Below are 226,826 nucleotides of genomic sequence, written 5' to 3'. Positions count from 1 at the left end.
AATTACGTAATTTTTTCCGATATGTCAGAGGTCAAAGTGTCCCAAAACTGCTCTCAAAAACCGGAAGTTAGAATGGCGATTGGGCTTATTAAGACTGCGCTTGAATTTTTGAGCTTTTGTAAGGATGTTCAAGAGGCTCAAAACAGATCTAAGATTTTGGACGTCCATCATATAACGCAATCTTGGATGTCCATATAATTTTAGATGTGTTTTGATACCCAATTAATAAGATGTAAAATCATCAAATCTGGTTAAATACGTGACCCCGCTTCGATACAGGAGAGTGATTTTGGATAGATAGACTGGCGTACGATAGCTTACGATCACGGCGTTTGGAAATCGCAACCTCTCTAATTCGCCGTCGAAGTGATGATGTAACAGGATTAATTACCATAGCAATAGATAAATACAATTTTTGAATAGATCGCCATGGACTACAACGTTCACGTGGTACCTATGCATTGAACCATTGATGTCAAAGAAATGCTGATCACTAGCACCTGTAAGATTAGTATCTCTGAAAAGAGCGGTATGATATTCAATCTATGATTGCAGACATACACAGGTGATGAGTGTAGCCTGCTTGTAGTGCAGGGCGATCTATCTAAAATTGTATTCATCTATTGCTATGGTTATTCCGATTATCACTTAATACCAAACATTAAGTTAAATCAATTTTTGAATATATCACCCTGCGCTACGAGCAGGTTGATCTCATCACCTGTGTATGTCTGCAATTATAGATTGAATACAATACCGCTCTTTTCAAAGATACTAATTGCAGGTGCGAGTGATCAGCACGGTGTGAATAATCAAATCAAATCAAATCTAATTTACTTCCATGTCATATTATAAACATAAACATATACATGTTAGTCACTATAGTGGTTACATTACAGTGTATTAATGTAGAATGAGAAAAGTTGTTTTGTTATTATGACATGGAGGAGCCGTTCTATAGAATTACGATCCAGGTCTATGTCCCTGTTCTTTGACATCTATGGTTCAATTCAGAGGTACAGCGTGAAAGTACTAGTGCAGGCGATATAATCAAAAATTGTATATATTCATCTATAATTGCTATGGTAGTAGTTCTACGGCGAATAGAAAAGAGATCACCCCATGCTCTATATTCAAGACTGTTATCTAGGCTTGTTTTCTCAAAATAACATTATTTTTTAATCCATTTGAATGTAATTTTCCCCTCAGAAATGGTCTCCTGTAGTGTAAAATGTGTAGAAACCCTCTGGCTTCGGGGGGCTTTGCCCCCTCGACCCCCACCTCAAGCTTAATGCCAATGATATTATTGCTTTATGGAATATTTTGGCACATTTTGAAAAGATATTTGTGTGCTATCCTTTAGTGAATATTTTCGTAGATTTTCCTTGCGTAATTTCATTTATTATGTTACATTGTACTTTCATTATTGAAACAATAAAATCAGCATTAAAAGTATATTTTTTTTAATGTCAATGATATGTGTTTAAATTTCTTTGACGCAACTTTGCAATCACGTTGGCCGAGCGGACAAGACAACCATAGTGTGCAATTAAATCAACTGCTTTCTACATCGCTGCATGCTTGCTGCAAATAAAATATATTGTTTGTCTATTGCATTCTTTTGAAGGTTTGAATGCTTGCCTTTAGGTACGAATGAGAAGAATTTTCATTGGTAAACATGTCATTTATTGTCCGTTTCTCAGCTATTGGCAAAGTGCAAGATCTAAATAGCAAAATTCTATGCCGTAAAATATGCTTTCAAGAGAGAATAAATTCTCCTTTGTCCAATATAAAATTATAATTTAGAAGTATCATTTTTACTTTATACAAAAGCTAGTTAACTAAAGCGCTTCAAATAAAAACTGAGGGCGCAATACCATTTGCATGCTTGCAGATGTGCAGAAGGAATATCAGGTATACCGGATAGACTAGCTTTTGGAAAAAACAAATTGGTAAAAATCCAGAATACATTAGGGCCTATACAGTACGCATATCTCGTTTAAGTTTAACCCTAGAACTACGAAGGGGGCCGGGGGTGTTGTACCCCCTACGATTTTTAATCCATCACAAAAAAAAACAAAACCAAAAACCACTCGTTTACGCCCAAACCACCTAAGGTAATCGTAGATCCATTCAATCAATTTTGCCTATACTTTTGTACATAGCCAGAATTATCCAAATTTGCATAAGCGCCATCATATTATGACGTCATAGCGGCATTATGTGGGGCATATTTGTACGTATTTTGGTATTACTGGATAGAGGTGACCCATAGCTATACATTGGTACCAAATATAACAACCATCCTCTCCGTAGTCGGGTGTTATAAAATATGGCTTAGTAGTTCTAGGGTTAAAATATTTTACTTTTATAAGAAGATTGGGAAATGCTCTACCTTGTTATACTTTTCCGGATGCTTTGAAAAAATATGCAGTATTTGTGGCAAAATCTGACATTGGAATGACAATAACAACTAGAGCTGATGTGGCTTACGAGCCAGAAATGTGGCTTCAGATGTACCTCTGCATGCCATTTGACATTAATCAGTATAAGCATTTATTACTTTCATTTATTACGGGCAAATTCAACATTTGACCCATAACTGACCTTCGACCTTAGATGACCTCAGTCCCATTTTTCATGTTACCCTCATATCGAGGATTATTTTTGCCAGGTTCAAGTCCAATTGGGCAAGCTTCAACACTTGACCTCGCTATGATCTTTGATCTCGGATGACATCAGATTGATTTCTCATGTTCCTTTCATATCGCTGTTTGACCGCATATGACCTTTGACCTGGATTGATTTGTCATCTATTTACATGAATGCAGCTAATCTGACAAAGTAATTTTGGCAGTCTTACAATGTAGTGTTGTTTGGATACATTCCTGTTACTGACCCTTGTGACTCTTGAGTAGCATTTTAAAGTTGTTCAAAAAATGACCTCTAATATTCCCTATATGACCGTTGACCCCTAAATGGTTACAACTTATATTTAGAGAATAAAGGTACTGTTTTTAGCCCCTGGAGTGCATCTATCGTCTCATATAACACGGGCGACATCATTATTTAAAGTAAAACAAGGAGGCGAAGCCGAGTTGTTTTACGCCAAAAATAATGATGTCGCCCGTGTTATATGAGACGATAGATGCACGACAGCGGCTAAAAAAAATTCAATTCAAATAAAAAAATATCATAAGTATTACAAATTTTAATCATTATCATGATTATTAAATCCTACATTTTGCAAGGAATTACCTAGGCCTTAAAATCGATCAGTCCCGTTGTTGCCATGCGCCTCCGATTGGTTCAATTAGCGAGTACGCGTATCGCGTCGATGCGCACTCACGCGCTGGCCCCGGGGGGGGGGGCACTCAACTTTGGAGGTGACGCGTATGTAGGGCTGTTAAGACCCCCTTTTTCAGCATCGCTGTCACCCAAAGACCCCATATTTTTTTACAAACACATGCTCGCTCCGCGCTCTGTCACCCGAAGACCCCCTATTTTTCCATTTGATCTGTCACCCAAAGACCCTTTATAAGTTCAATTTGAACAGCAACTTTCATTTATCACTGATTTTGTTACTTATTTTGAAAAAATAAAGAAATTTGAAGCCATTTAGAACTAGAAATTCGATTTTCGAGGTTTTTGTGGCGCTGTTTTGGTTCTCACCCAAAGATTCCATTTAAAAAAGGTCATGTTCTCACCCAATGACCCCATATTTTTTACATTTTGCTCTCACCGAATGCCAAAAATCATGCTCTCACCCAATGACCCCATATTTTTTACATGTTGCTCTCACCGAATGCCCCTTAGTGCGAAAGCGCCAGCCCTACACCTATATCCATTTCAAATTGAAGTGCCCCCCCCCCGGGGCTGGCCCGTGTGATATCGTGTCATATCACACGGGTAAGAACCAATGACATTGCAGGAACGTTCTCAAGTGTTTAAGAATGAGCCATATTTATGATCACGCTATGAGTTTTACAATATTGGACGAGACCACAGACATGACAGTCCCTTTTCCAATATTCTAAAACTAATATCGAGACCAATAAATATTAGGCGTAAAGAATCCAATTTTATCATTATTATGTTTTATCATTATTATACTAGGATTTATCAAAACATAATGGTGGCCAACATCGGTGTAAGCGTCTGGCGCTAGTAGCATTTTAAAAAGAGGATTTGACGAAAGAATCAAAAGAAGAAGCAGAAGAAGTAGAAGATTCGACCCGTTCCCAATATATTAGGTGGCTGCACCATCGCATATAACAATACAAATAGTAAAGGATTACCAGTAATCCGCACATTTACCCCAATGATACCCAATATTATAGGTAATAATACATGACGAGGAACATATAATATTGGCTATTCTATCCCCTGGAGTACAGAATTCTTTGTTTAATTATTAAAAGATGCTCTGATGTTAGATAACATTAACGATTATAATGCACGAGGGTCGTTCAAAAGGTTCTACCTCCACCCTCAGTCATATTTCAGCTTCTTAGTATAGACTTTCCATATTTTTCATAATTATTACCTAGTGTCTTATCTAGCATGTGAATCAATTTTGTTTCAATATCTTTTTTCATGTGTTGTAGGCGAATTTAAAAAGGAAAACAGGATTCAGTGCCGCAGAAATGGAGAAAATTTGTACATATATCTACAAATATCATTCGGTACATACAAAAAGAACGTAAAATGACAAAATATCTGCTTCACTCCAACAAAATCCGTGACTTAAAAAAAGTAGAAGATAAGAGCAGATAAGAACTTCTATCACATTTAATGTTTTACTTTAAAATGCCCAAAACACATTTATACAGAAATTGTCTGTATTCGAGTAAAATGGCTAAATGGAAGTATTTTAAACCTGCTATAGAAATGGCACTTGGTAATAATTGAACACCAAGGAAACTAATTTAAAAATAGCAAGTAGCACTAAAGTGGCTGGGTGTCTTTATTTTCAGCTCTTACAAGTAATCTCATACAGATAATTCCCAAGCAGATTCTCATGCCCCGAAAGACTATCAGATAGCAGTTTGAATTAAAGTCAAATTCTGACTTTAAATCGCCCATATTACACAACAGTAAAATCGGTTAAGATAATTTAGTGTTCTTTCATTTCAAATCATTAGTTTGGCTTAAAATGATCAGAAAACTCTCCAAACTGTTGTTGACAGAAATCGTATATAAAGGTTTTAGTCTCAATATTATGTGGGGGGGGGGATAGAAATGTCGTTTCCAGGTGAGAGTTATGGTCATAAATTTATTTAAGGCTATTATAATGAATGACAGAGATAAAAAAAGACTAGTTTGCGTCTGACGTCAGGACAAAGGCGCGCCGTGATTGGTTGCCGACCTGCGCAGTACGACATTTTCTGTGCCATTTTTAATATGAGAACCATTGTTGATGCTACTTCAGGTACAAGAATGTGGCCATATGTTGTTGAAATATCTTTTGTTGATTCCGGATAATAATATTATGGATTCGTGTATTTTCTGGTCAACTTGCACGCAACTTGCACAAAATATTACGACGCAAAAATATCCCGTCGTATGCAATGTCATCATCGTATAATGTCTATATCATTTGTTGAAGATGGAAGCAACATATATTCCGAATTGAGCAGCAGAATTTTGAGCAGCAGGATGGCTATAATGAAAGACGGAGATAAAAAAAGACGTGCGTCTGAAATTCTGACAGGTTCTGTTTGACCGGAAAATACTAGAATCCATAATATTATCATCCGGATTCAACAAAAGATATTTCAACAACATATGACCACACTATTGCACCTGAAATAGCATCAACAATGGTTGACTCGTTCATATTAAAAATGGTACTTAGTTTAAATATGCATATCAATTTGTAAGTGCTCTTTAGCAAAGCCATAGTTCATTGAATATACAACCGTATGATAAAACAGGCGAAAATAGTAACTTTTTTTCACAATATTTGCAATTTAAAGAGAACTGGTCATTGCTCATTCTAATGAGGCTAATATATGGACAGTGTGACATAAAATTTGAAAAATATTGTAAGGAACACTTGAAGTTTTGACGTTTTTGACCAAATGTTTATTAAATTAATATTCTCCAGGGTCTATGATAAAACGGATGTGCCTACTAAGCATGCCGGGAAAAAAACTGACCTATGTCAATTCAGATCGTAGAGATGAGGTACTACTTGTGTGTGAATTGTGACATTTTTCAGTCGCAATTCCCGGAAATCGAAGTTCCCTGTTACTACTCGCAGTGCTTCCGGACGAATTCGTTGCCCCTGCAGGTTGATGCATATATATTTGCTTGTAATTTCCAACATCTTTTTTTTTTTATAATAGTCAGCAGAAAAAATCATGGACTTTTTTTCTCGCGATGAAATACGCACACAACACTAAACGTATGAAAGATGAATTCCTCAAACTGTAAGTTAAAGATTGACCCAATATCCTGTTGATTTGACATGGCATACTGGATGGAAATGTTACATTACATGAAATAAATAAGATTAAGCTATTAAGTGAGATGGAAGGTGTCACTTGTGGTGATATCAAGCACCTATTCCAGTGCTTGCAATGGCGGAAAGACGGAAATCCGTTTGCATGCAGTCTGAATACAGAGACGAAAAAACTTTAGTTCACCAAATGGTTTAATTAAATTTTGCAAGGTATCAGGAAAATGGCGGTGGGAAAATGATTCACGGATGTGACGGGTGGAAGAAGATATCAGCCTCAGCAGACAAAGGTCTGCAAGGTCTGGGGGACTCAGAAGAACAACAGGTCACGTTGCTACCCTATATTAAGGCACCGGATATCCTTGAATCGCACCAAAAACTTGCCTTGTGTGTTCATTACGTGTTTAAATGGCATTATGTCCTTCATGGAGTTACCACATCTTTGCAAGACGATACATTGCAGGAACCAATTAAAATATTTGGCCGCCATTCTAAAGTATCTGGACATTTTTGTGGACTAAAGTGTCTTCGTTTCATTTTTTCGCCATTGTAAGTACTGTAATAGGCGGGTGATGTCACCACAAGTTACACCTTCCATCCAATCAATAGCCTAATCGTACTTATTTCATGCAAAGAACATTCCAGTACGTCATGTGAAATCGTCAGGATATTGGAGCAATGTTCAACTAACAGTGTGCGGAATTGTTCTTTTTTCGACAATGGTGCTTGGGCAACAAGTAAAACGCTTTGGTACAAAATAACGCACTTGTATTAAAATGCTGACGCGTCCAATGCACTCTTCTGCAGGGCTCGTAAAATGCTGATGCGTCTAATGCACTCCTCTCTGCAGGGCTCATACGCGTGATTTTATTTTGTTTTATTAAGTTGACAATATTCGTTTTTCGGACGTGGGTGAAATACGTTAACACTTTACGTCACTATAGTGTGCTCCGACGCAAAACTCCGACGCAAAACCCGAAACGTTACGGGCTATTATCGTAAGAATTGATGATCAGACGATGCTGCAAAATCGCACATGTATAAAATTGACATTATAATGACGTAATGTGTTCGTGTACGCGTCCACGTTCAAAAATATAATCCTATCAACTATCTGAGTGTCAGCGCATACCTGTATAGCTATGCAGTCTTGCGTTACAGATATTTGGTATTACTTCGGGGGCTCGCCTTATATATATCTCTCTATATTAAGTTTAATCTACGGCACGGCACCTTCCAAATACAAAGGGAGTCAATCACAGAATGATACCTACTATATTGAAATTTGTCGCGAGTAAAGCGCCCTAGTTTAGGTTCGCAGCGCTTTCTATTTGTATAAGCGTGTTGCTTCACTTTCGAGCTACCTAAATGATTCATAGGTTTCACACATCCTTGATTATTTGTCAGTATAAAAAAGATGTATCCTACAAGTCGTCCGACCTATATCTATTGTACTGTTATCGGCATAGTATGTGCGCGGTTTGTTCTAATGCTTCATCGGGTTTATGTTATAAGAGTTAAATGACTTAGCTCTTAAAACATCACTTCGAAACACTATCAACCAATTATTTAAAAGTTTGAAAACCACCAGTTTCAGAAGTAAAAGAGAATTATATGAAACATCACGTTTGCAAATTGAATTTTCGCCATGACAGAGCACAACGATTATTTCGATAGTGATGTGAAGGGACGTGTTGCGCCCACCATCATGACTGATTTGCTAGGATTATATAGCGCGTGGCGTGTAACCTTTAAATATTTTTGTTTAATAACGCATCGATATCAGATTTCAAACAATAATATTTCCATGTTTAGTAAAGCTCTCATAGGAAAATCATTCTATGTTAAATATACTTCTAATATAGTATGAATTGTCAATTGCTGTGATGTTAAGGAAAAATATAAGACGTTGATGAACATGCATATAGACACATTCAGAAACAAACCGATTATAGGGAGTAAAATTCCATGAAATGGGCAAAATGTACAGAAACTGTCAGGTTTAGTCAGTCATGTATCGTGACTGTATTGTTTTGGCTAATTAGGGATTCAATCATGTTTCACTGCACAATCGTCGCGTAGTCTGCGTGGTTCAATTACATAGGTATAGGAAGAGTTGTTGAATAATCGTTTTTTCTTAATAGCCAAACCTATTTTTCTTCAGTACCGTGTCACACCAGTTTCGAAAATCGCACATTAATTTTTTTATTTATAACATTCGGCCGAAGCCAGGCTAAGCCCGATAGTGCTCAGAGGCTACTAAATTTAAGGGATGCCATCTGGATATGACGGGGCATGGATATGGGAAGAGGTCCGATTTTAGATGCAGGAGGAAAACCGGAGCACCCGGAGAAAAACCTGCGAGGACGAGCATGGATCAGCAACCAAACTCACATGTGGCACCGCGGGGAATTGAACCCCGGCCACAGCGGTGAGAAGCGAGTGAGAAGACCACTACATTAACCCGTCCTCCCGCACACCTTAGTCTATATCACAGTAAGAGCTGAATGCCATTGCTCACCTGCTCACCTTTCCGAACAAAGTGAACTGTTAAACAAACAAACAAACAAACAAACAAACAAACAAACAAGCAAACATTCTTAGTTACACGTATATCAGCAAACATTATTTTTATACCGTGTTTTTGCTTTTATTTTTTTAAATCACAGCACACTAATCTTCCCCTTTATATTATTAAGTAATATTGTAGAAGGCATTACTCCAATGTGGGGAATATTGTATGAAGACTATAGTATCCGGTGTGCCTGACAGGTTGTTGTAATGTTGGACAACCTTACGTTGCATTTTTAAAGAAAATGTTTTGATCTATGCATGGATTTTGTAGACTCTTTTTATGATATATTTTTATAGAAAGTTATAAACTTGTAAAATTTTCATGCAATATACTTATATTTAAAATATATAAATTTATGTGGCAACTACAGATATGGAGAATTTGACAACACAGACGTGGTAGGGTGGTGTGTTTATTTGACAAGTGCCTTTATTGCAACACACATAAAAAATAGATATAATCTTTATTAGAAATCCAACAAAAGACAAAAATGCGTATATGTCGAAATCGCCGCTTGTCATCCAAAAATAGCTCAAAATGATGGCTACAATATCACGTATTTCACTTTTAGCTATTGTGCAACTTTCATACCGATATATGTAATTCCCGGGATGTTATTTTATGAGTTTGTTAAAACGCCGTATTTGTTTTGCTCAATATCTAGTTGCAATTGATCCAAACTTATTTTTGATTTTCCACGTTCGCACATGCTTTATCACAATAATATGAATGACATTGTTCATCCGCTATCGCCATTCAAACGAATGATCGCGGCTGTGCACTTTATAGACGTTGTTTCTTTCAAGAAATTGAGTTTTTTTATATGTATGCAAAGAAATTCCAGATTTGTAAACCCCAATTGCAGTGCCGTATACTTCTTAATTTTTTATGACTAAATAAAAATGTGTATTTTACTTAACGTTCAAACTATAGTATAAGCAAAGCACCAAATATTACTTTACTAGTTATTTGTTTCTTTACACGGCTCATGCATTAAGAATCACACCACACTATGCTGAAGCATTATTGTAGAAAGCATTTTATCAAATGTGGGCGACATTGCATGAAGACTACGCTAAAGTGAAGGGTGCCTGTCAGGCTGATTGTTGAACAAAAGATTGTTGTAGTTTTAAGAATGCTATATTTCATAATCTACATTTAAAGATAACTATAAACTTGTGAGCTTTGCATGAAAGATATGCACGACAATCTTGAAACACGACATACTGCAGTTACTGTCCGTTTTCCTATACACAATACACAGTGCTCTTTCCCATTGACGAGTGACCTCTACAAATAGCCCTACGTTAACAGTATGGGGATATGACTAGTTAACGTCGCTGTGTGAAAAATAACCGGCCAATATTAAAAGTACTCTTCTAAAGTTCTAGAAAATATAGTTTTTAACATGTCCTAAATTTTTAGCTAATTTAGATGTTTGGAAATATTCGTACTTTGGTGTTTTAGTTAATGTTATAGGTAATAGTACATTGCCTAGTTAACGTCGCTGTGTGAAAAATAACCGGCCAATATTAAAAGTACTCTTCTAAAATTCTAGACAATATAGTTTTGTAACATGTCCTAAATTTTTAGCTAATTTAGGTGTTTGGAGAGGGTCGTACTTTTGTGTTTTAGGAAGGACATGTAAACGACAGATAACACCAAAAATATGAAGAAATTATTTCCAAACCGTGTTAAGTCAAAAATCATTATGTTGCTCATTTTCAAGAATGCTGGTTTACAAAAAGCACGTCATTGTCTGATTTCGTGAACAAAGCCACACATAACATTGTTTCCTTTCGTTTCCTTTATAATCGGTTACCCAACTGAAGCTATGAATACCAGCTTTAATGCGATATCGCACATGAAAACAGTCACTTGTGCACAACCAGAGAAGATCCGATTTAATCAGTTGAGCTGTTTCAATGAGTGTTATCTTGGTTTAATAGCTTTTAATGGGGTTAAGTCCTGCAAAGGTCGAGATGAATTCTACTGTAGACATGACTGCATCATGATTGGTCTTGATCTTACCATAACAGTAATAGAGTAGTGTGATAGGGATTGGGATATTGTTTATATTGACCGTTCCTTGTCAGGCATTATTTCAATCATCCCAGCCAACACAAAAATGTTCTTGAAAACGTTTATTCAAAACATTTTAATAACATTTAAATGTCGGGTTATATATTGTTATCAGAACAATAACATTTACATGCATGTTCTGACCCATGGTATTTAAGTGGCTTAGAAAGAGTTTCAACAAGGGGGGATGGTTAACCAAAATAGATTTTGTTGATGATCCGTTGTGGGGGTGCTCGAGGGGGTTCCCTCTTCGGAGTCAGAAAAATATGTGAACTACTGGACATGATTTGTAATAAGGCACTGTGACAGGTGTGGTGGCATTACAAAATAAAAACAAGATTGACAAGTGCATTATTTTATTTCAATCTTAATATTGCAAAACATATTAAAAATAGCCAAGATGTATATCAGAATTCAAAGACAAAAGTAACATTAAGGGGTTGTTTGGAATGACAGGTGAGTCAGGGGTCAAAAACAAAATTTTTACCTTTTTGACCTCAGCACATGTGTATGTATGATCTGCCATACAAAAATTAAAAAAACAATACCTCAAAGTATCATTTTTTAATGTTTTTTTCATAATCACGCTTTTCTACAAATTTCATCTGTTGTACTGGGGGCGTGTCTGTTGCCAGGTAGGCCTACATGACAGCATAGACACACGTTACAACCTTGAATAATAATACAGAATGACGTTATATTCTTCTTAACCTATCTTAGAACTGCCTATTATTTCAATTGTTATACTGTTCTGGTTGGTTTATTGCATATACTGTATAGAAATTATGCAATATGACGTCGAGCATGACAGAGTCATCTTCATTCAAATAAAATTCAGGTACCCGTAAGGTACCACGGAGCAATTCGCACGATAATACAATAAAACAGATGAAAGGTATGAATGGTTGTGGAATCGAATTGCAGACCTGTCCCTCTGTCACCTTAGAACTGCATCTCGTAGGCAATGGTAGGTAATAAACCAACCGGAACGATATAACAATTGAAATAACAGCATGTCTTGGTCTCAATTCAAGATGTGCAATTTGGACACACCTACTCGTTGGCTGATTTATACTTCAACAGTTCCTCAAAGTGATATCAGAAAAGCCACTATCTCATTGTTCATTGGCCCGCAGTATGCGCTCGCCCCGGGGCACTCAACTTTAGAATTGATGGGTATATGTGCCTACATTTTGTACAAGCGTCGCGAAGTAGGCGCATATCAGTACAAAACGTTGGGGTTTTTTTTATTAAAAAAAGGGTCAATTATGTACAATCAAAATGAAAAAGGGGTCATTGGGTATAATATTTTGAAAACTGAAGGTGCCTGGTCATCGGGTATAGTCGGCTTCAAAAGAGGGGCATAGGCCTATATTGACAGGCACATACCGTCACCTCTAAAGTTGATGCCCCCCGGGTGCTCGCATTATATTTTGTTCATGGCTCGGCTTTTAAAACTCCCACACATCACAATAAGGCTATTGAAAAGTGTATAGAATAGCTAATGATAGACTGGTCCCTGCGATTAGTCGCGGACCCGAGCGACAATATAGTAAACACATCGAGTTTATAACACAAGTGACAGTAGTCGTGAATTATGGAGGGTTTCATTGAACTTCTACCAGCAAAATATGGAATAATACTAACACAAGACACCAATCGAGATGATGATACCAGCCATAATGGAAGGCTTGTATTTGACCTTCTTATGAATCCAATTTCGTGGCGAGAAGTTAAAAAGGTAATGTATATTTCAAGAAATTTGGGTTCAAAAATTCCGTATCAGCTCGTATCATCAATTCCGTAAATATGGCGTATAGAGGCACAACTTGACAATAAACTGAACTATTTAAACGTAAAGGACGCACTGGATACACATAAATTTGTGTTTCCTTGCTGGCGGAATAGTTGTAAAACTCTTTTTGTCAAAAAGTTGGACAATTTATGAATTATGATTGGCAAAATAGCGAAAGGAAATAGACTTTTCCAACCATGTAAAACTACACTGGGTTGTTGACATGGTCGACATACATTAAGACATACGCATGTTCCTAAAGTAGGAGGTAAGTACTATAATTAATTGTTTAAAGTGCTCAACATACCAGCAAAAAGTCATAGGGTCATCAGAGTACAGGGACTTTGTGAAATACTGGGTACAAAAATAAAGTGCGTGAGCCGATATGCAACATCAAATATAAAAGCCGATTTACATAATTTCCCATGACCTTACAGAAGTGATCGTGCTCAAATATAAAACTATAGAGTTTGGTCCTTGATATGCACCATCAATTGTGTACTTGTGATCAATATTGCTAGGCAAACAATCACAGCAAACATGCCAAAATCCTCCCATTTCTCCTCCATTTACACACATATAAACCCATCCCTTAAAACAAAATCATATCCATTTTGAAAGGCCAGACATGACGATTGCCATCCAAGTTGTCTGTGTGAGACACATAACTCGTTACGTACTTTACTACCTTACAAAATGGTGCTTTTCTGTGTGTGAATGTCGATATCACCTAATGTCACCGAAAGTGATGGCTGAAATCTCACGTATTTCATTTTTTTAAAACACCATATCGTTTTGCTCAGTAATCCGTTAAAATATCCAAGCCTGATCTAACATATTTTTCATTTAGTCCCGTTGGTTCGTTTCAAAAGGTCATTTACTTTTGGCATCGTTTAATTATCACAATGAAAAGTTACTTTACTTTATTTAGATGGATTATTATGCAAAGTGCATATTATTTTATCGTTCATGTTATGTGAGGGTCGCGTATTTTAAACACCGTATAGTTTTGGTCAATTAGGGATTCAATCATGTTTCACTGGGGTATAGTAAGAGTTTTTTATGATCTATTTTTATAGAAAATTATAAAGTTTATATAGAATTTGCATCCAATATACATATATTTAATACATATGTTGCCTTTTATTTTTATAGAAAATTATAAACTTGTAGAATTTGCATACAATATACTTATTTAAAATATATAAATTTATGTGGAAACTCAGATATAGAGAATTTGACAACACGCATGTGATTGGTTGAAAGTGCTGTGGTAGAGTATCAGTACTCTTTATTTGACAAGTGCCTTTATTGCAACACGTACAAAAAATAGATATAATCTTTATTAGAAATCCAAAGACAAAAATGGACATGTCGCTATCGCCGCTTGTCACCCCTAAATAGCTCAAATGATGGCTAAAATATTCATTTTTTATTATCCTTTTTCATTAGACCGTTCCTCACCAGTTAAAAAAACTACCCCCAAGAAAACCAATTTACGCAAGTCGCACATCCTATATCACAATGAAATCTGGCTGATATTGTACATCTTTTGGTTCATCCACTATCACTGTTAAAACCATAACGTTCAAACCAGAAGCTAAGCATCAAACATTACTTTTTACAGTATTTTGTTTCTTTACACGTCACACGCATGCATGAAGAATTACACCACACTATTCTCCATGCTGAAGCATTTAATTTTAGAAGGCATTTATTAAACGTGGGCGACATTGCATGAAGACTACGCTAAAGTTAAGGGTGCCTGTCATGCTGATTGTTGAACAATAGATTGTCGTAGTTTTAAGAATGCTATTTATATTTTACAAACTACATTTAAAGATAACTATAAACTTGATCTTACCATAATAGAGCAGTGTGGTAAGGGTTACTGGTTTTGATCTTACCATAATAGAGCAGTGTGGTAAGGGTTCCAGCAAAAAAAAAGGCTATTTATAATATACGTATCGACAATTAAATAATTATTAACTTCCGGATTTTGCATAAATAAATAAATGTCGGTGTTTTATATAGTGCCTTTTCCGGATCTTAGAGGGATCAAAGCGCTGTAATTTCGCTGCCATGGTGGATCATCACAATCAGATCGCATCAACTAGGCTGGTTGCAGCCGAACTTGGCGCAAACCTATCCGCACTTATATTGTAACATCCACCAATTATCTATGCAGCTCCCCAAATTCCATTGGGTGAAGGAAGTTTTTGATAGCCAAACAACTAATCACCGATTTTTTGAAGCAGGAGGAAACCGGAGATCCCGGAGAAAACCTGCGAGAGCGAGCATGGAATCGGGATAAACCAAGTGCACATGAGTCCTTGGGCCGTGCCGGGGCTTGAACCCGGGACCTCAGTGGTGCAAAGCGAGGGAACTACCGCTGCGCTAACTCGCCCTCCCATAAGGTATAACAAGTTTGAAACAAATGATGGATATGACAAATTATACCAATTTTTGAAAGGCTTGTCTATACCAAATCATTTTTATTTAAAAGTATTCAGCCTTTATAAGCTACTGATTATGAGCATTTAGGCATGTTCATTATAATCTCGGTCACTTTTTGATTCGAGTGCAATATTATTTTAACTTCTTCTAATCGCTTTCTACAATATTACGTTGCAATGACTACGTTTCAATCTGCTACATGTACTTTGCACACACACAAAAATAACCCCAACAACCATAGCAATAACAACAACCCCATATTAGGCTGCCTGTAATGGATTGAATCTACCAATACATAATGTAACGAGATGTTATTTATAGGTTTAATGAACGCGTATTACTTGTTGGGAGAGAAATTAGACAAAATAATGCACGCGCGCTGATGTTGATGCGTCTAATGTACGAGCCCCGAAGGGGGGAGGAGGAGGGGGCCGGACCGCTCCCCCCCTGAATCCGCGCCTGCCACCAGCTGTGTAACGAATCATATTCCAGCCCTAAAATTATACTGGGAAAAATCCTTCCACCTGATACTATGTAAAATGGGGGTAAAGTCAAGTACCTTTAAATGTACCCATGATTTTAACTGACAGTTCACACAGACTCTGAATGATTATACCACCGCAAACATATCTGTACAAAAGTCAATCGTCACAGTTGGGACATTTTTGGCTGCCGTTATTTGCCGGGACCAAACAATTTGTTAACAATTCTTTTATTCTGTCTGGTTTTGAATTTGAAGTAAAATTAACTTGAAAAGCAGCTCTTTTGGTAGAACGTGTTATATTTGCACCTGTAAAGCTTAATTAAGGGTATACGAGGTATTGTTGGTCGGAGCAGCCAAAAATTCATTATCTGAATCAATATATTATTGAAAAATAACACTTTGGTGTTTGGCAAAAGTTCATTCTACAAATCATATACTTTGAAAACTTGCTTAATTTATTGTTGTTAATGAGTTGTGTATATATACGTTTTACAAAAGTGTTGTTGTTTCAGCCCTCTTTACAACATAACTCAAGAACCACAGGACCTACAAAAGTATATCTGTGATATTTGAATTCTTCTACACGCCCGCTATGAATTGAGCAATGCAAATTTTGCTATAAAGCTCATTACCATTCGCAAGATGCTGTGAACTACTTTTTTTACTGCTTCGACCAACAATACACATATACCCTTAAAGAAGTTATATTAAATGTCAATTGGTTTTAAAGGGGCATTTCGTGATCCACAGCCTCATCCCCTACTTTTCCCAAAAAAGTTGAGATTTTTACACCACTGGATACCTCTGGCTACATAATGTTTATGTACCAAATATTTCTTGCAGATTAATTCGTTTAGCAAAGATATCGTGAAATTTGAATTTCGTTCTGGTGCACCAGAACGAAATTACAACATATTGTCTATGGAGCAGTGTAATACACATAATCATGCATAACTCGCGAACGCAGAATCGGAATCAACTAAAATTTTGGAAATAAGCTTTTTCGTGGATATCTACTGAAAAATGTCATAAAAAGAGGATGCTAGGATCACGAAATACTCCTTTAAGTTGTATGTCTTTAGTATACCGTATGTGAATAAAACAAAGCAAGAAATGATTGACACTCGGGTTGACACTTAAAGCAAGCAAAAGTTGCGCAAAATTCAGTCGTGACTCATTCTCTGAAAATCCAATTCCCAATATTCCAATATCAATTTGAAATCAGCAAGAGGAAGTAGATGAGTTTATTAGTCCGAATTTATTTCCAAATGGATAATATGGTTCAAGAACTTTAAATAACGAAGAATCGTTGACGTTTCTAGTTCACTGAATATGAACAAAATACCATTTTTGTATATTTAATTGAATCAACAAAATTTGGTCAAAGAGCATAGCAAATACAGAAAATGATTTCGAAACACTGTCACACAATACACACTTCAACTAGAACCCAATACTGGTGGAAGTGCATGTGATTGTGCGGATGATATCAACGGTTCTACATTACTACAGCATTTCCCAGCAACATTATACATATGCGAACAGTAAGTTTATGTTTTGTTTTCATGACTTGCGTTCTTTTTAATTATGTTTTTGAATTTTTGCTTTTTGTTTCTTATACTTATTAACCTGAGAACTGATAAACGGAAACCGGATGTTTTGCAGCATAAAGATCAAATTAAAGAATTTTCTAATGGATGATAAAGTCAAGTAAAATCTTCACGCGAAATCATAATGGGCTTACAATTATATACTGCGCACAAGAAGTATCCGAACACTTAAAACCAGGGGCGGCGCCAGGGTATTTTGATAGGGGGGGGGGGCAAAACAATTTTAGAAATTTGTTATGCGGCGCGATAGCGCTGCCCGTCGCGCTTGCGAAGACATTTGATGCACCAGGTGACCGCATCATTGGACGTACTAGTACGTGATTGGTTGCTCAAAGTCCACGTGATCTCATTTCCGAGCAATTTCCAATGATTTCCGAATTGGATTTGAAAAGGTCTATTGTTTGTTTGTTTGTTTGTTTATTTTCTTTAATTTTATGTGTCTGATAACTAACCCAGAAACACAAAAACCTTTTTTAAAACGTTTTAAATAAGTTATATTTTGGGTTTTGGTTTTTTAGGTAAAAACGTTTTAATAACATTAAAATGTCGGAGATCCAGGCCCCCTCTCTGGCTTGTTGTTGTTTGCAGTGCATCTGTTGTTTGCCAACATTAAAATGTCGGGTTATATATATAAAGGTCATGAAATCGTTTTAAAAACGTTTTGTATGAAAACACACTACAACAATATTTTTAAAATGTTTTCGAAATGTCATTGTAAACTATTTTTGCAAACATTTTTGGCCAAATATTTTGTCAACACTTAAATAACATTATGTTAAAATATTTGCACCCAGCAAACACAGCAATGTTCTTAAAATGTATTTTACAAAACGTTTAAATAACATTTAAATGTCGGGTTATATAAAGGTCTTGAAAACATTTTGAAAACGTTATTGTAAATATTTTGGGCAAACATTTTTGCAAAATAACATTCTGTTTAGAATGATTTGTACCAAGTTTTCAAAAATGTTTTTGGAATGTTATTAAAACGTTTTTATACCCTTTATACTGATATAACCCGACATTTAAATGTTGTGTTTGCTGTGCAGTAAATTACCAACAAATCTTATTTAATGTTATGAAAACGTTTTATACCATTAATATACCCATGCAATCATTTTTCAGTATAAAACAATGATTCATTGACATTAATTTTGACATGAATGCTCTTTAAAAGTTGAATCAATTAATGGTAAAATCACTATAGGAGGAGAAATAATGTTTGTAGTGTGATGCTATAGTTATTTCGTTGGCAAAAAGAGATGACGTTTACTTGCAAATGGTAGACTGCAGGGGTGTAGCCAGCTTTCTTGGTCGGGGGGGGGCAAAATAAAATTTTTGGGGCACAGACGAAAAAATTGCAGTTGCATCATACAATACATAGAGACGGTAAGTCTTCGAGCTTCCCGAAAAGGGCCTTATTGGGATGATGTGCGCGCGTAGCGAGAAGCAAATGGTATTTTACACTATTTTCGCCCGTTATCCGGCTAAAAAGGGCTTTATTGTTATAATGTGTGTGCGTAGCGCGGATAATTTTTGTATTTTACACTATTTTGGCCCTGAATTTTGTTAGAAAAGGGGCTTCTTGCCCTTTTTCTTTTCCTTTGCCCTCCTGATTTTCTCTTTCATTTTTTGTCAGAGGGCACTTTTTCTTTCATTTTTTGTCAGGGGGGCACTCTGGTAGACTGAAACAGTTGCAAAGATCTAAAGCGACGGCTTACTTACATAAAGGCGTATACAAGTAAAAGAAGAAATAACCATCGTGTATTGATTGAATTAAGAGGATGGATGTCAGCAAAAAAGCCATCACTTTAGATTAAGATGCAAGACGTTTGGTTAAACTGCAACTATTGAATTTTTGTTTTGGTGGAATATGTTGACAGAGGTCAATAATTCAACGGTACAATATGACAGTGGTGATTAAAAATCGGAATTGAAAACTATGAAACATCAAAAAAATTTCCGGGAATCCCTATTCTCTGTTACACACATTATACCCGATGCAGTTTTAATAGTTTTTATTTCCTTGTCGATTTGTGTGATGTTTTGTTCAATAGAGAGATTGTTGCAATACTTTAATTCGCGCCAGATCTTTTCAATAAAGATCGCCAAATTTGCAATGTATCGCATGGTTGACGTTCAGTGCATAATATTCAGAGTTCAAACCAAATCATGAAATGCACAGAGCATATAATATCAAACTCGTGAAATAACTATACACGTTACATGCACTCAGAACGCTATAGTCAGTCGATGACTATAATATATAAGTCCCAATCAGTCTTTTAAAGCCATATTATACCATTTCTGTAAAAATAGATTTATTTTAGTATTTATTTTCCATAAAATGTTAGCTTTTACTTTCAGATATGTCCCCTTTTAATTTTGAGCCGAACAAGTGAGGTAAAGCATTGAAATTTACTACTAGCGCCCATGCATGTTACTCCCGCGGTTCTAATACGGTACGATCCTCGGGGTTTGTGTGTATGTGTATTCCGCTACAGCACCTAAAAGTCTTGATTTTTGCAGAGTATCTTTATTGACTAAAGTATATTACAATCGTGTAAAAACAAGAATTTAAATTTTTTTTGAGGGCGTTCTCCTCAGCAAATGTTATAATATGGCTTTAAATGGCATATCTATTGCAAAAACAAGTTTAACTCAATTCGAAGAGAATAATTATTACATTACAAGTTGACACTCGTTGCAATTTCTTTATTCGTATTGCTCCTGAAAAAAGAGAAATTGTGAAATATATTTAGTTTGAAACGCTAAAGAGTTAATTCTAAAAAAGAGCTCCCGGTTAACTTAATTATTATTGTTAACTTAATCAAAAAGTGTGTTTTGTTGTGTATTCTGAAGTGGATTTGGGTAAAAGGTGTTTTGGGCCTTGAGTTATTAACGACTCTGGTGAAAGCATGTCACCAATAAAGTTTCTGGTCGCCTCTACCGGCATTCTCACATTCTCAATCAAACTTTGCGCAAAAATTTTAGTTCTGCTTTGATTCAGTGCCACATGTATTACTGTTGTACATCTTGGTATAGTGGCTTCACGCAGAACCACAAAAACAAAAATAAAGTGCAAATTACTCAAAATATGGTTGCTCGTTACATCTTGAAACTTGCTCCCAGAGATCACATTGTGCAACATGAGCTAAACCTTGTAAATCTGTTGAAATTTTGTGACAGAGTTAAACAGCTGAGACGTAATCATGTCTTTAACATTTACCATTGTCAATGTGCACTTTATCTTAGTCAGTATTTCACTAGAACATCAAATGCTCACTCTTATGGAACCAGATCAAGTAAATCTAATTTCAGCGTTCCTAGGGTAAGAGGTATTGCTTCAAGCACAATCTACTACAGTTCCATTTTGGACTGGAATGCACTCCCATCAAACATCAAGGGATTGCCTGCAAGTAAGCATTTAAACAAAATGTCAAACAACATCTGGCTAGCAAGTCTCGCAGTCAAGAGATGTTAGATTTCACTGGGTTTTTTTTGCTTCTCTTTTGTTCTCCCTCCCAAAACAAATTCCTCCGATTTCCCACAATGACCTCAAAACAGATAGTGCGCAGTTATTATTATCTAAATAACCATATTAATTATAGAATTATAGTCTACTTTCATGATATGAACATTATGTGTTTTCCAATTATTAATAGAAGCGACACAGTTGATTTCCCAAGCACCAATGGCCAAGTCAACTTTGAGAGGATGCAACCTTCAATGTGCAGTGATTTGGAGATTTACATTTACAATTGGTTTGTTGCTTATTGAATGGAAAGGGAATCAGTTAGCGGCCTATGCTCAAAGCATTGAAAGTAAGACAAAGAAAAACCCAACCGATCCTATTTTGTGACAGAAAACACATGTGTTATTATTATTATTTATATTATTGGATTGCTACACTTTGAAAAACTTATAGAAAAGAACACCTAAATGGACACACATATGTGTGTGTTTTTTAAAGAATTTAAAAAGATGTAAAAAACCGGGTACGCCCAAATATAAAGTTAGTATGATTTAAATATGAAACCACGAAAAACAAGGCAAGACACAATAACCAATTCACCGTACATTAGAAGAAGTGATGTAACAGGATTAATTGCCATAGCAATGGATTTACGCTGTTTTTGCCACGCACTATTCATCGTAGAAGTGATGAAACAATCGGATTAACTACCATAGCATGTTTGCAGACATACACAGGTGATGTGTGCAACCTGTGCAACATGTTTGTAGTGCTTGGCGATATATTCAAAAAATTGTATTTATCTATTGCTATGGTAATTAACCCTGTTACATCATTACTTCTACGGCGAATAAGAAGGATGCACTCATCACCAGTGTATGTGTGTAATGATGGTTGAATACTGTTTTCAAAGACACTAATCTTACAGGTGGAAGTGATGATCAACATGATGTGACAATTCTAAGTCAACTTAATTACCAAAATGGGCGCACCCAGACAAATATGGAACACCAATGTTTTCGCTTGCTATTGTCTCTAATCACCTTCCTGAACAACATATCCAAACGGGACAAAAAAGCACACAGGGGGAATGTTATCTTGTATATATCCAAAGTGGCCGCAAATGAGCCGTAAATGTCCTAAATTGTATTCTGAGTTACAGTGTAAAATGTGCATGAAGGTCGTATTCATCTGTACCTCAAGTTGGCGCGACATCTATCTCATTTGATAGTCAAACATCAATCAATAATCCTATTGTTGAAGAGGATAATAAGCTTCTACCTTAGATTGCTATAGAATTTTTAATAGCTCTGGTCTTTGTTTTCTTTGGCTAATCCTGTTCAAGTGGTGGGTTACCAGGCATTGTATTTTGTATAGGTATGTATCTATAACAATGTATAACCAACAATTAAAGCCATATTAAAATATTTCTTTAAAAATAGATTAGTATTTATTTTCCATAAAATGTTAGCTTTTATTGTCAGATATGCCCCCTTTTAATTTTGAGCCGAACAAGTGAGGTTAAGCATAGAAAATTGGAATTTACTACTAGCGCCAATGCATGTTACTCCCGCGGTTGTAATACGGTACGATCCTCTGGGGTGTGTGTGTATGTGTATCCCGCACGCCATGTACGTACTGTGCATATGAGTTCGACTAATATTTCCATCGTAATAATAAAACGACGGTTCCTGCGTTTTATTCAAAATCTCGGATTTTGACAAAACTACAGTACTTACAGTCTTGATTTTTGCAGAAAATCTTTATTGACTAAAGCACATTACAACCAGTATTTAAAAAAATTGTTGAGAGCGTTCTCCTCAGCAAATGTTATAATATGGCTTTAAAAATGAGAGAACTTTCTTAAACCTCGTTGACTTGGGGATGATTTGAAATGACCGCCAATTATGACTGTTTGATATTTATTGCCAGCAATGTGGAAAAAGAGACACATGTAGGAAACGAAAAAGCTACCATTTTGTTGAAGGAGCAAAGTTCAACAAACCATAACCCGCATCTGGATATCGTTTGAAGTCAAATGATAATTTAAAGCTTATGATGTATATGTATATTCGCCCAATTTTTTAATTTGAGCTCTGCGTTAGCGGCCATTTTGAATAAATGTAAATTACCATTTTCCCCTTTTTTGTCCTTTTTGGATATGTTATTCAGAAGGGGTTTAGAACCACCAGCAAGCAAAAACATGGGTGTTCCATTTCTGTCTAGCTCAAAGGTGAATTGACTCGTCTACTATGGCATTAATCCTGTAACGGCGTATTGTGGCGAATGATAGTTCAGAGACTGATTATCATTGCGTTAAAAAAACAAATGAAAACCGCTTAATGCAAACGACAAGAATTGAAGACCTGAGCGCAAGACGACCGTAAGTCCATTTGGCCCCTGAACATATACACTAAAGTTACGTATAGTTTCTTATAGTTTGATAATGTTTAATACATGTTCAGGGGTCAAAACAGATCTTTCACAACCTTATATGTGACGTGTCATGTCAAAAGGAGACACTTTTGGGCAGGTTATCATTTTTAAGATTCTTACATATCTTAAATATAGAGATATTTTGCTCCACAACGCCGTTTTCCCCAATGAAATCGGACATTCCTAAGCAAAGATATTGATTTCGTAAGTTATGGTATTATAAAATTGGAAATTGAGATATCGGCCTTTGAAAATATTATTGACAATGTTGAGAGTAGGAATTACCTTGAAAAATGTTTCAAAAATACAAGATGCCAGTTATATTCCGGTCTGAAACTATCAGATAATATTTTTAACATTAATAACATCACAAATTCACAACAAACCCAAATTGTGAAAAAATTACCACCGGGTAGATTTTTGGCTATTTCTCCATTTACGATCCTGCCCAAAAGTGTCTCCTTTTGACATGACACGTCACATATAAGGTTTTGGCCCCTGAACATGTATTACACATTATCAAGCCCTAAGAAACTATACGTAACTTTAGTGTATACATGTTGTTGTAATGACCCTTTCCCTACCATTGAAGAAAATGAATACCAAGTTTAACACTTTTATTGAATGCAGACAAAGATCGTATGTTTGTTGTTGACTTTGGCGACGGCAATACCACTGATCCTGGCAGGATATGGTATGGTATACCAGGAACAACTCCTTTTAATCTTCAACAATTTCCAACAACTGGAGCTGCTGATGGTATCAGCTATCACCCCTACATTGAGATAAATACGTATTGGACTGAAGTAAATTTAACTCCGTACGGTGATGGTCATAGTAAAATTAAACGAGCGACTTTTCTCAATTTTGATGAAGCGGACACGATAATATCAGAAGACCTTTTTTGTAAGTAACGATCATAAACCTCATCATCAAAATAAATCTCATAAATTGTATGTATTATTACTCAATGACACCTTGGACCACATTCGTGTAAACTCCCACAAATTATTATTTTTTATTATTCCCTGTGCTTGGAACTTGTGGAGGGAGAACAAACATACACAATGAGCCACCAGTTCCCAACGATCATGAATCTATACATTATAAAATAATCATTATGTTTTAGAACAGGAACAAAAAAAGGTCAATCACAAAAGAGACAAATACGATGGACAAAGACAACGTTCACTCTCACCCACAAACAAAACAAATTACAAGCACCAGTCTTGTGTCTATAAACAAGGGCACACATTACATGGTTACACCCATCTTGATCCAGCTTATAGTTTTCTACACATGTTTTCTGATATACAGACGTTAATTAGAAGTTGATTTCCGAGGGTGTACGATAGCCCTTCTTCAAACTAAATTATATATGTGTAAATGTTCACACAAGAGCGATCAGAAAAGCTTCTCAATCCGCTATTATCAATAGATAGGCAATCACAGATCATGTTCTTAAAAAAGACCACATCATATACTGGGAGGAGGCTAAGATTATGATAGGCAGAAAGGCAGACAGATACAAAACGTTGGATCAAAGAAGCAGTACAAATCAGGCAGCACCACCATGAACAGAGACGAGGGGTAATGACGATTTTCTGAAGAAGAAACCAACTGGCAACCGCGATGCTGAGCAACGAGTGGTAAACAGATGGTCGTCACAACAACATCAGTGTTGATAAAAAAATCTGACGGATTTCAAAACGTCCATAGTAAATGCTGTTTTATTGGACTAGAACTATGAATTTCGTCTTTATTCAAAACAAGAAGGATCACATTAAAAGTGTTATCTTTATTTTCAACATTAGGGCCTACTGAGATTATCGTCGATACGCAAGCTGCAGCTCTGTACTGGGTGAACAATGACATTAACGGAGTAGGTGGTGGATACGCAGATAGGCCTTTTCATGTTTGTGTCATTGAGAAGTCAGATTTAGATGGCAAAAACAGGATGCAAATTGTTCCACCTTCTCATGAAATGAAGCTCACATTTGCATTAGCTTTCAATCAATACAGCAGGTAGGTTATTGAACTTCATGAAATCTTTTAACTCCCTTGAGCATCTCAATGTACTGCATATTGATTTTCGTATTCACTCTTTCTAACTATATAATCAAAAACAAAATATCTTCTAATCACAAGGATTCAGGAAATGTATAGCTTGACCTATCAGTCTATAATATCGAATTGATTAATTCGAATTAAACAATTCATTGATGTTAGCACTGGGTAGTAGCCATTACAGCCAGTAGACAGGAAGTCTAGAAAGCTGACCTCAACGCTGTAGGTGGTCTTCCTGTACTTTTGAATGGGACAGCAGTAACCTTGGGCATGTTTTAGGCCAAAATGTTGGATTTTTCAGATTTTTTTCTAAGTTTGTGAGAGCATAACAAGACTATCCGTCGATGGATTTTTATTTCCGTCGGTAGATATTTTTAAAATTAAGTTTTTCATAACATATTAAAAAGCCAGAGACCCCTGATGTATAATAAATTAGCTAGGTAAGTTTTTAGTAACCTTGATGAAAATTATCAAAAAAGTGCCTATTCAATTGTGTGGGTACGGTCCATCAGCTGTCACTTGGTAGTCTTGTAACATGTCTAATGGCGCTGCCCATGGCCACTCGATGAATTGTTTAATTCGAATTAATCAATTCGTTATTATAGACTGCCTATTTATGATAGATTCATGGGCAAAGAAATAACAGTGTGACGTCATATGTCTAATTTTGGCTCCACATGGGAGGAAATGGTTGAAAGAAAGATTTGGTGGAAAATACTTGTCTTGCCATGCAAAATCAGAAAAAGAATAGTTTTACCTATGTAGGACGTTTCGTTACCTTAGTAAAACAACACATTGAGCCACTGGGACCTTGGCAATTGTATAAGAAAGCATTCGAGAGAGTTATAACTATATAGTTTGTTTCTGATTCCTTGCAACAAAGCTCAACAAGATGAATAATTGGAGCCCATTTTCATCAAAGTCATAGCAATTATGACGTTTCAATGTCACACTTTTGCCCATAACTCCATAACCATACTTCCGAAATAGATCAACTCGGCATACCAAAAGGGAAGAGGAAGAAGATGGTGGACCAGTCAGCAAATCACGTGGTATGCATGGTCTTGCAGTCGTTTCGTGCTTTTGCTTTATTGTTTTGTATGGTCTATTAGCGTTAGCTTTTTTACCAATGAAAATGAAAATGAATATTGAAAAGATAGTTAAATATCTATATAAAATTTCCATAGTATCCCACTAAAGATCAGTGGCGTAACTAGGAGGGCGCAGGGGGCAACGTACACCGGGCGCCACCCTTAGGGGGCGCCAAATTGACCATTTCAGCATCGATTCTGCGCCCCTCCAAGCGATGAACGTCAAAATTTTCGCGCGCATTTAGCACAAAATCAATTGAAAGAACATTTTAAGACCGATATTCAACTTCTAGTAACCAAAATTAATTAGTGGTAGGGCTTATTGCTCCGCGCGCAATTGTTTCAAGAATTACCCGTCTCTAAGATATTCTCGGGGGGGGGGCGCCAATTTTGTTTCTTGCCCCGGGTGCTACCAACCCTAGTTACGCCACTGCTAAAGATTACTGTTTCGTTTTATGGTAATCTGTTTTTCTCAGTAATTCCTGTAATTATTGTAAACGGTAAAAACCCAGCGCCTCTTCACAAGAGCTACACAGTATATTAGCTTCCGCCCGGACAGTCAAACAAACAAACAACAATGGCAGGCAACCATCTGGATGATATTATCATTGATAAAATAAAGCCTCACATATGTGTGGGGTCCAAAAATAGAGACACGCCGTCGTTTTATCTTTTCAGTTTCTGTTTCCGTATCCGTATCCGTTGTTGTAAGTCATTGTTATTCTGAAGTGGTAGCCCACAGGTGTGACCAATCTTTTATTCTAGCCTTTTGTTAGTTACTAATAATTTGAAGGTCTTGAATTTCAGTTTTCGTTTTGGTAAGTTATGTTAATTTTTGACATAAAACCTTGAGATGAGAGGTTGGATGCTAATCTAGACAAAAGAAGAGTCTAAATTTTACGGTCCTAAATTCGCGGTAAATTGTACGGCTTCAATTGACTTGTGTTTGATGTATATGCACTTACGCCTAGGCGTAAGTAGCTCGTAAAAATAGTCTTGCATTGAAATAAATACTAACCATGTTGCCAAGTTATAAGCAAAAGTCTTTCATATTGGCCATGAAACGAGCGTCTGAAATAGCCAAATATCTCCCAATGAGGCGCGTACAAGTAACGATTTGGTAATCATGTTTTATATTGAAATGCAATACAAAAGAATTGCATTGGAGCAAAGATTCATTCGTCACAATGGCAAGCTAATCTTATAATTGGTTGGTAATGCAAGACTCGGGTTTATTTTAAATGTTTATTTTTGCAGAGCTTATTTTCAGTCATGGATCATACTGATAAATTTCGCAAGGGAGGGGAGGGAGGGAGGGATATACTTGAGACTGAACAAGTGAGAGTGGGAGGGGGTGAGGAAGAAAGAGAGGAGAGGGAGAGCCGGAAAGACTAGAAAGAGAAGAACCCGGGAGAAGAACTCGAGAGAAGAGAGTAGGGACCGGGGAGTGAGTGGGGAGACTGATCATGCGGGGGGCAGGAGGAAGCAAAATAGGGAGATAGACATTGATACGAGGGAAGGGCGACACTGTGGCCCTGCACAAGTGAATTGGGGTGCGACAGGCTCATACGCGGACCTTTTGTGATTTAAGGGCTTATTTTCAACGTTTTTACAGAAAAAAGTGGACTTTGTCATTCGGATTGGCATGCATTTTGTCAAATTAATTAATGTAGATCAGTTTAACAATGTCAAAGACAAGAGGGCGCTAGACCATTAAAAACACCGGTGTTCCATAATAATGTCTCTCCCTCTTTTATTGACATAGGCATCCGCCTCTATTGAAATAAGCTGATTGGTACTTCAAAGTTAACAATGAAGTCAGATTGCAGTAAACTTACTTAATCCCTTGCGTTTTCGTATCGGAACAATAGACTTACGGAAACTGAAAAGATAAAACGACCCCCGGTACTTGTATGATATCATGAGGGGATATTGTTCCTTATTGATTGGTAGATAAAGTCTCAGTCCATCGAGAAAGGCCCCAAAGTGCGTTAGACCATGTATTGTGCCTTGGTACAAACGTTGATATGCAAAAAAGGGAACGTAAACTGGGAATATAAAGTAAGGGAACCTCCGAAGCTTGAAGCTTTAGCACTTATGAAGTCAGAGTTCTCAAAATCTGAGGCACTTGTTTACCCCAAAGACAAAACCGAAAACGAAGACATCACCGGACTAGTATATAACATCCCCTGAAGCCAGGTGGTGTCTTGAGATCATAAATTTAAATAACTAATTGTGCTATATTGTGCTAATTGTTCTTTTGTTCCAGAATTCTTTTCTGGTGCGACACATACAATAGAAAAATCGAGAAGATGAATGTTACTGAGGGTTATTCAAGTGTGTCCCTTGTTCTGGATGATCCTGATGAAATTAGGTGGCTTACTGGCATTGAAATTGATTATATAGGTAAGTCGTTATAATCAATCAATCAATCAATCAATCAATCAATCAATCAATCAATCAATCAATCAATCAATCAATCAATCAATCAATTTTTGGCTTGTTTTGTACATAGCCAAAACCTGTCCATAGCTATTCTTCTTGAGAAATTTGCACCAAAAATGGTCAAAAAATGCTTAATTTTCAAAAACAATCATAAAATAGCCTGATTTTCACCAAATTTCAAATATTTTGGATGAAGTTTGTCAAAACAAAACAAATAAAATAATGGCTCCAAGATATTTTAATCTAGTTTTGGCCCAAGAATTTTTTGTTACGTTTAACGAAAAAGAAGTGGGCCGAAAAAACCGTATTGGGGGATTTTGGGCCAAAAATGAGCATTTTGGCCCAAATTTGACCGCAGAAATGAATTTATAAAGTCTTTGCCATTCTAAATATGTATACTTTTATATACTTTAGACCAACACTTTAGCAGTTACCCGGCCCAAAAGTTTCCATAATTCCAGGGTTACGACCAACCTTAAGGTTAGCAACTATTTTAAACGGTTGCCATTTGGTAGTTCACAGCATCTTGCGAATGGTAGTGAGCTTTGGCACAAATTGTCAGGTCCTGTGGTTCTTGAGTTATGTTGTATAGAGGGCTGAAACAATAACACTTTTGTAAAATGTACATAACTCATTAAGAACAATAAATCAAGCAAGTTTTCAAAGTGTATGGTTTGTAGAATGACCTTTTGCAAAACATCAAAGTGTTATTAAAGAAACAAAGGGTAATGCATTATCCTTTACACGCAAATAATGTGTCCGAGGCAGTAAAAACGAGCGCCTCCATTATTTAAACGTTTTTACTGCCGAGGACACATTATTTGCGTGTAAAGGATAATGCTGCACCCTTTATTTCTATTCTATTACCACAAAATAGTACAATTTAAAGAGAAAATATCACATTTTTGCCCAAATATTTCAAGTTGTTTACTTCAAGGTGGAGCGCCTACGCGTAGCCAAAGCGTAAGTGATAGCGAGTATTGCAGAACGCGTAACCAAGCGTAATGCTTTGCGTAGAATGCGTAACGACGCTAATATACTGCATCGCGCTTTGCTGTGCGTTGTGATTCGAGAAGAACATAAAGTTCATTGCCCTTTGCTAATTAATGGTCTTTCATGTGACGCGTTTCAACAAATCACAGTGCGCGATTGTGAATAAAGGGTCATGGGGGTAATAGAATTTTCAATAATATATTGCTTTAGACAATGAAAATCATTTTTTTGTTTGCTTCGACCAACAAAAGTTCGCGTCGCCTTAAGGCGAGTTGATGAATTCACAATATTGTCAAAAATTATTTTAATGATATTCACAAAATTGATTTTACAAAAAAAGAAAAAAGAAAAGAAAAAAGACAATGATGAAAAAACGGGGTTTTAAAGCCGTTGATAATAATAACGTTGAAAACAATGGGAAAGAGTAATTATTCTAGTTTATACTGTACTACTTTTATTTTCATTATTCAGCTATTTGCTACAGCTAAAGCTGGTGTATTTAAAAGTAATAATTTTCATTTTCCTTGTTCTATTTGCAGAACAAAGGTTGTATTTCAGTGATCAAGGGTTGCAGACATTAAAAAGTATTAATTTCGATGGTAGTGACTTGATCACATTTTACAAAGCACCTACTGGTCAACTTGCAACCATATTTGGCATAGGAATTTTTGGCAACGATGTGTATTGGGCAGACTGGGAATATACCACATTATTCCGGAAGAATAAATATGATGGTCTTCAACCGCAGGCTGTTGAAGTTCAATCTGGCGAAATTATACTTAAGAGAGGTCTAAAGATTGAATTTTATCAAGGTATTGCAATGCAAATACTATCTCACCTGTACCCTTGCCGTTCTACTGAAAATAATATAAATATTATTGAAAGAGCCATTGTTTATGTTGCAGAAATGTGATCATGTTTTATCATGTTTATCAAACTGTAAATAATGAAGAAGATGGCTTATGTTCTTCACCATATTGTCTAATTGACCGCTTAGACACAGTGAGAGAGTTAATCAATATCAAAAATGTCCCCACATAAACAGAGTGCACTTTAATGAAATATTTAAATCCAAAGTTTATTCCCCATATTATTAGTAACAGCTGTCAGAAAGGCGTGTTGGTCATTTTAGGCCAAACAAATAAAGTAAAATGAGAGATAACCCACTTACTATCTTGGGTGCTTATTAACTGTGGAGCTCATATGGGGATATAATATCTTTAAAGACATTAATTCAAAATATTTCTTTTGTCCTACAAAGACAACGAATTTGACTGATTCCAATTAGGTACATGTATGCCAAAAAGTCAGATGTGAAAAAATAAATAAGTGTTTACATCAAATAGAAACGAATCGGCCTAGAATAATCGCCAAATGGTGTCTCACACATTCAAACCAAACATTGCAAGTTAATCAGAAGCGTTATGCAAAACTTATAAAGGGCCAATAAGGTATCCTTTATTTTTGAAAACTTGTAACCACATTTAAATTTACTTATTCATTTATATTTGCAGATGATCCAGAGGACACACGTTGCAAACCATGCTGCAATGAAGGTATCAGTACATCCCACACACATAAAACAAATTAAGCACCCAACCAAGCAAACAATGAAGGAAACAAATTTAGAGCCAAAACGGAAGAACAGAAAAGAAAAATAGATTATACTTTCCCCTACCAATATTTGGCATTATATTACTTTGCTTAAAATAATTAAAATATATAAGCCCATGGGCCACCTCGAGGTAATTCTGTCAATAGAATAAGAGAGGTTAAAGATGAATTGCTAAGGTGGTACTACACCCTTTGATAAATTTGTGACAAGCGGTACTTATTTATGATAAGAAAAGAGGTACCGCTAGAATGTACCTCATTTCTTAACACATATAATGAACCACTTGTCTTGAATCACTGAAATTTCAGTGAAGTAATTGGATTCCTTGCCCCTATAATATACATAAATTTTGTTACCAGTGTGTAGTTATTTTTTGTGAAAAATGCAAAATTAGTCACAAAATTGATCAGGGGGGTGTAGTACCACCTTAAAGCCTTTGAAGTCCCCCCCCCCCCCAAAAAAAGAGATTAAACGCTATCATATTAAAATTTTAATTTTCTACAAAATATTTTTTTTTTCAAGGACTAGAAACAGGATCAGTTTTGAGAACTACCCCAAGCACCGGATCTATGTTAGGTGGTGAAATCCTGAGATTTTCTGGTGCATGTACGATGTTGGAAACAAATCTGAAATGCCGATTTGACCATAATGATGACCTACAAGTTGATGGACAGTTGGACGGTACCGATGTGTTGTGTGTTTCCCCAACTCTGTTCAAAACTGGACGTATTTTGGTGGAGATTTCTTTTGACGGAGTCGTTTATGGATACCAAGCGTACTACACTGCAGGTAGGGATTGATTTTAGACTTATTTCAGCAGGCCGGTGTGGCCCTTCGACCTCCCAATTTAAACCTCCTTCATGTTGTACTTGGTCTCTCTATCTGGTAGGTGGGCGACCTGGTGGCCTAGGGACAATGAAGTCATTCTGTAATTGAGAGGAACAACATGGCCAAACCATTTCATCCGTCGTTAAGCTATTATTGTCTTTGTTACGTTCCTTTTTACCTTTACGGTTTTAAAAAACAAGGTCCGTGAGGCTTGTATCGTCAGCATAACGGATGCTGATGTTCATTTACCATATTTACATATCTCCCCATCTGGATTCCGCTGCCTAGGTACTGGACAACTTTCAAAATAAATTCGAGGTTTATGTAGGCCTATAGGCTTCGAAAGAGGAGACATCCTTGTCTCACACCAACTACTACTTCAAAACATTCGGCGATCATGCCATTAACCATAATCGAGCATTTGGTTTGCTTGCATATGGTTTCAGTGAGTAAAGTAGGCAATGGGGCTACGCATCCTGCACAAGTTAATAAGCACAGGGAACGATTGCTCGCTACAAGATTAAACTGAATATAATTAATAAGAAAGAAAGAACAGCTTACTAACCCAAGCATTACAATTAAGCAAGACAACTAATAAACACAAATCCCGACCGACACAACCCAACCTGAAAAAGCAAGGGAATGTACAGGCATGGGATTCGAACCCACGACCTTCCGATTTCTAGACGGACGCTCTATCCATTGTGCTACCAGCTCCCACTGATACACGGTGGTTAAAACTGGGTCTAATGAAAGCAGTCGAGGTATACAATACACACAATTTGTTCTTGTGCAGGATGCGCAGCCCATTACCTACTTATACTTGTATTATGCTGGGGAAACGATTAAGCATAAGTAATGTCACCCTATGTTCTAGCGTAATATTTGCTTGGGTCGGAGGTAGTTTGACCATCAAATTATGATCTGATTCGCTGACCAATATGATCTGCAGTTCTGGATGGCTTACAGGTTGTCAAAGGTGATATGACAAGTTGTCAAAGGTGATATGACATCTTGATTGCATAACAGCTTGTAATCGGCAGGAATTGTCAGGTTTTTATCACCACGCCGAAAAGTAGACCGACGTTAAAAGTGGTATAATAGCATACAGATCAACTTTTAACGTCGGTCTACTTTTCGGCGTGGTGATAAAAACCTGACAATTCCCGCCGATTACAAGCTGTCAAAGTATATGTTGTTGTTAAATGGTTTATGGAATGATGTGGGGCCGTAGTGATCAGCGACAACCTGTAAAGTGTACTGAGGTTGTGGATCAACGTCTAGGAGTTGTGCCTGCGCGTAGCGCACTATAAATCACTGCGCGCGAGCTTTTGATTGGTCTTGGTGCCTGATTTCAATTTTATAATTTGGATTATATATATACCTCATATATAGATTCTTATCATCTGATTGGTTAAAAGTGGGGGTATTGTTTTACCTATGCCCTGTATTTGAGAGAATTTCATCAAAATGTCCCGATCAAACTCTACGCGCGCACGATGGCGTAGTTCGCATTACCAAAATATGGCAAAATTGCACAACTTTGCGCGCTTGGTCTATAATTTTAACCATGCCCCTCATAGCAGTCAATATTTTATGTATGTTCAGCGCCGTTCCAGTTTTTTGTTCTTACTGTGTTTCGGTTTTTTTATTCCTCAAACAGTAAGTCCTGAACGGTTTCAAAGCGATCCCAAGGTACAACGTGTGGACGCAGAATGGAGTTCAATGAGTTTTTTCTATTCTATAACATGGAACACATCGATATTTGATGGGATAGTGGAAACAGTTAATATAGATGTATTTGCATACACAGAACCCCCAACAGGACCTGAGCTCACATCTATATTAACTCTTAATCAGCAACCCGTTGATTACTCAGACGAGTCCGGCGTCGGTTCATTCTTATTTATTTCCCCACCCTCACCTAACCAAGACTACAAAGTTGGCATTATTAAAGTATATGACAGCACGACAGGTTCTCAAAAGTAGGTAGTTGTTACTAAATATCCTAACGTTACCATGGTTTATATAATTATACATGTACTATTCTCGGTGTTGGCTTGCTTTTAACCCAGTAATTGAATATATATTGAACAAATTGAATATAAATTGAACAACTTAGATAACACCAAAGGAACAACATGGTGAAACATGACTCATGTAGGAAGCGTAGTTAAAATTCCCGTCCGGTTTGTATCCAGAACTAACATATTGTAAGTCATCTTTGATTCAACCACATGTCTTTTATTATAAACCCTATCGAATACTACGTCACTCGTTCTCATTTAAATAACATTTTGCGCTCCGTAAGGTTCCACGGGACAATTCACATGAGAATACAGTAGAACAGGTGATAGGCTTAGGTATGATTGTGGAATCGAAATAGAGACCTGTCCGTCTGTCACTTAGAACCAACATGTCTGCACAGCGTTCCGGTAGAATTTATTCGATATGGTCTATAGTGAGACTGGTATGTTAACATTTGACAACTGCATGCTTCAGTCGTATGACTGCTCGCGAATGTTTTCATTGACCCATCGCGGAGATGCATTGCCTGAAATCAAGTTGAGACCTAAAATGCACAAATTTTGATTGAAGCAAAGATAACTGTAAGATACCAAGAATAGGATTTAGTATACAATAATCATGTTCTCATAGATTATAAAGAAGGAATTTGCATAGACCAACCCATTTTTACGATTTTTGTTTATATTTATATTGCATAGCGGTCCTGCGCTATGGAGCGATGTTCATTCTTTGGAGTGGTTGAAACCTCGTACTGACTGTGGAATTTGGGCAAGTAATGAAATGGGTAATAGAGGTTTCCACACGTCAAGACCAGCATGCCCGTGTAAACTTGAACAAGTTTTGGTTGATTTTGGCAGATATACTCCTCTTCCGGCGTGTAATATGGCCAATTCGGAAGACCCGAATAACTGTATTCGAGAATACACAATGGCAATACATTGTGTAATTGCCAGGCATCCAAGGTATGTAATATTGATATTGCATAACATCGTAACAATAATTCTTCAACTTGCCTTTGCAAGTTGACTGCATTAAAAACAGGAGCAATTTGATTCGAGTTGACGGGTAATCATTGAACTATTATCATGGGCCGGATTTACCATTGGGTCAGATAGGACCAGGCCCAGAGCCCAACATTATTAGGACTCCCAAAATGCAAGTATCTCTTTTTCATTGTTAATATTGGAATGCTTCGTTACAAACAAATATTATTTGCCAAAAATATATTGTATTTAATTGTAATTCCTACCACCACATCTCACAGTATGTGACAAATTTTGGCAACATTTCTGCATCTCAGCTTCAGTAAATGCCAACAGCTTCCAGGTGCTCGCACCATGGACCTCCCAACAGGGCCCCTTAAGCGGGCCCCTGGTCCATACATCGAAAACTCGCGCTTAACACTTTGCAGTTTGGGGTCTCAAACTTCTTACAGTGTTTATAGTTATGTTAATCCACACATATTTTGCTTCTTGATCAATTTGTGGAGCAATTAGGCCAATTAAGTTTTCGCAATATTTCTGAACGAAAATTTAAACTATATATCTAAAAATCTAAACTAAATATCTCCCCGTAATATAGTAATGATGGTGCCGGACAGGAATGCTGTTATAGTGGTACAGATGAAAACATAATTGCCGTCAATCCTATTGATGACAATAACGACTTTGATGAAGGCGGTGGTTTTGCACATAGAAGTCATTCGGACGGTGTTGCACCCTACAATGCGATCGGAAAAGTACCATTTCTATCACACTTCCTAAATGATTTGGAACCACGACTACAGTGCTGTGTTTTTGAAACGAGGCTTTGTTACAGATACAAGCAAGAAAGACCGTCGCAAACAGTTTGCAATAAATATTCTGAGCCGAAGGCAGGTTGGTCATTAACATACAATGGCTCGGTTTGGTTTGAGTTTGTCGCATTAGATAACAATTTTGGAAACACATTTTTGTCATTCCTATTCGCCGTAGAAGTGATGATCTAACTTGAATAACTACCATAGCAATAGGTTAAAATAATTATTTAATATATCACACTGCACTAGTACGTTCACGCGGTACCTCTGCATTGAAACATAGATGTCACAGAACGGTGATAAAGACCTGGATCGTAGTTCTATACAATATCCATATCATGCTGATCAATCGCAAAAGGAGCGATATTGTATTCAATCTATGATTGCAGATATACACAGGTGATGAGTGCAACCTGTTTATAGTGCAGGGCGATATATTCAAAAAATATTTTAACCTATTGATATGGTAGTTAATCCTGTAACATCATCACTTCTACGGCGTAATGTCAGACAGGGCCCATTGAAGTGCTCGGTGCGTGAAACCCCTCAATTGAAAACCGGAATACAAATACACATATTTATGCATAATTCATTATGTACCCAGCTAACACAAAAAGTTTGTAACACGTTTTTTAACAGGTTATATTTTGGATTTTTGGTTTTGGTAAAAACTTTTTTAATAACATCAAATGTCGGGTTATATAAAGGTCATGAATACGTTTTAAAACGTTTTGTATGAAAACACACAACAGAAATATTTTCAAAATGTTTTCAAAATGTTATTGTAAAATATTTTTTGCAAACATTTTTTCAACACTTAAATAACATTATGTTATGAAAGCGTTTTATAACCTTTATATAACACGACATTAAAACATTTTCTGGTAACCTTTTCTAACCTTTTGTAAATGATGTCGAAAATGTTTTGTGTTTGCTGGGTAATGGTCCAATTCAGCATTTGACTGACAGTTTCTTATTGTGGATTAGGATTTGTTTGAAAACCGTATTGTGGAAAACAGCACATACAGTATTATGAAAAGCTGTGTTTAAATGAGGCAAATTAACAGACTTGAACCAAGCCGATACATGTATGATCAGTATATTGATTTTTTGCTATAATAAAAATAATTAAGTTTAAGTTTCATTATTGTATAAGCTTTGAATTCGTTTTCCATTTGTTATTAATGTGATAAAAAACGTTTCCAGGGTTCGCAGGTGTTTACCGCAGGTGGAAAATGGCAAAAACTAAAAAAAAAAGTGATTTATAGTTCAGTTGTTTCATCTGAAAACAAATTATTAAGTTACAAAAATAATTTCCTGAGTGTAACAAGGCCAGATTTAGTAATTATAAGTAACATATTAAGAAATTAACGGCATGCGTTTTCATTGGTCAAGTGCATATATATAACCGAAATGTGGCATATATCAAATTCAAAACGTTTTCTTTTTAAAGACTTGATGAAACACAAAATATGTTGAATGATTCATTAAAAGTTTTGCGTTACTGTTTATGAGCTTTCTGTATTACTTTTTAATATTTAGGTGAGTATATGTGATCGTCTAGATATTGGGGAATTATTGCACAATTAAAATCCAATTTGTTTTGCGGTTCAAGAGCTCTGAGATATTTCGCAAAACAAAAACATTACCTATTTTGACAGATTAAATACTCAAAGAGCATACCATGCAGCACTTTACAGACAACAATCTGCAATATTGAAAATAAGAGCCATTTTATGAGCGCCGCTTTACGCTTAGCTATTGAACTGTGTCGTAGAATAAAGTTCCGGATCTGGAACATTATTACAATATCGGGGGACAAACATTGCTTAGCCCAACATGTTAAAAAATGGACTTTTACCGCCTCTTTAATTCAATTGTCATTTGCTCATATGGTCATTTGTTCCAGGTGTTGGTGCAGGTGATCCACATTTTCTTACTATGGATGGTTATTTTTACACATTTAATCCCATAGCAGAATTAATCGTGATTGAAACCGATTTCGTTGAGTCAGAGAGGTTTATTCTTCAGGCCAGGGCTGATATATTACCAAATGGCAAGTAACATCACTTAATTTAATTTAATTTAATGTTTAAGTTTAAGGATTAAGTTTAACAATAGTATACAGTTTGAAAATGCCACTAGATTAAAAGGTATGAAGTATTTAGTCAGAGTGCTGTAGTTTGTAGCTGAATCAATATCTTTTTCTCTACATTTTGGTGATTAGAAATGAATAAACTGAAATTTTAATCAACATGTAAATAGCTGCATTTATTTTGCCTCAATTCTGAAATAAACAAGTAGTATTTCCACAGAATATTAGCGCAAAGTTCCCGGGAATATTCCCATTGGTCTATCTGAAACAATCCTTTCATCTCATTTTCTCACTTCATATAATCTACTATAAATGTTTCAAAACGCAAAAAGGGTCCAAAGTTTAAACAACTTTCCTGTGTGGCTTTTCATCCTTTTTAAAACTTGGTCCTATCTTTATTTGGTGGTTTTCGTAGTTGGCAGTGTCTTCTGAAAAGCATTTCGTAAAGTGAATGAATTAATGTTTTCCGTATAGACGTTGTAATGTGCTTTGGTGTGTTTTAATGTGTTAGTGGTTCTTTGTAGCCCTGTGGGGGCAAACTTGTTGGCGCATGATCCAAATTTTGCGGTTATTAGTTCTGTGTAGCCCTGCGGCGCAGATTTGTTGGCTACCCAAATCGCGAGGTTATAGTGGTTCTTTGTAGCCCTGCGGGGCTAAGTCTAAGTCTATATAATACGCTACTACTCTTTATGAATACGCAGTATAATAAAAACATAAACCTGCACATGCTTTTTGATAATACATTGCCTACTGCATATTGCAACGCTTTTGAACATTCATAAAACTATAGCGTGTTTTGATGGTTGATATCATAATGTTCAATTTCGAAGTTTTTACTTTTCATAATTGCAATGTGTTACATGAATGATATAAAAAGCGACTATAAGTCTATAATTGTACGATGTAAATAATTGCAAAACGCCGGCGCTAGAGAAAATTAATAAATGTGTATTTGCGCGATTGACGCGATTCCTGCATTACGATTGATAAATAGTAATGAATAGAATAACAATGTTGGATTTCAATATATTTGAAGGGGATAATAAACGGCCGCCGTGCTAAATTTCACTTAGGCCTACTTCTTCTTCATCTTATGTCTTTTATAAACTTTGGAAAACTCGACCGAGTTTTGTAATATAGTAACACACTGGAGCAGCTAAAAACCAATTTTGGCATCAGCTGTTGAATTCGAACTAATATTTTGAACCACTAATCGTTTTAAAATATGTCGTCTTTTTGAATTAAGAAATAAAGTGTAATGCTTTATCCTTTACACCCAAATAATGTGTCCGAGGCAGTAAAAACGTAAATAATGGGTAATAATGTAATAATGGTTACTGTCGATGACACATTATTTGCGCGTAAAGGATAATGCTGCACCCTTTATTTCTATTCTATTACCAGAAAATAGTGCGATTTAAAGAGAAAATATCATTTTTTGGCACAAATATTTCAAGTTGTTTACTTCAAGGTGGAGCGCGTACGCGTAAGTGACAGCGCGTATCGCGGAAATATTGCACGCGTAACCAAGCGTAATGCTGTGCGTAGAATGTATTACGGCGCTCGACCCATTATTGCAGAATAATGGGCTCTCACGTGACGCGTTTCAACAAATCACAATGCGCGATTTTGAATAATGGGTCGTGGAGGTAATAGAATGATTGATAATGGGATTATCTTTTATTGGTGAACATCATTTTTCAGCTGATTTCGCAGTGACCGTTTTTACCGCCTTTGTCGCCCAATATGGATTCTCGGATGTTATTCATGTAGAGGTCAGTCTAACTCGTCACCTTAATGTGTGGGTCAGAGGTCATCAAGAAGAAATTTGGAACAAAGTTAATCTTGGTGAATCAGAATGGTGGAATTTACAAGGTATTTAAATCTTTCTTGTTTACATATCTCCTGTAACCATACACATGTCAGTACCGGGATGGGTACTAATCCGAAATAAAAGATTTAGTAATGTGAATATGTATACCAGTTACAACACTTTGGCGCTTTGTATGATAGTGTTTACATGTAGTTTAATAGCAATTATATTTGTGTTTTGCTTTTAGGTGTTTCATTATATGCCCGGAATATTGTTGAAAATGGAGTACTGGTTCTTTTTGATGGCGGTGTGTCGCTGCAATTCAAGGCTACTGGAGGAGAAAATCGAGCGATGTCTGTGATATTTCTAGGTCCTGAATCATTCAAAGGACATACGAGAGGCCTTCTTGGAACCTGGAATGATGCTCCCGATGATGATTTACTCACCCGAACAGGCACTTTTGTCCCAATAGATGCTTCTACCCAAGATATACACGAGCAATTTGGACAGACATGTATGTCGTTAGAAATATAATAATAATAATAATAATAATAATAATAATAATAATAATAATAATAATAATAATAATAATAATAATATAATAATAATTATAATAACTACGATTGTCCCTGTTTGAAATTGACCATGAAAAAAGACATTTAATTAAGGCAACACATCGAAAACTATCGGTGCCCAGTTAGGTACCGATGACTCTTAACATCACTCCCTGGAAATATAATAAATTGTAAACAAGCATAATAATTGACAGTTGAAGAGTGCCATTGTTTTTCATTTAAATAAAAAACGAATACACTACACAAATATTCAGGGTACGATAAAAAGTGCCATCGGTACTGTTTGTTTTTCAGGGCAAATAACTGACGAAGAGTCACTGTTTTATTACCTCCCAACACGTGGTCCTGCAAGTTATAGGGACGAAAGCTTTGTCCCCGTATACGCTCCACCTTTAAATGAAGACATATTGCCAGAAGACGTGGAAGCTGCATGTAATGGCAACGAATGGTGTATATTTGATTACCTAGCCATTGGTGATGTAGAGGTGGCTACGGCTTCAAGGGCGGCGTTTGAAGAACAAGAGGCATTAACGGAAGCATCAATGAACGGTATATTGTTGTTAATTACAATCTTTATTAAGGGCTGGGGTATAACCGTTTGGACAGCATTTTTTGTGGGACATGAAAGCACATCAGACATATCGAATTGAATTCGAAATACGCGGAATGTCCTTCTGAAATCTAATTTAGATTTTTTGAAATTCGCGGTATGTATAATATAAATTTTATTACAAATTATTAAAATTTGAAAACAACCACAGAATACTTCTCTATTTCATCTTTTGATGGTTTATGGTACATTAGAATAATATCTCGCTATCTGGTTTGAACAAATTACAAGAGTGGAATGTGTTATTATTCTCTTTGTCAAGACTGTGACGTCAACGCATTGAGGCAGCTTTAAACGCTTCCGATTTGAAGCTGCGCCAATGGAATTTGACACTGCCTCTAAAGTGACTAAGCTTTACATTGACAAATTGATTCGAATTATCGAATTAAATGCAAAAGTGTATTCTTAAGTTAAGCGCAAAGCATATTTCATAATAACGGTTTGAACATCTTTATTTGAAATGTTAGTTTCAACTGATAAAATTGTTCTTTTTGCACAATTCCAACAACTTAGTAATCCTATGCAGCAGTCTGACCTCTCCAACGAATGGCAATGTATTCATTACAAGAACAAGTGTTGGTGGATTGGCCACATATTTTTGCGATGAAGGCTATATGCTGATGGGGATGGAAAGACGTGTATGCCAGCAAACTGGTCAATGGTTTGGGCGTATGCCTTCGTGTACTGAGATACCAGTCATTGGTAAATATAGCACTGACTCTCATCCTAATCCAATTTTGTTTAGTTATAGACGACATATTTGCTGTTCATAATTATGCATGTGTAACCCATTTTTTTTCATTTTTTATTACATTAGCTGGATTTAAGAACCAGTATACCCAATATAATGGAATCTAAATAATCTAGACAGCATTTCTGTAATTTGCGTTAAATTACAAGAACTACAAAAACGTAACATTTAGCCTTTTTCAGTCGAATCGATGGTAACTTACCTCATTCAGTCAAACAGTGCATATCAATCCTGATGAATCTATTTGCGAAAGTGCATATTGCCTACCCCACACAGTGAGACTGTCAACATTTGTATCAGGCGAACTTTATGACTACATGACTACATTATGGTTTTCTCATGCAGCTGATTTACCCATCTGGTCATTTTACTTACACTGGTTATGGTAACCAGTGTATTGTTGTCTCAAGGGGATTCAAATGCGAAGTGAATATGAATTTCTTTTTAAGGCATAGGTAACGTATATTCTACACCTGTCAACGAAATAATGATATCGTGTACTTATTGTTACTTCAGGTCCATCAAGTTTTTCTTTGAGCCAGTCTGTGCACCTTGTATTGGAAAATGAGGGATCGATCAAGGTAACAATAAGGCGATCAGGAGACACCAGAATTATAGGAAGTGTTAGTAAGTACTTTTCAGAATTAAAATTTAATAATAATACAGCAAAACGAAAGTGTAGGGGTTTCTCTCCCCAAAAAATATCATGCACATGGGCGGAAAAGCATACTCCTTATTTCAAGGCTTGTAATATCCTTTATATAACCCACACCATGAGGGGGACGGTAGGTAACATAGTAGTCAATGGCTGGTCATAGTGCAGTTATACATACTGCACAGCGAACATGATTCGACCTTTGCAGTACCTGGTTAAACCTGGTTAACAGGAAACTATTCCAGCAAAATCAATCGATAAAGTCTAGTCCTTCACATTGAATTGTGCACTGCACTTATGCCCAAATATGGCACTTGCCAATCAATACTCACCCACTTGAAATCCCCTGGCTCGCTGCACTGACCCAAAGTTATGGACAGATATGGGAGCTGTTTTTGCTGTTATCTGTCATATACAGAGAGGTACGAACATTTGCAGATTCCACACCTACTCAGTTTTTAGCCTATTTGTAATGTATACATTATTCTTGATTGACATCAAGTACAAAAAATATCCGTCAAATGGTTTAGCTTTAATGCCCTTCGGAAGAGAGCGGTCTACAAGTAAGTGATAGTCACTAAAAGTTGCATTCGATTTACACAGGGAATTTTGCAGGCCATGCCGTGCCCTACTTGCTAAAACACCAAAGTGCAAATATTTCCAAATATCTAAATTAGCTAAAAATTTTGTTACAAAACTATATTTCCTAGAATTTCAGAGAGTACAATAAATATTGGCCGGTTATTTTTCACACAGTGACGTTAACTAGGAAATGCCCTATACCTCTAACATACACTGTTTGTAGAGGTCACACCTCAATGGTGAGAGCACTGTGTATTGTGTTTAGGAAAATGAACAGTTTGCCATTATGATCCCATGCAGTGATTGAAGGCACATACATTAAAAAAATATCAAATATTAGTAAATCAGGGTGCCGTATGTGTGTAAAACAAAATGTATATCTTTCAGGACAGGTACATGTAACTTGTAGATGAATATTTATACCAATTGGTATTAGTCTGCGTACGACTTTTTAATCACTTGTTTTGTTCCTATTCATCTCTTCATCTAACAGTGCTGTCTACATCCGCTGATACTGCTTTATCAACCACCGATTTCCAGTCCCACACTGAACTACTTACATTTGACGAAGGTATCGGGGAAATACAACGATTCATCTATATAAAAAATGATGATATTAGAGAGGACTTAGAAAGCTTTGAAATCCACCTATCTGATGCAGTGAATAGTGACATCGGAATGCCTGATATGGCAACAGTCTTTATAGAGGATGACGAGGGTGAGAACTAATTATTTTTATTTCACGGAGCAACGGATAAGCATCAAAACTCAGCATTTTTAAAGGGCAGTAAATAATGTAAAAACAGTGGAAATTGAATACATCCGACGTCTTTAATTGATCATGTGTTGATATTATTCTAATAGATTATGTTTGATATAGGTTTGACATTGCGAAAAACGAGTTTTCAAAAGACTGTTGGATATTCCTAAATGTTAATTAAAAATTCTTACACAGTCTTTTGAAAGCTTGTTTTTTGAAATATGATTTATATGTCATGAAAAGTATATTAATTTATTAAGGCCGATGATTGGATCACAAAAGTCAATCAAAACATTTTCCTGTAACCTAAGGTTTTTGATATATTTTGTCAAAAATTTACTGTTATTTATAATTTTTAGCAATTTCTTGAAGTTCAAAAATTTATATTACACTTTATATTATTGATATACAAGGCGTCTTTAATTTTAAGTGATAGGCCTATGGGAGAACTCAAAGAGGAGTCATATTCCATGGCAAATTATGAAAAATGGTATATTTTTGACCAAAATGCTCAAAATCACACAAACATTTTTATATACCATCCGGATATAAAATATCATGGTTATTTAATACTAACCGTTTCCTTTTTTAATAAAACTGGTGTCCATTTGTACAAAAGGCTTGGACCGAGAGTATGATATAATATGTAAATTTTACTTTACGTATTCCAATTGGAATATCCTTTTGCATGTTTTAGTTGAGCATTTCTTCAGGGAATTTGTGTATACCGCATCTGAAATTACAGCTTCTGTTCAGCTGACAGTCCAGAAGGTTGGATATATGGGACGAACGGAAGTCAGTAAGTTTGTTGAAATACCGTTTCGTAATACATAATTGCATTAACCTATTAAATTGAATTCCAGTTTACTCTTGATAAGTTATAATATTGGTGATAAACAGTTTCTATATGTCTGGTGCACTTCTTTGTAACGATATAAATGTGTGTTTTACCTACCCGTCAGATTTCTTGACAATGGACGGTTCTGCTAAATCGCCTGAGGATTACATCAGCAGAAGAGGAACAGTAGTCTTTGAGCAGGATTTCAACACGGCATACATAGAAATATCAATCCGTAATGATGACACCTACGAAGAGTCGGAGCAATTCTCTGTTGTGTTGCAAAGTAGTACACCGGAGAATATTGGATCTCGAGACGAAGCAGTTGTGAACATTGAAAACGACGATGGTAAGGGAACGGCCATACTCAAATAGGATTGGTGTTTAATCGCTTACAATGTATTACACCCAAATAATGTGTCTGAGGAAAATATCACTTTCTTGCCCAAATATTTCATGTTGTTTACTTCAAGGTGGAGCGCGTACGCGTAGCCAAAACGTAAGTGACAGCAAATATTGCGGAATATTGAACACGTAACCAGGCTTAGGCGATATTTAGATTAATTGATATTGTTTAGTCGGGTACTCAATTATTTAAAAACACCGTAATCGAAATATCGAGATTTAGATTTTTATCGAAAATAATCGACTGTTTTTGTAAGCAAATAGATTATTAAAGCAATTTTTTCAACTGATAGGTGGTTTTTGAAGTAGTTGCATCTTTATAGGTGATAATTAGTTGAAACTAAAACCAAAATAACAAGTGAAACAACTGTTAAACACATTTAAAAATGCGTACTGCACAGCAATGTTTAAAAGTGGGATTCTATACAATAAATGGTGATCAACTTATTACAGTCACGCGATGTTCAATACATCGAAAATAATCGATTAAAACAAATAATTAATCGAAATCGATTGTTTTTAACAATCGCCTGAGCCTACAAGTAACCAAGAGTTATAATGCTTTGTGTAGATGTGTAACGGCTTTGCTGTGCGCTGTTATGAGAGAAGAACATATTAGTTCGTTGCCCTAACAACTTTATTGTTAATTAAAAGTCTCTCACTTGATGTGTTTCAACAAATCAACAATAATGGGTCGTGGTGGTAATAGAATTACCCTCACGACCCATTATTCAAAATAATGGGTCGCAATAATGGGTCAAGCGCGGAAATACATTCTGCGCATAGCATTACGCTTGGTTACGCATACTCTATTTCTATGGTACGCGCTGTCACTTACCCATACGCGCTCCATCTTGAAGTAAACAATCTAAGGGACCGTTCATTATTTCTACCGGAGGGGGGCCGGGAGCAGACAGAAAGTCACTGCCGAAAACTATATGACCCCCCTTCTCCGATAATAAAAACCATATGACCCCCTCCTCTGAGCTACATGAAAATCATATGACCCCCCCCACCAACCAAAATAGAAAGTATTGCTGCGGAGGAGTGGGTTCTTTTTAATTTTGGTTACAGGGATGTGCCACACAGACCTTTGAATGCTGACTTAATTTCTTGCATCTGTACCATTTTTCATCACCATGTAGCATGATGTAAGTGTGCATTTAATTTATATAGGCACAGCTTCAAGTAGCTAGTGGACACTTAAAGCGCTCAACGTATGCACACTCGCAATGACGCGCAATAGATGCGCGCATGGATCAGCTGCCTCAACGCATCACATCACTGCCAATTTTTCACAAAAAGCACCTAAATTTACCCTAATTGCAGTATTAAATTGGGCACTTTTCTCCAAATATTGGTCTTTACTGAATAGCCACCCATCAATATACCAAAATCGCTGAAAAGGACCCCAAAATCGTGGCACATCCTCATATACCTTCAACTTGGTAGAACCCCACAGGGTATTTTAACTTGTTTTATTTATTTATTTCACATGCATGTACACAGTTTTTGGTTCAAACTGCCACCCTGTGCTCCAGCTAGTACATGTACATGTACTTCAATACCACAGGTCCCTGAACAAACCACAGTGATATTACCCATACGACTACAGTTTTTGCACCAAGAACAATCTTTCAAGTGGCAGGTTTGGAAACGTGGGGTCAAAATTATTATAATTCATTAGTTTTATGTAATTAGGCTAAAATGGCTGTAAAACAAATTTATTTCATTTTTTAAGTGGTAATTTAATTCAATCATACAGAATATAAAAAATCAAATGAGTTTAATAAACTATCAAGCTGATTTATTAATTTTCAATCTCTTAAATTGTAAGTATGCATCAACTTCTCATAAATGTTGATACTGGGTGCAGTACATTGCCCCCTTTGGTGTAAAATGAATGAGTTGCAAAATCTTCTTCATCAGTATATTAAAAGGAATAAAAAGTAGTTTATCCAGCACCTTTTGGCGACAAAATAAGTTTATGGTAAAAATACGCGCGAAGCGCATGTAAATTTTTGATATTTTGAAGCTAAACTGATGAAATATGGTGCTAAAGTGGAATAAATGTGCGCGAAGCGCGCAGAAATTTGCACTTTTGGAGCTAAATTGGGCAAATATGTGGTCAGAAACCTATATTCAGGCGTCAACATTGGGGGGGATGATTGTATGGAGCATCCCCCCTGGCAAAATATTGGGGGGATCTACTCCTATGGTGATGTATTGATCGGACTCAAGTCCACTTTTTGCCGGACTCAGACACAAACAGACTCGGTTCGGCTCAAACTAGGACAAAGAAGGTCCAATTAGATCGATGTAAAATGTGAACTGATTATCTAAAAATGTCAAAATAGATCTCAAAGTTGATTCAAAATTTGTTGTCATATAAATATCCAATATATCCACAAAATTATTTAGATTTATCTGTCACTTCCCAGAATCATTACTGTTATCGTTAATGAAATAATTGATAATTGTACATATATTTGTTAAACTCTTGAACGAGAGAAAACATGCACACAGACATGTACACCCCATCCATACCCAGCAAACACAAAAACGTTTTAAAAACGTTTTAAATAAGTTATATTTTGGCTTTTGGTTTAGGTAAAAACGTTTTAATAACATTAAAATGTCGGGTTACATAAATGTCATGATAACGTTTTAAAACGTTTTGTATGAAAACACACTACAATAATATTTTTAAATGTTTTCAAAAAATGTTATTGTAAACTATTTTTGCAAACATTTTTGCGAAATATTGTGTCAACACTTAAATAACATTATGTTAAAATATTTGAACCCAGCAAACACAGAAATGTTCTTAAAATGTTTTTTTCAAAACATTTTAATAACATTTAAATGTCGGGTTATATAAAGGTCGTGGACACGTTTTTAAAACGTTATTGCAAATATTTTGGGCAAACGTTTTCGCAAAATATTTTTTCAACCCCAAAATAACATTCTGTTTAGAATGTTTTGTATCAAGTTTTCAAGAATGTTTTTGGTATGTTATTAAAACGATTTTATACCATTTATATAACCCGACATTTAAATGTTTTCTGTAAAACATTTTTGTTTGCTGAGCAGTAGATTATCAAAAAATGTTTTTTAAGGTTATGAAAACGTTTTATCCTCTTAATTTACCCTTTATATAACCCGACATTTAAACATTTTTGACAACCTTTTATAACCTTTTGCGAATGATGTCGAAAATGTTTTGTGTTTGCTGGGTAGGGCTAGGGTGGCTGTGGTTTGTGTATGTTCACTACTCAGTGGCAGTGGCAGTCACTGCACATTTGTCCGGAACATTTGTCCATCACACAACCATAATATAATTTCTGAAAGGGTGAATTTCTATTAGTATTAGTATTATTATTATTATGTTGATGATGATGATGATGATGATGATGATGATGTTGATGACGATGACGATGACGATGACGATGACGATGACGACGACGACGACGACGACGACGATGATGATATTTTTCTATAATGTATTTGAATCTATTGCCCAAGTTTACTGTCATGGTGGTTTGGGCGAGTCTTTGTAAGTGTAGTTGAACTAGGGCCCGGGAACTAGGGTATGGAAATAATACCTGTGTGGGGTGGGGTTTGATAGTGGTTGTGTATTTGGGGAGCGGTATGGGGTGGTGTAGTTGTCTCTTTTCATTGTAAAAGAACAAAGAAGAGTCTGACCACAGCATTACTGTGCAGCAGCTTCATTATTCTTAATTCTCTATTACGAAAATGGCAGTGTACATATATATTTATGAAATATGGTTCAAAATTCTCTTATTTCAGCAAATTTGTATTGTGCATTTGGCAAATTTAGAAGCAAAATCTAGAATTTTTCTCCATTTTTTGGAACGTTTTACCCAATGACCCATTTTTTTCAAAATGTTATTATCAATTACTTACTTTTGGTACAAATTTATGTCAATTCACACCGTGGCAGGTGAAAAATAAGTGAGGCCCGACTTAAGTCCGGACTAGGAGCAAAGTGTCGGCCGACATGCAAAGCGCAAATCTAATGGTCAGGGGTCCAGGGGCAATGTTCCAGATGGGGGTCCAGGGGCGAAGCCCCGGAAGCTCAGGATTTTTGAGATGCAAAATCATCTGACCCCCCTTTCAATAACTAAAAACCATCTGAGCCCCCCTTTTTACCTGACAAAAACCATCTGACCCCCATGTATTCTCCTGCCCCCCTCCGATGGAAATAATAAACGGTCCCTAACTTGATTATTTGGGCAATAAAGTTATATTTTCTCTTTAAATCGCACTATTTTGTGGTGATAGAATAGAAAAAAGGTTTAGAATTTACATTTACACCCAAAGAATGTGTCCTCGGCAGCACCTCACCCATTATTTATTTTTTGCTGCTTTTACACATTATTTGGGTGCAAAGGATACCGCATGACCTTTTATTTCTTAAATATATTTTTTTGAAATAAAACAATTAGAGGACATCCTGTTGAACATTTATTGTTTTAAGCATATATACAGGGTGTATCAAAATGATTGGTACCGGGCTATGTGACATTTTCAAAAATATATCAAAAATATAAAATTGCTAATTAATATAGTTTTTGTACTATAAATAGAAAGTGGCATATGTTAACTTATTGGTCTAATAATCTGAAGATGATTGGTTGATGCATCTGGGAGCTATTGTCATTTAACCGAAGATCGACGTAATCATGGTTTTACTTACACAACACAAGATGAATAGGTTCACTGCTTGAAGTATTTATTGCATACATGCTCTTCAATTTTTCACCCCAGTCTACATAACATAAAATTGCTTTACACATGCTTTTAGAAAGATAGTTCCTGAAGTCCCTGCCTTACGACTCTGGCAGTGTGAGGTGAAGCCCTATCTTGAATGAACATAGCACCTGGGATGGACCCATTCTAAAACTGCCCATATCAAATAGCTTCAAATTTTGAAACATTGCTAGTTATAGCATGTTTGCATGGGATACTCCTTGCTCTTGGAAACTGTCTTCTAAATCTTCTCTGCACTTCTCCATAGCTTGGTGTCAACCAGTAATTCTTTACTATGTATCCACGCTGAAGTGTAAAGTACTTTGGATCCATTCCAATAACTTTTACCAGGTCTAACCTAACTTACATTGTCTACAGTCTATAGCAATTCTGTCACACCATCTACTTAGTAATCTCAATGCATCTTATAATATAATTTAAATTACCGCCCTGGAAGGTGTTGATACACAAACTTCTTTCACCCAACCTAAATTATTTAAGTTAATAATATTACTCCCAACCAATAAATATTGATTAGAACATTTATATAATATTATGAATGTAGAAATAGGCATTTCCATGGTTTTCAACATATCATTCTCAATAGGTATTTGTAGTAAAATAGAGCTTTGAAAATGGTGCGCTACTGATCCAGCGTTACGATGAAAAGTGTAAAAACACCTACTTTCCTTTAGAATCATGTAACTTCTGAACAGAATAAGCTATCTTTATGATCTAAAATTCTTAGAGAAGATAAAACTACTATAATTACAAATATTTAAACAATTAAGACCAAACTGGTACAAAAAATAGTAAAAAAAATCGGCAAAAAGAGAAGTCGTCGGTACCAATCATTTTGATACACCCTGTACACACATATTATCGTGTCTACTCCCCATTCCAGAAAAATACAGAACTAATTTTTTGGATTAAAAAAACATTATCCTGTTTTGCCAAATGAAACATAGCTAAATCCTAATCCTTTAGTTAGTCCTAACTGGCAATAAAAGTAAAATTTTAATATTTGGTAAAGTTTTGGAAATAAGGGCCAAAAACATGCAATTTTATGACGTTTTTTGACCTTTTTCATTTTCTGTTACAATCAAACCCAAAGACTTGAACAAAGACTAATATCCAGTTTTGCACCAATTAGCAAAAATAACATATAATTTTAAAATTTTGAGCTAACTCTTACCCTATACTAGATTTTGAATGCTTAGACTTGTGCCAAATGTTACAATTTTGTGACTACAATTGTAAGAAAACATGCAAAATGGCATGTTTTTGATGGACCATTTTCCCTCAAATTGCAAAATATCACATTTTTTCTTTTATTGGCAGTTAGGATTCAGTTATGTTTCATTTGGCAAAACAGGATAATATTTTAATATTAATCCAAACAAAATAAGTTCTGCATTATTCTGGAATAGGGAGTAGTATTAAGTTCCATTAGTGTATCTATGTATTTATTATATAACGAAGATTTCCCAATGTGTAGGGAAAAATTACTCGATTTCCTTGTTGTTTTTAATCAGAATTATGTTCTGTTCCATGCGAGAACGGTGGTGAATGTACCGATGTGGATACATGTACGTGTAGCTCTCCTGCATTCTATGGACGATATTGTGAAAAAGGTGAATATATTGAAAAAAATTTAAAACATTTATATCAAATGTCATGTATATTGCAAAGTAATTTGATAATATTGCAAACGTATATCAACAGCATTGTCGTCGTTGTTATATTATTGTCGGGGTCGTTACGTTTATTAGTCGGGTTTATTTTCTCTTTATCTTCTTCTTTTTTCACTTTATTTCTTACAGATAGCTGTACTCCACCATGTGAAAATGGCGGGAAATGTACTGCATTCAGTACATGCGACTGTGCCGAAGGCTATCAAGGCAGCAGATGTCAATCACGTAAGTGAAGATTCAGACAGAGAGGTTACGATTTTCAAACGCCGTGATCGTACGCCCGTCTATCTATTCCAAATCACTCTCCTGTGATGGAGCGAGGCCGCTTATTTAGCCAGTACTGAATATTTTGCCCGTACGAAATGAACGCATACGAAGGGCATACGAACATACGAACGAAAGTCTAACAATTAAATATGGTCCATTTTGAGAAATCATTTTAATAATAGAGCAAAGGTGAGGTGTGATTATTTAACTTCATTCATATGTGCGGTTCATATGTTAGATGCGTGTGAGAACAGTTGTATTAAAAGGGATTGTGATTTGCATAATTGATACAAACTTCTACGTGTAACGCATGGAGGACATTGGAATTGACAGTTTTTTACACACCGTCACGCGGTTCATACAACTCGACTAATTTTCCCAACAAAAAAGTATTATTCTGAAAATATGGTCATTTTGTTTTTGACAGCCATTGCATTCGGGAAGCACTAAAATACAATTAATTTTTAAGATGCATGTTAACCCCGGGTTATACACTAAGCCATAAAAAGAAACTTATAATTGTAAAATCCTGTCCATCAAAATGAGCCAAAATTACACACAGGATTACTTTAATACTCGTACTCTAAACATAGCCTCGGCTCGAGGCTTCTGGGCTCTGGGGTGGTGTTTTTTCTATTTAATTAGATTATTCTATTATTTTTGCTTCTCGATTTATTGTTTTATTCATGTGCCTTGATATGCTGTCCACCCATCTCTGATCTGTACATGATAATATCAGATTACTACCTCTTTTCGTTGTCATGGTTCTGAGAAAATAACCAGAGAAAATGGCTGATTCCAACCAGTTTTTATGTCTTACTCACAACACTGTAAAGTTCTCAGTGTATTGTAGGCTCCTTCTAATTATCTAATAATAGAAAAAAAAAACCCAGAGCCCAGAAGCCTCGAGCCGAGGCTACTCTAAACACATGTCAGTAACCAAACAGTTGCCCAACTGACACAACAGCAAAATGCACTGACATGGAACAGGTTCCTGGACCATATTCAAAGTCCAATAATTGGCACCCAGGTCCTTGCACAGATGATAATTCCCAAAGGGTAAGCTGAATAGTGTGGAACAAGACCTGTTTCTTAACGAAAGTGCGTAAAAAGCAGAAAGTAGCACCGTTTTGTAAATCATCATGTGTTCAACGATTCTCACAGATTTCTTGTGCTGGTGCATATTATTGGGCCTCGAATGTCAGGAAGCTGTTCCATGTCAGTGCATTTTGCTATTGTGTCAGTTGATCAACTGCCTGGTTACTGACATGTGTTTATAATACTATATTTTAATTTTAATTGTTCCCCTTAATATAGCTGTCTGTGTACCTACATGCGCAAATGGAGGAACATGTGTTGGACCTAATACATGCTCGTGCACACCTAACTACACTGGAAGCACATGTACTCGAAGTAAGAATTTTTTCTTCTCTCCTACTTATTTACACTCTTCCGCTTTAAAAAATGAATTTAATGCTAGGAAAAAACCTTTTTTCTAAATTACACACAAGCCTAATAATATTGTAATATATTTATTGTATCTCGGTCATATTTAAATAAACTTAAACATCAGCGTGGAACTTTTGCTGGAGTTTAAGGCCAATCAATAACATTAAAACATGGTTAAAAGCACATTATGATGAAACAGGTAGTAAGCAATCATGAAATTGGACCATCCGTCTCTAAATCATCATGTCAAATAATTCAAATAGAACTGCTTGAAGAAATCAGTGATATGAACCTTTAATTGAAAGCTAACTTGACGCATCTTTTCTGTCATAAGCTGTCTGTTCACCGCCGTGTTTAAACAGAGGAACATGTAATGCGATGCACACATGTACCTGCCCATTCATGTTTACGGGCGACCAGTGTGAACTTCTAGGTAAGTTTAGTCTTTGTATTTTCTTTATGCTTTACAATCTCGAAACATCTCAAGAAGAAACATAGGAACTCAAAGCATAAGTTTGAGCATTCAAAATAGCAGAATTGGGTGATAAATTCCCCCATCGCAAGATAATCCAAAAATTACTAATGATGGCGATTTTACCTTAAAGGATGTCTCCTGCAATCACAACATTATGCCTTACAAGTAAGAAAAATAATTATCAAGCACGTTGTTTTATTTGAAACAAACTATAGTGAAAATAAAAACGAATAAAAACATCCGTCTCTCAATACGCGATATTCAAAATTCTCGGGCGCCGAAATTGTCGAGTGCAATGACGTCCCAGTAATACAATGACGGCTGACGACAATCAAGCACAAATAACCATTACGTCATTGCACTCAGATAATTTTGGCGCGAGAAGTTTGAATATCGCGTGTTGAGAGCCGACTGCTTTTATTCGTTTTCATGGTCAATATGAGTTTGTTTCAAATAAAACCATGTGATTCGTGCTTGATAATTATTTTTCTAACATATACATGATATAAGGCATAATGTTATGATTGCCGGAGACTTCTTTTAATTTCATTATGTCAAAAAGAAAGGAAAATAGCGAATTGTAAAATGGCATATTTATTTTGTATATATAGATGCGCAATGATTGTTACAATGGCAAACCGATGTACAAATATCGCATTCGATTAATATGGTGTGTACTCAAAGAAGTACTCCATGTTTATTTAAAGAAAGAGCACTCAAAGAGCTTGATTTAAAATTTGGCAACATTGTGAGGTGTTCCTCTGACAAATTCCTTTTTATTTCAGCCACCAATGATTGTCTAACACCAAACCTGTGTGGAAGCGAAGAGTTCCGTTGTATAGAAACTATGGCTAATTATATGTGTAGATGTGCTTTTGGATATTTTGCTGTGGGTGGCCAATGTTTGTTAGGTAAAAACGCAACGTAAAAATATATATAGATATATTCTTTTAGCTGATTTTTTTTTCATTCAGCGTGTGGCGTGATGTTTTTGTGATACAATAACTCCAACCTACAAAGATAACACAAACATGATATAGCTTCTAGTTGTCAAGAAAAGAGTATTCAGGTGTATTTCAATTACTGGTGATGCTGCTGCTGATGATGATGCTGATGCTGCTGCTGATGATGGATGATGGATAATAATGATGATAATGATGATGATGATGATGATGATAATGATGATGTTGATGATGATAATGATGATGAAATATTATTATTTTTATGATGTTGTTGAAATATTATTGTTCGTTCAGCTTCCCGAGTGATTGTAGCGGAAATATCCATTTTAGAAATCGATCAGATGTCGATGTTATATGATGATACTTTGATGTATCCAGGATCGAGAGAATTTGCTGCACTGGAAGACACACTCTTACGTGTTGTAAGTATACATTTCCTTTTTAGCCCTCAAGTTCCAGCTGAATTTGTGGGGTTCAATGTAAAGGTGTTTATTGGTGAATAAATGTCGCAGTCAAAATAAATAAACAAATAAAACAACATTTGGTAACAATATTACAAAAGGCAGAAAGTGATGCATCTATCATAAAAAATTCAAATGACGAAATTCGAAAGTGCCCAACGTGTTGAACGAAGTATAATTTCTACTTTCAGCTGTCTAATATTCTTCGCTTTGGTGTTACTGGATTCCTCGAAGTCAAGATTAGAGCAATAAGAATGGGCAGCATACGAGTAGAGTTTGAAGTTCTCTTAAATCGACAAACAACATCAGGTTCAAAGGATGTGCTACATGCCATACAAAGGAGTACCACGCCAAGAGGAATTCTGGCGGGAACCAACATCAAAGTTGATCCGTTCTTTACAACAATAATTTCTGGTTTGTAATTTTGTACTTCTCATTTGGCGAGAAAATATCCAATCTGCCTAACCAATCAATCAACCATCCAGACAGCAGCATGTATCTTGCTGCCTGACTTAATTTAGAGAAACTACAGCCCGATCCTTAGCATCAACTTTAGCCTTATCCACTGCAGACTATCGAAATCCCTTTGAATGTGGTCCTTCCAAGTTGTCCTATATAGGGTGTTCAGGTCTCCGATATCCATAGGTGGGTTTCCAGAAGTATATTTGGGTGGTGACTCTCATCAATTCTCAATAGATGGCTTAACCACTGTAGTTTTCTGTAGCGCTTTCTGATGAGAGTTTCATGCTTCGTCATGGATCTTATGTAGTCGTTCGTGATATGATGTGACGGTATGTGACCATTCGATGCGGAGAATTCCTTTGGTCATACCATGTCAAAAGCATCTAATCTAGTCCAGTATAATTTAAGGTGGTACTACACCCCCTGATAAATGTTGTGACTAATTTTTCCATTTTTCTCAAAAAATAACTACACACTGGTAACAAGGAGCAAGTAATCCAATTACTTCACTGAAATTTCAGTGATTCAAGATAAGTGGTTCATTATATGTTAAGAAATGAGGTACATTCTAGCGGTACCTCTTTTCTTATCACAAATAACGTACCGCTTGTCTTGAGTCCCTGAAATTCCAGTGTAGTAAATGGATTCCTTTCCCCTATTGTATACATAACTTTTGTTACCATGTGTTATTATTTTTTGAGAAAAATAGTCAAAATTAATCAAATGGTGTAGTGCCACCTTAAATCCAATAATGAATTCTCACCTACTGTTATTTCCAATTACTCCTCACTTTTATGTATTGTTTGGTTATCAGAGCTATGTCCAGCAAAATATTGTGAAGATAACATGGTGTGTCGTCCTGATCCTATTAATTCGTCAAGTGTATGTGTGTAAGTATCAGCAATATAGTAAGCTTTTTAGTGTAAATTGGGCAAACCCAACTTTTCGTCCCCATTTGTAATGACACTTTACTCTTTGCCGCTCCCATTTTCATCACTGAAAATTTCTGTGGGGTTGGCAACTATCCCCCTTCCCGGCTCCTCTAGCTACCCAACTGATAGGTATTGTGGGTATTGGTGTACACGTATTATGTAAAATATAAATCCGGAATATATAAAGTAGTTTAAAGTAGTGTAGTAATAATATAATACCAGCTTATTTATACATATTTAAATTTAAGTTACCCTCAGGATTCCAGCTTATCCTAGTGTTGGGGTCTTTTTCCTCTACCTGCAGCCCTGGTTAGCACACGCCGTAATTTGTTTTTATTATGAAAATCTCTTGTGGCCTTCTGTTGCAGAAGATTGATTGTGATCTCAGACATATCAGAAGCAACTTCAGCAACGTAACTTTTCTACAGGGACTGCCCACTAGTCCTGAGGTTAGAAAGGTTCGCTTTTCCGAAAAAGTAAAAGGGTTGCTAGTGCAAATGTTAGGGTTAGGTTTAGGGTTAGGGTACTAGCAAACGTTCGGACTATTGACCTCTAGGAATAAACACACTTGAATTTATTTGTTTGTTCATTATGAAAAAAAGGTGTGATGATGATGTATCCGAGGAGGAGTGTTCTCAGCTGATCAATGGGGATGATGATGGCAAGGATGATGATGGTAAGATATACGAATAATAATAATAAGTTAGAGAGAGAGAGAGAGAGAGAGAGAGAGAGAGAGAGAGAGAGAGAGAGAGAGAGAGAGAGAGAGAGAGAGAGAGAGAGAGAGAGAGAGAGAGAGAGAGAGAGAGAGAGAGAGAGAGAGAGAGAGAGAGCGAGAGAGAGAGAGAGAGAGACACACACACACAAGAATGTGACAAAAAACGGCATTCAAGTGTGGTCTTAACCTCGAGTTGTAATACTGAATAAAAGTTCCTGAAGAATTGTCTATTATTCTCGGTTTGAAAAAAAAAATTGTACAGCTTTTCTGATTTACTTTCAGATTTATCAGTAGCAGTGATAATTGTTCTTGGCATCATTCTCATCGTACTCCTAATCGCAATACCAGTTGGATTGCTTTTCTGTCGCCGTGTAAGAAGAAACCGTCAATTGAATGATCAAAGGGTGAATATGTCTTCAGCATATGCATATCAACATAACCAGCTACCGAATGTCTACTGGAATGCAGGAGCCTCACATATCTATGTAAGCAAGAAAATAATAATAATAATAATAATAATAATAATAATAATAATAATAATAATAATAATAATAATAATAGTAATGGTCGCACAATAAAGTTTAAACTTGCTTGAATGTCCCTTGTAAACAACAGTATTGGAAGCAATGAAGTTGATATGAACGTGTACAACATTGAACATTAAACTTTAACATGGGCGTATAATTAGTGTATATAATATTGTACGTTGTAGCTAGATGACTGACTTGTGAAACATTTATACGATTTGAAATGATTTCGTAAGTCCGAAATTAAAATGGATCCCTTGTCCAAAACTACAATATGGTTCGATAGTGCTAAGCTCACCCTAACCATTTCGGACTAGCGAAGCTTGTTGTAGTTTGGGACTAGCAAAGCTTATTTTATTTTCGGACCATTTATTTTTCGAACTAGCGTACCTTTTTTGTATAGGACTAGGGCACCTTATTTTATTTTCAGACTATAGCCCGTCAACTCAGAACTACAAAGTAAATCTGTGGCATCGGGGGTCGATGCTTTGCGTCACACGCACTGCGTGTTAAAAAACGCGACGCATAAAGAGCGTGGTGCACTCAGTAAGTACAAATCGCGCAGCACTTGACGCGCCAAAGAAGCATTACACACGCATTGCACTGAAATAATTATTCTCATACCTACAGTTTCCGAGGTATATTTACTTTGTACTTCTGAGTTGACGGACTATAGCGAACCATTTTTATTGTTTGGGCTAGCGAACCTTATTTACGGATTAGCGCCTGCCGCCTGAACACCAAATTATCATCAGTTGATTGCATTCCGACAGATAGAGTTTATACGAACACCATCGATATGCACTGGGAGAATGGGCAAGGCTGAGTTCATAAACCGATTAACCCGCCAAAATCTGGTCCTAAGTCCAGAAACCTCAGTGCACACTATACTGTGAAAATAGGCTTCGATGGTGACAATGTTGATTGTTTTCATAGCTATACTGCCTGCTGACTTACATCACCCCAACGTTGCAACGGTGTGCCACTTGCTAGTGTAGCTTAAGCCCTGTTATTCAACCTGATTTTGTTTGTTAGTTAGACTGCAACAAGGAGATTTTTCCAATTGTGTTATCTTCCAAGAGAGAACTACACTAGGAGTGCTCATTTTGGTGAAATTAGTAGTAGTAAGAGTATGAGCGGCGTGAGCCGCGAATATTCTTACAAACTAGTAGCACCCACCAAAATGCTCTTTTAGTATGAGGTGTCCTCTTATGGCCATCTGTCTTGGTCTCAAACTTGTCATCAACTCCAACTTGTTTCTCTATAAACCTGTCACCAACAATTCCTTTGCCTAAGAGGTTATCTACATGTAGGGTCATGGCAGGTAACTGGGTATAATCATATGGTATAATTTATTGAGCAAAGTAGATGGTCATTGTATGTGTCCAGATTTATCATGTTTATAGTTTGACAGTTTGTTGTTGTGTGACAACCTTAATTTATTTTCTCCCTATACATTTTTGCCTTGCTTTCTTTTATAATTCTTCCTCACTTTCTTCCTTATTTTCTTTCCTATTTTTTTTTTCTTACTTTCATTCTTTATTTCCTTCTTCCTATGCATTTCTTTCTTTCTTTTCCTTCATCCTTCCTTTCTGTTTTATTTCTTTCGTTCTTTCTTTTTCTTCTTCCTTCCTTCCTTTCATTCTTTCTTTTCTTTGTTTTTTCTTTCATTTTTCATTCTTATTTTCCTTCTTTCCTTTCTTTCATTACTTCTTTGTTTTTCTTTCTTTTTACATTCTTTCCCAGCAAACACAAAAACGCTTTAAAAACGTTTTAAATAAGTTATATTCTGGCGTTTGGTTTAGGTAAAAACGTTTTCATAACATTAAAATGTCGGGTTATATAGTCATGATAACGTTTTAAAACGTTTTGTATGCAAACACACTACAACAATATTTTTAAATGTTTTCAAAAAATGTTATTGTAAACTATTTTTGCAAATATTTTTGCCATATATTGTGTCAATACTTAAATAACATTATATTAAAATATTTGAACCCAGCAAACACAGAAATGTTCTCAAAATGTTTTTTTCAAAACCTTTTAATAACATTTAAAAGTCGGGTTACATAAAGGTCATGAAAACGTTTTTAAAATGTTATTGAAAATATTTTGGGCAAACAATTTTCGCAAAATATTTTTTCAACCCCAAAATAACATTTTGTTTAGAATGTTTTGTATCAAGTTTTCACGAATGTTTTTGGAATGTTATTAACATGTTTTTATACCCTTTATATAACCCGACATTTAAACGTTTTCTGTAAAACATTTTTGTTTGCTGAGCAGTAGATTATCACAAAATGTTTTTTAAGGTTATGAAAACGTTTTATACTCTTAATATACCCTTTATATAACCCGACATTTAAACGTTTTCTGACAACCTTTTATAACCTTTTACGAATGATGTCGAAAACGTTTTGTGTTTCCTGGGTTCTTTCTTTCCTTCCTACTTTCTTTCCTTTTTTTCTTCAAAATCCAAACTATATTAAAAGAGTATCTTAGCTTTAACCAACTAGGTCTCTCACATTAAGATGTTTCAAACATCTGTCAAATATGGTACATATCTCTTGTCACTACTATAATTAAAAGGTGGTCTACTATGATCTGGTTTACTTTTTGTATGTGAGGTGAAGGTCAGAGTATAGTTGCCTTTGCAAATCCAAAATATTGGGTATTGGTTTTACACCCACCTATGTTTACAACATCAATCTGTCTCAACAATCTGTTATCGGTCAAGTATGTCACATATCTGTTGTCACTTACTACTATAATTGAAAGTGTTCTCTTATTGAAAGTTCTCTTAAAAAGACACAATGCAGTTCATATTGCATTGTACAATTTAAATAGGGGAAATTATAGCACTGCTGGAACAGGGTACGGTGTGCTACTAGACTCCGTAGATGACCGCGCTGATGATCTATCAATGAACTACCCCTATAAAGCGTGGTGCTTTGTTCTTGTTCCCTGATTAAATGCAAACTTTTAACTGCTGCTGAACCATATACCATGTTTAAAAGATGGTAACCGTTATTCTTTATTACAGACCCTTCCACCACAAACAGGTGGTACGACTCATTGGGGTATCAATTCGTGGGTAAGTTACTTGAAAACAACTTATAAGTTTCCCCCTAAATACTTTTTGAAATAAATCGAAAAATATTTGACAAAATGTAAAGGTGTAAAAAGGTATGGGTAGCCGTATTTGTTTTACACATGGACACTCAATATTTCATGCCAGTGTTCCACAATGCAACAACTCCACGACTAACACTTGTGTCCAATTGGCGAACCATCACCTTAGGAACTTCTGATTAAAGTTTCACAGACTCTGATACTGTTCAAACTGTTTTTGCACCCACATGCATGACTCACAACAAGTGAACACACAATGTCCGGGGTTCATACAATTGGAATTGGACTCCGGTTGAAAACAAATATTAAATTGACATTTTCTTTCCTTTATTGCTTTATTCTTTAATTCTGTTACAGGGAAACTACGCATAACAAATGGAAGTATTATGGCATCCACACGGATGTATTATGAATGTTGCAATACGGCAAAGACTTGCCGAAGCACGTATTACCAGGATGGTCTACAATGAAAAGTCATGTATTGGTAAAACGGCTGACAACTAACTACTTGTAAGCACATTATGAATGTGTTTTATAGGGAATCGTCGTCATGGTCACAATGATATCATATGAAACTTGTCCATTGAACATGTTGAACATGTTCAAGACATGGCTGATAGGTTTTATAGCTGACAAATCAGCCGACGAAGATAGTAAAGAACCGTTCAATACGCCGGGAGGAGTGTGAGTTTTAACACAAATAAATCATCAAATAATTTCACGTTTCCCCTGGCGTAAATATTAAACGTCCACTAAGATCAAAGAGCAGTCAGTGTAAAATCGATTTAGTTTTCAACTTTCCCCTTTGCCATATTTAGATAAAGTAACATCTTCACAAGCTAAGTAGAAAAGTACTGCTAATGAAAAATAATGATGAATTTGTCATTACTAGTAACTGACTATATTTTTATGAATGGGCATGAGTAATAAATTCTCCTGATCATTTTGGCCGGATTTGAATCATAAAACTTCGGTTTTATGCCATATTACCGGTCCAGTGTTTGATGAGTCGGCTGAGCATGGAGGTACTACCTCCATGGGCTGAGGAAAGGAAATTAATAAATGGATTTAATTGCACTTTGTATCCAATATAAGTTGTAATAATATTTGTATAATAAATAATTTATGATTCACTTGTGAATTCTCAAAATGGTCTGCCAAAAAGTCGCTCCCCTTTTGGTCGTGCCAAAATCTTTTCCCCCTTTTGACGTGCCAAAACAATTTTGCCCCCCCCTTTACACATGCAAGATTTTGGGAAACCCAAATTTAAAACCTTAGATTGTCTTACCATATATTGAGAGCGTAGCGAGTAGGATATTGTGCGTATTTTTAACATGTTCCTAACGTTTTACTTTTAGGGTGTAATATAGAAACGGTGCTCAAAACTTCTGTCCCAAAAATTGATTGTCCCTCCCCTAGTCCCGCTTTTCGACCTGCCAAAAAATGTTTGCCTCCCTTATGGCCTGATCATTTAATCGATCGATATTCGGGTGGAAATGGTAATGCTGCACCCTTTATTTTATACCACAAAATAGTGCGGTTTGAAGGCCAAATATCATTTATAATACAACCTTTTTAGGGGTGAATGGGGTCTACAGAGAGAGCCACTGTCTGTTTAGGACTACATTAATAAAATATGTCTAAAGTCCTCAAACAGTCATAAGATGGTAACTGAGGGGTCTAATGTCAACGTTGGTAAATGTTGGTTTGAGGACTTTAAATGGAGCATCATGGCATGCGCGTATTTTTTTTGGGGGGGCTTTGGGGGCGCCAGCCCCCCGGGGTCAAAGTAGGGTGCGGCAAAAACGAAGGGGCGGCGGAAGAAGAAGGGGCGGCAAAAACAGGGGCGGCCAAAATGAAGGGGCGGCAAAACGAATTAACAAAGAAAAAAGGGCGCAAAAAATTGAAAAAGCATAAAATTTTTTTTAAACAGGGAGTGTGAATTTCAAATGAAGTTACCTGAATAGGCGATTCCATTTGATATCTACACCCCTGTGTGCGCGATTGAGGTCATGACCTCCATCTAGGGGTGTATGCATGTCAAATGGAATAGCCCATTGGCTGCAAGAGTGTGGCAGTCAAATTTCACTGTATCAGCTACACATTGAGTATGTACAGTACACAGCCTGTGGAGCAAAATATCGATTTCAATTTTTGCGGCTTTTTTTTTTTTTTTGGTTGCTTTTAGGGCGCTAGCGCCTAAAATCCTTTTTTTTTTTTTTGCTCTTCACTTTTTCAAACGACCGTGAAAAAAATTGGGTCAACCTTTTCTGGCTGTTAAGGAGGGGACGGCAAAATTGTTTCTTCTTCAGCCCCCCGGGGTTGGGGCGGCCACGGTACGCCACTGCATGTGCCCCTAATAAATGGTGCTGTGGTGTTTAAAAGGTTGTAAACTGAAAGTGAACTCAATATATAAGTTGATTGCACTTTCAATTAATGTACAGTAGTTGTACTTTTTGTCAAAGAGTACCTTTGGTAAGTTTTAAATACATGTATTTGCCCTAGGTTAAATAACATAAAAGTAATTAAATAATATTTAAATAATTCACATCGCGAGACTAAATTGATGTAAAATACCATACATTGTATAAGAAAGTAGTATCCACGTATTTATTCAAGACTATACATTCAGATCTTGTTAAATTGGTCCTAAAATATTTCGGTATTATGTACCGGAAGATTGAACGCTGAATTTTAGGTTCGACCTAAATGGAGTTTAAAAGATTGAATAAATCTATCGGTTTGATATTGTTTTTATTTTAAATTTATATTGGTTTCATATTGTGCCTTCTTGTATTTTATAGTAAGATTTTATTTCAGCTAGAAGTACATGTATTTATATATAGTAAGGAATAATCACAATATAGACCTCTGACATGGATCATGGTTCTGCATAAAGTCCGATTCATACTCCAAATCTGAGCCAGATTTTTACGAACTCGGCGGTGGAAATTCTCATCGCGCGGTGGAAATTTCGTCGGCGTGAAATCTGTTCAACTTATTCGCATCGCGGCCGTGCACGCTTGTGACTGGCTGCTGGAAAATCATGGTCAGCAAATGCAAACTCCACGTCGCGGCCGCGATGTCGCGATATATCATTGCAATATTTTTAATTATATCGTGCGATGCTGCAATGTTTCAAAAGCATCGCAGCATGGCATCGCGCTGTGATGTGGAGTCTGAATCGAACTTAACGATGCTTTTCATTCCATGATGTTCTCGAATATGATTAATGGTGTCAATAATTGATATGCTGGGAGAGGTGGAAAAACCTTTTTGTGGCGTTGAAAAACAATTAGGAGAAACATCCTTTCCTTTGATTCGTTAGCTGTGATGCTATCTTAAAGTTAATAGGGCAATAGAATTACAAATTATATGCTTATATTTATACTGTACATACATTGTTGGATGAATAAATTTGATTGATTGATTGATTGATTGATTGATTAAATGATCACCTAACTGTGAATTGAATAATGTCAATTGAACAACTTAGAGATTCAAGCTGTACAGGGGTAGAAACGTACAAGTTAATAAAAAAAACCAAAAAACCTACCAAAAATGCAGTGATTGAATGCACTGATTGAATGCATGATTGAAGTTAATCTCTGAAATTCCGTATTTGACAATTTAGACCCCGTATTGTATCAACTTCATTTGAGGAAGTTAATATATTTATTTTACTGTCTGATAGCAACTTCGTTTTACCTTTTCAATTGCCGGTAACGGGTCAAGAACTTTAAATAAAGCTTTTCAAGCTGATTGAATATGCACAAACAATAAACCGGATTCTGCGTCTTCATTATTTTGTAAATTTAATAAGTCTAACTACCACACGAGACATGTATCATTTGGAAACTTTCAGTGGAAATAAACTTATATAGAAGTCATGATCTGCATGCAGTCAGCTACATGATTTGCGGAATTGTAAGTACGTGTTATGTTATGAATGATGACTTATATGATTTTAAATATGCATTTCGTTTTTCGCCAGTGCACTTTTTAATTCTCAACCTTACAAACCTGGACTGAATGGAATTATGTTGACGGTGGAGTGCAAGAATTTTTGAAGAGCCAAAAAAAAAAAAAAAAAAAAAAAAAAAGGGGGGAGGGCAATTTTTGACAGGTAGAAAGGAGTAAGGCAATGGAATTATAAGGCACCTTTTAAACAACACGCTCTTAATGCTTTAAAACACGGTACATATATATATTATACTCAAAGCAAGTAGTTATTGATCAAATGTTGGTTTTCCCTCATTTTCGAATGTTACTTTACAGCTGTTGTCTGTGCTGAAATAAAATTTCCAGTGCAGTAGTTGTAGTCCTTACCCCTATAATATACATATCTTACTTATCACCGATGTGCTATAATTTTTGGTAGAAATGCAAAAATAGGCACAAAATTGGCCAGGGGTGTAGTACCCCCTTGGTTAACCAACATGAATAATTGTATGTGTTTTCCTGTATTGTATTGTATTGAACAAAATATTCGTGATTTTTTTTATATTGCTCTTAACTTGACACCTTGCTAGGAACACCACTTAATGTGAGATAAACTAATCAGTTCTCATGGAAATTAAATAAGGTAAGTTCATATTTATACGCATTCAAACTTTCAAAGGCAATAATGTATCATAATTAGAGACATTGCGATTTCCAAACGTAGACATCGGACGTACGTTGATCTATTCAAATGCGAAATCGACGTAGATACATCGTTGAAAATGCACAAAATGTGTCCATTTCACAATATGTTAAAGACAGTCAAAGATAATGAACTTATGAAGGAAAGTCTAATTATTATTATGACCCTTTTTGTTTGTAACAAATCATTATAATAAAGGTACAGCGATGTGTTACAAAATGGACTAAATTTAAACGCAATATTCACACGCAGAGATTGGCCATTGAAATGTGTGTGATACTTTGCGTAAAAAAAATGACATTGCAATTTCCCATTTTGGATTCTAACGTAGAATAAAAACGCAGATGCTACGTTGAAATATGCTGATTTTACCTCATGTCTAAGTCCATGAACGCGCCCAATTTTCAGGACGAAAAAGTATCATTTTGAAAGTAAAGTCATGCTGTATGTATGTATTGATCTTTAATCTACCAAAATATATGTTTTTGGGCAACTATAATATTTAGGGAGCACAAAAACAATTAGGTTTAATCAGCATGTAGGTCAAAATTTTAATCAAAATCAAAAGCGGTCTGTTTGAATTTAGGCAGAGACTCAGCTCACTGTTATTTTTTCAATCACTATGCCCTCTATCGACCTAGGTTAGAAGCTGTTAGATTAGATCAAATATTATAGTCTTTATTCTAGCTGTCTTGTTCTCCTTCGTGACGAATGAGCACAATCCAGTCTGGAACCGAGACTAGCAATATTTAACACCATATTAACGTACGTAAAAACGTACGCGAAAACGTAGGTTCCACGCGCTGCGTTTGAAAAATCGCAATGTCTCTATTAGCTCCCTTCTTGGTCATATTAACTTAAGGTGTGTTTGTTCTTTTTACATTGATATTCTACCATTAATAGAACCCGTTTCATTGCTCGAATGTTCCAGTGGTTTTGACATGAGAAGCAAAAACGCTTATTCGAGCATTTTAGTGCAACGGGACAAATCTAAAATATTTATTTAGAATTTAGAGAGTATTTGGCCTAATAGGACTGCAGCAAATATGACAATAGCAAAGCAAACAGATCACGAGAGCGAGAAAATTCTTGGACAAGGCCATGAGTTTTCTTTGTCCCGAATACTCACGTTTTCTAAACCAAACTCTCTCCTTATGTTCGTATTTCAGATCTCAGAGCATAAGACATGTACAATGGATCTGTGGTTATCACTTCCGGCGTTACTACTTTTTACATCTTATGGCAATTTTGTTATGGCAAGTGAGTGTTTGAAGAAGTTAAAAATTGACCAAATTGATGTTCTTTAATATTTTCTAATCACACATTTCAAGTTGACGTGTATAATTTCATACATAATAGGCCCTACATCATGATTAGCATCAAGTCAACTGTTAAAACTGTAATTGTACTTTGCCAATAATGTTCCCGTATGATGTCCGTAGTGACTATTTGAACTTTGAACTCCATGGTCATCCTCCGTTAATATTGGTATACCGTACTCTTACTTTTATTACACATTTGGTAGCTGATACTATTTTTGTTACGGATGAGGACGTAACCAACGGGGGAATTTGGAATGGCGCGGTCAATATACCAACTTTGAATTTAGGTTTAGCTCCAATTACTCGATCCGCAACGACATCTATTGTGGGTGTTGACTACGATGCTGCGAATAATAAGATCTATTGGACAGAAGTTGATGACGGCAATACCTACGCAGGCTCTCTGAAAACCTATGACACAGCAACTAGTATGCAGAGTATTCTAGTTTCAGCACTTAATCGTAAGTATTCCCAACAGAGAACCGAAAATCACTGATTTCGACAAGTGCGTAAGACAATAATAACAATAAAAATCAGATATATCATATATATTAAATTGTTAGTCAGTGGCTGTGTTTTAGCATGTAAGCGCTGAATTCATTGGTTCCTATATGTCGCCTATCACACGGTCACGGTTGTTTGATGTCTATAGAATTGGCTTCATTATTAACTAAATGCAAACTGTAGATGGCGCTATTTATCCTAAATCATATTTGTTTATTTGCAAGAGGTAGGTGATTAATACTGCCATTAAAACATGTGGAATAGGTGAAACAAGCAACAAGGAAATTTTATAAACATATTTGATCAAACAATAAAAGGAATTATTTGTATTAAAAGCTTGAATTAATAGATAGATTTTATATCCGAAAAACCTTTAAAAATGCTATAAAAGTGAATAATTTTGTAAAAGAAAGGAAATTAAAGTTGAGAATGACTCAAAAGCATCTGTATACATTAGCATGATATCACTTTTAGCTGTTTAAGCCTAAAATTTGGTTATACATGATGTTTTGTTTGAAAAATTAATAAATGCTCCCATCAAACAACCGTGCGGTAGAGGATATGGTCTGCGTCGTTACACAACACGCTTGTCGAGGTGCGCACTAGCTGAATTCCTTAAGTCTTCTCCACGCCACACGAAGCTGATATCGACGTCCAAATATATTGGAAAATATCAGCATGAGTAACCTCGAACTAGGTTTCACATTATGTTAAAGACAGTCAAAGATAATGAACATACGAATGAAAGTCTAATTATTTTTATGATCCTTTTGTTTGTAACAAATCATTATAATAAAGGTACAGAGATGTGTTAAAAATGGACTAAATTTAAACGCAATATCCATACGCAGAGATTGCCCATTGAAATATGTGTGATACTTTGCGTACAAAAAATATGCTGATTTTACCTCATGTCCATGCAACGCGCCCAATTTTCAGGACGAAAAAGTCTCATTTTGAAAGTAAAGTCAAGATGTATGGATGTAGTGATCTTTAATCTACCAAAATATATGTTTTTGGGCAACTATAATATTTGGGGAGCACAAAAAAACAACAATTAAGTTAAATCAGCATGTAGGTCAAAATGTTAGTCAAAATCAAAAGTGGCCTGTTTGAATTAGGCATAGACTCAGCTTACTATTATTTTTTCAATCACTATGCCCTCTATCGACCTAGATTAGATTAGATCAAATATTATAGTCTTTATTCCAGCTGACTTGTTCTCCTTCTTGACGAATAAGCACAATCCAGTTTGGAACCGAGACTAGCAATATTTAACACAGTATTAACGTACGTGAAAACGTACGTTCCACGTGCTGCGTTTGGAATATCGCAATCTCTTTGTTGTCTTAAACGGTATTAATATTCACGAGACAATGAACGAATGCGAGCGGACTTTGGAAAAGTGCGTTTCATGCATTGATTAGATGTTAAGGACTGAATATGATTTTATTGTAGTGCAAATGACAAAAATCAATACACGCACCTTTTTAAACTTAGGATCATTTACACTACAGCAAAATCATATTCAGTCATTTCAGCTATAAATTATACGTTGAATAATATACAGTCATGGACAAAAGTTTGGAATATTTTAGTATCAAATGCAGTTTTCAATCATATTAGAAACAGATTTATTGTTCTGTAGTAGTGCTCAGTTGAATTAAATTGAAAGATATGAATGTCCTTTGAAGTTTACATCACACAGTTTGTCAATTAAACACAGAATTATCTGAGGAAGCGCATTACAATGGAAGGATTACACAATCGCAACACTTTTTGGCGGTCTCTCTGTATCACAAAATGAGATTAAAGACACTAGAAAACTTTATTGTTTGAACAAAAACTTACATTCTCACTGTGATTTGTTAAGTCGCTTGCTTGAGAAAACACATCTCAATTTATGGTGTGTTTACCCCTTGTCAACTCAAGGCCATTTAGGCGACGTGACATTCCCTCGTCCAGGTTTGCCAAGGTCCCTTGTGGAATATCTCGCCAGTAAGCAATGAGGGCGTGTCTAAGTTCCTGCAGGGTTATTGGTTGGTTGTCAATGCTACCTATCCTGCGGGATACTTCTGCCCATAAGTTCTCTATAAGGTTCATATCCGGGCTCAAAGCCGATCAGTCTAGGTGTTCGTCATTCTCCTTTTCAAGGAATTCCCTCACGCGTAGGGTTCTGTGCGCCGTTGTCGATGTTGTCAACTTGGATCACGAAATTGTTCCCGAAGTCTCTTCTTGCAAACGGATGCATAACTGTATCAAGAAGATACAGGTATTGGTCCTGTTTCATATGTCCTTCTAGCATGTAGAGTAGTGATTTCGACCTACTGTGAAATGCTCCCCCATACTGTAGTTCCACCACCATCTCCTGAACTCTAGGAAGGATACAATCCTCAAGCAGGGCTTGACCAACCTGTCTTCGGCCCTTGAATCGGTCATCTTGCCTGTAGAGGAGGAACCGGGCCTCTTCACTGAATATAACATTACGTCAGTGGCCTACTGTCAAATCCCTATGTCTCTGTGACCAAAGCAAGCGCGTATGCCGATGTCTTTGCAGAAGTATCGGCTTTCTTATTGGTCGTCTTGCGCGAAAACCTGCACTAACAAGTCTATTGTTCACAAGTTTCTTGGTAACATGCGCTTTTATGGATTTCTGACCAAATTAACCTCATAATTATTTGGTCATTTTAGCCCCCAAAGTGCCCATTTTTCGCGCTTTGCGCGACTTGATTTAGCTTTTGCACTATGTGTAACCAGTTTAGCATCATTATGGCCAAACATTTTAACGCGCTTCGCGCGCATTTGTACCATTAACTTATTCTGTCGCCAAAAGGTGCTGGATTCACTATACTTCAAGAATTTTTTTCCAACCCCATCCTCCCAATGTCAAAAAGAAATCTACGCCACTGTTTAGTACACATTTTAAAATACAGCTTTCAACATGGAAACTCTAGAGTAAATAACGATATTTTCTCAATATTTACCAATGATTTTTCTCACTCTGTAAACATTCCACAACCAATAACAAACTACCAGCATTCCAGGCACTTTTGAAACATTAAAACCCTAGAACTACTGAGCCATATTTTGTAACACGAACTACGAAGAGAGGGGTTGTTGCGACCCCCTCAATTTTCAATTATAAAAGTCATATACCATTATATTTAGTACTAATGTATAGCTATGGGTCTCCTCTATCCAGTGATACCATAATAAGTACAAACATTCCCCACATAATGTCACTATTTTGTCAAAAAATTTTACAAAATGCAATTTTCACCCAATTTTCTGCTAAATATAAAAGGAAGTAACTATGTTCACCTAAATAACAAGTAAAAAGTCAGTAGGTCTTGAAAGTATTTCACAACAGTGAAATGAAAATCATTGGGGCCTAATCACCCCCCCCCTCTGTGGTCATCATCTTTGATGGCCGGTCCTTCACCCATGTAAGGGGCTGGTTCACCCAGGGAAGGGGCTGGGGTAAAAATTTTATCACCAAAATGAGCGCAAATGATGTGTTACTTAATATGTTATTTTCTTCAATAATACTTGTTTTCAGTGCCTGGTGATGTAGCTCTTGATCTCACAACTGGCCAAGAAGCGATGTATTGGGTCCATAATGATATTCATGGGACTCACACCAGAGGAATGATTGACAGTAGAATTGAGACATCGGATTTGACGGGAGCAAGTCCTGTGCCGATAATTACTGGACTCGCACTTACATTAGATATAGCTGTTGATCCTTTGACAAGGTATGTAAGGTCCAATTTGTGTAGTGGTATAGAGATTATTATCATTGTTATCAATACGGTACATGCCCTACTCTACATTTTCTTTCAATACTATGCCCAATTTTATGCCTAATTTTTGGTGTGAAAGTTCAGTTAAGCCTTATCTTATTGAAGTATATGTTTTTGCTTACAGGCTTTACTAAGAGTGGGGGAGGGTGGTAAATGATTACCAACATCCCCTATATGACGTCACTATGAAAATAATTCATCACCCATCCTCGATTTGTCGCAGGCCTTTTGTCGAGTCTCACATGAGCGCCTTCTCCAGAAGCTTCAAAACTATGGAGTCATCTCCTCTCTTGAAGATGTAATTTTCAGCCATACCCAACAATTCGCCATCATGTGTGGGGGTGTGTATGTAGGTGGGGGGGGTGGAGCAGTTTGGCATAAGGGGTACCCCGGGCACTATCCTTTGCCTTTGATCCTAGTGTTTATAAACGATCTACTAGAGCATGCTTCATTAAATATTCATGTCTTTGCCAACCATTTTAATCCTATGGATTAGTAATGCGTTCTGTACAGAACCATTGATCACAAGATGATATATCCAACCTCTCAAATGAAATCAACATCCTGCAAGAGTTGGAGAAGAAATGACTCATATCTTTCAACACCGACAAATGCGAAGTCTTGAAAATATCCAAGAAATTAATATCCCACATTTCCAAATCGCAACCTCTGTATACCCAGTTCACACTCCATTGGTCATCTGTATTTGGAACACGCTTCCAGCATCAGTAGTCACAGCCCAGTCCCTGGAGATCTTCAGGAGCCGCTTGAAGCCACTGACTGTCCGTAAACCCATTCTAATCCCACCAGGCTGTTTACTCGTACTCTCGAGCAACAATTTTCACCTTTGCACCTTCTTCAGTATTGTCATTGATCAGAAAAATCACCAAAATTTCAAACAATACTACATGACCAATGTCATCTCAAACATACATAATCTTGTCTGGGTCATTTGTTCCCCTTTGACAGTAAGCCCACTTGTAGGTTATCACTTTAATACCACTTGAATGACAACTATCCTCTTATAACCACAGCTATATATTTTGGGCTGATCTGGAGAATGCTGTTATAGAGAGAGCTATGACAGACGGCACTAACAGAATGTCTCTTGTTAGCTCCAACATAAACTGGCCTTCTGGGATCACACTGGATTTTTCAGGTATTATCATTCAGTTAAGCATGGAAGAAGAAAGAGATATCTTCCATGGTTAAGTATAACCAGAGCATATTGGAAAGAACCTCGATTTTGCCTTATTTTATATTGATTTATCTTTCGCTATAGGTATTTCAGTTTTGCATATTTCAGAGCATAACGTAATGCAACCCATGGCTTTTAGCAGTGTACTTCGATTATATTTATAAACGCGCTTTTATAAATACGCACGTGACTCATGGGCACGACACACCAAAACCAGCAAGCGCGACCAAGGCTCATGCATTGACCACCATGATACAGAAAAGGATAGGAACTCTGTAGATAAATATCATTACATTTAAGTATTAATTGAAAAGCAAAATTATTATACATGGGGGGGGGGTCCGAATTTGTAATGTTATCAAGAACAACATTTTGAAAAATATTCAACGACGGAAACGTTTACAATATAATCAAAAAATGGAACAAAATAGGCAATTTTGTTGCACAGTAGTCTCACGTTGTTGTGTTTGCATTCAACGTATAGGAAGCACCCGCTATGAAGAAGGTCACTTCGAGACTTACTATCTTCAAACTGTTTTTGGCAGCGTGTTTGCGGTCACGTGCGTATTTATAAAAGCGCATTTATAAATATAACCGAAGTACACTGTTTAGAATGTTTAATGTATATAAATATAATATTATAATACAACATAATATAATATAATATAATATAATATAATATAATATAATATAATATAATATAATATAATATAATATGATATAATAATACGTAATATGATATTACACGATACACGTGAACATAATACTATGTAATAATACGTGTATAACATTATCAAATTGATATATATGATTCTATGTTAAAGATCCAGTTGAAAGATTGTATTGGTGTGATCAAGGTCTTCGAAAACTTGAAAGCGTAAAGTTGGACGGGACTGATAGACAAGACTTGTACCAATATGGAATGAGCGTACCAGCATTGCCGTTTGGAATCGGAATTTACGGACCTCTGGTTTATTGGGGTGATCAGGCATGGACCACACTTTTCCGCATTAACAAATACACTAGAGTGGAGCCGGAGTCTGTCGAAATAGCACCAGGCACGACCTTGACTAGTTCCCTCGTTATCCATATACATAGAGGTAATCTACTTTCCTTCTTTCTTTTTATTATTAAGCATTAATCATAGGACCTATATCTTTTCCCATGAGATAAATAAGTTACCATTGGAGGTATGAAGTATTCCCATTATGTCTGATAAGGCAAAATCATTCGATCAATATTGTTTGTATATCTTCTTTTTAGACCTTTATAGACCATAATTATAGGCTATATTATAACAAAAATAACCCTCGATAATTTTCTATATGAAACGTCATATTTGCTATACTTCGAACCAACGTCTCTTCTGTCCAGTGATACCAAAATAAGTATATAAAACACAACAAGTGTAATGTCGATATGCGGGGGCGTCAAGTCTGAAATGGGGGGGTACTCATATTAATTTTGTTGTGTAAGTATATAAGATGTGGTCCCCTGAGAATTGAGCTTTTTCTTCAAAATGAAGCCACAGTTGAATTCATTTGGTGAACCATTTTACTCCATTATTGGTTATACTAGAAGAGAACTCAAAATGGGGGTCTATTATACTTGCGCAACGCAGTGGGGTAAATGTGGGGAATGTATATTTATCAATGAAAAATTTGCCATAAAATATAAATGACTAATCTTGCCTTCGTTTAGACAATCCTGAAGATACAAGATGTACGTTGACCTGTTGCGGAATACCTGCTCCGAGTGAGTACTAACTGAAAACTGAAAAACTAAAAATATTTTATGCCTGTTTCATAACATATTCCAATTATCGGGTAATTAAATCGCCCTGCGACACCGTGTGGTAGTAGGGTGCGGTAGTTTTTTTCTACTTCCCCGCGTACCTGCGTGATTACTCGCACGCGGGAATACCGCACACGGACGCTGTAGCAAATGACCAATACGGTATCGGGATCACCTAATAAATATTTATGAGGTACAATTCTAACTATAGTTTCTATATTGCGTATGACAATTTGATTAATACCGTTCGTGAATTTCAGATTCGCCGCCTGAATCTCTTCGGATTGATCCATCTTTTGGTTCGATGCTTGGAGGAGATATTTTGACGATTACTGGCATGTGTGGTCCCCTAACGTCACCAGCTATAAGATGTAAATTTGATACAATCATAGTCATTGGGAACTATGTCAGCATGGCAAATAGCATAAGATGCGTAACTCCACTGATGTACCAAATAGGCCGAATTCCTCTTGACATATCGATAGATGGGGGAAGCACCTATCCGTACAAAGCCTTTTTTACAATGGGTATGTTTATTTTAAGTGTTTAGCATTGTGAACTACTATTACTAGTAATAAAGTAGCAACAACAAGAATAATAACAACGTCAATAACAAAGGTCACAAAATAAAGAGCCAGTATGACGGCTATCGTTTTGATATTGTGTCAATACGAGTCGTATTGGCACGGTAAATGCCGTGCTGGGGATGGATATTCTGTATTCCAGCATACGTATGGGCACGGTGTACCCCATTGACAAAATACCATGTACTTTAGTACAGTGATAACGCTCTCTGTGGGTCAAAACTTTAGTACGTATTTTCAACGTAGTTAATAGATATTTGAGATATGCGACATCATAGAATAAAAAAAAGCAGAATATTGGTATGTCAAAAATCGAAAATGAGGTATGAGGCTGACTGGGTGTGGCTACGGGGCGTTTAGGCAATATTTTTTTAAGGTTGCGCCGCAGGCTTACAAAGAAAAAATATGTTGCTCCAAAACAATAGCAAACAAGCTTAAACTATAAATTAGCCCCCGATAGAGGGCAGGGCCTGAAGAATGAGGGAAATTATGGGGTAAAAAGTACAAAGAAAAAAAATGAAAAAGTATGTATTGGGTGACGGGCTGTATCTAAGTATAAGTATGGGTGACGGGATCATCGTCTACGCTTTCCGGCTATGTTGCCATTGCGCACGCTACTACTGCTCTCCAGTCTATTCTGTCTTTGGTCTGTGTAAGAGTTTATTGATTTACTTCTTTATGGATTTGCGCCACCCATGTTGGTATGGGTCGCCCGTCAGTTTTACGTTGGAATTCAGGTAGGGCTTGACGTGTTGGAGTTTCATCTGGGAGTCTGTAAAGATGACCTACCCAGTTTAGTCGTCTACTTTTGATGCTTTGATGTTTTTTGTTGATACAGGGCCCCAGTATAAAAACAATGAATAACCGTCTTTAAAAAGATTAACCTTAATGTTAAAACCCTGAGTAACCTTAATGTAACGACCTTGAAATGTAACGTATAAAAATACTAGTTTTGTATTCTATGGTGTTAAAAACTTTGACAACGGGGAACACCGTGCCCATACATATACAGTAATACAGAATATCCATCCCAGCACGGCAAGTAACGTGCCAATACGACCCGTATGGACACAATGTGTGTGTATTGTGTCAAAAATGGTTCAAGCATGCATTTAAACATATTTATTCACCAATCTGTGCACAAGAGCAAATGATAGTGAGACCAATTAAAAGGAATTATCAGAAATGAATAAAGTATTACCTAGCTGTACTTGTTCTCAAAATTTCAAAAAACGACAAGTCGGTTCTCGAGCCACGAGTCTCACCTGCTTTCGCGACCGCCTGCTTTCGCGATTGCTTTTGATAAAAGAAGTAAAGCATGATATGGATGGATGTGTACATGGCAGGATAATTTGTCACGTCAAGTTGACTTAACAAAATTGTGAGTCAACATGGCAAGATAAATTATCATGCCAAGTCGACTTACCAAAAATGTAAGTCAACATGGCAAGATAAATTATCACGCCAAGTCGACTTAGTAAAAATGGATGTCGACATGGCAAGATAAATTCTCACGCCAGGTCGATTTAGTGAAGATGGATGTCGACATAGCGAGATGAATTGTCATACCAAGTCAACTTAGTAAACAAGACGGTTCTCGAGCCTCGAGTCTCACCTGCTTTCGCAACCGCCTGCTTTCGCTACCGCCTGCAAATCTAATGTAACCAGAAGTCATTTCATTTGGTATCATGGTACCAAAAATGTTTCTTTCTTCTTCTTTTCACGTTTAACTTATTATGTAGTAAGCGTCGAAAGGATTACACCAGGGGTGACAAGAGTGAATACAGAGTGGACAACTTCAACCGGCAATATGATCACGTGGAACGACTATGGAAAGTTTTTAGGGACCGTTACTAATGTCAATGTAGCCCTGTATGGATATTCGGAAACCTCTTCAGTAGTCCAGATGAATGTCAGATGGACCTATGGACTTCCTACAGCTGTGATGTTTTCTAACGGACCACTGCAAATCGATATTTTGTTTCCACCCACTATATCTGACCGAGTTGGTATCATTAAGGTTTACGATAGTAACCCCGAAGATCCTTTAAAGTAAGTCTCAATATTATGATTAGTTCTTTGCATAGAATGAATTGTGCATGGTCTTCTTAAAATTGGTAATTAATTCATATTTCTCGTACGTCTTTTTAACCAACCCCCAAAAAACAACAACAACAAACAAACAAACAAGTAAAACAACAACAACAACAACAACAACAACAAAACACTCGACCGTATCCATTTACACAGTAAAGCGACATTCAAATGTCATCGAATCCCACCAAATTTGTTTAAATAATTAATGTATCGATCATTCCGAATTCTTTTAGACAAGTGCGGAATCATTGTATCCACACGTGATTGTATTAACTGTGTTGGTTTTAGTTATTATTTGTTTCAACTTCGATGACACCTAGCTCTGTCACTTTCAAAGATGTATTGGTGTGATTTGATTAAATGGGCTGCATAGGCCTATAGGATAAAGACCACCAATAGGCCTGGGCGATACATTGAAATACGACGAGGAACTATTTGTTTTCATGGCATTCGAAAAGACTGCATTAAAATCGCTGAAATTGATCAAGTTATATAGCCAAAAAAGTACTTTGTAGGGTTTGATGCTTCAAAATGGTATATTTTCTCTCATTATTTGACATTTTGTTGTAACAGTACCAAAATTCATACGCACGGCTTCGGTTTTAGTAAATATTCGCCATATCATATTGTAACTTCCAGCTTCGAGGGCGCACTGTCATTTTAAGGTGTTTACGGTTCAGTGCGTTAAAACAAGAAAAGTCTCAGGTCAACCTATGTTGAAATTTTGATCATTTGGCATCTAAATCATATAGTTTCACCTGATATTAGTGGCATTGAACTGTGAGAGTTCTGAATATGAGAAAATTCCACCCGAAATTAGGCATTTTCCCATTGAAACCCGTGTAATACATAATTAGTGGTATTTAACCTATAACGAAATTGGAATCTCATTACATACCCGTTACAGATCATTTCATACTTGAGGCAGCCAGTCACCCATTTAATACTTTTATCTTTTTTATATTTTCCCCTCAATTTCTATCATTCTTCAGGCCCTTACTTACATAACCTGATCACTATTGTTTCCTTTATGGCTACTGTTTCTTTGCAGCACCGAGGGGCAACCTTCATGGCTATTATTTCATCTAACCCTGTTTTTCCAACCTCCCCCCGTCACTCCGCGGGTGTTTGAACTTAACAATTTATTCATTAATATATTTAATTTGGTCAAAATCGTTTAATACGCCAAAATCGTAATAAAGAAACTTAATAAGCTAGCGGGCGCTATCTTTGCACTAAAATGAAATCATATGATCATTTTAAGACCAGTTGTAGAATGATTAATATGATCATTTTAGTAGGGAGACACGGGTTGCAACATTATCTAAACACGGTCTGTTTTTATTGTGGGTTCCTCTTTTGAGCATCAGTTTAGAAGAAGTATTGCTTAAAAAAGTAGGTAACATTATTTTGTTTATCTCTCTTTTGTAAGTCCTGCTGCTTTATGGAGTGATGTTCATTCCCTTGATTGGATTTCACCACGATCGTCAGTATGGTGTACTTCACATTTGAGTGGCAACTGGATATCGATTGAAACAAATTTAGGTGGGTCAACCTTTCTGACGAACACTCCAGCATGCCCATGTGATCTTAATCAAGCCTTGGTAGACTTTGGCAGATTTCATCCACATCCTAAATGCAACATGGCTGACAATAACTGTGCAGGATTGTATGCAGATGCTGTTCATTGTGTGCGGGCAACAATGCCAAGGTAAATCAGAACAATTAAGGCTAGTCGGATAGGAGCATGACATAGCTGTGTTTCACACCCAAATAATATAGCGAATTAAGCTGGCACACAAGAGGAACGGTATTGGTTACATAAAGGAGATACATGGCTTTGATATGAGGGTATGGGAGGTACCCAGCAAACACAAAAATGTTCTTAATACGTTTATTCAAATCGTGTTAATAACATTGAAATGTCGGGTTATATAAATATCGATAAATACGTTTTCAAAACAGTATTGTAAATTATTTTGGGCACACATTTTTCAAAATATTATGTCATTGGTTAAATAACATTTTGTTAGAATGTCCTGCATCACATTTTCAAATATTTTATTCTAACAATATTTTTAAGAAACTTGTTAGCATGGCATACGGCCATGACTGCAGTGTACAATGAGAGAACGTTCCTAAACAAAACCACGTGACCTGGAGATGTTTAGGAGTGAACGCCGCTTGAGAAGATATATTCCTAGCTATAATAAGAGACACAGGTAGCAGCCGACAAGTATATGATTTTGATTTTGGTTGTAAACAACATTAGTCATGTAAAATGCATATGTAAAAATCGATAAGGTTAGTGGCGGAGGAAGCATTAAAATTTAGAGTGTCAGTGACGAGCATAGTATCCTGGGACGTTTTTCCGCGTGCGCGAACAATTTCAGACTACTTTAGCCCCGAAATAAAGGTCCGCTTTGCTAGTTCGTACCAAACTGTGTGCGAGATTTAAAAGAGTTAATTCGTTTTTAATTGATGATTTATAGCGCATCTGGAGGTGGACAAGAGTGCTGTTATGATACGGACGAGGATATTATCAATTTAAACGACCCTGCGTTGATGAGCGGAGGTTTTGCTCACCGAAACCATCATGCGGGAGTACCCCCTTACAATAATCCACAAAAGGTTCCATACCTTTCACACTATCTAAACGATTTGGAACCAAGACTTCATTGTTGTGGTGCAACTATTTGCAATTCAGAATACGAAACCAGAAGACCTTCGTCAGCTGACTGCCAAGCATATACCCCTCCAACCACAGGTAATAACGTTGGAAATCAGGTTTCTAGATGTATGACAGACACATAAGATGGTGCTACACGAAGTGTGTATACATTAGTTTTTTTACCCCACCGCGGAGCTTCTACGAATTAAAATACTGCCATTATTTTATGTAGGTCATACATCGAATTGACCATAATCAAAACGTCATCTGTCAATTAAACTCGTGTACGGTTTGTTTACGAGTGTCGTGATGATCAAGCTTCTGAACGTGGCGGTAAAACACCATGTTTTATGGTTAATTTTGCATTTTCAAATATTATACAAATCGTCTCAAAAGTTAGGTGTTAGTAATAGGAGACTTTCTTTCCTGAAGGCACAAAAATGCCTCGAAAAAATGCTTTTTGCTTTGGAATTTTTTTGCCATTTTCTGCAATTCATTTTCTCCGATCAGCACCAGATGCATCCACCTTCCTTTTACGCGCTACTAACCAATCAAGGGGAGTTTGTTGACAATGACTACTCTTTATATTTCTGCCCCAGATTATAATAGTGTCTGTATAACATTGTATAACATGCTTACCTTAATCACTTATATCGAACTCTCTAAGCGAGATGTAAAGGACATACGCCCAATTATGGATAATTTGCCAAGTTACCGTAAGGACTATCTACAAGGTGTCCCAATAAAAACAGAACCCCTTTTGCGCCCGCTTTTTCTCATATTTCTAAAAAGTTAATCAAATATATTTTGAATTGTGAAGAAACATTTATTCGTTAGCTTTCATAAATCGAACGAAATATTTCAATCGGCTTACAACTTTTGAAGATGTGTTCTTTTCAAGAAATGTACCCGTTTTCACTCTGTCCACGGAGGAGGTTTGGCTACTTCAAAGATTATAAAGGAGTACACGTACCATGCATGAATATCAAGCATTCCTCAATGATAACTTTATAAAATAACAAACTTTATATAGGAATTGGGCTATACCGGTGGGCCTATGGGCTATGGATTGTGTTAAGTGTCATTAACTTGTCGGCAAAATGGATGTGGGATGGGACTTCTCTTGCTAAACTTGCAATTAAACTTATTTTTTCTTGCTTATTTATGCCTTTTTGTTTCATTATGTTTCTTACTTTGTTGTTTCTTGCTTTCTTTTTATCTACAACATGTTATTTCTCTTTTGGGGATGTAGCCAAACCTCATCCGTAGACAGAGTGAAACACGGGTACATTTTTTAATGCGAGCATATCTTCAAAAATTGTGAGCCGATTGAAATAATTGTTTTGGCTTATTAAAGCTAATAATTTAAGGTTTCTTTACATAGCAATAAATATTTGATCAACTTTTCAGAAACAGGAGAAAAAGAGGGCGAAATGAGGGTTCTGTTTTTATTTGGACACCCTGCATCTGAGACTTGATACATAATGTAGTACAAGCACAATTGAAGTATATTGTGTTTTAGCATATTGCTAATATTAATCTACATAATCAATCTACAAAAATATGTAAGTATTATATCTGATATTTTGCAGGTGCTGGAGGTGGTGATCCACATCTTGCGACTTTAGATGGCAATTCGTATACCTTTAATGGGAAAGGAGAATATGTTATGCTGAAAGCTGATCCTGTTTCTGGAATGGACAGCTTTATACTGCAAGCTAGAACCAAAACACTTCCAAATTGTAAATAGAAACGTTTTCTTCTTTTTTTTTTACCACTGAATGAACAACCCGCCATTTTATGCGCATGTGATTGTACTTGTTTTAGTGTTTGTTCGATGTTCTTTTGTGAGTCGCATACGTACTTTTAATAATGGTAGTTTGTATTTTCACTACATGTATATATAACAGTGTATAATTAACAGGTAATATTTATGGTTTTACTTTGTAAAGCGCCATGTTAGCTTTTGTTGTTAAACGATATAAAAAAAATATTATTGGGCATGACACTTTACCTTGATTACTTGCCTCTCTCCACCTAGGCATGAAATGGGATATTTTATGCTGACATACTGTCACGACAGCGGGATAAATGTAAAGCAATTATTATTATTATTACTATTATTATTATTATAATTGCTAGAAACCGATTTGTTTTGTTGTACAAGATGTTATTACAATTACCTACCTATGGTATAGCGCTTTAAAAATATATTTTGTACTTACTTTTTTTCAGCCGATTTTCCTATCACAGTTTTTGTAGCTGTTGTCGCACAGTACGGCTCGTCAGATATTGTTCATGTAGAGCTAAACTCAAGACGCTTCTTGGATGTCTGGGTGAGAGAACAAGGACAAGAAGACTGGAGTAAATTAAGTTTTGAGCAGAATAAGTGGTGGAGCTTGAAAGGTTTGTACGATTACAAAATCCAGAGTAGAATAACATAGAATAATATTCCGTGATGTGAGTATAGGAAATATACTGACGAGCGTACTTCAGAATATATCGTATGAGTGTAAACAATTGAAATTAGTATGCTTAAGGCATAGGCTTATCCACTTACAACTTAGCTACTCCCGATTCCCGAAAAATACAACACCAATTTTTAGGAATTTAAAATTGTTTATCTTGTTTTGCCAAATGAAACAAATTATCAGAATTTGATTTTTATTGCCAGTTATAATTAACTAAAGATAACTAAAGCTGCAATGCAAAATGTTATCTGATGTAACTGATTATCCATCTCAGTCATTATAGTGTCCTTGCCCGATGTATATGCAAACTAGTAAAATTGGTATTTCAGGGACAGGGAAAGAATTCCTTTGCAACTAAAGCTCAGTGTCAAGAGGAATCATGTGACAAACTTACATACTTAATCCTTTTTATCCCACAGGGGTTTCTGTAAGTGGTCTCAACATTGCCGAAACAGGTGTCTTAGTTCTTTTTGACGGTGGTGTATCACTGCAGCTTAGGACCACTATTGGAACCAGCCGTGTTATGTCAGTGTTATTTCTTGGTCCTGAGTCTTTCAAAGGTCACACGGAAGGTCTGCTTGGAACCTGGAATGACAATCCAGATGATGATTTATTAACTCCATCGGGAACTATAGTTCCATCAGACTCTTCTACGGAAGATATTCATTACCAGTTTGGACAAACGTGTAAGTTACGACGTTTTAGCATATGGTCAAGAAATCAATTCTATTTTGTCTATAATAAATACAAGAAGTACCATGAATACATTATATGATGTATAATGCGGGGAAATGTCATACTTATTGCCACTATAGATAAATTTTAATTCATTTAAACTTAAACTCCAATTATGTACAGGGCAAATTGAAGCTGCCGATTCTCTCTTTTACTATGCGCCACTTTATGGCCCAAGCAGCTACAAGGATGAAGCCTTTGTACCCGTGTTCTCACCACCCAACAATCCCAACGTTGTACCAGATGACGTAATCGCAGCTTGTGACGGAAATGAGTGGTGTATATTTGATTTCCAGGCTACTGGTGACATGGAAGTTGCTTTGGCGTCAAAGGCATCTCTTGAAGAACAAGAAGCAATTATCGAGGCGTCTATGAATAGTAAGTAACCATACGTGGTCATATATTTTTTAATATATATAATGCAATAATCAAATTTGTTTTATTTTAATGCAGATTTGACAACCCTGAATAGCCCAAGAATGCCTCTTCATCTATGGTCCATTAGAACGACGGTGCGGGGCGGGACAGTTATATATGAACTCGTATTACTTGTTGGGAGAGAAATTAGACAAAATGATGTTGATGCGTCTAATGCACGAGCCCCGAAGGAGGGGGGGGGGGAGCGGTGCATTAGACGCATCAACATCAGCGCAAGTGCATCATTTTGTCTAATTTCTCGAGCAACAAGTAATACGCGTTTATTAAACCTATTTCATACATGAGGAAAAAAACAATAACGAATTATCACTCAAAATTTCGGCAAATAGAAACAAATATAAATGCATCAACCCGCCCGATAAATGAATCAATCCTACGCGACGCAAACGCGCGCGAAACACTGCGCGTAATACGCGGAGTGCACAATATACACAATCAATGCATGTTTCGCATTTTTGCTCTGATTGGTTCTCACGATCTAGAGTGTATGAATCAGGGTTAACACCCTACTCTCGAAATGAACTGCAAAATACAATGCAGGCATGGCTTTTCTGTAGACGGAACGGACAGCTTAATATCCCTGCCGAAGGACGAATTTTCTTATTGTTCATTTACCCAACTCTAAAAGGACCATAGGGTAAAGCGAAAGTCTTAAAATTAAATATTCAGATATTGCCAAATAATTTCAGACTTTTCCTCCAAATCATACCGTATCAAGTTTTCCACAACTGGAATTCGAACCCGGGTCCTCATGCGCACGAATTGAGAATTCCTATATTCAGCGTCATTCATGTGGTGTTCAGATACTGCAACGCCTTGAATGTGATTCCCTAGATACCGGACGATACCTCAACCAGAGTACAATGTTCTTTAAGATACGTCATGGATGGCTGACATCTCATTCCTTTCGACGGCAGTACAATCTGATCATCGGGATAGAACATCCAACATTTGTAGTTACCAGGCCATACAACCGAGGGTCAACACCATTATTTCTTTTTTGTTCGTACTATACCATAGATGGCCATCTCCAGTAATATCTTCACTGACAGTCTATTCCAGGCTCGGGCGTTAACACTTTTCCTGGATATAACCACTACACTCGCACACCAATCCTTGTCGGCTTTTTTTGGCTCTTTTTACTCTTTTTCACACTTTCTTAATGTTTTTGAGCACCGAATTTGGCACGTACGCACAGCACAGCTCTATTAGCAAAAGCCTAACTTAACAGGAGCTTACCACTAAAGACTGAAGACTCAAATCAGCCAATGAATCTTTTTCCGCCGCTACTGAAACACCTTGAGGCAGCATCTCGAAAACGTTACTTTTCAAAGTTTTATATGTAATGTTATTTTTTCAGTCATTATCTGTAACTCATTGGTCGCCCCAGCTAATGGTGGTCTATACTTCACAAGAACAAGCGTGGGAGGCGTGGTTACCTATACTTGTGATGAAGGATTTATGCTGATGGGTATGGAACAAAGGGTATGTCAGGAAAATGGACAATGGTTTGGACGTATACCTACGTGTACCGAGATACCAGTTATTGGTAAATAGATACAAGAAATTTCTTTTCAATGTTTGAGTGTGTCGACATGTTCATGTGCTTTGATTTGTCTACATAACTCCCGGATTAAACTTAGGAAATCAATTGACCATCTTTCTTTTTTTTTTATTTCAGGTCCATCAATGTTTTTACTTGATCAATCTGTCTATCTTGTTTTGGAAAACGGAAATTACATCATCATTACCATAAGAAGATCAGGAGACAGGCGGGTTGCCGGCAGTGTCAGTAAGTAAAATATTGTAAAGACGATGGTAATTTATTCATAGATAAATCACCAAAAATCATTTGCTATTAAAAAGGCAATTCATTCGCGTGCAAATGTCGGGAATTGATCAAGAAATTGAATGACGCTGACACCACTAGTTACGCTAGTTTTGTGAGTTTTGAACGCGGTGCATGACGGACGTGGAGATATAAACATCGCCCGGTGGAAATACTCCTAGAAATAATGCATTGTGGGATATTAGGGAAATGTTCTCGTGCAGGTGTAGATACGCGAGTTAGGCAAATGTTACTTTTGTACTAGACATGATTTTACAACGGGTATATTCATGCTACATATTAAGAGTTTCAACGGGTTTACCGTCGTATCAGACAATCTAATAACTGTCAAGCTTTCGTTAGGATTAGTTCCGACATAGGAATATTGCATGTAGATTGTTTTTGTCTTCAGAGTATCAAAGTGAACTATCCCTTGCTGAATGATATTGCTCTTAAGATAAGGTGGCTCAAAAAAGAGTCGTTTATAGTAGGGCCTTTCCTACTAAAGTTCCGGAAGCTCTGAAAGGAATCAATCACTGACAGGTTGTTAACTCTGAAAAATGGGTATCCGAACGCGATATCTGTTTCGAGTCCTTGAAATGTATTATTTATTATTATTATTATTATTTTTTATTATTAGCACTTACAACACAATCAACTTCAGAAGGCGGTGCTTTATCAACCACAGACTTTCAAACGCATACCGAGGTAATTCAGTTTAATGAAGGTGTCGGCGAAATAGATCGATTTATTTACATTAAGGATGATGATGTCAGAGAAGAATTAGAAAGCTTTGACATACGACTATCTGACCCAGTGAACAGCGACATCGGAATGCCTGATATGGCAACAGTCTTTATAGAAGATGATGAAGGTAGGTGAACAAATTGTCCAAACACGCTATACATATAATCGAGCAATAGGTCGTGATTGAAACGTAATGCATATAATGGTTTATAGGAGACCCCGGCCATCCGGGTACTTATTTAACATGACGCTACACTTGCGCTTTTCAACCCACAATAGATCGTGCAGCAGAGCGACTAGTTGAAGACTTGTAGCAGAGGCTCCCAGAGCTGATTCAATTTGTTTACATTTTGTTTTGACCGAATCGAGCTAATTTCTGGCCTGATTTCGGTAAAATAAAGGTTAAATACTTGGCGAAAATTGCATTTTATGTGAAGCTGAACACATAGAGGAGAGTCTTTATTTTTGTTGTTGGCTGGAGGCCCCATGTCGAGAAGTTATAGAAATGGTAGTATTTTGGCCGATTTGAAAAGGGGCAAACCACAGAAAACTACAAATTTGACTTCTGAATCGGATTTGTTGTCAACGGAAGTCAACGGCTTGTGACGTCACCTCCGGGGTCACCTATAACATTCTTTATCTTTAAAACTGGTAATCATGTGATCGCGTTTGCTGGCGTTTAACTCCTGTACGTCAAACTAATAATAGTGTCTGTTTTCTTGATAATTTATGGTGCTTTATCTTTGATAGTTGAACATTTTTTCAGAGAAATCGCATATACAGTATCAGAAAATACCAAATCTGTTCGACTAACAGTTCAGAAAGTGGGCTATCTGGGACGCACGACAGTCAGTAAGTAGTCCTGTTGTCGATACATTAAGGTTTAATAGCAACTATTTTCAATTGTTCGATTTTGTAGTTTACAGTATCTTGCGAATGGTAGTGAGCTTTGGCAAAAATTGCATTGATCATTGCATAGCGAGTGTGTAGAAGAATTCAAATATCACAGATATACTTTTGTAGGTCCTGTGGTTCTTGAGTTATGTTGTAAAGAGGGCTGAAACAACAACACTTTTGTAGAACGTACATAACTTATTAACAATAATAAAATTATATGATTTGTAAGTATAATATATTTGCAAAACATTAAAGTTTTATTTTTCAATAATATATTGATTTAGATAATGAAAATCGATTCTTTGGCTGCTTCGACCAACAATGTATCGTGTACCCTTAACATAGACTCAACATTTTGTAAGGAATGCTTTCACGTCATAATGGTATCCATGGTTAGCATAAAGAAAACTAGTGAAGAAAAAACAATTAGTAAATAATAATTTGGTAATAATTAAATTATAATAATTGATTGCTAATTCATGATTATGATTAGAACGTGATAATCTTGTAGGAACGGTCTTTAATGTAATGTTTTCTATAATAGCAAAAGATTTGTCTCTCGATCATATACAGATTACATAACAATGGACGATACTGCTAAGGCACCAGAGGATTACATAAGTAACAGAGGAACTTTAACCTTTGAACCGGATATGATCAATGCCTACATAGAAGTATCGATCAGGAATGACGACTTGTATGAGGAACCGGAACAGTTCTCTGTCATACTGCAAAGCAGTAGTCCAGAAGATGTCGGTACTCGGAATTCAGCCGTAGTAAACATTGAAAACGAGGATGGTAAGCCTCAATATCTCTTGACTTGTATTTTTGTCTCGGTTTACCTGCACAAAGTTCAGGATGTTTTAACCACTATATAGACAACTTTTTTTTTATGGACAACGTCAATATTAGTGACTAATTTCAATATCTGATAAAATTTCTTAATCAATAGTCTATTTCGTTACATACAGAGTTGTGTTCTGTTCCCTGTGAGAACGATGGTGAATGTACCGATGTGGATACATGTACGTGTAGCTCTCCTGCATTCTATGGACGATATTGTGAAAAAGGTGAGTATATTGCATACATGGTGAAAAGAAAAGTAAGTAAGATATAGGTGTGTTCCTACTACACCTTATGTTACTAATAGAACGACAAAGTACTAAATTTTCGTATCCAATATACGCATTTACAGATAGTTGTTTACCGGCTTGTGAAAATGGCGGCAAATGTACGGCATTTAGCGTATGTGACTGTGCAGAAGGCTACCAAGGCAACAGATGTCAATTTCGTAAGTACATGTTAACTCAAATAAAAAGGAGTATCATTTCGCCAAGTATAGGGTATAGTGTTAGCAAGTTTATAGAATACAAACTTACGAATGTGTTTCATTCCATTTTATTTCGTTCATTTATTTCCAATAGCCATATGCATACCTTCATGCGAGAACGGCGGCACATGTGTTACACCTAACGTTTGTACCTGTCTACCCAACTACACCGGAAGCACGTGTACTCAAAGTAAGGGTTTTACATTTTCTTACTTAAATTAAAGGTGAAAAAGCTCGACTTGTATAGCACAAAACACGAAAACTATTAGACATTGTTAGAGGAGCGGTTTAAAATAGTATCCTAATTAGCTATATTACTTTGAACTAATAGTTGCCACTGACTCGTAAAGGGTGACGCTTTACGTGGTTTTGCAACAAGTGACTGGAAAACGTCGAGAAGAAGAATATACCCCAGAACAAAGCTGATAAGTTGTCCATGTTGTGCGGAATTCACAGCCCAGAACCGAATATCGCAGCGGAGAACGAAATATACATCGGCAACATAAAAGAAAGGCACGAAGAAACGGTCTGTTATACTAGGCAGTCCGGGCACGAAGGAAGGGCTGGAAATTGAAAACAGCTCCAATACATGTTTGGACGAATATAGTATGTAACACTTCTTACCACATTTATATTTTACATTTTACCATATCGGCATTTTTGTTTTTACAGCTGTGTGTTCACCACCGTGCTTGAATAGAGGAGTTTGTAACGAGTTTCACACGTGTACTTGTCCATTCATGTTCACTGGTGATCATTGTGAACTCCTTGGTCAGTATTAACTAAGAGGAATGTAAATTTATTTTTCTTTCTTATAATTATGAGCTTGATTTAAGATTCAACAACTCCTCCTATACCTTTGTACAGGAGCCAACCGTTGTTAATCCGTGATGAATCCACACTTTTACTGTAGCGTATACGCGAACGCGAGCGAGACTACGCGTTACGCGAGAGCGCGTAAAATTCGTCATGCCTGGAACCTTTGTGCGTATGCAAGCTTACAAGTTGAATTTAGTATTTTCAGATAGCGGCTCAATTTTGCCGTTTTATTCTGTAGCTTTATTGATGATATTAACAGAGAAATCATCGAAGTTTTTGTAAGGCTTAGTGACAATGATTAACTGACATTTCCCCGTGAAATAATCGTGAATTATATATACGATCTTTAGCTTCTTTTCGTTGTTGAAAGGATTCAATCATGTTTCACCGTTGTTCATCACCGTTTAACAACTCGCGTCCGGCGCGTCTGCGTGGTTTACTTCGCTCGGGCAGCTAAAGCTGCCCTCGCGAAGTAAACCACGCAGACATTGCGGCCACATCGTTGTTAAACGGTGATGAACAACGGTGAAACATGATTGAATCCCTAATTGACGTCGCTAATTATACATCGCTGTATATATGACAAAATGTATATATTGGTAATATGCGCCACTTGAAATCGTGATTTGTAAAGACAATTTTAAGAACTTGGTTAGGAGCAATTTATATTAAAGCCCATAATTTGTGTTAAATGAACCAATCTGCTTCTATTCACTTCTAGCGACCAATGATTGTCTCACACCGAACCTTTGCGGAAGCGAAGAATTCCAGTGCATAGAAACAATGGACAGTTACCGATGCAGGTGTGCCAATGGTTATTATACCGTAAATGACCAATGCTTATTGGGTATGTCAGTTTAATTTAGAAGTTCCACTTACTAGACTCTCATGAACTATATAGTACTTTTAACATGAACTTGATCTTGCAAGCAATCCATTTTAATTGCATTACATGAACTTGATCTTGTAAGCAATCCATTTTAATTGCATAATCATGATAACGGGTCTTTTTCTTCAAAGACTTTCACGTTAACTCATGCCTGTTATACTCATTGTTGCTTGGGGCTTTGAGGACATAGGTAGCAGAAAAATCACTATAGTAAAATACCAGTCCTATGTCACCGATTATATATTGTTCATTTCATTATGCAATTTGATAATGATGATAGTACACAATCAGATTTTTTAGCCAACAATATAATCTAATTCCTATCCAAGTACTATCAAATGTCTCTTGATGCATGCACCAACATGATATTAATCTTCACACTTTCATCATCGTTTTCATTATAGCTCAGAGTATAGACTAAATGTTGCTTTTCTGTTAGATTATCTTGTTTTACTTTATTTATTCTATAGAATGAAAAGTCTGATAAACGAGTGTTCCTTCATAGGGTTTGAGTTTTATTTCAACCGTTTAGAACTTACTATTTTCGGAACAATCTTTACTCTTTTCCTAATTTGCCGTAAGTCATTCAGATAGCCTTTCAATGTGTGTGTGTGTTTGAACATGGGGAACACTTATAGCAATAAATGTAACATGTTTGGTTTTATTTCGGCTCTTTTCATTTCTTTTGCACTGATTTCATCTTCAGCTTCTCGCATCATTGTAATAGAAATAACAGTTTTATCAATAAATCAAATGGCTTTGATGTATCATAGCCCTTTAATGTACCCTGGATCAAGAGAATACAAAATGTTGGAGGAAATCTTCGTAAAAACCGTGAGCACAACTTTCGTTTCACTTCCAAACATTCTGTCATTCTATCATAAATAGAGGAGAATTTTACGCATCACATGTGGGGTTTAGTTAAAAATATATATATTTTTGATACATTTTTTAAAAAGCTTAGACACTTACCTGCATACGTGTCGGGGTAAGTTCTTGTTAAACATAACATTTTAATCAACATTCATATATGCTTCTTTTGACCTAAAACGAATTCATGGTGAGATCAGGTTGCGTCTGTTCGAACCATTCCTTGATATAACAAGTGGCATGTGTTTACGAAAATAAAAATAATGTGACACATTGTGAGAAAAAAACTTCCATTCAATCCCATAAAAGACTACTCTTGTTACTATTAATACTAATATTATTACTTCAAGTTCTTGAATTATATATTTCGTCTGATGTGAGTATCGTTCAATTTGATGACAGTTATTGTACGGACTCTTTTTTTTCGGTTGACCTGCTTCTATCTCTCAGTTGTCTGATCTTCTTCGTTTTGCTGTTACTGGATTCCTTGAAGTCAAGATTAGAGCAATAACAATGGGGAGCATAAGGGTCGAGTTTGAAATACTCTTGAATCAACAAACTACAACGGGTTCGCAAGACGTGCTAGATGCCTTACAAAGGAGCACCACACCAAGAGGAATTTTGACGGGAACTAACATCAAAGTTGATCCATTTTTCACGACAATTATTGCAGGTTAGTCAGGTTCTAAAATACAGATTTGCTATAAGACTATCGATTCCACGAGCACCGATTATGATCTGTAATTCTTAGATAAAAACTCATTCATTCAATTTAATTTTTCAAATACAATTTATTGAATTTATACGTCTCTTCAACAGCCTATAAATCTTTGATGTACAAATACATATTAATTATAAAACTCAGTTGGATCATGGATGCTCAACTCGTACCGTATTGTCTTATGTTCTAAGCACTTAATGACCCTTTACAGAAATGTAAGATTGACCACGGAAAGTTACATAGCATTTGTCACCAATATCAGTGTAAATGAACAAATTATACTACAGTAAACAAACGCCTTGTATGAATTTTTGTCACCTCTCTCCCTCGCGCGCATGGTGTGCATTTGCTTGCTTCAAATTATTTTTGTTTATATTATATTGGATTTAAAAAAAATCTGTTTAAGCCTTTCGTGTTGCGTTGTTCTTAACAGAGCTTTGTCCAGCAGAATATTGCAATGACAATAAGGAATGCCGTCCTGATCCAGTTAATTCTGCCAGTATATGTTTGTAAGTGAACATTTCATTAACATGTTTAAAGTTGAAGCTCAATTTACACCAAATTGCAGATCTATTAAAATTTAAAAGTTTTAGGTTTGAGATGAAGAAGTTTCAGAGAAAGAATATTATTATTAAGCCCTGAAGCAAAGACAGAGTGCGTTGACGCGTCCAATTAAGACAAAATGTGAGAGATTCGATTCCTTGAAAGTACTTTTAAATTACATTTATAGCAAAAAAAAACACGTTATGACGTCCTCAAAAGGGCAAAGTAATCGTTATGTTTAATTTCTAACGAAAGGTGTGACGACGTTTTGTCAGATAAAGATTGTTCTCAGTCTATAAGTGAAGAAGACAAAGACAACAGTGGTGATGGTGAGTTCAATATGTATTTATTAATGCTTTGTATAATTATCTAGGGGTCTAAGTTATAATCAGACTCCTCTTTGATGTTATAAGAACAAATCGTCTTTCTTCAATACAGACAAAGGACAGATAAAAGAACACCTCAAAATACGTCTGACACAAGTTTTATAATAGAGCGATACCTAGTGATTTACCTTTGTTAAGATTTTTCGGCAAATTGTACACACCATTGCAGATATTTCAGTAGCAGGGATAGTTGGTCTTGGCATAGTTCTCATCGTTCTCCTAGTAGCGATTCCAGTCGGTATACTTTACTGTCATCGTGTGAGAAGGTCACGTCAATTGAATGCTCAAGCATTTAGTATGGCTTCAACATTTGTGTATCAACCGAACCAACAACCAAATATCTACTGGAATGCTGGGTCTTCACATGACTACGTAAGTTATGATAAACAGGAATACTGCCAAGCTAAGTCGAGATGCTACAAATATTAGATACCACATTTTCCAACGAAAACATGATTTAATTTCTTAATATTCATTTTTCAACTTAACATATTCGTTTATACTTTAGTACATTATTATTGGTTTATTCTCCAACGATTGTGTGTTATCAATAAGATTATGATATGCTTAATTACAGACCCCACAAAGAACGTCATATTGGTGGCGTACCTACCAATGGGTAAGTATTTACATTGTACATAAGGTGTTACTGAAATATAGGTACCCATACCGGAATATCCATGGAAATAAGTTTCAAGAATTCTGTGGAATTGCTCTATTTTCTACACAATATAAGTGAATTCGATGAAAAAGCAATTGGTAAAACCCATACTTTGTGTTTCATAGGTCTGTCACACTACACCGAATAGGTCTTCCGTACAAGAAACGGATGGCATTTTAGTAAATCCGTTGTTGTTCGTCAATGATCGTTTTATGTTCTTTTTATGTCCTGCTATCATCCGCCAAATGCGTTTCGTGTTAGGTGACGTTCGTTAAGTCCGTCGGCAAGTTTGTGCATGCACAAAACTTGAGCCGGGATTGTACCGAATACACATGTGCGGTATTTATCCGATGTGTGTTCGTATGGTGCTGCATATTGCCGGAGTTTGTTCGCTCTCCTTTCGTTCATGTTCGTTCTTTGTTCGTTGCACTCGGCCCGTGTTCGTTGCAAATACGTTCCTGTGAGGCCTTCACCACCGGATAGCATATTTTTGCATTCGGTGATGTACGTTGACCCAGACCGTCTTAGTGTCACACTACACCGGATCGGTCTTCCGTATAAGAAACGGATGGTATTTTAGCAAATCCGTTAGTGTTCGTCAATGTTCGTTTTATGTTCTTCATATGTCCTGTTATTATCCGCCAAATGCGTTTCGTGTTAGGTGATGTTTGTTTAGTCCGTCGACAATACGTTTCAAGTTTTGTGCATGCACAAACCTTAAAACGGAGTGTGCCGCATACACATGTTCGGAAGTTGTCCGATGTGTGTTCGTACTGTTCTGTATATATACCCTGGGTTTGTTCGTTATTCTTTCGTTTATATGCCGCAGGTGTTTGCAAGGTTTCGCAGGCACTTGTGCCGGATATAGGCCTATGGCGAACATGTGCATCGATCATGGGGGGGGGGGGGACTTTCTGAAGGGTGTGTGACGCAATATCATATTTCCCCAGTACTTTAGTGACTGACAAGTAGAAAAAAGGGGGAAAGGAGAGAAAAAAGAAAAAAGAAAGTGAGAAAAATTGAGAAGAGAAAAAGTTAAATTGCACGTAATTTAGTAGTAGGCCTATGCATGTCAGTAATATTGAGGGAGGGGCACTTTCTGAGGGGCACTTTAAAAGGGTAGAGGACGCAATATCAAATTCCTACCAGTTTTAGTGATTGAAAAGAAAGAAAAGAGAAGAGAAAACATGGAAAAGGTTAAATTGTATACGTTATTGAGTAGGCCCAGGATAGTAGTACTAGTAAGCCTAAGTATAGGCCTGTGATTATTATAGACAGTGCTTAAATGTGGTTCCTTGGCCCAAAAGCCTATGAAAATTACTGCCGGCCAGTCCATATGCAGGGCCCGTGATATTTTGTCACCAAAGTCAGTATTTAAGACTTTATTTTTCTATTCCTGACTTTAACATATCAATCCATGCATGCTTTACCTGAAATTACGAGTCTGAAGTCTTATATCTAAGTGTCAGTGGATCAGTGTAACATTTTAAATTTTGCAAATTCAAATCTGGCCTTCTTTGTTATTTGTTTAAGGCAATAATAGTGTAAAAATGATGCACCAAAAACAATTTTCCAAATTTTCCATTTTTAAAACTAAATTTATACACAATAGGCCTAGGCCTAATAATGTAAATAGGCCCTACAGTCCCCATGCAAATGGCTTCAATTGGACCTTCATTTTCAAAAATGGACAAGTCTTCCTTTTTGCTTCTGCTATGGACATCCACGTGTTATTTTTAAAACAATTGTTTATATTAGGCCTATACAATAATGGTGAAAACTTTTCAACTTTCTTCAATTAGGCTTTCGTTTCACCAAATTGCGGCTGTTTCAAACTAAAATAGTACCCAATAATAGTGCTAAAATTGATCCAAAAAATGACAAATGGCTTCAATTGGGCTTTCATTGTCCAAAGGTTTCTCACCTCTATTGCCCCCGGACGCTGGTTGCCCTGATATATCAGATTTGTAGCCCTTTTGTACTTATTAGCCAATATTTGACCATTTTCGTCAAAATTTCCCCCTTAAAAGTTGTCTTTCCCCACTTTGTTCACCCTCTGAAAAAGTGCTTGCTACGTCACTGCCTCTAAGGGGTCAAAAACCCTCTCCTCCCCCACTTTTCTGATAGGGTGGACGTCCCTGTTGGTGCCACATGCGACGGATTCGCCGGTCATTTGTCGGACGTATAAAACGTCTGCAGGATTATAAGCGGCCACAACGCATAGAGAGACGAACGGGAATTGGACCCCCAAATCCGGACATTTGTCGGACGTTGATCCCCAAATCCGGTCATTTGTCGGACGTTGAACGATCGAATATAAGACGCCTGCAGGATTATTAGCGGCCACAACGCATAGAGAGACGAACGGGAATCGGACCCAAAATCCCACCGAATCTTCTGCCGGACTGGTGATTTTTCCATATAAGACGCGTGCAGAATTATTAGCGGCCACAACGCATAGAGAAACGAACGGGAATCGGACCCCCAAATCCGGTCATTTGTCGGACGTTGAACGATCGGATATAAGACGCCTGCAGGATTATTAGCGGCCACAACGCATAGAGAGACGAACGGGAATCGGACCCAAAATCCCACCGAATCTTCTGCCGGACTGGTGATTTTTCCATATAAGACGCGTGCAGGATTATTAGCGGCCACAACGCATAGAGAAACGAACGGGAGTCGGACCCAAAATCCCACCGAATCTTCTGCCGGACTGGTGATTTTTCCACCGAATAAAATATTTTTGTATTCGGTGATGTACGTTGACCCAGTCCGTCGTAGTGTGACAGACCTATCAGTTTCAATTTGGATATTTATCCTTACAAGTAGGCAAACGACGCAATCTAGCTCCAGTACCTATGTTTCAGACACACCATGTATGTATACATTTTGTGTACGATACACGAAACTACCAAGAACGACAATTCATTGTTATTCATTGTTAAGCCTAAACTTTAAAAAGACTGCGGTTAAGACACTGTTTTCGAACTTTTCGACATTCAATACAAATATTATTGAATTTATATTTAACAAATGTTATTCTTCACTTCTTCAGCACAGCATAAAACAAGCCGTCTTTGTTAATTAATATCTTCATTTTAAATGATATCCAATACATTGGTCCAATATACTAGAAAAAAAAGCAACAACAAGATTATATTTGGCTCATGGTTATTTTAGTCTGCCCGAATTTTTTTTATCTGCTAAGCACGTAACCTAACCAAACTGATGAAGGTTAAATCGATAGTGTAAAATAAAAGACAATAATCTAATTATTACTACTTTGTTATTATGCTTTATATCTGCACTGATATTTTTGTTGTTTTACAGGGCAACGACTTATGAGATTGTGTCACTCTACACTTATTCAAACGGTCTTCCTTGGGTCTTCGACCTCAAACAGAAATTCATAACTATATCATTTTTCACACTGATGTGGCAGTGGCCACAGCATCAAATAGCTAGCGTTCGCTCAAAGCGCTGGTGTACGCGCAAACGCGCTCAAAGACGCCACATAGAAGCGAGAGCGAAACAGCTATTTCAACGCGTTGACGTCACTGCCAGATCAGGGTGAAACATGCTTAAATGTAGGGCTTAAGATATTACAAAATGCAATGTAAATAGAAATTTAATAATTATCAAATAATCATCATAATAATTATCAAACGACAACCGCTCTCTTAGTATCACTACTTAGTTTAATAACGGTTTTATTTTCATCACGGTTTTAGGAAGCTTAAATTCCCTTATGTAGAATACACACAACTATTTTGTTTTACGTGAGTTTTCGACACGACGACTCTCTGTCTTTTTCAAACTGATGGAAACTGGTTATTGATCTTGGTTGTCACATGACGAGCTGGCGCTGTCATGTGTCATGTGACAGAACAGGTTCGTAAACCAGTGGTGGCCTTTGTCCTTGTTGAGAGTGCTGGGGTGACGTCTGATGTCAATGGCCTCCCTTACACCTCGGTTAAACCAGTTGGAGTCCTCATCCAGCCCCTTCACATCCTTCGCTTGTTAAAGACATAATGTGTGATTTGCTTCACAGCGACGCCCTCAAGTTTACAAGGATTTCTACTTTTTGCATAATTATAATGCCCAGTAGTGTACTAAAATACCACGTAAAATACTAAGCCTGAAGTGCTTTAATAACAGTACAATTGAACTCGACCCGGTTTTATTCAGAGTTCATCGATCGACTGCTTGCTAACATCTCCCGTGGATGTCAGCTTATGTGTTTATTATGTTAAAATATTTAAAATCGTTATATTCGGTAGAGGTTATTTTATGTATATAACGTAATATAGAAACGTAAATGTGATAAATATGTATGTGTACAAGCTCACTTACTCTCTCCCCCTCTCTCTCCCCCTCTCTCTCTAACTCTCCCTTCAACTCGCTCATTTCTCCACTCTCCCTTTCTCTTAATTTAACTTGTATATTTTTTGTATAGAAAGGGTAGAGAGCGGAAAGTGTTAAATAATCCGTTTTAGATTTAGACAACATATAGCTGTTAATGAGGCTAGCAATGCTTATGTACTTCCGGGGCACAGGAATTTGACAGAATTGCAGATGTTAATTAAGGTACGTTGTTTTTTATTAGGTTAAACAGATATATTTGTAATTTAACATGTGTTTACAAGGCTAACCCAACGTCATGTGTCATTACCTGAACAAATGAACTTGAAAGTAATTGTATAATCTATTTGATATTTTTGTCTTGATATTAAATGAAAGAAAATCATTAGCTATATTATTATGTCCAGTAATTGTATTTACAAGGCATTGTACTTACATATGAGAAGGTAGATCTAGTATAATAGTGTATCTTGTATATTAGCTAACAAGGTTCAGGGTTCATTAAATTTTACAGTCATGGACAAGAGTTTGGAATATATTTATTGTTTTGCATAGCCCTGTTTTTAAGTGCATTTTTTTTACCACCAATGACCTTTCAGCCATGCAAAATGGATTACGGGTGTCTGGCAAGGTCTAAGGTACCATTCCATATCACACAATAGGCCTACATAATGTAGGACAATGGCTTATTATGCCTGACTAATGAACCACGGGGCATCCTTTTCGCAGTAATTTTAGCGATATGATTCATAAAGAAGTTACATTGACTTTTGCATTACCGTGTGAAGAAACCAGCTTTACTTTGTTGCATTTGTCTGTTGTATACGATATTTCTGATCATGGGGTGCGAGTTGGGCGCAGATTTATACGCCCCCACGTCATTGACTTACGTAATGCGGCAACAAACAGAAGGATATTAGTTCCGCTTTTTTTTTGTGTGGGGGCTACCCTTGTTAAAACATGATTTTTTCGTCTTGGATTTGGTTATGTATGGATAACACAAGATGTGGGCTGTGTGGAAATTTGTATGTGTACAATTTCAAGACGATTGTGTGATATTGCGTCCCAAGAATGGTTTGCTGATGTGTGTAATACTCTCAAGTTAAGAACATATAGAAATTTTAAAACATTGTTTACACCAGAAAAATATTTGCTTGAAATTTGTGATTATCGTTATCGTAAGTCTCTTTCTAGACTTAGATGTTCAAATCACATGTTGAAGGTCGAAATGGGTAGAAGGGAAAATATTGTTTATTACGATCGTATTTGCTCACTTTGTAACACCGCAAGCATTGAAAATGAGTATCATTTTATTATGTCATGTCCGTTTTTTGTAGATATAAGATCTGAAATGTTACCATCATGGTCTATAAATGCACCAAATGAAGCCAAATTTATTTCACTAATGAGGACCGAAAATGCTCATGATTTACAATGTTTATCTAAATATGTTTTTTATGCAATGAAAATTAGAGATTCGATCTAATTAAATTATGTTATTGATGTTTTGTTTGTATTATGTACTAAATATTAGTGGGCCTGTGGCCTTGAATTACATGATAATAAATGAACTGAACTGAACTGAAACAGTTACGCTTTAGGAATTACATCAGGTGTAGTTTCTAAAATTTTGAAGGGACGTAGAGAGGCCAGTACTACATACACCTAGACCAAGATCAGGTCGGCCCCGAAAGACAACCGTCAGGGAAGACCGATCTATCCTGAGACTTTGTCGCAATGGCCGCACGAAGCCTGCATCTCGCATACGAATGGCCGAGGTCCATAAACGCGCCTATTACTAGGAAACCAGGAACAATAGACTGGTTAGTTCAGTTTTTTACGACCAATAAGAAAGCCGATACTTCTGCAAAGACATCGGCATGCGAGCTTGCTTTGGTCACAGAGACTTCAGTGAACCTTCAGTGAGACTTCACCACCTGAATCACCCTGCCGAAACTTAGACACGCCCTCATTGCTTGCTGGCGAGATATTCCAGAAGGAACCTTGGCAAACCTGGTCGAGGGAATGTCACGTCGCGTACATGACCTTGAGCTGGCAAGGGGTGGACACACCAAATATTGAGTTGTGTTTTCTCAAGCAAGAGACTTATCTGAATATATCACAGTGATAGTTTAGTTTTTGTTTACACAATGTTTACACAATAAAGTTTGCTAGTGTCTTTAATCTCATTTTGTGATACAAAGAGACCGCCAAAAAGTGTTGCGATTGTGTGATCCTTATATTAATAACTTTGTGTGTTTGATTATTAAAGTATCGCTATATTTCCAACGCCACTGCACTATCGCTGTTACACACACATTATACCCCACGATGTTAGTTGAGCCTGTGAGCGGCATCAAACGAGCCCAATCTTAAGTTTACACACCTTCAACCGAGGACACACTTCCAACCATGGACGTCCATGGTTCCTAAAGTGGTGCAGTATGATCAAAATAACGTAAAAAGGCTATACATAGTAAAGTTATAATGCATATCAAACATGATTCGACCTTTGCAGTACTTAAACCTGGTTAACAGGAATCTACTCCAGCAAAACCAATCGATAAAGTCTAGTCTATCCTCCATATTGAATGGTGGACTGCATGCACTTATGCCCAAATATGGCACTTGCCAATCAATAATCACCCACTTGAAGTCCCTTGACTCGCTGCACTGACCAAAGTTATGAACAGATATGGGAGCTTTTTTTGCTGTTATCTGTCATTTACATATCAGGGAAGTACGAACATTTGCAGGTGCCCCACATACTCAGTTTTTAGCCTACATGTAATGTATACATCAAGTTATTCTTGATTGACAGCAAGTACAAAAAATATTCGTCAAGTGGTTTAGCTTTAATGCCCTTCGGAAGAGAGCGGTCTACAAGTGAGTGATAGTCACTAAAAGTTGCATTCGATTTACACAGGGAATTTTGCAGGTCATGCCGTGCCCTATTTACTAAAACACCAAAGTGCAAATATTTCCAAATATCTAAATTAGCTAAAAATTTAGGAAATGTTACAAAACTATATGTCATAGAATTTCAGAGAGTACAAAAAATATTAGTCGGTTATTTTTCACACAGTGACGTTAACTAGGAAATGCCCTATACCTCTATGTCCTATACCTCTAATATACACGGAAAATGACATCGTAATAAAAGCCGGTAAATTTCGAGGAACTGTAAATCTTTTACGCCCTAACCATGCAAAGCACACTCCGCTATCAGTGGTTATCATTTTACAAACTCAGTTAACTCGTTTCAAACCATTTGCACTTCTAGCTACAACTGGTTAATGGGACCATTGATATTGTTAAATTGATTCTATATGAAAACGAATAAGAATAAACGGCAGAATAATTAAGTTGACAATGACGCGCATGTGGTTATCATGACTAATTAAAATTAACCTTACGCTGCATTGGGCTATTCCAATTGAAATCCACACTACTCCTGTGGAAGATTTTGGAAATATTTTCCACAGGGGGAGTATGTTTTTCAAATGTAATTTGTTATAGATAATCATTTTGAAACCCCTAATCCCCCTGTATTATGGCTTTACCTATATCTTCCACAAATGGAAGTTACCCAATTGTCTATTCTGTTAAAAATTTATACTCCCTTCCTTTGTGGCAGACTTTAGCAAAATCTTCCACAGGGGTAGTGTGGACTTTAAATGGAATAGCCCATTCAACGGAAGGTGTAGCTATTATATACTCGAGGCCAAAATCGCTTTACCAAAAGCACAGGCCTAAAAAAGTAATTATATGAACCTTTACATATTGTTACCTTTATCATAACCCGCCAACTAATCCTACACAATAGTGTCAGGGTGAAATTGTAGATTTAATATGAAATTACTATGATGTTTTTAATACTTGGAATATAATATTGCTACGGCTGCGGTTGAAGACTGGATATTACCACATCTGTAATCCATTGACCTTGAGTAAAGCTAGCAAAAGCTGTATTTTCACTTCGATAAACAATTTGTTCACATTTGCGCATTTGCATTACCATATTTTGGAAGTGTTCATTCATCATGTTCATCGGAGTACCAACATGCCAAGTATTCACCGCAGTTGGTCTTTAGATAGCTCTTGGGAAATATTGGCGACATCTGTATGGTATTTGTGTAATCAAGGTAAATGAGACGTATTTCCGCATGTAAAGTGCATTATGATATGCTGTATATGGTAATAAACGATGTATATGAGAAGGCTACAATAATTATTTCTATCGTCTATTTTGGTTTTATATTGAATTGTGTGCATTACTCTTACTACCAGTACACTGAAAATTGATGATAACAATTCTGGTATCAATAGCACACTGAATGATAAATGGTAACCTGTCAAGCAGTGTTATTTTTATGCTGTACACATTATGAAACTATATCTACAGTATGGTAATATTATAGTACCCATGATACTAAACATAATGAATTGGATATTATGACAACAAAATGCACCGATGATGAGGAAAACATGGAACTGATAACAAATGATGCTGATAATGTGAATGTAATTCCTGGCACTACTGTTATCGAACTGGCTGCTGGTGGTATATGTAAATGGTGGTGAGCAATTCTACCAATCATATATTGGACGCTTATTGTTGTATTAATACGACGCCTTTGGTATCGCAGTGTTTTGGTAGAAAAGAAGTAATAAAAAGTAATAAAACGACAAAAGTTGATTCTTCCTACCACCTGCTTCATATTGTACCTACTACCATTTTCAGTGGACATTCACTACATTAATAATTTAATTAATTTAATGGAATAAGAAACCTGTATACGGCATCATGATGATGGTAAGCAGTATTCACGCCAGGAAGCTCGATATACACCGGAATTTATCTACAAATTCAATGAGAAGAGAGAAACTACAAATTTTTATCGTCGAATTAACTGTAGTAATTGCACTCATAATCTACACTTTCATCGGAGCTGCCGTGTTTATGGCTTTAGAAGGTCCGAATGAAAGAGAAGAATACAGCAATCTTTTAATTTACAGAGAACAATTTGTCGAAGAAATGGAAAATCTGACTCAAATTGTGATTAATGATGAGAGTGTGAATATTACAGAATATATTAAGAATGCAACGGATCGATTTGAAGAACTATTTTCACATGTTGCATGTAAGCATCATATAGATAGAACAGGAAAACCTCAATGGACTTTCTTCAGTTCTTTGTTCTTCTCTGGCACAGTCATAAGTATGATAGGTGAGTATTTATAATAAAAAGAGATTCTTAGCAATATTGGTTTTATTTATAATGACAAATTTAATAAGATATGTATCATTTTTTGAACCGGTGGGTTTAAAGAAAAAAACTTTTTCGTACTTTTATGTACCTCTAATTCTCTATCGACATCTACATCCATCTATAATTAGCCCAGCAAACACAAAACATTTTCGACATCATTCGTACAAGATTAGAAAAGGGTGCAAGAAAACGTTTGAATGTCGGGTTATACAAAGGGTATAAAACGGAATAAATCATTCAATATTTGTTTCCTATAACTCATAATTTATAAATTCTTTTTCTTCCACTTAAATTTATAAATCACCAGAAAAAACAAAATAAATGAAAGGAAATGACTATTTAAACCTAACAAGTAAAATGTCAGTAGTTCTGGAATAATGTTTAAAAGAGTGAAATGAAAATCATGGATTTGACTGTAGAAACCAATGATGGGCCTAACCCTGACCCCCTCATTTTTGATGGCCGGTCTCGCCCCCGGGTAAGGTGCTGGAGTAAAAAATTATCACTATGAGCGCATAGAATGGATCGACGATTTGCTTAAGTCGTTTGGGCATAAACACGCGCGTTTTTTATGACGGATACAAAAATCTTCGTAGTTCTAGGGTTAGTAATAAAATGAATGATGGTAATGGTGATAACAATGATGATGATTGCTGCTGCTGTAGATGATGATGATAATAATTAAATGATTATGATAAAACTTATTGAATATTCATTCCCATGTTTACCGATTCATTCATAATGGAATCTTATAACACAACAACATTGGAGTCATCAGGTGTATTTTACATCATATTATTGACGCTTATTTAGAAATGACAACATATGGAGTGCATTTATTGTATATATTGGATTTCTGTCTGCATGAAATGACAATTATATGGCGAAGATATTTTTGCGTAGTTTGCGAACGTAAATCCCGTCTGTAGGTTGTGGTTTTCAATCAATTTATAATTAAATCAAAAACTAAATGCGTAGAAGCTAATTGGACTTCACGGAACTATTATGAAAAAAAAAATCCATAAATACTAAATAGTATGGGTTTACAGTATTTCAATAATATCCTTATTCAAAATAATACTGGTAGTAAATATATTTCTTGACCAAATATGAAAACGAATTCTTTCATAGGTAACCCCGGCAATATTCTTTCATAAAAAATATTGTTCAAACTCCCATACTAAAATTGCTGTATTGTTGTTGTGGAGCGATGGCAACAGAATTGTACGACAGCGAGGACTCGACAGAATAGGCTAAAGTTGATAAACATTATACGAAACAACCAGAATGGCATCTAGATTTGATGAACAACAAAGATAAAAGGGTTATGGTTAGTAACCTCTTACCCTAATAATCAGCATAATGGTGATGGTTTGTCTCAAATGAGATATTGACCAAAAAACCGCAATAAATCGTAGGTTTCATAACGGCATTAGAACTTCATATTATGTTCCGGTTTATATAAATGTCCAGTCGCCATTTTATCTAAATGTTGGATTTTAATTATGCTTAAAATGAAGTTTATATATTTTTATTCGTAAATTTCATTAAAAAACATTCAAAAATAACTTTACCATGTGATGATTATTTCAGGTCAGGGACATTTTCCCTTTATGATTCACTAGCCTTGCGGGTCACACCCTTAAAATATTTTAATTTGATTTTTATGGGATCAAAACAGCTGAATATTGCTTTAGTATAAAAATTTGTTTTAATTAAGTGTAAGCGATGGCAGAAATCGGATATTTAAATTGACACACCATTATTATTACACGAAAAGGTTAAAGGCAGATATGCTTCAAGAGACGCACCATTAAATATCAAGTGGGGAAAAGGTTGGGAAGTTGGGGCCGTGACAAATTTGATTTTTTTTAGAAAATCGGTGAAGTATTTTACATCTCGGTGAGACAATATTTTTACTCCTCGGTGAGACAATTGTTTTAATCGTAAAGTTCTTTATTTTCAACATTTGGTATTTGGATTTGTGAAACTAATTTTGTTTAATGTAAGTCCACATTTTTATCCTTTTCACGTTTTGCAGCACCAAAATTTCGCGTGCCGCGAAAACAGCATTATTATAGGTTAATGATGAATTTTTCGCGCCTCCTAATAGCCTTAAGTAAGAGAAGCCTTGTATATCAATAATATAAATTATAATACAAACTTTTGCAATGCAAGAAATTACTCAAAATTAAGAATAGGGGTTAATTTTGGTCACCAAAAATACACATTTTATACCTACTTTGTTTTGATTCAAACAGCCTTTACAATAAATAGTTCTATGAATCGATATACTTTCCATGGCGCATAAATAATTTTTCAAAAGGAAATTCCCATGTAAATATTACATTTTATGGTAAAACATTTTATGGCACATTATATGACCAGACATTTTCACCCATAATCAAATGTACAGAAATAACTGATAATTGTGTTCATAGCAATGAAATATTCATGTGGCATGTATTCTGCACACTAAATGATGAAGTTTCTACTCCATTTAGTTCTAAGGAAATAGCTTGTGGAAATAAAATGTGATATCACTTAAATTGCGTGACCGTTGCCATGGACACGGAATACAACCCGCGGATTACAAATTTGACAAAATAGCTTCAGATTCTTCTGAAAATTTTGATATATCGTCGCTGTAATGACAAGACCTCGTATCTCACTTTTTTGTGAAATTGAGATTTTGTACTCATTTTGTAGCTAGTAAGCCATGCTTGACTAATACAGGGTGTCTCATAAAAAAGTACCGGGTGAATGAAATTGGACATAAATCATAGACATTGGTATCAAAAATATTAAAATGCAGCGCGTATCGTGCATCATAATACGTACATTTTATTTGATTCAGTTGACTGCTGCGAAGAAATTAACGATTACACAATGCGCACATCAATGCAGTTCATTCCAAGTTTGATCAACAGGCGCTTTATTCATACTCTCTCACCCCTTCCTAAAGTTTGTTTATCTCATTAAATTTAGTCCTCATTATATATTATAATCTGGCGGTGTTATGTTATTTATGCTTTTACTGAAGATGAACAACAGTTTGTCCGAGAAAACCTTGATTTCTGCAATGGGAAGCTTCCCAGCTTTGATTCTTTATGTTATATGTTATATTTTAACTTTCCAAAGAACATTTGAACCAAGAATGACAATGATCAAGTGCTTACAGCTTTACGTGTGATTATATTGCCATTTCTTGGAAATATTCCAAATATATACATTAATGTGCATGACAAAACTTTTTAGCCAGCTGGAATACTTTATGCAATAATTCTTTATCAATATTAACGAAAAAAGATATTTACAAGTACCGATCATCTTCTTGCATGCAAGCTTTCATGTTCAATATTGTGCAGGTTTTCAAATTTGAACTAACCCTAATTAAATGTTTTGAAAGAAAGAACGAAAAGGATTCACCGAACAAAATAAAGCCCATTGACAGTTAACCATTAGTGCTCATTGTGTTGTACTTGAGTTATTTTTCTTTCAAACTTGGAATGAAGTGACTTGACGCATACATTATATAATCGCTCATTGTTTCGCAATCAGTCAACAGATTCAATTAAAATTAGCATATAAGGTGCATATTAAGATGGGCTACACGCTGTGTTTAAATTTTTGGATTCTATTGCCCATTTCTTGACTTATGATCAAATTTACCCACTCGATAATTTTTTATGGGACACCCTGCCAATCACTGCACTCTACTTTCACAGTTATTATACATTCTCCATGTATCGATTTTTGATCTGTTACCACAAATTGTGTTAAAATTTGAAATTTTAAATATTAACGTGTGTGGCGCCTAGATATAATTATATTCGTGATCGTGTAAATAAAAGATTAAAAAATTCAGAAATCGGTATTTGGATGTTCCTATCAAGCATTATAATAATATTTGTTGTCATTTTTGAAGTCATTTATAAAATATCTGCTGTTGTTTTTATTATTAGTAGCTTTAATATTATTTTGGTATGTTGTAGTGCACGATCTATTTTTGCATTGTTTTTGCCCCTTGTGTGTCTTCATGATCAAATTGTTCGCTGTTTAAAATTTTCATGTTTAATCTAATTAGACTTATAACATGTTTAATGTAAGACTTGCACATTCACTCGGATAAGTGTGCAGAGTCTGCATTGATTTGGTAAGAAATACGGTTTTTGACGAGATTGTTCTCACGAAGTGGTCAATAAAGCCATTGTATGCCAAATAACTCTATACCATTTTCGTCGAGCGTTTTATACGCCCACCATCCCAGTACCCACCGTTACCAAAATACACTCATTAATATTTGCCAGTGTTATTCTACATTAATATTCAAGATATGAATCATTCTATGCAGGTAAATTAATTTGCAACGAGTGTTTTATAGAAGATCTTTCGACTAGATATATCACTACTTTGAAATGAAGATATATGTAATATATTGTACACCTTTTGTCCCGGCCTTTTGTTCATTAAAATATCAATTTCTGTTGACCAGGTGGTAGAAATATTGGTCAGTAAATCAAGGTGCAATGTTTTATTAACAACTACACTAAATCAAGGTGTATATTACATCGGATGATTGATTAATTGGAACTGATCTCGCAATATCTCGCCGATATTCTGTCTGCTATTAATATTAACACTACTTTCAGGCTAAAGAGCGAAATCTGAATTCGCGATTTACAAAATAGTGTCTTGTCAATTTAGTTCGTATACTTTTATAGTCGCGGGACTTTAGTTGATCCTGGTGATATAACAGCGTATTTTAATAGACTACGGAACTGGAACATCAGTGTTTCATCTGACGTGCTATTCATATGCTTTCAAGTCGCCATTGTGAATTAATGTGTTCATAATTATGACCTTTAAAAATATGCTATGGCAAGTATATACATGTAATGCATTCCAATAACTTTCGTATTGCTGAGAAATAATGGATATTCCAAAAAGCAAAATTATTAGGAAATCTGTTTGAGCCTGTCCACAGTCTGCCGCCTGGACAACCAATTCTTTAGAAATGCTTAGTCGCGCTAAAAGTCGATCGATACATGTAAAAATCAGCACAATTCAGAGATACACCTTTTTGCTATGAAATTAATTTTCTCGGTCAAATATAAAGCAATATTTTTTTTTTCTTCAGTAATGTCAGTTAAAAACTTGGTGCTTGAATATACATTTTTGTAAAAATCCTGGTGTTAAAATTAAGCATCAAATTGTGTCTTTTTAGTGTGATATTTTTGATTTTTATAGGCCTTGAATTCGCCTGCGAGCTTTTTACGGAATTCATGTTTTAGCGTCTCAAACTAACATAGTTTGCTAAAGAAAGATATTTCCCACCTCTGTAAAGCACATCGTGTGGGTCTATATGTTATAGTTTTGTCAGAATTTCCGTTTTTGTTTTACCCTTTTTCCATTCATGGTCCGAAAATGTCAAACTAAGTAAAAGTAGGCAATGGTGAGTACTTTTATCTCGAGAGCAACCAGCTGAAATAGTCGATATTTCCTTTGTTGTTATCCAGGTCAATTTTTCATTGAAAGCAAATTGCCCGACCAGCGATTAAATCCCCAATTGGGTGTTCTGGTTAAACATGATCAGTAGGAGCGCTATAGGTCTGGGAATTTCTTTGCTATATTGAAGTTCTGGCAACACTATAGCCATGCCGGTATTCCTATTAAGGGCGTAAACCACCAAATAACTTCTCCATTGAAAAGCACGTAAAAATCACCTTTTTTAAACGGCGTTTTCTACCAGGCGTGACAATATTTTTCACTTTTTAACGTCATCCCTGTATTAATTAAGGACTGAAATTTTATTTAAGCTTCAATTTTGGGGAACTTTATAGAATCAGTTTTTATTAAAAATGTTGAAAAGCGACGCCGCTATTTCAACGCCAAAACTAGCATTAAAACTTGTTCCGTTAGCAGTAATTCGGACAGGGCCTACTTTTCTTGTGAAATCGATTTGTATAATTTCATATCTATTTTAGTCATTAATAGGTTAGCATCTTTCATTTAAATCAGAACATGCCAACCTCACGAAGAACATGGTCCCTAAGGACACCACATTGTCTCATGTAGGCATATACGTTTAACCGGAACTCATCACCATTGCACCTTTCGCGCAGTGATTTAGTGTAATACGCCCTTGAACCGCACAAGAGGTTTGAATTTTTTAACTTTTCTCTATTTTTGGAAACAATAAACCATTCTAAGAAAAAGTGTCATTTCTTTAATTCATACATTACACCAATCTGCTATAAGGGTTCTCTAAACAATTTTTGATACATTAAAAAAAACCCGCCATTTTGGGTACTTTTGACCAATTATGGATAAACAGAGTTTATAGCAGGTTTGATCGATCTTTAAATACAATTATGACGTCATAATAGTTAAAACTTTAACAACAGTGAGTCAAATAACTTAAGTTGCACATTACATAAGCAAAATGCACAAAGGTTTCCGAACCCCCCCATGACAAGCACCATCTCATTGCACGAGTATATGCCTAGGTCGAAAACGTTAGGGGTAGGGTATAAAGACACAACACCCCCTTGCGCGCATATTTTCCCCAATGTCTGATAATATTACAATACCTTCAATCAAAGAAACTCGTCACAAACTTGGTTAATCAATTTCCCTCTAGAGAATTGAAAACGGCCGCATTGTAAATAATAACGCCATATACCGACCAAATTTCGTTAAAATTGAGAGGAAAATAGACACGTCACCTTAAAACGCTATTGATAAGGTACTTGGAGGTACTTGGATACCTTTGATGGGATAAATGTTTCCGAGAGTATCTTATAAACGCATTTCATGTTATACGTTTGTCAATTATTGTACCATTTTCTTAAACAAAAATTTTAAAAGTTGAATGGTTATTCGATTTTAAACTCAAAATGGTATATCTGAGCAAACATGGCCGCCATTGCCAGCTTTGGTACCAAACCCTGTTTCCAACGAGTTTTCCAGAAATTTATACTCTAAAATCTTGTTTGAAAGCTTCAGGATTATAAAATAGAATATTCTCATTTCAAAATAAATCAGTTTGAGGGGAAAACTTTCTTTAATAACTTTAAATTCCGAATTTTATAGCTCATTCCACCATTTTTAACATGCTTTCAACCGCACAAGAGGTTTGAATTTTTTTAACTTTTCTCTATTTTTGGAAACAATAAACCATTCTAAGAAAAAGTGTCATTTCTTTAATTCATACATTACACCAATCTGCTATAAGGGTTCTCTAAACAATTTTTGATACATTAAAAAAAAACCCGCCATTTTGGGTACTTTTGACCAATTATGGATAAACAGAGTTTATAGCAGGTTTGATCGATCTTTAAATACAATTATGACGTCATAATAGTTAAAACTTTAACAACAGTGAGTCAAATAACTTAAGTTGCACATTACATAAGCAAAATGCACAAAGGTTTCCGAACCCCCCCCCCATGACAAGCACCATCTCATTGCACGAGTATATGCCTAGGTCGAAAACGTTAGGGGTAGGGTATAAAGACACAACACCCCCCCCTTGCGCGCATATTTTCCCCCAATGTCTGATAATATTACAATACCTTCAATCAAAGAAACTCGTCACAAACTTGGTTAATCAATTTCCCTCTAGAGAATTGAAAACGGCCGCATTGTAAATAATAACGCCATATACCGACCAAATTTCGTTAAAATTGAGAGGAAAATAGACACGTCACCTTAAAACGCTATTGATAAGGTACTTGGAGGTACTTGGATACCTTTGATGGGATAAATGTTTCCGAGAGTATCTTATAAACGCATTTCATGTTATACGTTTGTCAATTATTGTACCATTTTCTTAAACAAAATTTTAAAAGTTGAATGGTTATTCGATTTTAAACTCAAAATGGTATATCTGAGCAAACATGGCCGCCATTGCCAGCTTTGGTACCAAACCCTGTTTCCAACGAGTTTTCCAGAAATTTATACTCTAAAATCTTGTTTGAAAGCTTCAGGATTATAAAATAGAATATTCTCATTTCAAAATAAATCAGTTTGAGGGGAAAACTTTCTTTAATAACTTTAAATTCCGAATTTTATAGCTCATTCCACCATTTTTTAACATGCTTTCTAGGGCGTAAACCACCAAATAACTTCTCCATTGAAAAGCACGTAAAAATCACCTTTGTTAAACGGCGTTTTCTACCAGGCGTGACAATATTTTTCACTTTTTAACGTCATCCCTGTATTAATTAAGGACTGAAATTTTATTTAAGCTTCAATTTTGGGGAACTTTATAGAATCAGTTTTTATTAAAAATGTTGAAAAGCGACGCCGCTATTTCAACGCCAAAACTAGCATTAAAACTTGTTCCGTTAGCAGTAATTCGGACAGGGCCTACTTTTCTTGTGAAATCGATTTGTATAATTTCATATCTATTTTAGTCATTAATAGGTTAGCATCTTTCATTTAAATCAGAACATGCCAACCTCACGAAGAACATGGTCCCTAAGGACACCACATTGTCTCATGTAGGCATATACGTTTAACCGGAACTCATCACCATTGCACCTTTCGCGCAGTGATTTAGTGTAATACGCCCTTAAACCCAGGGATATCGATCCACAATGCTAGTACTAGCCTTTAGATTTCACGTGTTGATTTAGAAATTTTTTCAGCCGACAGTGAAAGATGATGAAATCAAAACGGAAATTCTGACAAAACTATGATATATAGCTCACGGTGATGTGCTTTAGAAAGTTGGGGAAAATCCTTCATTAGCGAACTATATTACTTTGAAAAGCTAAAAGGTTGATCCAAGAAAAAGCTCGCGGGCCGAGCTGAAGCCTATAAAAATCGAATATCTTACACTAAATGACTGAATTTCAGGCCTAAGTTTAACACCAGGATTTTAAAAAAATCAGTATCAAGCATTATAGTTTTTCCAGCCATTTACTGAAAAAATGAAAATTATTGCTTTTCATTTGGCTGAGAAAAAATTTTTACACTGAAAAGGTGTAACTCAAAATTTTGCTCATTTCAACACCAATTTCGATCGTTTGTATTGCCTCATTAAATGACTGAGTGAGCCTTGCAGAACAAAAGAATCGGTTGTGCAGGTAGCTGACTGTCCAGTGTCAATCGCGGCATCATGATCGATATCTAGATTCATCATCGATTATTTTCATTATAGATTATTTTCTTGATGGTTTAGGAGATTGCCATGAAGACCTGAGCGCAAGAAGATCGTAAGTCTACTTGGCCCCTGAACATGTATACACTAAAGTTGAGTATAGTTTCGTATTGTTTGGTAATATTTTATACATGTTCAGGGGCCAAAACAAATCTTTCACAACCTTTCATGATGTTTTCACCCTGGAACATGTATTAAACATTATAAAACCCTAAGAAACTATACGTAACTTTAGTGTATACATATTGAGGGGCCAAGTGGACTTACGGTCTTCTTGCTCTCAGGTCTTCATATGGAACTGCATAATACTACCCTCCTATGATAATGGCTGCACTACAGTAGAACCTCCCAATATTTTCCCATGTGGTCAGTATGATATCCTTATGAATTCGGCAGATGCACACAGAATTTTTTTACACTGGTTATGTAAAAAATATACATAACATTAGGTAGCATATGAACTCCAAAACAAATAGGTATTTTTTTACATAACCATGAATAAAAATAACATAGCAGATAAGTAAAAAATACTACGCATATTAGGTAAAATATTTACATAACTTTAATGTAGATTTTTACCTCAGCTATTAGGTATTTTATTACATAATTGTTATGTAATTTTTACACGACCTATGTAAAAATACATAACATTTATGTAGCATATGAACCCCATAACAAATAGGTATTTTTCAAACAACTTTGAATTTGTAAAAAACATACCAGTTAAGCAAAAAAAATACTTTATTATTTAGGTAGGATTGGGGCTTTCTTTCTTTTTTCTATCTTTCTTTCTTTCTTTCTTTCTTTCTTTCTTTCTTTCTTTCTTTCTTTCTTTCTTTTCTTTCTTTTTTCTTTCTTTTTCTTTTTTCTTTTTTTTCTTTTTTTTTTCTTTCTTTTTTCGTTCTTTCTTTCTTTCTTTCTTTCTTTCTTTCTTTCTTTCTTTCTTTCTTTCTTTCTTTCTTTCTTTCTTTCTTTCTTTCTTTCTTTCGGTTTTATTTTATGCTGAAACATAATTCATGATAGATTTGAAGTCATCAGATCTTGGTCAACTGTCAGATTCGTTCAACAATACAATTTCATGCATGAAGTATTTTATTTTGTTTTTGTTTTCGTTTTTATCAGTTCAACCCGCTATCTAGTTAATGTTCAATGTAGCATTTCTCTCTCGCATTACATGTACGATACAATGCTGTCACTTCCATGATGCAGTCATGTCTACAGTAGAATTCACCACGACCTTTGCAGGACTTAAAAGCTATTAAACCAAGATAACACTCATTGAAAACAGCTCAACTGATTAAATCATATCTTCTCTGGTTAAATCCACACAACATATGTTTCTGCTTTACATGTACAATGGAGCAATGAGCTGGTATTATAGTTTCAGTTGGGTGAACGATTATAAAGCGAACGCTAGAGAACAATTCTGTGTGGGCTTTTGTTTACGAAATGAGACAATACTCTGCTCAGCGTTCTTGAAAATGAGAAGCATGGTGGTTTGCAGACTTAACACGGTTTGGAAATAATTTCTTCACATTTTTTGGTGTTATCTGTCGTTTACGTATCCTTCCTAAAACACCAAAGTACGAATATTTCCAAACACCTAAATTAGCTAAAAATTTAGGACATGTTACAAAACTATATTTTCTAGAATTTCAGAAGATTACTTATAATATTGGCCGGTTATTTTTCACACAGCGACGTTAACTAGGCAATGTACTATTACATATAACATACACTAAAACACCAAAGTACGAATATTTTCAAACATCTAAATTAGCTAAAAATTTAGGACATGTTACAAAACTATATTTTCTAGAATTTTAGAAGAGTACTTTTAATATTGGCCGGTTATTTTTCACACAGCGACGTTAACTACCCTGCAAACACAAAAACGTTTTTAAAACGTTTTAAATAAGTTATATTTTGGGTTTTGGTTTAGGTAAAAACGTTTTACTAACATTAAAATGTCGGGTTATATAAAGGTCATGAAATCGTTTTAAATCGTTTTTTAATCGTTTCGAAATGTCATTGTAAACTATTTTTGCAAACATTTTTGGCCAAATATTTTGTCAACACTTAAATAACATTATGATAAAATATTTGCACCCAACAAACAAAGAAATGTTCTTAAAATGTTTTTTACAAAACGTTTTAATAACATTTAAATGTCGGGTTATATAAAGGTCGTGAAAACATTTTAAAAACGTTATTGTAAATATATTGGGCAAACATTTTTTGCAAACTATTTTTCAACCCCAAAATAACATTCTGTTTAGAATGATTTGTACCAAGTTTTCAAAAATGTTTTTGGAATGTTATTAAAACGTTTTTATACCCTTTATATAACCCATCATTTAAATGTTTTCTGTAAAACATTTGTATGCAGTAAATTATCAACAAATGTTATTTAATGTTATGAAAACGTTATATACCATTAATGTATCCTTTATATAACCCGACATTTAAACGTTTTCTGATAACCTTTTGCGAATGATGTCGAAAACGTTTTGTGTTTGCTGGGTAGGCAATTACCCATACTTCTAACATATGCTATTTGTAGAGGTTACGCGTCAATGGTAAGAGCACTGTGTATTGTGTATAGGACAACGGACAGTAACTGCAGTATGCAAGGCTTCAAGCCTAATTCCCACACTTGGTACTTTAGATTTCACACCACCAAATAGTATATATGGTTGTGCGCCCTTGAATTTCACTTCTCAGAAAAACCCATTGATTCTGAATTTAAGCATTAAAATGAGCAGAAATTTGCATAATTTTAGCCAAATTTGGATTGGTCATGATTAGTAATATTAATTCCTGCAAGTGTACCACAGATGGGAGAGATCGAATAACTTTTAATGATTTTAAGCAGCCTTTTCTTTACAGAAACACCGGCATGGTTTTTCCTGAAAAATAGGAAATTCCCAGACATCGTAGACTTTGAGGACCAGTCGTAAAAAATAATGACGGTCAACCTATATTTTTTCCCAGCCAGAGGGATCAGGCAAGGGCTGATTTCAACCATCATAGCTGTCGCTTAAAACTGAGTCGCTCCTGTGAAGAAAAAATGACGTTTTCTTAAGGCAAATTTAGCACATATCTCTATGGGACTCTGATTTGGTGGTGTGAGATCTTTAGGCCTATTCGCTACTTGCACGGTTCCGCCATTATGCACTATGTGCGGGAGAGCCTCGAACTGGCAGCATACATGAATGGGAATTGAACTAGTCATAACGTTCTGTGTAAGGTTACATAATTCTTCCTTTCATGTATGCTGCCAGTTCGAGGCTCTCCCCGCACATAGTGCATAATGGCGGAACCGTGCAAGTGGCGAATACCTACATTATCAAAGTCATTACAATGCATATCACGTCTACACCGTATTATAGTACGTTTAAGGGACCCTTGGACTATGTTTGCCGGAAGAGAGGTAGAAGGTTAGATTTGAGGTGCATGTGCTTGGTTAGAATGTTAAATGAAAGTTTATACTTGGCCTAGCACCTACGGACATGCGCAGACGTGTGACGATGTTAACCTTGAGTACATGCTTCATACCTAATTCGTTTAATTACACACGCCACACGAGAAGCATATTCGAAAGGCTAGCTTCGGGCGACGTCGCAGTAGATGCAAGTATGAATACAACATCATCCAAGTGTATAATCTCTTATAATCTTTAGGTCCGAGAAGTACTTAAGTTTGATAATGATGTTCTATACACCAGTGGAGAATTATGCTATGCCACCTCATCCGCAGTAGGCATATATGGTACAATGTCATTATACACTCGGACAAGTATCCAGAATCAAAGGTCTTTTGAAAGCAACAGTTGAGTACACATTCTCTAAACGCTGGACAAATAGACAGATTTGCACTGCAGACCTTTAGTTCAGGCCACGCACGCAGAATATTTTGTTTATTCCCAAACAAGCATTACAAATGCAAGCGTGTATTAAACATGTTTAACGCCATTGGAAAAATCACAAAAGAATTAACCAATACTTTGTACTTCAGAATCATTATACTGCATTTAAAAATCTAACTTGTTCCCACAAAGTATTCTTGAAAGATATATTTCCCATGCCATTATAGTTGATATCAGAGCCTTCATCAACCATCACACAGGTATTTCATATCTTTAAACATGGCAGCAAAAATATGTGACATTTACATCATTTCCAGCTTGAAAACTTTCTTTGAAAAAGAAAAGGTGGAGGGAAATCCCATTTTGTTTTAGACTACATTTTCACTAATAGAAGTTATAGGCCTATGATGTAAAGCTATTGAAAGAAAAGAAATAGATATAATATTGATCAAATCAAGAAGAATATCAAAGAAATCATCCTACTCGCACATTACACTTGAGGCAGGCCTGTATTATGATTATAAGGCCTACGGGAAAAATTAGATAAAAAATAAGATAATATGCTAGTTACGCTAAACAAGAAACTTCTCGTGCTTGGCTGATCCTCACTTGATGAAGGTCATATTGATTTATCGTCTACAGAGATGCCTCCTCTCCAGGCCAATGGTACGTTCAAATCGATCGGTTGGACGTCCAAAGGTCCCGTAAACGTATTATAGTTACTTCGCTATCTATCTCAACACACACATTGCAGCTCATTGCTATACACGCAGTGTCCGGGTGCAGTATACAGTACAGTATCGTACTCCCGGGATCGTACTGTAATGATTGTCGTAGCACATACTCATGATCGCGACAATACCGCGCTGCAATGTCAATTTCAATGTTGATAAATCTAGTAAATGAACTCATAAATAGCAATTTTTAATGTCTCAAAGTAATCCATGCATCATCGAACGAATCTCCAGTTTGGTTCGAGCTAATGTAGTCGGGCTCTCATTCACGCGCGGATGGGAAATAGTGTTCACTTTATGTTTGATACGGTTACTAGACTGAAATTTTGCGTAGAACACGCTCCCGTAGTCCACTTTAATTAAAAATGTGCCCAAAGTGCTTTTTTCCGGGGGGTGCCCCTACAATGGGGGTCAAAATTACTAAAAATGTATTCTAAGGCCAATGGTGGTGATTTTGGTGTCTAAATATATGTTTATGGACACGAGAAAGTCATTTAGACAGTTTACGAAATCCAAAATGGCTTCCTTATGTTCCAAAATTCAAAATGGCGGCCAAAATGGTGAATTTTAGCCGAACTTATTTGAACGGCTTTTTCAGGCCGATGGTGGTGATTTGAGTGTCTATGAGTATGTCTGTGGACATGAAAAATTTATTTACATAGTTTATCAAAATCCAAAATGGCTGCCTTATACAAAAAAAATCAAAATGGCCGCCAAAATGCCGAACATTATTCTAACTTATTTGAACGGCGCTCTCGGGCCGATGGTCGTGATTTGGGTGTAGGTATATGTTTGCGGACATGAAACAGTCATTTACATTGCTTATAAAAAATCCAAAATGGCTGCCCTATGCCCAAAAATTCAAAATGGCGGTTAAAACGGGCCGATGGTGGTGATGTTGGTGTCCAGTTATATGTTAAGGGACATGACAAAGACATTCAGCTAGTTTACAAAATCCAAAAAAGTTGCCCTATGGTCCAAAATTCAAAAAGGCGGCTAAAATAGTGAATTTTAGTAAAAATCACTTGAAAGATATTCCTAGGCCGATGGTATCGATATTGGTGTCTAGGTATATGTTTGTGACATATAGGCCCCTATAGTGTACATGACCAAGTCATTTAGATGATGAAATCTTAAATGGCTGCCCTATGCTAAAAAATTCTCGAACCAAAATCTACTGATATATACTTAAAGTGTATGTAGCTGCCATAAAATTTGTATTATATCGCGAATTAAAAATTTGATATCAGAAGGACATTCTCCGTATTCAGAATGCAATATATCTGATGTGCTCTCAGGCCCCACAAAATACTACTATGGGTGACCGACCCCTTAATTTGTCATTGAAATTTTCTCACAAAGGTGTGTATGAACTCCTATATTCAGGTATTCAATTGCATTGTTCAACAAAATGTATTCACGTGATTGCATGTTTTAAAAAGAGCAAATTTTCTGAAAGACGTAGAATTTTGTAGAAAATGGCCTTAGTTGTGACAGCTTGATTTAGACCGGGGATGGGCGTAGTGCGATCCGTAACCCTCTCCCATTTTGAGGAAAGATCATTTAAAACAAACAAACAAACAAACAAACAAACAAACAAACAATCAAATAAATAAATAAACAAACAAACAAACAAACAAACAAACAAACAAACTTATACAATTGCTATTAAATATAAATTCATGAGATAGAACATATATTTAAACATCATGTGACATATCTTGAAACCGGTATCGCGTGCTTGTATTCTTTCCTGTTAATAGCGCCCTCATTATCTAACTACATGTAGCATTATTTTGTGGAGTAGTTTTTGTTTTCCCAGTACAGTACAGACGGTAGAGTACATTTACCTTAAGCTTTCATAGTTGAGATCAAGGCTTAAATATTTACACCAGAAAGGGTAGCTGAGATATAGTCAATTTTACTATAATAATCCCCAGCCAGACCTTCTTTATTATACCGTAATAACAAAAGTGAAAAACTACACACATCATTAAAATTGGCATTGAAATTCAAGGACATTTGTCAATTGGAGATCAGAAACACTATATTAAGGAGTGCGAAATTGAACACTACTCAATTTATTGTTTGTTTTTTCCCATCATGTTCACACTTAAACTTGGTTATTTTACAAAATAGTTTTAAGATCATGTAACTTTGATAACAGAATTAAAGTCAACAAAGGGTCCGAACAGTTATTCCGATACTTTTGCTTATAATTCCTGTAAATGAATATGGATTCAACATATTTTTCTGGCAGATATTTAAAGTAAATATGGTTAAATTTGATGGACATTGGCATGGCATGGAAAGCATGACAACATTTAACACAACCTTAATTGAAAGTCACTTAATGTGTGTGTCAAAAATGTCAACTATTGAGTATGTTGCTATAGACTTTTAAATAAAAGTACTTACATGTGGTTTGGATTCGGTGACGGGTGCCTAAGGCTCTTTCATACAGACACTAAACATAAGTATGGCAACATCTTCAAAATAATGGTTTTCTGTTAAAAATTAGTTAACACTCAGTCTGCGTCTATCAATTCTACATTACTTAAGAATCTTCCCATGAAACAGTAAATACTAGCCTATTTAGAGAGCGAAGTGGTGTTCAATTTAACTGCAAAAGACTTAAGTTATGAAAGCTTAAACTTGCTGAAGTCCAAGATGTCGTCTAACGCAGAGAGGGTGAGGCTTTTGCTTCATCCGGAGGCTTCAGTATAGAAGCCTAATAGTTTATTTGACTTGAGTAAGTCAGATGGTGACATTAGAAACTTGCCCAGAAAAGGTGGTCAGGAGAACCCGACATGGAAAGAAGACAAAAGTACTCTAAAGTTTGCGAGACTAAAAATCTTTATTTGCAATAATCAAATCACGTGATTATCGCAAAACAATTATAACGACTTTAGTCACGTCAAGGACGCTATGAATACGAGGGTCGGTAAGAAGGCATATGTAATGATAGTTGACTGGTAACCCTATGGATTGTTTTCATGGCATTTCTCTGTGATCACATAAACACTGTACCTTTGTCTTTCAAACAACACATGTAAAAATTTCCCTGTCACCATTTTATTGGACACCTTACCCAGGCCAAATAATTCCTTTGGCTCCAATACTGAAGCCTTTCGGATATTCTCTGTACCAAAATGTTCACCCTCTCTGCGTTAGACGATTTCTTGCATTTTCGTCATTTTAAGCTCTTGTAACTTTAAACACCACTTCGACCTGTGACTAGGCTAGTATTAACTGTTTCCTGGTAAAATATTTCAAATAATATTGTGTATTATGTAGAATTGATAGAAGCCGGTAGAGTGTTAACTCATTTTTAACAAAACCTCTATTTCGGAGATATTGTAGTACTTTCAATATGTGTACGTTAGGTCATCTCATAATCATAATTGGTTGCAATTTTACGCAAAGATGGTGGAACTATCTCGAAAAACTATGACCCTCGGCGCATGGTTTTGCGATCGCTGCGGGCCTATAATTTTATACCATGACCCGAATAAAGCAGTCAATGTTTGTTTTATATACCGAATAACTTATATTTTAAGATTCGGCCATTATCGTAACGTTTCTTCTTGTATTTACTCCTGTTTACTTTCCGTGTTTTTGTACCAGTACCAATGCAATGTTGTCGTCTGCGGATTAAACAAATTAGGACCCAACCAACTTTGGCCCGGAACTAATAATATCCATCTCTTACACGGACTGATTGTCAACACTTACGCTCTTTAAATGGATGTACATGGATGTTGCGATTGTGTATAGTTTGATCGGGACGCACACTGGTCAATAGTTCGGTTCCATGACCGGACATATTTCATTTTGATGAAATTCTCTCAAATACAGGGCATAGTTTAAACAATGCCCCACTTTTAACCAATCTGATGACAGGAATCTATATAATGACTCATGAGGTATATAAAACTCGCGCGGAGTGCAATAGTCCTTTTGTATAGCTAAATGCTAAAAACAGCCAAAAGAATAGTAATTGGCCAATCAAATGACTAGAATCTTCGTACGGGTGATATAAATCATTTGATTTGATTAATTTCAACAGTACGTATATTTATACAGTGTAGACATATGTATGCGACTCGAAGAGGCCAACTGGATACAAACGTGGATAACGTTTGTGGCTGTTTACACTGTTCTGCTGCCATCACATTACCATGTATATAAACAAACCACACGCTATACCCCTTAGTTGACTCACAATATAGTTAGTTTTACGCCCAAGGTAACCATCCGTGCAGCAATGAATACATTAATAATCTAGTTTGATTGCCGGATGTATGAAGAGCGCAACAATTATAGAAAGACAGTGAGCTTAGGCTTGGTGATTGTTAATGACGTATCTTGACATTTATGTTTTATGAACTATATAGGTGGATATATTGCAAATGTATGACTGCATAAAAGGGATCGGAGTTTGATTGAGTGTTAAAAAAATGGATGTCGAAATCGCTGGCGAAAAAAATAGTTCATATACTAATACAAACAAATACACTGATGCTTACAGTTTAAATGTCTGGCCGTCAATACAGAGCATTTCCGGTGTATACGTTAACACATACATGGTAAAAATATAGTTCATAGACCTTAATTAAGTTATATATTTTAAACTGGTTGGCTGTTAAAAACAGACACTTTTGTCTCTGTATATTAATACTTTATTTACGAACACAATTGAATACCTAAGTGGAAGAAGGGCCCAACTCTTCCATGTACACTTAATCATGGTTTTCATGGAAGAAAGGCCCAACTTAATGGGCTTAAATATTGGGTTAAAGAAGAATTGTGTTCAATCATGAAATCTGCTTTTCACTACAATAAACTTTCTTGCTAACATATTACATGCTTCTACTTGTGCAATTGATATATTTCTGTAGCTATTTATAACACATCTGCTTACGGAACTGGAACTTGTAGTATATTAGTGGAAGAAGGGCCCAACTCCAGACATGTACCGTTGCCATGGAAACATCATATATAATATCGAATGTATGTAATATTGTATGTTTATGTATTGAAGATCCCCTGAAGATGAAAAACATTCTGTCTATAAAACTTTTCAAAATATTAAGTTTTTTCTTAATATCTCAAAAACAATTTTGATGGAGTTGGGCCCTTCTTCCAGTCAGGTATTCAATTGCTCACTTTGTTGCCGGATATTACTTTAAATACAACACGTATTTATTTACAGTGTATAAACTGTGAATAAAAGCGTGTTGTTATTATTGTTTTATAAACCATGTGACACGAAGAGGTCAATTGAATACAAAGATGGATAAGATCGAATATTATCGTATGCAATGTCAACAAAGCGTACCTGTAGCCATCGCATGGCAGTACGACGGCAACTTCGTGGCCTCTTTTGTTCGATAGAAAATTATTACGGGTTGATGAGCACGGTGTTACGTAACAAAATGTTGAAAATTTGGCCGGCAAACGTGATTTAGCGAAATAGCTCCAGAAATGGAAGACACGTGTCGTTTTTTGCTTAAATTACGTACCATGACCACGGTTAAGATACCAAACATTAGTGTAAAGCAACAAAAAACGAGTAAAGCTGAATTATATTGAAAATAAAGAAGCTTGAACATGTCCAAAGTAGCCGGAATAATGAGAAAACTTGCATGTCACGATCACTAAAATGGTTATATCTACAACGGTGAGTAAACGCCGGTCGTATGCTTCTCTGTAATCATAGATATTAACTAACGTGATCTTGTATTAAATTTTCAGCGAAAATGATTGGTGGAACAATCGAGTCGTAGGTTGAAAAGTTACTCTCAAAACGACCCCGTGTCGCAATCGTGCATGACCATTGGTGACCAGTGTCACTAGCAAAATAGCAGCCGGCCTAAGTTGTCCATTATATCGAATAATAATCGTCAGAATCGTCCAGTTGATTCCAGTGATATTTATTTATTCAAGCAAAATACTGCTTTGACTTACAAAATATTGAAGTCAATATAAAAAGTAATATCACCTCATTTGACTGAAGCATTTTTAAAAATATTATTGTTGATCGAGACACTGAATGAGAAATAAGATTGCAAAAGATACGAGTAAAATACAGAAGGTTGTGATGGTCTAGTGGTTAACGCCGTGGTTTGAAGTGCGCGAGTTTGAAGGTTCGAACCCTACCGTAGCATTTTGATTTTTTTCTCTCTTGTTCTGTTAGGCCTATGAGGGTGTAGGGGGCCAATGTGTGTAGGCCGGTCAGTATTATGATCATTTGGAAATATTTATATGCAACACGTTTGTTTTGCAACGGTCTTCCCTGCAATGTTTTTCTTTATGCGTAGATTTCAAATATTATGAGATAGCGTCAGCCATAATGTACGAATTCCAAACCTGATTTTTTGGCATATTTGTAAATTTTACAGCATCCTTACACCCTAGACATACACCTAATTGGAATCAGCGGTTCGTTGTCTAGAGCAACTTTGATGATCTCCAATAGAACACCACAGTTAAGTGATCAAGATTTAAAAAAAAAAACGCTTTCTTTCATTTTACCTCATTATTTCAACTTCAAATGACCAGAAACCCTTCCTGAAGGTTGTTTACTAATATCATAAATACATTCATAATTTTCAACAAAAAAAATCAAAACGCTATGGTAGGGTTCGAACTTTCAACCTCCCGCACTACAGGCACGGCCCTAGCCACTAGACCATCACAACCCGGTGCCTTATTCTCGCACCTTTTGCAATGTTATTTCTAATTCAGTGTCTAGTTCAACAATAATCTTTTTAAAACTGTTTGTAAGTTCAGTCAAATGGGGTGAAATTACTTTTTATATTGACTTCGATATTTTGTAAGACAGGGCAGTATTTTGTATGAATAAATAAATACCATTGGAGTCAACTGGACGATTCTGACAATTATTAATCGATATATGGACAGAGCCAACTGCTAATTTTCCTACTGACACTGATCACCACGATTGCGACACGAAGCCGTTTTGAAATCAACGTTCCAACCTACGACTCGATTGTTCCACCAACTATTTTCGCTGGAAATTTAATACAAGCTCACGTTAGTTAATATCTATCATTACAGAAAAGCATACGACCGGCGTTTGCTCATTGTTGTAGATATAACCATTTTGGTGATCGTGATATGCATTTTTTTCAGTTTTTAGGCTACTTCGCGCACAATAAACATTAATTTTGTCCACAATAATTGGACTTTTACACGTTACTGTTTGTTTTAAACTCATTTTTCATATCTTATCTATGGGCCCAATGCGGGAATTAAGCGAGAAATGGCTTGTGTATTCCATTTTTTGAGTATTTCCAAAAAAACGTCTTTGCCGTCATATTTTCGTTTAATTGGTATTATTATTTTGTATGAAATAAATTACTCAATCAATCAATCAATCAATCAATCAATCAATCAATCAATCAATCAATCAATCAATCAAAAAAAGTTGATAAAGCGGCAATTTCATTTCAAAAGAAAAGGCACTGTGATGAATAAAAAACAATATTACTTCCAGAACGCATTAGAATGCAAATAGTGAACATTGTTATAAGTTATAACTACCCCATATCAATCAAATGAAGTTGTTGCTTATTAAATATAGATTATTTTTGCCTGTGAATTATCACCATCTAACTGCAGCTTTAACTATGTTCACTTCGAGAAAAACCCTTATATCTATAGCTATTAGAAAAAAATTCAAGCTGTTGTCAGAAGACTGCTCAAACAAATATGCATACACCCCTACATAAATAATCAAATAAAATATCAATAGAAAAATATAAATAAATAAACCAATACATCAATAAATGTATGACAATTCATTTAATCATTACTTAATCAATTAATTCAATTTACAAATGATTGCACATAATCAATCAGTTTATTTACTCAAATAATTAAATTGTTCAAATTGGTTAAGACATCAGTTTGACTAACCTTAGCCAAAGCTAGTAAAACTGATGTTATACAATCAATTTGTAGAGTACTGACAACTAATTTGAACACTGAAGAGTGATATTTATCAATCTAATTATTATCATCCAGTATTTTTCTTACGTAGCAACATTTCGTGGTTTATCTAATATCTGCTTATCTAATAGCTTTATTAAACTCTTTGATGTAGAATTAATAACATTTGAAACCTAGTATTAATCGTTCTCTTTAATATGTAACAAAATCTGACAGTTCGCTGCCTCTATTGATAACATCATGCAATTTTGTGCAGAGTTTAATTTATTAGATTTGGACTGTTCTAAATTAAAGAAGGTAGACTTGTATGTTACTTGTGTTATGAGATAAAATAACTTAATGTCACCTCCGTGTTAATGCTAGTAGTAGTATGTCCAAAAGTTACAATTATTTAAGTTGTGTTCATTCACAGGGCATTGCATATATTCAAAATAATCAAAATGTCCCACGTTTGCATACTTTTAAATTCTCGTTTAAATTCTCACTTAAAGAGTTACGACCCTCCCTATAGAGTCGACAGTCTGATCTGGCAAAATATATATGTTCATTGCTTGTGTACGCGCATTTCAAGTGTGCTACTGCACAAGCTTGCACAAGTCGATAGAAAGATTTTCTATATAAAATATGAGGTTTGGCTATATATGCGTAGATTGCGTTACTAGTCTTTGATTCCTACTGCATAGGTAGTTGCAGCATACTGGCTCATGCTGATGAGTTACCGCCACGCTTGATTTTATCTTTTGTCATTTTAGCGAGACTCAGCTGAAGGAAGAGGAAGAATAATCATTAAAGTGGTGAACCTGCCTGATAAGCGGTATTAATATACTTTGCGTAACTATAGTAACGTTACCGATGATAAACAATAATAATGAATGAGAGACTAATATGTGATTGGCGGTCTTGGATGTAATGGTCTGTACTACGAGCTGTGTACGAATTTCTGAAATACTTTACAAGCGACTGCTTCTCTACAGTCTAATCACCATGGTCACGGAATGCAATTATTGATGCTTAATTAAGGAAAAATATTGATAAATAAATATGAAGGGAAATAAAAACCAGGAACCAGTTGTGGGTAGAAGTTACAACAAAGCTGGCACTAGCAAAGCGGGAACGAGTCGGAATTCCGAAGAACCTGTCGAAGTTGCTAAAGAAGCAACGACAATACCGGATAGCGATATGAATAAGAGTAAGAATTCTTCAAGTAGTAGCAGTTTGCCTCGTGAAGATATTGATGTAATTGAGACTTCTTCGAAATATAGGGGCTTATATATTTTTCTCCTTAATCTAAGTTTGGTAGGAGTTTTATTCGGTTATGCCTTCATGGGCGGTGCCGTTTTTCAAATTCTGGAGCATGACCACAGCATGGCTCAATATCAAGAATTTAAGATTGCTCGTAATACTTTACAATTGGCAATAGCTAATTTTTCTGTTTGTGATCGAAGACGTATCAATATGAAGAAATTAGAGGCAGCTCTAGAAGTATTTGAGCTGGCGATGAAGAAGACAGTTTGTGACGAAAAGGTGGATATTAACGGCACTACACGATGGACATTTTGGAGCTCCGTTTTCTTTTCTGCAACTGTGATAAGTACTATCGGTAAGTGTTATATTGATGCAACGTCGGCGGACTTCCTTATCCTTTTCCCTGCTACTTCATATTTCAATTTCACGTAAATTCGTATTTGTTTGTCATACTAGATGCAATTACATGCAGGTTATTTGCATTTTGAAGTGCTTGAAGATAACATGCACTTTTCTGACCTTGAATAAAAAATTACTGACTATTTTCTCTGATAGAAAAGGGACAGAGGAAACTATACGGGAATTAAGACAAAGCTTCGGGGTGTAAACAAATTGTTATGTATGTATTACAAGTATTACAGTAAGAGCAACAGTATTACAAAGACCGACCACCTGCTTCAAAAATGCTACATGGCACATGTGAATTTGCCTTTAAGGCACAGAACACCGTAATAGACCATGAAAAGGCAATACTTACTTAAGTGTGAAGTACAAAATATTGCCCAAAGTGGATGTTGATAATAAATAAGTGAAGATGAAAGATTCCACAACTGCATATCAATCAAGTGGCGTTATCAAGTCATTGTATCGCTCCTCTTTTGTTGATTCTGTTGACTCTATAAATATAATTATACATACACAAATAATTTACGCTCTAGCTGAGTCTGTGATTTTCACCACGACACGTTGACATGCTATGGCGGATGCTACACAAAGTTCTGCAAATTGTAAATTCAATCAAATAAAAGCTTTGATTAAATTTACGAAGATAGAATGAATACGCTTTATTTTGACATTAGCAAGTATGTGTTCTTTCAAAATAGTGTCGAAAGTATTTAGTCTGTTTACACAGCCTACCGTTTGATGTAATGTGAACACCACTGTTAAGCTGATAGGATAGAATTAATTGTTTAGGCTAAACAATACACCTCTTATTTTTAGGTTTAAAAAAAAAGATGTTGAATTAAAATGAAGTATGTCTGAGAGAACCTGTCAGACCGAGGAAAACAAGGGTAGCCAGATTTCTGTCATGTTTTGAAGGTTGAGCAAGTGTCCCAAGTTATGCACACTGGTGACATTAAAAAAACCCTGACGATCCCTCTGGTACGAGATAGAAGAGAAAAAGTTAAAGATGCGTTTTTACCCACTTTTGACGTAAAACCTTCATACCTTTTTAAAAAAAAATCTATTTTCACAGGTAAACTAGTTTTATGCAAGGCTAAGTAAAAAAGAAATAAAAGTTATGGAGAGTACTTTAGTTTATGAGATACAGGCCCCGGAAGTGGACTACTAGAATGTAGATGTTGTGAACATATTGAGTTTCATTTGTTTTTGAAGTCTTGAATGTGTATTTTTAATAAGAAAATAATTTGTTTCTCCTTTATAATGTATAAGATGACAATCAAACGTATTTTGACGCCTGAATTATTCCATTTTAATACAGAGGTGTCACTCTAGAACATCTTGAAGGTTGCTTACAATGGACCAATAACATCAACAAAGCCAGAAAATTGGTATTTTCACGATTATCAAAGATATAGAAACCTTTCACAATCAAAAATATACTCTGCAGGTGTTATGTTGATATATCGCTCTTAACGGGTATGAAAGAAAACGTAACAATCTTATTAGATTGTTTAATTTTTTAGGAGGGATGTTTTCCTATTTTTCAGTTTTTGAGAAAAAGTGAATAATGCATTTTTACCCACCTTTTGACGCAAAATCAGTAAAAAAAACCATTCGTACCTTTGTACCTTTTAAACTAGTTTAATTCAAGGTCAATTAAATAATAATAATAAAAAATCATGAAGACTATTTCAGTTTACGAGATACAAGCCCCGATAGTAGATTACTTTTTTCCAAATGCTAGAATGCAGGTGTTGTGAAGATATTGAATTTAATTGGTTTTTGAAGTCTTGATTTTGTATTAATTTTTTAATGAAAAAATTATTTATTTCTCTTTTATAATGTCTAATATGACAATCAAAGGTATTTTGACGTCTGGTTATACCATTATAATACAGAAGTGTCATTCTTGAACATTAGTTTGCTTATAATGGACCGATAATAACATCAACAAAGCCTGATAATTGGTCTTTTTACGATGATCAAAGATATATAAAAACATTCACAATCAAAAATATACTCTTCATACTGTATGTTAATGTATTGATATATCACTACGAATATGAGAGAAAAAGGAAAAAATCTGATTGGTTTGTTCCATTTTTTGGAGGTCGTTTTCCTAATTTTCACATTTTGAGAAAAAGTGAATAATGCGTTATTTTACCCATATTTTGATGCAAAAAAAAAACCCCGTCATATCTTTTTAATTTACTAAGTATACTAGTTTCATTCCAGACTAAATAAGAAATAAAAGTCATGGGATTAATTTATTTTATGAGATACACATGCCAAAAGTGGACTACTTTTGTCTACTGGTTGTCTGTAATTAAAAATAATTTGTTTCCAGTGGCGGCGCCACGGGGAATATATCTCAAAATCATAACGCCCCCCTTACCTACCCCCTTAAAATGCGATTTAGTGAGTGTGTCGGACGTGCTCTCAGGTCCCAAAAAAATACTGTGCAAATGTGGGTGACAGCTCTTAGAGTAGCTAAAATTGTTAAAGTATAAATTCGTAACACACATACACGCATCCATAAAAGAAAAGCGCACCTTACGTAGATTATAAAAATCCCTTTTTCTTTTTCTTTTTGCCATAAAAAAACTCTTTTAGTACAGTATCCATTACGATTACAATTTAACCTGATCTGATTTCCGGTAGGCAATAGTTGGACAGATACGTGACCTCCACATATGCGTGCGACAGATGTTTAGGCTGCTGATACTTCATTTGAAATTTGTTTCATCATATTCAACTTCATTAAATAGCTAAATATTGCAGAATCATTTGGTTTGATTACTTTCTATTACCACATTACTTTTTTTCGCCTAGAATCACTAACAAAATGTTGGCAATTGAAAAACAAAAAATGGTGGAATCATTAATAAGTACATTACATAAGAAGTTATGGGTTATTGATAATGTGCGATTGTTATCTTTCCGCTGAGTATAAAATACGGTAACAAATATGATTGATGTTACTAGAACAGATATTGCTTTCCTACCTTCATGGTGGATTATTATTATTTATTATTATTTCATGAGCTTTTCTACTGTTTTCATGACGGGTGTGATGTATAAAAAACATATTGAAAATGTCCAAGTCGATTTATTTTCCGATTCATCTTGCTTTTATATATTAGGCCATTAAGAATGGAATATTGAGTCCAATATTTTTGCCTGCGTAACTATGGTAACAACGATGATACACTATAAGGATACAATTATGTATAGTGGAACGTTAGAAAGCATTCGATGATTGGCGATAGAACAGTAAATAATAGGCAGTTGTATGTGATTTGCAAATGAACAACGCAATAAGATTTTTTCAGTTTGAGAAATCATGACAGAATGGTGAAGCTGAGGAAAAAGAAGGAACCAATAGTGGGCATACGATATCAAAAACATAGTGATGACTTAGGGACAGGATACAGCAATCATACAACGGCTGCAAAAATGGAGATTGCCACAATAACATCGGCTATGTCTCAAGATGAAATCCTCTGTGAACCAGATAATTCTGAGGCATCGTCTAAATTTTCAAGGAGCTGGAGCTCAAAGGTTCAACCTGCGGAGTTGAAAACGCCTTCGGATTTGACTAGATATGCAATATCTCCGCAACCTCATGAGACCATCATTGACCACTCGAAAAATTCCGTTACTCAATTCTCTGAGAAAACATCAGAAAAGGAGACAACAGAATCACAATCGACGTTGCAAAATGGTAATCATGACGTAGCTTCCAAACACAGTTGGATTTATATTTTGCTTGTCAGTCTTAGTTCCTTTGGGTTATTGTTTGTGTATTCGTTCATAGGTGGTGCTGCATTTGTTGCTCTTGAGCGACAACACAGTGCGGACCACTATAAAATATACCAACAAGCACGGTACGCTTTCATGGAATCAATTACAAATTCATCTGTGTGTAATGAAACGGGAAGCATTGACATGAAGAAATTGAACGACAGTTTGAAAATATTTGAAAACAAAATGAACGAAATTATTTGCCGCGAAAGAATTGATATTGAAGGCAAAAATCAATGGAACTTTTGGAATTCTGTTTTCTTTTCTGCAACTGTTATCACTACAATTGGTAAGTAAGAAACATGTTTGTACCCAGCACGGCCTCATATTTGAGACTGTAAAACAACAGTGTACTCTTTGAAAAATGGGCACTAAAACGATTCTTCGACTGTCCTCCAGAGAGAACCTGTAAAGGTTCTCCAAAGGGTCTTTGGAACCCCTTTTGGTAATATCATGAACCTTCGTTCTTGAAAATATAAAGAACCCTTATTTCCTCATGGTGCTCCTTGCCAGTATGCTTCGAATATATTTATAAATTCGTTTTTATAATACGCGCGTGACCCATGGGCACGGCACACCAAGCGTGGCCAAATCCTCATGCATTGAGCACTATACCGAAAAGGATATCAACTCTGTATTATTGAATTAAACATAAAACTGATCAACTGGACTCACATTTATTTGAGAGGCTACAGTATCGCACCTAATCCAAGGTGCATCTTCAGGCCGTCTGATGATCTGGCGGCAAAAGGTCGTTGACCTGTGACAAGGTGGTGTTGCCAGAGGTCGTGGATCTTGAGTCGAACTTCTTAGGAATGTTCTTGATGACAGAATTGTAAGCCCCGTCAAGTCTGTATTAGTTGAATAACAAAATTATTACACATGGGTGGATTCCAAATTTGTAATATGTTATCAAAGACCAACATTTTGAAAGTATTTGACGACGAAAAAAAATTCAACGACGGAACCGTTTACAATATATAATCACAAAGTTGAACAAAAAGACAATTTTGCTGCACAGTATTGTTTACATGACAAAAAGGTTCTAATTTGCATCTTTTTTGCTAAGATTAGAGTGTGAATGTACGTGCTTCCCGACCACACAGTGGACAGTACTAGGTGAACGAATATAATGGCGGTGTGTCATACCTCTGGATCACGCAAGTGGGTACGTCATTAATGTTTTTTGGCAAAACTTTGTTTTCGTCTCACTAGTGGGCGAAGTATTGTTTTCTCTGACTAGTGGGTGAAAATGTGTTTTTTTCTCACAAAACTCCCTGCACCCCGATAATATCTAATGGTGCGTCCCTAACTGCATGCTATTCTGCTTTTGAGGTTATAGCGTGAAATCGGAGGTACTTGTTGTGGGGCTGAGGTAATTTTCCGAGGGAGCGAGAGAACAAAATATCGAGGCCCAACACAACCCCGACGATTTCACGATTTTGACCGTTAAACAGATGGCACAAAGTTATTATTGTTATTCATTAATATTACTGCCATTGTACAAATTTGTTTCATGTAATAACACTTTTTTGTTTAACAGACTATTGAAAATATATCGTCCGTTCACTATTTAAATACGCATTTAATATGCGATCAACAAGTACGCGGTTTACTCACACTGTGTGCGCGTTAAGAAATGATACGCAAACGCGGGTTATTTGTGTGCGAGATTGCAACAATTACGCACTTTGGGGTCAATGAGATGTTAATTACCGCGTTTTTACAAATAATAAAATACGATCGAATCACACGCATCGCGTATATGTCGGTGTGACAGATATTACCTTTATGTGGCCACAAATTTAGGCTATTGAAGGTTTATTTAAAATCGGTTTCATTTGCAACTTCATTAAATAGGTAATTATTAAACTATAACAATTATAAAATCGTTAAATACACACAAAGAAGATAGCATACATAACGTAGATTATGTTTTTTTTTTTACTCATTCTGTTACAAAAATTAACTTCTTTGGCACAGCATCACATTACGATTTTTTTTCGAGACAATATTACTCCTATAGTCCTGTGACATTACCGGTAGGTAATGATAGATACGTACGTTACCTTTATATACGCGTGCCACAGGTGTAAGTTGCTGGCGGTTCATTTGAAATTTTTATTTGAAATTTCATTTTTTAAATGTTTTTATTTGAAATTTCATTTTTTTTAATGTTTTTATTTGAAATTTCATTTTTTTAAAATGTTTTGTTTGAAATGTCATTAAAGTAGCTAAAACTGACAAAATATGAAATCGTATTACACGCATACACACATAAAAAAAACTTGCAAGAAGCGCACACAACGTAAATTATGTCCCTTCATTAATAAGTAAGTCACATAACAAGTCATGGGTAATTAATTATATGCAGTAGCCCCATTATTATCCTTCCATGGAATATTACGTATGATTAATATTTACTCTTGATTCATGAGCTTTTCTACTTCATGACAGATTGAATGTATACAAATATATTGAAAATGTTCAAGTGGATTTATTTTCCAATTCATCTTGCTGTTACGCCATTATAACTGGAATATTAAGTCCAATATTTTTGCCTGCGTAACTATGGTAACAACGATGACACACTATTTAAGAATATATGTATAGTGGTGCGTTAAAAGGCTTTCAACGAATGACTGTAGAATAGTCTAATAATAGGCGGTGGTGTGAAGTCTGCAAATGAACAACGCAATAAGATGATATGTTCTTTTCACTTTGAGAAATCATGATAGAATGATGAATCGAAAAAACCAGAAGGAACCAATAGTGGGGATACGATACAATAAACACAGTGATGGCTTAGGGACAGGACACAGCAAGAATGCAACGGTTGCAAATATAGAGATTGCCACCATAACATCGCCTATGTCTCAAGATGAAATCCCCTGTGAATCGGATAATTCTGAGGCATGGTCTAAATTTTCATGGAGTCGGGGCTCAAAGGTTCAACCTGCGGAATTAAAAACACCTTCGGATTTAACCAAATATGCAATATCTCCGCATCCTCGTGAGACCATTATTGACCACGCGAAAAATTCCGTTACATCTTCGAATCAAAGTTTCCCTCAATTCGCTGAAAAAATATCAGAAAAGGAGGCAACAGAATCACAATCGACATTGCAAAATGGTAATCACGACGCAGCTTCCCAACACAGTTGGATTTATATTTTGCTTGTCAGCTTTAGTACCTTTGGGTTATTGTTCGTGTATGCGTTCATAGGTGGTGCCACATTTGTTGCTCTTGAGCAACAGAACAGTATGGATCATTATAAAATATACCAACATGCACGGTACGTTTTCATGCAGTCAGTTGCAAATTTATCTGTTTGCAATGAAACGGGAAGCATTGACATGAAGAAATTGAACGACACTTTGAAAATATTTGAAAACAAAATGAACGAAATTATTTGCCGCGAAGGAGTGGACATTGAAGGCAAAAATCAATGGAACTTTTGGAATTCTGTTTTCTTTTCTGCAACTGTTATCACTACAATTGGTAAGTCAAAGTCCATAGTGAAAAACCCCAAAATATTTGGGACTGCAAAAAAACAAACAAGCAGATACACATACTTCCCGCCCCAAACAATAGACATCAGCAATGCATTTGTAACGGTACCAAATTGACGCCACGCGTTCGTGTACCTCGTTCATATACATATTGACATCACACGCACCCTCACAACACACTATCGTTAATTTTTTCCGTGCGTAGTGGAAGACATGGAGGTTGCGAATCTTAGAATAGAGGTTCTCCTTCTCAGTTAGGCCCATTTAGTAATATGCTCATCCGGATGAACGTAAAACTCATGAAAATTCAGATTTTGGTACCTTTGTCATTGTCATAGTGGTTCAGCCGTAACGCCGCGTATTTAAGACAAAATAAGACATTTTACATGAATCTGTAATTTATATACTGAGAGTATACAACTTAGCTACATGTATTTGAATGGGGCTTCTACTTCGTCAAAACTGCCATTTTGTTTTCATTCCAAAAATACCAAATGACGTTGTTATAAGGAATTAAAAGTAGTTTTATCATCAAGGGACCCACATAGAAGAATACGATATCGATCGTGAGCCAATCTGCATTCTGTTGCCTGCAAAAGCCGATGATCAGAATGAAATTATGAAAGGACCATGACCAGATATTTTTCTTAATTTCATGGTAAGCTCAAATTGCAGTCACAAAATATATAATATTAGTAAATCACCAAAGCGAATGGTAACACAGGTATGTGGAACAGAACTGCAATAACAATAACAAACTATGTGCCCAAAGAGTTGTCTTTGGCATGTCAAATGTTTGAAAAACGCCACAAAAAAAACCAAACACGAACCTTCCAAAATAAATACATATTCGCACTCGGCGGCCCAGTCACTACCTGCGCCTGTGAGTTGGGTTACTTGCTGCTTCCCCTCTCCAGATACCTGTACTTCAAGTTAAGATGATGTCTAAGGCAATTTCTAACACCCTTTGTGAATGGAAAATCAATTCAGTGTTGGGAATATCGACTGAATGTTAAAAAAGTAGGGCAAGTAAAATTTAATTCAGGTTTTATCTTCACAAGCATTTGCCACTAGATGAAAAATTCTCTACTTAAAGCCATATTATAACATTTGCTGAGGAAGACGCGCTCACTGAATTTTTAAAATTCCTTTTTTACACGATTAAATTGTACTTTATTAAACCAATATACCCTGCAAAATCAAGACTCTAGGTGCTGTAGTTTTGTCAAAATCCGAGATTTTGAATAAAACGCCGGAACCGGCGCTTTATTATTACGATGGAATTATTAGTCGAACGCATACACGATGTTCATAACACACAGTACGTACACGGCGTGCGGGACGGTGATAATTATACACAACAAAGGGTCGTACCATAACATGACCGAAGGAGTGGTACGTATTGGCGACATGTGCGCTGGTAGTAAATTTCTTTGCTTTTCCGTAGTTGTTCGGCTCAAAAATAAAATGGGATATATCTGACAGTAAAAGCTAACATTTTATGGCAAAGAAATGCTAATCTATTTTGTTTGAAAATGTTATAATATGGCTTTAATTTGATTTATTACACGAAACGATTAGCAGTTGTGTCAAAAAAGGTTTGCATAATTATATGCGTATACAGTTATGAAAGGTAATAAAGATTACTTAGTGACCTCGTGTGCATGGCATTAATTCATACGGATCTTATCTCATAGAATTGATATAAGTGCTTTTCTTAAGGTGCGTATCTTACACATTTTTGCATTAAACCCCAAAGGGGTGTCATTGTCCACTTCTATAGCCCATTTACAGTGATGATCAATTAAGAACAAATTGTATGATCCTTTGTACTTAGTTTAGGTGTAAACGTATCGCCCATAGCTTTAGATTTGTACACTCTTTGCTAAATGTGAATAGAGGAAGCTGTGAGGCATATCGACTGAAATGCAAAAACAAACCAGGACAGCTAGCAATAAACGGAGGTGTTGTCTTTTCCACCTCTAGACTCTATCCTGCAATGTTTTTATTGGAAACATCTAAAGTTGATATATTGTACGAGATTATTATGATTCGTCTAATATTACACATTTATAAAATGTTTTTAACAGCACTTCGTGTGAACGTAAAGGAGATTTAGTTTATTTCAGAAAAGCTGTTATCCAAAAAATTATTAGTTATTGCACATTAAGGTCTACCAAGTAACCCATTTACAGTGATGGTCAATTAGAACAAATTATATGATCCCCGAGGAAGATGTGGCTTTATAAAGGCAGACAATGGAATTAGCCTACTTATCAGATGCAATAAAGATCGAGGTACTAGACTAAATACGTCAGTATCGTGGGGGTACGGTGTGTCTTTTTGTTTGTCGTAAGATGACAGTAAAATTTGTTGATTCATGAAGAGATCCATTCAGAAGAAACTAGCGTACTTGATAATTCTAACAGGGGGAAAAGAAAAATCTATCGATCTGGATGATGTTGAAGGTTAGAAGTATCTAGTCTAATTGTCATTCATAGTCATTCTTGTCGTCAAAAGGAAGAAACACCTACTGATCTGGGTGATGTTGAAGGAAAACTAACTGATTTTCAGGTATCTTATCATCATTGATGACTGGTTCATGTTTTAGAGAATGGTTCGGTATGGCAAAAATGAATTTATTTCGCTAATCCAATTGAAATGTCATGGGTAAAAGAGTAACAGTCCTTTACAATGTAATAGCTTATCAAAGTAGGGATATAAATTAATGATAATTGATCATTTACATGTAAATGTATATGCAGTTGGCATAGTCATGGGAAGAGGCTTGTATACACTGTATTAATCGCGGATGGATTTCAGCTAATCGAAGATCCATAAACATCATTAGTATTGATTATTAAGAACACGATGGCTAATTGGTTTACTTCTCAATTGCAGCATTATTGTCAGAAAGACAGATATGTTATTAAGGAATAAGAAGTAAGTCACGGTATTCAAAAATCCCAAGGAAAATGCAAAATTGGAGGTTGTTCCATTTTGCATTATATTGATTTGTATACAAAAGGAAGTAACGGAAACTTTTGATCTCGCTCCTTCCTTGTGTTTAGATCACGATTTCTTTCATTCGCAACCGATTTCAACAAATGAGGTCTGAAATCAGAGTTAATTGGAACATTTTAAAATATTAGTCTTTGTTTAGGCTTTACAGCGGTGAACATAAATATCTTCAATCTTTTGCGGCCTGTATTACGTATTACTTGCAAAAAATCTACTCTTTTCACAAAATACAGACCTGCTCAAAGCGTATAACCTGTAAGTCATATAACTAAGGATGACATGAGAGCCATTGAAATAGACTTACGAAGACACGTGGTAGATATGAGCATTGACAAGTATTGACACTTTCAAAAGTGATTGATCAAATTCGACTTCACCCCTTCCTTAGGTTTTAGATCACGGTTTCTTTAATTCTCAACCGATTTCAACAAATGAGGTCTTAAACCAGAGTGAATGGGTACAGGGATTAGCTGCTAGTTTTAATTTTCAAATATTTGTCTTTGTTTAGATATACAGGGGTGAACATAACTGATATCTTCATTCTTTTGCGGCCTGCATTACGTATTACGTGCCAAAAATTCCTAACCGTTTCACAAAATACAGACCTGCTCAAAATATATAACTTTTAAGTCATATAACTAAGGATGACACGAGAGCAACTGAACTAAGACTTTCGGAGCCACGTGGTAGATAGGAGCATTGACAAGTATTGACACTTTAAAAAGTGATTGATCAAATGGTGACTTCTATAAAGCAGTGTTGCCAGTTCGAAGCACAATTTTCATTTTTTTTTACCAATAACAATAGGTTAGGTAAAACCAGAAACGAAATACAAAATTACGTGAAGCTATGTGGTGTGTGTGTGTCGGACGTTCTTACAAAATGTGTTATTGTAGGCTACGGTGTTTCTTTCTTTTTCTTTCTTTTTTTCTTTGTTGTAATCGTCACAATAGGGGGGAAAGAAACCTCTACTGATCTGAGTGATATTGAAGGTTAGAAAAAACTAATCTAATTGACATTGTTATCGTATTGTGTGATCTAAGTGATGTAGAAGGACAACCAATCACTTTTCAAGCATCTTATCATTATTGATGACTAGTTCATGTTTTTACAGGTATTAGAGTAACAATCTTTCAAAGTAGAGATAAGATGATTGATAATTTTTATGTACATATATTTTGTTTATTGATTCATTTCTCAAGGTCATGCAAAGAGGCTTTTTGTATACTGTATTATTAGTCGTTGATGGATTGCAGCTATTAAATCGAAGATCTATACTAATTGACTCCGTCAGTATCGATTATAAAGAACACGATGGCTAATAATGACAAACGATACGGGTCCGAACATTTAGGGACCATGGCAACGTTAAGGGGGTACTACACTCCTTAATAAATTTGTGACTATTTTTGCATTTTTCTCAAAAACTAATAAAACACTGGTAACAAAAGTTACGTATATTATAGGGGCAAGGAATCCAGTTACTACACTGACATTTCAGTGACTCAAGACAAGTAGTTATTGATTTATTGATCAAATATTGGTTTTCCCTCATGTTTGACTGTAACTCCACAACTGCTGTCTGTGCTGAAATAAAATTTGCAGTGCAGTAGTTGTAGTCCTTGCCCCTATAATATACATATCTTACTTGTCACCAATGCGCTTTAATTTTTGAGAAAAATGCAAAAATAGGCACAGAATTGGCCAGGGGTGTAGGGTACCACCTTAATGGCAGTCTTAGAATTCTAAGAGCAAATAAAATTGGCGCTTTGTAAAAGATTATGTAAACTTTGACATTGTAGTGGTTCACTTTCCAATTCTCGCTATTCACAATAAGGGCGCCGCCAGCGGTTTGCGATGTAATCGTGATGTATCATGGGAAAAGGTCGACATCCAAGTCCGCGCAATACGAATATTACCATGCTATTACATAGGAACACGTGACAATATTTTTTAGTTTGTCAAAATAAAGGTGTCACACGCGAATCGATACTCAATAATACTTAATAATGTGATTTGAAATGTAATTTTTTCTCTATCGATTTGCGTGTAATACCGTTATATTGACAAACTAAAGAATATTGTCACGTGTTCCTATGTAATAGCATGATAATATTCGTATTGCGCGGACTTGGATGTCGACTTTTTCCCATGATACATCACGATTTTCCCATGATACATCACGATTACATCGCAAACCGCTGGCGGCGCCCTTATTGCGAATAGCGAGAATTGCAGCGCCCCATATATACAACCTATTACATTCAAAACATCTTTACTCGTTTAACAAATTACAAACCTACTTCAAAACATATAACCTGTAAGTCATCTAACTAAGGATGGCACGAGAGCCATTGAAATAGACTTACGAAGACACGTGGTAGATAGGAGCATTGACAAGTATTGACACTTTAAAAAGTGATTGATTAAAATGTTGACTTCCATTGGAGAGACGTGTACGCGGCTTCTTACTTTGGTAAATCAGAGACCTGAACGCGGCTTCTTACTTTGATAAATCACGACTTACATGCATACAATGCACACACGCAAACAGTGCTTATAAAGCGCATTTACATGGCGCTAAAAACAACAAAAGTCAATAGATATAACAAAGAAGAACTTCAACAAAATAAAATTTCAAGAGTTCTTTGTCATCTTCTCTGTTGTGACTGAGCATACCGTCTTGATGTTACGTGGAAGGTAGTTCCAGGTCCGGCGGCACTGAAAGATCTGTCACCAATGTGATAAATGAGAGTGCTATCAATTGAAGATCATGTGACTGGTCCGGCAGAAAAGTGAAATCAAGTCGATGAGGCATTCGAGGTGCTGATCTTTGTAAACATTTGTAAATATATAAACATATCTTGAATTTGATGCGTGTATAACCAATGAAGATTGTCCATGGGTAGGCAATAGTTATCGAGTCATGCAGCTGTAAATATTTATTTGGCATCGTTGCGTTGAAATAACTGTAAGCGATCAAGGTCTTTGAATTTGACCTCCTCCTCAGGAGAGCGTTCTCATAGTCAAGGCGAGATATATATGTACAACTGGTCAGATTATGTTTCATTTATGTAGTATATAGTACCTGGTGAAACTTATTTTTCCCAAACTTTGTTTTATTACCAGCCCTGGTTTGGTACAGAGATCAGACATCTTACATGTACATCTAAATATAACAAAACATTAATAATTACGCAAAATGAAAAACACGTTTTGTATATCCCAGCGAAATAAGTACAATCTCAGTCACTACATATTATCAGATTTAATCAGATTGTTTTAATGCATCGAGTAAAATATTACTTTAGAAAGTTACAAATGATCTGAACCACATTTAAAGTTGAGAATATGCATCGAAGTAAATTCTAGTCCAGTTTGGAAAGTTTCAAAGTTATGCGAGATTTAAGAAACATGTAAAATATAAACTATTGGTCCGTTTTTAAGGGTGCTTCGGAGCTACATTACTATACTCTTGGTACTTGCCTAAATTATCCTCTTCAACAAAAGTACAGAAAGTCTAACGCGTATAACTGGTCTCCCAAGTAAGAGCACATCATCTGCAAGTAAACCACACTGTAGATACACATGTTTTCATTGACTGGCAGGTTTGTTTCAATCAGCAATATCTGCAAGTAAATGTTACAATTTTACCAAAAAAAGAAATTAATTTTATATATAATTGGTGGTGTGTAGCATGATGTCGGCCAAACTTGTGGGGGTGGGGGTATGTGTGTGGGGGTGTGTGGGGGGTGGGCGTGGGGGGTGTGTGTGTGTGATTTTGAGCTTTTGTTTTAACCAGATCAATCAGACAATCAACTTACTACTGTATGTCTAAGTTCATCTGGTCTAAATTGAGCCTGAGGTGAAGTCAAGAAGTATTGATCGCACCACGTTAAAGTATAGGGGATTAACATACACTAACTAGGATATGTATTTTCTTAGAGTATGTAAGTCATGACCATATCGTTGCATCATATTTGGGTTGGGATAAAAGCCATTGAGTTGAGTAATAATTCTGCTCTCTATTTTCTGATACACGAGTCGCGTAAACAAAGAGCGTACCTTTGTATTATTTAGTTTTTCCTTCGGATTGCAAAATCTCTATACAGAATCAGATATTTTTGAATGCTTTGAATTAGTCTATTTTCTTATTAAACATATTATGATGGTAATCAAAGACGCAGATATTGTGTTATTACTTGGGATGGTAGATATCTGCTAATGAACCCTTTTAAATGAAATCATTAATTCATTCAGATGCTAAGTACAACCCAAAATACTTGTAGCTGTTAATATGTCTTAGTCGTAGAATCGTTTTAGACTCAGGTCAACTTGGAATTGCTTGGACAAATCTCGGGGTTTATTTTTGTATTGTTATTTGCATTCGATATGATACGTGTTGTTGCTACGCATAGTCTTATTGTGTTGTAGTGTATTTTAATACAGACGTTGTGAGCAATAATTTATTGATGGAAACACGAGTGTGCATTGTTGATGCCGTTGTGTAGAGCATCCGCATTTCAAACACTCATGTAAAATTCAATTACATTAGGGAAGTGCACTTTTATCAATCTAATGTAAACACTACGCTCCATTTGATATGCAAAGTATAGATATTTATTGTTCGAGCAGTCCATTATTAGCCTAGGAAACAAAGAATATTACCAACAACACAATTGTGTTTTTCAAAATAAAACAACAAACAAACCACAACAACAAAGAAACAATTAAAATACATAAATGTAAAAATGAGATTGTTTTTATCAATGTTTATGACATCTGCAGTTGCTGAATGCAAATTATTGAGACACTAATAATGAAACCCGCATTGCATCTTTATTAAAAAGTTGATGCCATTCCGCCGAATATCATTGCCTGGAATGTAGACTGTGTAATACATAATAGACATATGTTTGTGTGTATAGTAGAATATATTACATTATACCACATAATATATTAAGTTCCAGTACATTAACGTTCTGCTACATTAGTTTAGTATTACGCGGCGACGATGTAGGTGTAAAAACAGCTCTCATATTTCATTTTCAAGAACTTGTTTTAAAAGAGATGCTTTCAAATAAAGTCGGATCTTAATGATTATAGGTCAGATGTATTATAGCGTTCACATCGCTCAGGATTGATTCATTTTCTTTGGGGGTTAATGCATTTACATTTGCTCGTATTTTCCAACATTTTTAGTGACGAATTTGTTTATAAAATTAGCAAAAATCACGGCTTTTTATCTCGTGTATGAAATAGGTTAATGCGTGCTGCTCGAGTAATTGTTCGATGCTCGTGCATTAGACGCATCAACATCTCAGTACGCGTGCATTATTTTGTACAATTTCACTCTCAACAAGTTAGACGCATTCATTAACCTATAATTCACCGCATCAAAAAACTTAAAACTGATGGTGCTGTTGGTCCCGATGGTTTGTCAGCGAGGATGCTTAAGCTCGGCATGTACCAGGTTGCTCCAATTCTCACCAAATTTATATCTATCACTCGTAAACGTACTTCATATCCATCAGTGTACAGTATTAACAACATCAATCTTGATCAGGTAAATAATCTTCCCTCTTGGGTGTCATCATCTCAGATAAGCTTAATTGGGATGCTCATGTTAAGGATATTATAGCAAGAAGCAACAAACTTCTTGGTTTTATTCGCCATGTGGCCGGGGAATCTCCCCCAGAGGTTCTCCTCCAATTATATCGGACCATGGTCTTGCCCATCCTCGATTATTGCTCCCCTGTCTGGATGCCCCACAAAAAGCGTCTCAAAAATGCTCTTGAACGCGTTCAAAGGACAGCCACCAGGGCTATTCTCCATCAGAAGCGTCGCGAGGAAGAGTACAATGTTCGTTTGGAGCGTCTTGACCTCAGTTATTGTCCCAAAGACGTGAATACATGTCCATTTCACTTGTTTCCAAATACCTTCTCAATGTTGACTGCTGCAATGCTATGCCTGCTTTAAATAAAATCCGTCCAAATAGTAGGCATCCCGATCACCTTATTTTTCACCATCTCAAAGCCAAAACTGATGCTGTTCTTTATCATTCCATCCAACGCTTCCCTAAAAATGGTCTGACCTCCCCCGTCACATCACTGATATTTATTTGTGCAATAGCTTTAACTGCTTCAAATCCCACTTGAGAGACTACTTTCAGTCCATTCAAGAAATTTAATCCTTGGTGCCATATAAACTGAGCTCAAAAAGAAACTTATAATTTTTTACAAGGTCATATCTTGAAATCCTGTCCATCAAATTGAACCAAAATTACACACATATTTACTTCAATACTCTACTCTTAACACATGTCAGTAACCAAGCAGTTATCCAACTGACACAACAGCAAAATGCACTGACATGGGACAGCTTCCTGGACCACATTCACAGCCCAGCCCTGTTTCATGAAAAAAGTGTATGAAAAGCAGAAAGCAGCACCGTTTTATCATCTGTGCAAGGATCTTGTGTGCATTCTCACAGATTTTTTGTCCTGGGTGCCAAATGTTGGGCTGTGAAAGTGAAGGAAGTCCAGGAAGCTGTCCCATGACAGTGCATTTTGCTGTTGTGCCAGTTGGACAACTGCTTGGTTACTGACACGTGTTTTGAGTAGAGTATTAAGGTAATCCTGTGTGTAATTTTGGTTCATTTTGATTGACAGTATTTTAAGATATGACCTTGTGATTCACAAGTTGTAAACAATTATAAGTTTCTTTTTGAGCTCAGTTTATGTTTTGTTGTGGTGATAGAGTGGGGGGGGGGCATTATCTCATTATGTTGTTGTGTGTTTTATCCTGCTTGGCTAAGTGCAATATATTGTGTCTCTTGTATCTTGGGGCTTCATGCTTTTAACATAGTGCTGTTTTTAAAAAATGTTTGTACTTTTAATGTGTTAATAATCTTTGAAATTTTATGTGTATTTATACTAGTGCAATACTTTGTTTATTTTCATGACCAGCTTGGAAGGGTGGGGTCCACTCATCTTTTAGATGTCAGTGCTTTATTTGCCACTTTTGTTGGGCCCTGGCAGCCCTTGCTTGCTGGTCTAATTTTGCTGTATATTTTTGTTGAAATGCCTAATGAATAATAAATTCAATCATGTAATCACGTCCTTTTTCTATTATAATATACATGTAAGTGTTTCCATATAAACAAACTGTCTAATATACTTTTGAGCTCGATGTGTTCTGACCACAAACCAAAGAATAAATAGCAGATGAGTTTATGGTGATGAGGTCAGTCAGTCAAAGATTTACCGATGTCATCGTAAATTGATGAATGACGAAGTAACAAGATCATATTAATAAACAATATTCAAAATTACTTTTAGCTGGAAACCATCTTATACCGGTTATTCAACTTCCATAACATTTGCATTGTGGTTAAAGGTTACCACAAGAGAATGTTCAGCTAAAATGTAAATCCGGAAGGTATGATTGAGAGCCCATCAAAATAGAGGGAGAAAATTTTGCGCATAAACCACACGAGTTCAATACATAAGAGCGGATTCATTTACTTCAATGCTCAGGACAGCGACTAAAATGCACATTAATATCAATTTTTGAGCTGCACAAAGATTCCGTCCCATGCGCTTTAATGTTTTTTCTCCCGCCCCTGCAATTCAGGTAATATATCCACATCTATCTCATACTGAAAACTTTGCCAAAGTAATATCTAATTGAGAAACAGTGTGGTGGCATGTTGCAAGCTTGTCACTGAATTTAATGGGTGACCTTATTGTTAAAATAATATTTGATTTAAAGTAACTTGACTTTTCTATGTTTAACAATCTATGTAGATCATTCACAAAGTATGATAGTCAAGAACCATCCTGCAACTATAATTTATTTAAATATATGGCCGCAGTTGGTGTTATCAATATCGCATCCGCCTTCTTGGCTGTCAAGTTTGTCCCGATGATTTTCAGATAATTGACGCTCTAAAGCTGGGTTAATCAATAAGGTCAATTTATCAACTGATTATTTAAATTGATATCAAAAATATTGACTGGGTTGGGTTCTCAAATCTAAAAATTGTCTATTCATAATGACGATATAACAGCAAGCTACAGTCGTACGTACTGAGAGCTCTATTGAGATATTTGTAACTTGCGTTGACAAATTGTTCACCGCGCCCTGAACATCATGTTTTTTGCTTATCCTGCAGGCTTTAGTGTGCCTTTTTTCGCGGCTTGTCGTATCTAATACCAAAAATGAGTTGTTCCGTATTCTGTGCTTTTTACTGACATGTGATACTTGTAATGCGGATTTTGCTTTTCCCCCGATGTAACTAAACCCTAGTTATGTCGGAGAGCATGGCCCATTTTTGACAAGATAATCAGATTTTTAATGTGCTAAACTGAAACACTTAGTCTACACTTGCTAATTCAATAGATTTTCTTTTCTGTTTTTCCGCCAGCAGCAAAATGAAAAATAGTGTTCTTTGTATTCATGCAGCGATGTATTATCACATCACGCGCCATAAGATAGTAATAACGCTAACTTGGGCAACAATTTATGTTTCCGAACCTCACGTATATTAAAAATATCTTGCATTGTCTAAAGCACTCATTTCGTCAGTATTTGGTGAAAAATTATTGCTAACTTGGTCAGCAATAATTGCCACTGAATTTTTTAGCAAGTTGTAAATGACTCTCTGGAAAGAAGTACGTCGTTATATAAGCATGGTAAATATTATATTAGTACAGGGAGAAAGTTTTATCTACAAAATGACCTTATTTAAAATTAACAACTGACCATATTTAAAATTAACAATTGTTCACTTTAGAGGAAAATTCAAAAGATGTTGAAATTGCAAAAATGTTGAACAGAAAGTACCCAAAACATTTCGTCAAGTAGGCAAATTTTTATTTTAAGAATTCTAATTGTTCGTACTAAATCCAACTTATGTGTACATTTTATATCTTTAAAAGGTACATGGTCACGTAAAATCGATTTAATTGGCTTTCTGTTAAGGTCTAAATATCTGTAAAGTTCTAAAAAGTATTGAAGAACCTGATATTACTATAATAAAACTATTCATATTTCGTGAACAGTAATTCTAATTTTAATGAAAACTATAGCAGATTGTAGCCTTATATATATTGTAGAGTTAAATATTAAATGAAAACTAAGCAATGATTATCGCGCGACATACAGCCTTTATAATAGTTTGATCGCATAAAAAGACAGATTTCAAGCCGTAAATAAGGGCAGTTTCTTTGAACACTTAAGTATAAATACTCACAAGGCACTTTCAATTTGCCATCAGAAATAAACGCGTCTCTGGTTTCAGCAATCAATATGCTTCGTATATAAACAAACGACATCAAGAAATATTGAAGGAAACATTTTCATCAACTTGAAGTGTTATCTTTCATAGGTATTTTGGAAATACAATCTATCACCGATTCGTAAAAAGTGGCAGGAGATCTTAAAATGGGCCGTTGACATTGTTTTATGTCGTTGGCGATTTCGTCGTTAATGAATATGTCTGTTTATTCTTCATCTCCGTGGAATTAATGTATTGCCAGTGTAACTTGTATTTGTTACATTTCTCCAGTAATCGTCAACGCCATTACGATATGGTTTTATCGGGACCTACAAAGGGAACCTTTGGTAAATTGTTGCAGGTACGGTATCGACGAGGCAGACTCACAAAAAGAGAAAAAATAACATAGATGTTGTAAAAAATCTAAGCCTTGAATTTTTCAAAAGCACACAAGAAAACATTACAAATGCTGCCAAATAATGACGTAAAAGAAATCCTTAATAATTTGCTTTCGATACAAACATGATCTCCGATGGCGTTGTTTAGAAATCACATCTTGCGGAGCTGGGATTTACCCGAGTAGGATTATCAAAACTTGTTTTAGAAGCAGATGGTTATATCAAATAACGTTTCGATAAGAACGATTTGACATGGCAAAGAAATCGTGGATCGCCATTGTAAAGTGTCTTCCGATCATTGTGTTTTTAGCTCTGTGATTCTCAAGGTAAGACGAATTCGTAGCTGGTGTGATGTATCCTCGAGAAATTTTTGCCAACAGCGACTTCAGATTCAGAACAAGTACTAATGAACAATGTTTAATAGATATAGTCATATGAAATATGATAAAGTAATGTTTAACTTAAACTTCTAACGAATGTTTGATGACGTAAAATCAATAATATGTTATGTAGAATATCTGGTGGAAATAATATATTATCGATTTTACGTCATCAAACATTCTTTAGAAGTTAAAACATTACTTGAAACATAATGAGATATAATAGGAATAGATTAAATAACGTAGTTGTTGGATGAAATAAAAGCTATTGTGCTGAGTATTAATTGTTCTGCTTTCTACTGATACATGAATGGCGTAAGAGCGCCTTATAGTGTTCATATTCTTCTTTGGATTGCACAACTGTTTGAGATACACACTTGATAGCAGATACTGTGTTTATGTTTGGGAGACATATGTTTTGAATGCTTTGAATTAGTCTATTCCCTTAGTAAACACGGTATATGCTGGTAATCAACGACGCAGATACTGTGTTATTACTTGGGATGGTAGATATCTGCTAACAACACACTGGAAGATCGGTTGATGGTCATTGACTTCTGTTCACTTCAAATGTTTATCACTTAATCTCACCATCCAACACACATTTATGCTTGCACTGAGAAGACACGTTGATATTCATTTTAAACTAGAATATGCACATTGTTGTGTACTACGAAAAAGCTAACACTTTTATATAAATGTAAATCTTTAAGTTTATCATAGATGCTAAGCATAACCCAAAAAAGTAGCTGTTAATATGTCGTAGGCATGAATAATTATTAGCTAATTGTCAACACCAAGTCGTAGAATCGTTTTAACCTCAGGTTAACTTGGAATTGCTTGGACGTGTAAATAATCTCGAGATTTATTTATTTTTGTATTGTTATTTGCATTCGATATGATACGTGTTGTTGCAATGCATAGTTTATTGTCTTGCAGGGCATATTGATACAGACGTTGTAAGCAATAGCAACACGAGTGTGCATTATTGATGCCGTTGTGTATGACATCCGCATTTCAAAACTCATGTAAAATTCAATTACATTAGAAAGGTGCACTTTTATAAATCTAATGTAAACACTACGCTCCATTTGATATACAAAGTATAGCTAATTATTGTTCAACCAGCCCATTATTAGGCGAGAACACAAAGAAGCATACCAATCACACGTTTGTGTTTTCAAAATCACACAACAACAAACAAAACAAAAACTGAATGCGAATTATGGTGACGATAACCCTCATTGCATCTATATTAAAAAGTTGATGCCATTCCAAGTATCATTGCCAGCAGTGTAGACTATGTAATACATAATAGACACGCGTTTATTTGTACAATATAATATGTTATACTCGTTCCAGTACATTAAAGTGAATCGCTACATTTAGTTTAGTATTGTACGGTGACGATGTAGGTGTAAAAACAGCTCTCATATTTCATTTCCATGGACTTGTTTTAGAAGAGATACTTTCGAAAAATGTCAAGTTTTAATGATTATAGGTCAAATGTAGTACGAATTTCTTCAACAAGATTGACATTTCAAAAATATTAACACCTTGACTTATAATATTAATAAGTAGAAATATCGCTGGGCCTCAGCTGTCCCCTTATCTACCCTTTAACTTTGATCGACTACCCTACCCGTACCCATGTGTACGTCAATTTTGTCCCGATAAAATAAGTAAGGGATGGACTTACAATTTAGTTCAATTTAACTCATCGCTTATTACAATCAATATACCTCCCTCGAGTCAGTAAAGTAAAATCTAATTTTGAGATTTTCTCAAAACCTGTTTATCTTTGCAGGAATCTTGCATCATTTTCTTTCTGAAAATGTACACTGTTATATGCCTCATTCTGCATTAAGTTTCTGATGAGTGAGGGCCTATTGGCCCTTACGAAACAGCTCTGTAAAACTATGTAGTATCAACCAAATCCAATTTTTAAAATGTTTTTTATACTTTTATATTCATCTCATCAGAACATTAAGGTTACACTAAGAAACGTATAAAAAACGTATGAAAGACGTATAAAGTTGTTCTCTAAAACAGAGTTTTCTCAGTAACCAGATCATATCGCAGCGAGTGGAATTTTGGTGCATTGGATGTAGCTTAACATTTTCTTTGTGTGTTTATAAAAAATTTTAGAATAAATTTGAAAATCATTCGTTTAAAGCCTTTTTTCGCACCATGTTCACAATATCAAACACGCGTTCCATGACGTTTTTTTCGAATGTTCGCCCCGTATAAAACCACGCCGAGTGATTGTTTTCTTCTTTTTTGTATTGTCTTCAAATCGATCAAACAAATAATGTTGCCACGGGGAAGAACCAAATACAGTACCGATTAAATCTTAAAAGCCCGTTTTTAGGGAACATTTTCGAGAATCTTGTTTGAGAAAACACTGCTTTTTTACATTATCGATATCTTGATTGTGGAACGTTAATTTTGACATCTAACTACCAACATTATTTCTCAACTGTCTGTTGATTACTCTACCACTTGATTTTCATTCCTAATTGAAGCTACTTTTGCAAAAAAGCGCTTGTTTATCATAACAACCTGCATGCACTATTGATCATGTAGTCAGTCTCTGTGGCGCAATCGACTAGCGCGCTTGGCTGAAAATCTCCTCCACTATATGAAATTGTTTTGAGCTGGTCAACTAGTACGGGTTCGAGTCCCTGTGTGGTCCAATTCTATTTTTTTTTCTTTTTTTTTCTTACTTTTCTCTTTTTCTGTCTTCTTTCTTGTTCGTTTATTTCTTTCTGACTGCAGTGATTGATTGTTTTTGCCGGGTTTTTTTATTATTGTATAATTCATTAATAGGCCGACTAGTCTAAATAGGCGCGGCAATTTACAAATTAGACATTGGTTGTTGGTTTATTATTATTGTTGTTGTAGTTATTGTTGTATATATTGCATAATCAGGGTAGGCCTACTAGGCCTATTACTAGTCTATAGCGGCATTGATTTATTTCACGACAGATATCATCTAAGGATAATATTTTTAAAAAATGAAAATTTATAAAATACCATAGAAAAATGGCAGAAACCGGCTTCCCCCCACCCCAGCAGCCCCTATCATGGTTGCCCCCTCCCTCCCTATCCCTGCAACATAGGATGACTCGCGTGCCACGGTTTCATAGGTTCGTGGTTATTTTGCATGTAAATTGATACACCAAGTACGCTTGAGTTCATTTTTTCTGCATGGCTGTTTCTATTATTAACTTACGCCCCTCTGGAATCAAGCCTTGAAAATCCATTGTATTTAACCTTAAGAGAGACAATAAAAAGCAATATCTAAATTACTGACTCGAGGAAGCTATTATAGTGTTTAAGTAAACTGTGCACTCTGCACCAATAACAAAATCTACAGGAGGTAATTATGCATATTATTATTATCATATTATTTACAGGGTGTCCCAGAATGATTTATACCGTGTTTGAACAAAATATCAAAAATATATAGTCAACAGTGTATTTAATCTTAATATGTGCAATGCAATGCCACACATGTCTCCTACTTATTCTGTGACTTTCATGGAAATAGCTTGATTCGTTTTGGCGTGACTTTGCTATTACTGGAAATGGACGAAAACATTATCACCATCGTCCAGCCGCAATGTGCAATTTATTGGAAAAATCCTACATAGTAGAAGTAAGAACAGGACACAGCAAATATACTGAATAACATTTTCCTAATAACTTTGTGCTGAACGGTTAGTAATTTTAAAGATTTTCAAAATAGGTTGCTTTGTCAAAACTCGGAATTCACCATTTTTACGCAATCCTTCTACTATAAACGTCCAATTTTTAAAATCTAAAAAATCTGAGAAAGCTAAATATATGTAGAACTTAAAATGTAAAACAATATGACCAATAGAAATGCCGTTCATCCCTAAAAAATTCCATCTTTCCCGGTATAAATCATTCTGGGACACCCTGTACTTCATTGTAAAACATATATATATATATATTGCCTTCAGCATTCAGATTTGTTTTACGTACCTAATCAACAATAACTGCATTGTTCTCAAGCATAAATATTACACACATATTTACATTATCCTTTTAAACTATAAATGAATGCCTAGTTCGCAATAGTTACATTTTGTGATTTCATGTTAGTATACGTAAATTTTACATTTTGGAACCAATGTCCCTCTAATTTAATGGCTCACTGCTGATGGAAGTCGCCACTTTCATTTATACGCTTCTATGCTTACAATGGGTAATTTAATTAACCCTAATACGGCTAAATATCATATAATATCACGAGGATAACGACTGCGAATGAATCCCACCTGATACCATGAAGCAATAACATTAAGTGCTATATGCTCACAGATTCGCTGGCCTGACCAGAATAACTCCTGTGGCTACCGGTCGGTGTTCGTGTGGGAGAGGTATATTGGTTCGAATCCCGGGCTAACAAGTGACTTCTTTGTTAATCTTCTCTCTTTTTTCGTTTTTCCTTTAACTTCCGATAGCAAATGGCAGTGCTCAGTGTTAGGGTTAACTTTAGCGTCTCTGATATACTATGTATTAATCATATCTGTGTCTGTATTTGATTTTTCAACCAATCAACAGAGAGAACTGTTTTCATTCAGCAGACCGAAATAAAGTATCGCGCTAATCAACGGGACTAGTTATGCGATAAGAGAAGCATTTAGAAAGTCCTATTGGTAGTTAAAAACTTACGCTGATAAATAAGATATTTCCCTGGGATTACATAAAGTAATATGCCAACTGAGAATCTATGTTTTTTGTTTCCAAAATAGATAATAGATTATGTTTCTTCAGTTGCTCTGATTATAAACATTAAATATAGAGTTGAATCATATCATGTAGTTGAATCATCATTCGTTTGTGAGAATGCATCAATAATTACAGCTGTTAATTTTACTCCAAGCAAATATTTATTCTTAGCAAAAGTGTCGCTTTTTTGTTGTTGTTGTTGTTGTTGTTTTTTGTTTGTTTGTTGGTTTGAGTGTGCAATCAAAAATACATTTTAATAATTCATTTGTTTGACAAAATCATGATTTAATTTTAGACTTGGACATTTTTGTTATTTCAATCATGATTGTAATTACGTCCTTTTTCTATTGAAATTTCAATATACATGTAATTGTTTCCATATAAACAAACTGTCTAATGTACCTTTAAACTCGATGTCATCTGACCACGAACCGAAGCCATAAATAGCAGATGAGTTTTTGGTGATGAGGTCGGTCAGTCAAAGATTTACCGATGTCATCGTAAATTGATGAATGACGAAGTAACAAGGTCATATTAATAAACAATATTTAAAATTACTGTTAGCTGAAAACCAGCTTATATCATTTAATCAACTTCCATAACATTTGCATTGTCACAAGATAATGTTCAGCTAAAATGTAAATCCGGAAGGTATGATATGATGTTCGATCATGATTGAGAGCCTTTCAAAATAGGAGAAAATTTGTGCACATAAACTACAGACAAATTACACGAGTTCATTGTATAAGAGCGGATTCATTTACTTCAATGCTTAGGACAGCGGGACTCAAGACTTATATGGAAAGGTCTTCGTCCTACATGTTATTGCCACAGTCAAGTTTCTTGTTGATCATATTGATGACCCCGCATTTATCTAGCTATTGCATGAGTTGGCGTTTAAAAGCATTATAAATGTGTAAAAATTTAACATTAGTTAAAAGCATGCAAATATTTGTATCATTTAAATGTTACACAAGTACATTCCATTTATGTAAAGAAGTCTTATGGATATAAGGCGTACTCTTGACTTACTGTTTCCAATTTTTTTTTAACCGTCAATAATCAATATAATAGACAAAATTAAGTTAAATTAAATAAACCTCTTCAAAAATTTCGTAGTTGCGACCAAAAATAAACATAATTTCTATAGAAAGTATAGCTGATAATCTGATAATATATGAGTATAGCATATTGCATAAACAGACTCGTCTTAAAGTGTGTGCCACTTTAGCCAGATGAAATAAACATCTCAAAAAAAGTAACTAACCCCCCTTAAATAATGGACATTATTCAAAAAGTGGATATTGTATACAAATTGGTAAAATGAGTTGGAAGCAGAATTTATTTCTGCGCATTTTGACACCTCATTTGATACAATAGCCCAGAAAACAATAAAACACCGGTCAATTTAATGTAGTGAGGTCCAGATTTGAAAGTTGCACTTACATACAATACAAAAACACTCAGATATCACGGCATCACACCCCTACCAAATATTTTTGCATTTTTCTCAAAAATTATAGCGCATTGGTGACAAGTAAGATAGGCTATGTATATTATAGGGGCAAGGACTACAACTACTGCACTGGAAATTTTATTTGAGCACAAACAACAGTTGTGGAGTTACAGTCAAAAAGGAGGGAAAACCAATATTTGATCAATAAATCAATAACTACTTGCCTTGAGTTGCTGAAATTTCAGTGCAGTAGTCGTTGCCCCTATAATATACATATCTTACTTGTCACTATAGGTTAAAGACCACTAATAGGCCTGGGCGATACATTGAAATACGATGAGGAACTATTTGTTTTCATGGCATTCGAAAAGACTGCATTAAAATCGCTGAAATTGATCAAGTTATATAGCCAAAAAGTACTTTTTAGAGTTTGATGCTTCAAAATGGTACATTTTCTCTCATTATATGACATTTTTGATGTAATAGTACCAAAATTCATACGCACGGCTTCGGTTTTTAGTAAATAGTCGCCCTATCATATTGTAACTTTCAGCTTCGAGGGCGCACTGTCATTTTAAGGTGTTTACGGTTCAGTGCGTTAAAACAAGAAAAGTCTCAGGTCAACCTATGTTGAATTTTTGATCATTTGACATCTAAATCATATAGTTTCACCTGATATTGGTGGCATTGAACTGTGAGAGTTCTGAATATGAGAAAATTCCACCCGAAATTAGGCATTTTCCCATTGAAACACGTGTAATACATAATTAGTGGTATTTAACCTAATGTGCTATAATTTTTGAGAAAAATGCAAAAATAGGCACAAAATTGGCAAGGGGTGTTAGTAGTACTCCCTTAAAACACAATTTACTGCAACTTTCAAATCATGGGTTACATTGATTTAAATGTACGTTGTGACATCAATATTTAGTCAATTGCTACAAATGAGGTATCAAAATGTGCAGAAATAAATTAGCATAGCGCAGATGGATATAACATTTTACCAGATAGATAATTTAAATAATTACAATTGCAATATTTTGCCAATAAAAACTTGCCCACTCTCTTCCGACGTTAAAAAATGGTTTCAACCCCTCCTATGGAAATGCCATATATAGGTGGATACTGGATATTAAATTCTTATTCATGATATTATTTTGCGATGTTTTTACTGAATAATTTCAACTCCAAATTGTGTTCGAAAATGCACATATATCCTTGTTTGAGCTGCACAAAGATACCGTCCCATGCGCTTCAATGTTTTTTCTCCCGACCCTGCAATTCAGGTAATATATCTACATCTATCTCATACTGAAAAACTTTGCCAAAGTAATATCTAATTGAGAAACAGCGTGGTGGCATTGAATATAAAAACACGTGCACATAATAGACACCAATATTATGTACTGTACAAGCTTGTCACTGAATTTCATGGTTGACCTTACTGTTAAAATAATATTTGATTTAAAGTAACTTGACTCTTCTATGTTAACAATCTATTTAGATCATTCACAAAGTATGATATTCAAGAACCATCCTGCAACTATAATGGAATTAAATATATGGCCGCAGTTGGTGTTATCAATATCGCACCCGCCTTCTTAGCTGTCAAGTTTGCCCCGATGATTTTTTTGTGTCAGATAGTTGACGCTCTAAAGCTGGTTTAATCAATAAGGTCAATTTATCAACAGATTATTTAAATTGATATCAAAAATATTGACTGGGTTGGGTTCTCAAATCTAAAAATTGTCTATATTCATAATGACGATATATCAGCAAGCTACAGTCGTACGTACTGAGAGCTCTATTGAGATATTTGTAACTTGCGTTGACAAATTGTTCACCGCGCCCTGAACATCACGTTTTCTGCTTATCCTGCAGGCTTTAGTGTGCCTTTTTTCGCGGCTTGTCGTATCTAATACCAAAAATGAGTTGTTCCGTGCTCTGTGCTTTTTACTGACATGTGATACTTGAAATACGCATTTTGCATTTCCCCCGATGTAACTAAACCCTAGTTAAGTCGGAGAGCATGGCCCATTTCTGACAAGATAATCAGATTTTTAATGTGCTAAACTGAAATTTAGAACACTTGCTAATTCAATAGATTTGCTTTTCTGTTTTTCTGCCGGCCGCAAAATGAATATCAATATACTTCGTATTTAAATCAAAGACATCAAGAAATATTGGAGGAAACATTTTCATCAACTTGAAGTGTTATCTTTCATGCGTATTTTGAAATGCAATCTCTGACCGGTTCGTAAAAAGGGACAGGAGATCGTAAAAGATTGGCACGTTAACATACATGTTTTATGTCGTTGGCGATTTTATCTTTGCTATTAAACCTGCTTATTCTTAATCTTAGATAAAGTGCCCCGTTGGATTAATGTATCGCCAGTGATATTTGTATTTGTTACATGTCACTAGTAATCGTTAGCGCCATTACGATGTTAATTATGGTTAACGTTTGGTTTGGCGCTATAACGCTATCAGCGGCCTACGGTACCTTTGGTAAATTGTTGCAGGTACGGTATCGATTGCTACCCACTTCACTAATAGGTCTGTCACACTACGACGGACTGGATTAACGTACATCACCGAATACAAAAATATTTTATTCGGTGGAAAAATCACCAGTCCGGCAGAAGATTCGGTGGGATTTTGGGTCCGATTCCCGTTCGTCTCTCTATGCGTTGTGGCCGCTAATAACCCTGCAGGCGTCTTATATCCGATCGTTCAACGTCCGACAAATGACCGGATTTGGGGTCCGATTCCCGTTCGTTTCTCTATGCGTTGTGGCCGCTAATAATCCTGCAGGCGTCTTATATTCGATCGTTCAACGTCCGACAAATGACCGGATTTAGGGGTCAACGTCCGACAAATGTACGGATTTTGGGATCCGATTCCCGTTCGTCTCTCTATGCGTTGTGGCCGCTAATAATCCTGCAGGCGTTTTATATTCAATCGTTCAACGTCCGACAAATAACCGGCGAATCCGTGGCATGTGGCACCAACAGGGACGTCCACACTATCAGAAAAGTGGGGAGGAGAGGGTGTTTGAGAGGGTTTTGACCCCTTAGAGGCAGTGACGTAGCAAGCACTTTTTCAGAGGGTGAACAAAGTGGGGAAAGACAACTTTTAAGGGGAAAACTTTGACGAAAATGGTCAAATATTGGCTAATAAGTACAAAAGGGCTACAAATCTGATATATCAGGGCAACCAGAGTCCCGGGGCAATAGAGGTGAGAAACCTTTGGACAATGAAGGCCCAATTGAAGCCATTTGTCATTTTTTAGATCAATTTTAGCACTATTATTGGGTACTATTTTAGTTTGAAACAGCCGCAAATTGGTGAAACGAAAGCCTAATTAAAGCCATTGAAAAGTTTTCACAATTATTGTATAATATAAACAATTGTTTTAAAAATAACACGTGGATGTCCATAGCAGAAGCAAAAAGGAAGACTTGTCCATTTTTCAAAATGAAGGTCCAATTGAAGCCATTTGCATGGGGACTGTAGGGCCTATTAGGCCTGGGCCTATTGTGTAAAAATTTAGTTTTAAAAATGGAAAATTTGGACACTTGTTTTTGGTGCATCATTTTTACACTATTATTGCCTTAAACAAAAAACAAAGAAGGCCCAAACTGAATTTGCAAAATTTAAAATGTTACACTGATCCACTGACACTTTAAGATATAAGACTTCAGACTCGTAATTTCAGGTAAAGCATGCATGGATTGATATGTTAAAGTCAGTAATAGACCTAGGTCCGTCTTAAATACTGATTTTGGTGACAAAATGGGAGTACAAAATGTCACGGGCCCTACATATCGACGGGCCGGCAGTAATTTTCACAGGCTTTTGGGCCAAGGAACGACATTTAAAGCACTGCCTATAATAATCACAGGCCTATACTTAGGCTTACTATATACTATCCTGGGCCTACTCAATAACATACAATTTAACCGTTTCCATGTTTTCTCTTCTTTTTTCTTTTTTTTCAATCACTAAAACTGGTAGGAATTTGATATTGCGTCCTCTACCCTTCAGGAAGTGCCCTCCTCAACATGCTCAATACTACTTACATGCATAGGCCTACTAGATTACGTGCAATTTAACTTTTCTCTTCTCTTCTCTCTTCAATTTTCTCACTTTCTTTTCTTTTTCTCCTTTCCCCTTTTTCTACTTGTCAGTCACTAAAGTACTGGGGAAAATATGATATTGCGTCACACACCCTTCAGAACCCCCCCCCCCATGATTGATGCACATGTTCGCCATAGGCCTACATCCGGCACAAGCGCCTGCGAAACCTTGCAAACACCTGCGGTATATAAACGAAAGAATAACGAACAAACCCAGGGTATATATACAGAACTGTACGAACACACATCGGACAACTTCCGAACATGTGTATTCGGCACACTCCGTTTCAAGTTTTGTGCATGCACAAAACTTGAAACGTATTATCGACGGACTAAACAATCATCACCTAACACGAAACGCATTTGGCGGATAATAGCAGGACATATGAAGAACATAAAACGAACATTGACGAACACTAACGGATTTGCTAAAATACCATCCGTTTCTTATACGGAAGACCGATCCGGTGTAGTGTGACACTAACACGGTCTGGGTCAACGTACATCACCGAATGCATAAATATGCTATCCGGTGGTGAAGGCCTCACAGGAACGTATTTGCAACGAACACGGGCCGAGTGCAACGAACAAAGAACGAACATGAACGAAAGGAGAGCGAACAAACTCCGGCAATATTCAGCACCATACGAACACAGATCGGATAAATACCGAACATGTGTATTCGGTACACTCCGTTTCAAGTTTTGTGCATGCCGATGGACTTAACGAACATCACCTAACACGAAACGCATTTGGCGGATGATAGCAGGACATAAAAAGAACATAAAACGATCATTGACGAACAACAACGGATTTACTAAAATACCATCCGTTTCTTGTACGGAAGACCTATTCGGTGTAGTGTGACAGAAGCATAAATAACACCATTCATGATGCGGACATACACAACGGACACTGCATGATAACCCGATTAAAACCTACATCAGGTATTGAAGGAAAATATTATAAGGTTGAGAAAAAATAACATACGTGTTGTAAAAACATTTAAGCCTTGGATTTTTCAGAAACACACATGTTAAAGCAAACATCACATAATACTGCCAAATATGGACGTAAAAGAAATCCTTAATATTGGTTTTGGAAACAACCGTGATCTCCGATGGCATAGTTCAGCAACTCACATAAATATGATCTTAGCTCAAAATTTGCCTTCAAATTGCACCAGGAGCTAGTATTGCCTCAGTGAGATTATCAATAATCATTTTAGAAGCAGATGGTTATATCAAATAACGTTTCGATTAGAACGATTTGATATCTGGCAAAGAAACGTGACCAAGATTATGAAATGTCCTCCGATTATTGTATTTTAGCTAGCTTTGTGATTTTCAAGGTCAAATGAATTCGTATCTTAAATACACACAATGTTTACTAAATGCATTCATTGCTTCTACATGTAATAAGCTCCACTGACAAGACCGATAGCAATGTATAAACATTATAATATTATTAGCATGCAGTGTAGAGTCTGTTTCCCGAAGTGGAGTTAGTAGAAACCATTGGGATGCATACACTAATACAAAATTGCCTTGGCAAGGACATGCTCCATGGAAACGCCGACAAATCTGATGCGAAAAATAAGCAAACAGCAACGATAACTAATGAAGTTTTACTAGATAGCCTATATTGGGGAATATCTGAAAGATTGTATTTCAAGTCTGAATACAAAAATCTATTTGAATCTGGTTGAAGTTCCAAATTAAATCTTTCAAATCTACAGCAGGCAGCGGATGCACAGCTTAGATGTCAGAATTAGACTCTCTGATACATTAAAACACGCAGAACTCCAGGCATATTACATTCCTGTTTAATCGCTAATTTAGCGTCTACATATGAATTGTATCCCGATCACAGATACGTTTATCTTACTTTTACATTTCAGTATTTTGCTTTCGTACTCTCTCAAGCTATTGCAGAGAACACACTTTTAGTTTGAGCTCAAACAAGACAGTGAAATATATACATATGTACATGTTATAACGATAGAGATGTTGATAGAGATGTCTTTCTATACAGCTGTTTATATAAATCTTGGAGTCAGTATTGATATGTTTACTTTTTAAGTTTACATATCTAACATTCAGTCTATGCTTTGACGTAATAATGATCGAATGTACTGTCAATGAAAGATTCCAGGAGGGAGATTTACACTTGGGAGGTTACTCTTCAGTATTGATTTATTATTATGTGCTAGCATTTGACATGCATTCATTGCTTCTACAGGTAATAAGCTCCACTGACAAGACCGATAGCAATGTATAAACATTATAATATTATTAGCAGTATAGCATTGTATAGAGACTGTTTCCCGAAGTGAAGTTGGCAGAAACCATTGGGATGCATACACTAATACAAAATTGCCTTGACAAGGGACATGCTCCATGGGAACGCCGACAAATCTGATGCGAAAAATAAGCAAACAGCAACAATAACTATGAAATTTTAGTAGGTAGCCCATATTGGGAAATATCTAAGGGATTGTATTTCAAGTCTAAATACAGAAATCAATTTCAATCTGGTTAAAGTTCCAAACTAAGTTTTTCAATTCTACAGCAGCAGATTCACAGCTTAGATGTCAGAATTAGATTTTCTGCTACATTAAACACATTTACGCAGATATGTCAATTTAATGCAACTCCAGGCATATTGCTAATACAGCGTTTACATATGAATTGTATCGCGATCACAGATACGTTTATCTTACTTTTACATCTTTCTGCATAATGCATATGGCAAAACATTTCAGTATTATGCTTTCGTACTCTCTCAAGCTATTGCAGAAAACAAACTTTTAGCTGGGAATAAAACAAGACAGGTGAATTATATACATGTTATAACGATAGAGATGTTGGCATGTCTTTCTATACAGCTGTTTATATAAATCTTGGAGTCAGCATTGATATGTTTACATATCTAACATTCAGTCTATGCTTTACGTATTAATGATCGAATGTACTGTCAATGAAAGATTCCAGGAGGGAGGTTTACAATTGGGAGGTTACTCAACAGCAGTCCAGCATAGATTTATTATGCGCTAACATTTGATATTAAGCAACTACTGTAATGAAGTTTTAGTAAGTAGCCCATATTGGGGAATATCTGAAGGATTGTATTTCAAGTCTAAATACAAAAATCAATTTCAATATGGTTGAAGTTCAAAACCAAATCTTTCAAATCTACAGCAGCAGATTCACAGCTTAGATGTCAGAATTAAACTCTCAGATACATTAAAAGACATTTACGCAGATATCACAATTTAATGCAACTCCAGGCATTTTACATTCCTGTTAAATCACTAATACAGCGTCTACATATGAATTATATTCCGATCACATATACGTTTATCTTACTTTCACATCTTTCTGCATAATGCATTATAACAAAACATTCCAGTATTATGGTTTCGTACTCTCTCAAGCTACAATTGCTGAAAGCACACTTTTAGTTTGAGATAAAACAAGACAGAGTGAATTATATACATGTTATAACCATAGAGATGTTGGCATGTCTTTCTATACAGCTGTTTATATAAATCTTGGAGTCAGCATTGATACGTTTACATATCTAACATTCAGTCTATGCTTTACGTATGTAAAGTATCGAATGTACTGTCAATGAAAGATTTCAGGAGGGAGATTTACACTTGGGAGGTTACTTTTTAGCAGATCAGCATAGATTTATTATGCCCTAACATTTGACATTTTCCTATAAAATTGAAAAACAATATGTTGTACAAAAGCATATTGTCTCTTTTTTTTCTTTCAATCAGCAATAGCTTATGTTTGTTTGTTATGTTATTTACATGGTTTAGACAATTGAAGGCATGGACAACGCGTTACGAAACGTGCTTCTAATGATAATTCTGTTTTTCGCCTGCCATGCGGAATAAACAGATATTACGTTTTATGTGCACATATTCTTTTATTGACATGAAAAAAACCATGGAAAATAACATGGTATTAATTGGAAAATATTAATTAGGAGTCATATAAATGTACTCGTTGTCCCTGTGATACCTCTGTCAGACGTACCTTTCGTCTGGTGTATGCATGCTATGTCGTTTTCGTGGATTTCGTCGTTATTGTATACATTACGGTCTTCATCATGGTCAGCTACTCCTGACGTCGGTTTATATGAGTCTAGAAGTTTGCCACGATTCTCTGATCAGTGACAACATCTGCGGCAAAGACACTGCAGACAATCAGCTATTAAATGGCAGACGGACAAATCGGACGTCTGAAAATACTCTTCGAAGATTCGCAAGAAAAGGCGATTTAACAGCTGTATATGGCGTTATTGATATCATCAAATCAAAATCAATAATCAACTGCTAAATATTCAATAAGGGATTTCCTGTACAGGTCTCAACAGAGGTTGTGCGTGAAATTATTGATTGACTCCAAACAAAGGATATGAACCAGTGTCCTTCACCGTAATCATGTCGCAGTGCGACCCGTTCAATCAAATATTGTCATCAACCTATTTGATCGTAGTGCATTTGTTATAGACGAATCTAATTTCACGCATTACACCTCAATGGTAGCCATAGCTCGCTCCATAACCGTCGGCTCCATCTCACCTAAAATGTGAAATGATGCGGCCTTGGAGGGTATTTTAAACTGCATTATATCACCCTTGTTACACGTAGACAAAAGAATGATGACAGTTTACAACATAAACGAATCTAACATCGATTTTTAAGCGGCTTTAATCCACCCAACTGCGAAGACCCAGTAATGGCCGACCAAATCCTGACCATGTCTTGGCTTGTTGGATTCGTCTATATGTGTGAGACGAACTGTCGCGGTAGATTGCAATCATGCTTTTGTTGAATGCATTTGTGTAGTCCGCCATATTTACGGTATGATACGTCACAATCACAACCTCTATAACTTTGACTTGATTTTCTGCATACCGACGAATATCAGATAAATATTTAAAACCCCGTTCCTATATGATCTTATGGACTTCCTTACGCGATTCGCCGAGCGCAGGAATCGACCATGCTAAAAACAGTAGATAACTGTATAGCCAGTGTCACACAAAAGGATGGTTTATACATTTCTGGCTTCGTTGGTATCGGAAACCAATATAACCCGTATCAATTATTTCTAACACTTTCGTTAGAAAGATGTAATAATAATTTTCTTTTCTTTTGTCTTTTTATGCAGGTTATGGTAATATCGCGCCCGTCACCACTGCTGGACGAGCTTTCTGTATGGTCTATGCCGTATTTGGAATTGCCCTACTCCTGTTAGTTCTCGCTAGTCTCGGCACCTTACTCGCCCGTGGGGCAACACTAGCCTACCGTGCTTTACATTTACGTGTCATGATAGCGAAAGGCCAGGAACAAATCAAGAAAGCTCGTAGAAAAGCCTCATTAGCGATGGTACTCCGTGACAAAGAAGATAAAACACCTGAAAGACAATCGAGTTGCGAAGAACTTCCACAGAAAACTAACGAAGATATATGGTCAGATGATAAAAATATGCAAGTAGTTAACATGAGGGATAATGAAGACGAATTAGAACGACAGAAGTTTGAAGAAGAAGAGGAGGAGGAAGACGAAGAAGAAGATGACATAAAGATTCCTGTTTTAGGGGTTTTTATGTTTGCTCTCCTTTATATCTGTTTACTTGCTGCAATTTTAATTAGATGGGAAGAATGGGAGTACTTTGAAGCCTTCTATTTTTCTTTTATAACTTTAACAACAATAGGTTTTGGTGACATTGTACCGGAGCATCAGAAAAACCTGTTGGGATTATTTTTTTTCATTTTTTTCGGAATGGCTATTATGTCCATGTGTATTGCCTTAGCTCAAGATGCAATTATGAAGAAAGTTGCATGGGCCAGTAGAAAAATAGGAGTTGCTATTATCAAAAGTAAACCGACAGGCAAATAACATCAACGTAAAATGCAAGAAATCAGATTCTTACACAGGTTTATAGATTCAATGAAACAACGAAATCATTGCCTACTTGTGACCTCCCTGGTGGCCCTAAAAATGTCCGTTTTTAAATAATCTGAGGACGAGAGTGATCATCACTGCATTGTTGTATTTTGCAGTGTATTTATACACTTTTCTAAACGTTTTTTTGCTATCACTTTGTAAATATGTTTAAATACTTAAAAAAATACTTCAAAGAGTATAATTTGATGGATAGTGTTTAAATATTGAACAATGATGTTAAGGAATTGTACGAATGTAATGATTACTATCTTCTAAACATCAAGTTAGACGGAGCTCTTATCCAAAAAAAAAATAGCCTAATAACCTGAGCTTTTGATTCCAGAAGAATCTTTTATATCAAAGGTACAAATAATGATCCTGCTCAAAAGCTCAGGCCATTAACCAAATTGTGAAGCTTCTAAATGTTCAAAAAGTGATAGCAAGATCAGAACATGTATTGCTAAACACCGTTTTGGGAGTGTTGGTTCGGATTTTAATATCTATATGAACAACTTTTTTTACAGAGGAACCAGTAGATCGACAGGAGAATATTTTACACGTTATCTCAAACGTCAAGCTTTTTTTCAACATACGATTGTGAAATTATCATTCATCCAGGAATTATGTAATATGAATTTGAGGTTATTATGATCTACTGAACTTACTTTTTATTTTATTTTTTTTAAGGTGGCATGCATGGTCAGTCAAAGTACATAATAGTATACATTTCAGAAAGGAAAGAAGGATTTCTGCAAAATTGCGCAATTTCAAATGTTGTACTTAGAGGCGTACTGACCGGAGGGTAATGTGAGAAGGAGAAAGTTGCTCCTCTAGCTCAAAGTACCGGATCAAAATGGATCAACAGTTGTGACTTGCATCTTCCTTTGGCCCGGTTTTGGGCCACAATAATTGTCCTTAATTTGACATTATTTTAGCAATAAAATTGAAGATTTCCTTCCAGTAAATTCATTTTACTGCGGGTTAGAGGGAAGATTTGGAAATGCCTTCCATCTGTCTTGGTGCCTCCGGTACGCTAATGACTGTACAGTTTGTCCACTCTGAAGTACAAAGTGACAAGGCGCGCGTATATAGCGAGTTAACAGTGCGTAGTGCTGCGTCTCTGCTGCCGATATGCGTGCCTTCAAGGTCGGCACAATGTCTGCGTCCGCGTCTGTACTTTGTACTTCAGAGTAGACTGACTGTACAATATTTTCTGACAATATTTGCTGACAAAACGTCAACAGGAAAATACATTTCGTTACACAATAGTTTTTTATAATGTTAAACCCGATGAGACTATTTTACATGTTTTACAAACACATAAAAACATTGGCATCCCTTGAGCTGATAATTCAATGTAACTTCAGATCGCAATCTGTACATTCAACCTACTAAGATCTCCATAAGTGTATCTGAAATTAAAGAAAGATTCAGATTGAATCATAGAAAGAGTATTACTCTTTGAATCCATTAACATAACTTGATCCAGTCTGCCATTTTACACGCTCGGCGTGCTACATGTATGTATGTGTGCATTTTATACATTTATATAATACCGTAATTACATGAATATTGTTTTAAAGGGGCATTTCGTGATCCACAGCCTCATCCCCCCACTTTTCTCAAAAAAAGTTGAGAATTTTATATCACTGGAAACCTCTGGCTACATAATGTTTATGTACAAAATATTTCTTGCAGATTAATTCGTTTTGCAAAGATATCGTGAAATTTGAATTTCGTTCTGGTGCACCAGAACGAAATTACAACGTATTGTCTATGGAGCAGTGTAATACACATAATCATGCATAACTCGCAAACGCAAAATCGGAATCAACTGACATTTTGGGAATAGGCTTTTTTCGTGGATATGTACTGAAAAATGTCATAAAAAGAGGATGCTAGGATCACGAAACACTCCTTTAATATGTTTAATAAGTTGATGATAGTTTAAAACTATTTCCAATTTCAAATTACAACAAGTGTATTGTATAAATTAAAAATTGTAGTTTCACTTAGCTGCCGTGATACTTTCAAAATGCACTTTGATCGACATCATTTTTTACAATTTGTATTCATTCTGCTATATTCTCAGTTTTCAGTAAAGGATTAAAAATAAAAAGTGAAGGATAAGCCATTTAGATGGTTACTAGAATTTTCTTATAATTGGCCCTTTCATGCCGTTGATGGCGTGGGCTACACAATCGTCCTCGCTTTCAGTTTTCCGCTTCGATAATTCCGGCCTGATTGGAGTTAGCCGAGCCACTGGCTACACTATCGTCCTCGTTTTTATTTTTCCGCCTCGCTAATTCCGGCTTGTATGGAGCCTAGCCGAGCCAAAACCCCATCAACGGCGGGAAGGGACCAATTAGAAGAAAACTCTAGATGCCAGGTGGGCTACACAATCGTCCCCGCTTTCAGGTTTCCGCGTCAATAATTTCGGCCTGGCTGGAGTTAGCAGAGTCACTGGCTACACAATCCTCGCTTTCAGTTTTGCGCTTCCCTAATTCCGGCCTGTATGGAGTTAGCCGAGCCAAAACCTCATCAACGGCGGATAAAGTATAAGAAAATGCTAGGTGCTTTTTCATATGAAAAATATGGGCGAAAGGAATAAAACACCTATACACCTTAAGGGGTATGAACATTTGGACAGTATTTTTTGTCGAACATAGGAGCACATCAGACATATCGAATTGCATTCGCAGAATGTCCTTATGATATCAAATAATTTAGATTTTTTTTAGATTTGCGATATAATACACATTTTATGGCAATGATTAATGACTTTTTTGATATTTAACAGTCCTCGAAATAAACTTTATAAATCTAATGATATGTACTTATGTAGCTGGTATAAGATACCGACGATCAATTGAAAATGATATGGATTTCCTTCCCCCCCCCCCCCAAAAAAAAACCACCAAAAGAAAATTTGGTATTTTGGGGACAAAATGTATATCTTCAATATAAAAGGTCAAAATTTTCATTTTGATCGTCGGCTTTTCAAGCCAGCTACATACACTTTAAGTACATTTTCATTAGATTTACTTCGACGACCGTTGAATATGAAAAAAATTTCAAAAATCAAAATTATTTGATATCAAAAAGACATTCCTCGTATTCGGAACTTAATTCGATATATCTGATGGGCTCTCGTGTTCCACAAAAATACTGTCGAAACGTTCATACCAGAGCCTTTAATACTGAGAATTGTTTTTTAAATGTTCTGCTTTAGCGAATCACTAATAGTGGCTGTAAAGTTATTGCTTTTTAAGCACTTTTACATTTCACTTATTGGATAGATTTGTTCTATCTTGGAAAATACGTGATGCGTTCGGCAAGTTTGCTTAAAAGCGAGTAACCAGGCTATTGTTTTTGTTAAATTGGGTACGCTGAATTCACATCTCTTATCTGTCAAGCATTAGTTTGACACCACGATCCTCAAAAATGGTCTCAGAGAATCGTACCGTGGAAAAACTGTTATACCAAATACGGCAATTATTCGCCTGGCCTCTTGAATCCAAAAATATAAGGTTTTTGGGCGTCAAGAAGGACCTATTATATAAGAGGTTATAAGGCACAACAGATCTAAGGTCGATTGCCTTGTTATACAGGAGTTAAGAGTCAAAGTTGCGTACAAATTGAGGCAAATCGTTCGTCTGGCTTAAGGGTTCTGAAAAAGTTTGTGTTATCTGTAATGTCTGATCAGTATGTTACACAGCAAAGTATTTAAAGGTCAGAAAGATTCAATAGGATTTTTACAAATAAAGCAAAATTATTGTCATTAAAATGACATTTGTATTTCTGCCATCTATCTTCTGAACTTAACATCGCAGACAATGCAAACTATTCTGTTCTTGTATCATCCCTTGAACTTTACCCTCTATTTTACCAAAATCGTAGCAAGTTTGATTTTTAACCCCAGTACAACATGCAAATTGGCTATGAGTCTGTTGAGCCCAATAGATTGGTACCAACGCAAACAAATGTGTGTGATTCTTAGGACCAGACGAATACAGCTGGAAATCAGGATATCCGCATTAACAAAATTGAGTTGCTTGCCACATGCACCGATAGCCTAAATTGCAAAATAGACCGATGATGTATAGGAAGAAACATAATTGTATAGTTTTGTCAATGTTTTGATTCTTTTATTTATAAACAAAGCGGTATTCTCATCTCTTCTGCCACAAAAGTTTATGCAATTAATGAGGTACAATTCTACTTATGATCACTTAGCTTGAATTTGTAAAAGGCGTCACTTTAACATACTATACTAATTCTCGACAAATTCTCAAGATAAGCAATTTTGTTACAAAACTGCGTGGCTATTTGAATTGTAGTGGCAATCTGTCAAAGATTTAAACAATGTTTAGTTCTGCATTCGCAGAGGTCTTACGCTTCAGGTGTCTTCAAAGACACACACACACCCCCACCCACAAAAGAGCGACAGAGTGAATTCCTTTCCATTAAGCTATATTTAAGTGTTAAAAACACGGAAAGAAACAAGTTGTTAATTTGTGTCGCTATTTTTATTGAACAAGTGGTTGAAATGTTATTTAACGTTTGTGGAATATTAGTTGCGTTAATATTTGATATCACCTTGTACTATTTTTGCATTAAATCTGGCATTTCTCTTTTACTATCTAACATTTTCATTATCAGATGTAAGTTTATGCTCGTTACAAATTGTAGAAAGTAATTTTATCACTATTTGTATCTCTTTTTTACATCTTTATTCTTTCTCAAAATATACGTAAGGTAGAGATAAAAAAAAAACATGAGTCCCGCAATCGGCACTCGGCACCGACTGTATATAATACAGTATGAATTATTGTACGCTGGTTTGTACAATGGATCGGACACGTCTTTTGTATCAAAATTGATAACACTTTCCTGCCAATAACTTTGTATTTTAAATAATCTTTGAATGTTAAGTAATTAAATATTACTGTAATGAATAGTAAATATTGTTAAATGTACGCACTTCAGAGATATGTGCAAAAACATCAACACATTTTATTGTGTCAAATTTGATATACTTTTAAACTACTTGCAATAAAAATAATGTTTACTCGATTGTTGTTGTGTACCGATTGAACAAAAATGACTAATTTATTTATTTATTTATTTACCTTCAACTATCAAAATTATGAGCTAAAGATATGGTCGTATCAATAAATAAAAGATTGTCACTAGGACATAAAGCAACTTTTGTAGAGGCAATAGTAAATATAATCATGATATAACATCACCCTGACAACTTCTACGAGTGAGTGAGTATTGTGATTCTAGTGTTCAGTTTCGGCCACTTGCCGTCAGTGATGTCAGTGCGTAGTGCCTTAAGGTTATACGAGGTATTGTTGGTCGAAGCAGCCAAAATAATCGATTTTCATTATCTGAATCAATATCTTATTGAAAAATAACACTTTGGTGTTTTGCAAAAGTTTATTCTACAAATCATATACTTTGAAAACTTGCTTAATTTATTGTTGTTAATGAGTTATGTACGTTTTACAAAAGTGTTGTTGTTTCAGCCCTCTTTACAACATAACTCAAGAACCACAGGACCTACAAAAGTATATCTGTGATATATGAATTCTTCTAAAGGCTCGATATGAATTGAGCAATGCAATTTTTGCTAAAGCTCACTACCATTCGCAAGATGCTGTGAACTACATTTTTTTTGTTGCTGCTTCGACCAACAATACATCGTATTACCTTAATGAGTTTCAAATATGCATCTACTCCTTTTTATGTCGAGCATATCTAGGCATTAACAGCTGAAATCTAGGAGATAACGCTGACGAATCTTCGACCAGGCACAAGTGACCTGGTGAACGAAGGGGGTCGCCGTAGATAGCTGGTCGGTGCAATTTTTACTGGACAGTCAAGTGTAGCCAACAATCGGGACTGATCGGAACCGACTGTAACGAGGTCTTTTTTATTATGGGTCATCTGCGGATAAGATATTTTTTTGTCCTGTGGGGAATTGAACCCGGGACCTCTCGCACCAAAGGCAAAGACCTTAACCAGTGAGCCACTCTGCATATGTCGTGCATAAGAGGACATTAGTTCAGAAATTCGGCACTCCGGGCAAAAACACGAATACTGCCGAATATACGAATACGCCAGTCCTGATTCTCCTTCTCTATTTCTGTAATAGCTTTAAGTCTGCAACTCTTCAATATACCAAGCAGCAACAGCAATCCGAATGAAGTTCACCAAATAGCACGCGATGCACTTCAATATGGTCGCTTGGCTCCATAGTACACGTGGGGAGCGTTATCCAGAATTCAGATTCAGATTCAGATTCTATAAAATTATTGCCATAAAGAACAGTGTATATGTCTGTGATTACCTCATATGGTTATGTGTAAAAGTAATGTAGCTGTATCAAGTCCAATTAATTAATTTAGTTCCCATTTTGGCCGAGCAGTTTACCTTTGGATGATTTCAACCATCATGGATGTATATCTTGGATTTATCTATTTATGCCATAAAGAACATACATCTTTGTGAGTGAGTTGGCAAATTTTAACAGCTCGAATTGGTACAGAAATACCAAAAACAAATAGATAATTATGATATCTTCACGTAAGTACCTAATTTGTTATTCATCACGTCATTTTACCTTTTGCTGTTAGGTGTTGGTAAGTCTTGTCTATTGCACCTTAGTTTTCATAATTTTCACTAGTTGACTTGCTTTCAGTTGTCGGGGACTTTTTGGATCAATAATGCTATCCATTTAATTGGGCTAAGAATACGATGGTCTATAGACCATATAAATTATGGCCAACGCTTATGTCTTCAACAAAAATTAAATTTAAGTGTAGAGGAGGTATTGTTGATCGAAGCAACCAAAAATTCGATTTTCATTAGCTAAATCAATATATTATTGAAAAATAACACTTTGATGTTTTGCAAAAGTTCATTCTACAAATCATGTACATTGAAAACTTTCTAAACGTTTTTAAACTGACTTTCAACACAGAGATCTAACTAATCTTGATTTATTGTTGTTATTGAGTTATGTACATTTTACAAAAGTGTTGTTGTTTCAGCCCTCTTCGCAACATAACTCAAGAACCACAAGACATTATACAAGTATATTTGTGATATTTGAATTCTTCTACATACTTCTTATGAAATGATCAATGCAATTTTTGCCAAAGCTCACTACCATTTATAGCAAGATGCTGTGAACTACCAAATCGCAACAGTTTAAAATAGATGCTAACCTTAAGGGATCTGGAATGACCATTTTGAGCGTTTCGACAGTATTTTTTGTGGGACATGAGAGCACATCAGACATATCGAATTGCATTCTGAATACGAAGAATGTCTTTCTGATATCAAATAATTTTCATTTTTGAAATTCACGATATAATACAAATTCTATGACAAATTATTAAAATTTCATATTTTTCACATTTTTGATATACAACAGTCCTCGAAGTAAATTTTATAAATCTAATGATATATTCTTAAAGTGTATGTAGCTGGGAGAAAAAGCCGACGATCAATTGAAAATTTTGACCTTTCATATTGAAGATATGGATTTTTCCCAAAAAGACCTAATTTTTTTGGTGTTTTGGGAAAAAAATCCATATCTTCAATACGAAAGGTCAAAATTTTCAATTGATCGTCGGCTTTTCATCCCACCATACACTTTAAAGGGGTATTTCGTGATCCACAGCCTCATCCCCCACTTTTCCCAAAAAAGTTGAGATTTTTACACCACTGGATACTACTGGCTACATAATGTTTATGTACCAAATATTTCTTGCAGATTAATTCGTTTAGCAAAAATATCGCCAAATTTGAATTTCGTTCTGGTGCACCAGAACGAAATTACAACACATTGTCTATGGAGCAGTGTAATACACATAATCATGCATAACTCGCAAACGCAAAATCGGAATTAACTGACATTTTGGAAATAAGCTTTTTCGTGGATATCTACTGAAAAATGTCATAAAAAGAGGATGCTAGGATCACGAAATCCTCCTTTAAGTACATACTATCAGATTTATAAAGTTTACTTCGAGTACTGTTAAATATCAAAAATATCAATTTTAATCATTTGCCATAAAATGTGTATTACATTGCGAATTTCAAAAATCAATATTATTTGATATCAGAAGGACATTCTTCGTATTCAGAATGCAATTCGATATGTCTGATGTGCTCTAATGTCCCACAATAAATACTGTCCAAAGGTTCATACCCCACCCCTTAACGTTGTCAGTTGGGGCCAGAATTATTAGTCTTTCCATCATCTAATTTTGCTGTAAAAAATAAACAGAATTGATTTTATTTATAAAGATAAAATAGTTGCTAACCTTAATGTTGTCAGTTGGGGCCAGAATTATTAGTCTTTCCATCATCTAATTTTGCCGTAAAATATAAACATAATTGATTTTATTTATAAAGGGTACAAGTCGTCATGACATTATTTGTGTTTTTTTTTTTATTACGAAGGTTTGTGTGTATTTTGAGCATGTAAAATGTACTCGAACAAGTAAAATGATAATATTGTGATGGGTAATGCGTTGTGTCCTTCAAATGAATTAAATAAAAGCCAATCAAAGTCAAGTCCAAAAATGCGATCAATATGATCCTTTTATACATTTGAGAATATGTTCCTAAGGTGGTCGATGAAAGTTAATTATAAAGGAGATAAATTTTCATTGACTAAGAAGATACCTTAAGCAGCTGCTTTGTTTGTTTATGAAATCAAATCAAAGGGTCATAATTGACATTTTATCTTGTCTACTTGGACGTGTCTATAACCCTGACCCGGAACTTTAATTACATTTAAGGCTAACAAAAGGTTCCATTTGCTTCAAATTACTAGTATTTATTGTCAAATCAGCGCATGGAAGGTAAGATGTGAAAATGTTCAAATTAGCACCTGAGTAAACAACCTTTTTCTTCATATTTCTTGTTTCTTCCATCTTTGATTCGTTCCTTCCCGTTGGTCAAAAAACAAATGGGGCGTTATAGACTTAACGACCAGATGTCGATCAAAGAATCGTCGTCTTGCTTACATAGCTATTTATGCATTAAAGTTGTCAGTTGTATTAAAAGCTTAAGTAAGGTAACTGACTTGGCCCCTTTTCAATTTCCCAATCCACTGAGCCCTGTCGTAATAACACGACGTCAACAGGTCTGCCGTATAAATGAATATTCTGCAAATATTACACGGAGCTTCTCCATAGCGAAGAATAACTAACTGCATGTTATTTCGCTAATACTATTTTTTTTTAAACTAGAGTACACGAATCAAGGCTCTACTTTACACGATTTCAACCCATCTTATTCTAAGTATCCCATAGTAAAAGTTACGAGTAGTCAGTAGTTCCTACCCTTCAAAAGTTTAGATGGAGTCCTGTAAAAAATCCGACACGTATAATATCAATCGTAAATGCTTCTTGTGGAATTCACTTTACGATACGTCGTAACTTGCAGTTGTTCTGCGTTTGCAACCTTTGTGAAATGTGCCCTAGATGCCACATCAGTCAATAAATATGTCTGGCCGCTCTCTAGAGGTCCATTTTGAAGTTTATAAACTCAACGCCAAAATAATCGATCTGGACGCCCTCTAACGTAGGTCCGGTGTACAAAGAGTCATGTTTTTCGCAGTCATTTTCGAAAAGAGTAGAATGTGTACCCTAATGTCCCAATTCGTCGTGGTTTGTTTATGGGGAGCTCTTACAAACCACGACGGATTGGGACCTATAGGGGTACACACTCTACTCTTTTCGAAAATGACTGCGATATACATGACTACGTTAGAGCATGGATTATTTAAAATATATGGTTAGAGGGAGTCACAACTCACATAGGAGACCAGTCAGACCACTTGTGCAACACGTTGTATTATTGGTATAGAGGTAGTCAGTGTGACGTCAACGCCGCCATCTTGTGGGTACGGGGTGCCTTTTTGCTAAGATCACCGCGTTGACGCTTGACTGAAGAGGTGCGTCACGCGCTGGGACTTCCGCATAATCATGACATGCAGAACGGTAGTACCCACAAGATGGCGGATCCTGCGGAAAAGGCTGACGGCCTCTATTGTATTGTAAACAACAGTACTGATCTGACGGAGGAAACATAGTAGTATTTCTGTGGCCAAATGAATGAGAAACACTAATTAACGTGTCAACAACCTGTCACATTGTATATCGTCTCAAATTTTCTCATTTAAATTTTTAATATCTTATCAAATTAGTGATAAAAATAGTAATTGCTCATTTACATCCATAAGTTTTCCCAACGATTCATTTATCCATAAGTCACGAGAAGAGGCTTAATATTATTAGTCGCGGATGGATTGATAATCGAAGATATATGCATGCACATTGCCTTCGTCAATGTCAATTATGAAACAGATAACGAGTAATAATGACAAGAGATACGGATCAGAAGGTTTAGTAACCATAGCAACGGTAGTGTTATACTTCGTCTCAGGAATCTTATAGCGATAACATTTCCAAAAAGTTATGTAACGTTGACTGCAGCGCAGCATATACAACCCATTACCATGATTACATTTAAAACATATGTTCTCAAAAAAAAAAAAAAAAAAAAGATTTCCTGATGGTAAGCTCAACTAAGGATGACACGAGAGCCCCTGAAATACGGAGACACATGGTGGATAGGATTATTGACTAGTTTGCACACTAAAAATGTATTTTTTATTCAAATTTTCGTTATGTAGAGTCGCACGTGTGCTCTTCCTTTCATGAAACTCGAGTAATACCGAGTGAAACTTATTTAGCTTTGGGCACAAAGTTAATGTTATTACTCGCACAGTAATCAGAGTGAAGAGATCAAATATATTTATAAACTGTACATCAAATTAATAACAACACAGCAATAATGTAAAATCAAGAAACACGTTTTGTATGTCAGATGCAAAATAAGTAAAATCTCCGTCACTACAACGGATCTCATTGAAGGATTCATAAGATTGTTGTAATACATTGAGTATAATGTCACCCATTAAAGGTTGCAATCCTGTTGGTTTAAGATGGAATGTCTTCAAACATACATATAATGTCATAAATTGTCCCCTAACAAGAACATTTTCAGCGTAAATAAGAACACATTTAGCAAACCAATACGCTGGTACATGTTAATTGCATTGTGGTCCCGCATCATGCGAATGTTTCATGCCGTATTCCCGGACCGTATCAAACTTCATTTCAGAAGAATCCTTGATTTCATGTGAATATACGGTATAATGGCCAGCTAATTTATTCCCACTTACAATGATACCACATTTGAAACAATCACTTTTTTCACGACTGAGTACACGTCCTGTAAATGTAGTGGGTCTCAAATAGAGTGTGCCATGTAAAAAGCTGCAATCCCATATCTTTGCAATCTGGGACCACAGAGCCAGGGTAACAACGACCAGTCGACCACCTACAGAATATAGTAGTAGCCGGGAGTAGTAGATAGCAGAATCCGCTATATTATCTACTTGTAGATGTTTCATGTTTACTTTAATGAGCAGGTTGATTGAAAAAACACCTGTCTACCAAGGCAGTATATAAATTAAAACATTCAGGTCTACAAACAAAACGCAATACGTCAGTAATCATCAAAACATTAACCAGTGTACTTCGGTTATATCTATAAATGCGAATTTATAAATATGCACGTGACTCATGGGCACGACATACAAAGACCAGCAAGAATGACCAAATCCTCTTGCATTAACCACTATACAGAAAAGCATAGGAACTGTGAAGATAAGTATCACCAAGTTTAAGTATTAATTGAACTATTACACATGTTGCGATTCCGAATTTTGTTATCAAAAACAACATTTTGAAAGTATTTGACGACGGAAAAAATATTCACCTACGGAAACGTTTGCAATATAATCACAAAGTTGAATAAAATAGACAATTTTGCTGCACAATAGTCTCGTTGATCCGCCTTTGCATTCAAATGACCACCCGCTATGTAGAAGGTCACTTCGAGACTTACTATCTACAAGCTGTTATGGCAGCGCGGATATAGTCACGTGCGTATTTATAAATGCGCATATATAAATATAACCAAGGTACACTGTTAACGGTAAATGCGTTTGTACTTGGGAAGGGATATACCTGCTAGCAGCAAACTAGTAGATCGGTTGTTGTGAACTGGTAATGACTTTTGTCCACTAATTTATCATCACCTATTATTATAATCTCACAATCAACACGCATTATTGAAGACACGTTGAGTGAATTCACATTAAGTAAAATGATGTAAACTGATAAAACCTTCAAAACAAAGTGACCTACCGAAGACGCTGACCAGCATACTTCGTTGTTGCATCCCTTACATGTAAAATAATAAGCAAACACCGTTATACTTTTAGCTGTTTAATATTTATTATTAGTATTGTCAACACCACTCAACACATGTGTAGAAGTCGTTTAAATTGTTTTACCGCAGGCCCAGTTGGATTGCTTGGACATGTAAAAACTCTCTGGGGTTTATTTGTGTTGTTACATATGCATTCGGAATGATGTGGGTTGGTGCAACATATTGTGTTGACAGTATAATTTAACCCTTGTTCTACTGAGCACTTTCATTACGTTTGGGTTTTGGAAAGAACCTTCTGTTAAATCATGCATGACTCAATTACAAATCTCTAAATCCCTTTCTTCTTATCTATTGATATTTTGAATAGTGTTTATCTTTCCCTAATAGATTATGATACTAAATGAACAATCAGCTTGGACAGTTCGCACTAGGCCCTACATCTCATAGGACAATAAAGCTAGCGCCCTGATCGATTCTTCCTGCATATCAATATGCTTCATTGACATTACATTACAGAGATCGGACACTAATCCCAACCATAACAAACCATATAAACAATGATCACCTATATTACAGGTGATATTACACAGGTCTATATATTACAGGATTAGATTAGTAAACTATGATCTATTTGCAAGTATTATTTTGATTGAGCAGGAAAGATGTGATACTATTTTTTTTATAGTAGTCTAGTTGCCGGCGTCAGGTATACATAGAATGTTTTTTTTTATGATGATGACATGGACGTACTGATCATTATGCATGATGCAAACTCATAGGTGTTATGCGTTTGGCAATTTGGGAAGGGGTGGGGGTTCAAAATTACCCCATAGGATTATAAAATCAAAATTTCGAATTGCCCAAATACCTCTTTTAAATATATCAAATTATTTACATAAATAAACAAAAACAAATAAATAAATAAATAAATAAATAAATAAATAAATAAATAAATAAATAAATAAATAAATAAATGAAACAAATTGAACAAATTTTAACGTAGCATTAAAATCATAAATATAACCATTGATGGCAGGAGGACTCGAACCAACGATATTGATATCAGCAGTCTGATGCTCTACCATTGAGCTATGACAGCATCTAGTGATGAGGGTCGAGTTTTTAGCTTATACAGTGTTTGTCTGTGATAATGCTGCCTCGTGAAAGAAATAAATATAAAAGCTCAATTTTTAATTTAAATTTATTTCATAATTTTCTAACCTATATTTCCTTTAGAGCAGGGACAAATATTTCCCCTTTTATCCAATTTGACCGCTATATAAGAATCTACTTCTTTTATTACTGATTTAATTCCGCGATTTGTTCGATTAAGCAATATCAAAGATTAATGTCACACATCTCACAACAGATATTTAGTTGGCTTAGTGGTCTTGCACAGTGCTGTTAACCGGGAGATACCGAGATCGATTCCCACCTCTGCCTGCATTTTTTTAAAGACTGGGAAATAATAACCTGACATTCGCCGCTGACATTCGTACTGCAGAAGCGGAGTTATAACTTGTAAAACTTTCTCCTTCCGTAAAAGGGTACATTATTCTGGCACTACATTATTTCTTTTTTTTTCACATTGCTGGTATTAAATATCAAATGGTCATAATTGGCGGTCACTTCAAATCATCCCCAACTGAACGAGGTTCAGGAATGTCCTCTCATTGTTAATTGTTTGAGAATACAGGACTATGAATAGGTGCAACAGGATTACCTACGGGATTATTTCAAGGATATAATTCTGTTCTCCCTCCTTTTCTTACATCTTCTCTGATATGTGCTAGTGTCAATGGTTATTGTTAAAAGGCAATAAGGTGTGTAATTGCAATATTTCCTCTGAATAGGAAAGACTCTCTACATCGAGTTATGTATGCTGGTGGTTCGCAATACTGTTATTTAAGAGAAGGTATCTTCCAAATCCAAATCGAAATGTTTATAACACAAACTACAAAGGCGGCTTGTTGCAACCACCTATAGTTTTCTACATTAGTCGTCCTAATATTGTTGAGTATATACCGATTTATAGATAATTATGTATTCTCTATCCAGTGATACCAAAATAAGTTCAAACATTCTCCACGTGATATCGCTATGACGTTGAGCGCGCCCTTGTGAAATTAGGAATTTCTTGATAAAGTTATAGTGGCTAATGTAAGCTAGTGTACAAACATATAGCCAAATAAATGTTAGGCTAAAAATCCTACGAGCATGCGATTTTCTCCTACTTTTCTGCTAGACAGGAAATTACTGTTTTAACATTACTAAAACACATGTTCCTTTCATATAAAATAAAAATCATGATTTTGCCGTAAGAATCTATGATGGGCCACAATCCCCCACCAACAGTCTGCTCTAAACTTTTTATAAGTACAATGAACATTAAGCGTTTTAGAATGCCACATGAAAACCTTAGGTGGTGTAATCCATTCGTAGGGCGAGTGTTAATGCAAGACGTTGAAAGCAATATTTTATTTATGGCGATATGGGTGTGTATTCTGATGCCACTATGACAGCTACGTATATCAAATTAACACTCAGGTAAAATTCAACCAGTACAGGGATGTGTACTTTTATAAAAAAGAATGTAAATATTAAGTTCCATTTGATAAATGAAATGTAGCTAATGTGTTATTTACAAAATTCGGTACTAGAGTAGAACATGATAGCAATAGAGAGAATGAAGGTCACGATGAACACCAAGGTTATTTGATAGCTTATCATATGCATGTATTTTCAACGTTCTATTATCATATTTTATTATGCGCACTGAAAACATAGTTACATAATTATTTTCTTTCAGATTTTGCTAGATACTAGAATATACTATATATAATGCGCATGTGCAATTTCCATTTTGATTGCACTAAATGAGTTTCTACTTCTTTCATGTCATAATATTAACTCACAGTATTTACGTATTTTGTGTTATTGATTTAATACACTTCATTTATATAACTTTTCTGCACAATCGTTTGGACTTATATAGGTTAAGTAATCCCGAAAATCATTCATTAGTCTCATTATAAGAAGATAAGATAAGGTTCAGCCTGTTATTGACTTCGAACAGCAATTACTTTTATTTCCTTACGTTGCCGGCATCATCCTGACATGGCTTATGCGCCACAAGTAAATGAAAATACTCTCATCACGATACGAGGCAAGTTTATTCTGCAATTATACAAGAGACTTTTGGATAGTTGTATAGGCAAGAAAGCATGTTTTATATACATCATCCCAATTTGGCTGAATCAATTACGGTTGGGATCACATTTTCATCAATTTATTACCAGTCACTTTCCCGCCATTGTACATTTATGGAATCATAGCATTTGACGTGATAGCTATCCATCTGTGAAACGTCATTGATCACGTATCAACTAACGACAAATTAATATATATTCTAAAAGTTTCGATTCAATAGTGCTTGCTTTTTTATTTTTTACTTTGCAGATAATCCATTGCAGCACATGCAAATTATTATAAAATTTAGAATAGAAAGACGGGTAAGATTAAATTACATGACGGTATTACTCATTTATTGATTTTTTTTATTATTATTGCTATAAAGTTTGAAAGACATTTTGTATTTATACAAAAGCAAGAAGTAAAGCATATGCACCACTGACAGAGGAAATCCATCATATTGTAACATTTGATGATGAGGACGCCCTCAATGTTTCTCAGAATTAGTAATTCTCAGATGTGACAAAATATAAGATTTTGAATAAAACGACGGGGTGTGTCCTTTAATTATTGCGATCGAAATATTAATCCAACGTGTACACGATGCCCATAATACTCAGTCACGGTCGACAGAGTGACACGCATGGCGACATTATGCGCTGGTATTAAATAGAACTTTTCTTTGTTTTGCCTTTGTTCCCGTTAAAATTAAAAGGGAACATATTGTGAAAAAGATCTATTTTTATGGAAATGTTACAACATGCCTTTAAAGTCGTTTGATTGTTAATTGTCTCTCAAAAATGCTAAATGTAATCGGTAGATATACGTATAATGGCTGTGATTTTTTAAAAAACTAATTATGTTAAAGGAGATAGAAAACACGACGATTATGCTCGGCTTATACGAAAAGACAAGATCATATGTGTTTACATAATAAGGGGATAAGCTTTTTATGAAGAGATTGTTATTTTGGTACCGGTCAATCTTTCAGCACGCGAATGGATAGTCAACGAGGGGTATACATGCACATAATGAATGAGAGACAATGGTATCTCTAGCTATCTTTGTAGATTATTTGAGGAACAAAACTGATGATTCAAGACAATGTGGCTATGAAGAGCAAGACTATCTCAAGAGATTACTGTGCAATGATCTGATTAAAAAAGTGAATTCAAAAATAAATAAAACCAGAGATAGAATAGAGAGGTGAGAGAGGGAGGGGGAGAGAGTATGGTGAAATATCCCAAGGACACCTTTATGCTTTGTCAAATATAATGTATCTGACATTAATGTGCATGAAAGGACTAATGATAGAGGCAGAGGATATATAATTGACATTTCAATTGTACTTGTTTAGTGTCTACCTAACGATATACGTTTTATATTAGATATCCATAAAAGCTATGTTTATGTGACGAATAAATAAACATAATAAACTTGAATGTAGAAACAGCGGCAGCCTCTACAAAAAAGAAGAAATGCCAAGGCTCTAGGATAAAGGTACTTATGGCCTCGTCTTATCTTCTAGTTCTGTCAGACAAGTGTCCAATTTAGACATGTTGATTCGCCTGTGGGTTTCTTATTTCTGATAACTAGGGAGTAGGGAGTTTACTTTTAGTTTATAGTATTCCCAAGCATATTTTTGTGTATTTAAGGCTGGCTGGAAGGTAAAAGGCTATTCACACCATAAACATTATAAGTCATGTTAATGGTCACATTTCAAGCGACACATTCAAAACTATTCAACAACAATAGCTTAAAAATTGAGTTGAAATGAAATGTACTCACATTAATTAAATGTCGTTTTCTGATTGTACAAATCAATTGTGGGAGTCTGAGGGCCGATGACACATATTCGATGGGTGTAGGTTTAGAATCGGGCGTGACCTAAATTGGCACAGGTGAGATCCTACACTCTAATTTTACACTTTTCATTTTTCTGAAGAGAATCCCTATTCATTTATTTTGACAAGTTACTATTTCTCCCACTCATTATTTGACAATATCATCCATTTCAATATGAAAATATTTTTTTATATCCCACTTGGTGTAGACAAACTATTCAAATTATATTTTTGGTCATTTTTGATAAGAAAGTATTAGTTTTTGACAAGAACCTAATAATTGCTTTAAATGACAAGGCAATCTTATCAAATTTGATAAATTTAATGAGTTTCTTGTCATTTTGATGAGAAAATCAGAGAAATCTGTTCATTTTGATGAGAAATGTCCCCTCCGAATAGTCATACTTGTTAAATTTGAATAGATTCTATTCATTTGCGAGGAGTTAATTTTGAGCGTGTAGTATCAGTAGGTACATGGTCAAAGTTCTATAATCATGTTAATCATGTCTAGATAAAAAGAATCACATGATTTGGACAATAATAATCAGCAAAGAAGCAAACAAATATTCTACACGATCAATGATTCTATCTTGCATTTAGTGGAACTTTTAAATTATTTCTGGCGTCAATTTTATTTGTTGACTAAGTACTTAAAATAGATTAGCACCTGAAATATAAAGAATGAATGTTTGCACTCGTTTGGTGTTCAATTATTTAACATTTATGACATGTACAAATTATCTATATGTAATCAATGAGGCATATTGGCGCTGATTTATAGAAATAAAAAGCTAGGAGAATAATCGAAAAATTCTGAAAGTGAAATTCCGATATTTTCTAACCTGTTTCTCACCTCTGAAAGTCAATAAGTTTGAAACGACGTTTTCGTGTTAAAATAACAGAGCTTCGACCTACTGTCGCCATGATAAACCCGTACGAGCCAATTTTACAAGCCACAGATTGAATGAAGCCATTAGCCCTTTTTTTGTCGAATTCACCTATTTACAAGCATGTTCATTGATCATCACTTTGGGCTGGTAAGAAAAGAATAAAAGTTGTAGCTATAAAGCGAAAATAGATACAATCTATACGAAACCACGTGAAAATGCAATTCCCAATAATACACACAAATACATTATTGCACCACTAGATAAATTCAGGTTTGTGGGTTTATTTTTAACAAATACAAAACTTTTATTTACTTTTGATCATGGTCAGTAGGTATCATTAGATGATGGTTGTGGATAACCAGTTGGGTGTGGGTGTAACTATTCTCTGACCTTACTCAACGGTATAAGAGAGATTATATGTCTACTGTGAGTAGACTCAAAAAAGAGAAGAAAATCATCAGATCCCCATATGAGCTCTTCTATTCCACGACTGAAAACATACCCTAAAATTCACAAGTCGCGTAATAAGGCTCGACCAATTATAGATAATACCGGCATAGACATAGCACGCCTTAGCCGCATTCTAGTTCCCCTTGAAGGAGTTACTGAACACAATGTTCGTAGCTCTAAGCAACGGAAGTGATGTTGTCTCGTTATTTACGAATACACCAATAGATAAATCGCTGGAAGTAAGATGATAAGACCATGAAAAATAAACCTCTACTCACAGCCGCTGGTAGACACAGACTTTGGAATAGATATGTCGATGACATATTTGGATTGTTAAAGAAGACCAGGTAGACAATCTCACCAACCATCTTAACTAAAGCTACCCAACTCAACTGGACGCATACAATAGGAGAAAGAAGAAGAATGTACTATTCCATCTCTAATTGTAAGAAAAGCAGAGGGTTAGTTTGTTAGCTTACAGGAAGGTGACTCACATACCTTAGCTTCGAGTCCCACAACGCCATCCATCATAAACTGGGTGTTGTTCACACTCGTCTTGATAGAATAAACAATACAGATAATACAGATAATACAGATAATATGGAAGAGGAGGATAAGAATTAGGAGGATAAGAACTAGGAAGAAGAAAAGATCAACCAAGTACTCGGTCGTTGTGGCTGCATGGTTGGTCTTTCAAACAAATTAAAGTAAAAATCATAGCAAGCCTAACACCAAGAAAGTCAGTAAGAATTAGACAAAGGGACTTGTTGTAGTCCCGTACGTAGGGGATTCGCAGGGAAGGCATCTTTCGAAAACACGGAATAGCGACAGCCATGAAATCGAGCACCACTCTCCGTAAAATGCTAATGAACCCAAAAGACAAAGTTAGTAGTACTGATTTCATGCGCGAACTATAAACACTCCTACTTTGATGAAACAGGCCGCAAATTAGACTTAATGAACACCAAAAAGAAATTGCCAGTGTGTCTAAGACTAAAACGAACTACACTCGTCAAACCCGCAAGCAATTGGAAAGCAGCAATTATTTTGTGATTCAAACCACGGAAGAAGTCTCTAACCCCTGTACACATGAGTGTTTTGAGTGAAGAAACTAGAGCGTGTCTGGAGGAATAATAGAAAGGAAAATGGAAAGAAAACAAGTTTAGCTGGAAAACTCAAGTGACTGTGAAGTATCTGCTATTACATATTTCACAATCGGATTTTCATTTCCTTATCGTGTATGCAATTTAATCATCAAAATATAAACTGCCTCTCTAATAACACAATTAAAGCGATTTATAATGCAATGAAAACTGCGTGAATACTGAAATAGTTGGCTGTTCTAAAAGGATTAAGCGTCAATTTGCCGATTAAAACGAAAATGTATCAATAAGGCTAAAAAATAATGCTATGTCTCAAAGCCCATGGCAGTTTTAAAAAAGATGCGGAATGAATTTAGTTTTTTTTAGCTTTAGTTTTGAAGTTTTTAGTTTTTTTAAAGGTATTTTTGAAACTTAATTTTGAATTAAGATGTCATTTTGAGTGTTCAAAAGTACACCGCATAAAATTGTGGTTTATTTACACAATTGAAGTACAAATATCAATTGTTTTATACCTACTAAGCAAATGCGGGTATCGAAGCGCGTGGGCTTTGAGACATAACAATTTTTTAGCCTAACACCATGTTTTATAATCAGTCATTGACACAGGCAACAATTGCGATATTTCGAAAGATAATTGGAACCATAGCAATGTTAATTGCAGCATTATACATGGTCTCGGTAATCTAATTGCAATAACATCGGGCTTTTAAAATTGGTAATGTAACGTTGACAATGGTTTAGTTTCCAATTACAGCGCCTCAATACCTATTACTTGCAAAACATTGTTACTATTTTAATGTCACAAAATACAAACTTAGTTAAGGGTCGATCACCCACCTTTGCACAGTATTTTTGTGGGGTATGAGAGCACATCAGACACACCAAATTGCTATTATTTGAAATTCGCGATACAATACAAATTTTATGGTAAATAAATATTTTTGATATTTATACGTCCTCGAAGTAAACTTTATGCATCTAACGATATCTACTTAAAGTGTATGTAGCTGGGATGAAAAACATACTATCATATGAAAGTTTTGACCTTTTTATGTCTTTTTGACCGTCAATACGAAAGGTAAAACATTTCATATGATGAACGTCTTTTCTCTCCAGCTACATATGACTATTAAATGTCTTTGATACCGGAAGGGTATTCCCCGTATTCAGAATGAATTTGGTGTGTCTGATGTACTCTCACGTCGTTATCTGAGCCCCTTAAGTTCAAAACACAATTTATAGCATATATAAATCATCTAATTAAGGATGACATGAGAGCTATTGAAATACAACTTACCAGTATGTTTCGACTATATTTGTAAATACGTATTTATAAAAACGCACTTGACCACCTCCGCGTTGCCATAACAGCTTGTAGACAGTAAGTCTCGAAGTACATAGCGGATGGTCTTCCTGTACATTTGAACGCAAAGAGGCGCACAGTAAACAACAAAAAGTTTGTTCAACTTTGTGATTACTAATATATTGTAAACGTTTCCGTCGATAAATATTTTTTCCGTCGACAAATACATTCAAAATGTTGTTTTTAATAACATATTACAAATTCGGAATCCTCCTATGTAAAATAATTTTGCCATTCTATTAATACTTAGATTTGATGATATTTATCTAAGGAGTTCCTATCCTTTTCAACGGCATGAGGATTAGGTCATACTTGCTGGTCTTTGTATGTCGTACCCATGTGTGTCACCTGCGTATTTACGTATTTATAAATATAGTCGAAGGTAACTGCTTCCAAGGACACATGGTGGGGAGGAGCATTGAGCTATTGAGCAGTTTTGAAACTTTAACAATTTATTTTTATCAAATTGTAACTTCCATTATAGAGACGCACGTGCCATCTTCTTTTGTGAAACTCGAGTTATGTAATGTTTTTATTTACGTGTTACTACCTCGTGAAATATATTTAGTGTTATTACCCAGCAAACACAAAATGTTGTTAAAACGTTTTAAACATGTTACATATTGGGCTTTTGGTTTTGGTAAAAACGTTTTAGAAACATTAAATGTCGGGTTATACAAAAGTCATGAAAACGCTTTAAAAATGTTATTGACAATTTTTTTCTGCAAACATTTTTGGCCAAATATTTTGTCAACACCTAAATAACGATATGTTAAAAATGTTTTTAAATGTTATGAAAACGTTTGATACCCTTTATGTACCCTTTATATAACCCAACATTTAAACGTTTCCTGGCAACCTTTTGCGAATGATGTCGAAAACATTTTGTGTTTGGTGGGTACTTACAGTGTGTTATAGATGGGGATGTGAGTGAGCCTAGGTTGCACCCCTCTGGGATTTAATGACGCCAATCTTTTTAAGTGTTAAGTGTCTATTACTACAATTGACAGGTTCCCAAATTGAGTAGTTCGAAGCCGCATGAGGGCCAAGTAAACGTCAACACAGGGATCAAATTTCAAACTTGCTGATATAAAGTTTGCTAAAATCGGAAGCTAAACCCACGGCTAAATTATATTCAGAAAAAGTATAGTTTGCCCTACCTGGGACCTATCTTAAGCAAAAAGGGGTAGTCAAGTTGGACAGGGGTCAAAAATTAAAGTCGCTCCGATTTCAAGGGCAATGGTCTCAAAATTGGTCGTCATGTAGAAACTAGTTAAATAAGGAATTGTCTGCACTGTCTAGAATGTTTTGTTACAAATAAAATCCGGCCAAGCCCCATTGCAGCCTATTGACCATGGGCATTGACTTCTGTATACTTGCAATGTTTATCGCCTTATATCGCCATCATTAGGCATTGATGTATTTTATTAAAGAAATTGAAAGATATTGAAATTCTTATTAAAGCCATAATGCGCGATCTTTAATTTTTTTATAACCTTATTTTTGACATATTTTGTAATGCTAATGTACTTGTCCCAACTTATACCTAAATAGGGTCAGCCAATGCAATGTTTTTGTAATGTCGTAATTAAGTATTTATGTGTTTTATATTTGTTTAATAAGCTTGATAATATCCTTTTAGCATAATCCTTTTAAGTATATTAAGTAGTCACATACATAAATCATTTCGAGCACATAATCGGTGCATCAGTTCAGCCTACCATGAATTATATGCCACTAGTAAAAAAATAATACTCTTATTACGAATTACGAGGCAAAGTATTGGAACTTCTATCAAGTTATAGTCAGGAGAGTATACATTCCAATTTGGAGAAATCATTTACAGTTCAGATCACATCTCACCAATTTATTACCAGTCTCTTTCACGCCATTTAGGCTGGTCAAATTAAAAAATTACCCACCACTTATTGCAACAGAATCCATTTCGCATGCGTCCATCTCCCAAATTCTCACACAAAAACATATCAAAAGTCCCCCAAAATCCAAGAATCTAAGTAGTGGAACAGTGCCTAATTTGCATAAACACAAAATGGCCGCTTATGCAGGGGTGAAATTTCAAATTTGGTCAAATCTTCCTAAAAACCATACCAATATAATGCTCTCGTCTGAGTTATAGTTTCGGCCGCTGAAAGAAGGAACTATTGTGGAGTCGTTCCAAAAAGAGGGATTTGGTTTGGTCTTCGTCGTCATGCTGATAACTGATTCAATAAGCTTCTAAAGTCTGTCAAGTTGAACGGAATGAAAAGCTGTTCTTGAAGATCAAAGAGTGAATAGTAAAATTAACGTCATTTTAACTGTCGTCATCATTACCAAAAGATTTATATTACCGTAGAATTTCAGAGTTGGAACTTGACATCATTTCAGAGAGACGTTCGTAATATATATAGTGTTTTGTTTTGCATTCTGAAGTAAATTCGGATAAAAGGTGATTTTGGCATGGGTATTACAACCAAATTTATGGAGCGGCTATGGGATCGCAGGTTTCGCCGATTGTGTGCAACTTGTACATGGAACATTTAGAACAAATAGTCATTAGAACAGGACCCACCCGGTTATGGTGGTATCGTTACGTCGACGACACGCACACGAAATTCAAAAAGGGGCACGCCGAGGATTTACGTTTCATTGGACCCAGATATCAAATTCACCACTGAAAGAGAGAGAACAGATCACTAGTGTTTCTGGACACATCCACCAGAAGCTTAGAAATAAAAAAATATATCGCAAGTCAACTCACACACACTAATATCTGCATTTCTCTTCTAACCACCCCTTAAACCATTTTTGTTTCACCGTGCGGAGTCTGTGATAACTAACCCCCAAGCTGTGGTAGATGAAAAGCAACACATAAGGCAAGCTTTTACTAAGTGCGGGTACCCTCAATAGGCTTCCGAGTCCGAAAACAAACTCCAACAGGGAGAGTACTGTTACATCTAAATGACAGACTGTTCTATCTTACATCAAAGGAATTTCGGAAGCGCTTCGCAGAAATTTCCAGAAATTTGGTATTTGACATTAAACCTACGAGGACATTGCGCCAATTTTTAGTGGTGCCAAAGACAAAACCGAGAAAAAGGACGTCAATGGTCCTGGGTATATGATTCCAGGCCAGGGCAGACCATAGGAGGAACCTGCCAAGAATCATTCATCGGAGAGACTGAAGGTTCGCTCAAAGACCAGATTCCCAAGCCATAGACATCAAAGCACCACTTCGTCCGAGGTTTCAAAACACATCCACATTGAGTCACCGGTCATCACGTTGACCTGGATAGGGAGCCCCGCTGGTTTGCGAGAGGTGTTAAGGAAGCCATCTACATCAGGGCCAACCAACAATCTCGGAACAAGGACGGAGGGCGCTACAAGTTACCAAGGGTCTACGACCCGATTATTACGTCACACTTCATGTGTGCTCGAATTGATCATTCCACTGGCGAAGGCTGTAGTAGTGAGAGCTGAAAATTACGGAGGTAAATATTTTTGTATTGAGATCAAAAGCTAAAATTCTATTATATACTATATAGTTGCTTAACACCGATAATGTTATTTCAATAAACAATCGCGGCTTTGGAAATTATTATAAAATTTAGAAAATGTTATACACAAATAGCAAAAATAAGTTACATACGTCGTATATACAAATAAAGATATTACTTACATATATAAATGCACTTTTATTATATCGGCAGATAATATGTTTTTTCAGGTAATGCATGATTGAGATCCATTAAATATTGGTACATTTTCAAAGTTATTTGATAGTTAATTATCTTTCTCAAAAATACCCAATATAATCGATGAACATACTTATAATGGCTATGGAATTTCTTGAATAACCATTAGATAGAAAGCATAGCGTGCATACTCACTTATACGAAAAAAAACCCAACAACAATTGACATCTGCGTTGACATAATAAGCAAGCTTTATAGGGATATTGTTATCTTTGTACCAGTCAATCTTTCAGCACGATTACGTTTGAGTAATTTCCTTTCTCGTGGCGTTTCTCTACGGTTTTCCATAGTGGCTGATAGAAAATCTCTTTAGATTATTAAGGAACAAAAATAGGCGTGGTATGATGATTCATGACAATTTAGCTATGAAAACGATTGCTATTCTAAGGGACTCTGGGCAAGGATCTGAAAAAGAAATATAAATAGCGATATAGGGAGATATAATATAGAGTGAGAGCCAAAGAGAGACTTGGAGATTGAACACTGCGAATATGATTCGTCAATTGAAATTTAAATCTTTTATGTGCATGAGAGGGGTAATGATCAAGTATAGCGCGAGATCTATACAATTACAATTTAAATGTCCGGAACGAGGCTTACTGTATAAAACAAAAGTACATCTTTTTGTTGTGTGAGAATAAATATTAAAAACATAGTAAACTAGCTTTAATGCTAAACCATCGTCATTATAAAGGTGAAATATTATCCACCCGATACACACATATCATTGTGTCAATACGGTCGTATTGGCACGGTAAATGCCTTGCTGGGATCGATATTAGAGAGATTGCGAAATTTACGTGAAACGTGATACGGGAACGCCAACGGCAAGCTACATTAGTCGAAAATCGGTTAGTATGCCCTCTAGAGGGTGAAATCTATTGTGAATTGGTCAATCGTGGAATTACCGTAAGGCGATTACGTTGCGGTTGGTAGCAAAAAATGACGTTCCAAAATGACAAAAAAACGCATTATAAAATGCAGAAAATTGTTATGTTTGTCGTGTTATGATGCAAATCAAAGTATCCAAATAGAACAAGTAGAGTCCGACATGTAATATAATCCATTTTGGGGGTTACAATTTGACCTAGTATAGACAAGAAGAAGTGACTAAATTTAGATATTTTTTGGCGCGTATTCGAACGGGAAGATTGCCTATTCATTTGTGTGTGGAAAATGCCGACCAAAAATCAGCTTGCGAAGAGGCGTTTTAGGCAAGATCGTGACGTCTTACGACATAATGCGGCAGAATTATCTGTTTGGGACGGGTGACAGCAGTTCGTGCAACGTCATTTTTCGCCATTGCTATTTCGTTGCATTAAACAACTGTCAAAGTGTTTTGCTTATGGATACTATTCAGCAAACACCAAAATGTTTTTAAAACATGATAATGCATTATGTTTTTGGTTTTACAGTTTGATAACATATCAATATCGGTTTATATAAAAATCATGAAGACTCTTTTTTTAAACGTGTTATACTGAAAAAATACAAAATTCAAAATGTTATAGTAAAATATCGTTCGGCAAACATTTTGTGTACTTAAGTCTATTGTGTTAGAATGTTTTCCAACAAGTTTTGAACAAAATGTTTTTTGAATGTTAAACCCTTTTTATACCCTTGACCCCCACATACCCTTTAACCCGACATTTAACGTGTTCTGTAATATATTTGTATTTGCTGGGTAGTAATCGAACTAGGCACATTAGATTATCTATTTTCATTTTGCTTTAAAAAGTAAACAGGGTACTATTTATATGATAATGGAGTTTGTTTCTTTTTATTCGAATATATACACCATAACGCCTTCCTAGGCATCCAACACCAAACTCTGTTTAGGTTATTTAGACAAAATATCATACACGTGTGAACATAGGCCTATACTCATTTTCCAATAGCTCTCAAAACTCAAATATCGCTAATCTGGACTGAATGCTCAGAGCAATTATAGATACAGCCAGTCGTATTTGCATATCAATAGGGCCTACCGAGGAAAGTGGGTTTGATGAGAGAAGATAATCTTCTCTGGTTCGATGCACCCAAGGTGAATCAATGTGTGCTCCCTATATCTTTAGATATATTTGTCTCAGCATAGCGCCACCATGAACTTTTACATGTAGTCTTGGTTCAGACTCTATGCGGCTATCACAAACATTCTACGAACCACGAGCGTTAGGACCGACACAAACTGGCTGTGTAGGAGGCTAGTTTGGATGTGTACGGCATTATCACGTTCTACCACATAATGCCGTAATCCGTATCCCGTATGGCGTTTGCAGTGAACGCCTCTTCGCAATCTCTCTATTCTGTATTACAGCATACGTATGGTCACGGTGTACCCCGTTGTCAAAATACCACGTACTTTAGTACAATAATAGCGCCCTCTGTTGGTCATAATTCACTTCAGTATTACTGCACGTAAGTACGTAGTATTTTTACAACGGGGTACACCGTGTTACGTGTACATATGTGTTTATTGGGTCCATTATGAGAAACGGATTCTGAAGTAGGATAAAGATAATTATGGCCACATCTTTTCCTCTAATTCTGTCAGACAACCGTCCAATTTAGACATGCTGATTCACTTATGTGTTTCTATTTCCGATAATCATGGAGTGTTATTATATTTTTAGTATTCACAAATAAATCTTCCAAGCATAGGGATTTGACACAATACACCAATAGCGTAAGAATTGAACTCATGTTTGCTAATATAATATGTTGTATCCAATTTTCATTCTAAGATTATTCTTTGAGTGTATAATGGGGTTAGAGTTAGAGGAATATGACCTAAAGTGACCTGAATCAGATCCTAAGTACGTGGTCAAAATAAAGCTCTAAAATCATGCCTGGAAAAGGAATTTGTAAATAAATTAAGGTTAAATAAAGTTGAAGAATGGAATGCCATCTCACAGCAACGTGTGACCAGGTGCGTGAGCAGCGTGAGGAGGAGGTGCCGGGCTGCTGTGCCTGCGTATGGTTTATCCACCGCTATTGAGGTTAGTGACTAGTGTTGTTTGAGCACAGAATAATGGTAAATTTGGCACCTTCTGTTTGAGACCACACTACATTCAAAAGACATGTACTCAGCCGTAAAGAGGGTGATTGTTTCAAATGTGGTGTCATTCTAAAGAGAACTAAAGCAGTTATCCTTTGATATGCAACACGATATGAACATGTCACAAATACTTTGAGATATAGGTGCTTGAAAAAACTTTCCGAACTTTTGTTGAGGAGTTTATGTTAAATGGCTTCTGGTGTCGATCGTTGACTAGGCTCAAGTAGAAGCAATTTAACGATTTAGATTGAATGTTTCCTCTCCTTTAATATCCTGTGTGCCGAATCTCACTATTATTACATGTAAAGATTATATACACATGTATACCCAAAGTTGGGGGCGTATTGGCTCTGAGTTATAACAAGCTAGGATTGTAAATAAAATGTTAACTAGTACAAGTAAAATTTAATACCGTGTCACCTGTAGCCCTCTGCATTAACCCATATCTGCAAGTTGGAAGCGACGTTTTGGTGTTAAGATAACAAATCTCAGAGCTTGTTCGACAGCTTTCGACCTACTGTCACCGTTGACAATGAAATGCAATAGATTTCTCGCGGGTGCATATATAAAATATAAACAGAAACAGTCCACGCATGTGCATTAAAAATCTAGGGCGTGATTGTGGGAAGAGTAACAGTAGTAATATAGATTTACCTAATTGTTTTCGACGAAACCCAATTTCTTGAACTATTATATATACTCGGTATAGTATTAGTAGTTTATCACATTTGTGATTCAATTCACGACCATTTTTTTTGTTTTTGAGTGCAGAACTAGTATGGCTTCAGTAAGAGTTGAAACTTAATTGGAAAGAAATCAGGTCTGAATGGAAGTATCTGGATCTGACATCACAGAATTCATAATCTGAGTTTCATTTCCATATCGTGTGTGCATGTTAATCATCAAAGATGAATTGGCTCTATAATATGACAATTAAAGCGATTTATAATGCAATGAAAACAACGAGAATACTGAATTAGTGTTTCAATCAGTCACAGGACTCCCAAGTCTATAAAGCATAGGGATTTACTTGTAAGGATGTTTGACACACTATACACCAATAGCGCAAGAATTGACCTCATGTTTGGCAATATAAAATCCTGTACTCAAGTTACATTCTTAGGTTATTTTATGAGTGTACAAGGGGGTTATCATTAGGGTTAGAGGAATGTGACTTAAAGTGGCCCGAGTCAGATCTTAAAGGAGTATTTCGTGACCCTGGCATCCTTGCAAGGAAAAGAAAGTATGTTTTGCCGTTTCAACGAACGAAAACGATTGAGTATTGCCAAAGTTATGTTTGAATTAATTATTACTTAAAAAGTTATCATAGGTTAGGCCTACACATATAAACATAAACTTTTTCAGCAATCAGCATATCAAAAAAATGATGGTCAACAATTAGTAATTAGCGGGGAATGATCACTGGAACAAGGTCATATCAGTGGACTACTGAGCATAGCATGATGTTTGGTTGCCTGTGAGTGCATAACTGATACGTTGATAACAGATCTAATGTTGTAGAATCAAAATCTTTATTATATGGGCCACATTGAAGTCAAAGTAATTATCTATCCTATCCTGTATCGTTTTATGGATAAAATTGACTCAAAATGTTATTGATGATATTATTGCTATCTTTAACATCAGTTTTGTCTTTTCAACAGGAAAAATCCGATGGAAAATAACGTTTTTAGGGGCTAGCTATAATATTGAACAATATATCCCATATTTTGACATGCACTTATAAAAAATAAATAAATTATTGTCTTACTTTATAAATTATAAATACTATAAAATGACACATAACTAAAGTGAGGCCACTTTCTATCTTTTTTTTTAATTCATAACATTACATTCAACAAAATGATTGAAGACTGAGAAAACACACAATGCAGACTATTACAGAATGGAGTAGGTAAGATGCCATGTCCATAGCTTTGCAGGAGTTTCGGACTAACAATCAACACATTCAAAAAATACAGTTTAAAAGTGAAGATTGTAGTGAATGATCAGTCCTTTATCATGTGCTTGCCACTATCTACTTTATAGTAAACTATACATTGCGAAATAATATAAAATCATTTTAAAATAAAATGTGCATGTAAGTTGAGTTTACATAGCGAATTAACTAACAACTGCAGTGTATTTCTTGATTTTAATAATAAGCATGGGTAAAAAGCAGTAAAGACAAAAATACAGAACAATTTGGAGTAATGAATTAAAGAGTTGACAGGAGTTATAGGAGTTATGTTTTTGCTGTTTCAGTGTGCATGTTCTCACCATTGATGGTTTGGTGAACTTTCATGTAACATGGATGTAAGCGTGATCCTAAAAATGCCTTTCACGGTGACCCAAACTATTTACAAGACCTCTTCTGCATTGAGGCTGGCCTTCCCTTTTAAAGGGAATTTTTATTATGAAATTTTTCAGTAGATATCCACGAAAAAAGCTTATTCCCAAAATTTCAGTTGTGCATAATTATGTGTATTACACTGCTCCATAGACAATGTGCTTACCAGAACGAAATTCAAATTTCACGATATCTTTGCTAGACGAATTAATCTGCAAAAAATTGTTATTGCGGTACATAAACAGTATGTGGCCAGAGGTTTCCAGTGATAAAAAATCTCAAAATTTTTTGAGAAAAGTTGGGGGATGATGCTGTGGATCACGAAATGCCCTTTTAAGTAATAGAGCTCTAAATCTTGGAAATGAAATTACAGGGTTACATTTAAAAAAAGTTAAACAAAAAAAAATTGGATAAATAACAACCATCATAACACCAACATGATCATACCAAATTTAAGGGAATGATTGCTTTGTTTCGGCTGACCTTACATGATTTTAGCAAAATAATTTTAAAAAATGCCAAAAACGCAAATTCTGTCGGGTCCAGTGTGTTTTTCGTCGCCTTAAGGACGAAATGTCCCCGGGAAATGTCAAGACTCCTGATATAGGATAAATGTATTTACGGCCACTTATCTTCTCATTCTGTCAGACAAATGTCCAATTTAAACATGCTGATTCACTTATGTGTTTCTATTTCCGATAATCACGGAGTTTAATTTTATTTTAAGTATTCACAGATAAGTCTCCAAGCATAGGGATTTACACGTAAGGTTGGTTGACAGGCAATTCACACTATACACCAATAGCGTAAGAATTGACCTCACAGTGAGCGTCCACGACAAAACCAGTGTAAAGTTGCACATTTGAGTATCTTAGATTTTGAATTGGTTAAAATCTGAAGAAAAAAACCCAAGCTTTAAAAAGGTATATCACATGTCACAATTGCTTGTAAACTTGATACGTAAAATTCAATATTTTGCCTTAAAATCCTTTGTTTTCTTGTTTTCTATTGAATTTTATTTGGTTTATTTACATTAAGGTTGTTCTATGAGTGTACAAGAGGGTTAGGGTTAGAGGAATGTGAACTAAAGTGGCCCGAGTCAGATCCTATAGATACGTGGTCAAAAAAAGCTCTAGTATCATGCCTGGAAAAGAAATTACAATAAATATAGTTGGCAAAAAAAAAACCCCGGACAAATGATAACCATCATCCAAACTAAGCACTTAAAATAGCAGCAATTGAAATACATTGAATCAATATTTACTCCCTTTTGGTATCCCTTGTGCTCAATCATACATCTATTACACGTACAGATTTACATTTACATTTAATAATAAAAGAAAGCGAGGATTAAAATTCAAATGTTCCTAGTGAAAGCAAAGTTCAAAAATGTTTTACCTCTTTTGTAACCAACATTTTTTATGTTAAAAATAATGATATTGTTATCATATAATTTCTCACCTCTTAGTTAGGGGAAAAAGTTCACTTTGGTGACCACTCTCTGGCTAGTAAGGTTTGACGATTGATTCGACTTCTATGGACCATTTAGAAAAAAAATAGCCACCATGTCCCTCGTGAAAATCCCGGCATTTTTCGCTACAGGCCAAAATCCAAAATGGCCGCCACCACCATTTTGAAAATTTAAGTTTTGAACCAGAGCACCTATAATCATGCACAAAGACACTTTTTCGGATATGTCAAGTACAAGGATTCCGATTCTGACATTAGTTTGACATTACGGCATCATTTTCACCCAGAAATCCAAGATGGTGGCCGGCACCATCTTGAAAAATTTATTTTTGAACAAGAGGACCTTAAATCGTGTACAAAGACACTTTTTTGGATAAGTCGACCATAAGGATTTCAAATTTGACATTACTTTGACATTACGAACTCATATTTACCCAGAAATCCAAGATGGTGGCCGCCGGCACCATCTTGAAAAAAATAAGTTTTGAACCAGATTACCTAAAATCGTGTACAAAGACACTTTTTCCGGTAAGTCGACCCCAAGAAATCCGAATCTGACATTAAGTTGACGTTACAAAGTAATTTTTGCCCAGAAATCCAAGATGGCCCCCATTTGGTAGAGCGTAAATGTGATTTTTGAATGAGAGCAGAAGCATAAGTGTGTCATTTCCGTCTTATCTGGGGTTCATGTCTCTTATATGGGGTTTCAACTGCCTTATCTTGGGTTTACATCCCTTATCTATAGATAAGGCGCCTTATCTGTGGTTTAGACGGCCTTATCATGGGTTTACGTTCCTTACCTGTGGCTAAGATGCCTTAACCTTAGCATATCGCAGTCTAAACCCAGATAAGGCATATAAACCCCAGATAATGCGCCGTAACCCAGATAAGCGACGTAGAACCCAGATAAAGCAGTCTAAACCCCAAATAAGGCGCCTTAACCCTAAATAAGGAACATAAACCCCAGAAAAGACATCTAAACCCCACATAAGGTGCCTTAACTCTAGATAAGGGTTGTTAACCCCAGATAAGGGTCGTAAACCTCAGATAAGGCATCTAAACCCAAGATAAGGCGCCTTAACCCCAGATAAGAGACGTAAACTCAGATATGACAGTTTAAACCCCAGATAAGGCGCCGTCTGGGTTTTACATCTCTTATATTAGGTTTATGTTCCTTATTTATGGTTAAGGCGCCTTATTTGGGGTTGGGACTGGTTTATCTGAGGTGTACGTCCCTTATCTGGGGTTAAGGCGCCTTATTGGGGGGTTTAAACTGTCATATCTGAGTTTACGTCTCTTATCTGGGGTTAAGGCGCCTTATCTTGGGTTTAGATGTCTTATCTGAGGTTTACGACCCTTATCTGGGGTTAACGACCCGTATCTAGAGTTTGGGCACCTTATGTGGGGTTTAGATGCCTTATCTTAGGTTTATGTTCCTCATTTAGGGTTAAAGCGCCTTGTTTGGGGGTTGGACTGCTTTATCGGCGGTCTACGTCCCTTATCTGGGGTTACGGCGCATTATCTGGGGTTTAGATGCCTTATCTGGGTTTAGACTGCGATATGCTAAGGTTAAGGCATCTTAGCCACAGGTAAGGAACGTAAACCCAGGATAAGGCCGTCTAAACCACAGGTAAGGCGCCTTATCCCTAGATAAGGGATGTAAACCCAAGATAAGGCAGTTTAAACCCCATATAAGGGACATGAACCCCAGGTAAGGCGGAAATGACACATTTATGCTTCTGCTTTCATTCAAAAATCACATTTACGCTCTACCAAATGGGGGCCATCTTGGATTTCTGGGCAAAAATTATTTTGTAACGTCAAATTAATGTCAGATTCGGATTTCTTGGGGTCGACTTACCGGAAAAAGTGTCTTTGTACACGATTTTAGGTAATCGGGTTCAAAACTTATTTTTGTCAAGATGGCGCCGGCGGCCACCATCTTGGATTTCTGGGTAAATATGAGTTCGTAATGTCAAAGTAATGTCAAATTTGAAATCCTCGTGGTCGACCTATCCAAAAAAGTGTCTTTGTACACGATTTAAGGTCCTCTTGTTCTAAACTAAATTTTCCAAGATGGTGCCGGCCACCATCTTGGATTTCTGGGTGAAAATGATGCCGTAATGTCAAACTAATGTCAGAATCGGAATCCTTGTACTCGACATATCCGAAAAAGTGTCTTTGTGCATCATTATAGGTGCTCTGGTTCAAAACTTAAATTTTCAAAATGGTGGTGGCGGCCATTTTGGATTTTGGCCTCTAGCGAAAAATGCCGGGATTTTCGCGAGGGACATGGTGGCTATTTTTGTGCTAAATGGGCCATAGAAGTCGAATCAATCGTCAAACCTTACTAGCCAGAGAGTGGTCACCAAAGTGAACTTTTTCCCCTAACTATCTGAAATGTAATACCGTATTCACTCGATAGTTAGCACATGTGCCTACTATCGAGGGCTTTTGAAAACGTGCAAAAACGAAAAAAAATGAACAGCGCCATCGACAAAAGTGACAGAAGTGTAAAGGGTTTTGAGCAAATCATCGATACACATAGCTATATACGAACAATTAAACCTACAAATTTGTGTGTTAACTACATTAGCTCAGTTGGTGAAGCGACATACTTTGAATCATCTTAAGAAGAGCGAACTGAGCAGGAGTTCGAGGCTCGTTATATTTATTTTTATTTTGGGGTTTGAGCTTTTCTTGATAAATTTAATCTTTGTTTTTCATTTTGTTTCTTTATTGTTTCTTATTTGTTTTATTTTGTTTTGTTTTTTCTTTTCTTTTCTTTTTCTTCTTTCTTTCTTTTTTGTTCTATTCATACTGGGGTCATGGGTTATTTATTCAAAACATACCTATATACGGGCAATTCAACCTGCAAATGTATGTCTGAACCCCATTAGCTCAGTTTGGAAAACGCCGGACTTCGAGACTCGATGAAGTTAAAATCTGTTCAGTATTTCACTATTTAGATTTTTTTTCTCTGCCATGTTTGTTTTACATGTCTTTTTTTAACTACGAATATAGGCCTACATTTGACAATTCTTGAAGGTTTTTTTGTGGGCTTTTTATTTATTTATTTATCTATTTTTACCACAGGAACAATTAGAGATCAGTTGGATTAAAAGTGGGGTGGTTACATAACTCCTTGGTAACTGGATCACGCGCCTTTGAAAAATATGGAATTTCTGAAGCGTGTAATGACAAAGAGGACCGTGACCACCTCATTAACATTGAGGGCATACCCAACTACATTGTTGAATAAATAGCCCATGACCCGAGTATGAACAGAACAAAAAAGAAAGAAAGAAGAAAAGAAAAGAAAAAAGAAAAACAAAATAAAGCAAATAAGAAACAATAAAGAAACAAAATGAAAAACAAAGCAAAAAAAGATTAAATTTATCAAGAAAAGCTCAAACCCCAAAATTAAAATTAAACAACGGAAAAGTTTATAACGAGCCTCGAACTCCTGCTCATTTCGCTCTTCTTAAGATGATTCAAATTCTGTCGCTTTACCAACTGAGCTAATGTAGTTAACACACAAATTTGTTGGTTTAATTGTTCGTATATAGCTATGTGTATCGATGATTTGCTCAAAACCCTTTACACTTTTGTCACTTTTGTGGATGGCGCTGTTAATTTTTTTTCGTTTTTGCACGTTTTCAAAAGCCCTCGATAGTAGGCACATGTGCTAACTATCGAGTGAATACGGTATGCTGGAAACTATCATTTCGTGTTATAATAACATTTTTTGTCCAATATTTATTATCAGTGGACGTCATAAACTATGCATTGAAAGAAAGAAGTAGTTTTATTTTTAAAGGTATACGCCTACATTGTCAAATTCAGCTCACCTAAATTTGCAAGCAATGTTGGTTGATCAAGTAAAGCAAAATGTTTTTATACAGAAACCTCCGAAGGTATACTCAGCAATATAAGTAACGTCGTATCAAAATGATTGGTACCCATTAATATTGATTATTATTGTTTATTGTTATTGAAAAGTCTGCCTTTTAACATTAACAGCAGCCATTTAAGTTTCTGCCTTTCTGAGTTATGCTATTGAGGAGTAGATTGCAATAATCCAGACGACGGGACATTTTAATGCTCTCGCACTCTTGGCACAAGTGTCAGTGGTAATGAACCTATGAATCCTGCTGATGTTACGGATTTGCCAATTTACAGATTGAGACATTGTGTGCAACTTAATATTTTCGCCGCAATGGATTTCCACGAGTACATTATAAAAACATCTCAAAAAAAGTAACTGACCCCCCTTAAATAATGACCATAATTCAACAACGGTTGATTGTAATACAAATCTATACGTTGGAAGCAGAATTTATTTCTGCACATTTTGACACCTCATTTGTAGCAATTGACTAAATATTGACGTCACAGCGTACATTTAAATGAATGTAACCCAAGATTTGAAAGTTGCAGTAAATTGTATTGATTTTGTATTTAGTGTAATGGAAGGAAATCTGTGTAATGATATCTGAGTGTTTTTGTATTGTAAAAATTTGTATGTAAGAGCAACTTTCAAATCTGGACCTCATTAGAATGACCTGACAATAAAACACCGGTCAATTTAATGTAGGTCCACTACATTAAATTGACCGGTGTTTTATTGTTTTCTAGGCTATCGTATCAAATGAGGTGTCAAAATGAGCAGAAATAAATTCTGCTTCAGAATACAATAGCACCTTTTTGAATAATGACCATTATTAAAGGGGGTTAGTTACTTTTTTTGAGATTATCAGTCTATACCTCAAAATTCTGGGGCATGGTTGAGATGCAAGTATCCGTTAATAGTTAGATATATACCTCGTTCAGGATGAACCTCAATGCTAAAAAATCTCTTAGATTATTGTAGCCTCGGTCTAGTATTAGTAGTTTATTATATTTGTGATTGCAGCCACGCATTGAGCCTCTCATAACCCTGCACACCTTATTGTGTTTGAGTGCAGAACTAGATCATGGCTGGAGGAAGAATGGAAAGGAAATTGAAAAGAAAACAAGTTTTGCTTGAAAGAAATTTTGCTACTGTGAACTATTCTGTCATTACAAATTTAATAATTGGATATTCATTTCCAAATACATGTAGTTTATTTCAGCAAATATGAACACTCTTAAAACGAAAACGGAATAAGGCGCTGTTGGCCGTGAAAGATAAGCTCACGAGAGGTTTGAGGAGCAAATAAATTACCCATTTAATATCCCCATTAAAGCGATTTTTAATGCAATGAAAACCCATACTCTATAATGACAAATCCGGACGAGTAAAAGGAGTGATATTATCGAGGCACTAAACGGAAACGTCTGAGCACGTCGTGTTCACAAGTTTGTTGCAAACAAAATTAATTGATAATAATGCTACTTTTATATGCTTAAGGGGACTCGATCTTTTGTGCGTAATTATAGAGGGCCAGGGGATTCACTCTATCATTTAACAAATTATTTGAAGAAGTTAAAGAGCCCTAAGAATAATAAACTGTAGTGTAATTCACGCCAGACACAATTTCTTTATATGACAAAAATTAATTTTTGTAATCGATCAAAAACAAACGTTTTATATCAATTTTTAAATTTAGCCTGAATCGGTAAATATGGTACCTCTCGTCCTTTTTTAGGTCAAGGCTGTTTTTTTACCATTATGCAGCGAACCATTGTTGAAGCTATTTCACATACATGTACAAAACATTCTAGAGAAAGAATGAGGCCATATACTGTTGAAATATCTTTTGTTGATTTCGAATGATAATGTCATGAAGTCGTAAATTTTAAGGTCAAATTCCTAAAACCAAAACAAAACATTGCGACGCAGATATTTCCCGACTTATACAATTTCATCATCACATCAGTGTCTTTATTATTTGTTTGAAACCTTTCCCAAACGTTCGTGCTCTTTATGCATAAAACGGCTAATCTATCTTTACAAAACGCGTCTTATATAGAAAACAAAAGGCTAAAGATGGCATTATGAGATTTATCATTATCATTACACTCCTCCACTCAACTGCCACCGTGGCTGAGCGGTAAAGCGCTAGACGCGTAATCAAAGGAAGTTGCGAATCGCTGGTTCGAATCCCAACGAAGCCTCTGGAAACTTTTTTCTACTTCAAAATTCATGATCGCATTCCGAAATGAGTCACTTGTCGGTAAATCATGTATCGTATCCTTAAACCGGTTGATGCTAATTGATGCTAATACGAAATATACTAATTATGTTCAAGTAGGACAAACGATTATTTGAATGAAGCTGACTACCAGAGAGAAAACTGGAAACTGTTTACCTACAAAATGTCTGATTCAGAAAGAGTAAATTTAAACATTATAGAAAACACTTACAATCGCAAGTATATTATTTGCTAAATGAATGTGTAGAAAAGGATACTAGTAGATTATGATGATATATGTGACTGTACAGCTAGAATGAGCCGTAAATTCCCTAAATTGTATTTTGAGTTACAGTGTAAAATGTGTATGCAGGTCTTATTCATCGGCATCTCTAGCTGGCGCGACATCTATCTCATTTTGATAGTCAAACACCAATCAATAATCCTATTATTGAAGAGGATAATAAACTTCTACCTTAGATGGCAATAGAATTTTTAATAGCTCTGGTCTTTGTTTGCTTTGGCTAAATCCTATTCAAATGGTGGGTTACCAAGCATTGTATTTTGTATAGGTATGTATAACCAACAATTAACAATGAGAGAACTTTCTTGAACCTCGTTGACTTGGGGATGATTTGATATGACCGCCAATTATGACTGTTTGATATTTATTGCCAGCAATGTGGAAAAAGAGACACACATAGAAACGAAAAAAGCTATATACCATTTTCTTGAAGGAGCAAAGCTCAATAAGCCATAACCCCGCTACTGGATATCGTTTGAAGTCAAACAATATACCATTTTAAAGCTTATGATGTATATTTTCTAAACACAAAATAAAACAATTTTGACCGGGGGAGGAATTTACGGCTCATTCGCTGTGACAGGTCACATAATAGATAAATACATTGTGCAAGGACTCGTATATATTTGGTGGCACGATTATTATAAAGCTGATGCTGATATTATGTGGACAATAATATCTCTTTAATACCTTTTCTGTTACTTAAGTGTAAATCAAGCAAAATGAGTAGTTTGTCGGGCAAAATCAATTTCAACGATTTCAACATTTTAAGTATCATAAAAAAATCAAACCAACAGACAAGTGACTGATCTAGCGTAAGCTTCCCTGTGCCCTGACATCCATGTTTACAAATGAGCATAATGGTGTTTTCTATATACACCTTATTGTGTGTAACCTGTTCCTTGCCGTTGCAGTTGATTTCTCATGGGTACATATACACAGACACAGTCCACCTTGTGCATTATAAAATTCTAGGACATTACTGAGAAACAAGTACCCATAGACCAAAAGTAACCTAGCCGTCAAGAATACGACTATAGCTTCAGAACTATTGCATTTTGACAAAAACGGCATAACGATCTTAAATATCAAAGCGGTCAGCACCAAATAGGGGGGAGTGGGAGGGGCAAGACTTCTCTCAGGGGGAAGCTGTTAGGCACCTATATAACACTACATCTCAAGCCTAAGAAAACACAAACAGGCAAGTGACTGAGCTAGTGACTTTCCCGTGTCCGGACCTCCGTGCTTACAAATGCTGATGAATATACAGGAAGAGGCATATTGCATATTAATTATTGTGTGTAACTTAATATTCCGCCACAGTGGATTTCGCACGAGTAGATTATATATAGAAACAGCCTATGCCTAAACATTCTAGGGCATGATTGAGATGCAAGTACCTGCAATAATTAGATATACCTCGTTCAGGATAAACCCTCAATGCTTAAAAAATCTCCTAAATTATTTTAGCCTCGGTCTAGTATTAGTAGTTTATTACTTTTGTGATTGAAACTACGCAATGAGTCGCTCTAACCCCTGCACACGTTATTGTGTTTGAGTGTAGAACTAGATCATGGCTGGAGGTAGAATGGAAAGGAAATTGGAAAGAAAACAACGTCAGCTTGAAAGATATTTTGCTACTGTGAAGTATCTGCCATAAAATTTAATAATCGGATTTTCATTTCCAAATACATACAGTTTATTTTCTTCAAATATGAGCACTCTTAACGGAATAAGGCCGTGAAAATTAAAGTTTGACGAGCAAATAAATGACCCATTTAATATCCCCATTAAATCGATTTTTAATGTAATGAAAATCCATACTTTATAATGCACAAGCCCCGTTTTATTGAGGCACGTAACGGAAACTTCTAAGCGCTTTCGTGTTCACACACGTTTGTTGCAAACACAATTAATTGATTGATAATAAAGCTACTTTTAATTGTTTAAACAGGTTGATGCTAATACAAATTATACTAATTATGTTCAAGTAGGACAAACGATCATTTGAATGAAGCTGATTACTAAAGAGAAAACTGGAAACTACTTTGATTCAGAAATATATAGTAAATGTAAACATCAAACACTTACAATCACAAATATATTATTTGCTAAATGAATGTGTAGATTAGGATAGATTTTGAGGATATATAGATCAATACATTGTGCAAGGATTCGTATATTTTTGGTGGCACGATTGTTATAAAGCTGATGCTAATATTATATGGACAATAATATCTGTTCAATACCTTTTCTGTTACGTAAGTGTAAATCGAGCAAAATGAGTAATTTGTCGGGCAAAATCAATTTTAACGATTTCAAAATCAAACAAACAGACAAGTGACTGAGCTAGCGTAAGTTTCCCTGTGCCCTGACCTCCATGTTTACAGAGTGACTATATGGTGTAAACTATATACACATTATTGTGTGCAACCTGATACTAGCCCTTACAGTTGATTTCTCATGGGTAAATGATCACAGTAACAGTCCACGCCTGTGCATTACACAATTCTAGGACATGACTGAGAAACAACTACCAACTACCAAAGACCTTACAAAAAGTAACCTAGCCGTCACGAATACGACTATAGCTTCAGAACTATTAATCATTCACAATATTTTAACATAGAAAAAAATGTTGCTTATGTGTGTTGAATATGATACCCCATTCGCCCAATTTGTTCAATATTAACAACACAGCAGTATTATTAAAGGAAAATTGTAGAATTATCTTCATTCGGTGTTGTTTCTTTAATACTGCCTGTGTGTTAATATTTAATATATTACACAATGGGGTATCAAAATGCGCGCACATACACGACTTTTTTCAATGTTAAAATTTAATGAATACGATTAATAGTTCTGAATCTATACACGTATTTTGTAACGGTTGAGATACTTGTTGGGGGTCTTTAGATTTACTTTGTTAAGTTAGGATGAGCCTCAATGCTATTTTAATCTCTCACATTATTTTAACCATGGTATAGCTAGTACTAGTAGTTTATTACATGTTGTGATTGAAACCACGCAATAAGTTTCTCTAACCCCTGCACTTGAGTGCAGAGCATGTCGGCTAGAGGAAGAATGGAAAGAAAACAAGTTCGCATGGAAAGTATTTTATGAGGTTTTATGAAGTATCTGCCATCACATAAATCAGTTTTTCATTTATATATCCTGCATACAAGTTAATCATCATCATTATAAAGACTTGACATTTAGTATGGGATATTTGTTCGCAAAATTCCAAGACTGTATGGTTGGCTAAACAGATCATAACGTTCATTAATACGTGTATTCGAAATTTCGAATACGCGCAATGGAACAGACCAATCAGCGTTGAGTTTCGAGAACGTGGGAGGGAAATTTTAAAGCCCGTGTATTTAAATCGAGGCACGTAAACAACCTCGTTCACTGCAGATAAATATTCGGAGATAATTTAATCCTCACCGTGCTACATCACGCCGTTTTTTGTAAGAAATGACGGGAATGAACAGAACATGCTAAAAGATCAGAGAATAAAGTCGTTTTTGGTATTTTCATACCTTTTAAGGGGAGAACTGAGGGTTAAAGGTAGGCCTATCGGCTTCCTTTATACAAAATGCTTTTTCAAAAATTCTCTGGGGGAAATTAAAATGCATTTATTCCGTGTTGAAATATTTTCTGATGTAGCAAAAAATAGATAGGATACACTCCACTCTTATAGTACTAACTTTATTCTATGTGGAATAGGGCCTACATTTATTCCGTCCTGGAATAAAAACATTTTAAACAGCGGATAGTGTATGTAACAAATGAATTAGCAATATCTGTATATATCTGTCTCCACATTGAATCCTAAAGTATTAGGCAAGGCTACATATAAATTATAATATGAATTATTCTTTGAAAGTAGAGAATATTAGAACAGTGACCATATCCTGCCCCTAAAGCGGCCGATACCGAACAACACATACACAGCCTTGACCTGCGGTTGTCTATATTCTGAGGCATTTGCATGCTGGTCAGGTAGAAGATAATATACAGAGTGACCTTCAGCTCCTCCGTGTTTGGTCATACCTACCGCGTAGGCTGCATGGGGTGTATCCTGCATAAGTTAGTGTTTATGTTCAAACCTGGAACTAGTATTATGCCTACCTCAGGTTCAAACACATGTTTTAAAAGTGTACGCTGCATGACTGTATGTTTCTGTTTTTAGGGATGATTATCCGAATGTCTAATAAATGATGAGAAACAGTAATTTGGTAGTTTGCACCCTTACAACTCACATCGCGCGGTGTTTCTTTATGCAAAATAAAAGTTATGCAAAACATCATACTTTGTAAGTATGTAGAAATGAATGCTATATCGGGTCCGTTTCAAAATAATCTTCATTCACATTCTTCTCCCGCTTCTTATTCTTGTAATAACTATAAGCCTTTTGATTATTAAGTGAAGTTTGTTATTAGTGCACGAGGACAAGTGCCAATTGCTTTGATATCACATGCGGGCGGTCTCACGAGGTCGAAATTGTAACCCACGTTCTCGAATCTAAACGCTGATTGGCCTATTCTATTACGCGTATTCGAAATTTCGAATACACGTATCAATACACGTAATGACCCGAATAGCCAACCATAAGACTGGTCTGGAAGGGCACGGGCTAAATATTAATTTGAGTGTGTCGGGAGATGGTGTCAAATAATTGTTTGATAGAAAATGTGCTTTCCATGAGTTTACACTATGGCGCTGAAAATGTAGTGAATTAGCTTAAAATGGTGGATTTAACGAGACTGAATTTGAGTTTTGTGGGGGGTAAAATTTCCGAATTTTAGCAAGATTATTCTGACATTATCAAATTTATTGAGGTTTGAGGTGATATTTACTGAACCTTCAAACCAGTAAGTTTTTGTCAGAACTGAAATGCGTAATCTACCAGTTTTGAAAGCGGGAGGAGCTTTAAAGATATATCTCTTATAGGTGGTACGCACTCAGAAAGTTTGAATGACCCCCTGGGGCCAAACCTACGGTACACAACGAAACAGTGTGAGTTCATTGGACAACCATGCAGAAACCCGCGCAGTTGTTTTTGTACCGTAAGTTTATAACATTTTAACCCAGAGGGGACTTTAAATTTTTTGAGTACGTATCACTTTTAACAGCCATATATTTAAAGGAGGATTTCGTGATCCTAGCATCCTCTTTTTATGACATTTTTCAGTAGATATCCACGAAAAAAGCTTATTTCCAAAATGTCAGTTGATTCCGATTTTGCGTTTGCGAGTTATGCATGAGTATGTGTATTACACTGCTCCATAGACAATGTGTTGTAATTTCGTTCTGGTGCACCAGAACGAAATTCAAATTTAACGATATTTTTGCTAAACGAATTAATCTGCAAGAAATATTTGGTACATAAACATTATGTAGCCAGAGGTATCCAGTGGTGTAAAAATCTCAACTTTTTTGGGAAAAGTGGGGGATGAGGCTGTGGATCACGAAATGCCCTTTAAGTTCCTCCCATATTGCAAAAATTGGTATATGGAAAGTGTATTTCAGCTGTGATTAATGCCAATTGCTGACGAAGTTTAAGAAATATTACCTCAAACCCCAATAAATTTGATAATAACAGAACAATGTTCCATTAAGTCCATAAATGTGTCCCCCACAAACATCAGATTCAGCCTCCCTACATCCGTCATTTTAAGCACTTTTAATTCACTACATTATGATATAATTATTTTATACCATCTCCCGACACACCCCAATTAATATTTAGCCCGTGCGGTTTATGCAGACCCCTTCCAGACCAGTAGCGGAATTTTGCGAAAAAATATTCCATACTAAATTTCAAGTCTGTAAATTATAATATAAAGAAAACAAAGAGAAGACTTAAACAGTTTTCAATCAGTCACAGGACAAAGACCTCATCTAGGAATAAATCAGTACTGTGTAATCTAAGCAGCATTTCATAAAATCAAACACCTTTGTATAATTTCAAAACAATTCACAAAGCAAGTAGTGGGAAAATAAATCTTGACACTATTGTTGCGCTGTTCCCTCCGATGCTGGAACAGCCACGAGGTCTCGCGGACATTTTAGTTGAACTAAATCAAGATTTGACACACATTGCAACACAGCTTGGTCTTAGAATTAAAAACATTTATTCACATCACGAAATGACCCGGAATATCCACTATGGTAATTGAATGGTGCCTGCCAATAATTCCAATCTTTCGATACGGCTTTATTAGAGAATCATGTTGACTTTGTTTTATGGTCATAGTGGGATTATAGATGTGACAACGAAGCACATTACAAATCATCTTTGCCCTTATGTCTGTATGACATCCGTGCGAGAACTCAAACATTTTTCAAAGCAATGTACACCTTATAGGTCTGTCACACTACGACGGACTGGATCAACGTACATAACCGAATACAAAAATATTTTATTCGGTGGAAAAATCACCAGTCCGGCAGAAGATTCGGTGGGATTGTGGGTCCGATTCCCGTTCGTCTCTCTATGCGTTGTGGCCGCTAATAATCCTGCAGGCGTCTTATATCCGATCGTTCAACGTCCGACAAATGACCGGATTTGGGGTCCGATTCCCGTTCGTTTCTATATGCGTTGTGGCCGCTAATAATCCTGCAGGCGTCTTATATTCGATCGTTCAACGTCCGACAAATGACCGGATTTGGGGTCAACGTCCGACAAATGTCCGGATTTGGGGTCCGATTCCCGTTCGTCTCTCTATGCGTTGTGGCCGCTAATAATCCTGCAGGCGTTTTATATTCAATCGTTCAACATCCGACAAATGACCGGCGAATCCGTGGCATGAGGCACCAACAGGGACGTCCACCCTATCAGAAAAGTGGGGGGAGGAGAGGATGTTTGAGAGGGTTTTTGACCCCTTAGAGGCAGTGACGTAGCAAGCACTTTTTCAGAAGGTGAACAAAGTGGGGAAAGACAACTTTTAAGGGGGCAAACTTTGACGAAAATGGTCAAATATTGGCTAATAAGTACAAAAGGGCTACAAATCTGATATATCAGGGCAATCAGCGTCCGGGGGCAATAGAGGTGAGAAACCTTTGGACAATGAAGGCCCAATTGAAGCCATTTGTCATTTTTTGGATCAATTTTAGCACTATTATTGGGTACTATTTTAGTTTGAAACAGCCGCAAATTGGTGAAACGAAAGCCTAATTGAAGCCATTGAAAAGTTTTCACCATTATTGTATAATATACACAATTGTTTTAAAAATAACACGTGGATGTCCATAGCAGAAGCAAAAAGGAAGACTTGTCCATTTTTCACAATGAAGGTCCAATTGAAGCCATTTCCATGGGGACTGTAGGGCCTATTTACATTATTAGGCCTAGGCCTATTGTGTAAAAATTTAGTTTTAAAAATGGAAAATTTGTTTTTGGTGCATCATTTTTACACTATTATTGCCTTAAACAAAAAACAAAGAAGGCCCGAACTGAATTTGCAAAATTTAAAATGTTACACTGATCCACTGACACTTAGATATAAGACTTCAGACTCGTAATTTCAGGTAAAGCATGCATGGATTGATATGTTAAAGTCAGTAATAGACCTAAGTCCGTCTTAAATACTGACTTTGGTGACAAAATGTCACGGGCCCTACATATCGACGGGCCGGCAGTAATTTTCACAGGCGTTTGGGCCAAGGAACCACATTTAAGCATTGCCTATAATAATCACAGGCCTATACTTAGGCTTACCTACTATCCTGGGCCTACTCAATAACGTACAATTTAACCTTTTCCATGTTTTCTCTTCTTTTTTCTTTCTTGTCAATCACTAAAACTGGTAGGAATTTGATATTGCGTCCTCTACCCTTCAGAAAGTGCCCCTCCCTCAATACTACTTACATGCATAGGCCTACTAAATTACGTGCAATTTAACTTTTTCTCTTCTCTTCTCTCTTCAATTTTTCTCACTTTCTTTTCTTTTTTCTCTCCTTTCCCCCTTTTTTCTACTTGTCAGTCACTAAAGTACTGAGGAAAATATGATATTGCGTCACTCACCCTTCAGAAAGTCCCCCCCCCCCCAATGATCGATGCACATGTTCGCCATAGGCCTACATCCGGCACAAGCGCCTGCGAAACCTTGCAAACACCTGCGGTATATAAACGAAAGAATAACGAACAAACCCAGGGTATATATACAGAACAGTACGAACACATATATCGGACAACTTCCGAACATGTGTATTCGGCACACTCCGTTTCAAGTTTTGTGCATGCACAAAACTTGAAACGTATTGTCGACGGACTAAACAAGCATCACCTAACACGAAACGCATTTGGCGGATAATAGCAGGACATATGAAGAACATAAAACGAACATTGACGAACACTAACGGATTTGCTAAAATACCATCCGTTTCTTATACGGAAGACCGATCCGATGTAGTGTGACACTAACACGGTCTGGGTCAACGTACATCACCGAATGCAAAAATATGCTATCCGGTGGTGAAGGCCTCACAGGAACGTATTTGCAACGAACACGGGCCGAGTGCAACGAACAAAGAACGAACATGAACGAAAGGAGAGCGAACAAACTCCGGCAATATGCAGCACCATACGAACACACATCGGATAAATACCGAACATGTGTATTCGGTACACTCCGTTTCAAGTTTTGTGCATGCACAAAACTTGTCGACGGAATTAACGAACATCACCTAACACGAAACGCATTTGGCGGATGATAGCAGGACATAAAAAGAACATAAAACGATCATTGACGAACAACAACGGATCGACTAAAATACCATCCGTTTCTTGTACGGAAGACCTATTCGGTGTAGTGTGACAGACCTATTACACACAAGGGGTAGCTTAAAGTTTTTCGTACGTTATAACAATGCTTTCGGTTTCCGATGCGGCACATACAACTGTGAAATCCAATATTGTATATTGACGAGACCCAATTTAGTCAACGCACAACACTGGAGATCACACGTGATTAATTTCCTTTATTATGGTGTCTTTCTAAGTGTTTTGCTACGACTAGAGACAATATATCTAGTAATATATATAGTAATTTCTTTAGGTTATTGAAGTCACAAACATAGGCGTGATGATGATTTAAGACAATATGGCTATAAAACTAACTCTATCTTAAGATAATAATGTGTAATGATCTGAAAAGGTGAATGAAAAGCAATAGAAAAAGCCTGATATAGAATATAAATATATATAGTAGGAGGAGGGCGAGACAGGTTGAACATGGTGAAGGATTCCAAGGACACATAAGTAGAAAATGATTCGTTTTATAAAACGTTAATTTAATGTACATGAACCGGCAGATGATAGACCGAGAAGGTTTACATAATTGAACTGCAAAATGCTTGGTGAGGCCAATGATAATTAAAGTGATCTTTGTATAAAAGAGACATATCTTTTTGTAAGGAATGAATAAGCTTAGATTGAATGTAAAAAACAAATCAAGGCTCTTGGGGTAGGATAAATGTATACGGCCACATTCATTCTATGCAACAACTGTCTAATTTAGACATGCTGATTCACCCGTTTCTGTTTCTGATAACCATTGAGTTAAGTTCAGTTTACTATTCACAAAATGATCCCCAATCAAAGAGTAAGGTTGGGTGACAGTAAAAGACTATTCACATTATTACCCTTAAATAGCAGTGGCTCCGGACGATTTTAAATATCGGTGGGGGGATGACGCCTGACCCAAGTTATTAAGTTGCTAAATGGTACTTTCCATAGCCACCAAAATTATTGCCTTCTCCCGGTTCCGGAGCCACTGAATATAATGGTCATACTTCTAGGGACACCATTCAATAACAATAAGCGCTCAATAGTTGATCTCATGTTGGTAATGTTGCACCCAATTTAGTTTCAAATGTCTCTAGCTCTAGAATCATTTCTGAAAAATATTTGAAAAAATACAAGATTACATAAAACTACAGTCGTGTCTTTTTAGTTGGACAAAACGTTAACGAACGAATGATAATCACAAAGCAGCAATCATTACGTGATCATGTACATTTAGGGGAAATGTTAAATTGCTTCTGGCGTCGATCCTTGACTAAACTCAAGTAGAAGTAATTGCACGATTTAGAATTCATGTTATCTCTTTCAATATATTGGTGCTGAATCTTTCATTTATTACATGTAAAGATTATTTAAACATGTAGGCTATATACTGAGTTGGGGCATACTGGTGCTGATTTATAACAAGCTGGAATTGTAATTAAATGTTGCTAGTGAAAGTTAAATTCCGTGATGTGTCACCTGTAACCCGTTGCTTAGTTATTCATCTCTGCAAGCTAAAAACGACGTTTTCGTGTTAAGATAACAGATCTTGGAGCTTGTTCGACCTACTGTCAGCAGTGACAATAAGCCCATGCGAGTCAATCTTGATTAAATCAGTTGATTTCACCACAGACCAAACCATGCAATGAAAGAAAGAGGCGCCTACATTTGATCAACTCTTGACGCAGCTGAGAAATGTTTTTACAGAAATCTTTGGGGACACCAAGAAATAAAGGCATTCTTGGTTTAAAAATCACTTTACTATAACTGCATTGAAGACCTTATACACAAGCATAATGCAAGTCCCAATAATTTGCAGACCTACTTAGTTAAACAACTGCCCTGATAGATCTACCTGTGTTTGTGCCGTAACGCAGATTGTCAAATAACAACAAATCATGATCATACAGTGCTCTATAAAATGTTCAATTGAATGGAACATACTATGTCTCTATTTAATATGCGTGGCCTGGATGCGTGGACATCCAAATTTGTAAATACATTGTATAAACATGCTTACAGACAGACAAACAAGAACCTCAGTGAATACCTAACTTTATCGCCATACCGTCGACCTAACCCGAAATAAACACGATCCGTATTACCCAATTGTGACCCTACTTTTACCCGTAAGCGTGGCCCTGCTTCATATGTTTTTTACGTTATTTGCGATCTTATAGTCATTTCGCCAAGGATCTCCTCGGTTGTTGCGTGTCCTCGTTTGAATCAAACACCTTTGTATAATTTCAAAACCCAGTAGTGGGAAAATAAATCTTGACACTATTGTTGCGCTGTTCACTCCGTTGCTGGAACAGCCACGAGGTCTCCCGGAAATTTTAGTTGAACTAAATCAAGATTGAAACACATTGCAACACAGCTCGGTCTTAGAATTAAAAACATTTATTCACATCACGAAATGACCCGCAATATCCATTACGGTAATTAAATGGTGCCTGCCAATAATTCCAATCTTTAGATACGGCTTTATAGAATCATATTTACTCTGTTTTATGGTCATAGTGGGATTATATATGTGACATCGAAGCACATTATAAATCATCTTTGGCCTTATGTCTGTATGACATCCGTGAGTGAACTCAAAATGTCTCTAAGCAATGTACACCGTACACACAATGGGGAGTTTATAGTTGTTCGTACGTTATAACTTTCGGTTTCCGATGCCGCACATACAACTGTAAAATTCCATAATGTATATTGACGAGACCCATTTAGCACGCAAACGCATAGCACTGGAGATCACACCTGATTAATTTCCTTTATTGTGGTGTTTTTCTAAGTGTTTTGCTACGACGAGAGACAATATATCTCTAGTAATTTCGTTAGGTTATTGAAGTGACAAACATAGGCGTGATGATGATTCAAGACAATGTGGCTATAAAACGAAATCTATCTTAAGATAACAATGTGCAATGATCTGAAAATGTGAATGAAAAGCAATAGAAAAAGCCCGATATAGAATAGAAATATATATAATAGGAGGAGGGCGGGACAGATTGAACATGGTGAAGGATTCCAAGGACACATAAGTATAAAATGATTCGTTTTTATAAAACGTCAATTTAATGTACATGAACCGGCAGATGATAGAGCGAGAGGGTCTACATAATTGAAATACAAATATGCTTGATATTGGCCAATGATAATTAAAGAGATCCACGTATAAAAGAGTCACATCATTTTGTGAGGAATGAATAAGCATAGGTTGAATGTAAAAAAATCCTCTTTTAAGGACGAAATGTCAGGTTCCTGGGGTAGGATAAATGTATTAATGGCCACTTATATTCTCATTCTGTCAGACAACTGTCTAGTTTAGACATGCTGATTCACTTGTGGGCGTCTGCTGTTTCGGATAACCATTGGGTTTAGTTTAGTTTAAAATTCACAAAAAGATCCTCAATCATAGGGATTTAAGAGTTAGGTTGGGCGACAAGTTAAAAGATTATTCACATTATTACCCTTAAATATCAGTGGCTCCGGACGATTTTAAATATCGGTGGGGTGGGGGTGTTTGGGGGGGGGGGGGTTATGGGCAATGGCGCCTGACTCAAGTTATTAGGTTGCCAAACGGTACTTTTACACAGCCACAAACATTATTGCCCCCTCCCGGAGCCACTGAATATAATGGTCATACTTCCAGGGACACCAATCAATTCAACTGCGATAACAATAAGCGCTCAAAGGTTGATCTCATGTTGGTAATATGAAATGTTGCACCCAATTTAGTTTCAAATGTCTCTAGCTTTAGAATCATTTCTGGAAAATAACTGAAAAATTACAAGATTACATAAAAACTACGGTCATATCTTTTAGTTGGACAAAACGTTAACGAACGAATGATGATCACAAAGCAGCAATCATTACATGATCATCATGATCATGTATATTTAGGGGAAATGTTACTAGTAAATTGCTTCTGGCGTCGATCCTTGATTAAACTCAAGTAGAAGTAATTGAACGATTTAGAATTCATGTTATCTCTTTCAATATCGTGGGTGCTGAATCTTACATTTATTACATGTAAAGATTATCTAAACATGTAGGCTATATACTGAGTTGGGGCATACTGGCGCTGATTTATAACAAGCTGGGATTGTAATTAAATGTTGCTAGTGAAAGTTAAATTCCGTGATGTGTCACCTGTAGCCCGTTGCTTAGTTATTCATCTCTGCAAGCTGAAAACAACGTTTTCGTGTGAAGATAACAAATCTTGCAGCTTGTCCGACCTACTGTCACCGTTGACAATAAGCCCATGCGAGTCAATCTTGATTAAATCAGTTGATTTCAACACAGACCAAACCATGCAATGAAAAAAAAGGCGCCTACATTTAAAAGCATGATTGATCAACTCTTGACGCAGCTAAGAAATGTTTTTACAGAAATCTTTGGGGACATCAAGAAATAACGGCATTCTTGATTTAAAAATCACTTTACTTTAACTGCTTTGAAGACGTTAACTTATAAACAAGCATGCACAAATACAAGTCCCAGTAATTTACATGCCTACTTTAGTTAAATCGAGATTTACCTGTACCCATGCCGTAATGCACCTGTCAAATAACAACAAAACATCATCGTACAGTGCTCTGTATATTTTTCACTTAAATGGAACATACAGACTTGACATTTAGTATGGAATATTTTTTTGCAGAATTCCAAGACTGATCTGGAATGGGTCTGCATAAACCGCACGGGGTGAATATCAACTGGGGTGTGTCGGGGGATGGTGTAAAGTAATTCTTTGACAGAAAATGGTTTTTCCATTAGTTTACATTATGGCGCTCATAATGTAGTGAATTAGCCTAAAATGGCGGATTTAAGGCGGCTGAATTTGATTTTTGTGGGGGTAAAATTTCTTCATTTAAGCAAAATTATTCTGATATTCTCCAATTTATTAAGGTCTGAGGTGATTTTGCTGAAGTGTTCGTTAGAACTGAAATGCACTTGCAATCTACCAGTTTTGAAGGGGGGGGTGGGGGGAGCTTTACAAAATATGGCTCTGAAAAGTTGTACGCACTCAGAAAGTTTGAATGGCCCACAGGGGCCAAATGTTATAAACTTATTGTACACAAAGAAACAGCATGAGCTCATTGGACAACCAAGAATCCGCGCAGTTGCTTTGTACCATAAGTTTATAACATTCAAACTTTTTGAGTACGTACCACTTTTAAAAGCCATTTTAAGCTCCTCCCATGTTCAAAATATTGATACATTGAAAGTGTATTTCAGATGTGATGAATGCCAATTGCTAACGAAGTTTAGGAAATATCACCTCAAACCCCTATAAATTTGATAATAACAGAACAATGTTGCATGAAGTCAGAAATTGTGTCCCCCACAAATCTCAAATTCAGCCTCCCTTAATCCGCCATTTTAGGCAAATTCGCTAAATTGTGAGCACAATAATGTAAACTCGTGAAAAACACATTTTTTATCAAACAATTAGTTTACATCATCTCCCGACACACCCCCCAATTAATATTTAGCCCATGCGGTTTATGCAGACCCCTTCCAAACCAGTCTTAGAATTTTGCGAAAAAATATTCCATACTAAATGTCAAGTCTGTAATTATGTCTCTACTTAATATGCGTGGACCGGATGCGTGAACGTCCACATTTGCAAACCGTCATACATTGTACAAACATGCGTGCGCCCAAGACTACTCGCACCACGGTTGTTTGATGGCATGTAAAACTGAGTAATTTTAAAGAAAAGTTGAACAATGATGGCGCTATTTATCTAAAATCTTGTTTGCATCTTTACAAGGGGTAGGCACTTGTAAAATGGTATTAGAACATGTACAAACAGACTAACAAATGACAAGGGAATTTTCATAAAACTTCTTATCATGAAATGTAAGCTATAACTCATATTATTTGGCTAATTTAAATTTAAAATATATGTAAATAGCGCCCTCAATTTGCACACAAATGTACAGTTTAGATAATTAGAATTACCACAAAAAGTAGTAAAAGATGAATAATTTGATATAGAAACGAAAATCTATGTTAACAAGTACATGTGTATAATACAGTTTATTAGTGTGATAACTATTGGTATTATTCAGGTCGAGAATTGAACATTACAATAATGTCTTGTAAGAAAAATTAATAAATGATCACATCAAACAACCGTGGCACAGACTGACAAACAAGGACCTCAATGAATACCTAACTTTATCCTATCTAACCGAGGATACACACATTACCATTCCGTGGACCTACCCAGAAACACGCACAATACGTACTACCCAATTGTTATCTTACTTTCTCACCCCTTAAGCGTGCACCTGCGGCATACATATTTTTATGTTATTTGCGATCCTATAATAGTCATTTGGCAGAAAAACTGCTCGGTTGTTGTGTATCCTCGTTTGGATAGCCAAACAAACGCTTAACCCCACCACTAACATACATACACTCCACCACACCACACCCACCCCCACCCATACCCCATTCATACGTACACCAATGCATCTGCATATCACAACACTTCAATAATTATTATAAAACACAAACAAACAATTGACTAAGCTAGCGTGTCCAGACCTCGGTGTTAACAAATCTTGATGAATCTGCTGGATGATGTATGATGATGCCTGTCGGGTTGCAATAGATTTTTCACACGTACATAATTATACACAGAAGTAGTCCACGTATGTGCATTAAAAATCTAGGGCTTGATTGTAGGAAAAGTAACAGTAGTAATATAGATTTACCTAATTGGTTTCGACGAAACTCAATGCTAAAGAAATCTCTTTATTATAGCCTCGCGTATTATTGCTAGTTTATCACATCTATTGTTATTCAATCCACGGAATAAATTTCTAAACTAATCAAACATTTTTGTTTTTGAGTGCAGAAACTAGAGCATGGCGTCAGGACGAATTGGAAAGAAATTTAGTTTGAATAGGAAAAGTCAAGCGACTGTGAAGTATTTGCCATCACGGAATTTAAATCGGATTTTCATTTCCATATCGTGTGTGCATGTTAATCATGAAAGATAAATTGTCTCTACCATTAAAGCGACTTATAATGCAATGGACAACATTCTAGATTGTTCGAGAGATGATGGGGAACTACAAAGGCCCAAACTGGGCATAAATCTATACTGTGTAATCCAAAAAAGATCTCATAAATTCAAGCACTTTTTAACATTTCAAAACACCAATTCTTATTTACTATTAAAGCAAGTTGTTGCAATGTTCCCGCCAATACAGGAACATTTGACCTCGCGGTAAAACCTCATTTGATCCCATCTTGGTGTCAGTCAGTGTTGCCGATGTCCTTCTTTTAGCAGTGAAACACAAAGGCGTGGCAAATCAATAATCGACCTCCTATTCTGCGCCAAATGACCTCGGGTTGCATATCTTATATTTTGCGAACGGATCGAGCATTGTATGTAGTTGGGATGAAAAGCCGACGATCAAGTGAAAATTTTGACCTTTCGTATTGAAGATATGGATTCTCCCCCCCCCCCAAAAAAAAATAAAAACACACTAAAAATAGGTCTTTTAGGGGGAAATGTATATCTTCAATATGAAAGGTCACAATTTTCAATCTCAGGAATTAGTATAGTCACCAGAGATGGTTCCCATGCACCGAGTGCTTTTTTTTTCTAACTTACATTTTTGTAATCCTGAAGGTGTCTAGTAAATGAATTTTGATGTTCCCAAATTTAAATATTGTCCCATGGGGTTCATTTGGCGGCCATCTTGGATTCCGACAAAATTCAATTAAATTGACATAACTTTTGAACTAGACATCATAGGAAGACAAATGACCCCATTTTTCGGGATAATGTTTACATGAGAAATCAATTAAAAGGTTTATTTTCATGATTTAAACATGTTGGATACATTAAAATGCAAAATATTATGTCCCATGGTGTTCATTTGGCGGCCATCTTGGATTCCGACAAAATTCAATGAAATTGACATAACTTTTGAACTAGACATCATAGGAAGACAAATGACCCCATTTTTCGGGATAATGTGGACATGAGCAATCAATTAAAAGGTTTATTTTCATGATTTAAACATTTTGGATACATTAAAATGCAAAACATTATGTCCCATGGCGTTCATTTGGCGGCCATCTTGGATTCCGACAAAATTCAATGAAATTGACATAACTTTTGAACTAGACATCATAGGAAGACAAGTGACCCCATTTTTCGGGATAATGTGGACATGAGCAATCAATTAAAAGGGTTATTTTCATGATTTAAACATGTTGGATACATTAAAATGCAAAATATTACTAAAAATAGTATCTTCAAGGCATACTCGTCTGTATATAATAGGAGCTCTTTTTGGTACATTGAGAAGGATATTTTGATGTTATTGATTTATTCCGGGGATTTATTGACTATTTTCTCTTCTAGGTGCATGACTTAACATATTATTAGCTAGAACTGGTGTTAGTGAACTAAAAATCGTAGCATAGTGATAGTGAAGTGGTGGATAATCATGCCAAAACGCAAGGGTGATAAAGGTACCGAGTCAGACTCACTGCAGAAACGTCTACCTGTAAATTGTATTTTACATGTGAGTGGTATTGAGCATCTAGATTATACGCCGCTCAGTAAAGTAAGGGGCTCCGCCACTGACAAGCTGGCTCAGCTACATGACATTTGCGACAAAAGACACATTGAACCTCATGATTCACCCTATCGCATGGATGATGTCTGTAATCACATTCCGGAGAGTCTTGCTGGTGTAGATTTATATAGAAACAATTGGATATCATCGAGGCTGCTACCAAAACTGTACTGAAAATCAATATCGTTTGAAATGTAGTGCAGGAACGAATGAAGCTTCAACATCACAATCCTCTCGTAACCGTAAATTACAATTATCAACTGTCATGCGACTGTTCCCTCCAGAATGTATCTATTGTGAAAGACTGGAAATGAAAGTGTCTGGAAATACTGAGAGATGCATCAAAGTCCCAGCATTCAAGGACAAAGACGGAGCATTTAAGGAGCCTAATTGGAAACAGATTGAGCCTCGGGCACTAGAACTAGGACTACATCGTCTACATAGCATGGTGCAAGGTGAGGACCTGTTTGCAAGAGAGGCGAATTTCCACTATTCCTGTCGCGATTCTTTCAACACGAAGTACACAACTTACCTGCGTGATGAAGCGAAAGCGACAATTGAAACAGAGCAGGATCGTAAAGCTCCTGCACATCTGCTGGCATTCACTGTTGTCCTTGATTGCATTCAAGACCGAGTTGTTGGGCAGAAGGAGGTTATGTTACTTACATCGCTGAGTCATCTGTACAATCATACAAGAGTTTGAAAGAAGTGGCTTCCTCAATCCAGAGTACAGAAGTGACAAGCTGAAGGTCCGACTTGAGAACCATGATATTCATGACTCGATCACCTTTGCCAAGTTTTATCCGGGTGACAAAGGCTATATCACCTACAACCTGGTTTACGGCGCCATCATCTCTCGCAGACGCGGTGACTTATTCATATAAGCTGGGGTTCAAAGATAAGTATAAGGATGTGGCCCTGTTTCTTCTACCAAACTACCAAAGCACATGCTGCACTAGTATCGGGCACCTCTATAGAAGCAAACAACTCACCACTATCTTCAGTAAGCTGGGTCACTCTGAGACATGCAACTTCGCCTTAGGAAATAGAGACAGTGCTGGTTAAGGTTTCCACATAATACTCCGCAGATCATTAACAGCAAGGGAAACGACGTGTTTCATCTTGTATGGGACAATCTAAACAAAACAATGACGAATATCCATGGCTAAAATGTTGTGAACAGCACTGGTGGGATAATGATACAAGATGTGAAACCCGGGTTTGATACTAACCAGGATCGAACTCTCCCTCTCTACGCGCGGAGCAAGGTGCGCCCCCTAAAGGTAGATACACCCGAGACCATGGCTCCTGATCCTGTTCACATCTGTGGGAGCTATTGAGAGAAGCAAACTGTCCCAGGGTTTGGTGGCTGATCTCATTACCAGTGGCTGCCTACGTAGTGTATTGACAGGGAAGGCATATGCAAAAGCACCGTTCTGCCTCTAAACAGTCGGTGAAGCCGGTGAAGCACTTGTTAATTGAGCGATTCATTGAGGAGCGCAACGTTGAGGTCACCAACCCCAAGACCTTGCTGAATCTTGTACAGACATGTACTCCTCGTGAGACCCTCGACCTCGCTTTACAGGACCCCTCCACTTTTATCATGCTTGTGAAGTATGTCACATATGAAGACAAGGACATACTCCTGACCCACTTGGATGGTGAAGGGGTGATGGATAGGGGTGAAATAGTCGATAGTTGACTTTCTTTGGGATTTCACATCGGTAGCTGAGAGGAAGCTACCAAACCCTGGGACAGGCTGCTTCTCCCCACTGCTTCCGTGTAAATGACCAGACACGATATTCTTTGAGATGCATGTTGAGTACATTTCGCTATTTATCATGGGCGGAGTGAACACGGTTCCCTCAGGAAATTTGGGCCCGACTTGACTACAGATATGAACAGAAGTCATGGTCTCGGGTATATCTACGCTCGATCCTGGTTAGTAGTGGTATCAAATCCGGGTTTCACATCTTGTATCATTATCCCACCAGTGCTGTTCACCACGTTTGGCCCATGAATATTTGTCATTGTTTTGTTTAGATTGTCCCATTCGAGATGAAACACATCCTTTCCCTCGCCGGTAATGATCTGCGGAGTATATAAAGGGATGTGGAAACCTCATCAAGATCCTTGGCCAGCACTGTCTCAAGTTCCAAGGCGAAGTTATATGTCTCAGTGTCACAGTTATATCCAGCTTACTGAGAATAGTCATGATAGTGGCGAGTTGTTTGCTTCTGTAGAGGTGCCGGATGATAGTGTAGAGCAGTATGTGCTTTGGTAGTTTCCAGTCACCGCGTCTGCGACAGAGACGCTGCCGCTGTAGACCAGGTTGTTGGTAATATACCCTTTGTCACCTAGATGAAATTTGGCATAGGCGATCGAGTTATGGATAATGTGGTTCTCAAGTAGGACCTTCAGCTTCTCATTCGCCTCTCTTGCAAAGAGGTCTCACCTAGCACCATGCTATGTAGACGATGTAGTCCTAGTTCTAGTGCCCGAGGCTCAATTTGTTTCCAAGTAGGCTCTTTAAATGCTCCGTATTGTCCTTGAATACTAGGAATCTGATGCGTCTCTCAGTCTGCCCAGACACTTTAATTTCCAGTAAAAAGATACATTCTGGAGGGAACAGTCGCATGACAGTTGATAATTGTAATTTACGGTTACGAGAGGATTGTGATGTTGAAGCTTCATTCGTTCCTGCACTACATTTCAAACGATATTGATTTTCAGTAAAGTTTTGGTAGCAGCCTCGATGATAGCCAATTGTTTCTATATAAATCTACACCAGCAGGTTCAATGTGTCTTTTGTCGCAAATGTCATGTAGCTGAGCCAGCTTGTCAGTGGCGGAGCCCCTTACTTTAGTGAGCGGCGTATAATCTAGATGCTCAATACCACTCACATGTAAAATGCAATTTACAGGTGGACGTTTCTGCAGCGAGTCTGAGTCGGTACCTTTATAAACCCTTGCGTTTTGGCATGATTAGCCACCACTTCACTATAACTATGCTACGATTTTTAGTTCACTAACACCAGTTCTAGCTAATAATAAGTTAAGTCATGTACCTAGAAGAGAAAATAGTAAATAAATCAATAACATCAAAATATCCTTCTCAATGTACCAAAAAGAGCTCCTATTATTATACAGACGAGTATGCCTTGAAGATACTATTTTTAGTAATATTTTGCATTTTAATGTATCCAACATGTTTAAATCATGAAAATAACCCTTTTAATTGATTGCTCCACATTATCTCGAAAATGGGGTCGTTTGTCTTCCTATGATGTCTAGTTCAAAAGTTATGTAAATTTCATTGAATTTTGTCGGAATCCAAGATGGCCGCCAAATGAACGCCATGGGACATAATATTTTGCATTTTAATGTACCCAACATGTTTAAATCATGAAATTAACCCTTTTAATTGATTGCTCATGTCCACATTATCCCGAAAAATGGGGTCATTTGTCTTCCTATGATGTTCAGTTCAAAAGTTATGTCAATTTAATTGAATTTTGTCGGAATCCAAGATGGCCGCCAAATGAACCCCATGGGACAATATTTAATTTTGGGAACATCAAAATTCATTTACTAGACACCTTCAGGATTACAAAAATGTAAGTTAGAAAAAAAAGCACTCGGTGCATGGGAACCCCCTCTGGTGACTATACTAAATGTATTTTGTTTGATTATACATTGTCCGACCAGTGTATTCCAGAGAATCCTATTCACGCCTGACTGAAGGGGTTAAAGGTTTTACTTTAATAGTCCTGTTGTCTTCTAACAGATATGAAACCTACTGCGGTTTTTTTTAGTTTCTGCTAGTCTATTTTTGCAGAAACGAAAATGCAAGGGATTATGTGGGTTGGTCTGTAACTTGAATGTATTGTTAAGTTTACATACATACATACATACATTATAAATATTTATATTGCGCTGCTACATTTAGAACGTAGCGCTCAGTTTGAAGTACCAATCAGCTTATGCCTGCTGTCAATATAAAAAGCTGGATTTTAAGACAAGATTATGGAACACCCACAGTATGTGGAACACCTGTGTTTTTAGTGGTCTAGCGCCCATCACGTTTATATCCTACAATAATAGTCATTTGATGTTGTTAAGGTGGCTGTGTACTCTCAGACATGCATGTAGTAAAAGTGCAATAACTTTGTAATTATTCGCACAAAACATATAAAAGTATACATTTTTATGAAGGCAAGACATCAATAAATCTTAATACAAATACAGATTTGGGGTAAAAACAACAATTTTGAAGAAAATCACAAAAAGTGAGTTTTTGGCAATATTTGTTAGGTACATCATAACAAAAAACACTCTTTCCAAAATATTTTATTTTGTTTTTAGCTCAATCTTGAGGCTCCATTCCAAAAACTGTTTTTTTATTTTTTTGATATTGGCCTTATTTTTTGAGATATTGACCATATAAGGCATCAAAATGAACTTTTTAAAATTCAAAAACGCCAATTTGCACAAAATGATGCCCAAAATCGGAAATAGACCAAAATATAAAAAAATGAGAAAACCGTTTCTTGAGTCGATCATGCTTTTTACGATGATCATATTTGCTTACCTATAGATGCTGTATTTATTGAGTTATCGTGTACCTAAATCGTCAATTTACCGAGAAAATGAACATTGAAATAATGGCCGTTGAAGTTAAAAGTGGTCACATTTTGCACTTTCATCGAATCTCACAGGAGAATGCGACAGTTTTCGTTTTTGAAACTTATATTACGTGAACATCGGGTAAATCCACAGCCCCTTGAGAAGTTTGAGCGAAATCCATTCATAACTTGATATTTAAATCGGGGAAAGAACTTGAAAAAACCCACATTTTATCAGCTAAAACGGAGCCATTTGACCACTAGGTTTTTGTGAAATCAGTGCTTCCGTGGTGTTTCCATCAGATGCGCCGCGCATGTAGATAAGCGTCGCGTATGCGTCGCGTATTTGTGCGTTAACAAATTGCGCGATACGCAACGCGATGAGTTGTTGCGCGCGTGTACCTTGCTGGTACAACAAAGATTTTCTTTCCTTTTCAATTTCAAACACGAGTGGAATAGTGAAATAAAATCCTTAAAATATTGCAGTTGGAGTTTACAAATCTGGATTTTCATTCCTTGTATTTGTAAAAAACATAACAAGGTACAAACATATCATAAAAACTCAATTTTGAGAAAGAAACAATGGCTAGAGTACACAGCCGCGTTAAAGTGGTTCGCTTTAATGTGAGAAAATGCCAATCCGAATGAAGGGGTCCACCTTTTCTGTAAAACGTTGAAAATCAGCCCTTAAATCACAAATGGTCCACTTTTGGATCTTTTTTGTATCAATGTAGCTCTCCCTATTTCACTTCCGCCCTCCCCTCCGAATCAATTTCCTTTCTCCCTCCGCGACCCCTTCTCTTTCCTCTCGTGTTTTTCCTTTTCTAGTCTTTTCTGTCTCTCCCTCTCTATCTCTCTCGCCCCTCCCACTCGTGAGTCTCAGATTCGGACTAGCGCTGTAGTTTTCAGTTTCGGACTAGTGCCGTGGTTTTCAGTTTCGGACTAGCGCAGTGTCGGACTGAAGAAGTGTTTTCCAAATTCGGACTAGCGCAGTGTATTTCGGATTCGGACTAGCGGTGTGTCGGACTGAAAACTGTGTTTTCAGATTCGGACTAGCGGCGTGTCGGACCGTTGCAGTGGTTTTCATTTTCGGACTAGCGCATGTTTTTTTTCGGACTAGCGCCGTGCTTTTCATTTTCGGACTGACGCACCCCTAAGTATAGGGAATTTTAAAGTAAATTTGAAGCCGTACATCTTATCGTGAATTTCCGACCGTGAAATTTAGATACTTCTTTTGTCTGGATTAGCACCAACCCTCTCATCTCAAGTTTTCATGTCAGAAATTAACATAACTCAACATACAGAAAACAAACATTGACTTCCTTCAACTTTTAAGTTAGCAACACAAGACTAGAATAAAAGGATGGTTCACACGTACCATGCTAACACTTCAAAATAACGAGAACAGGAACCAAAACTTAAAAGATAAAAAGACCCTACATTTCGTAGTGATAGTGGAAGATAAACATGTAACAATGCAGCGCATTATGAATTATCTTTGGTCTTATTATGATTGCGTCCGTCCGGAAGTGAACTCAACAAAGCAATATGCAACTTGCACAGACAGGTTTTTGTACTTCATATTATTACAGTGCTTTGGTTTTTCATTCTGATACCTGCGTGTGTGGATTTCATTTTGAAAAGCAACATTTTAGTTCTGAAAGGCGCAAATAATTCCTCGTTTCTTTTGGATCAAAGTAACTTCAAACCTGATCACACGATTATGTAACAAACTGAAATGAAACTGAAACAGTATTCTACAAGTTTTAAGTTTCTAACAAAGGCTACAGACAAAGATATTGGTAATGACGTCAGTCAAGAGCTTAGGAAGGATAATAGGAAACTACGTGATCAAAACCAAAATCAATGCCAAAACTTGTTTTTTGAAACAACCGAGTGAAAAACACCACCCAACAAACGAACAAACACACAAAACAAATAAACCAATAACCCCCGAAACATTACTACAGCCTGTCTCAAAAAAATTGTGCAAGTGAAAAGCGCCCTCTATGGCAATTAGAAAATACCGTTGTGACATGACGCTTATATCAAAGTCCAGGGCATTGTCTAAGCTCTCAAATGCCGTTTGTTCTGTTCAATTTACTTGTTTTAATCTCGAGATATGTTTAGTTAACCACGAAAGGATAAAATCACAATTGTGCCACTTTTACTAGGGAAGATCAAGAGGACTGTACATGTAAATCAATGATAGCATCAAGTTTATCAAGAGTTCCTTTGTGAAATCAAAAGAACGCATCACTTATACAACAATAAAAATGTTTTTACTGATTTTACTGTTTTATCATGATACATGTATTATATGATTCTCTTTTTTGCTCTTAAAACAGGTTGAAAGAGAAAAAGATATTTCACATTCTGCTGTAAAAGTAAATACACGTGCATGTCAATGATTTTATCATGGTAAATACTGTTTTCTTTGTCACTCAAGACATGTTAAAAGACAAACAAATATTGCAAATTTTTAAGTTAATGAACGCGTATTATTTGTTGGGAGAGAAATTAGTCAAAATAATGCATTCGTGCTGAGGTTGATGCGTCTTATGCACGAGCCCCGAAGGGGGAGTGAATTAGACACATAAACATCAGCTATCATCATTGATCTAGGGCCTACATGTGTAGCACTCTTCCCTAGTAAAAGTGGCACAATTGTGATTTTACTCTATCGTGGTTAACTAAACATATCTCGAGATTAAAACAAGTAAATTGAACAGAACAAACGGCATCTGATAGCTAAGACAATGCCTTTGACGTTGATATAAGCATCATGTCACAACGGTATTTTCTAATTGCCATAGAGGGCGCTTTTCACTTGCACAACTTCACTTACGTGTTGTAAATCCATTATTTTGCTAGCATCTTCTGATACGTTAATTGTTTATCTTTAGTCGATGCGTTTCTTTCATTACATTGAATAAAGTTATCTCATTACTGATTCCATTTCTATGTGTTGATGAATAACGCATGAATTTCTACACAATATCTTGAAAAAAACTGAATCGAAAGTATTTTAGTTTGCTAATTTTCAGTAATCACATAGTTTAAGATAGTAATTGTTGTATTTCGCGATACTCTTAAAAATGAGGCCAAACCAAATTGTGAACCTGTATTTATTCAGACAATTTGTATCTTTTATTATTTTCAGAAAATTATTATTTTTGAGACGCATTGTAAAGTATGTTGGTTTGCGGGTGGGAACATTCTGGCAGAGTTCTTGATGTATGATCTATACAGACTATATACTTTATACTCTGTCTTTGAATTACATCTGTCCTCAAATGTCATCGGGTTTTCACTGTGTGATCTGATTGACATATAATGTGCAGTTACACGGGTTGATATCATTTACTTATTGAAAAAGTTTCCTGCAAATAAAAATTTAAGATTCCTAACATGATATGGCTGTTTTTGATTCTTTTGATCACATTGACCACTCAAAAAATAGTTTTGAACCTTTATAATCTTTTTGATGTATCTTAATCGAATTAGTGTATCTACAATACAATGTTTATTTATACAAAAACTTGCATCATTTAATCACAGAATAATCGTGCCCTTCAGGAAATGAAAAATTAAAAACAAATGGAAGTATGAGAAGTTCAAGCGGCGTGTTTATCCAACAAATTATGCTCTGTCTTCTTCAACCGTAAAAGTCTAGTGC

At 36.0% G+C, this 226,826-nt stretch overlaps 3 protein-coding genes across 6 annotated transcripts; all 3 read left to right on the top strand.

The window, feature by feature from the left end:
- The first annotated feature begins 17,241 nt into the window (after positions 1–17,241).
- LOC140147360 (uncharacterized) lies at positions 17,242–63,942 on the top strand. Its single transcript, XM_072169137.1, has 32 exons — positions 17,242–17,400; positions 21,132–21,290; positions 24,008–24,283; positions 25,192–25,402; positions 28,805–28,941; positions 30,513–30,785; positions 31,488–31,529; positions 32,111–32,377; positions 34,080–34,401; positions 35,143–35,406; positions 36,026–36,321; positions 38,152–38,298; positions 40,042–40,212; positions 40,398–40,664; positions 41,020–41,274; positions 41,849–42,037; positions 42,603–42,713; positions 43,817–44,041; positions 44,781–44,882; positions 45,046–45,270; positions 51,635–51,733; positions 51,923–52,018; positions 53,378–53,473; positions 53,844–53,942; positions 54,770–54,895; positions 55,241–55,368; positions 55,599–55,821; positions 56,684–56,759; positions 57,404–57,477; positions 57,802–58,004; positions 61,090–61,140; positions 61,536–63,942. Exons 1-32 carry the CDS (start codon positions 17,340–17,342, stop codon positions 61,548–61,550), a joined length of 5,286 nt encoding a protein of 1,761 aa, XP_072025238.1. The 5' UTR covers positions 17,242–17,339; the 3' UTR covers positions 61,551–63,942.
- A 1,062-nt stretch (positions 63,943–65,004) lies between these two features.
- LOC140148818 (uncharacterized) lies at positions 65,005–99,700 on the top strand. Of its 2 annotated transcripts, XM_072170892.1 has the most exons (33): positions 65,005–65,105; positions 65,711–65,763; positions 66,993–67,083; positions 67,349–67,606; positions 71,209–71,404; positions 72,487–72,611; positions 73,475–73,750; positions 74,352–74,405; positions 74,705–74,971; positions 76,771–77,080; positions 78,558–78,836; positions 79,618–79,892; positions 81,389–81,538; positions 82,032–82,202; positions 82,687–82,953; positions 83,126–83,380; positions 84,801–84,989; positions 85,122–85,232; positions 85,909–86,142; positions 86,766–86,867; positions 87,486–87,710; positions 87,884–87,982; positions 88,108–88,203; positions 88,337–88,432; positions 88,915–89,013; positions 89,783–89,908; positions 90,657–90,784; positions 91,271–91,493; positions 91,975–92,050; positions 92,340–92,413; positions 92,640–92,842; positions 93,048–93,089; positions 96,465–99,700. In XM_072170892.1, exons 3-33 carry the CDS (start codon positions 67,017–67,019, stop codon positions 96,477–96,479), a joined length of 5,088 nt encoding a protein of 1,695 aa, XP_072026993.1. In that variant the 5' UTR covers positions 65,005–65,105; positions 65,711–65,763; positions 66,993–67,016; the 3' UTR covers positions 96,480–99,700. The 2 variants fall into 2 exon arrangements, with proteins under 2 accessions (XP_072026993.1, XP_072026992.1); XM_072170891.1 differs by lacking the exon at positions 65,711–65,763 and having other exon boundaries at positions 65,011–65,105.
- A 2,485-nt stretch (positions 99,701–102,185) lies between these two features.
- Positions 102,186–163,229, top strand: LOC140148820 (potassium channel subfamily K member 18-like). 3 transcript variants are annotated; one of them, XM_072170895.1, is made up of 2 exons: positions 102,186–102,727; positions 162,108–163,226. In XM_072170895.1, exons 1-2 carry the CDS (start codon positions 102,304–102,306, stop codon positions 162,836–162,838), a joined length of 1,155 nt encoding a protein of 384 aa, XP_072026996.1. In that variant the 5' UTR covers positions 102,186–102,303; the 3' UTR covers positions 162,839–163,226. The 3 variants fall into 3 exon arrangements, with proteins under 3 accessions (XP_072026996.1, XP_072026995.1, XP_072026994.1); XM_072170894.1 differs by lacking the exon at positions 102,186–102,727 and adding an exon at positions 125,132–126,117 and having other exon boundaries at positions 162,108–163,223; XM_072170893.1 differs by lacking the exon at positions 102,186–102,727 and adding an exon at positions 132,632–133,473 and having other exon boundaries at positions 162,108–163,229.
- The last annotated feature ends 63,597 nt before the right edge of the window (positions 163,230–226,826 follow it).

The sequence above is a fragment of the Amphiura filiformis genome, chromosome 3 (genome assembly GCF_039555335.1).
Source record: "Amphiura filiformis chromosome 3, Afil_fr2py, whole genome shotgun sequence".
Classification (NCBI taxonomy): Eukaryota; Metazoa; Echinodermata; class Ophiuroidea; order Amphilepidida; family Amphiuridae; genus Amphiura; species Amphiura filiformis.
The sequence above is the reverse complement of the archived record's forward strand: the minus strand, read 5'-3'. Positions and strand labels throughout refer to the sequence as shown.

Bases quoted from the DNA above. Each gene is read 5' to 3' on its own strand.
- LOC140147360 (XM_072169137.1), top strand. From the start codon at position 17,340: ATGATATCAACGGTTCTACATTACTACAGCATTTCCCAGCAACATTAT. The intron at 17,401-21,131 runs GTAAGTTTATGT...AATTATTAATAG, and splicing joins ACATTATACATATGCGAACA to AAGCGACACAGTTGATTTCC. The intron at 56,760-57,403 runs GTAAGTATCAGC...TATGAAAAAAAG, and splicing joins AATTCGTCAAGTGTATGTGT to GTGTGATGATGATGTATCCG.
- LOC140148818 (XM_072170891.1), top strand. The intron at 67,084-67,348 runs GTGAGTGTTTGA...CACATTTGGTAG, and splicing joins TGGCAATTTTGTTATGGCAA to CTGATACTATTTTTGTTACG. The intron at 82,954-83,125 runs GTAAGTTACGAC...AATTATGTACAG, and splicing joins TTACCAGTTTGGACAAACGT to GGCAAATTGAAGCTGCCGAT.
- LOC140148820 (XM_072170893.1), top strand. From the start codon at position 132,711: ATGATGAATCGAAAAAACCAGAAGGAACCAATAGTGGGGATACGATAC. The intron at 133,474-162,107 runs GTAAGTCAAAGT...CTTTTTATGCAG, and splicing joins AACTGTTATCACTACAATTG to GTTATGGTAATATCGCGCCC.